At 44.5% G+C, this 288,358-nt stretch overlaps 3 protein-coding genes across 10 annotated transcripts; 1 reads left to right on the top strand and 2 right to left on the bottom strand.

Annotated features, from left to right (window-relative positions):
* Positions 1–1,328: 1,328 nt before the first annotated feature.
* On the bottom strand, positions 1,329–123,729 carry SLC1A2 (solute carrier family 1 member 2). 6 transcript variants are annotated; one of them, XM_084894459.1, is made up of 12 exons: positions 84,736–84,862; positions 69,975–70,073; positions 55,497–55,639; positions 53,501–53,653; positions 51,424–51,674; positions 47,737–47,905; positions 43,043–43,169; positions 35,223–35,456; positions 29,083–29,277; positions 25,310–25,444; positions 14,674–14,905; positions 1,329–10,479 (listed from the first exon to the last, which is right to left on the bottom strand). In XM_084894459.1, exons 3-12 carry the CDS (start codon positions 55,627–55,629, stop codon positions 10,408–10,410), a joined length of 1,701 nt encoding a protein of 566 aa, XP_084750585.1. In that variant the 5' UTR covers positions 55,630–55,639; positions 69,975–70,073; positions 84,736–84,862; the 3' UTR covers positions 1,329–10,407. The 6 variants fall into 6 exon arrangements, with proteins under 6 accessions (XP_084750585.1, XP_084750582.1, XP_084750581.1 ...); XM_084894456.1 differs by lacking the exons at positions 69,975–70,073; positions 84,736–84,862 and adding an exon at positions 123,201–123,729; XM_084894455.1 differs by lacking the exons at positions 69,975–70,073; positions 84,736–84,862 and adding an exon at positions 118,169–118,595.
* A 14,254-nt stretch (positions 123,730–137,983) lies between these two features.
* On the bottom strand, positions 137,984–271,577 carry PAMR1 (peptidase domain containing associated with muscle regeneration 1). 3 transcript variants are annotated; one of them, XM_084894437.1, is made up of 14 exons: positions 271,449–271,577; positions 218,936–219,090; positions 217,599–217,704; positions 214,453–214,575; positions 182,072–182,248; positions 179,622–179,750; positions 167,143–167,257; positions 165,773–165,990; positions 164,348–164,455; positions 147,894–148,106; positions 145,860–145,926; positions 142,234–142,466; positions 140,585–140,877; positions 137,984–139,274 (listed from the first exon to the last, which is right to left on the bottom strand). In XM_084894437.1, the coding sequence occupies exons 3-14, from the start codon at positions 217,627–217,629 to the stop codon at positions 138,738–138,740; spliced, it is 2,244 nt and encodes a 747-aa protein (XP_084750563.1). In that variant the 5' UTR covers positions 217,630–217,704; positions 218,936–219,090; positions 271,449–271,577; the 3' UTR covers positions 137,984–138,737. The 3 variants fall into 3 exon arrangements, with proteins under 3 accessions (XP_084750563.1, XP_084750565.1, XP_084750564.1); XM_084894439.1 differs by lacking the exon at positions 214,453–214,575; XM_084894438.1 differs by lacking the exons at positions 214,453–214,575; positions 217,599–217,704; positions 218,936–219,090; positions 271,449–271,577 and adding an exon at positions 199,003–199,392.
* On the top strand, positions 271,111–273,503 carry FJX1 (four-jointed box kinase 1). The gene has a single exon (XM_084894462.1). The coding sequence runs from the start codon at positions 271,255–271,257 to the stop codon at positions 272,521–272,523; it is 1,269 nt and encodes a 422-aa protein (XP_084750588.1). The 5' UTR covers positions 271,111–271,254; the 3' UTR covers positions 272,524–273,503.
* The last annotated feature ends 14,855 nt before the right edge of the window (positions 273,504–288,358 follow it).

Below are 288,358 nucleotides of genomic sequence, written 5' to 3'. Positions count from 1 at the left end.
CAGTTACACGCGTGTGCACCTACACAATTTAAAAAAAATATTGTATCTAATACCACATGTGTCAAAACAACCCTCGGTTATATACCCAGGAGACAGACACGAGAATGTTCAGAGCAGCACTGTTTGACATAGAAAAATAACTGGAAATGAGGCAAATGTCCTTTGGCAGGAAAATGACTAACCAAAGTGTGGCGTATTTACACACTCTGTTATACAGCAGTGAGAAACGAATCCATCACAGCCACTTGTCGAACATGATGAATTGAGAGAAATAATTATTTACTTCCTGGTAGTTTTTTTAAGTTCAGTTCATTCCTCCTCCCACCCAGGAAGTGAGGGGCCATATTTAATCCCCAGGTCTTTTTAAGCAAAGCTGAGCCACAGCATCAGGGAGGGGGCATATTTAATTCCCGTATCTTTTTAAAGAAAAGCTGAGCCACATGAGAGACACGTGTTCAATAGAAAAGAGACATGTTCAAAAAGACTCCATGTAGCATGATACTCTTTTTTATAAATTTCAAAAATGAGCAAAGCTTATTTAGGCATGTGAATGTGTGAGATAAAACTGTTGTTGTTGTGTTTTTTTAAAAAATATTTTGATTCTTTACAGAGAGGAAAGGAAAGAGATAGAGAGTTAAAAACATCAATGAGAGAGAAATATCAATCAGCTGCCTTCTGAATACCCCCTACTGGGGATGTGCCCGCTACCAAGGTACAAACCCTTGACCGGAATCAAACCTGGGACCTTTCAGTCTGCAGACTGATGCTCTATCCACTGAACCAAACCGGTTTCGGCAAAACTGTTGTTTTTTAAGGGAGGGGAATGATAAACACAAAACTCCTAGCTGCACTTTCCTCTGGGGAGTAAAGCAGATGAATGGGATAAAGGAGGTGCGAAAGGTCAAGGGAAACCATTGGTTATGCTCTCATTCTTGCCCTGGGTAATGGGTTTGTGTGCTTCCACTTCATCTGGTATTATAACTTAGACATATATATTTACGTATATCCTGTTGTATGTAGGAGATGTTAAAATAATAAGATTAAAAAATAATGCATATGGTCTGACTAGTTCTATATTGCTAAAATTTGAGGATCAACCAACCCATTCTGGCTGATCCACAGGGATCATTTTGATTAAATACCATATTTGTCCAACTCCCTAGTGTTAGATCATGTGACTTCAGTCTATATGTAGGCTTCCTAGAAAATATTCATGTGGACACTGCAGTCTTCAACCCTAAAATTTCTCCAAAAGGAACACCGGAGGCCCATACTAGGAAACCAACAGTAGTTTAATATGTGAATTGAAGGCAAGACAACAGTCAAGGGAAATTGAAATCCACATTTATTGATGAGAAATATATACACAAAAGTTAAAACACTTAGTGAAATCTTTAATTCACAGATTATTTCCAGTATACAAAGAATATCCAGTTATTTTACACATGAAATGTTACAGTAATCAGTTCACATTGTTAGAAAACTAAAGGTGAAAACAAAAGACCTCAACTACCCAAAATGTGCTTTGCCAAAAAGGCATCTCCTAGTACCATAGATAAGATACAACCCCAAAAATTAGTTGAAGTTTTTACCTTTTTTTCATTCATTAGTCTTTAAACACTATGTGCAATCGATACTCTATGCTACACGACTTTAGACTAATAATGGGGATTATGAATGTGAGGGAAACAATTACTCTTATCTTTCATTCTGGACACAAAAGAATCTTCAGAGAGAGGATCCTGCCCAAAAGCTAGCTTTCTTTCAATATGGTTTCTACCTTGAATTGGACAGGAGTTGTAGAAGCCACATTTCTAAGGGAAAATATGGCTATCTACCATCGATAGACCTTTCACTCCACTGAAAATTAATATGTTCTGTGTCCTCAGGGGATCTCTTAGGCTTCACTCCTCTTGTGGAAAGAGGGGAGCACTCAGTGTTCCTAACTTCATGTGGCCATTCTTCTCTGAACTCGCAGAGAAGAAAGGGCTCACAGGAACCAGAGACCCCGCGGCATTACATGGAGTGATAATTACACAGAATGCGTGTTTTAGGCAGCAAGTGTATCATTGCATTAGTTCATCTCATCTTCAATCACTCAAAACATGCACGCAGAGCCTATAGGTAGAGTTCGTACGCCCTTCACATATGTGGGATCTGTGCTTTATCCGTTGCCTTTCTGCAACTCCAAATCTGTACACTGCCCACCCCTGTGCTTCTAGTGGTCTTTCTATAGACGTTTACCGCCAGGACTGTGCTTCAGTGAGGTTTGGCTTGCATGGCAGTTGGTTAGTAAATATCTTTCCTGTGTCCAGACTCAAGACACCAAGGGAGACAAGGCTCTTCTGAGCCTTGAAGTCATGAGCATCATGATCAGCATGTGGCAATCAGAGAGGCAGGCCTTGACATAAGGACATGATGCTAACATGCACAGAAGCAGACTTGCTTGTCTCTCTGAGCCCAACCCACCAAGCAGAGGAGGGCTGCAGATCAATGTCCTCATTCTAAACCTAGCTAAGCATAGACAATCAGAAGTTCCACAGTTGCTTTCACCATGTATCAGACAGTGGCAGACGAACTTTCACTAAGAATCATGGCCCACATCTAATTGCATCTGAATTGCATATCGACAAAGATGCTGGATGCACACAAACTTTCAAACAGTCATCGGTACAAAGGATTCACAGGTAAGTTCTTCACAGATATACACCCCCAAATCACATTAAGGGAAAGGAGAAATCATTCACCACTAGCCATCTAAGAAGGAAAAGAAGAGTTTTCAAAACACCAATCAACAAGTCTACTACATTGAGTTGAACAGCCAAAATGAACATTTAAATTAACATCTACGCACCATCTCACTGAAATTACACATAGATACCTACATTATAGCTACACAAGTGCATAGGCACTGTTCTTCATGCGTGAACCAAGTGTTGCTGTGTACACACAAGAACTTCATGCTTTGACAGCTATCTGTACTTGAAAATCACAGGTACAATCGTTGCCAGTTGAGGGGAACTTCTAATCTGTTTGCTTAATGAAGAGCAAGTTCAAATATATCCCAATACACTTTCTATGTAACTGACTATCTCCAAAAACGTGGCAAAAATACTAGCCCAACAACCATATCAGAAAGTGTGTTTGACAGAAGGAAGATTCTCCTTGCCTTTGAAGTTGCTACTGATTTGCTTTTTTGGGGGAAATTCCATAGATGGTTAGTCACCTGAGGACAGAATCTATCTGGGCTGTTTCTAAAGAATTTCAGTGTAACTTTAAGCTCCCACTTACAACCCCAATATTGCTTCATTGTTTTCTCAAGTGATGTGCTCAATTCACATAACACTTTGACACTTATTACCAGTTTGCTTGGCAAGAATGAACTGCGACAAATTTGTCCTGATTTGCTTCCTCACACTAACCCTCAATCTCTGCTATGCAAATTTCCCCAAGCCAGTTTTTACACAAATTAGTAGGAAGGCATGGGAGATTCTGATATAGACATGATCCCGCTATGATCACCTTATTTTTCATCTTCTTGGAGAAAAGTACAATTAGAATGCTTAGCTGGCAAGACAAGGCCTGGTGTCAAAAATAAGAAACCAACACCATCCCTTGAGTTACGAAGACTAATTGTTAAGATGCAGAGCCTAACCAGCTAAGTTAGGATGTAAGGGATCGCTTGTTCTTTATGGTTCCTCTGTTCATTGCATCGCAAAGGACTGGGTCCTTACATTTTTAAAATGTGGCTGTATGCTCAGGAAATAACTGATAGCTCTGAATTGCTGTAGAAACTTCTTGTGCAATTGGTTATAATTGGTTATAATTCTACATATGTGGCTATATAGAAAATACCATAAGAAAATATCTTTCTGCAAAATTACAGATACTAAATAGAGGAATTCAATCCGCACTGAGTTCTGTATGATGTATGAAGAATAGATACAAACCTAGAACACTATTAAAGGCTAAATCAATATTAAACATATAGTATTCAGCACTATAAATACACGTTCTCCTGCTCTTTATAAATAATAGCAAAGAAGCCCGGGGATTTGTTTTTTTAAAAAAAAGAATGTAAGGTTGGGCTGGAGGAATCTGAGAGTGTGGGATGCAATACTGATCAGAGGGCAATCTGTTGGCCCTGGTAACATAGATTCTTCTCAGGAAGCCAAAATATATCTGCTGGCAGCAAGGTCGAATGAGATTCACAGTTTGCCAGCTCTCTCCTCAAGCTGTAGAAAACAAATAGAAAAACAACATACAAAAATCCTCACAAAAGTAGTTTGTTTTTTTTTAATATACAAATCTCTATAGTGACCAGATTATCTGGTCTGTGCTATGCAACATGGAGATATAATGCTGAGGTTCACCAGGGGAAGGAGAATGGGTGTGTGGAAGGATCTGGATGCTGAAGGGTGAGCTCCTGGCAAGGGATAGAATGCTCCCAGAGCACCAGGCAACCAGAGGGCCAGCTTTCTGATCATACATCTCAGGGAACTCCCTCCCCAGGGAGAAACCTAAGACTCGCTAGACCGCCTTCCTTGGCTAGTGTGAGCATTTCTCTCCTACCAAAGGCTATTTGAGGCGGGTTAAGTGGTTGCAATGAGAAGAAACGGAGCCCAGAAGGAGTGAGGCTCTGACTGCACATCCCGTCTCAATGGGGGATGATGACAAGGGCAGCAGTAGGCTATTATGTTCCAACACTCACCCAGGACCTGAGGTGTCCCCAGAGGCAGTGGGGACTTGTTGCTACTCATGCTCTGGGTCCAGTGCTGACTCTGCAAAGCAGTGGAGTCTGATCCAGCAGCAGGTTTTATTCTCAGCACAGAAGGGCCCCATATAACAATCAGAAGGACTTTTTAAAATATCTAAATGGATACTTGGTCTGGAGGTAGGAAGGTGGAGCAAGGCTGGACATAGTGGAAAAATGATAGGTCATTATTCAGAATATTATTTAGAAAGACTGAAATAAGAACGTGGGGCTTCTCTTACTTTTCCATAGATGCATATTTGGGTCAATTAAGAAATAGTCTTTCTTGCTGCTCTTGCATCAGGTCTTCTGCACTAAGAATTAAAAAGCAAACTCAATCCTTTTATTCCTGGTTTTACATCTGGTTTCCCCCAAATCTAAAGAGCGGAAGTCTGCTCTGGTGGTAAAGGTGCTCACAACACAATAAATACTAAACCCATTCCACGGTTAGCTAAAGTTTGGACAAAAAGCAAGGATGCAAGCAGTAGCCTATTGCAGCAGGAGCAAAAAGTGCAACAAGGCTGTTCAAAGGTCATGTCAGTATGCACCCTGTAGACAGACCAAGCTGTCTAGCAATCCCAGAAACTCCTCGGGCACTGAAGAGGGGTGATAGCCAGCACAACTCCATTCTTGTCGGACAGAGCTTCTCTGCCTGCGATGTGATGCAAACCAAGAGGAGAAATGGAAAATGAACTCCCTCAAATAGCCCTGTATCTCTGCAGAGAAAGGTCTTGCCCAGGCTCACCTTGCGTGGGTGTGCACGTCCGCCTACAGGAGGAGAGAGAAGGTGTTTACAGACAGAGGCTGTTATTGTGCAAGTCTTGCACCAAATTTCATAAGACTGTTCAGGTTGATTTGCCAAAGGCTCCTGCATGTGACTAGGACTGCCTGGAGAGAACTGTGCTTTGGGTGTTAGAAGTGGGTCCTGTTGCTACAGCAGGAATGATGCAAGAGCTTGAGTGAGGCTATAGACATGTCCGGTCCCCTCGTGGTGCCTCTGGCAGCATTTTCCCTGAGCTGAATCGCTACTTCGACTGGGACAGTGAGTGTAAGCAAAGAGCAGTTTTACAGAATTGTGTCTGTGTCTCAAAACACCACATGGTCGATTAACATGACCATCTTCCAAGCTTGTAATCACCAAATAAAGAGAGAGGCTTCCCCCAAAGGGGACGGGAATAATGCAAATTGATTAGTAATTATTGTGGGTCCCTCTGATTTAAAATATAAAGTCATATTTTACAGTAGGAAACTTCTTAGGAAAGAAACATTAGAGCAGAGATCATAATATCATGGATTCTTAAGGCTGAGAGGGGGTTTTAATAATTTAATCCAACCCCTTCTCTTTACATATGGGAAGGAATGAGGCTTGGGCATCAAGTGACTTGTGTAAGTTACACAGCTGACAACTGGCAGTGTAAGTCACATGTTTCCTCTACCCGACTGTGTAACTCCTCACCATCTCTGTTACTATCTGAATTAGCTGTGTTATGCTGTACAATCAGATACTATTCAATTAAGATTACATCATCTTATTCTAACGCCAACCCTTGGTTGTTTACAATTGTCCCTTATGCAGCAACAATGATAGGTGGAGAAAGGAGGAGAAAGAGTAAAGAATTGGTTTTCTTAGGGGGAAAATCATAAGCAGCTTTGAATTCTCTCCATTCAAGAACAGCCTGCCGATAATGTCACCTGCTGGGCTTGGCACTCAGTAGCCTTTCTTCTAGATTTTAGCCAGAAATTACCACAGACACAGAGACCACTAATCTCCTCTGACAACTAGAATTGCAAAACTCTCACTTCAGAATTACTTCAGGCTCTTAGCTTAAACGTAATCTTCCTAGGTCTTACTCTTCTTATTCAAGGAACAAGTTATTGCAATAACTGAATATTCCCATTTGGCCCTTTTTATTGGCTTGGAATGAGTTCAGTTGGAGAATAAGCAAAACAAAACCAGCAAAGCCGACAAGTGCATGGCCCCAAGAGTTTGAGAGCAGTGAAGTGGGAAGAGCTACTGCCTCCGCTGGGTGTAACTGCTGAGCACTTTTGCCATGGAACCAGGCAAGAGCTGCTGAGACTTGTCCAGCAAGAGTCTGAACTACAGGGAAGTCTCTCTGAGCATGTGCGTTCCTATTTGGGTTGACTGCTGCATTCATGGGAAAAGAAGCATTGACTCTGACAAAAGTGAAATATCGTACCATAACCTTTGCTGATGAGAACGTAAGGAAGTGTGACATTGCAAAAGCACGGCAGGGTTGGGTTTCCTTTTTGGGGACCCAGTAGATGAGTTACCCAACTCCGGAAGGGCTTCTTGACTTTCAACACACGTGAAAATGACATACTTCTCCATGCACAACTGGAAAGGACCTGACACCCTCTAATCACTCAGTGGTGCGGTTCCTGGCATTGTCTATCAGGACTCTATCTCCCCGAGAACTGAATTTCCCCTAAGCCTTTCTCAGCTTCCAGCCTAAACCCAGGAGCTGGGCATCTTGGCGTCCTTGCTTTAGGTTTTCATAAACAACAAGTCTAACGAGTAGTTGGAGAACAGAAGTACATATCTTTTAGGAGACATGGTGACTTCCCCAGGAAACGAAACTATAGGCTATGTTCCCACACCTAATAGCAAGTAGGGAATTGAATCTGATAGCTACCTTGTTCAGATATCCTCCCTGACGTCCTGTATTGAGGATCTGTGTGACCAAGGTGATTGCCCTAATGGTCTGATGCCCTTTGCATGGGATGCACAGCCTCAAAGACCTCAGGTAAAGCCTCACCTTGAGAGAGAAGCCATTTTTTCTCACTGATTGGATTGGATTGGATTCACAGAATTGTAAGTAGTTGATCTAATGATGATTCCCCTTGGGTCTGCCAATGGGCAAAAATGAGATAGGGAAGGATCAAAGTCTGCTCAGTTTTCTCCTGAAACAATTCTGATTCCTAAAAAGAGTGAATGAGTCTGTGACAAAAACAAAAAAATACAAAACAAACCTTATAGGATGTGGTGTATGCATCTGGCCTATCATATAAATATAACATTTATGCATCATCAAATATTAGTGGGTGATAAGCATTTATATCTGTGTTGGAGCTATTATATAAGTCTATGTATATCACTGGCAGATCATACATATCCTATTTAGAAAAGGTTGTTAGAGGTATATTCTGGATCTATTTGTTCTGTTTATGGCACATATACTGGGCAAGGAAAACCCTAATGGGCACAGTGTGAGAAGAATGAATGGGGCCTAAAAAAATCAAAGGACACAGTCATATGTCAGCTCTATCTACATCCTGGATTTATAGGCTTGTCTTGAATTTGAAAAAGTATTAATTTTTAATATAATTTGTTGAATCTAGATAAATATGATCCTACGTGTATTTTCATGGAACTATTCTATTGCATAGAGTCTCAAACCAGAAATACCTGCTTTGTTAAACTGTGCACTTATACATTTATGATCTCACTGGGTAACGAGGAAAACGCTGAAGACAAAGCAAACAGAGAACACATCTAGGCATCGCCTTGGGAAGATAATCCTGAGATTGCTCTATCCAGAAACATGTCAGCCAATACATGTGTGCTAAGCTGGCCTTAAGTAGCAAAACCGCAAGCTCCTAGGTGCCTTGCCCATATCCTTCTCCTCACCATAAGTCCCACTTATAGACAACCCTTATCAGTTTCACAGCTGCACCCAGGAACTGTCCCCCTGACCCACAGTGTCTGCTGTAAGGGATACATTTCCCACAGCTGCATTTCAGCACATCCTGGGCCACCCTGCTCACTGTCCACCTATTGAACCTGAAGACCAAGGCCATTCTTTAAAAGCAAAATCTGCTTAATACTGCGCAATAATGATCCTTATCCAAAAATAACTAGGGGCTAAGAGACAAAAATAATTGAAACCTCGGGTATTTTGGATGTTCCAAAGGTGTCTGATTTGGAAGAGAAAAGTCACAAGGACTAGGTAATAAAGGGGATGTGGTGTCCATAAGCATGCTCTCTTTAGAGAATTTAGACCCTATCACAATTCATCAACATCTCACCATCCATCTGCTGGCCTCAGAAGACCACCTGCCTCCCACATGTGAACCAAAGATCTACACACTCTTTCCAATGTGCTTTATTTCTCAGTGATTCATGTTCAAGTCCTCAGCAAACTCCCAAAGCCAGAAACTTTAGAAAAATACTGTGGGTTATTCACTAGGAAATGATAGTAGAGACACTGACAAATGTAACCTACATAATCATTCAGGATTTGTTGGGTGTCAACAACATGCAACGCACTGTGCTGCTTCTATTATATTATTCCCCAAAACTGCAATAGCCTTGAAAAGGTCCCACCTGTGTTGTTCCCATTTCATGGTTCAAGGCTGCCTTGACTTGGCCATAGGAATGGCACCTTTTAAGGACTTTGCACACATGTTGTTTCCTGTTCTTTTCGACAGAGAAAACCGGGGAGGAAGGTTGGCTTTGCTTCCAACGTGTCCTGTAATTGGATTTATGTGCTCTGATACAATACAACAAAAGCTTTCTACATATTAGATAAATGACAGTTTTTTGTTTTTATCAAGAGATAGTATTAAAAGAGGCACAGGCAACACAACTGTCTTCCATGTGTAAGAAGAACACAAAGGATTAGGCCTTCTGGTTTACTGAGAACATGACTGAAATAATTTAGAGATTTAAAAAATCTCTACCAAATACTTTTTGGTAGAAACCCAAAAGAGAATTTTATGGGTAAAACAAAGAAAGTGAAGCAGAGATCATATGATCTCACTTGATTTCATGCGGACAAGATGAATGCAAACCAAAGGCCAACAGATTTGAATATTTGAATCCGATTAACACGTATGTTGACTGTGCTCTCTTCCTTTTGTCAATATATACAGCAGTTCTATGCAAATTACACTCTAACCCATTTAATATTATCACATTTAGAGCAAATGATGCCACATACTCTGAGGGTTCAATAATGCATGTCCACAGACTAGGTGGGACAGAGCGGAGGCTCACAGGGCTCCACAACCAGCTGCCTTCCACAGATCCACTCCCACGGCCATGCTCTCTGAAACACTGAGCTAAAAGAGCAGACAGAAGACAAATGGTCACAGTTCCCTAAGACAAGTACTTGCTTTTATCAACACACAGGCAAACCCTGCAAGACACGAAAGGAGAATTACTTCTAGAGGCTCCTAACAGACTCTCTTGTGCATAACAAGGTGAAGCATGGAGAATACTTGGAGAAGCAACACACGGTGTGTCTGCTCGTTACCCCGAGTCCCTGGAGTGTACCACACAGCTCGAGTCTCGTCCCCTGGGAAAAGAGCATCCATGATCCTGCATCTTGAGAGAAAAGGGAAGCTGGCAAGGATGTGTCTTCAATTCAAATGGTTCCTCCAGCAGCATCCATTCCGACAGTAACACACGCGAGAACATTAGACGGTTACGAAGCATTATTTGGCAAAGACACAGCACCATGCCTATCACTGACTCACAACAGGTCCTCTAAGCCTTGGCTAAATAGATTAAGTAAACATAGAAATATAGGTGTTTTTTTTTTTTTCTTTTTTAAAGAAAGCTTGTTTATATCCTCTTTTACCATGAGATACACTGGGGAGTTTATTCAAGAATTTTGCTGAGAGTCACATCCTTATTTTTCACGTTTCCAAGGTTCTTCCTCAACACTGCCATCTGCTGACTTCCCGTTGGCTGCCAGAGTCACCTGAAAATAATCATCATCAACATGCAGCTTACAGGCCATGGACCAGAGAACCACCCCGTGGGTTACGTGGAGGAGCACCCAATCCGGCTTAGACCGCATGACTTGGATATCGGTTTTAAATAGTGTCCCTTACAACCAGATTCTGAGCTGGTCTTGAGTCTCAACACTAATTTGTGAACATTAAAAAATACTTATTTGCCTTGGGGGCACTGGATCTAGGGACTGGAGACACTAGGAGATTTGGGGGATCACTTCTACTATGCTTTTAGGGTTGTGGGGGTATCTAACTACTTATAGACCCATCATCCAGGAACGCAGTCCTTAAACCATAGTGCCCATGTGCTACTCCATACAACCACAGAGAAAAAAATCCAGAACTAGGCAGCTAGTACTACTCATGCATGTGAAAGGTTCAGTTGCAAGAAGGCCAGGTGAATTTGACACATGTCCAATTTTAACACCAGAAGGCACGATGGTCTGGACAGCGAATAAGCTATGCGAGCTTTAACAAATAAAAAATAAAAAGGGGGTATTAAATGAGCCTGAGGCCGTTTACTAATAAAATGCAATCAGCAGACTGTCTGTATTCTCTTCCCCTGGCTCTGAGCAAACTGAACCCTTCCACAGAAGGGGAGGTTTTCCCCTCCACGTCTACATTTTTCCTAGCTTACCTTCCATCTGTCTGTCCTCAAGGTCATGTGCAAACTTAAACCCACGACTGATATTCCACATAATGGAGAGACTGGATTTATGGAAGCATTAGAACATGGAGACATGACAAACGCAGCAATGTTTGAAAGAAATCTGACCATCCTCCCCGCGTGGAAGCGAAACGCATGCGTCATGGACACACACAGCATGCTGGGAACAGAAAACCCAGTGCCCCTCACCAACCAAGCGAGTGAAAATAAAAAGGAGTCATTCTTCCAGTCCCCATGAGGCCCCCACATGCAAGCAGCCACGACTGCCTCCCGTGCAGTTACTATGATTAAAATACAAAAGCTATTGCGTCACTTTCAAACTACTGCACAAGGCGAGTGTAAACAGAGACTAAGGTGACGTAACGATGCTTGATGTGGTTAAAGTTTGACCAGAGCTGCAGCAAAGTGGCTTCCCCTTCAGTGAACGGTCAGGAGAGACTGCAGGGAAGGAGCATGCTGTCTGCCTGGAGAAAGCTGCCCGTTCGCTCTGACCTTGGATGTGCCTATTTGGCTTTCAGTGAGGAACCAGATCCGTAGCTGAGCAAAACTCTCAATCACGGTGTGGTGCCTTTGGAAAACCAGACAGCACAATGGGGGTGGTCTGGGTGGGGGGAAGGTCCTGTTGTTGTTGTTGTTGTTTTGATGCTGGGGCCTGGGTTTGAAAAGTAGCTGGGAAAGCAGCTTTTTGGCCATTTCCCTGACTGGCTGGGTTAAAGCATTCTGCAACTCCACTCCCTCATCCATTGCACCCATTCAGCTCCAAACACCTGAGTAACAGGAAAGCAAACACAGGGAGGGAACTGCCAGTAAGCATTGACTTCTCCCATCTCAGTTTTTAAAAGAGTGAGACGTAGGATCGGCCAGAAGGAAATTCAAAGGCATGAATCAATGTGATTCAGAAATTCTGGGAAAGTGTGCTGATTCATCTCCATATCTCTGGCTGCCTCCCACATCAGTGTCAACTCAGTTAGTTGGTCTAGCGAGGAGAGTCAATTTGCCTCACCTAGCAACACCTGAGGACCAACTAACCTTCACTGAGCTGAACCCAATCTCATCACTAAAAAATCCAAACTGCCGAAATAGCCATTAAAGCAATATGGCCACTGTTTCCTTTCCATGACATGCTCAGGTTCACTACGTGACCATCTAAATCTGCCAAGATCCATTTGGATATTTATAACATCATTCGCAGGCCATACAAAATTATCAACTTAAAAATTAATCTGCTAGATTTTTTTTGTGGATGAACTGCTGCTCTTCCATACTGCTGGCAGTATTGGAATAAATGCTCATATATGATTTAAAAAAAATTATCCTGCTACATTTGGTCATTTAATTAACTCACCCCTAATGCCTTGGCAGTGACAAACCAAATGATTTCTCTGGCCTTGAACAGTCCACAGGCTGGACGTTTCCCACCCCTAATCTAAATGCTAATCCAACAACAAATTTGCAGGTGGTTGGCTGGGTTATGGAGACTGAGTCACTATCTCTATGGAATTGTCCAGCAAAAAAAAGTTTACCTGAATTAAAGTATAAGCCAAGATGCTAATATTCAACAAATATTTCTAGAGCGCCTACTGAAAGCGTGGCGCTGCTTTAGGTGCTAGGACACAGTACTGACAAATGGGGACACAGTTCCTCTCCTCATGGGCTTATGTCCGACTGACAGGGACAATTGACCTATATCTTCTTTTAGAACTTGAATTGTTTTGCTTAAAAAAAAATGAAGCAAAATTTTCCTGATGTACTTGATATTCTTTAAGGGAAAAAAATATATAGGAAGTCTGAAATCTAAGGATATCTCCATGCCTACATACCTTCTTCAATACATGTCCTATACAATATTGCTAAGCCTCTTATAATGCCCCAATAAAGGTCACAGCATAGATAGTTAACCACTAGGAGTCTTCTTATACATAATTGAAAATATCTGATTTCATTTTGTTCCATGCTACTATGTTTCCTTGTATGTAATTTGAGATCAAAACTTAGCCACCACTTCAAAATCGTACATTCATTTTCCTGTTCTCCCATGCCTAATTCAAGGCTTTGCAGATAATGGCCACTCGATAAACACTTGATGAATGTGATAAAAATATATATGGTCATAGGAATGAGATGAGGTTGCTCAACTAAACCTCACAAGGCACACAATAAATACTTATTGAATATAATGGAGCATAAAGTCATTCCTTGGGAATGCTGATCCTTGTTGATCCAAACCAACATTTTAATGGGAAATAATCCAGCACATTTATTTAGACGTATGAAATACTAATTTTTTTTAGGAAAATGGAGTATATTCTTTAGAATTACTAATTCTGAATTACTAATAATTTAAGTCATTTTCTCGGAGTCAATTAATTTATGCAATTGCCTCCTGGTGGGTGGGGTCCCTAATTTGTATCAGAACCCTGGTTCACCCACATATAGACCTGATATAGAAAGGAGGAGCAAAAGGCTATGGCTGGTCCATTAGACTTCTGGACCTATATTGCAGCCCAGTAGAGAGGGTTACTTCTGTGTCATCCTCAGTGGTCTGGCAGAAGCCATCATGTATACTTAGAATGATCCAAAAGTAACACATAAAGAAATCAACTATTAAATGAGATCTCACCAACAGGAATCAAAAAGGTATCAGAAATACTTGTCGGGTTCAAATTTTCCTTAAACCATTTTAGCAACCAAATCCCCAGAGTTGACTCTGCTCACCTGCCAGGGTTTCTCCAAGTTTGCTTCGCTCTGGTCATTGCCTTTGACAATGTCAAGTTAGTTACAATGAAGGCTAGAAAGAGCTTATCGAGCTTGAAGACTTAGTGCCCAACGGCTTAGGAGAGTCCAGAACATCCTTGCTTCAGGAAAGAGGGTGTTGCCAGGCAGTGTGTGAAATGTAGTGGTTTTTAGTAGACATCTATGGATGATCGTCCGGAAGGATAGTTATCCTTTACTTGAAAAATTCCCCATACTTGGAGCAAAGTGACTGCCAGGTCACAACTCAGATTCCCACCAAAATAATTAACCGAAAGCAGCTGCACAGTTATGTGGGCACGCTTTTGACCAATACATGATTCATAGCAGGGAGGAAAACTTGTGCTATATAAATACCCAAATGACTCTGGGTATTTCACTTGGTGCTTCACTTGAGGAATAGAAAAGTTGAAAGCCAGCAAAACCCCAGAGACCACAAATTCTTGGGCAAAATATTCAAGAAAAACAATCAAATTTGGTTGGGTGCGTGAATCAGAATGAGAGTTTGTACATCGTGTAGACGAGAGAAACAACTGATTGGCTCTTTCACTCTTAGACCTGTTGATTTCCAGCCATGTTAGACACAGAGTTAGATGATCTGGGACTCACAGAAGCTTGGGTTACATGATTCTTTAGAAAAATAAATGTGACAATAATACATGCAGGGCTTTGGTGTTCATTTTAAGAAATCAAGCATGCACTATCATATACAGGTCTCGATATCCATGAATGGGAAAGGTACCTTGCACTCATCTACTATGACAGAGTTGTGTGCGGCATAGACACATTGGTTAGAGTTGCTTTCCCTATGGTTCTTCATGTCGTCATAAATGGACTGAGTCTTGGTCATTTCAATGTCTTCATGCGCTCGGTGCTGGGAGTCAATGGTATCCAGCTCAGATTTGGAGAGGTGATAGACAATCCCAGCCCCGAAAGAGTCACCCACAACATTGACGGATGTTCTCATCCTGTCCCTGGAGACAAAGAACAGAAAAAGTTTAGCGAGGAAGAGTTGAGAGGTCAAGGTCTGGAACCAGAGACCTAGGGTTGAGTTCAGGCTTTACCTTTCCCTCTGCTTGGTCTCAAGCAAGTTGCTTAATCTGAATTTCCCTGTTTGTCAGGGAAGATAACAGTCATACTTCTCTCATAATATTGTGTGAAAATTAAATGAGAAAATGTACATAAAACATTTAGAAAATTGTCTGATGAAAGGTAAGACCCAATAAACAATAGCAAAGAAAAAGGAGGAGGAGGAAGAAAAGGAGGGAAGAATTAATTAGAGGGGGAAAAACGTGTCTAGATTTCAGAATTAGTTTCCAGGCTCCAGATACTTCTAGCTATATCCAGTCTTCTTTCTTTCTTTCTTTCTTTTCTTTTCTTTTTTTTTTTTTATCCTCACCCAAAGATATTTTCCCACTGATTTTTGAGAGAGTGGAAAAGAAAGGGAAAGACAGACAGAAACATCAATATGAGAGAAACACATCAATTGGTTGTCTCCTACATTAACCCGACCAGGGCCCAGGCTGGGGAGGAGCCTGCAACCAAGGTAAGTGTTCTTGACTGGAATCAAACCTGGGATTCTTTGGTCTGCAGGCTGACACTATCCACTGAACCAAACTGGCTAGGGCTACACCCAGTTTTCTTGATTTAAATTGTTCATAAAAGACTCCACTTCAAAGATTACTTCTACTTATTTTATTTATGAATTCTACAGAAAAGAATAACAACCCACGGATTTCAATAATAGAAAATTCATGTTTTTGAAAGGATTGAAACTAACACTGCCTTTCCCCTGCACCAAAGGGTAACACATATACACAGACACAACTGTTGGGCAAGAAACTCAGCCACGATTTTCTTCCTGACCAATATGTATAGTGATTATGCATCCTGGAAAAACCAAATTGCTTTGTCTTGTTCTCTTTATTAACCTAAAATAATTAAATCTTCCCAAGTGCCACTTGAACAAGAACCTGTTAAGAAAAAACCTTCCTCAAATCTTGTTTTTCAAGTTCTTATTTAAAAAAAAAAAAAAATAGGATGGTTGATAACTCTCTCTTTTAGAAGATCAGCAACCGGAAAACTAATTAAGTTCTTAAGAGTAAGCTGTGTTCTCTCATCCATAAGTTCAAATGTTGATGAGACACTCAAAATCCTATAGAGAAGAATGTTGGAAAACCACACACACACACACACACACACACACACACACACACACGGGAAAAGGAAGGAAGGAAGGAAGGAAAGAAGGAAGGAAGGAAGGAAGGAAGGAAGGAAGGAAGGAAGGAAGGAAGGAAGAAAGGAAAGAAGGAAGGAAGGAAAGAAGGAAGGAAGGAAGGAAGGAAGGAAGAAAGGAAGGATGATTTTCAGTAAAGATTGTGGTGAGACATCTTAGTCCAGGTCAGGGAAAAAGCTGGTATTTGAATCCACGTCAGAATCCCTCCAGATTCCATGCTTTTCCTTAACTACTATCATGTATTTTTTTCTTCCTCATATCCTTATATTGGGGCTTCTTATCAATCTCTACAAGTGCCTGATTTTGTGAATGACTCCATCTTTATTCATTTTCACGGGGAGATAGTAGCTGGGACAATGAGCTACAGAGAAGAGGAAAATAATACATGTGAAATCTAGGCGGTAAAAGTACTCAGGAGCATTCAGGATGGCTAATGAATGCAGTGAGAGGCAAAAAGTAAGAACTGACTAAATCATGTAAGGCTTTATCAGCCCAGTGTGGGAGTTATGACTTTATCCCAAGGATAATGAGAATCCATTGAAGAGAAAGATCACCCATGTTCTATTCTGAAGAATGGACTGATGAAGGACAAGAAAGAGCAAAGTCCACTTAATGAAGAGGTGGTGGAACTGAAAAAGATGACTCTGAAAGAGATTTAGGAGACAGAATTATAGGATTTGAGAATTTATTGGTTACAGAGAATAAAAAAGAGTCAAGGATTCCCTCAGGGTTCTAGTTTGGGCAGCCAGTGGACATTGCCACCATATTTATGGGTCATAACTGATTGGGATGGGAAAGATTCTGGTGTCATATTGAGTGTGAGGGCCTTGATGTCCCACAAATGGGTTGGAGTGTGGACTAAAGATCAAAAGGGACATGTGAGCTGCAAGTAGTAAATTAGAAGTCAACACCTAGGGCGGCCATGGGTGGATGCCAAGGGCATGTTAAGTTTAATCCTTGGAGAGACTGTAGAGTGAGAAGAGCAGACAACACTTAAGGAATGTGTGAAGGAACAAAAGTCAGCAAAGGTGAAAGGAAAGTAGAAGAGTTTGGGGGAAGCTTGTTTCAAAAATAAGAGTGTGATGGATAACTACTACCTAGAGCTCAGGTAACATAAGAAAAAGAAGTGTCTCTTGGTTGTAGCAATCCAGAGGTAAGTATTGACAGGTAAGGACACCTTTAATACAGAGGCAGATAGAGAAGTCAACTCCCCATAGGTGGTACATTGAACAAGAAGTGAGGAAGAGGAGACATTATAATCAACTTACTCAAGAAGATTAATGAGAAGGTGAAGAGAAGAAATGGTATATGGAGGGAAACAGAAGATAAAACAATTTTTGGTTTTGTCTTTGAGGCCACTAGGGGAATATCTGACCAACTCTGGGGAAGTCCACCTCTGGCCAAAAGCAGGATATGGGAGTTTATGGTTCACACCAGGAAAATTCCTCCACAGGCCAATACTTTCATTTTCTCTAGAAACCCACTCTGAGCATGTAGGAAACCCTGCTGACCTCAGGAGCTTTTAGGCTACTTGGTAAAGAGAATTTTAGAGCATTTGATGCTTTCCTTGGGTCTGGATGCTGTGTCAGGACTGCAAGAAGGAGGAGAGCAGAATGTTTTATTGGATTGGATTCATGACAGATGACAGCTTTTGGAGCCACCGGAACCAAAGCCAAGAGAGGGGCTTGAATAAGCTGCTTCATGCTGAGGCACTGGGTCTGGCTCCCTGGAAGAAAAGCCAAAGTGTCTGTCTCTCCTGTTTATTTCTTGATCTAAATCCTCTGGCAAGAAGACATGGAATTGTCTGAAAGTCCTGCTTCTCATAGGAGAACAGAGCCAGGGAAGCAAAGTCACCCAACATTTATCTGCTTCCTTCTATTGGGTTGAACCATATGAAATTGCATTTCTTTAAGTCCTATAATGTTTCATATGATTCAACTTAACATTCATACAAACAAGCCGTCGTGTCTGCCTCTCAGAAGGCAGGGTGCCCGGAGTGACAGAGGGGTCGCCTGAGGCCCCAAAGCTGAGAAGGCTGGCACAATTCTGGGAATCCAAGGGCTTAAGCCACTTGACTTTGGGAAGGGAAGGAGGGCCCACAGAATGGCTGGGTGTGAATTTGGATTCGAGCCTGGATTGCCATCCTGGTTCCAGCAGGGCAAGTTACTTAGCCTTTCCCGCTCAGCTTTGTCCTTTGAAAAACAGAGAAAGTAATACCCACCTCCAAGCACGTTGAGAAGAAAATAACTGCTGACATGTACTGACACTTGTCATCTGAGAGGCCCTCTGCCAAACTCTGCATCTAAAAGACCTGGCATGGTGCCTGACACGAACACAGTGCTCAACCCTGGCTGCTCATCATCATCATCATCACCATCATCATCATCATCACCATCATCATCATTATTATTCCAACTAATAAGGGGAGTATCCTCCACCAAGTCTTACACATTATATATATATTTATATATATATGTTTCATATGATTCAACTTAACATTATTTTATATATATATATGTTTGATTTTCTATAGAGAGGAAGGGAGAGGGATAGAGAGCTGGAAACATCGATGAGAGAGAAACATCTATCAGCCGCCTCCCGCACCCCCCCCCCCCCCCACACACACACACACACACACAGGGGATGTGCCTGAAACCAAGGTATATGCCTTTGACCGGAATCCAATCTGGGACCCTTCAGTCTGCAGGCTGATGCTCTATCCACTGAGCCAAACTGGTTTCAATTACATTTCTTTTTTTACACCTAGTACATCCTGTTGAGATTTTTTTTTACACCTATCCCCACTACTAAACTGTAAGTTCTTTGAGGGCTGGTACCATGTTTTATCTCTTTAAGACATGAGTAGGTTCAGGGAAGGAGAGCAGATTAAATCTAGAAAAATAACTGTTTGTTTGTTTGTTTGTTTAGTAAACATCAGTTAGATGTTTTGGTGGTGAAAAGTTAGGACTTTGGGAAAGATCTACAAAGAAGAGGGAGAGACAGAGAACCAAATGACCTCACCAATGAAAATGAGAGCATTGTCCTGAGAGCAGGGGAAAGATGTGGAGACAGAGGGCAAGGAGACCCAGCATGATGGGGAGAGATTGAGGCTGGGACTACACATGAGTAGGGAGAGATTCCCAGGGGAATATAGGGAGAGATTCCCAGGGGTGAAAAATGCTAAAGGATTTTCTTTTTCAAGAAAAGGGATGCCTAATATTAAACTTTTACTCTTTTTGTGCTACCTAAAATTATTAATAGTGATTACTTCAGAGAAACAAGGCTTCAGATTGTAGGGGTGGAAAAACGGTCCCTTCTTCCTTTCTAGGTTCTTCAGCTGGTCTAGTGATTAAATGAACATGAGACAGATGAACAGGAAGAAAACAAGTTTAATTTTGTTCATATGGGAGCCCCATAAAAATATGAGACTCCCAGCAGTCAAGCAAGGAGGCTCATATACCATCCTGAGCTAAGGGTAAGGGCTGACGCTGGAATTTCGAAGGGAAGGAAGAGGATTCACAGGAAGACGAGAAGAACAGATGTTTGGTAAACAGATGTTTGCCCTGCCACACAGATTAGTCTCTTCTATAAAAATGTCATCTCTGGTAAGAGCTCTCTTCCTGGTACAGGCCCCATTTCTAAATTCTTTTAGCAGTTCAGGGGGAGGTAAAAAGTTTCTCCTGAATCTATTGGGACTTGATTGCCTTCAACTAAAAATAATCTACATGCCAATTGGAACATTTTGGGATGGCCTGTTCTGCTCTCTTTTAGGTTCCGATTGTAGGCGAAGGAGATTTTTTTTTTTTTTCCTTTTTCATTTTATAACTCTTTGGAGATTTCCCCCTCCCCTTGGTTTTCCATGAGCATGTACTTCTCTGGTGAAACATTAAAGAATGATTTAGCTGTGCAGAACAATCACCCTACTACCCTGATCTGCAATTATACTGCATTGAATCAGGGACACTTTGTCAGTGGAGGGAAGGACTAAGTAGAAAAGGATCACATTCCATGCTGAGGTTGACACAGACTGGAGATGAGGTAAGATGTATGGGGGCGGGAAATGAGCAAAAGACTCCAGCCTAAATCCTTGGAATGTTCAGAGCTATGGTGAATGTAAAAATAGCTTTTTCCTTTCCACCAGACGTGTGTGTGTGTGTGTGTGTGTGTGTGTGTGTGTGTGTGTGTGAGAGAGAGAGAGAGAGAGAGAGAGAAAGAGAGAGAGAGAGAGAGAGAGAAAGAGAGATTGTGTGCATGTATCAGAATAAGAAATGAGAACCCAATTGGCAGGCCTGGAACCCTCAAAGAACAACAGCCTGATCATCTGAGTTTGAATTCCAGTTTAGTCATTTAATATCCACTAAACTGGGATAGGTTACTTCTCTCTGAGCCTCAGTTTCCTCACCTGTAAAATAGGCACAATAGTATTAGCTGCCTCAGAACTTGCTTCGACATATAAAGGAGTCCATATAAAGTGCTAAAGGAGCACTCACTAAAAATCGGCTCACTGTATCCTGCATCCTTCCCATCAGTTTTCATTGTATGAATGCATGAACTGTCAACTCTGTCAACTGGTGCTCAGAAAAGCATAGAGATTCTCAACTACCCACAGTAGAGAACTCCTGCTCCCCATCCCCTATCTCTAGACCATTGCTTCTGGAAGTGAGGTCCCTGGACAGTATCATTAGCATCATCTGGAAACTTGTTATCAATGTCTATTCTTTTTTTAAAAAAATATATATTTCTATTGATTTTTTACAGAGAGAAAGGTAGAGGGATAGAGAGTTAGAAACATCGATGAGAGAGAGACATCGATCAGCTGCCTCCTGCCTACTGGGGATGTGCCCGCAACCAAGGTACATGCCCTTGACTGGAATGGAACCTGGGACCTTTCAGTCTGCAGACCGACGCTCTATCCACTGAGCCAAATCAGTTTCGGCCAATGCCCATTCTTGGTCCCCACCCCTGACCTTCTGAATCTCCAGAAGATAATGGTGCATGCTCAAGTTTGGGAATCATTGTTCTATCTGTCGAGGGAGAGATGCTAACAGAGGAGCTTCACAGTATCCTCTGCAAGGTGGATGCCCTTTAAGGCCTTCCTTGTAAGTGCCATCTCAACTATATCTAAACTAGTAAAGATGTCCCAAGAAATGGCCTCACCAGCAGTCTCATGTGATAAATGGGCCATCAATCCACTCAGCTTCCACTTTACTTTGGCTTTTCTTTTCTCACCCGTGGCCAGACCCAGGTATGTATCACTTCTCCCTGGTACAGACTCCCAGTTTTCACTCCATCCTGTCTCCTCAGGGTGAGAGGGGTGTTAGCCAGGTCGCTGAAAAATATCTGCTAAGGATTCCCGACACAAAGAGCTTCCTGGACTCTGGGGAAGGTTCTAGTTTTACCAGCCCTGCCCATCCGGTGTTCCTAGGACTCAGGCATTTTTCGGGGCCCAGAATCTTGGTTTTCACCATGACATTTACAGAGCAACTAGCCTGCCTTTTGAAAAGCACCCAGGGCTTGGCGGACAGCAATGGGGTGGCTGGTCTCCAGCAATTGGCAAACAGTGTGGCACACTAAATGTCACTGCAGGCTTTGTTTGGTTTTAAATTGAAAAATGGCCGGAGTTATGAAAGCTTATAATTCTTGCCTAGAGGAACAAACATCCCACTCTACCCCGGAAATGAGCAGCCTCCCCCTGTCTCAACTCATCCCCCTTCGCCACTCACACACTAACGGGCACCCAACAGCCATGGAGCCCATGACTAAGAGCGTGTTTCCGGAACTTCTCTTGCTGCTGGCAAAGAAGGCAGCACCATTACTAATTCAAAGCAGGTCTGACCTACCTACGCACAGACCCCTATGCACATTTTCCCAGGATCCTCTACCCTTCCTTTTTGTTCTCTTCTTAAAAGGAACGTTCATGTGGGGTTTGTTTGTTTGTTTGTTTTTTGTTTTTGTTTTGTATACAAACATCCATCACCTGCAGAATCCTAGTCTGAGTCTTACAACCAGAAGGACACTCAAGGGCATAGAGTCTAGACTCTGCTTTTAAAGTGATAAGTTCTTGTTCCATATACACATGATGAGGTCCAGAGAGTAAGCAACCTGCCCAAAGAGAGTAAGTGTAGAGCTCAGACTCCGGGCACCTGCCTCTTTGTCTCTCTTCCCCTGATCACCAGAGAGCAGCCCCCAGAACTTGAGGACAGCTCTTCATTCGCTCGTTCCTTTCCAGCCCAGCCTGGGACCGAATTTGGTGTCAGCAATATAGTTAATCCCAATGTGTCATCGTTTCTGTTGTTGCTCAGCCAACTCCCTTCTGCTAGTGCATTTCAGTCCTGGAGGGCGGATGCCCCACTCTCTATGCAAGTGTGAACATGCGAGCACCTGTCCGGTGATCTGGGAGGAACCAGCCCTCCTTTTCCATTTGCTAGTATTTAGGTCAAAAGTAGGCATGGTCTTGGATGGTTCATGATCTGAGTCTTATCCAACAGGCTTGACTGCCAAGACCAGGCCCACAATGGCTGACCTCCTGGGACCAGAGGACTCGAATTCTAAAAGTGGCTGAGACTTTGGTTGTACCCCATTTGTCCCTACTTAGGCTTTTTGTTTTGTTTTGTTTGTTTTAATCCTGAGAGGAGGAAAAAAAACAGGTCAAACAAAAAGTCCTCTGGTTAGCATGTAGAACCAGCGGTGACCCTAATAGGTCTATCTTCTCCAATCTTTCCAATTCTGGACTTCTCCACCTCAGCTTCCCACTGTTAGACCCACTTAGTACTAAGTAGGGTGATGTGTGAGCTGAGGTGAAGGGCCCTGACCTGGCCAAACAAGCTTTCCTGTGCCCCAGGCAAGATTCTTGTGTACAAAGGGCTCTGATTGTTATGCAGCAATTTTGTGGTTGCATCTATTGAACTCCTACTGTGTCTGTCCCCAAACCATTGCCAATGTTGTTATTTTCCCTTTGTCTTCCTCTCCAATTCCTACCCCACTCCTTTGTCTCCTTCAATTCTATTCTCCCTCAGTCCTTCCAACCATACCCACCACCGAGCCTCAGCTGCCCAGGGCTGCTTTGACTGCAAATGTCATGAGAAAGTGGCTGTGACAGAACCAGAAGAATAACCAAGCTAGCATGAGGCCCCTCCTCTCACCACCACCACCACCACCTGAGAGAGATGGGCAGAGACAGATAAAAGTTCATTTCACACGCCCTTCACCTTCCCTCTAAAGGCATTTCCAGAGAATTTCTCTGCTGACAAAAGAATGAGTCAGGAAGATCTATAACTTTCCTTACAAATCTCCTGAGTAAAGGAGAATATGTCCAGGAAGCCACTTCTCATTTTAACCTAAACTTCAATGGCAGGCAAGTTTTATGGAGAGACCAGGCTGTCTTCTAGTTTTCCCCGATGTCTTTCAGCCATGTGTATGGTTCTCTCTTTAAAGTATAGCAGGGAGGAACTTATTTTAGCACTGGGGAAACTCAAGTCCATAAAATGTGGCTTCTGGCTCTTAAAATCAATGCCAGTCCATGTCAGAAGAACTGCCACTGGCATGTGGAGCAATTTTTAAAATGTGTTCTGTGGCTGTGGACCTCTGTGCCAGTCCTTGCCACTCCAACATTGAAGTCAATGGCACCAACCAGCCCGTCATTCAGCTCCAAGACTGGACAGGAGGCATTTGTGTACAGCCCACAGAACATCAAAACCCTAATGTACCCTTAGCAAGGATTGATTACAATCTCCTTATTGGGGACCACCTGGCTAGACTGGTCCACCTTTGTGAATGTGCAGGGCATGTCCTACACTAGGAAAATGTCCTTCACTGAGAAAGGTGCTGGACTATGTGTGCAGTCAAGTTGAAGCTTCTCTTCGTGACCTTTCAGGCTGTCCATCTTGCTTGACTTTTGACACTTCCTGCCTCAAACTTTGTGCTCCAATAATATTAAACTCATTGGTACCCACAATGCCTCAGTGACTTTGTATGGGCTGCCCTGGTTGGAATGTCCTGTTTCCCCTTCCATCTATGTATATCTGGGCAACTTCTACCTACCAGTTGTGATTCAGCTCAACTATCACCACCATTATAAACTTATGGTCATAATTATGAATGTGGTTGCCTCCAAAACCAAGCAGCTCTAGGGTCAAATCTCTGTTCATTTCTAAGTCACATTACCACCCTAAACCTCAGCTTCCTCATCTACAATCTGGGAGTAATACCACCAAACTTTCAGTTGTCAGAGGAAGATGTAAAGCACTCAGTGGAGTAGCTGGCACCTAGTGAGCACTCAAATTCAGTAGCCATGCTTCTTGTTTCCTGATTTCTCCACTCTGCCTTCCCATCCTAGATTGGGATGGCGCCTTTATCATTATCCTTTTAATCTACTCTATTGAAGAGTAATTTACATATAATTCATGTAAATTTTCAATGTATGGTTGGACAAATGTAGACATCTATATACACCTATGCAAAGGGAACACTCTGTTACTCTTAAAGATTTCCTTGAGCCGCTTCCCAGTTAATCCTCTAGCCCAGTGGTTGGCAAACTGCGGCTCGCAAGCCACATGTGGCTCTTTGGCCTTTTGAGTGTGGCTCTTCCACAAAATACCACAGCCTGGGCGAGTCTATTTTGAAGAAGTGGCATTAGAAGAAGTTTAAGTTTAAAAAATGTGGCTCTCAAAAGAAATTCCAATTGTTGTACTGTTGATATTTGGCTCTGTTGATTAATGAGTTTGCCAACCATTGCTCTAGTCCCTACCCCTGGGCTCAGGCAACCACTGATCTCTTTCTATTGCAAGGTATTATGCCTTTCATAGAGCGTCATCTAAATGAAGTCATACAGTGTATACTCTTTTGTGCTTCATTCACTCAACATAATGGGTTGAGATCCTCTGCGTGTCACAGTATTTGGTTCCTTATTGCTAAGTTTCTAACCTTGTATTATAATTTTTATCTGATTCCTCCACTAGACTGTGAGGCTCTCAAAGATTCTATTCCCCCACCCCCACCCCTTTGGTTCCCAAATCAGCACTCAGTAAATGTTAGAGGGAGTTGCAAAAAGGATCAGCTAAGCTCTTGGCTGCAACCTTGCATCTAGTTCACCCTTGGAGGCAGTATTCCCGTCCCCAGCAGAACCCCATGCGCAAACACTTACAGCAGCCAGTCCACAGCCACCAGCAGGCTGATGTCCTCCGTTGGCAGGCCCACGGCTGTCAGAATGAGGAGCATGGTGACCAACCCAGCACTGGGGATACTGGCTGCACCGACGCTTGCCAGTGTGGCCGTGAGGCTGTGAGGACAGAAAAGGTCAGGTCACAGGAAGAGAAAATGGCCTTGGCAAAATCTTCTCTGGCAGTTTTTAGCTTTCATGTTCCTAGCAATCATAAATTCCCTTTTCTTCCCAAGAAATAGAAAAATGTAGAGTTCCAAGACCCAGGAATTTGGGTCTATTTGGATTCTGCTTAACTGCAATGGAAACATATATATTCATGAATTGGAGCCTTATCCCCATCATGATATTCCAGTAGCCTAGTTGTCACAGGCTAAAATAAAATAAGTGTGGCTCTAAAATCAGGTAATGAAATATTAAAGAAGAAAAACAAGTCACTTTGATGCTCCCACAGGAACACACTGCATTCTGCTTACGCCTTTATGTCTGTTTGAGACTTCTGGACTACGTGGCAAGAATCTGAGAAGACCATTGCCAATGTTAACATGAGAACTCAGAATAGAAAATATCCAGATCCAGTGGACATCAGGGGAACAAATCAACAGATTCCAAATGACATTAAGCTTCAGATGCCTGGACAGTTCATCATGGACTGGAAAATCCATCAGACAGAGGATGCCAACAAATGATAATGAAATAACGGAAGGTTTTTTTTTTTTTTTTTTTTGCTTTCCAAGCAATGCCAAGGGCACACCCAGCACCATTTTGAAGTTATCTCTGGAAACAGGGTTCATCTAGGTTTCATGCTCCCTGTCGAAACACCAGGGGCCTCTGTGGTCCAGCAAAGGGCAGTGACTGTCTCCTCCTTTCTAGATGCTATTTATAAAAGCTGTCCTTTCTAAATGTAAGGATGCTTCTGAAAATACAGATTCCCTATTTGCTTTTGTGGGTGCTTGAAAGAAAAAGGTGCTGATTTCTTTGCAGTCATAAAATTCTAGAGTTTCTAGAGGGCCCGGCCAGGCTCCTAAACTGGGGTAACCAAGTCTAGACCATGAGTATAACCAAGCACAGAATCCTGGGGTCTTCCAGTTGGGAGGGACCGGAATTTATCTAATCTCACTATGAGGAAAGGAAAGCCCTGGGACATTTTGTGGTTAGCCTTATCTTTCCATATTGTCCTCCTTCCACACTTAGGTTTGTTACAGTTAAGACACCTTCCCTTGGAGGGATCTACAAGACTCATCTGTGCTCTTCCCTGCCCCACCAATATGGTCTTGGTGTCAGGGTTTAGAGAGCTCCACTTTCCCTGGATCCATCTGGGTCACAGGGAGTAGCAATGTGCAGTGGTCATCATTCAAGGTTCTGGAGTTGAACAACCTGGGTTCAAATCCCAGCTCTGCCATTTATTCACCACATGACTTTAGGCAACTTAAACTCTTTGTGTTTTGAATTCCTTATCTGTGAAAAGGAGATAATAATGGGGTCTCATGCATGGGGTCCTTAGGAGCTAATAAATAAAAAGCACTTAGAAGATACCATTGTAACCCACAATAACGGTCCAATATTATTCTAACTGAAAAATCTGCACAGGGTGAGGATGCTTTGTAATGAAAACTTCCCTTAAACTCCAAGAGCTGGAAGGTGGGAATTCTCAGCCACTTCTCTGACATGAATAAAGCACCAGGGAAGGGGAACTTCCCAAGTTCCAATGACCTTGGCCTCAGCCGTTTACTTTACAACCCCAGCTGCTTCTGTTATGAGTCACTCTTACACATGCCTTTGCACTATGGCCACATTGTCTAGTTACGGCTTGGTTGTGTGTGACAAATTCTACAAAGAGAATGCTTCCTGGAAGCTGGTCCCCCTCAGCTCCTCCACCCCAATCATGTCCTTATGGGCTGAGTGTCCATGCCATTCTAAGTCCTGCAGGAGCTCCCTGAGCAGTGATCTCCTCTCCATTCCTTCGTCCCTTTTCCTGTCCTTCCCCTCCCTGGCTCATGTGTCTAGGGCTAGTTCTTGGATGCTGTGCAAGGTACTGCACACACATTAGCAGAAACTCAAGATAGCTCTGCAATGTTCATATGGTAGTACTTGCTTTCCATGAGGAAATCATGGGTCAATGGGTAGAGAAATGTAGAATCCCACAGTTCAAACATGGTCTGTTGGGATTTGAACACTTGCCTGATTCCAATGCCATTCTGTTCCTGCTGTCCCTTGATTCCTCCCCACATTAAAAACTCTGAATTAATGAATCCCAACCACTTGGTCACTGGTCCATTCTCCCATCTCTATGATCTCTTTTAATGGTGTGAACTTGATGGGCAGTGTGGTTGTCTTTAAGGCCAAGAAACTCCAGGGCCAGAAATCTTTGCTTGGCTCACTAAAAGAAGGGGCTTCACTAAGGCACCCTTTTCATCTTTGAGTTTTAAAGCAAGGGAGCCTGGCAGTCTCACATGCAGTTAGGATATGATTTAAAATACCTGATAGATAATCTGATCTGATACTTCCCATGTCGCTGTCATATTTTTCTTTCATGTTCTGGGAGTATTATATTTCATGTAGTATCAATAACAGTAATAATTCCGGTAGCTAACATTTATTGACAGGTGACTATGTACAAGGCACAATGCTCTCAACACCCCTAGACTATGTGATGATTGTTCCAATTATACAGATGGGAAAACTGAGGCTCCTCTATAGTGCTGCTATAAACTGAGTCATATCTCCCCAAAATCCATTTGTTGAAGCCCCACTCTCCAATGTGATGGGCTTTGGGGGGTAATTAGGTCATGAGGGTGGAGCCCTCATGATGAAATTAGTGCCCTTATAAGAAGAAACTTATGAGGTCAGCTATTTCTGTCCATACACGAAGAACAGACCATGTGAGCAAAAACAGCGAGAAGAAGGTCATATGCAAGTCAGGAAGAGGGCATTCATCAAGAGCTGAATTTGCCAGCAACTTGATCTTGAACTTCCAGACACAAGAACTATGAGAAATAAATTCTATTGTTTAGCCATCTAGTCTATGGTATTTTATTCTAGCTGCCTGAGCTGACAGGGTGGTTGTGAGAATTGGATAAATTAAGATAGGCAAGTAGGTGTGATCTTTAAGTTTATGGAGAAGCCATGTGTTTTTAATGACCTCTTGAGAAAGTATTCCTTCTAAAAATTTTAAATGATACATATGGTAAAAATAGCTTTATTAAAAACAAAACTACTTGGTATTTATTTGTAATTAAATGTTTTATGTTGACTGAGGAATCTCTTCCTTGCAGTATTTCATCATTTCATCCATCACCACCTGGAATGCTGAAGGGAGCATGTTTTAATGAAAGACAAATTGGATCCAGAGTCAGATAGCGTTGGCCCCAGACACAGCCCTGCTAGCTTATTACTAATGACGTAGCCTTGGACAGATGTCCAAGCCCCTCAAAGCCTGCACTTCCTCATCTATTAAATGAGCATAGGGAATAACTGCCTTGCGACATCACAGGGCTGTTAAAATTCAAATAATATCAAGTTTTCAAAGCAATCTCATATGCCCAACACAAGCAGAAGGCATTGGTATGAGCCTGCTTCTCCCCTGCCACAATGTTTTCCCTCTGAGACAGCCAATCATTTCTCTCCTCTGTTATTTACTTCATTATTCTCCTGCCAGGAGAACTGAAATTCAAGTGGCCCCTATCAAACCAAGTTAGTGTGGGAGGGGACAAGGTAAGAAGGTTGTTTCAGGGCTTCACCCCATCCACCTCACTCACCTCACGGTCACAATCTGGCCTCCATCCAGGACAACACCATTCATCTGGGCAATAAAGATGGCAGCCACTGCTTCATACAGGGCTGTGCCGTCCATGTTAATGGTTGCTCCAACCGGGAGGACGAATCTGGTCACACGCTTATCAATCCCCAGGTTGTCTTCCAGGCAACGGAAGGTGACAGGCAAAGTTCCAGCACTGAGGGACAGAGAGAGAAGGAGGGGGAAAAGGAGGGAGAGGGAGAGGGAAGAGTTAGGTCCACTGTAGAGAAGCAGAACAAAGAAACTGGAATGCCACCACCACGTCTTTGTTCTTCTGTTTCAGTTGAGCAAAGTGACATGCAAAAAAGCAGTGTCTGGAGCCAAATTGAAAACAAGAAATTTTAAGGCTCAAATTCACTCTTATTAACATGCTAATAGGCAGCAAAATATTTTCATTGGTTCAGGTTTTTGAGATCTACTCAGAGCTGCAAGTTCTCTTTTTTCCTTTGGTCACTATTTCCATCTTGGAAGCCTACATTAATTGGAATGGATGGAGGAAAAATGGTCAGAAAAGAATCAGCTGTCAACTGTGAAATGGAATGAGGAATTATTGAATGACCCATAATTTCATGTTAGAGGCACTGATTCCAAGAAGATGACTATATGGGTTGCGTCCAGCCCCTGGGAACTGCCCTGAGCTGTGCCTGCTAATTTTGCAAAGGCTGGACAAACACATTCAGCACCATTCAGCCTGAACCCAGGCTCCTAACAACTCACAGGGGACCCTCACAGGCATTCCAACTCCCTGATAAATGGCCAACTCTACAGTCTCTGCAAAGACATAGGGCAGAAAAGCATGTACTTTGTAGCCCATCAAAGACCCACTATGGAGTGACTTCATTCCCACTCCTCCCACAAGTTATGGGATTTCATGACCACATGACCCAGCTCTAAGGTTAGAATGCCTGACAAGGTCATGCATCTTCTAAAACAAGAGACCTGTAGGATAAGGTTTACTGAAGGCCAGGACATTGTTTCCATGTGAGTAGAGGTGCCTGGGAGGGTAGGATGTCATGAAAAGCAATGCAGAATACTTCAAGGGCCACCAGAGTGCTTTGTGGTCTATTCTATCATGTGTGCTTTTTAAAATATGTTTTTATTGATTTCAGAGGAATGAAGAAGGGTAGAGAGATAGGAACATCAATGTTGAGAGAGAATCATTGATTGGCTGCCTCCTGCATGCCCCACACCCCTGGGCATGTTCCCCCTCAGGGAATTGAACTGTGACCTCATGGTCAGCCACTGAGCCATGTTGGCAGAGCCTATTCTTTTAATTTTTTTGGTGTTTTTTCTCTCCTGCATTTACATCCTTAGTCATGGTTCCTCCTTTTACTATTTAGAATTAGGGCTCCAGCCAAGCTGCACAGTTGCCTGCTGAAGTCTCAGTTTCTCAGAGAATGGAAGAGGACCATCACCTTCAGAGAACCTACCTGAAATGCAGGTTCCCGGGCCCGCTCCGAACCAAGGAAGTAGAAGCTGTAAAACTCAGGTCACCTAAACCTGCATCTTATCAAACCACTGACCCACAAGCTACCAACACCAACCTAGAGAAGCTTGAGTCATCTGACTGGAACATCCTTTGTGAGTTCAGGTTAGAAGTCTGTCTCGGGCCCCCTCCTTGGCTTAGGTAGGAAGAAGAAATAAACCCAGGGAGAGAAGTTGGGGTCTGGCTTCACTCACAGGTGGGGATGTCATGGAACCTGGTACTTGGCTTGCTGTCCCCACTGCTTTCATGAGAAGTTAGCGTCCCTTTCTCACCCGCACCTTCCCCCTCCACCCTTTCTGGGACCCCTTCGAAAGGTCGCCAGGACACCACGACTGGCCTGAAATTGCTGCCCAGTCATGGCTGGTGGCCAGGATGATCAATGGTGTGACTCTATGGACACTTTTAGGAGGACTGGAATATGTTGATTTGTATTATTTCATCCATGTTCCCACAATGGCATCCAAGGGGTCCTGACAAGGAAAATACTGACAAAGCATGAAGACATGCTCCCTTTCTATATGGGACAGGCTCTGTGCCTTAACAATCCATATATACCCAACCAAGTCAAACTGAGTCCTGAGCATTTTAACTCTTTCTGTCCTTCCACATCCAGACATTGTTTTTTGGGCTCTTATTTCAATGGCTGATGACAGTCTTCAACTGTTGCCAATAATAACTATCAGATACTTGAGAGTTTTCCCCCCAAGGTTAATTTTAACAGTGTGCACTGGAGTTGGAGGGAGGCAGAGAGGTGTGTCCCAGGCCATTCCCCCTCCGACCGCCTCCCTGACACCGGCCTCTGTGCTCATTGAGAAAAGCAGGTCAGCCCCTTCCACATCCCCATTCAGACCAAGGTCCCAGGGGCGGAAGGATATTTAGCTGGCTGTCCTGCTGCTTTGTATTTTCCCCTCTGGCCATGAAGGCAAAGAGGCTTCTTAGTAGGTGACTCCTGTCACGTTGACTTAAAAAGTTTTTTCTCAAAAAAAAAAAAAAAAAAAAAATTCCACATCCACATTTTAACTGAAGATTAAAACCATACTAGTTTCTTTTTCTTTTTTCAAATGAAATTCAGGGTAAGGAGGAGAAAAGGGTCACACATTTGTGTGGCTTTGGTCAAATAACCCAAGCATTTGTCTGATTTAAAGTCAAACACGCCTTTAAGATTGAGCTTGTCTTGTAAAGGTACTGGGTTAAATGTCTAGTCATTCAAAGAAAGAATAATTGTAATATTTTTGAAACAGTCTAAAGACAAAAACCACAAATGTATGGGAACAAAATATAAAGTAATGCTTTATAATCTTTTGTGGAGATGTTCCTAAGCAAAGCTGAAGTTCTAAATACTAAAGCAAAATACTGACCACTCAGACACATGAATTAAAAACTTCTGTAGGCAAAAAGTGTTGTAAAATTTAAAGATAAATGTAAAGTAGAGGGAGACCTCATTTGTCACAGGTTCATATTCTGACACACGAAGAGAGTTGAAAAACAAACAGGAAAGGATGAATACCCCAACAGGAAATTAAGATCACAAGCAATTCACAGAGTGTTGAGTGGAGGGCGGGATGGTCAATAAGAACACAGAAAGATGCTTCCTCTCACTTGTAATCAAAGAAATGCAAGCCCAATGAGATCACTTTTCACAATAAGACTGGAAATTACTGAGGTCACTGATACCCGCCGGTGCAGTTGAGGAGGTGGTGAAAGGCAATCCTCTCACACCCATGTAGCGGGACTTCAACCAACACACTTTCCTGACTAGCAATCTGGCAATATGTGTTAAGCCACCAACATGCTGATAATTGCACTCAGAAATCCCACTTCTAGAAATTTATCCTGAGAGGGTCCTCGGACAGCCTCGCGGAGATGTAGTTACAAGGATGCTTGTCACAGTCTAGCTTAAGGGACATGCTTCCAATGTACATCAAGGAGTGTGATGGGGGTGGTAGTGTGGTACATACAGAGTACTGTTGTGTAGGGTTTTTTTTTTACATACTGGAGAGATCTATATTATAGGGTAGGTGTAATTTTTATGATGTGTTGGCCAGTAAAAAATAGCAGACTACATATCTATGTATAGTAAGAACCAAAAAGCTATGTAACTAACTGCAAAGATTAACTAAAAGGTTACCTACCATCAATGATCACTAGTGGTGGGATCACTGGTGATTGTTAGATAGACGTGAGTGGAGCAAGGATGATGCTCCAGGGACAGAAACTCACCAGGGCAGAAAGCCCCAAATGCCTACGAAAAGGCAAAACTAGGAAAACAAGAACCTTGCCTCCAGAGTAACCTATGCTCCCTGAGTATATCACTGGTCAGGCGGTTTAGACCCCTTGACCTTTTCCTCCCTAAAGATAACATCTAGGCCTCAGTTGTATTTCAGCTCTAGGCCCAGAAAAGTAGCAAAACTAGACACTGTGGCTGCCTCAGGACCAGCTGCATTGACTTATGATCCCCTGCCCTGACACTGACCAACCAGTGGAGACCTGGACCCTAAAAGACCACAGCTGGAAAGCTGGTGAATCTTCTATTGAGACACTCCCCTGAGGCCTCCCCTAAGATTCCCACCTGCAAGAAAGAGATAAATATTCTCAGGACAAAGGACCCAGTTTGAGTTCTTCCTCCATGGAGCATGCCCATGCCATTCCCTCCTCTCTTCTCCTTTCCCCACAGGTATGTATCCCCTAACCTCTATGGGACTCCATAAGACTTGCAACCAGGAGAGCATTGGGCAGCGACAGCTTGTCCTGGGTTAACCCCATGAGCCTGTCTCCAAGGCCTCCTTTTCTCTGGCTTCTCAGGGAGCTAAAGCAGCCCAGCCCAGGCTCTGCTGTTACTTCTTCTATGCCCTTCCTTGTTTCACTATCCCAAGTATATTTTTGCTACAGTCATGACCCCAATGGCCTTTGGCTCAGTACTTTGTAGCCCTTCCCTTTGGAAAGCCTCATTCCTCTATCCCATTTTCCTTAAATAAATTTAATTTTTCTTTATTCACCATCTGAGATGGCTATTTAGACTGCCTGTGCACTACCACTTTAACCTTTCAGTGATATTCATTGTCTTCTTCAAAAATTTATTTATTGTCTAAACTTTTTACAAGAAGCACATACCATGCACATAACCAGAAAGCAAAAAAAAAAAAAAACAAAACACAAAACAAAACAAAAACAAAAACAAAAAACTCAACATAATTGTTTTTATGTTTGGAGGAGGAAAAAAAAGATTTACTTTTTCTCCAAAGAGAGAGGATCTTTATGGATAGAGATACATAGCCATAGGAAGTGTATAGGCTCCCAAAAAGAAAAAGAAAATTTTGAAATGTTTCCTTTCACCTTAGAAAATGATACAGAATCTAGAGTCCAGGATTGAGTAGATTTCAGATTTTCCTGAAACCCAACATTCTACCAGTCCTGAATTCTCATTGATTTGCAACATGGAAATACACTTTGGCTTCCAAGGCAGTCACCACAATGTGCCTGTTAGATCACTTAAGGAAAATCTGGCTGCCACCTCACTGGCAGCGTGAGGTCATGGGCTCTGCAACAAGGGCCTGCTGACGTGGCTGCAGAGATAATGCTGAGCCTCCCTGCCACCTGCTTCATGACCTTAGTCTTAACTTGTGACCCAAGGAAATATAAACAGTGACTGCAGACAGAAAGAATAAATCACCAGGCATGTCTTATGTATCTGTGCTTGTTTGTTTGTTTTGGTTAAATTCAGTCCAAGATAATATTTTTTTTTTTATTGTTTTCTCTGAGTATCTCTGGGTCCTCATTGGCTCCTGAGGTGGTTGAACTAGGTAGTGAAGGAGATTGTCAAGACAATGTCAAGCCTGATTTTCTCAAAATCAATTCAGCAGGAAGATCAAAGACTGGACTGATTTCTGGTTTGTTTGAAATCTCTCACCAGGCATACCATTTACCCTCTAAGAGCTCATTCTCCTATTTTTGAAAAAATTATTTCAATAATCTGTATTTTGTGATAGCATTTTTTTCCCAAATCACAGGTGGTTGAATTTCTTAAATAGAACAACACCCTGTTATACCCCTTGGAAGAACATTTAAAATAATTAAATGCTACATGTGGCGAGTTAGGCATTAAAGATTAACTTAGAGGCACAATGCATGAATTTGTGCATGGGTGGGGTCCCTCACCCTGGCCGGCGATTGGGGCCAATGGGAGCAGGCAAGCCAAGGGTAGGGGAGGGACCTTGAGAGGTTGGCTGTGGGAGCACACTGACCATCAGGGGGCAACTCCTGTATTGGGAATCTGCCTCCTGGTGGTCAGTGCATCATCATAGTGACCGGTCAACGGGTTGTAATGGTCACTTAGGCTTTTATACATATAGATAGCATGCATTCATCTGATAAATTTCATGTGAAGTCATGTTTCCTACACAGTTTGCCTAGAAGCAGAAATGTTGATCAGAAAGCTCAGAAGTTCCTCGTAAGAGTCCAGAATACAAAGTGTTTACCTTTTTCAAAAAATATCTTACTAAGAAGTGAAAAGTGTTCTCACTGAACTTTGTGTTGGGAAGGACTTTGAAAACGAGGAAGTGGCAAAGAGGGTAAAATAGTGAGCAGAGAGAAAGAAAGGTGATTTCTGGGTTCTCTACCTGGAAGCGGTGCCCAGGGCAGTGATCCAAGCTTGGAAAATGCCAGCAAAAAAGGTGAAAGGGTTTTTCCTGGTCACTAGAAAGTAAATCAAGGGGAGAAAGATGCCCCCATGGATGATAAGGCCCACAATCACCGTGACCATGTACATCCCCAGTTGCCGAGCAACCACTTCTAAGTCCTTGATGGCAATGATCTTCCCACAGATTAAGCAGGCAATACCCAGCGGGGAGTACCTGAAAAACAGAAAGGAAAATAAAACACTGATGAAATCATTATGGGATTCAGAACTTACATCTGGGCCTTCCTATGTTGCTGCACCCTGATGTCAACTTTGCATTTGGTCAGAGTTTTGCTGAAAAGGGGCCATGAAACTCAGTAGATACCACACGTTACTTCAGACTAACTGCAGCATCTAAAATCTGGCCCATGGATTTGGTGGCTCCTGCTGATAAGAAATCCAAAAGCAAGCATCGTTGCTCAGGCAATGTTTTAGGAATAGCGGAGACAAGCTTTACCATCACTTAGGGAAGCACCAATCTTAACATTGAGAGGCCACAGGTTACATCTTTGTGAGTCTTGTTTGACTTGTCTTTCCACAGCTCCTGCCTTGAAACTTGGGGACAAATTTTGAGTTTCTCAGAAAGTTCACTAGAGTACACAAACTTACAAATTATGAACTGGTATTTGTAAGTTTGCTTTGTTTTCACCTTGGAAGACAGGAAATCTATTTTAGAGGGAGAAAGAAAGGGTGGGTGGGGAGGGCACAGAATGAGAAAATCATCTGAGTCAAACAGTACCTTGAGAGAAATGTGGTTTACCATTTGTAAGTCTGAAAGTATTCCTTTCCATACTGACTCTTGCAATAACACTGGCTCTCTACCAGAGCCCTCCACACACATCACCTCATTTAACTCTTACCATAATCCTAAAATGTAGGTATCGTTATTTCTATTTGGCAAATGAGGAAATTGAGGCTGGGCAAAGTTAGATAACCAGCCCAAGACCATGAAAGTAGAAAGAGGAGAACAATCTCAAATCTGTAAACCTGCATGACTAGGGTTTTTTCCCCCCTTACCAGGCCAAACCACTTCCCTTTAATGAGCAACTGTAGCTCTTTGTAGATAAGCAGATGATACACTCTGTACCAATGTATCCCACATAAGCTCATTTTAACATCTTTATTGTAATTATTACTTCATAGAGCATTTGGGAGCAATTAATTGCTGTCCTCAATCTTCAGTAAGCTGATCATGTTCTCTCTCATTTCAAGTGTATTTGTCACATGTTTGGCGACATCTCATTTTTCTTGCCCAATTTGGGGCCGTTGGAGCTTGAACTTGCTCAGGCTGCAACACGGTCTGAGTGAAATGAAAATGTTTGTGGGAACGATGCAAACTTATTAAGAATTATGAGAGCAAGCCGTAACTGGTTTGGCTCAGTGGATAGAGTGTCGGCCTGCGGACTGAAAGGTCCCAGGTTCCATTCTGGTCAAGGGCATGTACCTTGCCTGCGGGCACATCCCCAGTGGGAGGTGTGCAGGAGGCAGCTGATTGATGTTTCTTTCTCATCTATGTTTCTAGCTCTCTCTCCCTTTCCCTTCCTCTCTGAAAAAAAAAAATCAATAAAATATATATATTTTAAATAATTATGAGAGCAAGTCTCTGAGGAAAATGAAATCCTGGGCTGGGCTCCCAACTGGAGTAAGGGAGAGAGCACCTATGCCAGATTTGGGAGGTTGGTGTGTATTTTTTGTTTTGTTTTTGTTTGTTTGTTTTTGTAACTGTGCCTGGAGCAAGCCCTTCCCAGGCTATAGGGAAGCTGTGAGGAGCAGAAGAGAGTCAGATACACAATCACATAAAACATGGAGCTCATCCAGCCACTTGCCAGCTGCATGACCTTGCTCAGTGACTTGTTCCCATTTTACAGATGTGCCAGACAAGGCTTAGAGAGACCCCTCCTACCTCCAGGGGTTGCTGAGAGGATTACATTGTGAATATGCACATGTAGGCGTTGTCAACCAGCTTCCTCCATCCCTGCCAGCACAGGAACCCTTATATGTTCTGTTTCCCTAAACACACCTGTGTCCTCTCCTCATCCATGCTTACTGAGTTAAGTCTGAGTTACTGGGGCTTTCTAAAACATCTCACATGCTACTGTCACCCAAGTGTGGATTTTTCTTTTTTGTTTGTTTGTTTTTTAATATATTTTTATTGATTTCGGAGAGGAAGGGAGAGGGAGAGACAAAAACATCCTTGATGAGAGAGAATCATTGATCGGTTGGCACCTGCAAGTCCTCCACTGGGGATTGAGCCCACAACCTGGGCATGTGCCCTTGATCGGAATCGAACCTGGGACCATTCAGTTCGCAGGCCAACGCTCTAGCCACTGAGCCAAACCCGCTAGTCAAGTGTGGATATTTTTATAAGCAAAATATTTTTTCAAGAGGAATCTTCTCCTGAAAGAGGCAAGTTGTAGCTGAATGAATTCGTTAGGACATTAGCATAGCAACTGCCCTCCTCCCAGAGGAGCTGCTGAAGATAACCGCACTTCTCCTTTCCCTGGGGTGGAGACTGGCCTTGTGTAGGGGCTGCTTCTGCAGGCATCAGGAGGTCATGTCTTTAAACCCTGGCTTTCCCTCCATTTTACATGCTGCTGCGGTGCCTGTGGTCATAACGGCTCACAGATCAGCGGGGTAATCTCAAGGGCCAGCTCCTTGTTCTCTGAGATTTTAAGTAACTGAGCAAAAGGAACCTTTGCATAAAGCCAGCAAGCATTTATCTTCATAAGCCAAGAGGTTAATTCTTTCCAGAGCACCCATCACCTTTTAAAGATGTCACACACACACACACACACACACACACACACACACACACACACACGCTGTTTAGGATGCCATCCAATTTTCCTTCTCTTTGGGGATAATTTGTAGACTGGAGAGAAAATGGTTTCAAGGCTCTTTTCCAAGCAAGACCAGCTACAGAGTTCCCTGGAGAAGACACCTGAACCAGCGCCAAATGGATTAGAGAGGTAACAGGTTGCCTGGAAGCACTCAGCTCTCTGGGAGAAACAGGAGTTCCCGCTATAAATGGGGTGTATTCAGAGGCCAGAAGGTAGGGTGTTAGGGGAAATAAATATGGCAAGCAGGGCTCTAGCTGACCCTATACCTTGAACTAGAATGAGCGTTAATTAGGGCAAGGAAAAAGTCTTTGTTTTATGACATATTTTAGGGCCATTACTTTCCTGCACCCGTTTTTAAAAACACATAGCTGAAGCCCCCACGCAGAAGCTGAAGCTTTTCAGTTCTTGGGTTTCCATGTTAATGGATTATCTCATTGAAAATGACCCGGCATGGAAAAGAAAGGGCACACTGGAAGCTTCTGAGCTGAAGCAAACAATCAAAGCCATAAACCAACGTGCACGAAGAAGCTGATGGCTCCAGTGAGTGTTCTGAAGCCAAATGATGCCCAGTAATTGTTGGACCAGTTTTTAAATGAGGAGGAAATGACTGCAGAGCTCACAGCCCTCAGATAGGTTGTTTCTTTAGCTCTGGGCACTGTTTTCAAAGTCAGCAATTCATCTAGGACTGGCCTGTCGAGTCTCTTCCTTACTGTTTCATCATCCATTCTTTCCTCTGTGCACTTTGTCCCTCAGTCCCTCCATCCTCAGGTTCCCACCAAGATGCCTTTCTTAGGGTCTGCTCTCTAGTCCACAAACACAAACTCATTCACAGCACTTCACATGCCTAGAGCTCAGTCTGTGCCTTCGTAGACACCTGCTTCAGAATCACCTGGTAACAATATGGCTTCCCCAAGGCCATCACATACCTAAGGAGTTAGAATTTCCCTGAGCTGGCCTTGGGACATTTACATTTTAAACAAGTTCCCAAGGTAATTCTGATGTGCTTGGAAACCAGTGTTTCCAGGAATAAAATCTGATCTGCAACTGAGGTAATGCAGATACTGCTTGGTTAGCCTTTGGAAACCATTTACTAAGCTTCAGTTTATTCAAGGCCTGTTTGGTCTAGCCCACTAAATTCACTCAGGACTTATGGGCACAGGACAGAAGGTAGGCAGGACACTTGGAGTGGAGGTAAGTGGAGTTAAAACTTTTGGAGTTTTGGTTTCAGTGAATAAAAAAAATGTCTCAGTCTTGCCATTAAGCCATTCTGATTCTGTCCCAGACATTTGCAACAGCTTGAAGTTGTTGCAAATTCCATCCAGCTTGAAGTCAGACAGAAGCTGAGTTAGGTACGACTTCCACAAAGCTCCTATCACAACCTCTGTGTTTAGTTTTCTCACCTGGAAAATGGGGCTAACTAAAGTACCTATTTTTCTTAGGTATTATTGTAAAAAGTAAATTAGTTAATGCATGTAAAGTACTTGGGATAGCAGTAAGACTAGTTCAGGAATTTGGTGAGTCTTAGTATGGTTTAGTAATGATTATAGCTCGGTCGGTGTGGCTCAGTGGTTGATTGTCGACATATGAACCAGGAGGTCACAGTTTGATTCACATGCCCGGGTAGTGGGCTAGATCCCCAGTTGGGGGTGTGCAGGAGGCAGTTGATCCATGATTCTGTCATCATGGATGTTTTAATTTCTCTCTTCCTTTCTGAAATAAATAAAAATATTAAAAAATAATGGTTATAATAATAATTGTTATTATTATCTTCTCAGTAATAAATAGGTGCAATGCAGTGATTGAAAGAGTAAAATTGCATATGGCAAGACTTTAATTACTCTAGCTATAATTTAATAATTATTAGAATAATAATACTGGGTAATCTCCTCAATGTTCAATTTGCTATTATTACTATTCTTACTAACACATTGCGAAGAATACACCAAGAACTCTATTTAAGCTTTGAGTGAGTCAGTTAAAGAGTGGTTGGCTCTTTTACCCAGAACCTTTTCACACTCTTTGTTATCAAATGCTGACAAGGCAGCTTAAGAATGAAAGAAATGTGCAGAATTGGCATCTCATATCTTGTAACACCCTCCTGACTGCCTAGATGAGATAACTAACAGCTGTCAGAAATCATCCTGTAGGTCTTATTCCTGACTCACAATTGCTCTACATCTCCTGGGATATGATGCTACATCTTTAGGAGTGCTGATTTCAGTGAATAGGAAACTTCTTGATGCACACCACCCTCTATATCTGGGGAAAAGAAAGGCTGCATTTTATCCCATGACTCATCTGATTTCCTAGAAGATTCCCTTTCTTTCAAGGGCTCAGTGGAAATGACGTTGGTACAGATGAAGGAAGGAGCTTTCATACAACACCCACATCATTGGCATCATAAGACAGAGATCTGAACTGCATTTTAAGGGCAAGGATGCTCATTCTGCCATAAGGTCTAGGAAACAAGAGTTCTATTCTGCTTGATATAACACCATTATTAAACTCCCTGTGAGCTCATAATAGATTGAAAAGACTTTAAAAAATTTTTTACAGCATCATATTGTGTGACTTTAAATCTTCACATGAAGGAAATATTCAGAAACCTAGTATTACCTGAAGAAGTGGCAGAATCAGTACAATAGACAACCACACAGTAAAACAATGATCTGAACAAGCCAGGTGTATTAAATGTGGTTCGTGAAATCACGAAGACCATCTTCATGATCTGAGACTCTGGGGTCTTCAGCTAGCCCACTCAGTTCTCAAGTTTTCCTAAGAACTTAGCACTACAGGCACATCAGTGTGTTCCATTTGGTGGAGATTAAAAAATCAAGAATAGATTTTTGCTTTTGCAAGGTGGGAGCAGGGACCAAAGAAAGAAGAAAGAAGGTAAAATTCCATGGAACACCACAGAGAAGGGGAAGAGGACCAGAGGGAGGTTGGGGGCGAAGGTGGGTAGGCCTGGGACATGAAGAGATGGGGAGTTCGTCACCCAGAATTCCCGTGGCCAATAGAACACAGATGTGGTTTGGTCTAATGTTTTGTTGTTTTGTTTTCTAGTCAGGCATACAGGACCATCATAAAAGTCTGAAACAAATGCATGTAAAAATCTGTCAGATACGGGACCACTAGAAGGTTCCAGCAACAGAAAATGGCACGGCTACCTTGGTGAAGGAGTGGACACTCATGATCTCCTGGCTACCCCAAGACTTCAGAACACAGACCACAAACACACATGAAATAAAGTGGAGACGTTATTGCTTAGATCAGTGGTAGGCAAACTGCGACTCAGGAACCACATGCAGCTCTTTGGCCCCTTACGTGTGGCTCTTCCACAAAATACCACAGCCTGGGTGAGTCTATTTTATTTTATTATTTTTTATTTTTATTTTTAAAATATATTTTATTGATTTTTTACAGAGAGGAAGAGAGAGGGATAGAGAGTTAGAAACATCAATGAGAGAGAATCATCGATCAGCTGCCTCTTGCAAACCCCTACTGGAGATGTGCCCGCAACCAAGGTACATGCCCTTGACCGGAATTGAACCTGGGATCTTTCAGTCCGAAAGCCGATGCTCTATCCACTGAGCCAAACCGTTTTCGGCAAGGGTGAGTCTATTTTAAAGAAGTGGCGTTAGAAGAAGTTTAAGTTTAAAAAATTTGGCTCTCAAAACAAATTTCAATCATTGTACTGTTGATATTTGGCTCTGTTGACTTATGAGTTTGCCAACCACTGGCTTAGATGATTCAAAGGAAAGCACCCCACCCACTTTCCCATCAAGGATTTTTATAGCAGTATGATGAATTCCAGTTCTCCCTAGCTATATAATTTTAGGCAAGTCCATTCACCCCAGTGAGCCTCAGTTTATTTTTCTGTAAAATGGGAATAATAACTCATCTTTGCAAGGTTGTTTGGATTACATTTGATAGGTACTAAGCACCTATCCTGGCTCTTGGATGATAAAAGAAAATCAATGAATGATAGCTTTTATTATTATCATCATCTTGATGTTAAAGAATCAAAATTTAGTGTGTTCAGGCCACAGTTTTCTCTTCTGTATAACTAGGTGGCCCGATTCCTAAGAGTACTTACAGTTCTAATATATCTTCTGTGATTTCACTTTTGCTTGCATGGTCTGAGAGCTACCTCTTTTTTCTTCTATTCGTATCATGAGTAACTAGGTCAAAGATGCACTGCTTTCAGACACCAGGATACTGGAGCAGTGGGTCATGCCAAATCCCTGGTATCTTGGGTTTATTTTAATTTCTGATACTGCTCAGCTTCAGTACTACTGATTGGTTTTTCCAGCTTATCTCTCTTTCTCTCTCTCTTGTATTTTCTTCTTCCAGGACAGGAATCAGCAAACTCTTTATGGAAAGGGCTAAATAGTAAATATTTCAGGTTTTGCAGGCTACACAGTGCTAGTCAGAGCTACTCAGCTCTGCCATTTAGCACAATAACAACCCTAGACAATATGCAAATAATCAGGGGTGGCTGTGTGGCCATAGAACCTTATTTATGGCACTGAATGTCAATTCATATAAAGTCTGTGCATTGTAGAATATTATTACTCTTGATTTCCCCTCTCCCCCAAGCAAAATAAATACACAAACCCCATTCTCAACTACCGTAGAAGGCCGTCCAAAACAAATGGCATATAAAATTTGGCCCATGGGCTAGTTTTTCCATCCCATTTTTTAGAAGAAACTAAAATAGATAGATAGATAGATAGATAGATAGATAGATAATTTTAAAAAAGATTTGCATCCCTTTCTCAAAATCCTTCCAAAGAGCTCTATGCTTGGTCCACACCCAACCCACTCTTTCCTGCAGGGAGGGCTCTCATATTTTCTGGGGACCCCAAGACCTCCCTCCCCTCCCCGACCACCACAATGAAGGAAGAACAAGCCCACTCACCACATGATCATGATCACTAACTTCATTACAATCTCATTCAAAATGCTGAAGAATTCCACCATCAGCTTGGCTTGCTCGCCCATCTTCCCCATGGCGATGCCGAAAGCAATGAAAAACCCTATCAGACCTGTGGAGGCAATCACATTGCACAGAAGGACACAACATTATAAAGTCTGTGTTTCCTCTTGCTTGTTCTTTACCATCCCCGATGTATGAGGCCACATGCTCATGCCTGCTACCCACCCTGTGGATGAGGCATGAAGAGACAAAAGCATTAGATGTCAGAAGCACTAGTCATACCTTCCCCCAATAATGATGGCTTTCCTCAACACTGTCCCTGAGCCAGTGTTAGCTCCTTAAAGAGAATGAATTCATTTTCATTCCAAATTAAAAAGTACTCTCTACTTCCTCAGTTATGGTGTAATGTGTAAGCAGATTTTATTCGTGCATAGATTAATGAAAACAAGGTTTGTTGGGACTTGGGGATCAGCAATGCAGACTTGGGAGCCAATCTGAGAATAACAGAGACCAATTAGCCAATAAAGCCTCTGCCAGGGTTATGTCTATATTGGTTTGGGGTTATCCCAAATTAATGCATGGCTGGTATGTTTCACTCTAGGAAACTCCTAAACATAACACTATTTTTCTACGGCTACTGTCTAACATAAGAAGGAAGAGGAATGTTGAGAAATCTAATGGAAAGCAAAGAGAAATCCAAAAACGGCTGGGAAACCCCAACTGACCTACTTTGCTGGGTTTAGTCTGTTAGTTATTAATTCATCCTAATTTTTTTCCATGGTCAAAATGATAAGAATGCTTTTAAAAATTGTATTTTTTTTTTTTCAGGATCTTAAAGACAGAATTTAGACTTTGTTACTTCCTAGCCCCTGAGCCCTTCTCCCTTCTCTTGCTATTTATCAGTTGGCTTACATCTAAGTCCAGCCCCACTTCAGCCTCCAGGGTCGATCTTAACACCCCCACCAGAGCATTTGAGAAGCTCCATCCCTGTCTCTTAATGTTAGCATCCAATTGCAGTAATGCCTTCACCAACTCCTACATTCAACCTTAGGTCTTATTTCTGTGTTTGTTATTCCCTGCACCTGAGTTTTCAGTGCTAGGAGCCCACACTATATTTTAGTTCCTTTAAGGCCTGGCTTTTCTCTCCTCACCACCGCCAGTCTGGCCTGGAGTCTCACTCCGATTGCACTGGGATGGGGTGCACTACATGGCCCATGAAAGTCCCCATGACTGCTTGGGACTGTCTGGATTTCTGATTGCCAATCACCATGTGCTCCCTCCCCCACTTCCTGGCCCAGTATTGCTCCTCATGGGGCTCCATTTCTGACAACTTGCAGGGACTATAAATCAATGTTGTTGTCTCAATGGCTACAGGATCTTACTGCCCATCTGCTTTCCCTCTCTGATCTCTCTTCCCTCTCCCTTCCCCCTCTTCCCCTCTCTCTTCCCCCTTTTCCCCACCCCTAACCTGTGCCAGTTTGGCAGGCCTAACTTCCAGTCCCTCCTTCTCATACCCAGTTTCCTATGGTGTCCAGTTCTATCAGGGAAATTGTAACATAATCTGATTCTTAGAGAGGAATTCTTTCTCTGAAACTCTGATTTCACCTTTTTCCTAGTCACCAAATCCACTTTCCATCCCACACCAAGCACATATCAAGCCAGATTACTCAGCTGCCCTTCACTGGACCCTCTCCGTCTTCAGCAAAAAGAATCCAGTACTTGCACTCGGGGTTGTTAATCCTCCACATTTGCTATTTCCCCTTTTCAGCTCTTGGCCAAGAAGATTGACAAGTGGCTGACAAGGGAGTTTGTTGGGCATGAAGGCAAAGGCTCAATGAGAATTAGATCCAGGAGAGAGTGGCCTAACTCAGCAGCAATGTATGAAATCAGATCCAGGCTATCCTCAAGCCCTTCCCTTGAGCCCTGGGAGAGGCGTATGCAGGGTGCATAGCGAGAAGTAATCTGAACATTCTGGCCGAGAGCAGCTAGTATTACTGGGTTAATCCCACTTGGAAAATTGAAGAGAAAATGAGCAGGTTCTCAAAATCCCAAAGAACTGGAATTAAAAAGTTACAGCGGAAACTGGCCGTATCCATGAGTATGAGAGAGAGAGGAGCCATCAATGGGCGGTGGCGTGGCAAGGAGCCTAAGGCACTGGATTAAAGGCGCATGCTCCCACAGGCAACGTAAACAGGTGGGATTAGCGTGCAGCCCAGAAGTGCTCTGGGGGTTTCTGGGAAAGAAATGAATCTTAAAAAAAAAAAAAAGTGTGAGGCCAGAGCCAGGGTTTTATCTTTATTAATTGCAATGCTTGATCCTTGGGACTTCCCTAAGCCAAAAACAAAACACACAGACATTCACTATCTCCGCCTTTGGAAAACCGTGGAAAGAACCGTTATTTCAGCCGTGATTTGTAAATGGGAAGTTTCTCAGCAGCCTATCGTCCCTTGCCTTTACAGAGCCTCAAAGTGCACTTGAAACCCCTGTCCAGCTCGCTATTTCCCTGTGGAAACACTGAGTCACTGCACTCACTGGCACGGGGGTGCTTCATTTGAACAAAGCCCTCTCAGACTCTGTCACTGGTATTGAGAGAGTAGTGAGTGGTGTTGAAACTCCCCAGTACAGTCAAAGGTTGCGAGACTCTGGAAACGACCTTGAAAGTCTTCTGAATGATTCACTCCAGAGCTCTGGAATTACTCATGGCTTCAACTTCCTCCGGCAAGACCAGGGAGCCATGTGGACCCCTGGGTTTGGGAAAGCCAGGGTAGTTGGGAAGGTCCTGAAACAGTCACATATATCTGGGCAGTGGGAGAGTGAGCTACTCAGGGGTGGATGCTGAGGAAGTTTGCAAACCCTCCTTCTCAGAGGACTCTTCCACTCTCTCCTTGCTCCTTCCTCCTTCATCTCACACTGATGTCAACAGTGTTTATTTATCTTCCGTTGCCTGGCAACCGAATCAGCTTATCACCACCCTCACTTCCACTTACTCAACACTTGCCCAACCTGCTTCCTGCGGGAGGGGGTGGGGTGGGGGGGAAAGAAAAGAAAAGAAAAAATCCCTACTGAAATTTTTGCTTTTCAGTAGCTGGACAACCCCACCTCTTCTCCCCCTACCTCTTCAGACCATTCTGGATAAATAGGAGAAATAGGAGTAGGATTATCAATTTTAAAATGAACAAACAGGATACCTAGTTAAAATTTGAATTTCAGATAAACAATAAATAAAAAAAAATTAATTGATTTTAGAGAGAGAGGAAGGGAGAGGGAGAGAGAAACACTGACCCACTCCCTCCTGCATGCCCCCTACTGGGGATTGAGCCAGCAACCTAGGCATGTGCCCTGACTGGGGATATACAATGACCTTCTGGTGCATAGGACAACATTCAACCAACTGAGCCACACTGGCCAAGGCAAAAATAAGTATACTTTATTTTAATATCAGTATGTCCCATGTAATATTTGGGCCATACACTAAAAAAATATTTGTTGTTTATTTGAAATTCACATTTAACTGGGCATTCTGTATTTTATCTGACAAGCCTACTAAAGAGACAAGGGCATTCAATCTAGATGGCCAAGTGGAAGGACCACTGAGCTCTCCCTAAACAACTCTCCCTCAAATCCTTAGAAGTCTTGCTTGCATGGATCAATATACTTCCTCCACCCAGATTCCTCGTATCCCCCCCTTTGTGGCCAATGTCCCTCTTTCTTGTCTTGGAGACACCATTCTAATAGCAGATGGGGATTAGGTAGGGAGTGGACCCCAGGGGAGTAAACTGAGCAAACTGGAGTCACTCACATTATGGGGAACTCTCTCCTCTGTGGAGAGTGTTTCCTTATTGAATTAGTTCCTCAGCTCACCTTTAATAATGACAGTGGCTCACATGCATGAAGCACATGGCATGCACAATTGTGTTCTACAGGCACAATTTCATTGAATCTTCATAATGATCTGCAAGGGCAATGCCATCCCATTCCCACTTTACCAATGAAGCTTGAGAAGTAAGGCAGCTGCCTATGGTCAGACAGCCCGGGAGTGGTCTGTAAGGGACCCAAACCCAGTCTATCCAACTACAGAGCCCAAGACCCGCTAGGATGGAATGCGAAGAAGGCTCCGGGCTAGGGGAAAGGGCTCATTTGAATTCCAGAAAGTTAAACAAGATAGACTCCTTGTGATAAACTTCTTTTGACACCAACACTTTATGTTCCTGATAGCGCTGCATTTGTTTATAGACTGTGAGAGCTGGAGTGGGCCATCCCCCATGCCTAGCACAGTACTGGTATGCAAGGGCAACTCAAACAAAAATGCTTAAGAAATGAAAGAACTGAATGTGTAACTGCATGAAATGGAGAGTCAGAGAAAGTTACTTGTTAATGCCATGCAAAGTCAGGGATCGTGTCCAATGCATGTTTATCCTGTCTCTTTCCCCATCCCTGACCTCTACTCCTCATGCCCCCTCCTGGTATTGCTGCTGCCATCTCCCTCTTCCTAATCCCTCTGCTATCAACCCCAGCGGTCCTCCAACTACTCTCCTGCTCCACCTAGCGGACAGCAGGGCCATTGGTTTCCTGAGGAGGGAGCGAGGGCTGCTGGGCTGCTGAGATGCAGGAGAGGCTGGCCATTGTCTCTGAGGCAGAGATGCCTTCCCCAGGGAGATGAACACCAGGGCACCTACCTAAGACATTCATGCCGTCCTTGAACTCCAGACCCTTCTTGATCACCATCTTCATCTCCTCCGGTGCCTCTGTCGCAGTCTCGGTCAGCAGGGAGACCACAGCGGTGGTGACATTGCTCTCTTCTTCTGACTCTGGTGCCTCCAGGACTTTCTTGGTCACTGTTTGAATCTGACGGAGTAAAAGAAAAGCACAGAAAGATGAGGTCTGCTCTAAAAGGTTACCAGAAGCCTGGCTGCTTACGAGTTTCAAAGTTCCCAGTTAGGTTAAAAACAATTAGGAAATGCCAAAACAAGGTTATGAAGATAAGGGAACATTTTATGTTTGTGCTTAACAGAGTGAGTTCTTTTTTTTTTTTTTTTTTTTTTTTTTTACACACATTTGGTGGGATACAACTGTCCTCATCACATGATAATTACAGGGCTTATTACACACATTGGTACCATACTACAGACAGAAAGCTTTAGTAATGGGACATGAGCTTCAAGTGTGTGTGTGTGTTGGGGGGTGGTGGTGGTGGTGGTGTCTGATTCTTTTAATCCAGTGATTGTAGCTCCATCCCTCAGCACAAGGTCAAATGTCCTGCATGGACATTCTTCATAACTCTGAGATCCCATTGGATGACCCTCCCAGCCCCTCATGATGGAACCTGGTTGAGAAGAGGAAGGCAGGGTCTTGAAGGGAGGTAGAGCAGCACCACGTGATCTGCCTGTTCCGCTCCTTCCTGTCTGGCTCCTGTGGGACAAAATCTGCACAGACCAAGTCGTGTGGGTCCGCCCAGGGCCAGGCTCTGCTGGGATCTCCATCTGGGTGCCAGATGTGCCAGCTGCCAGCAGCCACCGCAGCAGGGGTGCTGGCTTGTATTTCAGATCCAGATGAGAGGTGGGGAGACATCTGCTCCTTCTAGATAGTGATGCCAAGCCTTATTCGATGTCCCCAAGCATCTGTGCACAAATGGCCTCCCAAGAACCGCGCATGCTATTCCTCGATGTCTGTGGCAGCCGTCCTATTTTTAAAGGTGCCAGGCACCCTGGTGCAGAGTGCTGTGAAAACCCACATTTGAGCCCAGAGAAACACTACCGCCAGGAGCATTAAAATAGAACTCATGCAGGGGTCCTAGAATGTCAGCATCGGCACGTAGTAGGCAACAGATGGCTGAGCCCTGAATAGCTATGGAAAAGGAAGCATGGAGAACTCAAGTGACTTGTCCGACCTCATAGAGTTATTGGCAGAGCTGAAACTTGAACTCAGATGGCCTGACCACCACTGAGTTCTTTCCACCGCATGTGCTGCATGATAAACTCTATGGGCCCAACCCTGCTGCAGCTGGACCCAAGACTAGGCAATGCTTGTCTGAGAATTGATCTGAAATAGGAGAGAACAAAGCATGGGGTTCTCCGAGGCGTGGCAGGGTGCTCTCTGCTAGCCTGGCCGCATGCTCTTGCTCAGGGAGGGAGGAAGCCCAGACTGAGTGTGTGATGTGGGGAACAGGTAGGTGTAGGCCGCTGGGTCTGGGCAATGTTGGCATGAAGACAGAATTCAGGATTGCCCAGCTGGTGCGTCTCAGTGATTGAGCATCCACCTATGAACCAGAAGGTCATGCTTCGATTCCCAGTCAGGACACATGCCCAGGTTGTGGGCTTAATCTCCAGTAAGAGGTATGCAGGAGGCAGCTGATCAATGATTCTCTATCATGGATGTTTCTATCTTTCCCTCTCCCTTCCTCTCTGAAATCAATTTTTTTTTTTCAAGAGAGAACTCCATGAGCATCCATGACCAACAGAACCTTGCTCCCAGGAACAAAGGAGCCACAGGAGCCAACTGCAGACCTATCCTGAGATACTGAAGCTACAAGGCTTGACTTCAAAGCAAGTGACATCATCTTCTAAGCAGCTGGCTCAGGGGCCAGCACATTACACAGACAGAGTGCCAGTAAACACCCCTTCCTTAGCCTGTTTCCATCCGCTCCCCATCCGGCTTCCCCAGCCTGGTATGGCTCTTGTTAGTATAGCTCCTTGTTATAAGTGGCACCAAAGCGGCATTGGGAGGCGGAGGACATATCCCAACCCAGAGTAACTTAGGCTCCGCAGTGGTTGGAATTGCATTCTGGGGGCAGCTGGGAATACAGACTTTTCCTCTAAGTGACTGTTTGCTAAGGCCATTCTTCTGGGATCCCCTGGAAATGGCTGAAGGAAGCTTCTTGCTTCCAGTTGAGTTTCTACTGGAGCTGATGGAACTGAAGTGTATTCCAACCTGAGCTGGCCTTGGGGCCAGACAGCAGGCTGGTGAGTGGGCACCACGCAGCTATTTCAGCGGTCCCACTCAGCGGAATCATCTGTTTTTAAGAATCACAGTTTTAAAAATAGATGTGCCTATTGGCAGTTGGTAGAAGTATACATTGCTGGAAACTTTTGTAGGGCCATTTTGCAACGCCCAACAAATACAAAATATTGTAGAAAACTCTTTGGTAGGACATTTTTGCTTCTAGAAATTTACCCTTTAGAAATACTATGCAATCATGACAAAAGGAAGTAGGTGAGGGGGCAGGGGAAGAGAGAGAGAGGGAGATAGAGAATGCTAAAACACTTTTATTTTTTTTAAATAAACCTTTATTGTTCAGATTATTACAGATGTTTCTCTTTTGAGATGGGACAAAAATCTTACACCTATGGATGAGGAGAGTGGCGGGGGTAAGGGCATGGGGTGAGGGAGGGAACCGGGTGGAGGGGAGCTATGCAGGAACAAAGGAACATCTGTAATAATCTAAAACACTTTTAAATGAAAAAACAAAGTGCAACACAATATGTATAATGCAGTAGCACTTGGGTGGAATTAAATTTTAAACATTAGCCCTGGCCAGTGTAGCTCAATAACAGCATCAGCCTGAGAACTGAAGGGTCTTAGATTTGATTTCTGGTCAAGGGCATGTACCTGGATTGCATTCCCCTCCCCCTCCGGGGTGGGTGTGGGAGACAACGAATGTGTCTCTCTCACACAGATCTCTCTCTCTCTCTCTCTCTCTCTCTCTCTCCCCCTCTCCCTCCTTCTCACTCTCTCTAAAAATCAATGGAAAAATTTCATTGGTGAGAATTAATAAAAAACAATTATATATAGATGCATTCTACACATACTCACACAAACTCAACATGAGTAGCTCTAAGGAAGGGAAGTGAAAACTTGAACTTTTACTTTATATATATCTATACAATTTAAACTTTTTACAATTCTCATGTGTTACTTCCACGGTTTTAAAAATACCCCATTCCCAGGTTTTGATTTCGTCAAGCATATGCATTTTTAGACACACCACATGTGGGTTGGTTATACTGCCAATATCAAGTACCAGTGGGAACTCTAGAGGATTGTGGGCAAAGGTGATTAAAATGTGCCCTTGAATGATGCAGAGATGGAAATAAAAAAGAAAGAAAGGCAAAGCAAACAAACACACACACACACACACACACACACACACACAAAACAAAAGAAGTGGTATTATGAGGTAAAAAAAAAAAAATACACATGACTCCAACTCCCAAATCCTTCCCCAGTTCATCTCACACACCCCTAAAACAGAGATAATCAAATGCTAGGAAAATTGCTCTCCAGATTTGATTCATTAAAACAGATTCTGTTAGCACCGGTGTAACTGGGCTTGTGGAGAGGGAAGAACATCAGAATGTTGGCGTTACCTGTTGAAAACAGGCTTGGACAAGATTTTCCGGGAAGAGATTTCGAATGAGGTCCAGAAAGGCATCCAGGCTGGACACTTCGTCATTCTTCTTCCCAGGCCCCAGCTGCTTCTTAAGTTTGGGGTTCCCTGGGTGGATAGCCAAGACCAAGATGACGCCCAGGACCGCGGCGATGATGGTGGTGGACATGTAATACACCATGGCTCTCGTGCCCAGGCGCCCACTGGCTTTAGCATCCAGGCCTGACAACCCTGGATTGGAAAGAAATCGGAAGGATTAATTCCGTGATGTTTCTGAATACCTAGAACTTGGGGATGCAGAACCCATCTCTGCATACCTAGAACTTGGCTTACTATTATTCAAATGCATCCATGCTAAGTTAAACCTCTTTCTACTAGCTAGCTAGCTGGTCAACCCCACAGTTTGCAATTGTGTTTTGCAATTCTGTTTCTCATGTTTAACAGAACTGGGGAGAGCTAGAGACCTCTGGTCCAGAGTGTAAAAGCTGGTTGGTGACTACTTTTTATCCATCTGCAATGTTGAGTTCAAGTTGAATCAATTCAAGTTTTAATTCTAAGATGATGTCCTTCCCTCTGATTTGGTGTCAAAATATCCTTTCTTTTACGAAGGCATGGTGCTGGTGCATGCTAGTTTTTTACTTGCCTTCTTTGTTGTTGTTGCTTTTAATGTCCTTACGTGGGAAAATAAGAAACTGGTAGCCCTATGGTAAGCCTCAACATTTTTTTTACTTTGTTACTGGTCATTGAACTAGAGCCCGGAATACTGATGTAGCATAGCCCTTCTTCCAGTCTCGATCTTGTGTAGGGATTGAAGGTCACAGGCATGAGCCACCCCAAAAAGAGGGGTGCTTCATCTCTACTGGGGGTGGTTGAAGGAAATCCCAGCAAGTCACAAAAATTCCAGCCTTCATGGGTATTTTCCAGCTGTTTCTTTAGTTTGTCTACTTCTCAGTTTCAGTTCCTGCTTTTACGATGCAGGGAGAGTGCACCCATTTTTTGGCATGGGGAGGAAGTCATTGATGTTAACTTTTTTGGACTAAACTGACCCACATATGACCCACTTCTCCTTACAACCTACAGTCTCATTCTAGCTAATGGGAGCTAGGTTTCCTCTCCAGGTTGGCCAGTGTACAATCTGTTAAACAGGCATGCAGAATGTTTTGTCTGTTTCGGAAAGGGGCATTTAAGGTGAAAGAAAGCACGGCTTCACTCAATCTGGGCTGAATGAAATGATAAGATTTTTTGGAAACCGAATCCCAGCATTTCCAGTCACGGGGCTCACTGGTCGACCGGCTATGAGACTGTAGAACAGCCTGGCATAGCCTCAGAATATCTTGGAATATTACCAGAGCCCCACTTTCTTCACAAGATGGACAGTCCAGAGGGGCGAGTTTCTTAAGGTCACCCAACCTGTTGGCACCTAAATATAGACCAAAGCCCAGGGTCTCACCCTTCACTCAGCGCTTAGTCTCTAAACTATAACAATATATGTACTGTTCTAGTAATATCATTTGGTAAGAAGGAGAGTATCCATTTAAGTCCATGGAGAGAAAAAGATTCTTTCATATTTTCTTCTTCAGCCAAAACAAGTGACCATGAATATACTTAAGGGTAACTTTCTTCTAAAAAAGTATGACAGCTTTTATATCTAGTATTTCATTTATTTTAATATTTACTTCCTTCTATACACAGTTAAATAGTAAAGAAACGTTTCCTTTTCTATTTATTACCTTTATCAGTTTCTGAACAAACTATAATCTAGGAAATGAGAAAAGTATACATTAAAAATTGAAAGCACTACAGATACCATCATTTTTAACATAAGGCTGTTTTCTTTTTATCATTTGTTGCTGGACAGATGGATGGACTGACCAATAGAAGGCAAACTTATTTTAGGGTTGACTGTCCCCATTTTAGAGACAGGAAAACAAAGGCTCTAAAGTGGAATGACACAGATGATCACATTCATCCCTCCAACTAAACTGATATTCAATGGTCAATCCAAAAGCCAGTGCCAGAGTAGGACCCACGTAGCCAGGCATCAGAGAAGGACTTACCTGTGATTAAACTGGAGATGATGAGAGGGAGGATGAGCATTTTTAGCATCCTCATGAGTATATCCCCCGGGAAGGCTATTAGCATAACCACATCAGGATGGATTGGAGATGCCAGGCGGAGAAGCCCTCCACTTACTGCCCCCAGGATGACACCTATAAGGAAAGGGTGAAATCTGGATTATTATTGTTTTTTATTCTCATCAAATACATAGCTTTAAGAACTTATCTCAGTGACATTCCCCTTTCTCATACTTCTCTATTATCAGATGATGAATATTATGTAACAAAAATACCACTAGATAAGTGAAGCAGATGTTGATGAGTAAGAGAATATTTTGTATCTTCAGCTATTCTAAAAGGCAGCTCTGGGAGAATCAAGGAGAGCATTCTCAAGGCTTTATGGGAAATATGTCATGGCAACTTGACTCCAACATTTTTGAGGCCACCATCCACGTGTAGAGTCAGAGATTGTTAGTAGAAGCAATCCAAGTGCCAGACATTGCTTATCCTTTCAGCCCAGGCCTGGCCACATGGCATGGGTTGAATGTATTTCTTTCCTTTTTTAACTGAATACCTGGTAAAGGGAGCATTTGATTGACTAAGCTGATGTGAGTTTCCTTTTTTCTTCTAATTCTTTTAATTTCCAATAATTACCCCTTGATACTTTTGTCCTGGACTTCTATAGCCTCTTATATATACGTTCGACTTGCTGATCTTATGGGAGATCAAGGAGGGTCTCTAAAGAGGTGTCATTTGGTAGCAAACAATTGGGGCAGAGTTGCTGACAGGAGCCTTTCGCTTTGCATATTCAGGGATTCCACAAGAAGAACTTCAGATCTCTCCAGACAGGCGGCCAACATAAACAGTCCTTGTGCCAACCACCAGTCAGGTCATAGCACCACAGGCTGTGAGGAAGGAGGGAGGGAAGGAGGGAATGGGGGTTCCAGGCTCTTTGGGCAATTGTGTTAACCCCTGGCTTGCAAAGGGTGAGACATGGCCCCAAGCCTGATCTTTGCTTCTTCTCCAGGTGAAATCTGTACTTCTTCAAGCCCTATGATGAATGACTTGAGCTTTTGTGGAGGGTAATCCTTGGAAAACCCTACCAGGCCTGTGGTTTCTTTTTATGAAGTGAACTGAGCTATGGCATACTCCCACCCAAGATGACTGACTCAAAGCAGGAGCCATGGAATGAAGGGTGTGCGTCTGTGTGTGGAGGTGGAGAGGTGAGCTGTTCATGGCTTCTGTGTGCTGCCCAAGCAAGAGCTGAAGAACAAGGGAGGGGCTAGGAAAGGAAATGGTGTGGTTGTCATTACAAGGAACTGCAATTTACCATATTTTCAATAAACCCTGGTTGAAAACCTAAGGCCAAAATTATATTAACAGTCACACATTAAAAACAAAACAAAACAAAACAAAACAAAAATCAAAAAACAAAAAACTATGGCGTGGGTGAGGCCTGAAGCAGGGAAATAAGACTTTTGAGACAGACCAGGAGCAGATCAAGGCATCAGACAAGCCTCCCCGCTGCTGGCCTCAGTAGCTAATGTGCTGAATTAACGTAAGTCAATGAGATGTTTGGAGAAGGTTAGACTTTGGATGCCATTTTAGTGATTGTCTCTGTCTTGATGGGGGTATTTCTCTCCATGCAGTAACTGACCACCTGTGTTGGAATCCTCTCAAAGGTTTGTTATGATACAGAGTCTAGGGCTCACTCCAGGTGGCCCAAAGCAAAGTCTCCACAAGTAGGTGTCTCTGGGGACCTGTATGTCGTCACCCTCGGGGGCAGTGTCTGTGCATACCGAGACCTGAGGACCACTAGGCTCCCTAAGAGCAAACACATGGCTAGGGCAGGTGAGGGGGACGGTGACACCACTGAGGCCTGGGCAAAGGAGGCCTTCACAGAGCGCTTGGAGGGCTGACTGCAGGAACCAGCTTCCCCACGGAGCCAGGAGAGAGCCAGGCAAGAAGGGCTGGTGGGGAGGCGCCTGCCACCTACCAAACACCGTCAGAGTGAGCAGCAGGTTCTTCCCCAGCTTGCTGCACAGCCGCAGCCCCAGGTTCCGGTGCTTGGGTGGCTCCTCCGAGCTGAGGTGGCTCTGGGGCATCCGCACTTCGACCTGCTTGGGCATGTTGTTGGCACTACAATAGAAGGGAAGGCTGTGGTTAGGGACCGCTGGGCACCTCCCCTAATCCATCGGAGGGGCACAGCTAAGAGGAGGAGTAATGGCCTCCCCCAGGCACACCTGGGAATCTGGAAACATTGGCAAGAAAATAAAAACAAATGAAGCAGCTCCGGGTACCCTGAATTCCAGTTCACCCATAAGCAGGACACTAGGTCCCACCCAACAGCTACCTGCCAGGTGCTTTTGTCCCTATTATCTGGGATCATCACAGCAAAGAAAAGAAAGGCCAGAAATATATATATTATTCTGAGAGAGAGAGAGAGAGAGAGAGAGAGAGAGAGAGAGAGAGAGAGAGAGAGAGATAAAATATCGATGTGAGAGCATAACATCAATTGGCTACTTCCTGCATGCCCCCTACCAGGTATCAAGCCCATAACCCGGATATGTGCCCTGATGGGGAATCCAACCAGCAACCTTTGGGTGCCCGGTTCAATGCCCAACCAACTGAGCCACACCGGCCAGGACAAGATGGGGGTTTTCTAAGAACTGCCCACCCCATAACTCTCAGAGGCAAGTGTCCCTGCCCCATTTGACAGAAAGTCACTTGCCCAGGGTCACAGGCTAAAAGAAATGGAGATCAAACCCAGATATGTTCTTGGCACAAACACAGAAGTGAAAGCCAGGGTTAGAGACCGCTGGGCTGAAGGAAGGAGCTCTAAAACCTGAAGCTCTAAAGTTCATAGTGGCACAGCCTAAGTCTCACTAAATTAAAATGCCTCCAAGTTCAAGCCTTCCCTGTCCCGGACACAGAGAAGTCATATAGGATGGTAGTCCAAGTTTTATCTCTCTTTCAGAAAAGATGGATTATCCAGTGTTTTTTTTGTGTGTGTTTTTTTTGTTGTTTTTTTTTTTTTTTTTGTGTGTGTGTGTGTGTGTGTGTGTGTGTGTGTGTGTTTTAATCTTTAATCCTTTGTGGTTTTTCAAAGATCACTTGAATGACCAGGGCTCTGCTAAGCCGTCCAAGAGTCAATACAACTCAATGGCAAAGGCGTGTGGTCAGAAGAAGCATGTGACCACCTTCATCCCTGGATGCAGCCCAGCCCTTTTCCAGATAAACCCCAGTGAGCCAGGCTGTGCTGGAGTCTGCAAGGGAGCCCTTGCCAGGAGGATGCACTTACTGCCTCTTCTCCCAGCTTTGTCATTTCCCAGGCCAATAAGATTTAAGCTTGAGGAGTGACATACAGAGGTCAAATTTTGACTTTAACAACTTGGGACACTTTTGTTAGCTGCCATCTTGCAATCACCATCATTTCATAAAATAAAGGCTAGTCTTTAACACTTAGAAAGACAGGCTGACATCTGAATACATAACAGAGCCTTGTAAGAGGGGGTGCTAGCCTTACCCAGATAATTGCACCACAGACTGGAGAAAGCATCCTTCAGAACCAACACCCATCTGCAGACCAGTGGCTTGCAATCACTGGTTATAATGGAAAGAGCATGGGTTTTACCATCAGAGAACCTGGGTTTCAGACCCGGACTCCATTATCTGCTAGCTGTCCGGTGCATAGAAACAAGGGCTTGCTGCCAACCTTGTGGAAACAAACATGGTTGCATATGGCAAAGATCTGGCACATGACACAGATGACTATATTCTCCAGAGAATATGAAGAAGACACATAATACTACTGAAGTTCATGACAAAGGTGACATTTACCTCTGGGATCTACCCAGGTGCACCACCATTCCAACAAGACACCATGCTTAGCTTCTAGTCTGACTTAAGGCCAGGGACCCAAATACAACCGCATACTTACTTTTACATAACAGGATGCTTAATATATTTGCTAACAAAATGCTTTAAGATTTGGAATAAAGTTGCATGGTCTGGTAGCATACCCAGATGAAATGATTATTCAAAATATGAGTTTCTTACTGTTCCTCAATGCCCTCATTTTCTACTTATTTAGTCAGTTTTTGGGCAACCTCTGACTTTCTGACATATGTGTGTGCTAATGATCACTCAGACCATCTAAAGAAGAAAATAGGACACGACAGCTCACAGCAAGCATATGAGGTCCTTTCTGATCAGCGAGCAAAAATACCACTTCCTCTCAGCACCCAGGGAAACACAGAAAAGTTCTTGTTACAACACAGCAGGGGAAAATGATCAAAATGATTTTTTCAACATGGATAGACCAAATTTTTTATGTTTGCTTTGGGATCTTTTAATATATTTAAACATTTTTCCAGCCAGTAATCTGAAGCTCAAAACCAGAAAGCTGGCAACAGAGAATAGCTGTCATGTGTGTTCGGAAACGGTGACTGTGTTCCATTAGCCAGCCCTTGGCAAAACCCAGGGAGCCCCTCAAGGGTGTCATCCTGCCTTCAGCTTCCATGGAGTCCCTCCTGCCATTGAAGTTAGAGTCAGGTACACGGTTGGTACTAAAGTAAGACCAGCAAGATCCAATGATGGAATGAGAGTGCCAAGCATCAAAAAAGTCACGTCGAAGTAAAAACACACAAATGTTAGGGTAACGTACACACCCAACCCAGCAATGTGGCTGGATGCCTGTTGCACACAGTTCTTAGCTGCACACAACTGCTGCGTGTTTAATGGTGTGTTCCTTAGGCCATGACAAAATGTCCCCGAAGCCCTCAATCAAAACAGCCACATCAAAGTGGCAACGTCAAAATGCTATAAACCCACAAGTATTTATTGAGAGAGTTAAATAACTGCTCCAGGCCCATCGGAGTTCCTAACTTCTGCAAATAGAAATATAATTTTGAAAGTACATCAAGGCTCCAGCTTGCATCTGGGGACACAGGGGGCCCCCTGTGAACTCTTTGGAAAGGTTCAATACCAGTCTCACTGATCACTGCATCCCCAGAGGCCCTGTACTGGGGAAGATTATAAAATATAATGCCACATAACATTATATAACACAATATAGAGATGTATCTAAGCCTTATACATCAGAAGAACAGATAGTTTTTAAAATGAGATTGCACACACATGCAGAGCTACATGAGTACTGGTTACTGAATATGCATAGCAATAATGGCAACAAGAAGAATACCTGTATTTATTGCATACTCTGAACCAGACACTCTACTCGGTGATGGGTAAGGGGCTATCCTTGCTCTGAAGGAGCTCATAAGGAGAGACAGAAAGTGCATTGCACCTTACTGGTCTGCTTCACATATGGGTCACAATAAAGGTCTGTCCAGCATTGTGGGACCCCCTTTTCACGTCCTGTGTGGTTCAGAGTTCTGGTTCAGGGTTCAGGTTCTGGAGAAGGCCGCACACAAACGAAAGAGACTAGAAAAATATTAATTTGGGAAATGGCTGTCAGGCAGAAGCCCAACTCTAGCGGGAGGACTAAGCCTTTTTTCGCCTTGCCATCTCTTTTATTCAGGTTTGGGATACACCCATTGCCCCAAGGCAGGTAAATCCAGTAACAGGCAGATATCTTATCAGTAAGGATTTACATTATTATTTGGTGGGGAAGTTGCCTCAGTTACCATTGTCTTAATTAGATAGGGAGTGGTTGGCTCTGTCCTTTCAGAGCTTCAAGGTTGACCAGCTTTCCAAGTTCCTTGTCCATACCTTTCCAATTAGTGAGACAATGATCAGTTTCTGGCACACGATGCTATGGAAAATGGTTAGAACTGTAACTAACCTAGTGGTAGAGAAGAGGAAGAGTGTTCTAAGATGGTTTCCAGGAACAACTGATGCTGAGTTGAGTCTTAACGCATTGATTGGATTTAATGTCTACAACCTCCACCAATCTGTGAACTTTGGGAGGGAGGACTGTGATCTTTTAACACCTGGTACCAAGTGCTTGATAAATGTTTGCTCAAAGCAATTAAGACCTGGAAAGCAGATATGAAGGACACCTTGCTCTCCCTGGAGCGAGGCTCTCAGTGAGCCTCTTACCCTTCCTGCCTTTGTTCCACACATTTCCACTGGGCACTTATTACAGCCCTCAAGCTGTTCTAGGAGCCCAAGATATCACAAATCAACGAAACAGACAAAGCCCTTGTTCTCACGGTGTGTATGCTTTAGTAGAAGAACAAATACATGGATAAATGCATTTCAAGTGGAGACTGCTGGGAGGAGAGGACCTGTGGCAGGAAGGTGGAGGCTCCTGCATCCGGGGCCAAGGAAGGTATCAAGAATAAGGAGGCATCTGAACAGAAACCAGGAGCAAGTGAGGGGTCTCCTAGTTAACTGTGCAAGTGTCCAGAGCTTAGCAAATACATGGGATGCACACAGTTTGGAAATCTGTAGTATATTCAAACTAGAGCCCAAAGCTCCCACCAGATGTGACTCCTGGTGTCCATGTGCTGGTTTTGAGCACTGACTCAAATGAGTGACAAATTAGTCATGCCTGGCTCTATTACCACCATGAATATGATGGGCTTTCAACAATTCTCCCAGCTTCCAGAGGGAGAAAACCAGTTCCAGGGAGGGGAAAGCTAGACCTACAGGCGGGGATCTGAGGTCACAGTAGCCTGCAGTTTGCTTCCCTGGCGATGAGCAGAAAGGGCAGGAGCTGAACTGGGTAAGTCCACTGGGTAAACACAATAATTATTTCAAATGAGCACACTTACCCCTTATGAATACTCCTTCCTACCACCTGTGGCTGTGCAGACAGATCCCAACACTAAGCACCTGGAAAGCCCAGGGGTGGCTCCGTTAGACCAAATCCTCTAAGCCTGATGGGTTCCAATACCGGGGACCACCTCCGTTTCCATTTGTGTGTCCTCTGAATGGAAGATTTTGCAATGCAATTCCTTAGCAATGGGAGTTTTCTGTGAGCCGACACTGTCAGGTCTCTCGCCATTGCTCGGCAAAGTAAGACCATGTGACGAGCCAGTTGTCTGGATAATTAGAAACTTGAACAATGAGCCTGTAATTTTCTTCAGCCATAACGTCTCCATTAAAAGATTTAAACAGCTGTTAATTTTGCAGTGGCTGCCCTGTTGTTCTTTCTTATGCAAATCCACAGATCCTGCTTCAAGGACAAACTGAAAATATTTGTGTGTGTGTGTGTGTGTGTGTGTGACTCAAAAACAGGAACATATAATGGGGCTGGTGCTAAGTTTTAAACTATTCACAGAACCTGCTTTGTATTAGCATTTGACTTCCCAGGCTCTGCCAAGAGCCTCTAATAATAGGCTCATTAGATGTGGTGGCGGACTCAGATCTCCTGCCTGCACACAGCAGCATCCTCTTATCTGGCACCAGGTTCTTTTCTCCTCCTTCATGGTTCAGTGTGGTGCTAACAGAACATTTCCCAAGAAGCCTAAAAGCAACTGGTGTGTATTTTGCGTGAGGGATGTGAAGTCTGTGACAAGCATCGCCCATCGGCCCTCGGCTGCCCAAGTCCAAGAACCTGGGGAGGGAGCAGGGGACAGTGTCCAGAAATTGCCCTAGTGAGAATACTAGGTCAGACCCTTGAGAACAAAAAGGGGCTTTCCCCTAAAATACCTGGAGTGTTGGGAAAACAATGCTGGAAATACCAGTGGTGTCAGCTCTGAACACTGGACACCATGAAGTGGTGATTGCAGCTGTGACAGACCCACATCTGGGGTTTTCCAAGCTCCCTAGAGAATGCCAACCTTGCTGCAAAAAAGACTGGAGCTCCACAACAGCTGGGCATTTCCAAAGCCCTCCAGTCCCTCCACCCTTGCTGGGTCCTACAGGAACTGGCTGATGTCAAGGATGTTCACTGACTAAAAAAGTCATAATCTCTCTCTGACACAACTGTGCCTCATAGATCCTGAGAAGGAAACCTAAAGATTCACAACCTTCCAATCCACTTTAGTTCCTTCTTCTGTTCATTATTAGCCACTGTGTCCATTTCCTGATCACAAGAACATGTTCAGGAAAGGTCCTGCCAGTGAATTTGGGACTTCACAAATGATCCAACTTTTCTATAGCTTCTTCCTGAACGGTGGATGGTCCAGCTAAAGAGCATGGGTTCATAGTTGTCCCTAGTCATGATGGGATCAGAACTACGGTCAACATGACACTGAACGTCGAGGGGAGGATTCTAATTCTAGGGCTGCTGCTAACTAGTTGTGTAGGAAACAGCATGAGTATAAAATGGATTAAAGTGACTTGAGCACAGTCAACAGACAGAAGGGTAAGGGCTACGAAATGATGAAAACACACTCTTACTGTGAGAATATACCAATAAGGTCCAGGTATCAATTTTGGTTGATTTTTATTTTTTTTAGGTGCCAGCTTTTCATCTTTAAAGGAGAGGGTTGGATTAGAAATTTTTTAATGTTCTAAATTTCTGTGATTCTCTAATTCTCAGAGGGAAGAGGGTTACTAATAAGCTTCAGTTCCAGAGATAAAGCCTCCATTCTATTCTAGTATATCCAGGACTGAATAAGCTTAGAATTTACCATGAGACAAATCACTGCCTCAACCATAAGGTCACAGCCCAATTGCTGCATCATGAGCCCCCCAGCAAAAGGCAGACGGGTAACTTAGAGACAAGAGACAAACCAACAATAACAAACATTTCTTTGCCTTCACCTCCCCCTTTCCTATCTCTGCTACAAAAAGCATAATTTTCTAGCACTACTAAAGCTGAGTTAGGGGTCAAATTCAGTACACAATTCACACATAGGTATCTTTTTAATCTCCATCCATGTTTGATCAGTTATCAGTCTAGATTTCTAAGATGGGCAAGTCAATACCATGAGAATATAGTTGAACAGGTGAAATAGGACTGGGACCAGCTAAGTCACCACTAAGTCATCAAAAGGCCACCCATCTCATACATAGTCAACTCCTTAGTATTGGAGAGGCAGTACTCACAGAAACATCCCAGATGGAAACTTGAGGGAAAGAAATCTTTCCTCCATATCACTTTCCAGGTCACGGGACTCAAACTAATGAGATGAATGGCAAATACAGAGCCAGCTGGGGCCTTTGGGTGTCCTCACATATGGGGAAGGAGGAAGTGGTAGTAAAATTGTGAAGGGATCAATCACAATAGCATTCGTTTTGCCCAGGAACAGAAGTTAAAACACCAGCTCTGATTAGCAGTTTCCAGAAAAACAGTTTAGTGGAATACAATTACATAATTACATAGCCATTGGATCCTTGGTTAAAATCTCCATTTTCCAGCTGTGGCTGGGACAAGGCATTTATTTGCTCTCTTGAATAATAATACCCAACTCACTGGGTCATTATAGAGTTTATATAAGATCACACTTATGAAAGCGGGGACAGTGTTTAACATAACTGATACTCAATTTTAGTTTCCTTGTCTTAAATGACTAAAATAGTGCAAAACCACCTATAAGACCTTTAAGTTTATTCACAGTTGTGTTTTTAGTAGATCCCTTTGGCAACAAGTGATGCTTGTGCTTTTTACCAAAAGAAAGTACCAGATGGGCCCAAGTGGCTGAGGGCCTGGAAGTTCCCAGGGTTGAAAGCTTCCACACGGTGGAATGACAGGAGAAACTCTCAGGGGACATCAGGAGTGCAGCCTTAAGTGTGACACCTCCAGACTTTTGTGAAATCCTCCCCAGGGTAGAGACTTAAGCTGGCCTTGACCCAATGGGTTTGCCCATTTCCAGAAAGGAAAGGCTCACAACTAAAGCAGAAATAAGACACCAAGGCACAGCAAACCTCTAGGCCTGAGTGAAAGACTGGGGTGGGGCGTTTGGTCATCTCAAATGGGGGACCTCTTCTAAAAATAAAGATTACACCATGGCCAAGGCGCACACTGGCCAGCCCAGTCCCTGTAGGCATGTCGATTCTGAAGTAATTGCTACTCGCCTCTGGTTCATGGAACAATATGAACATGCACTTGAAAACTTCACATGTACTCACTGAAACATCCCAACAACCTGGGGGAGATTCACTGGCATGCACTCCGTTTGAGCCACAGAGAACATGGTCCCAGTTCCAGCGTGTCTTGAGGCAAACTGTCTCCTCCAGCCAAAATGTCCTCCCTACCTCCCCTCCAAGTTCTTAGTCTAACTTCTATTTCTTCTTCGAAACCCAATTCAAGTGCTTCTTCCTTTGAGAAGTCTTTGTTGACTCCCAAGTTCAATTTTTAGGTGCTCCTCCTGCAGCTTCCCTGTGCTTATCTGTGCTTACCTCTCTCAAGGTATTTCTACCTGGGCTGACCTCTTCCAAGGTATTAATTACAATTTCCTTTTTTTACCCCACTAGAATATAAGCTCTTTGAGGGCTAGATATTGATTTATTTGATTCTCTCCCCCACATCCAACATGGTTCCTTGCATATGGTAGGTGCTCAACTATTATATGTTGAATGAGTAAATTAATGAGTAGGCAAATTGATTTTAAAATATAGCTACAGGTTCTGTGTGACCCTGTTTTAGGGGGTAGTGTTCTGAAAGACTGGGAAATCTGAAAAGAAGCGAGAAATAACAAAAGCACAAACAACTGCATGAGAAAAAGTGAATGGGTGGCAGGAAGGTGCGGGTCAGCACCACACAGGACTGGTTGTTCCCTGCTGGTGGCTTTGATCCAGCTGCCTTGCCCATGGCTTGGTGGCCCCGGTGCTCATGGGATGATGCAGCCATGAACCAATCTGGGCTCAGCTAACGAGGCCTTCAGGGGAAACTGCTAAGGATACAGGAAAACAACCAATTGCTAAGGTCAACATCTGGACCGTCCAAAATATGGTCCTTCTACCAAAGAGCATGAGCACTCATGACAGTCATGTCCAAGACTGGATGGAATTCTGATTTTTAGGAGCTCTCTTGATTAACAGAGCTCTGGATTTGACCCTTGGGCCTAGGAGGTTCTTTCTCTGGCCCCTGAACCTTCCCAAAATGAGCCTTCCCAATCAGTCCCCCACACAGTGGTTGGGATGTGGACTAAGTGGCTTAATTGGCTGCAGTACCTTTAGGCACCAGCAGAAACCCAGGCAAGATGTACATAGCTGCTTGGCTCCTTTTAAGCTAGCAGTCCTTGTCTTATTTTACTTCACCATTGTATAGATGAAGGCTCTCCTTTTCCTAAATAACCCCCCCCCCCCCCCCAAAAAAAAAGAGCAAATATTTATTTGCCAGGCTATAAAGTAAGTATAGTATGGTTCAACAGAGTGAAACACGTTGTTAGTAAAGATGTCACATAATTTACAACTTTGAGCAAAGTTTCCCAGGGGACAAGTGTGAAAACATAAAAGCGAGTGACCTGGGATCTGGCCTTCTTTGACAGAAGGTAGAGGTGGTGCATGAGGAATAATGGCTAGCTGATGACAGAGGGTGGAGTAGGGTTTTCATTGTCTTCTCAACTCATCTCCTTATTATCAGTAACTCCAGGATTAGAACTCTCCAGAGTAATGACTCAGCATGTGCTAAATGCTGGGAGTGACCTCAGCCTCCCCCCTACTCCACTTTTTTAAAAATAAATCTACAGTGGGGGGCTGGCATGCAGATTTGGTAATTTGGACTCCAGCCTGTATGATCAGGCTGGATAGCAATTCCTTCCAGTATCTCTTAAGGAAGATATTTTATACAATGTGAGGCGTGATCATTAGTCATTTTACAGATGAAGAAATAAGATTAAGTCATTTGTCTATTGTCAAATAGCCAGGAAAGGGCAAAGATAAGAATCACACCATGGTCTGCCTCTATCAAAAGCCCAATTCTTTGTCACCACAATATGGCAGCTGAAGATCCTGGAATTTTAAGATGAGAATATATAATCCTTAGATGTTTCTTTAGTTAGGGCATCTTAGACCAACCTCAACCTCATAGCTCATAATTCGTCAGAAATACTTATAAAGCTAAGTTATGAAAAATTATATCCCCCCAGGATGTTGAGCATATAGGTGGCTTTAGGCCAAATTCTTTCCAACTTCAGCCATAGCAATAGGAAATGCAACATCAAGGGCAGCGGATGAAGTCACTGGGAACTAATTAGCTGAGGTCCCAGAGCTCCTATGGCCTGTATTCTCTCCTCGCCCTTGGATCTAGACAACCACATGTAAAAGAATGAAACTGGACCACTATCTTATATCAAACACAAAAAATTAACTCAAAATGTATTAAAGACTTGAGCAGTATTAAAGAACTGATATTAGAAAACTTCTAGGAGAAAACAGGTAGTATGTTCCTTGACAGGTGTTGGTAGTGATTTTTAAAAATCTGACACCAAAAGCAAAAGCAACAAATGCAAAATTAAAGCGAGACTAACTCAAACTAAAAAGCTTTTGCACAGCAATAAAACCATCAACAAAATGAAAAGGCAACTTACTGAATGAGAAAGCATTTGCAAATTATGTCTGATAAGGGGTTAATATAAAAAACACATAAGGAAATCAATAACAAGAAACAACAACAATCCAAATAAAAAACAAAACTATGAAGAGATATTTTTTTCCAAAAAAAACACACAATTATCCAACAGGTACATGAAAAGTTGCTCAACATTAGTAATCAGAAGGGAAAGGCAAATACAATAGAAACAAAATGATGTATTGCCTCCTATCTGTTAGAATGGCTATTATTAAAAAAAAGAAAAAAAGATAAGTAGCCTGGCTGGCATGGCTCAGTGGTTGAGCATCAACCTATGAACCAGGAGGTCAAGGTTTGATTGCTGGTCAGGGCACATGTCCAGGTTGTGGGCTGGAACCCCAATGTGGGGTGTGCAGGAGGCAAACCATCAATGATTTTCTCTCAGCATTGATATTTCTATCTCTCTCTCCTTCTCCCTTCCTCTCTGAAATCAATAAAAATATATTTTTTAAAAAGATAAGTGACAACAAGTGTGGTAAGGATGTAGAGGAAAGAGAACTCTCATGCACTGTTGGTGGGAGTATAAACTGTGCAGCCACTATTGAAAACAGTATGTGTTCCTCAAAAAATTAAAAATAGAACTACCATATGACCCAGCAATTTTACTTCTATGTATTTATCTAAAGAAAACAAATCCACTGACTTGACAAGATATATTCATCCTCACATTATAGCTAAGATATGGAAGCAACCTAAGCATCTACTGATGGATGAATAGACCAAGAAAATGTGAGAGAGTATTTTGTTAGACCCTTAAAATCATGTTTCCAGGCATGTCCTTGGTTTGGTTGAAATAAAATCTAATAGATGCTTATTAAATTTTCCATAGGTTTTGGTGTTCTAATATTGACAAACTCATGGATAAAAGAACACTCAAGAGCAATTAAAATTATTTTGTAATCAATTGACATGAAAATACAAATGATCAAAAGTTGTAGAGTGCAGCAAAATCAGTTTCTATAGGAAAATTAATAATATTAAAGGCATATGATTGAAAAAAAAATCTATAATCAATGACCTAAATCTCTCTAACTGATGGAATTAGAGAAAGAAAAGCAAATTAAACCCAAAGTAAACACATAATGAAAAAAATTAAATCATTTTTAAAATTAAGTTATAGAAAATCAATTGGAAACAAAAGAAAAACACACGTATGTGTGCACTTGTGCGTGCGCGCGCGCACACACACATACACAATATTATTCAGCCAGAACCAAAGAATGAAATCCTGCTATTTGCAAAAACATGGATGAACTTTGAGGGCATTATGCTAAGTGAAAAAGTGAAATCAGTCACATAGAGAACAAATACTGTATAATCTCACTTATAGGTGGAATCTAAAACAAATAAATAAAGAGAACAAAACAGGTTGATGGTTTCCAGCATAGGTGGAAGGTGGAGAATAGTTGAAATGGGTGAAGGGGGTAAAAAGGTACAAACTTCTAGTTATAAATAACATCATGTCTATAGTCAACAATACTGTATTGCATATTTGTAAGTTGCTAAGAGAGTGGATTTTAAAAAGTTCTCATCATAAAAAATATTTTTTATAACTATGTAATGTGATGGGTGTTAACTAGACTTATTGTGGTGATCATTTTGCAATGTGTACAAAGCACACGGTGGTCCAGAGACAGGTCTTTCCACTGGTTTACGTCTGTGCCAGGAATCTTACCAACACTAAATTGCCACACAACCCGGTTTGGATCCAAAGCTAAAAACTAAAAAAATCAATAATTTTTATGCTGTAATCTGAAATTAATATAATGTTATATGCCAATTATGCAGCATTTTTGTAAAACAAAACAAAACAAAAAAACCTACACTAACTTCTGCAGAGTTTCCCTTGTTGAGGGAGACAGGCATTCTTAATAAATGGTAAACATTTTTAAAAGATGGTTTCTTGGCATTCCCCACCAAATTCTCTTTGAAAGTTACAGGCTGGGTGTTGCTTAACTGTATACTATTGAATGGTTTCTTTTACCCATTAGACTTGGTTATCAATAACAGCACTGGGGGTACTACTTCCATTTAGAGAGCATAATAGCTCTGCAGTGACTTTCTCTGTTTGATCCTTAAAATAAGTCTATAAAGGGGAGTATTATTATCCCCATTTTATAGACAAGGAAACCTAAAGAACATGCCTAAAAATTACCCAGTAAACTAAGCCTACATCTATCCAACTTCAAAGCCCAAGTTTTAAGGATGACATCAAGTAACTGAGCAGCCAATTCAAATACTCCATCTTTGGTCTGCTCTTTCTAACCAACTAGAGCTTAGAGCAGGAGTCAGCAAATAAATCATGGCCCAGCAGATGGCCACAAAGCCTAAAATATTTACTATCTGACCCTATACAAAAAAAGTTTGCTGATGCTTGGCTTCGAGGAATGGTAAACCAAATCCCAAATGTTCCATTCTGTTTATGGAGTTCTTTGTAGTACTTGGGATCTAAGACTTGTTTTTGAGGCATTGAAATATTTTGTCATTGACCCTGAGTAATAAAATAAGTTGGAGGTGGGGGAATAATAAAAGCTAAAAAGATGTGGTTCTAAATATTTACTTCCTGGATCATTGCAGAGCTATTGGTTAACCAAAACTTAGGAGGGTTTTGCCAGCCATGAAGAACTTGGCCAATGGGGTGGACCCACTGAAAGAAGATCAAAGTGCCCACAGGCCTCTCTCTGTCCATGTGGATGGGGGACTTCAGGGGCATCCTCTCACCAGTTGGCAGCCAAACTGAAAACTAGCTGTTTAGAGGACTGCCAGCGTGCTGAGCCAATAGAAAGAGTGACAAAGAGGGCAGTAAATGAGGCAATGAGTAACTATTTGTTTTATTCATTGTTTTCAAACATAGAGAAAGGTGTTTGGTAATCTTCTTGTAAAACAGACATCTGAGTCATCTCAGAAGCAGGGCGTTCTCAAGTCATAAAGCACACGGTGGTCCAGAGTCAGGTCTTTCCCCTGGCTTACGTCTGTGCCAGGAATCTTACCAACACTGAATTGCCACACAACCCAGTTTGGATCCAAGACTAAAAACTAAAAAATCAACGATTCTTTATTGTCTGACTCCACGTATGTGCCAAAGATTGACCTGTAAAATGAGGCATTGGGCATTGGATACCTCCGTGGTTCTTTCCAGCTCTATGAGTGTGTAGAGTGGAAGCTCCTACTAAGAGTGTAGAAATAATCCTGGAATACATTGCTATGCCTCATGACTCATTATAGCTCCTTTTCCCAATTAGTGTTCTTATAATTATCATCAATGTTATCATTGTCATTATCCTTACTTACAGCATAAATAATAAATAGCCAGCATTTGTTGAGTGCTTTGAATGTACTGAATGTCATTTGTTGAGGTCACTGGAATATGTGTGAGAACATTCTATAATGGGGTGAGTAAACTATATCTAGCCCACTGCCTAATTTTACAAAGAAAGATTTATTAGAACACAACCAGGCCCATCATTTGTTTGCCTATTGTCTGTATTTGCCTTTGCATTACAAGAGAGAGCTGAGTGGTTGCTGACCCCTGCTGTGCACACCTGGTGCTCTTGCTTACCTAAAATCAACTTATTATTCTTTTGATTGTAGCCTCTTGTCTTTCCCCAGAGAACTTCTGACTCTGTGGTTTGGGTGGAGTTGACCCATTGCCTATTTCAGGCCCAGGGAATCAAGATCCTCACTACCATGGCCACAAATATTCAGGGGTGGGATTGGCCCTAAGAATTTTATGGGAAACAGTAGGAAGGAAAATCTTTTAGCTGAAGTTTCTGAGCTACTAAAATGCAAATCCAGAGATACCAAAAGCCAGCATGGAAATGACATGCCTATAGTTGAAGACAAAGAGGAATGGAGAAAGAATGAGGTCCGATCATAAGATTTATAGCTTTAACTCTGCCCGATGCTACCTCTAGACTCTTCAGCTAATACTCCAATACATTCTCTTGATAGCCTAAGTGAGATTAAGTTAGGTTTCTATCACCTGCAACAGAAACAAAGCAATCCTTTGAAATAGACATAGTTACTTTCCAAACTAAGACTTACCTGCCCGAAGTCACAGAGCTAGTGAGAGGCAGAGGCTAGGACCCAGTCTACATTGATCTCTACAGGGTGGAGGAACCAGTCTAGGGCTTTCCAGGAGATCTAGGACCAGGAACAGAACTCACAGTTGGTTTTCCTGTCTTAGAAGAGGGAACCTTCCAAACCACATCACTGTTCTCTAAAGGGTGTTTCTTTGGGGAATCATTCTGATTTCTACTTGTGACTATCCCACAACAAGGCCCAGTGGAGTACTGGCTTCTCATGTGGCAATTTGGAGGAAGTTCTAGAAAAAGTGATTCCATAGCCACTTTTCAGCACCTCCCCTCCCCCCATTCTTGCCATACTCAACTGGGAAAAGAATTTTCTGGGGTGAAAGCTAACTTCCCTCTATTGGAGCATCTAATTATCCAGCAATCAACATAGGTAAATAGGCTGTCTCCATGCAGGGAGCAGGGTTGTGGGCCAGCCCCTTCTGTAGAAAGAAGTAAATTAGGGTAGCCTTTGCTGAAACACAGATTCCATGAAATCTCACCTAGCTGGAACCATCCATCCTACCCGCATCTTCTTACATTCTGCTTTGAAGAGATGGAGATGCTCTAGGAGAAGGACGGGGCAGGATATGGAAACAGAGCTCTCTGGTGGTGTGCAGCTCAATGCCACCCTGTCACCAGCTGGAGGCCTCATTATAAAAGAGTTAAGATCTTGGGGGACATGCAAGGACCTCTGAGTTCTGGTGCCAACACACCAAACCAAGAGGAGGATATTAATTCAGGAATTTCTAACAATTTTCAACCACAAGAGTTAAGCATAAGTTGAAAAGAAAGGAAGGACAGATGGATAGATAAGTGGATAGATGAGTGAATGATTAGATAGATAGGTAGATAGATAGATAGATAAATAGATAGATAGATAATAGAGGTAGATAGATACATAGATAGGTACAGAAACTACATATTTACATTTGTATTTACAAACATTACAGATAATATTTCTGGAAGGTTCGCAGGACACGTTAATAGTGGTGGCCTCTAAGGAGAATGTGTCAATGGGCATCAGGTGAGACTCACTGGTCAGTACACTTCTTGGGCAGAGCTTAAATGTTTTGCCATGTGTTTATTACTATTTCAATCTAAGAACCAAAAATAAGAGGGAAGTATCAAAATACCTAATGACAAATCCCTCTTGGCTTCATCTCCTAATGACCAGAACCCCATTTCCTTGCACTTCCTGGTTAAGCTTTCCCCTCTGAGTCTCTGTTATAAAGGCCAGTGCAGAAGTTACCCTGACGTGAGCTCTAGCCATGTGTCATTTCAACTTGTGCCAGGTAAATAAGTTGCATGGCACCTGCTATTTGGGGGTTGGCCCTAGCTCAAAGGCAAAGGAGAGAGGTTGGCATGAGAGTCCAGCTCTGTCCTGCACCTGGCTGTGCCTAGGTGACCCGGAGGCTTTGTGACCCAAACTTTGGACTCTCATGCCAACCTCTCTCCTTTGCCTTTGAGCTAGGGCCAACCCTGGCTGGTCTCAGCCTGGTGCCCAATGGACTCGAAATCCTCAGGAAGATCTGAGCTTCCAATTGACTTTCAATGGTGAACAAAGTTAGCGATTTCAAGAGAATGGGATATGAGACAGAACTATCCAGCATGACTCCATGCCCCGTGCCCAAGTCCACGCCCCCCCCCTCACACACACACACACACACACACACACACACTCACACATGTTCTATGGGAAGAACATGGATGGCTCTGGTGTTATAGCCCAGTGCTACCACTCTGTTGTTCCATGATGCCCAACACCTCACTTTCATCCTGAAACCTCAGTTTCCTTTCCAAAAGGAAAGGGAAAAAGAACTCTAGAGAAGGTTATATGAATGCAATAATTTCTGCTAAGGAGTGCACCTGCCACATAACAGCTATACTGTCTCTTCTTTTTTTCCCTTCCCTTCGGCCACTTCAGAAACAAGGGAATGCTTTATGAAGAACTCAGTGACTGAAAGACAACATAAACCTCTGTCCACATGAACCTCCAGGCTTAGAAAACTCTGCAGACACTCCAGAGAGTGTCTGATCTCTGTACTCTTACGTAACAAGTTACATAAGGGCCATCTTATTCTCCCAACGTGCCCTCTCGGATTACCATTTGCAGGCTAAGGTCAAAGGAAATTATGTAAGCATAATCCCGGAAATCAGCACACGGAGCAGGGACCAGTTCAAGAAGCAAACCAGCAGCATGTACGTTAGTGTGAATCGCTCAGAGGCCAGTAACTGCTGCACATCATAAAACATAGATTCAGGACATTTGGTTGAGAATGGGGAGGAGATCAATATATTTTTTATATTGACCACCGGGCACCAAACAATCTGAATAGAGGCTGGGACAGCAGTAGACCCCAGTCTTAAAGGGCTACATGTTAACCTCTTAAATACTGCCTTCCAGGGAGGTGGGGCAAGGGCCAGAGGCTGGGGGTGGGGGGAGGGAGTAGCGAGAAATTGAGAGTTGGGGCAGGGGCACTTTATCAACAAGTATAAAAATATTTCAGTATTTTAACCACCAATGACTTATCAGCCCTGGACGAGAGACAGTTCTGAAATAGTCCTGTCAGTGAAAATGTTTGGAACCATATCAAAAAACCACCACCACATGAAGCATCATAAGCAACACACAAAAAGATTCTCAATCACCTGAGAAATCAGGTTTTTAAATTTGATTTTCCCCACCCTGTGTTTTTGTACATTTTTTTCTTTTTTCAGATTTTGACTTTGAAAACAATGCTGCATTCGTGTGTCATGCTGTATAATTAAATTTTATTTTGAGGAATGGTGACTCAGCTGTCTAAAGAATGGTATCTGGAAGAGATACTGGAAGAGAACAGTATCTATTTTTTTAGTGCAGGAAAATATGAACTTTCTACAAGAAAAAAACTAAGAAGCTGTTGTTTCTAGAGGGTGTTGTCAGGGAGGTCCTTTGCTCTGTGCACAGAATTTAGCTCTCCCAACACAGATATCGACAAAAGGTAACCTCTGTCTGAAGTGACGCTGATGTTCCTGCTCAGGAAACAAAGCTGATAACCTGCCCAGGAGACATCAGGGTTTGTTTCTCTCCAAGAGAGTTACCTCCTGGAAGAGTGTGGTACCTTTTATTCTCTCCTTTAAAATTAGGTGAAATGCAGAACCTCTTTTCCTAGTCTCAAATCTACTTCCCCTGGTGCACAGAGGCAGTGGGGACCCAGTCACACAGGAATCCATGCATCAGAGAACAGTAGCCCATGCGGGTCCCGGACACTGCGATTCAGTCCTGGGGCATCTTTCCCAGAACTAATAATAATTCCGGGTGCAAGTGGGACTTCGATCACGGCCCTTCTCTGACACATTGTGAACCTCATACAAGTCACAAATACCCACACTGGCACGTCTGTAATGTCAGCACACCATCTGCAAGTGAGAACAACCCAGTATCTGTGCACCAAAATAATAACAATTAATAATAATAACATCTGTAACATCTGTGCACCAGGATCTGAGTTCTCTATTTACACACACACACCAACCAATCTGATGTATTTGAAAGACTGATAAACTTAATGATATTCCAACATTGTGAAATTTCTTCTACTGCAGTGCCCAGTGATCATTTCAAATCAAACAAAACATCTTTGGGAACCAAAGTACATGCCTGAAAATTGGTTTCACTGAAAATTCAGACCTTTGTTTTCTGACATTAAAAAAAAATGTGTATATATATATATATATATATATATATATATATATATATATATTTACATCTGAGACACAAATATGATCAGAGTTATTAATTTGTTCTTTCACACATCCGTTCAGTTGACATTTACTGAGTATCTGCTCTGGGCTTGACACATGTGACAGATACAGCAGTGGACACAATAGAAGCTACAGGAGGGAGAAAATAAACAAATAATGTCATAGATTAGTAAGTACTATAAAAAATGATGAAGTGATGTAGTGGTGGTGGGATAAAGGGTATTATTTTATATAAGGCAGTCCAGAGGGTGGCATTTAATCAGTGACAAAGAAAGCAGGGGTGACCAGAAGGAGGGATCTTAGGGAAAAGTATGCTGACTGAGAATAGTAGGTGCAAAGGCCCTGGGGCAGAAGCAAGCTGGCGAATTCTAAGAACAGCAAGAAGGATCCCCTCACTATTTTGCCCACAGGCAAAGTTCTGTGAGTGCTTGTTTAGTGGGATTAAGGGGCTGTCCCTGAAAATGCACATACAGAAAAGTACAGCTTACAACAAGGCCTTTTGTCCCATGGGCCCTGGTTAAGAACCTCTGTTCTACTCCCGCCACTGAAGATTATAGCTTCACAGCAGCTACAAAAGATAGCGCCCTGGTTGCCATCCCTCATTGGGTGAGAGAGAAACAAGGAGACACATCCATGTGCAGGGCTGAATTTCCAAAAGAACAGGAGGCCTCGCCCTCAGTGTGGGGTTCTGGGAAATTAACCCGGGGCAGTGACCAGCACAACCAAGGGCCTGCTCTCTGCTCCCCCTCTCTACAGAGAAAAGCCTGTGGAGTCCTGAGCACCTGATCGGCCCAGATGCCAAGGCTGCTCTGAGTTGGGCAGGAGGCAGTCAGAGAAATGAAGCGCTCCATTACTCGAAGCAGCTCTGTTTCAGACAGAAAGCAAGTAACCAACGGATATTTTGGGTCCGTCTGTAAGTTAAGCTTTGCATTCCCCAAGAGCAAAAAAATAAAAAATAAATAAAAATTAATAACAGGAATTTAAAAAGCAATTAAGTAGGGCGAGTTGAGCAGCGTGCTGAATCCCAGCCACCCCCTCCAGGATGCTTCAGGGCGCCTCTTTTGCATTCCGGCTTCCCTCCGGCCCCACGGGACTCTCTGTGCTAAGACCATCACGCCCAATAATTCTTGCTAAATACCAGAGTTCCAATTACAGTTCCACCATAAAACACTTCATAAAACGTGTGGACTTTGCTCCTGCTTTTTGCAAATACAGCCCAGCCCTCCCTCTTGCCTCCCCTTGGCAGACACCCCAAGTTCCTACTCAGAGCCCTCACCGGAGCCCCAGGAAACACAGCCCTCTGCCTGCTACTGTACAGTCGATGATGGCATTTGCTGGGCAAAGGAACAGCTGGCTGATGTCACGCCTGGATCACAGTGGGAGGCTCGCTGGGTGCCAATCATGACACCATCCAGGAGGCTGGGGCCTCCAGGGACGCTCCTGGGACTGGGAGGGTCCAATGGAGACAGGCAGGGGGAGAGGTGTTGAAGCTTATCCCGCTCACCCCCACCAGGTGCATCAAGAAATGCATGCCCCGGGCCAAGGGCAGGGGCTGTCAGGGTCAAATATGACCCCCTTACCCTCCAGACTCTGTCTTTATCTCTTAAAAGAAAAACCACACAGTTTTATCAGATTATATAAATAACATGCACTTTGTTTACAGAAGATAAAGTGAATGCTATTTATGCACTTCGTGAAAATCAGAATAAATCCTATTGCTGGTGAAGTCTAAGTAACCGCCATTTTTTTTATTTTTTATTTTTTATTTTTTTTTTTTAGTGCTTTACATTCATTTAACTCATTTTCTCACAGAAGCCTCACAACTACCATATAAGGGTGGCATTAGTTTAAGACCACTCTACAGATGAGAAAACTGAGGCACAGAGAAATTAAATAACTTGCTCAGGTCTCATCGTTGTTAAGCAGAGGAGCTGAAATTCATATTCAGACCCCTATTCTTAATGCATTATAACTACGACTGCTTTCTGTTTGAGGCTCCCAGCTCCTGCAGCTCTGGGGTCTGGTGAAGGGACACCCACCCTAGTCTAGTCTGCACTGGACAGATGTGGCTGCTCTGTACACTGGCTCTTCTGAGACACCTCCCTCTATCTCTGTGGCCTTTGGATCACCTTAAAGACAAGCACAGATCCCAAGCTGATTTTCTCCCACTGGCAAAATACCGTCCACTAATAGATTCTGCCTGGAGCACGGTGCTGAGAAGGATTCTGGAGCTGAATCCAGGATCAAAGTTCTAGGATTGATCAGCCATCTCTGCCATGGACACAAAATGGTGTTGTGCCCTCATATGTTCCATCCTGCTTTCAGCAACTTGCATTTTCTTTAGTTCTTAGTTCCAGGCTCCTGCCTTTGCTTTACTTCCTAGTTCCGGGCTCACTTAGAGCAGAAACTATTGTGTTTAACTTTGAGTCAGCCCCCTGCAGGGCATACACTGGGGGAACAACTATCCCTGTGCTCAGTAAATGTTTGTGAAATGAATGATCACACTCCTTTGTTCTTAAGAAAATACAGACAGAAGCTTGGTGCAGTGAGCTTTGGAAACACAGAAGTGACAGAAGGGCCCTCTCTCTGAAGCCAGCCTCCCATTCTGTCCCTGCCTGGAGCCAAACTCCCGTGACAGGCCTAGGCCCCACTTGGGTGGAGGGTGGGACATTCCTGTTCAGGGAAGCACCCAGACTGTGGACAGCACCCAGCTTTTGCTACCGGAGGCGGTGTTGCTAACACAGTGAGTGGATTCCGGAATGGATGAGCAGAGCCTCTAGGAGCAGTCTGTGAGTCCAGACTAACAGAGAAGCATTCCTCAGGCATCTGCTTTGACAAAAGAGAGATACTCAATGTGAAAACAGGAGCAAGCCCGGCTTGGCTTCCCCTGTGGTTGGTGATAGAATTGTCTGCAACTGTGAACACTCATTTCGGAGGGCCTCCTCTCAAGCAGTTATTGATGAACAAACCCAGTATTCCTGTTGGCTGTCCCCCAACCCTCAGCAGGGTGCCTCATAGGTAGTGATTACTCAGGGAACAAGACAGAACTATTGCATTTAAAGAACTCCTCACTAGAAGGAGAGGAAGGCAAACAGGTGAGAAGTTATGGTCCAAGAGATAAATAACACTCTAGGAGGTGATAAGAGGAAGATAATGATTAATTGCCCAAGGAACCAGTGTAGACACATATCAGGGCTGCTGGAGTTATGAAGACAGAGATGGATGGAACAGCTTGAAACTGAGTCCCGAAGGAGAAGGACGCGTGCTGGGTTTGGAGACTGTGGGTAGACTTCCCACAGGGGGAGGGATGGGGAGAGGAGACATCAGGCAGAGGGAATGGAGAGCGAAAGCTCAGAGGCAGGATGGAAAGGCAAGGTCCAGAGACAGATGGAGCATCATGGGAGATGAATCTGGGAGCAAGAGTTGAAGCAGAGGCATGAAGCAGGGGTCACTGCAGGAACCCAAGCAGTGAAGTAAGAAGCTCGAGTTAAAGTGTGGACTATACAGTTGAAAAGAAAGATTAAACACCAACGCCACATTATGAGGGAGAGTCGGGAAGAATTTAACGATACTAAAAGAATCAAAGGCCTAAGGCCATCGGGAAGAAGAAATGAAAGAAAGTGATGGATCAAGGGGTAGTTTTCTCTGAGTCCTTTGATACATGGATTCTCTCTGTGGCCCACAGACCACCACCTCCTCCAGCAAAGGCCCAGGGCTTGGTAATCAACGACTCAGATGGTTCGTTCTGGTGAGACATGGTCTTCCATGTTTCACTGCCTTTTTCTCTGCCCTGTCCTCATTCCAGATTTTCAGGGCCCTTCTCTCCACCCTAGGAAAGTCTTGGGAAAATTCTGGTCTCTCCATATCAAAGACAAGTATCCAGTGCTAACTCCTCAGAGGCACCTGTGTTTTACAGACGCCTGGCCCAGGTGCTTGGATTTCCAATTGTTCGCCTATGACTTCCTACTTGCTGCGTGCCTGGGAGAGGGATAGAGAGGTCAACATGCAGTCCTTGGGCTCAGGGTGCTCACAATTTAGCAGTTGCAAAGGCCATTCTAGTCCATTTTATGCTTATTTTTTTTTCCAGGACAGGGCAGATGTCCTGTATTTGGGCTGGTTATGAAGATGGGTTCTAGAAGCAGAGACCTAGATACAACCATCTGCACCTCTTACCAGCTGAGAAACTTGGGATGAATTTCTTAATGCCTCTGAGCCTTGGTATTTTTTTATGAAATGAAAAGCCCAAGGGGCTCACCCATGCAAAGGGCTCAGAACAGCTCTGGGAACATGATAGATACTCAGTAGCTTTCTGCCAGGATGTGCTGCTAAATACTGGAGCCTCGCTACTGGTTTTCAGGAAATGTGGGCTGGCAATCAATGACATGAGGGTATCTTCTGGCCCCCAAAGGCTGAGTGAACCGATAACTTATGAACTCTTCTTATTCAAGTTCCTTATTACAGATCAAGAAACCAAAAAACTCTTCCCAATCCTGTTTTATCTTTTAGGATAGAAGACACTATCAACATGTACTTTGACATTGCCTTCGTCAGCCTGGTGCTGGCCACCTCACAGACTTTCTCTCTGCTGATCCCTATAAAAGCCTGAAAGGTACACATGTTTGCCCTAGATTAAAAGAGAAGGTAAAGAGAGACTGTGTTTGTGAAACTCACCCAAGGTCCTAGAGCTAAGAAGTTGCAGAACTGGGATTTAGACCCAGGTCTCGCTGACCCCTCATGCTGCTTTCTGGCTCCTGCCTTGAGCCAGACCTGAAGCCCAGGCGCCAGGGGTTCCTTCCACAAAAGTGCACTGAGATAAGATTTATCCCAGCTTCTCAATTCCAGGCCCTTGGCTGAAGCAATGAACTTTTTAATGATTCATTCCAAAACCCTTAGCTGCCCTATCAAGCTTGATGGGGAAGATGCCTGACCAAGGTTGGAGCATCTCTCTGGTCTGAACATAGACCTTGGGGTGAGAGACCTCCTACCGGGCCTGGGAGGCACTCTCAACTCAGAGCCTAGAAAAGGTCGATGGAAGGAATCCTAAGATTCCCTTCTTTGACCTCCTACACCTTGAGCCCATCATCTCTCTGGAAAAACATGCTAAGCCCACCAACATTTTTATTTCCATATAAAGATTGTCTTCAGAAAAGGAGACAGTTTTGTCATCTTCCTACCAGCACGGGCCCATGTTGCTATCTAATCCACTGCCTGTTAAATGATACGTAAGCTTTATTATTATTGGGGCCTTTTGCTCTACTGGCTCCTAGTGACTCCTTCCTACTCACTCCTGTTTCATTTATAAGCCAAAGCTCATTTGAAAGGATGTTAAATAAATAGAAAACATGACAGCTAGGTTTAATGCAACATTACTATGCATTGTATACTGAGGAAAACTTCAACAGAGGTCTTAGAATGGTGATGCAGGTCGTCATTATTAATATTCTTTAAAATCCTATAAGCTTATCAACACATTGAGAAAAATTTCACACCCAGAAGGGTCCCTAGAAACCCTTGGGTCTGGCCATTTTGCAGATAATGGGCCAAAGACACAGTCAGCTACCATATGACAGAGGTGTCCTACTGGGGACCCACTGGGACAAGAGACCCCTGGAATTAAAGAAAAAAGCTTGAGCCCGGGTGGTGTAGCTCAGTGGTTGAGCACTGGCCCACAAACTAGGAGATCATGGTTCAATTCCTAGTCAGGGCACATGCCCGGATTGCAAGTTCAGTCCCCAGTGTGGGGCATGCAGGAAGCAGCCAATCAACGATTCTTTCTCATCACTGATGTTTCTATCCTTCTCTCTCTGAAATAAATAGACATATTTTTAAAAAGAAAAGCTTGAAACCAAAGGCTCTTATTGGCCCACTTTTTCAGGGGTGTCTCTTCTGCCCTAGCATCATGGCTTTCAACCAGGCACAATTTTGTGACATCTTCAGCTATTTCTGGTTGTCACAGTCAGAGACTACTGGGATGCTACTCCTATATAGAGCCTGGGATGCTGTTCACACCTCCCACAGCAAGGAATTATCTGGCCCCAAATGCCAACAGTGACAAGATGAAGAAACCCTGCCCTCATAGAAGTCAGAGAAGGCAGAAAGACCCGGAATGAGCATGAACATTCCTCACACTTCCCACCCCTGACCAGAGCCCACTCCCCACTCTGCACAGCCAAGGTACTCGTCTAACCCCATGTGTACATGAAATATACCAGAAGACAGGCCCAGCCCCACCAGAAACATGCCACAGCTCTTACTCAAAATTCACTGAGTTGCCTCAATTCTAAGCTATACACTGTCCCCACATTTTTATATTTCTTAAAATGGAATGTGGCCTATAATTAGTTTTTCCGCCCCCCATAAAAGGCTGTTATGAAATCAGTGGAAATGTTTATGAATAATTACATAGTAGATCAGAGAAACATGGTAGTTTAAAACATAACGTTTAGACTGAAATAGACTCCAGTAGATGATAGTGCGTGATGTAAAATTTGCTTGAATTCCAAGAACAAGGTTTCCAAGCATTTCTCCCTGGGCAAGCTCCTGAGGCCAGTGTGAGTTCACACTCCTCCGCCTATTGGCAGAAAAGCTTCAAGCACAGACTTTTCTTCAGGATGAAAAAGGGTCAGTGGCCAGAGGGATGGTGGGTGAGAACAACCCTGTGGGCTCACTTTTACACTGTGCATCCCGGAAGCCCGCTCTCTGTCCTCCTGGCCCTCAGAGCCTGCTTCCCGCATCTCCACTCTTCTCTCCCATAACCAGCACTATTTCCAGTATTAGCACTTAGGGGCATAAGGAGGTTCACCAAGAGAGCCCCTGGGTCCTGCCTGCGGACCATCTTGGGTCACTGCAGGGATGCTGAAAATCAGCAGGGGTTGCTCCCCACACCAGCTTCGGAGTGAGGTCAGTCCCAGACCCAGACTCAGCACCCTCGCTGACTGTCTCCCTGGACAAGCTAGGTAACTCTGAGGGCCTCAGTTTTCTCATGTAGAGAATGGCAGGGGGCGAATAACAGTCCTGCCCATGACAGACTTGTTTTTCTCTTTAGATGGAAATAAAATAACTCACAGGGCACATGGCCAGCTGCCCACTACAGTTGGTGGGTCTTCCAAGCAGGCTGTAAGACACCCGGTGACAGTGATTCTGAAGACTCTTCAGCCTTGCTTTGGCCATACTTTGGGTTTCCCAAGTGGATGGAATGGCACCAAGTACACTGGAGTTAGGGGAGCCCCAGACTTTTGTTTTTTTCCAAAATTCATCCTCACAAACCTATAATCCACCCATATAAATCACAAGTTGATTTTGAACAGAGATATGGGCAAGTGTTTCTTTGTTCCATAAAATTTACAAGGATAAGACCGTAATATCCCTGTGGTGTCCCTGGATCATAGAAAGGCTCAACTGGAAACTTTTCACTCATGTTCATGTGCTTCTCTGGCCATGTGCTGTGGCCGTGCACGTGTGAAGGTTGCTAAGGCTTCAGGCAACCCCAGGGCTCACCTGGAGCTCTGGGCAGAATGCCCGTTGTTGGGACATGGGCAGAAAGAGAGATACTTTTGGTCAAGAACATATTGCAACTTTTCTCACTGGGGCAATGAAGTTCAAGGACCCTTCTCCATCATTTGAAAGAAAATTGGTTCTAAAGGTCTACAATATGACTTTGCTCTTGTCTAGGTTTGTCTGGAAACATAGACGGCAAGTAAGTGAGTGGCACTGAGAGATGTAAACTTTCTGACAATTTGGGGAGAGGATAAAAAAAAAAAAAGAGGGGGGGGGGGAGATGAAAATAGAAGGAATCCTTGTTCTTTCAGAACTTTTCCCAAACATGAAGTCACTATGGTAATTTTAATTTTCCAATAACACATTATATAGAAAGTATTTTCTATATAGGTAGTAATGAACTTGTTACCCATTTAACCTGCATATTTTTATTGTAAGCATTGTGTGTAACTCTTGCTATAAAAAGGTAAGAGTTTAAAAAGTAAATTCAAATGTATTGAACTTAGTTTCAGATCCCTATGAAAGCAGCAAATATGAATAACATGACTTTCACCAGACAGGATTTGGCTTTGTGCAAACAAGTTCATTTGGAAATCATGGGTGACAATATCAATTGGATGTAGTTTTTTCTGGAGATAGGTAAAAAGTATTATAAATCTGTTTATGCTCATGGACTTGGTAATCTCATTTTGGAAAGACGTGCATAAAACAAACTCCAAAAAGAAATAAATCCAATTCAAACAAAGATGATCATTTAGGGATCTAAAGCTAACTTAAATAGGTTTCCGTTTACATTTTAAACTCTTAACTTCATGTAGTAAGAGTTATATATAATGCTTACAATAAAAATGTCTAAAACAAGGAAATCAGAAATAACCCAGTTCAATCACTGCAAAAAGGTTAAGCAAATGATGCCACAGCAGCAGTGAAGTATAATAGAACCATGAAAAGATATAATTCCTTATCCATATTCCCATATGGCAACCTAGTGCAAGTTCACAAAGTAGGTCCTATATTGGTACATGGCCCACACAATAGGAGAAGGAACATAAGAAATGAATTTAGAATAAGAATTTATACTAAAATAGTTTAATTTCTTTTTCTTGAAATAAAGGCAGGGGTTGGCAATCTAAAAAGCAGATCTAAGCCTAAAGTTATGTACCATGATCTCAAATATGCACCATCATATATTTTGGCCAGAAGGAGATGCATTTTAAAAGTAATTATCTCTGGTTGAAGAAATTGCAGATGATTTTCCCCCCTTATTTATACCTTTAAATATCTTAACAGTTATCTCCAATGAGCATATAAAACTTTTATAATCACATTAATAGCTTTTAAAAAATAAAACTATAGACAAATAAACATTAAGGAAATAGTTTTAAACAGTGAAAATAGGCCAACATGCGAATAGAATAAGTCATGTACGTTATTGTTAAAAGGAAAATCATTAGGCTTTTCACAACTCTGTAACATCCACAGAGCCAGGCACGTACGAAAACCCTCACTCAAAATCCAATTTTTCCACAGTGCATGCTTTCTGATTTCTTAAATCATTGCTATCAGCAGTTTCTGCTTCATTTGGCTTATCTTTTTTCCTACCCTCTTTTTCAGCTTCTGAAAACAGAAATCAACATGTGAAAGGATGGAGAATTTGAATATTGTCCCAATTCTGATAAACCCCAAAACTATGCCCAAAACATAGTGAACACATAAAAGAAATGTACTGAAGGACTAAATGAACATCAGCCATTTTCTTGCCAATTCTGAAGGAAAAAAACGAAGCAAATTGAAGGGAATAAATAGCACGAGGAACTGATGATCATTGTAACACCCACACTCTGTGATGTAAGAGGAAAGAAAAATGCCTAACAGGGTCCCAGAGTAGAACATTGGAGAAAATCTATAATAACAAAAGCATAATATGCTAATTAGACCAGATGTCCTTCCATACATCCTTCTGCAAGAGCTTCTGGATGAAGCCGAGGCTGTGAGGGAAGCCCGGGTCCTGGGTGCCAGAGGGAACCGGTGCTGGCAGCCAGGGGAAGGAAGGCCTATTCTTGCATGAATTTTGTGCATTGGGCCTCCAGTAATTTATATATTTAGCAATGTCACAAAATACATCTCCACCATAAACCCACCGTACCACGCACAGATAGCAGTGCAATGTCACTTACACTTTGCCTCTGAATCTTTGCCCATGAGCCTCTACAGTGGGGTTAACTGGCTGACAGCACAATTTTTTTTTCCTTTTCATTTTAAAATATATTTTTATTGTTGATAGTATTATAGATCTCTCCTGTTTTCTTCTGCTTCACCCCCCCCCCCTCCCAGCCCCTACTCAACCCCCAAGGAAGTCTTCATCACCCTGTTGCCCATGTCCATGGGCTTCACATATCTATAATAATCTATAATAATAAGAGCAAATTATGCTAATTAGACCAGATGTCCTTCCTTTCAGACAAAGCCACAGCAGGCGGGGGCTGCAGCAGAGGCAGCAGATGCCCCCCAGCTGCAGCCGTGGGCGATGTCTGGGGCCAAGGTCTTTGCATAAATTTTATGCATTGGGCCTCTAGTAAGCATATGAGTTCTTTAGTTTATCTCTTCTTGTCCCCTAACCCCACACCAAGGTATGTCAGTCGGTTCCATGCCTTCCTGCCTTGGGTCTAATTTTTGTTGGTCAATTCATTTTGTTCAGTAGATTCCACAAATAAGTGAGATCATGTGAAGTCAATCACATCACCCTGCAAGCGAAAGTGGAAATACAATTACCACACAGCAGGTAAATGACAGAGCTGAGACTCATGGGTTTTTATCTGGATCAATTCCTTCAACAGGGGTTGCCAAAGACACTAACATTAGAACCATTAGAAAAAGACCTGGGTTGAATGCACAAGACGGATCATTAAGGTTGATATCTCATATTTTCTGGGTGCTTAAGTTCTTCAAGATGCAATCCCAGAGAGTGATTTTGGTAGAAGGTACAGCTTTTCTAATTTGTCTCTAAACATCTTACTCATGTGTTTTGTAAGCAATCACTGAGAAAAGGGAAATTCTATATGGAATTTTCTATAAATTCTATTTATCCATTCATTTATTCATTCAATACATATTCATTAAGGAGCATGCCATATGCCTGGTCTATTGTTAGGCACTGGGGTGTGGAGACCTACACATTTTCTCCATCATCCCGAGACATTTCAGAATCAACTTTATTTCTGATAAACCTGTCACACTTTCTCATTTTTACTCTTCTTCCCTTGAATCTTTACATTTTTAGAGAAGACCTGGTTCACAGGAGGAAGCTCACATTATTTCAACCCCTAGGAAAAGTGAGTGTTCCTCCCAAATACCAAAATCGGCTCCAATGATTGTTTTATAATAACCTACTATTCCACCTTGCCATTTCTCCTCTTTCTCCAGGAGTAGAAGCGATTCTGTCCTCCTCACTGGCCCTCGCAGCCCACAGCACCCCACCCTAGGTTCCTGACCTGACCATCCTCTCGCCTCCAGGAACGCACGGGCCACCACGGAGCACTGGAATGAGCCCTGTCTTCCATCAGGGTCCTCTTGCACCTGGGAGGAACATCTGTCAGGAGCTTTAACGTTTACCCAGCCAGCGTTTGGATGCCAAAGAGGTAACAAACTATTTATTGACTGTTGTCATTTGACTGGAGAGCTCAAGGCCAGCGAAGTGTAGTTTGAACGTTGGGAAATTATTAGAGTGAAAGACCTCATTGGGATCATCTCAGGCCTTGATGTCCCCTCCCTCTCCTTAAGCAAGAGCTGTTGCTATGTATACTTTCTGTTTTGTGAATTTCCACTGGGCTATCCCAGTAGCTCGCTGGAGTCCCTCCCAACCAGCCACTCTGTCACCAGAGGATCCTCCTTTGTCACTCAGCCCTCTATTACCATCCTTCCAGCCACCCGTGATCATAAATTAATTATTTTAATCCTGCCAGCCTGGCTCCCTAACATTTAAGCTGACTCATCAAGGTGCTTTGTCTTTAACATATGGTAATTCCCAATGCAAATGACAGGAGCCCTTTGATTTTAAGGTCCAGGAGTGACTCAGCCTTCCAATCAGTTCTCCATGCTTCGATTCTAAATATTCTATAGCTCAATTTATTCATGAATTCTGTGGAGGAACCTCTGTCTTGCTTTCTAATTAAGTGTATTTTTTATTTTTAATATATTTTATTGATATTTTTTTTTTTTTTTTTTTTTTTTTTTTACAGAGAGGAAGAGAGAGGGATAGAGAGTTAGAAACATTAATGAGAGAGAATCATCAATCAGCAGCCTCTTGCACACCCCCTACTGGGGATGTACCCGCAACCAAGGTACATGCCCTTGACCAGAATCGAAACTGGGACCTTCCAGTCTGCAGGCTGATGCTCTATCCACTGAGCCAAACCAGTTTTGGCTCTAATTAAATATAAAATGAAAGATCAACGTATTGTTCTGAAGTAGATTTGAACACCAGCCCCCACGTCACCTTTAACACCTTCCATAGATAACAGCACCGTTTCTAAGAGAGTGTCCCTTGGAACACTAATCCTCAAGTCTCGACCCACACCATATTCGTGGCTCCTTTACAAATTGTCTCTGGCCCTGCTGTGGGCCGTTTCTATCCCAATCTGACATTTCCACAAGAGCTATTGCATCTGGGCAAGGGTTGTATTTGAGTTAGTTCCTAATTGCAGCCATGGATCAGTGGGTAGCAGGCTGGGGATCTCTTTTGGAGCTTCCCCTGAGATTTCAATCCCACTTCCACCACACATGAGCTGTGTGATATTGGACTTCAAATCCCTCATTCATAAAGATGAATGAAAATTAGTAATAATAATATCTCATGGATTGCTGTGGAAATTAAATAGTCAATCTGTATGGAAATGCTTAGAACATAGAGAGCATGTAACACATGGCATCTACTATTATCACCATGACTTATTCATTCCATAAACACTTCTCAGGCAAAACAGCCATTGCCTCTAGGAGCCCTTATTGCTCTTAGAGCAATTGTGCTATTAAGAATTGCCATTAGAAGTCATGGCAAAACCAGTCAAACTGGATTTTCAGGTATTAGGATCTCCCTGGCAGCTTGACCCACATGTTCAGTTCTCCCAATTGCAGCATCTACATCCTCATTGGGTGACATTTATCACTGTAGCTGTGGATTCTAGCTGACCTTCACAGTAGACTTCCTCTGAAGCTTACACAGCAGCTCAATAGCAGAGCTGGGATCCAAACCCTCAAAGCTGGACTCCTGAATCCATATCCTTAACCATCACACTACCCTGCCTCTCCCTGGAGGGGCTCGCTGTCTCTAAAGAAGGGGCAGAGTGAGTTGTGAATATGCAAGAAGGGATGGAAAATGGAGGAGGCAGGGGTGGGCGGGCATGAGATGTCACACAGGGAAAACAACCAGCCAATCATTAGGCCCAGGCTGAGCGGCATTCATTCTGCCACAGCAAGGAAAGGGGCCAAACCTGGGCCTGGGACAGAACTAATAAGAGCAAAGCTGCTGTAGATGCCTCTTTGTCTGGGTTGCCAAAGGTTTGGTGTGGTTTTTTCAATTGATTTCAGAGAGGAAGGTAGAGGGAGAGAGATTGAAATATCAATGATGAGAAAGAATCATTGATTGGCTGCCTCCTGTACAGCCCTCACTGGGGATCAAGCCTTTAATCTGGGCTATGTGCCCCGACCAGGAACCGAATGGAATGGTGATCTCTGGTTCATAGGTCGACACCCAATCACTGAGCCATACCGTCACCAAAGGTTTTTGACATTTGTAAACTAGGGGCTCATCAGAGGGTTTCAAATATAATTTGGGGTACAGAACGGGGGGTGCCTTACCATCCCTCCAAGCTGTGGAAGTCTAGGATGCCAGTTCCCCCCAACATTGCCCACCCATCTGGCTGGATCCCCAAATGACAATAGAAGAATGAACATTCAGAGCATTTTCTGTAAGCCGGGTGCTGGAGGCTGAATTCTCCCAGCAGCTTCTGCACAGAATTACTTTCTCCACTTGCTGAGGAGGCATGGACAGAAAAAGCAACCTCCCCCAGGACAGGTGATCCTCAAAGATTGGAGCCAGGACTTCAGCCAAAGATGGAGCAACTCACATCCAGGTGTAGTCTCTGCACTGAGTAGGTGGTGTTGGGGAAAGGATTTTCCTTGGGGCCCCTAGGATGGGCCCAGGACACAGAGCTTCACACAGCAGACAAGGTGCCCGCACCTGACTGAGTTATACTGTCTGGTCCTGCAAGGAGAGCCACCCATGACAGCTTAGCAATGACAGGCAGGAGGGCATCCCCGGGCCCTGAGACCCTGCCACTCTGCATTCAGAGGCTGGATTGGAAACCAGTCCCTGGCACCGATTCTGCTCCCTCACACTGAGAACACCATATGTGTGCCCACACAGAGGGAAGGAAGACAGGCTCCCTGCTGTTCTGGAGGTGGTGGCCAGCAGACTGGCAAACAAGCTCCCAGCCTTTTCTCTCAATAGCCCGGGGGTGGGGCCGGGGTGGGGATGGGGGGCGGTGTAAGAAACTGCCAGTTTCCCTTTGTGTGCCTCTCACAGACATTTCTGGAAGGGGTCAGTTGTTTCGGGTGCTTCATCATCTGCCCAAGTTGCCTGGCACTGAGAAGCCAGCTCAGACACTGCGGTTAAAAATAAATCTCTGCTCACCCACCTTCTTGTTAATATTCTGTAAGTGTTCTAAGGCCCTTCCGCCAACAGTGAGAAAAGTTCATTTTAGCTAATCGTGGCTACACTGGCTCTGATAAGTTGGTAAAAGTAATCTATAACTAAGCCCCGAAGTTCATCTCAAAAGGCGATGGGTCCTTGGCCAGGTGGCTCAGTTGGTTACAGTGTTGTTCCATGCACCAAAATGTTTCTGGTTCACTTCCCAACCAGGGACACATACCTAGGTTTCGGTTTCGATCTGGTCGGGGACCTACAAGAGGCAACCAATTGATGTTGGTTTCTCTCCCTCTACCTCCCTCACCCCATTCCTCTCCCTCTAAAATCAATAAACATATCCTCCCTAAAAGAAAAAAAATATGATGGGGAAACACTAAATATTAAACCATCCAGGAAAAAAATTACTTGCTCAGACAGCCTGTTGGCATTTGAGTACCACTCACTTACCATACACATTGCTCTGTGAGTCAGTTTCTTCATAGGTGGGACAGAAATCGTTACATCACCATAGGTTAATACATGCAGACTCTCAGGATGGCGCCTGGAACATCACTGCACTCAGTACAAGGGAGCTATCATTAGGCAAACTCACCCCAATCATGGTATTGCCGGGAATGACTGACTGTCATTTATTCCTCTCTCCCCCGTGTGCCTGCACGGGGCTGAGAGCTCACCGGTGCGGTGAGTTCTTCCCAGCACAGACTTCATAGCCGGTCACATGCAGACTGGAGTCCTTCCTGCTCCAGCACTTCCCAACTTTGGCAAAGTCACTAGCCCTCTCTGAGCTTGTTTCTTCAGCTGCAAAATATATTTATAGTCCCTACCTCATAATGTGAAGACCTGTGCACCCCAAGACTCTTGGCCAACACAGTGTATGGAAACCATCTACATTGTTTTTGTAGTTTTTAAGACTAAAATTATCTAAAAATTTTAAAAATTTAAATATTGGGAGGGGGGAGAATAAAAAAATTTAAATGACAAAAGGATCAAAGCCACTGGCATTCTCAGTGTGTAAACTGATGTGTTTATCTTTGTACTTGTAATCAAATTATATTTTCTCCACTTCTCCATGTGAATAAGCACTCATCTTGATTTGACATTCCATCTGTTTTAAATTGGGAATAACAAAACAAGCTGGCAGGGCTTGGGTTGAGAAGCCTGGATCTGCTTCAGAAGAACAAATTATTTACATGTGCTTCATGACCCCATCCTCTTCCCCTGTGATGCACAGCCTCAGTGCTGCCGTTCAGCAAACCGAATCAGCCCCCACGTGTGGATGCTGCCCAGGAAAGGACTGGACCACGTGGAGGTCAAAGGACCACTTTGATGGCAGAGGTGACTTTCTAGAAAGGTAGCAGGTTTGGCCATTTGGAGAAATGGGCAGGTCAGGGAGACCCAAGTGCCCTCATGAGGGTCAGGATGGCTGGCAGCCAGAAAGGTAAAGGAGAAACTTAGGCATGGGTCCCCGCGCTGTGTGCAGGGTGCTGCAGTATACACGCTGCCTGACTTAGCTCCTTTAATCCTCACCATGCCTACAAGGAAGAAACCATCATTATCATTCCCATTTTACAGATTAGGAAATCGAAGATCAGAGAGGTTAAGCAACTTCCCAAGGTCACAAAGTAGTAACGTTGGGATATAGCAAGAAAACTGTATATCTTGAATGACTATAGGCATCTCTTCTTTGCTCACTTTTTTTTTTAAAAAAAATATATTTTATTGATTTTATTTATTTAATTTTTTTTTTTTAAAGAGTGGAAGAGAGAGAAATAGAGAGTTAGAAACATCAATGAGAGAGAATCATCAATCAGCTGCCTCTTGCACACCCCCCACTGGGGATGTGCCCGCAACCAAGGTACATGCCCTTGACTGGAATCAAACCTGGGACCTTTCAGTCCACAGGCTGATGCTCTATCCACTGAGCCAAACTGGTTTCAGCTCACTTTCTTAATTGAACCACTCCTGGACTGGCCATCTCTAACAACTCATCCTCTGGTTGGTCCTCAACTCAGAGAGTGGGATGTAGAGTGAACCAGATGAATGTCACATAACACACACTATGTACCAGATGTGTGCTCTACATCCATCAGTCCATTTGATCTTTACAAAAGGTAGTGGTTACCAACTCCATATACAGACGAGGTACCTGAGGCTCAGAAAGGTTAAATGACCAGGCAGCTAAGTGGCTGCACCAGAACTCAAGCCCAAGCTTCCCAAAGCCCATGCTCTTTCCATTCATCTTATTTCCAAGGAAGACTCACAAGGTGGAAAAAAAAAATCACCAAGCGAGTAAGAAGAAATTAACCCCTCTCAGCAACCCTGAAGAAGTAACCCTCCAAGACAGGCCTGCTCTTCATGAAGAATTCAGACCTTAAATAGCTGAAGTCAGTTTTGTTTGTGTCCCTTTTACTTTGTTTATTTGTTTTCTTTGTTTGGGGCCTAAATCACCTATTTTAGAGACCTATGTGATCTAAATTATCTAGAAAATAGCAACTACTCCTTTCCCTCATCCCAATGTAGGTTCTTCTTTAAGAAACACAGATTCATAATCCCTTTCACGAAACGAGCATTTCTACATGAAAACACTTGCACAGCAAATGGAACCAGCATTGCCCTTGGGTGTTCAGGCAGAAAAACAGAGCCACAGCGAACCAGACAAGCTCCCCCGAGTCCCAGCCCAGTCCGTAGGCTTCACGCTTAGAAACAGAATCAGCAATACCACTGCCTCCTACCCATAAAGCGCATCTGTGAGTTTGGGATTCCACATTCTGAAAGGAAGAGCAGTAAGCGGACTTAGGAAAGGACAGAGCCCCCAGACCCTCAAACACAGGCTTACCTGGTTTGTGATTCCTTTGCACAGCATTCCTTTAGGGACCGATTACTCTGAAATGTTGTTTGGGTGAGGATACACAAGACACTCGGGGGACCCTGCCTCCTGGGAAGATGGAAGTCTTCCAGCCACTCATGGCTGCGCATTACACATCTCTCACCGAAGGCAGAGAAAAAGCCAGAAAACAACCTCCATGCTGACTAATCTGAAGCATTTTAAACAGCCACCAAGCTGGACTGGTTTATTAAAATCCTTTGTCTCCCAAAGAGCTCGCCCTTCCCATTCCCATCAACAACTTGACTCTATAGCAACTCTATAAGCTTTTCCATGAAACTGGACTACTTAGCTTAAAATGAGAACCTTTGGAATATGTTGGAGGCACGAAGTGCAGAGGGAACAAAGTGGGCCTTGGTAACTGAACCTCTTACTTGGGATGATAAATGTTGTGCTCTAAACTCACTGCCACAAAACCAAAAAGGGTGTGAAAGACCACAGTGTGTCCAAACAAACACGCAACCCAGGGTCTCTTCAACTAAACTCCATTAAAAGTCTCATCTGTGTGATGTGGGTAAAAGTTGGCAATTCCCTGGCCATCTTGGTAAGAGTGCAGAGCCAATCTGGCTTATTTGAACTTCTGGAAGGAGGAGGAGGAAGAGAAGAAGAAGGAGGAAGGGGAAGAGGTGAAAGAGGAGGGGGAAGAGTGCGGGGGGAGAGGAAGAGGTAAAAGGGGAGAAGGGGGAGGAGATGGAGGGATGAATCTGAAACTTCAGGCTTTGGAATTAAAAGCATTAAAACCTGTGACCCATAGAACAGTGTCTGGCACATAGGAGATGCTACCGAAATGTTAGCTGTTGTTGCTGCTGCAATTACCATTACTAAGATAGTTGTGAGGCTTCCCAGACTCACAAAACTATTCACATCCTTCGCCTCATCTAGGCAATTCTATTTAAAAACAACAACACACACACTCACACACAAACATGGCAGATTTTTAAAAGAAGGTGGACCTGAAATCCCAGTTGAGCAAACTCCCACCCACAGAGAGCAAGGCGCCCCTGCCTCTGCCATGTTCCTGGGGAGAGACCACCTAGCAATCTGGGAGCTCCGGAGCTTGTACTTGAGGCTTGAGAAGATGCCAAGCACTTTCCAAGAGAACCAGTCTGCAGAGACATTTGATCGTATTTTCCAATGAGAAGCATGTGTCTGGGTCCACACGCATCCTCACTCACGTATGGATGGAAACAATGCTGAGTACATTCTGTCCCAAGAACTTACTCATGCTCCCTCTGCAAGGACCAACTTTTTCATTTAAATCCCAGAATCCTGCCAGAAAGCGGCCAACTGAAAGGTTGCTCTGAGAACATCTTCTGGGCAATCTATTAACCTCGTGGCTGTTCCCAACAGCTAAAGCAGACATTTCCTGTGGTCCAGGAAGCCAGAGAGTTGTTTAAAAGCTGTGGGGGGAGGGGGAGGTGTGTGGGGAGAGTTCCTGCTTTCCATGACCACCACCAGCAACATCTAATAAATTCCATTCAAACACCAACAGCAAAAGAATGTACTCACATGCTTGCACTGGGTTCATTATCTTGTTAACTCTTACAGGCAATCTATCAAAGGCCAGATCTGTAAGCACTCACATATTTCCATAATCCATCTGCTTTTATCATGTAATCTCTTGATGTGGTTTCAAAAACCCAAGTGCTCCCTGGTCTGATAAAACAACCAACACTGAGCAGGTTCCTAAACAGCAGACGCATGGCATGGGAAATGTTAGCTATTGTAGCCAATATCCTTAACTTCTCGGTTCCATAAAGGGGGACACCTTGAAGCAAGAGAATCTCCCCAGATGGATCACCTCCACTAAAGAATGCCTCTGAAGCCAAAACCAGTTTGGCTCAGTGGATAGAGCGTCAGCCTATGGACTGAAAGGTCCCAGTTGATTCCGGTCAAGGGCATGTACCTTGGTTGCAGGCACATCCCCAGTATGAAGTGTGCATGAGGCAGCTGATCGATGTATCTCTCTCATCAGTGTTTCTAACTCTCTACCCCTCTCTCTTCCTCTCTGTGAAAAATCAATAAAAAATAAAAAAATAAAAGAATGCCTCTGAAAGGGGGTTGTTTCGTGCTTTGCATTGGAAAAATAAGCCAGGTGGTGGCCCTGGTCATTTGTGAGCACTAACCTTCTCCGAATATGGTCCTCGGGCCTCTTCATGGACACATACGTGGGTTATTCTAGTTAAAGAGTTTTATTTTAAATCCCAGCTAATCTCTGCTTTTCCCTGGACTGGTCTGATCTCTTGACACTTCATAGTTCAGGTCTACAGTGAGCTGTAAAAAAGTGAACAAGTCCGGTTTGTTTCTCTCTTTCCCTTTCTTCCAGTCAGTTCTGTTCCATCAGTGACCCCTGTCTCCTCCCCTGCATAAACAGCGGTATAGGTGAGCCAGAACTAAAAATAAAAAAGTGAAGAAAAGAGCTCAGTGAGTCCATGGTGCTCTTGACAGCGACCGTGTTGAGACAAGTTTGAGCACTGGGATGTGTGGGCGCCTGCGCTCAGGAGCTTTTAGTTTGCTTTGAGTGCCTCTGGGTATTTTTAGAATCTGTAGGGAGAAGGTGAGTTGCACAGGGCGACTGCTATGCTACTAATGACACCCTGAGCTTAAAGAAGCAGGATTCACAGAATTGTTGAAGCTTCGGGTGATAGAAAGCAACACTTGACTTAAGAATCACACATGCATGAGGGTGGAAGGAAAAGGGAGAGGGAAGTCCTGGATAAACTAACCTGGAATTAAGTTTGCAGCCTTAGGTGAAAGTCACCTAATTATAAGACTTTTATGAGTTTGTAGTAGCCATACCTATTTCCCTTACTTTATTTCTCCCTTCCTTCCTTCACCATTCTTCATTATTCCTTCTTGCTCTTCTTTTCATCTTTCCAGGTTCTCCCTGGGGAACCCTGTGAGCCAGACCTAGCCAATCAGACAACCTTTCTACCATGGTCAGACCAAGAGTGAGTGTAATCAAAGTCTGGCTAATGAGACTGTTCATTTCCTGGGAATATCAGGAAAAAGGCACTTTTTATTGCTGGGATCATTCATTGTGAGGATGCTGTAAGCCTGTGCTGCCACAATCCACCATTATCTGAAAGGGACAGCTTAGGGAGGTCCAGCCAAGAGATGGGGAGGGAGACAAGATGTCCAGGATGGTGTCTGTGCCCTTGGTCCTGCTCTGTCTGCAGCCCTCTAAGTCTCCAGACACTCCAGTTACCTTAGCCAATAAAGTTCCCCCTTCTTTCCCTTTGAGCTGGGGCTTTACCAAGAGCACCCCAAAGTATCCTAGTTCAGAGCTTCTTTCAGAGCAAGTGAAAAGTAGAGGCAGCATTCCAAGTCAATTCCATGCACCTACGAAGCCTGTGTTCAACCACTCTGTGTTGTTCTCTTTCCACTGAATCACCTACTGCTTGATGGACTTGCCATTTATCTCACACTGTTTTCCCTCCTGGCCTTGTCAGCCTGTCTGCATTTTCACCACCACAGAGTTCCTGCCAAACCCGTTCTGTGTCTTCCTGACTCTCCTGTGTTTGACTCTCCACAATCCCATAGGCTGTTTCCTCTAAGTGGGAGAGAAGGGGCAACCAGGCCAGCTAACCCTCAGTGAGATCATGAATCCATTTCTCAGGAAGAAGAATCCTAAGAAAAAAAACAAAATCATCACTTTTAACATTTCTCCTAAGGTGAATCATTCAGATCAAGTTTTAGATACTGAAGGTATCGCTGTTTCAGTTCTCCAGGAGTGGGAGGAACTGAAAGGGGTCTTTTGAACCTGATTCTGAAATCTGATTCTGATTTCCCCACCCAAACACCACAAAGTTAAAAGCCTACAACCGCTTTAAAAACTATTAAATATATATGAAAAAATGTATATACAAAGACGTGTGGCTTATGACAGTGAAATGCTAAAACTGAGCTAAATGTCCAACAATAAGGGATTATTGAAGTCAATTGTATGGTATAGCAACGTTTTTAAAATATGCAAACCAATCGAGTCATTAAAGTTATGTCAGGGGAAAGTATATTAGGGGGAGAAGGGAACTAACATAATCCTAAATAAAAATGTCAGACTTTTAAAACACTACATAAACATGCAAATTTCAAGGACATAAAATTCTAACAGTAGTGGGATTATGGGTGATTTTTGCTTTCCCTGTGTCTTTTGGAGTTGAAAGGATTTTTGTTGCTTTTTTTTTTTCCTTTGAGCAACATGTTCTTTAGGTTGTTATGAAAGAAACATACCTTAAGCAAAAAGCTACAATGATTAGGGAAATGAGAGTGCTACTGAGATTATCAGAGAAAAGGAAAGTACAATCAGAATTTGTGTGGGTAGGTGCCCAGACTCTAGAGTCAACTCTCTGGATTCTAGTCCTTTTATTCATTAGCTAAGCCACTAAGCAAGTTACCCAACTTCTCTGCATCTCAGTCTACCATCTAGAAAGCATGGTTGTTAATAATACCTACCTCTTATGGCCAGAGGGATAGCAAGGTCACCAATAATAATTTGGAGGTTACCAAGGCCTTGTTTTAAAGTGTTTTCAGCCAAAACTGGTTTGACTCAGTGGTAGAGCATCAGTCTGTGGACTGAAAGGTACCAGGTTCGATTCCGGTCAAGGGCATGTACATTAGTTGCGGGCATATCCCAGGTCGGGGGAGTGCAAGAGGCAGCTGGTCGATGTTACTCTCTCATCGATGTTTCTAGCTCTCTATCTCTCTCCCTTCCTCTCTGTAAAAAATCAATAAAAATATATATATTTAAAATAAATAAATAAATAAATAAAGTGTTTTCAAGTCTGACTGAGAGCTCTGACATTTGGGGGGTGGAAATAATACCCACCTCACTGGGTTGTTCTGAAGGTCACATGAACTAACATATATAACGCATTTAAAACAATGCCTGGCATAGAGTATGTTCTATGTAAGTTGTTGTTATCATTATAGTATAAACCACTCCAGGGCAACCACTCATTCATCTCCACATTTCCAGCCCATATCACAGGGCCTGGCACACCTAGGCACTTATCAATGTCTGCTGAGTGGAGCCCAGGTGGATTCCAGAGGGCAGTGAGAATGTTTCAAGGAGTGGCCACCAGGATACCATCTCACTCATGTCATGAATTGCCCAATCCTTGGACATCTCCCTCCAGATCCTGTCCACAGGGCTCCTGGGTGCTGAAGGAACAGCATTTGTTCTAGGGGGGCTGCCAAGAGCACCAATGGTTAACAGGATAAAGGCGAGAGTGAGACACTATTGCCATCTCCCTTCTCTGTCCTAGTCAGAACTTCTTTGGTTGATTGAAAGAGAAACGCACTCCACACAAAAGAGGAGAGGATGATATTTCTAGGTATAGATATCTCATAGAGTCTAAGAACAAGAAACAAAATAATAATAGAAGCTTTCTTGTCAAATGCAATTCGGACCAGTGGTTGGATGACTACACAACAAAACTGGTTAGAGCTGGGAATGATCTTTTAAAATAATACCGTAATACTATAAACATTTTAACTGAAAATGTATCAAAACATTCGTTTGCCAAACTCTGGATGACCTCAGATCCCTCATGGAATATGGATGATGACTGTTCACATCCATGTAGCTTGTCTCAGTCCTGACCTCATCTTTAGAATCCCACGAGTCTTTGAAAAGTAATATACACATAAGTAAATATGACCCTCCTCCTCAAATAAGAAAGACCAACCCAGAGGCCATCTGCACAGCATATGCCCATCATTTAAAATGATATGTACATATTAGATCCGAGTATCCTAAATGAATCCCAGGCAGTTTCAGCTTTAGGCCCAGTGGATTACAGAATATCAATTCATCGTTGCAGCTAGTATACTCATTTGCTGATTTACCTACCCATCTGGCACTGTGGCATGTTCATCATATGCCCTGACCAGGAATCAAACCTGCCACCTTTTGGTGTACAGGAATAAGTTCCAACCAGCTGAGCCATACCAGCCAGAGATCTCTGAATTTATTCTCCTAATCACACCAAAATATTTGGTTCTATTATTGAACTATTTTACATATGTGGAAACTGAGGCTCTGAAAGATAAGTTAGCCACTCATGGCTAACATGCAGGGCTTCTTACTTTTACATAAAAACGAGGGCAGCCATTTATAGCTCAATGAGTTGCAAACATGCCCCCTCTGATTTTCTCATCTGGCCCCTCTCATCCTCTCATGGACTTGGTATATGAATTTATTCCTGGACAACCAACTGCTGGAGGTGGCTGTCTCGGTTTGTGGGAAGGCTATCTGAGCAGGAACGAGCCAAATCTTTCTGGAAATAAAAGAAAGTGCCACCGTTAGCACCCTGGTTCCGGTAAAGTGACTCAGAGAGAGGCCCAGCCTGAAATGCCAGGAAGATAGGGTCTTTGGCCGCTGAAGAGGATCCCATGCAAATGGCTGGCTCCTTCAGGTCTTCCCCAGGGATAGGATGAGCAGGCCAGCAGGCCCCCACCTTCTCGGCACTGGGACCGCTCTTGCCATTACTTTCTCCTGAGGACAATGGCTGTGTTTATTGACCATGGCCTGGACAGAGCTCAGGAATAATTCCCCTTTGGATAACTGTCAGGAGGGTGTTGGCTGCCATGGGAACAACTATAGAAGTCTTTATTTGTTGTTGTTTTTTGAAGTGTCCAAAAAATGTGGCTATTTTTTGCGTGATTGGAATTCCTGACAGAGATACGAATGGGTGGAGCAAAGAGACCTTTAGGATGCAGTCTGTAAGTCATTATACTTTTATCAGGACATGAAAAGAAGGGAAACAAAATGGGGTTCTTGGCTTCACACTGCACCCTTCTGGAAGGAGGAGGAAGTAAAAACAGACACCATTTCTGTAATCCATTCGCTATATTAGTATGAAAACTGATTCAAATAAAAATTCACCTATAAAAGCACTTTTCCAGGCTTATGCCTTTTTTTCCCCCTCTTCACATATTATTTCCCTAACTAATCTTTGCCACAAACTTATGAGGCTAAGGTTATTATCCCCATTTTACAGATGAGGAAGCTGAGTCTGAGAGATGATGGCTCGAGTCCCACAGCCTAGAAGTAGTGCAGATTTATGCCCAAGTCAGCCTGAATCTATTATTTCTGCTTCTCAATCCTGTGGGAAAGGAAGAAAACTAAATCCAATAAGGGGGAGGGGAAGAGGATACCCAGAACTAACTTCAGGAAATGGGCCTTTCCCTCTGCACTGTGAGCTGGTCGAGCCCAGAGCCTGAAAAAAAAAACACTTTTGTTTGGGGCGCTCAGAAAAATGGGTGGAAGAAAATCAAGAAGAGAAATGAAACAGTTTAAAACAGTAGCTCTCACTTTCACTTCATATATTCAAAAATTGCAAGCAACAAATGACTTGTGACATTGAATCATGGGGTGAATTGACCCGGGTTCCCTCTCAGGGGCACAGGTGGAGCCCCAGCATGTGGGCTCGCCGCCTTCCCCATTCTCACCCCCAAACCACTGCTGAGGTTGGGATCTTGGTTACGCATTTCCCCACACCGCCTCAGTGTGTTACCTGTGAAATGAGGTTTCTTTCAGATTAAGTAAGGAGAAAGTAAAGTTTAAGGTTGGAAATTTTGATGTGTGTAATTTTTAAATGGTCAGCATGACATTTAGTAACTGGTTTGGCTGGTTTCAGACATTCACTCCTTTGATCAGCAGAGGGCTTTGAGACAGCATGGTGCAGCCTAAGAAAAGAAGCTAACCACCTCAGTCAGCATGATTTAAAAAACAAAACGAAAAACTTGACTTCCATATGGAAATCAGTGAATTTCAAACATGTTTCACAACAATCCACAGGAAGAAATGACTTATGTTTCTCAGCGTGACCCAGCACATGCACAGGTATGCACACAAACACACGCATGTATGCATACACAACTGCAGAAACAACCAATATCCTTTGTGTGTGCAATGTATTCTGATGGTTTTTGTCCTCCTGTACCTCATTTTAAAAATTTGATTGTTTCTACTAAATAAAATTGTTTTTTTTAAATTTTTAAATATATATATTTTATTGATTTTTTCACAGAGAGGAAGAGAGAGGGATAGAGAGTTAGAAACCTCGATGAGAGAGAATCATCAATTAGGTGCCTTTTGCACACCCCCCACTGGGGATGTGCCCGCAACCAAGGTACATCCCCTCGACCGGAATCGAACCTGGGACCTTTCAGTCTGCAGGCTGATGCTCTATCCACTGAGCCAAACCGGTTTCGGCTCTAAATGGAATTCTTGACCCGCTGAATGCTTGTGGCCTGCAGTTTAAGAAGCACTGTCCGAAGCTGTGTCTCTCAATACTGTGACGGAGCGCTTGAGATGTGACTAGTATGAAATGAGCGGTGCCATAAGTTTAAAAGACATAGCTGATTTTTAAAAATAGCACCAAATATTAAAGTAAAATACCTCATTAATGATTTTTCATATTGATTACATGCTGAAGTGATAACGGTTTGTATAATTTGAAGTCAAAATAAAATCTATTATTAAAACTAATTTCACCTGTTTCTCTTATAAGCAAATTGAATATTACATACATGGCTCACATTGTATTTCTCGTGAACAGTACTGACCTAGAGCAGGGTCAGCAAGGTCAAACCCACCTTGGTATCTGTTCTTGTAACTAAACTCCTTTGGGGACACATCCCTCACTTACATATTGTTGAGTAGTTGCAACAGAGACTGTACGGCCTGCAAAGCCATTGCCTCTTTGCCGAGAAAGTTTGCTGATACCTAACAGTATTGGGTGTTGTTACCTGCCAGCCTGGTGCCAGGTGATATATATATCTTACTTGACTCAATACTGATGACCATCCTGCAAAAGGAGTTTTATTACTGAATTGATAAATGAGGCTCTGAGCGATTAAGTAATTGCCCCAAGGTTACCCAGCTGGGCAGCAAGTACCAGAGCTGGGATCTGAACCTGCGCCAGTCTGATGACAAAGCTATTTCTCCTTTATATGCTCCTGCCCCCAAACAACCCTTGCTACCTATAGAGCTAAGTCCCATCTTGTGGCTCAGAGAACCAGCCAGCCCATCTGGCTGCCAATCAGTCCATAGGAAATGGTATGAAAAGGAGGCCTATCCTCCAGGAATGTAAGGGTTGTAACTGCTCTTTTAATTTTAGGAAGAGCGACCTGCCTTCTACCCTCCAGAAAATTAAAACTGCTCAGCGGCTGCTCTCGGAGTGAGCAATCTGTGATAGTTCGAAGCCTCTCCTCACTTCAGTTAGGAATTTGCAATACGATGCCTTGTTTTTTCACTTTCAATCCCAATAACTTAGGGCTTCAAACCTCAGAGTTGATAGTCCCAGATATCCAAAGTCACTTTGGGGAAAAAATAAGTGGGGATATCTAAAAAAAAAAAAAAAAGTTTACTGGGCCTATTGTTAAGTGAACAAAGTGAATAAAATCATTTTCAGAGTAATGCTTTAACTTTGGCAAATAAATAAAAATCGCTTATAACTGTCCTATTGTGTGTGTGTGCACCTGTGTATGTTGAACACTACTCTCAAGGGGTATATAAAATTTGCTTTGCCTTTTATGTACTTTTAAATGCTTGCACAATAAGAAATGTAGTGGTGGCAAATGTTTTCTGCGTCCTGGTTGAAGGATCCATGCACATTTTGCTTTGTTTTCTAAGGGCACTGCCAACCTTCCACTGGTTTCCACAGTGGGAGGCACAGAGAATGTGAAACCAGGCAAGTACAAAGGAAGCCCAGGATCTTTCTGGCTCAGCGGGGAAGCCCAAGGGAGGCCTCCAGCCATCTTTGAGGAAAAGTAGAGCTGCAGTGCCCCCCAGCGTCCAGGGCGTTGGGCACAGGAAGCCTGCCTCTGGGGCTTTGGGGCAGGAATTCCCAGGGCCAAAGAGTGTGTATGCTTACTGAGTTTGTTATTTCTACTTCTTAGACTTGCCAGGCCAGACCCGAAGAGAAAGCTCACACTCCCAACCTTTTGGCTGCCAAATACAGGCTTGCAGGGTATCCGAACTTTTTCCAGTGGCAGCAGAGGGGGTCAGGGAAGGCACTAGAGGCTCTGAGTCCTGAACAGCAGCTGCCTTCCTCTCTGGTTCCACAGCGGCTAGGTGCATGTGGAAGGGGAGGATGCATATGTGTAGCAATAATATACTTTGAAAGTGTTTTACATCTTAAAGGCTCAGTTTTAGGCATTCCAGAAGGAATACAAACACAACGGGACTATGTTTTAAAACAGCCACCTGCTTCTGAGCATCTGTGTCCTCTCGCACTGGTCCAATGACAGGTGACCTTCCTAACTGCCCTGCAAAGCAGATGCTATTTTCTCTACTTCATATGAGAGACAGAGGAACCTGAAGCTCCCAAAACCCAAGTCACTCATCCGGAAAGCAGCTGGTCCTAGAGTTAAGCATCTTTAGCTCCTTGGTGCCAGCCATCCTATGCAAAGGTTTTGGCCAGGGCATAGGGACAGCGGGTTGCAGAAGACCAAGGTGCACTGTCTCCAGGCACTGGACTGCTGTGCTCCAGCAGATGCCTAGGTATGACTCTCAGAGGGCCCGTCACTCCACAGGTACCTATCAAACCAGTGAATGACACCACAGTTCCCTGCAGCTTCAGCTGGGGGTCATGTGATATTCCAGGAGGCCCTCTGGTTCCTCAAGCTGCCACGTTGAAGAGCCCAGCCCCTGATCTGGCCTCTGTCCCATCGCTAATACAAAAGTTCCTTCCCTGGCCCCTTGGAAGACACATGGCTGCAGGTGACCCACAGCCCATGTTTCTGCCCAAAGCCAATTCCAGCATGTTGTAATTGTAAGAGTTTCACCAAAAGATTGATGGAACTTAGGGACTCAACAAGGGCTGAGTCACACATGTTGTCATTTGTTGGAATGGCTAAAAGGGCATTTCCCCCAAAACTGAATAGGATGATTGTTTGCTGCGAGACAGCTCAGGGCATCTTAATCTACATGTTATTGCCTCCTACTGGCCAAACACCAGAACAGCCATAGGCTATTCCCCAATCTGACAATGCTTCTGTACCCTACCCTTTGAAGTGTAATATCTCCATCTTGCCTTTAGGAAAAACTGTGTTAATAAAAAGCAAGGGGTCCTGAAACAAGGAGAACATAGAACTTAGCTCCTTTAGCTAAAGCTCCTCTGACCCCCAATGCCTTTTAAAATTATCTTTCGTCTTTGGACTCTTACTTAATTTACACACAGCCTTCTCCAGATTGCTGAACCCTTCTGAATGCTGGAACAAGAACCCTGGCATGCTTCTATTTTTTTTGCTGCCTTATTGTCCTGAGCGGAGATGGCAAAAATAATTCCAAAACTGGTGCTCACTGCTAAGCCTTTCATCAGGATTAGAATTTGTTAACAAGAAAGAGGCAATCAGGCAAAATGCATGGGCATGTCACACATGTGAAAAAAGTCACCAACCCCTTTTCCTCTGAGCTTGTAGCATTCCCTTCCATGATTTGTGAGCAGCCCGGGACAAAAAAAAAAATAACCAAATAAAAATGATCATATGTATGAATAAAACATGCACCTTACAATGGTTTGGGGACATTATAAAAATTTGTTTGCCTAAAATGTTCCACTTTTAAAAGCTGGGAGAGAATAGAGACTCCCTTTTATTAGCGTGTGTTTCTTTCACACATTTCCTCTTCCTCCCCGTGGCTTTCTTCTCCTGGGAATGGCTAAAGAGGTCCCACGGCCCTTGAGACTCTTTTGTAACCATGACTGAGCATTCTCCAGTCCCTTGTCAAAAAAGAAGACTTCTTTGTTCAATGGAGCCCTTCCTCCCTCTACAATTTGCAAAGCTTACTTCCCCTCTATCACCAATTCCTGTCTCAGCCCCTGAATAAACCTGAACCTTCATCCCAGGGCCTAACTTGCTTCCGAAGGTAAAGCCTCTGTCTAATAGAAAGCCCCTGCATGGGATCCTGCATCTGACCCCCAGCTGCAGGCAGTGGTGGTGCCCTGATTTGTTCAGGACACCACAATGAAGACCTGAGATCCACTGCTGCCTCAGGACATGCCCTCAGCTAGGTGTGAGGGATCAGACACACATCAGCTGGGTTCCCACAGCTGCCACCGGAACAACAGCCGCTGCCTCGCTGCTCTCACCTCCATGGCAACCCTACCCTTGGGCGGTGCACATGCAGATGGGCAGCCTGTCCCTGCTGGAGTGAAAGGCCACTACCCAAATGTATGAAAGACCAACTCGTTAATATAACCCCCCTGATTAAAAAGAAAAATTCCCCTAATTTCAGTCAAAGGAGCATGACCTTTTTGGCCTGTGGAAAATGATTGAGCTACTCAGCAGGAAAATCCAGAGCGGGCCAGTGGGGCCATCCTTTCTCTTCCACACCATCTCACCCTGTTTCTTTTCATCTGCTGGAGAACCAAGATCCCAGCAGCCTCCAAAGGGAGGGAATTCGAGGAAGATTCACACACCTGTAGATTGTGATTTAGTCAGTGGGTGTGATTGATCAGGGGCAGGAGGCCTTGGGTTTAGAGGCACAATACTGGCCCCATGTCTGTCTCATCCTGAAGCCACTGGGTGAACTATAGCAGCAGGAAGAGACAATGCACACTAAAGCTAAAAGTGCTCTCTGTGGGGGTGGGGTGGAGGATACGGTTGCAGGGCGCATTACCTTGGAGGAAGACATTTCTCTCCTTGGTAGATAGGTAGGTATGGAGGGTGCACTGGCTCCAAGGACCACTGTTGATCTTGAGAGCTCATGAGTCCCCTGCCCCTCACCCCTTTGATAAGTGTGGGCTGTACCCTGTAGTGACTCAGAGGGTCCCAGAGGCCAGGAGGAGGGGACCTCTAACCGGGGCGAGAACATCCTCTCTGCCGATGCTCTGGCCACGCCATTTAGTGATGAACTCCCAACTTCCGGAACCCCCCATATTGAACAATTACAGGCTATCCCTGAGCAGGGAGGGCTGTGGGGATGCAAGAACAACACCCAGCTCCCTGTGGGTAGCAGTGGGGGGTTTCTGGATGGGAGTGGCGGTTTGCGGGAGCATCAGGAGTGAGTCACTCTCCTAGGAGACCTCCTGTCAAAAGCTGAAAAAATTTTAATCTCAGAAGCCCTGAGAATAGTGATTTTTATGCTAATTTCTTTTTTAAATCACTATTCCCTCTAGTTATTCCCATATCTTCCATTAAAAATGGGACATTCACAATTCCCTTGTGTGTAAGATGCCCTGGGAATTCTGGGACAGGGAAGCTAAGGGAAGTCTGAGTCAACCACTTCAGCCCTCCACTGAGCCCGCTGGAGGAAATGGCATCCTCCAAGGGACAGTCCCAGGGACCCCGGAGGAGCCAGCATCCAGGGAGGAGAGGGAAGAGCCCAGGTAAAGTAGGTGACATGTCCTCTAAAGCTCACAAGGAGAAGAAAAGCTCAGACTATGCCTGAGCCACAGTCTTTGACTTTAGATGGAAGAACCTCCTGGTCTCCTTTCTCCCAGCCTTTAGGACTCACAGAGCATTCTGTGAGAAATAGCGGGGAGCCTTCCAGTCCAGAAGCCCAGGGCAGGAGAACTACACCCTGGTCTCAACCTGCTCTGCCTGTGGGCCTCAGGATAATGAGGGGGCTGGGCTTGACGGCCTAGATCCGTGGTCGGCAAACTGCAACTTGTGAGCTACATGCGGCTCTTTGGCCCTTGAGTGTGGCTCTTCCACAAAATACCACGGCCTGGGCAAGTCTGTTTTGAAGAAGTGGCGTTAGAAGAAGTTTAAGTTTAAAAAATGTGGCTCTCAAAAGAAATTTCAATCGTTGTGCTGTTGATATTTGGCTCTGTTGACTAATGGGTTTGTCGACCACTGGCCTAGAACATCCTGAAGCCATGGTGACAACAAGCAGACACAGCTTATTATCCTTACCACGTCCCAGAAGCCTAGACCGGATTCATTTCCAACTTTCGTGTGCGCTGATGACTCTCACTTTTAAAGGGGACAGAGCAAAAACATGGTCTGAGTTTGGCCCAGGAAACGTAGCCCACACTTGAAGTGCTACCGATGGTGAGAGTCCGATGCCAAGGATCCTAAGCATAAACCACAGAGGACCAGGTAATAAAAGCAATGCCACTGCCTATCTGTCTCAGAGGGGTGATATGAGTTACTTAATCTTAAGAGAGCTAAATAAAGGCAGTCTTACCCTAAGCACAGAGGGCTTAGCTTTCTACTCAGCTCCGTGGGGCTGCGAAACAGGTGAGAGGAGCATGTCTTGCATGTAAGAGAGAGCCCATTCAGAGCCCCCTGGAGGGGAAGGTAGGGTACCACCCTAGCTCTGCAGACCCTGCCTGTGGCTGGGCCACGGTCACAGCCTGGTTCCAGGAGAGGCTTCATCTGGGAGGGTTGATTTGCATCAGCCTGACCGGTACTGTACTTACAAAACAAACATTTTCAACCAAAACCTGTTCTCAGCAGCCTGCAAAGAGCTACTCCATCCACGTGACCTTCAGCAAGTCCTTCATACTCCTCTCTGTTGCTCTTCCCTCTGCTTCTTGAATCGCTGTCTTCCCATGTGGTTCACCTTCATCCTAAAGGAGGTCAAGAGTTGACCTTCCGCCGAAACTGATTTGGCTTAGTGGATAGAGCGTCGGTCTGCGGATTGAAGGGTCCCAGGTTCAATTCTGGTCAAGGGCCTGTACATTGGTTGCGGACACATCCCCGGTGGGGGGTGTGCAGGAGGCAGCTGGTCGCTGTTTCTCTCTCATCATTGTTTCTAGTTCTCTATTCCTCTCCCTCCCTCTCTGTGAAAAATCAATAAAATATATTTTTAAAAATAGAAAAAGAGTTGACCTTCCACAGACACTTAGCCCCCGACAGACATCTCCTACAGCACCTGGGGAACTAAGTAAAGCAACCACCTTGAGCTTGGCCTACCCAGATAATGAAGCCGATCTGGATGATGGCTTCCAGAGCTTCTAGGTTGGTGAACATCTCAAGGGGTCAAGAATGCACCATGGCCCTTTCCCCGTACCTTGCCCTATTCATCTCTTCCATTTGGCTATTCTCGAGTTATATATTTTATAATAAACAGGAAAAACAATAGTAAAGTGTTTCTCTGACTTCTATGAATTGGTCTACTAAATTTTCACACCAGAGGAGGGAATTGTGGGAACCCGCTGGATTTATAGCCTGTCAATCAAGAGTACAACCTGGGCTTGTGACTGATATCTGAAATGGGGGCAGTCTCCTGGGATTGAGCCCTTAATTTATGAGATCTGGTGCTAACTATGTGTCAGAATTGAATTGAATTGTAGGACACCAGGGGTGTCAGAGAGTTGGAGACATAGTGCAAAAAACAAAACAAAACAAAATAACACAAAAAACAAAACAAAACAAAAAAACCCACCATTTCGAGTAAGACATGTAGTGAGTAAAACTAGTTCAGCACATAAGAGAAAAATTTTCTAACAAACCTTTGCTAGTGCAAATACACCACCCATAAGATCAAAGAAGTCCAGGACTTGCTTTCTAATCTTATCACCTGTGGCTCTATGAGAAATAGCAAACAGTACTTGTTCGTATGCAGTGAGTGTTAGCAACCTCATTTGCAAAGCCAGCAGACTGATGGATAACCCAGTCTAAGCTCAGCTGGCTGAAAGTAATACAGTCATGCTATTCCAAGAAGAAGAATGATAGTCTTCAGTACAGAGTGTCCTCCATATTCCAGCACTATGCTCAGTGATCACACAGTCCTGCCTTAATCCTTTCCAAAACCTATTCGGTGGGGCTATTGTCCCTTTTTAATAGACAAATATACTAAGTCTTAGAGACTAATTAGCTTCCTTGAAATTAGACTGCTAGTAAATGAAGGAACAGGACATTTTGTTTAGGTCTTTCTGAATATGAATACATTAGAGGCCCGATGCATGAAATTCGTGCAAGAGTAGACCCTCCTTCCCCCAGTTGCCAGCACCAGCTTTCCCCTGCACCAGGGACCTGGGCTGACTTTCCTCCAACTGCCCACAGGCACCTGGTACCTGGACTTCCCTCCAGCCCCAGCTTTGTCTGGAAGGACAACCGGAATGATATCCAGAAAGACTTACAGTCTAATTAGCATATGCCCCTCTTATTATTACAGATTCTTTTCACTGGCTTCCTGAAGCTGTCTTATGCAAAGTACTATATCTCATTATTGGAATATTCTAGTGCACTGCAAGAGATCAGATATCCTCAAGATTATCATCTTCATCCTGGTCACTATCATCATTAATAGTATTTCAGCCCTGCCAGTGTGGCTCAGTGGTTGAATGTTGACCCATGAACCCGGAAATCATGGTTCGATTCTTGGTCAGGGGCACATGCCTGGGTTTTGGGCTTGATCACCAGTAGGGTGTGTGTAGGAGGCAGCCGATCAATGATTCTCTCTCATCACTGATATTTCTATCCCTCTCTCACTCTCCCTTCCTCTCTCTTTGAAATCAATAAAAACATATTTTGAAAAAATAGTTATTTTATACAGGCTTGCAGAGGTGTGGCTTCCCTGAAGGACTAGCCACATAATTTGTGGGGCCCAGTGCGAAATAAGAACACAAGGTCCCTTTTGTTTAAGAATTTCAAGATGGCAACTGCGAAGCATTAAACCAAGGACAGGACCGGTCTGAGCCCAGGACCCTGAAGCCGACTATATTTCCCTGTTTTCCTCTATTTCTACTCAAATAATCTAAGATTCTCTTGAAGGAGGAATCAGAAATTCCTGTGCTAAATAATTCATCCAGTGAGCTTTTTGACTGCTTTCATGTATTTATTCAACAAATGCCTATGATTATAGGACATGTGAAACTCAAAGGTTAGACACAAATTATCCTTTCTGCTCCTTAAAAACACGGGACCAACTTCATCGCACTGGTTGGCCTCAGCAGGCAGCTTAAAGGAGAAGCGATAAAAGTCGTCTTTAGATAAACATATGGCCACATGGGCACGTCCCTGACTCCTCTCGGGCTGCCTTCTGAGGGAGTGAACCTATACAAAAATGCGGCATTTTTCACACCTGTTTTCATTGTGTCGCCTGCTTGCAATGGAGCAGAAACACAAGCTAGATTTCAGTTTTCATGCTTCCATTCTTGCATAACTTATTCTGGGGCCTTTCCAACCCTTTCAAAATGTACTTTTCAATCCCTCAAGTTCCTTTTCCTCCCACTTCAAAGGCCTCTCTTCTTCCCCACGGTTACCCCCTCACCTCCAAATGTCTGTCAATAACCCAGGCAAAACCAGGCTGGACATACCTGAGCTCAGGAACCAGCAAGTCTTGTTTGGACCCCTCTGATGACTCTCAAGGAGAAGCCAGGAGGAGGACGACAAGGAACCCAGACCACTATCAACTCCTCCACCACTGCCCAATTGTCCCGAATGCAATCTTGAGCTTTAGAGAGCTCTGCTGGTTGACTTACTCCAGGTCACTTGGAATGTAAATAATCGACGTGGTATGGCTTCCCTTCTTAAAGACCAATGCAACAGCTGCTGGTGACCTGGGAAAGAGGCAATTCTCCTTCTGGCTCTTTCTTCAGAACAGCAGGAAAATCACCATGGCCTGCAGCTGCTGCAGTGAGGCTCCACAGTGCCCCCTGCTGGACAAACTGGTCTTGTTGATGGCTGAAAAAAGATGTGTGGACTGCGAGTGGAGAATTGGTTTACTTTCCTGGGAGAGCCTTCCCCGGGAGAGAGAAAGCAAATAAAGTAAAACCACGATCTGTATATGCTTGGTTCTCCCAACTAACAATGGCTTCTATGTCAAATGAAACATGAAAACTCAGCATCTCTACTTGGATTCTATGTTCAACTAAAAACCAGCAGCAGTTTGCATGCCCTGCCTCTGAATGGAGGAGGATGGTGAGGGTGGTTTCTGCTGAAGACCTTCCTGTGAGGCTCAGGAAGGGGTTCCATAAACTGCCCCCTCATCCAATCACAGGGTTCTCACTTGGGTCAAGAAAGAAGGAGCTGGGCACAGTTTTTTTTTATTGTCTTGTCCCATCAGGACACAACAAATACCCTCTACTTGCCCCACTGCCAGAAAACTCCAGGAAAGAACTCCATGTCAGAAAGTATGGAAATTCCAAACATTTTCATTTAGGTTACCAGGAAGTACACATACCAGCTACAAGACATTCTTTCTAGACTCTTTTTTCTCTCCAATTGCAGTTGACATTCTGCAATATTATTTTCGTTTCAGGTGTACAGCATAGTGGTTAAACATTCACATAATTTATGAAGTGATTCCCCCATTAAGTGTTGCATCCACCTGGCACCATACATAGTTATTATATTATTAACTAATATTCCCTTCCCTGTACTTTACATCTTTGCAACTATTTTGTAACTCCCAATTTGTACTTCTTAATCACTGCACCTCTTTCACCCAGTCCGCTACCCCATGTCCCTCTGACAACCATCAACCTGTTCTCTGTATCTTTGAGCTTGTTTCTGCTTTGTTTGTTCATTTATTTTATTTTATTTTTTAGATCCCACAAATAAGTGAAATCGCATGGTATAGGTCTTTTCCTGTCTGACTTATTTCACTTAGCATAATACCCTCTAGGTCCATCCCCAAGCGGTAAGTAAGATTTCATTCTTTTTTAAAGAATGGCTCTTATTTTCTAACCACAATAGGAAGCCAGAGCAGAGAATGCTATTGGGGAATGGTTAAACATTCAGAATCTCTTCAAAGGTTAAAAAAGCATCCATTTAACAACATTGTTGTCAGCTTCTGGGCACTTTCTCTAAATTAATTTTTTAAGCAGTTGAACTGTTGAGCCTTGGCTTTTATTCACTGGTGAAATTTAAATATCATCTCTGACTTGAGAAATCCTGTGTGTCTGAATATCAAGTGCATGCTAGCTTCTCCTGGCTTTCTTTCATAAGCAAGAAAAAGGAATAGAAAGACATCATTCTGAGAGCAGGCAGGGAGTCCTGGGAAAGATGGGGCATGAAGACTGGGTTCCAAATCTCATCCTATTAACTTCCTTGCTTTGTAAAATGACAGCAGCTCTAGGAGTTTGTCATCTTTTCCAGACAGCAGCAAGGGAGCACGATTGACTATGACAAATACATTTTTGGCTTCACAAAATCAGTTGCTCTCCAAGTAATTATTCTTGTAACCTATCTGAATCCTATCAACCCTAAGCAGTCAAAGCCTGGTTACTGACCCCTGGGCCAAGAAGTTCATCTGACCAGAACCTTAAAAAGAGGATGTATCCCAACAAGCAAAAGGACATGAATTCTCAACCTTGGCCTTGTCGCCCCTTAAAACCATCCCCTTCTGCCCTCTGTGTCCTTGGCGTCTCTTTCCCAAGTTAGACAACTGAATTACTCTAACACACAATTATAACAATGATAATAAGTTGGGGCACCAAGGAATTAATGTGGTCCTGATCCTCAGAGAGATACCAGGATGTGAGCAGACAAGAAAACACTCGGCACTCGTTATAATGAAATGCTCTAACACAGGTCTGAACAAAGTGTAATGGGACAAGGTCCTTGGAAGAGGCCCAGCTCAAATGGCACCTCTTCTGAGCTCTTTCTCTATGTAACCCAGGCTGAGTACTCAATCAGGAAGCTTAGTGAGTGCTTGGTGTCAGTATCTATGGGGATGCAATGGTGAACCAGCCAGCCCTCAGAGTGCTTACCCGTATTTTCCAGCATATAAGACAACTTTTGAAACAAAAAAAAATCAACCGAAAATCAGGGGCAAAAGACCAAAATTGCACAAAAATGACCTACAGATCTTGAAGGCAAAGTAAGTCTTTTCTTTGAAGTGGGGGTTAGTCTTATACAACGAATATAGGCCTAAACCTATGTTTTAACTGTAAAATTAGGGGGTCGTCTTATAAGCCGGAAAATACGGTACGTTCCTGAGGTCAGTCGATACCAAGAAGATAAACAAAGAAAATATTTTAAAATTCTAACTGATGCCACGAAGGAAGCAAGCAGGAGAAATGAGATAGGACTAAGAAAGGCAGACCTATTTTTGGAGGAATGATGGAAGAAGAGCTCTCTGGGAAATGGCATTTAAGCTGAGAACTAACAGATACTCAAGGATGTCAGCCACCTAAAGAATGGCAGTAGGTGGTGGGAAAATGGGTCTTAAGGTGGGCAACACCATGGGGTATTTGAGGAACTGCCAGTTAGGAGACTGTGTGGCATCCAATAGGGCAATAGTAGTTGTCTGGGCTGATGCTATAGTCATGGCAATGGAGAGAAAAGGCCAGACTCAAGGGACATTTTTGAGATAGAACTGAGAAAGCTTGTAGGGTGGGGCTGGTGAAAGAGAAGCCACAGAGGTTTGAATATCTAGGTAGATGATAGTGCCATTTACTGATATGGAGAAAACTTGGGAGGTAGTAGGGATGCACCTGTGGAGGAAAAAGAAAATAGCAAGAGTTCCATTGTACCCATGGCAACTCTAGCTGTCGCTGATACATTGGACATAGAGATGGCAATTAGGTGGTAGGATGTATGAATCTGGAGCTTGGAGAAAAGTTCCGAGTAGAAATGTATCGCTGGGGCGTTATCAGTATACAAGTGCCATGTAAATGCCCAAGAAGTGATCCAAAGAGAATGCAGAGCTCAGAGAATGGGGATCAAGTCTGAGTTCAAGGAAGTTTCACAAGCTATGCAAGAGTGCAAACAAAAGATTAAGGGGGGAAATAGAATTCCAGCTAGGGGACTTAGAAAGGCTTGTGGAAGGTAGGTCCCCAAGCTCCTCCTCCCTGCCCCCCCCCCCCCCCCCAAAAATAGCAATGCCTACTAAAATCTACCCAGCTTTAGCTGGCTGACTAAGGAAGCTACAGAAATCAGGAGGAGCTGGTAGCCCCATCTGTCAACCTACAGACCACCCTGGACTGCACGGATCTAGGAGTCCAGACAGGTGACCTTTTCCTTCCTCACTGTTCTGAGTTGTCCTTCCCTAAGCTGTGGGATCAGGAAGACTGTAGGAAGCTCTGGTCAAGCACTCGCTTAGCCGCCTGCCTTGCCCTGCCCTACTCTGCAAGCATCTCTAAAGCAAGCCAGGGTCCTGATTCTTTCTTTCATGAGCTTCTTGCACAAAGGGTACTCAGGATCAATCATCACTTAGGACCAAAGGGTACTCAGGACCAAACCCTTCCCTTAGCATCTGGACATGCTTATAGCACAGCCACCCAAAAGCTAAGACAAAAAGGCCAGATGTACTAACAGTCCTGGTCTCCTCTGCATCTGTTTTCCTATGCTCATCCTCCCCTGGATGGACACTCTTGAAAAACAATTTATTATCATTTTCTCTCCACCCATTCTCAACCAACACCAGCATGGCAAAGTAGCCACCACTTTGCTCACCCATTTCTGGCACAAGCCAATGATGGCCTTGAAATTGATTAGCCCAATGACCACTTTTTAGTACTTACATTATTTAATTTGTCTACAGCTTGCGGCACTATCACCCACTCCAAGATACCCATTCTCCCTGACTCCCCTCCTTATCACTCAGCATCCTGTGCACCCCAAGTCACCTCTTTCTGCCCATCTATAGACCATAGAGTCCCCCCATTTTTTCCCCTCAGCCCATTTTTTCCCCTAGCTTCATGATCTGAGTGAGTTAATTTACTTCTATGATCAGAAATACTACTCCATAAAGGCCCCAGCCTCTTATGTATCCAATTGCTCGGTGAGCATCTCCACCCAAAAATTCGAAACCAGTATGCTGAACCAAATTCATTACCTTCTCTTTCAAATTTACCATCTCTCTCTTGAATTCCTTTTCTGCACTCTCCCCTACCACCCATTTGCTCAAGCCAGAAACCAAGAGATGGCTTTATGCCTTCCTCTTGCTCAACCACTACATGCATTTGGTCACTTAGTCCTTCTAAATGTCCTTGGAATCTGCTAATGCAAACATAGCCCTATGCCCTAAATTGGACTATTACCTCCCACCTGAATCATTGCTGTCACCCAAATCATAACTGGTCTCAGCGTCTCTGCCCCATTTACTCCTCCAATTAATATTCCACCCAATGGTGTCATAATAACAGAGATTGGAGATAACCTGTCTTCCAATCAGGGGCGGGTTAAATCAATTATTATATGACCATACAGTGGACTGTTATCAGATATATATAACACAGCAAATATACCCAGAAATATAAACCAAAAAGCAAGTTGTAGAATTGTCTGAATAGAATGGTACATATTAAGAATAAGATATTTACATGACACAGAAAAATGTCTCAAAGGATAAACGAGTCCTTCTAGAGAGCAGGATTGGGATGGGAGGCAGTTTTACTTCTTTATTTTTATGCCTTTCTGTAATATTTGAAGTTTGGTTTTTTTTGGTTTTAGTTTTTAATGATGTGATGTGTTTTGTTATGGGAAAAGAACTACTGATCCAAATCACAAAAAGTTTTAACTTAAAAGTAAGTTAAGTTTTAACTTAAAAGTTTTTCTTAAAAGTAATTTATTTGAAAGTAAACAGTGAATCCTTCACACTCCTTTATTTGGCTGGTAATGAAAGCCTAAGTTATGTGTAAAATACGTTTTCTCAATGAAGAGTGAATATAATCACTGTTGTCTGTACCCAAATACTGGAAACATGGACAATGTCTTATCCGCTGTAATAAATACCAGATTTGTAACTTACAAATAGGTAAGGAAAGGAAGCAAAGGCAAGTTTCGGTTTTGGGGGCTTTGCCTTCTATTACTTTCCAACGAGCCGCTTGAATTCAGCTGTTGTGCTAATAAAAACACAAACATGTTGACAATCAATGACCTTGTTTCAGAGAGCAGAGTCGACGACTCTGAGAAAATAAGAGGAAATATCCATAGGTATGACTTCCAAGGCCTCAGATTATGTACAAAAGCATTCTTTCATCTCTGCACATATCTCAATATTTACCGAGGGAATAGAGGAGAGAAATGTCAACATCCGAGCACCTTTGGCCGGAGGTTGACAGAATGCATGACTTTTTGAACCAACAGAACAATCAGTGGCTATTGCAGAAAGGGGTGATCCAGTTCATTGCCCACCTTTTCCCAAGGTAGGGACTCCATGGGAATTAACTCTGGTAGGAATACAGAAACAGCTGCTGTCAATACTGGGAAAAACACTCCTAGCTCTATTCTGCTTCCCAATATATCTGACTGTGATTCCTCGTGGCCCCTTCCATTAGTTTGAGCTGATTTCCCTTTCTAAGACAGCAATTTCCGACAACCATCCTCCCACTGGACCAAGCCTTTAGAAGGTCTGGAGTGAAGAAGAGGGCTTCTGACATCAGTCCTTTGGGGGCTGTGTGGGTCACAGCTAACACTGAGGAAGCTGGTGCCTGCCAATTCTCCCCATCCTTGCCCACCAGAATCCACCCCCCACCCGTTTCCCCCTACCACGCACTTCTTTTAAGGTATAGTATTTTGTTGCAGATGGTAGTTTTACGGAGGCATGTAAGCAACCATACCCATTATTTTATCATCTCTCCCACACTTGAATTTGGAGTCAATAATGGATACGGTGGCATGCTGCCCCGGCTCTCATCCCCCACCTTCAGGACTGAGGCATTCATTCCCCAGCTGCTGGGAGTCTTGATAAGTGAAAACATTAACCAACTCGATCACCCCGCAAAGCCTGGCCCTCTACTCACCCAGGGCCACCCCCACTGCCTGAGCTCAGCCTGGGTCCAGCGGCTGATTGATGCAGTGGAAGACAGGCCAGGCCTCTTGCTTCAATTCTGGACCATCACAAAGAATCATCCCTGTACCACAGCTTCCTGTAGCTATTTCAACGTCTCCCTATGCCTGCCCTGGCTCCTTCTCTCTTCCACAGGGATTTATGCCAGGAGTTCCCCTCAATAAACTTCATGCACCCAAGTTTCCACCTCAGAGTGTTTCCTAGGATCAGCCAGCAACACTGCCTCAAACCCAGATATCCACGCCCTGAAAAGAACCCAAATTTGAGTACTCTCAGACGAATAGATAAGCTCCATACAAATGATTAGCCCTTCACTGGAAATGATAGCAATTAATCACAATCGAAAAAAATCAATGATCCTATCAGCGTTTCTCTTCTGTGATGATTTTACTAACGTCTGCTGATGGATGACCTCGAATTCCAGAAAAAACACCAGGGGAATAGATTCAGGCTATAATTCTACTACTCTCTATGCTATTCTTGGAAATTAGTCTCATAGCTATTTCTGACACTTTTTCAAGACCATATGTTGCACCGAAATATAAAAAATAATAACTGAACCGATCCTCCGGGGAACTTCAGTGTGGGAGCTGAATGTTGTCAGCTGATAGCCATCCGTCTCACCCTTGGACACATTTATCTGCTTGTGCTTTGTTCATGTTGACTCCCACCCTCTCTCCTAACAAAGCTGGTTATCAGATCACAACTGCCCTTTTAAGTAGACTGAGATCAAGAATACAATTTGTCTACAGCACTTGCCCTTGCCCGATGCCTGATAGAGAAGAATGCTTTTTCTGTTTTATCTGTTTTCTTTGACCTTATCTCCCTTCATGCACTGGAACTGCTTCTATTTGAAATTCTCTGGTTTAATGTCTACAAGGTGCGGTCTGTCCATCCTTAGTGCCCCCCCCCCTTTTTTTTTTATTATAGTGGCATTTTCTTTTGAATGTTACATCTCCCACTTAACAAGTTGACTTCTTTCTGTGTTCATTGCTGCCCTTCTAGTGCCTTGCCTCTTATATTCTGTATTGTCTCATTTTTGCTATCTTGCTTCCTTGGATCAGAATGATTAGAGACACCCACTGGGGCAAAAACAAACAAAGGGGGAGCCTGTGAAATTTTAAGGAAATGTGAATTAATAGCAAAACATGGATAGTATGGAACACCGATGGCAAAAAAACAACAACAACAAAAAACCAAAAACCAAAAAACAAGGCACCCAATAACAGCATAAAATCAAAATTTCTCAAAGCTTCAGTTTCTGCATTTGTAAAATGACAATAATATTTCATAGGCGTTTTCTAAGGATTGGCTGAAATCATGTATGTACAGTCACACCGACTTGGAATAAGGAAAAATGAATGGTTCTAGTTACATTTGTATATGGTGATATCTCTGAAAACTGTTGGTACATGACAATCATCTTGGGACTTCCACATGATATATTCAGTGGGGTCACTTTTTTTAATCAAAAGAGAATGGAATACTGTGGGAATTGGGATTCCCTAAGGACCCAGGGTTTCCAAAGGGAGTCAAAGAGACTGTTGAGTCTGGACAAAGGGCTGGCATATACTGCCACCTATTGGGTGATCAGCAAACTGTGCCACTCTTAAAAATACATACCATATATAGCTCTAACTAGCTTGGCTCAGTGGATAGAGATTCAGCCTGCGGACTGAAAGGTCCCAGGTTTGATTCCGGTCAAGGCGATGTGCAGGAGGCAGCTGATCGATGTTTCTCTCTCATTGATGTTTCTAACTCTCTGTCCCTCTCCCTTCCTCTCTGTAAAAAAGCAATAAAATGTATTTTTAAAGAATACATACATGGAAATGCATCTGACAGATTTCTTCCTCACTTTAAAAAGCACCCCCAGCCACCACGGTTTGCATGTGTTGCCATAAACTCCCAACAACAACATCACCCCTGCTCCTAACCAGGCAAGGCTAGTAGCTGTTTTAGGAAAACGGGTAAGTCACAACCTTCAATAGCCATGCTTGAAAATCACATAAGAAAAGGATAAATTCCAGAGCCCCCTAAATGCTCAACTCCATTTGCCACTAAAAAGTGCATGCACAAGGCTCTATATTCCAAAGAACGGGACCCAATGCTGGGCTGCACTGCATCTGGGTAAGGCAATGCTATTGGCGTCCTGATAACCAATAATTACAAGAGAACTCTTCATGAAGGACAACCCAGAGCAAAGGCAAAGAAACAGCAAAAGGCAGTGATAGGGACTTAAGAAAACATAGGTGGAATTACCTTTCATGACATAGAAATGGGATGTTGAAGAATGTCTCCACTCACTCACGAGGCAGGGGCATTCCCTAGGACAGTGGTCAGCAAACTCATTAGTCAACAGAGTGGCAAACTGTGGCTCACGAGCCGCATGTGGCTCGAGAGCTGCAGTTTGCTGACCACTGCCCTAGGAGGATGGAGCCCAAGCTCTCAGTCTCCCCATGGCTGTGTTAGAAAAGTAAGGGGTCCAGCAGGTAACAGGAGTGAATGGTCTCAGAAAAGGCTGTTCCCATCCTAAAGGCACATGCCCTGTCTCAGCACAGCCGCTGCTCAGCCTCCGCCCTGCAGGCCTCAACAGTGTGGCCAAGTAACTAGGGGCCTAGAGCCGGGCAGCCTGGGTTTAAGGGCCGGCTTTGCTGTTTACTAGCTGTGAAATCTGTGCCTCAGTCTCTGTGCCTGTGAAAATGGAGATAATAATAGTCCCAGTGCTACTAGTATCATATTGTTGCAGGATTACATAAATTAATAGGTGTAATGTATTTAAAACAATGCTGGGCTGTAATTACCCAATACATAGTACCTAGACAAATGGGCAGGTCCTTTGTCATCAGCTCTGGCAATTTTTGACAGAAGCCAGAATCTGGATTTTTTTTTTTTCTTTAAAATTATAAGCAATTATAATTTTAATTAAAATGTAAACATTTTCAAAATCCGGTGGGATCCAAGAACTAGATGCCTGTGGGCCACCTGCCGTCCACAGGCATCCACTGCCTCATGTCCGGGGCTGTGGGAAGAGCAAAGCTGGGAGGCAGGCAAGCCTCAGACCCACCTCTAACTTTGCCACCAGCTCTGTGGTGCCGACAGCACAGGGGCTGGAAAGCCGGGATGGCAGGATGGCACGACCGAAAGTCCTGTGCCAGATCACAAACAGCGAGGGACAGATGGCCCTCCCGACCAAATGGAACAGAACCAAGTCCTCTCAGCCATGTACAATAGAAGTACCGCAGCCTCTGTACAGTGGGGTGTGGGGGTGAGGAGAAACCCTCCCTTCTAGTCCCAGGAACTCCACTCGAGGTCTCTAGTGCCCACCATCCTCTATCCGGGATTGACACAGGTCAAGTCCAGCCGCCAAACTGGAGTTCGTTCCCTTCACTCCACGTCTAAAGGACCGTCCTTGTTCAATGAGCCTATAGTCCAAAGCAGCTGCCACGATCGCCAGAAACACCAGACGGCCATCCTCTCTGCTTAAGTGAGACATTCGGTAAATATATGAATGAGAGATAAGTAAATAAATGTCAAGAACGTTGAAAAACAACCGTTAGAAAAACACAGTCCTAAGAAAATGAGGTCTCTCTCTCTCTCTCTCTCTCTCTCTCTCTCTCTCTCTCTATATATATATATATATATATATATATATATATATATATATATATATTTTAATATTTACGGACCTACCCTTTTCTTCCTTCTCTTTTAATGCAGCTGCCCCTTGTCTTCGCTGCCATTGTTTGAAGCCAAGCAGACAGATTTACAACAAGCTGCTAGCCCTTTCCTCTCCTACTGACAAACATGCGGCCCATCTGCCTCCAATCAATGAGGGAGCACGTGGAGATGGAGCCGTGAGATATTTTTAAACACTCCTTTAATTAATTCATTCCAAGGACTTGGCGCTTGGTATTGTGGTTGAGGGGTGAGGGGCCCGCAGAGGGAGGAGAGAGCAAGCGCGGGATCCTGGTAAATAAAGAGATTTGCCTTAATCTGGATTCTAAAACCCTTGCTTGGAAGCATCCTGCTTGCCCCCTACAAGCTGTTAAGGGCACACGGAACAGAAGACCTGCCAGCAAGGAGCAGCTAATGGCATTGGGCAGATTTTTTGCAGACTTCCAGGACGAGTTCTTAAAATGCAAACCAAACTAAAATGTTACCCCTAGAATGGCTCTTCTGCCGCCTATTGCTAGAAGATTTTAAATTACCCCTGTCTTATTTGATGAAAATATTATAGCAGGTGATTGAAATGAAGAGTAGAGTCGGCTCATTCCGAGAGGCAAGCCAGTCCCCATGGGATCAAAATCAGGATGGAAAACAATTTCATTTGCCTTTCACAGGGGGAAAATCAGACACTGGGTATGGTGTGATACAGCTATAGATGGGGAGTGGGGGATGGGAAGAGGGGAGATTTTCATTGAAATTAATCTGTGTTGTGTGTCAAACTGTGAGAAGGCTTTGCAATCCTGGATCTGCAGGATTTATGGCACAGTGACCCGAGAAATCTCACACTTTGCTTCCATATTGCTTGCTCCTGCGGCCGAAGCACCATCTCTTAAGGACTTTTCCTTGTCTGACAATTCCCTTCCATCTGACCAAAGAACAGCACCTCCTCGCAGGGCATAAAAGAGGATGAGAAGTGGTTATTGAGAGTGAGGAACAGACCTACTCTGTTGGTTTTTAACAACCCGGCTTTTCCACGTTACAAGCTTCATTTGGATGTGGAAATTATTTCTTGAGGATTATTTCTTTGAATGTCTCACCAGAGGCTGTGTTAGTCAACATGAAATGGCTTTCTCCTGGTTCCGCTAATAGCTCTTTTACCCAAGGAGGCTGGTTGTTATATCCTTGAAAATGAGAAAATGAGAAATGAAAGCTGGAGCCGAGCCTGAGGCATGCAATATGCAAACCCCCCGTGGGCCCCCAAACCCATGCCCTCCACCCGCTTTGCAATAAGTCTGCTCCCTGGGCTCTTCCTCCAGCTGACCTCGACCTCATTCCCAAGGGCATGAGGGAGGAGGCAGTCGTTCCGTTTTGCTTTTGTTTGCTTGAAATAATAAATCCAGAGGTCTCCCTTGCCAGGGATTTTCCCTTGTCAGCAGTTTTCTGTCTCATTTGCTTTCTAAGTCAGACTGCAACCCAAGCCCTCCTTGGCTTTCGCCCCGACCCCTTGCTTCTGGGAGCTGATCAGAAGACATATAGCCCAGGGGTCCCTGACAAACGCGGTGACTTAGTGTCTTCCACCCCAAGAACGTATTTCTGAAATGCCCCCCTCTCCAGCATCTGGGTGCTCCGCTATAACTCAGGCAATAATGGACATTAGCCTGTCTGCCACCAACTACTTATAATCTCTTTCCAATTTGGGTCAGGGACCTAAAACCATAATTCTTGCCATGTCAGAGGACATGGGCTTGGGGGAGAAGAGAAAAAAACAACCACAGTGCTCAACTGTCAAATTAGACTTTGCTTTGCAAGAAAATGCCTCTCAGGGCATGGGGACTACCTGAGTCCACTGCTGACTTTTACAGAAACCGGATGCTAGTCATCCCAATTCCAAATGAGAAATCTCAGGTAAGCAGATGGTGTTTGAGTGTGCTTTGTAAAGGCCAAGTACACAGGATGACATTAAGAATATTACAAAAGGCAGTTTGTGTATGCCAAAGGTTTGAGAGAAAGCTGGTGATCTTCTCCACTAGATATGCCTAGTACAGTGGTTGGCAAACTCATTAATCAATAGAGCCAAATATCAACAGTTCAACAATTAAAATTTCTTTGGAGAGCCAAATTTTTTAAACTTAAACTTCTTCTAACGCCAATTCTTCAAAATAGACTCGTCCAATCTATGGTATTTTGTGGAAGAGCCACACTTAAGGGGCCAAAGAGTCGCATGTGGCTCCAGAGCCGGTTTGCCGACCACGGGCCTAGTAGACTCTTCAGTGATAACTGACATTTCCAGGTGACACCCCACAGTTCTGCCAAGTCTTGGGATCTTCCTGGAAAGATGACATTATCGTCTATATCATTTATTCTTAAAGCCCATTTTCATTGGACCCCCTGCTTCACAGTTATTGAAAGAATCAAATGTGATACACGAATGAGCTTGGAACATGGAGTGCGAAACAAACATCAGACATCACTAATGCTTCTAATACTTTAAAAATTGGTAATCAACATGTTGTTGACTATAACGATATCACCAAATAATCAGTAACCACAAAGGTCAGTTTACCATACTATCCCATTCCCCAAACATGCTGGAGCAAACAGAGTTGAACTGAAAATATATACATTGAAAGCATCTATTGCAATTTTCCTTCCTTCTCGGTAATGTACACTTCTTTCCTTTCTTTCTTTCTTTCTTTCTTTCTTTCTTTCTTTCTTTCTTTCTTTCTTTTTTACTTTTAAATATATTTTTCTTAATTTCAGAGATGAATGGGGAGAGAGAGAGAGAGAGAGAGAGAGAGAGAGAGAGAGAGAGAGAGATCAATGATGAGAGAGAATCTTCGATTGGCTGCCTCCTGCATGCCCCACACTGGGATTAAGACCACAATCCAGCATGTGCCCTGGCTGGGAGTTAAACTGTGACCTCCTAGTTCATAGGTTAACCTCAAATTTTCTCACTGAGCCACACAGGCTGGGCAGCAATGCATGTTTCAAGAAAAACAGTTTCAACTTTGTAGAGCTCTAACAAAGGAGACCAGCCTGAGGATGCTTAATGCACTTCCCTTTAGGAGGCACTTTAGCCAAAGACATCAGAAGAGTCAAGGGAATCTCACCCAGCCCCATGAACAGTGTACTGATCCAAGTCCTCAATAGAAGCCAGCCGTGTAAAGGCCAGCTCCCAGACCCTTAGGGTCTTCCTACCTCCTCAGGGAGCCTGGTACCTGAGGTCTATCCAGTAAGAACTCAGTAAGTGCATCTGGAAGGAGATATGGGAGGAAGGAAAGACCAGGGCTTCTGACAATGTCATCTGCTCATCCACGACTGCTCTGAAATGAGAATGGGTTCTAGGTCTTTCTGTATTTGTTTCCAAGCTTTTCAAATGTTCTCATCTCTTCAATACAAGTTCCCCTGACCAATCTTTTCGTCATTATCCACAGTGCACAAATATAGCATTTTTTAAAAATACTGCAAATCACGTCTGCTCCATATGGAATACCAAATCATTCTGCAGCTCTCATTTAGGACAAAGGTGAGATACACACACTTAATTTGGAGATGTCTTAACCTCTCCCTTCTTTATCTGGCCATGAGATCAAGGAGTGGGTTGGATACGGGACTTGAAAGACTGCCATCATCCATCTCTTTCACAGATGTTTTCCAACCGGGCCTGTACCAGCAGGGGTAGATCCAGAAGAACCCGGAGGAAGCAAGAAATGCCTTCCTATTTTTTTCTTATATGAAAGGATTCCTTAATGAAACCAGGAAGGCACTGAGGTTGAGCCAGGTGGGCTCTTAATATTTAATTTCAGAGACAACCCACCACCCTTCTACAACACAGTGTCTTCCCGGAGCATCTTAATAATAATCAAAATGGTCCAACTGCTGAACAGTGAAGATGAAGAGAGAAGAAATCTCCTATTACCACACGATGCCAGCTTCAGAGGACAGAAAAGGGCTGCGTTCTAAACACAGACAGACAGACAGGCTTAGAAATAGTTTCCCTTTGTGGGAGATTGGAGTCTAGCGATGTGACTCGGGGACCACTTCTTCACTCCTCCTGAGAGACCCCGTCCCCCCGAACAAGCCTGCAGAGCTGGCAAAAATGTATTAAAGAGAAACTGTGGTAAGCGCCAGCATCATCCTTGATGCTGGACCACGGGTTGATATTTCTTTTCCACACAACCTGGATCTCCTGCAAGTGGCCGGTGCAATTTTGAGAATTAACCAAAGGACCAAATAGTCCTTTGATTCCTACTCAGGTTCCCTGGAGCTGGGAAAGTTTCCAGGGACGTCGTTCTGGATCCTTCCATTGAGATCTGACTATTGGGAGGGATCCTTTTGCCCCTTGCAGCCCCATCTCCCCCATCTCCCCTATGTCTCTCTCTGGGTAGACAGTTTTTTGTTTTTTTGTTTTTCTTCCTGGGAACAGTCTCCATCCAACTACAGTCTCAGAAGGCAGGAGAGGACTCCACAGCCCGAGGGCAGAAGGAAAGGGAAAAGCAGGCGCTAACCCAACCCGCTGATGTCTGGGGACTCCTGCCCCTGCCCCAAACCGCTTCTTTCCCCGCCTCTTCCCGGGAAGCACCCAAATCTCTTGCACTCTCCCTTGGAGCTGGCCAGGGAGATTCCATGCAGGGACGGGAGGCGGCTGTCCGCGCTGCACAGACTCCAGTTCAAGGCGCGCGCGCAGGGCCTCGCCCCGCCCCGCGGGTCCCGGTCATTCATCCGCGGGTCCTCACCTTCCAGCCGGCGCCGCGGCCGCCCCGCGGGGTCCGCCGCTCACGCCGTGCCCACTCTCCGATTGCTTTTAAATCCCCAAAGCCAACCTCATGAGAATCTTTCCCTCGCTTCTCATACCCGCAATGCCCCCTTGAAACGCATAAAACCTCCCATCTCGCGCATCCTAAGCAGGAGGCTTGGCGAGAGAACACCGGTCCCCACGCCACCATCCCACCCCCCACCATCCCCGGCCATCAACCCGGTGCGGACGCCTCTCGGTCCCCCTGCCGGACCGGGGGCCACCCCTTCGCACGGTGGATACAAAGAGAAGCCCCCTCACCCTTCTGTGGATGCCATGGTGCGGGGAACGCCCCCTCCTCTTCGGCACGATCCGGCGGCGGCGGCGGGCGAGGGAGCGGGCGGGCGGGCGCCGGGCTGAGCGCGAGGGGACGGCCGGGCGCGGTATTTAACGGGGAGCCTCTCCCCGCCTCCCGCCCGCCTCCCGGGTAAGCCCTTCCGCGCCCCGACGGGCTCGGGCGGCTCTGCGGGCGCTAATCCGCGCCTCGGCTCTCCTCCGCGCGTCCTGCTCCTCGGGGCGCTCGGCGGGGCGCGCGGGGGGCTCCGGAGGTGGCTCCGCGGACCGAGCGCCGCCCCGGGGACACCTGTGTGTGCAGCGGGGCTCGTGGGCGCAGCGAGTGGCGGAGGGTGGCGGCAGGGGAGGACGTGTGTGTGTGTGTGTGTGTGTGTGTGTGTGTGTGTGTGTGTGTGTGTGTGTGTGTCCGCCAGGGGAGGCGGAGGGGAGGCTGCTGCGCCCTGGCTCAGCGCCGGCCGGGGAGGGATTGCAAGGTTTAGCCCCGCCGGAGCTGGGGATTTGCAGGCGATCCCTCTCTATTTTCGTCCGGAGCTGACATCACGCGCGACGCAGCCTCTGGAGACTTCTTTCCCTGCCGCCCCCTCCCCTTCCCCCCCCCCCCCCAACTCTAGACGCGGCCCCTCCTCCGCGCTCCCTCCCCCGCCCCCCAGCCTCTCGCCATAAATTAGCCAAATAAGAAAAGGGACTTCGCCGGTCGCCACGGAAGGCCTGAGCAGCCCCGTGGCAGGAGCCCAGGAGCTAAGGAGTCGCTATTGTTCCCGGTCCAGTCCGCGTGGACCCGGGTCACCCCGCAGGGGCGGCGCAGGCTCCGGCGCTGGGACCTGGGTTGTTCCGCCCAGCCTCCCTTCCTGGCGGACCCCAAGCGCACCCGCACCGGCGGCACACCCACTGCACCCCCCCACGTCCCGGGTGCCGGGCCCCGTGGAATCCTAGCGACCTAAACACGAGGGCGGCGTGGCCAACATGAACCCAGCTGCGCGCCCTCCCTGCAGCTCGGATAATAAATCTCTGGCCTTCAATTATTCATTGAATGTAATATAAATGCAGTTCCCTGGGGGCGGCGGGCGGGATGCAGAGGCTGTGGTGTTTTTAAGCGGAGGGGGAGAGGGCTGGGGGCGCTGGCTGGGAAGGCACAGAAAGATGGTCCAGGTTACTGGCCTGGAACGAGTCTCCACCCACTGGGCTCCTCAGGCCCCAGGCTCCTGAGCCCCAGGGACAGCGCACAGAGACAGATGGGCTGGGGCTAGGGAGGGTCTGAGATCCCCTCCAGCTTTGCATAATAATGAAGAGATCCGTGCCAAATGTATTCTTTGCTATCCAGAGGACACCTCCAGTTATACCGCCTGCCGGCAGGGAGGAAAAGCCTCATTTTCCACGTCTGCAGAAGGGGATCAGAAATAACCCCCTTTGCAAGGCCCCTCTGGGGTGAGAACTGCACAGGCTCTCTTGAGAGAGAGATTTGCAGATTATAAACGCACCAGAGATGTAGGTGGAGCACGCCTGTGGCTTGGGACCTGACAGGCTCCTGCAGGCTGGGTCTCCGAACCAATGATGTCCATTAGATGCAGGTGGCCCTGGTCAGCTCTCCTGGGGGAGGCATTCTTCCTTCTTGGCTGCGCTGACCCTGGTAAGAAGAAGGAATCCGTCTAACTACGTGGACACTCCCAGAGCTCCACCCAAGCTCAGTGGTTAAAGGCCAAGCACTGGTACCTGTGAGCCTGAGTCAGTTCTTCATCAACTTCCAGTGCAGTTGATGGGCAAAGTCCTCAACTTCTCGGCATCCCACCTATGAAATGGGAGTCTCAGCCTCAACCTCACTGAGCCAAGAGCAGAGAACACAATGAAATGTAAAAGATAGGCCACACTGTGAAGCTAGAGTCTGGCACCCAATGACCCCTCAAAAAGATGTTCAGTTAAATGGAAGGATCCTTGGAAGATAGTTTCTTGAACACAATATCCAAGGACAAATAGGAAGTTGAGAGAAAGGACAAGAACAAGATAAAAGAGATAAATGGACTTGAAATTAAGAAAAAAAAAACTGAAAAAAAGAAAAGAAATGGAATTAAAAAAAAAAAAAATCTCTGCTCACCTCCTCCCTTCACCTCCCTTCCCAAAATCTGAGTTCAAACATCTTCTGCCATCCATGCCTTCCTTCATCTCTCCTTCCTTCTCCTCTCCCCTCGTGCCTTCTTTCCTGTCTGCCCCATTAGATTAACCAGGTCTGTATCTTATTCAACCTCGGATTTTCACAACTCCTCTAATTTTTTAGTTATTAAAGTAATGTATAAATCTGTATTAAATTTACGGTATGTACTCTGGTATATGGACTTAAAACTAATAATTTGTGGATGAAAAGCTACTGTCCTGCACGTTGGTGTTAGATTTGATACTGCCTTCTCCTTAGTCCTACCGAGGACTGTGACCTTGTAGCTGACGTTGTTTGGTACAAAACCTTTAAGTCCCCTTTTCTCTTTACAGTGAAGGATTTGACTTCCTGCTCTGCTGAGGTGGCAGCTGGAGAAAAAACCTTAGGGCTCTCTCTGATCCAGCAGCGCTACTGCAACCCCTTTAAGATGAGCATGAATGAACTTCCCATCACAATCCTTCCATATCCACATGCACACATGCCCAGTTGAGCAGCAACAACCAGTAGCACTCTCCGCAGAGAGCAAGGCACATGGTGGTACAGAAACAATGAAAGTAAAAGGAAAGAGAAAAGGGGTGGCATTGTTTTAAAACCATCCAGTTAAAAAAGACTCTTAGGGCATATGCTACGTGAGATGAGTCAGACAAGGTACGATATCATTTATATGTGGAATTTAAAACAACCGAACCTGTAAAAACAGAGTGGAATGGGGATTTCCAGGGACAGGAGTTTGGGGCAATTGGGAAGATGACATTTAAGGGTACAAATTTGCAACCAGAAGGTTAAGAAGTCCTGGTTGATGTATGTCCAGCCTACCTAGTGGTTATGGATAACAATGCTGTACTATAGACTTCAACGTTGCTAAGAGACTAGATGTTAATTGCTTCCACCACACACAACACACACACACACACACAAAATAAATGATAATTATGTGACATGATAAAGGGGTTAGCTAGAACTATAGTGATAATCATGCAATATATAAATATATTAAATCAACACCTTGCACATCTAAAACTTACATGATGTTGTATGTCAATAAAATTATATCTCAATAAAATTTAAAGCCACTCAGTTATGTTTTCAATGTTCAGGACCCGAATCAGGTAAAGCATCTCGCATGGCCAGATTAGATGGGAGTTTGTGATGTCACTTTGCCCCTTTCTCTATAAGGGACCATCTTTGGGAACTTTGGCATTCCACCCTACCTTTGAGAGGCATTTGCATTCAGTTGTGCTTAGAGAAGAGGCCAATTACATCACGTGGAATGTGCCACAGATAGTTCCGGGTAACATACGTCCGTTAGCTAGAAGGAACTGATTCTCTTTGCTCTCACCAGAGGGCCCCTGCCAACATTCCCACCGAGCCTTCATTTCCAGAGCAAACTGGAGCGGTTCTTTGCAATGCTGGCTGCTCATGAGAATGTACTGGGAGAGCTTTTCACAAAACAACAATGCTCAGAGCGCCTTCCATGGATTTTGGTTCCATCAGCTTGGGGTGTGTGACCCTGACCGGTATTTTTTAAAACTTCCCCAAGTGATTGATCCTACTGTGCAGCCAGTGTCAGGAGCCAGTGGACTAGAGATAGTTCATGATGAAGAGGGATCCAGAAACAGGGCCCCCAGAAGTAGCTGGAGAAAATATGTGTGTTTAGCTTTTGGAAAGAAAAAAAAAAAACTAAGACGGACATGCTACATAGCTGACCTTCCTCTTTCCAAATACAGGGAATTAACATTTTTGTCCAGGCAAATACTGGTGTGTTATTCTGCACAACGAATGTGGGAAGCTATAGAAACATAGGACTTTCTTCTTAGGTGGTACACATGTGGAACACGAGGCTAAGCCTCTGTAACTACATTACCCCACTTCAGTGCTGGGTCAGAATCTGCCTCCTGGGCAGGCACACCTGCATTAAATCCTGCCCATGTATGTTAGACTCTATGATACCTTAGGCTGGGCACTTTATTATATTTTAATTTTTTTCAATATATTTTTATTGATTTTTTACAGGGAGGAATGGAGAGGGATAGAGAGCTAGAAACATCGATGAGAGAGAAACATCAATCAGCCACCTCCTGCACACCCCTTACTGGGGATGCCCTCACAACTAAGGTACATGCCCTTGACTGGAATTGAACCTGGAACCCTTCAGTCCATAGGCCAACGCTCTATCTACTGAACCAAACCGGTTTCAGCCTTTATTATATTTTTAAAGTGAATGTTCATGCCACATGTAAATAATGACAGTTTTATTTCTTTTTTTTTAAAATATATTTTTATTGATTTCAGAAAGGAAGGGAGAGGAAGAGAGAGAGATAGAGACATCAATGATGAGAGAGAATCATGCATCAGCTGCCTCCTGCACACCCTACTGGGGATGAAGCCTACAACCTGGGCATGTGCCCTAACTGAGAATGCAATTGTGACCTCCTGATTCATAGGTGGATGCTCAACCACTGAGCCACACTAGGCAAGGCTGGGTACTTTAGGTTCTCAGCTTCCTACTCTAAAAACTGGAGAACATAGCAATGGCCACCTCAGGGCTGCCAGGAGATTCAATGGGACAATATGTAGGAAATGCTTAGCTCTGAGCCTGGCACATAATGAGCACTTTCTAAAGGGCCATCCTAGACATGTGGGAGCTGCCAGCATGTGCCCAATTGAATCTGTCACTGAGTTCACTTGAAAACCTAGCCTCCCCTAAAGCCATCTAAATTGTTACCCTATTAACCCCTTCTTATCCTCACAGGGCACAGAGTAAGTCTCCTAGCCAGCATTAAGGTGATGGAGCCTTGAGATGAGAACAGAACCAGATCAACCAGACCAGCTAGCAGGAACAATTTTGAACTGTCTGGCATCTCTCAGTCTCCCCCAGGAAGCCCATGGTATGGCAGAAGCAGGAAGGTGAGATGCTCTGACATTTGCATATAGGTTTACTTTTCTAAGTCTAGCTTATTCTCAAACAGTGTAAGAACCACTCTGCAGGGCTGAATATAAAAAAAGAAGGAAGAGGAAAGGGAGGAGGAAGAGGAGAAGGAAGGAAGGAAGGAAGGAAGGAAGGAAGGAAGGAAGGAAGGAAGGAAGAAAGAAAGAAAGAAAGGAGAGAGAGAAAGAGAGAGAGAAGAGAGAAGAGAGGAGAGAGAGAGAGAGAGAGAGAGAGAGAGAGAGAGAGAGAGAGAGAGAGAGAGAGAGGGGAAAATTGTACTATAACTCTGATAGGTAACTTAAGGAACTTTCAAAGTTAACTTTTACCATTAGAATTTCTTTTTATTTTTTCTGGTGATTTTTTGTTTGGTGAATTAAAAGCCTATCACATTATGAGAAATTAAGGTAAAGTACTATTTAGGCTGGGAGTTCATGGTAGTTGTAATATTACCCTAATATTTGCTGAGTCCTTATTGAGTGTTCAGATTATCTTAATACGTATAACCTCATTCCATTCATAGGTGGTCTTCTACAGGAAATATTATTAACCCCCATTTTACAAAGGAGAAACTGAGACCAAGAGAGGTTAAGGAACTGCCCAATGTTGCACAGATAACAAGTGGTGTATCAGTCAAGGTCCTCACTAGAAAAAGATGGCATATTCAAATTAAATAAATTATATAAGGTTTAATAAAGGGACTATTTAGGAGGGTATTGGAAGGGCGTAGGGAAACTCTAGGGTAGTGCAGACCATCCTGGGCTAGGAACAGGGGGGCAACCATTGCCCACTGTAAGCCTGAAGGGAAGTTACTGAAATCTAGAGGGGAGTGCTGTATGGAACAGAGACCTTTGTTGCCACAGCAACCTGCTAGAAGAGGGCCTGGGAATAAATAACTCAACCCTGCTTTCCTTCTGTTCTCTCCCTTCGAGGCTTCCCTATTGGCCAAAGCTGGAAGCTGGGAGTCCTTGCAGTTCAACCTCTCAGGGGAGCACAGCAGGACAGAGAGGTGAAGAAGGGATGACAGGGACCTATATAGATGAGCTGGAGGGAAGCCCGGGTTGGAATTCCGGGAGTCTTCCTGCAGAACCTTGCTTTTAACCTCTGCTCTGCAGCTTGTAGCATATAATGTCATCATTATTGGAACAGGTTGCTCCCAGACCTGCAGGACACTCTCCACCTGAGAGGATCTTCTAGTTGAAGAGCCAGCGCATATGTTAGAGATGAGGAGATGGCATATTTATACCCTCATCAGAGGGTCTCCAATGTTCCAGTCTGAAATTCTGTCATTCTCAATGTCCTTCTCCAATCATTGAAGGAGCTTTGTTGGACCAACGCAGCTCTTCTAAGCAAGAGCCGCTTCTCCCACTGTGCTCTTCTAAGAAATTCATCCCCTGTCTTGGTTCTCCTTCAATTGCTGCAGATTGGTTATTGCATCTCCATGTAAGGGGGGTGGGGGGGACTCCTAATATAGAAAAGGAAAAAAAAAAAGATTCTACACTGTTTTCCCATAAAAGGCTGTTCCATAAGCCCATTGCCCCTCATCATGACAACAGAGGAGAAATGTCCTAATGTTCAAAGTTTATCAGAAGAAAATGACCTAGAGAGAGAAATAGCAGTCAAGTGACCCTTGAAGGGACTGTCATTTAGTAAATGTCTGAGAAATAGGAATTTGACTCTTTCCCGCTGAATGCATTAACCATTTCATCTGCCTTGTTCTTAAAGATTAGTGATGCTGTCCAGAATTCAGAAATAAGAAAACCACCCAACATCAGCTCCCTAGGTGGGACATTCACGCTTGTGGTTCTTTGCAAAGTCAGAGTCACCCAGTGAACAAATGTATTCTCTCACTTTCCATGCAGCTGTTCTGGTAAAGCACATCTGGGCTCTGGAGTCGAACATTGGTCCTGTGTTCAAATCCCAGCTCCTCCGCACATAGCATCAAGTGGGCCACCCAATCCTTTTGAGTCTAAACTCTCTCACTTGTAATATGGAAGCCATGCTGGTAGTTGCAAATATCTATACTAATCTATACTAATAAAATGATTATATGCTAATTAGACCAGGTGACTGGACATCTTCTGAATGTCAGGCTTCCTTCCGGACAAAGCCACAGTGGTGGGGGCTGAGGCAGAGGTGGTTAGGGGTCATCAGGTCAGCAGAGGAGGGCAGTGGGGGCCATCATTCTGGCAGGGGAGGGAAGTTGGGGCCTAAACTAGCAGTTGGACATCCCCCAAGATGTTCCGGATTGGAGAGGGTGGAGGACCCTCCCCTCACTCCCACCCCTGTGCACAAATTTTGTGCACCAACCTCTAGTTATATCTATAAAGCAGATTTGACAGGGCCTGCCACATAGTGGAGACACATTCAATGTCTGTCCCACACCCTTCTAAAAAAAAACAAACAAGGAATCAGCAGCAGCATGTCTGCATCTGTCTCTTAAATTTTGGGCCCAATCATTACTAATAATATGACAAGACTAGACAACTAAAGGTGTTTTTTTTTTTTGTTTGTTTTTAAATAAATAGAAGGGATATTGGGGTCCTTTCATCCAATTAACATAAGTATGCTAATTTTAAAAAATGAGAGGTATTTTTAGGATGAATGAAAAAATGTGAATGAAAATTACTGTATAATGTTTCTATTATAAGAAGATACCATTCTCACCAGCATTGGCCCTAAAGACAAAAGCGTCTGAAAGAGAGAGAGACTGAAATGAAATTGAAAATGTAATGGCTTTAGAGAAGAAAGAAGGTTTATGGTGCTAACTGGTGGGAGAAGGATTTTCCCAGTAGAAGCCCCAGATCTTTGTAATGAAAACCCTAAAGTGGTCCCAATAGAAGTTACAACACTGGCTTTGGCATTAGACTGACCGGGACCATCCGTCTCAACCATGTGTGGAGCAGTGAGTTTCAAATTGAGTTCGTTATCCCCCCTGTCCATTTGGAATGACCTTGAGTAAGTCACTTAACCCTCTGGGTAACCATGGGGGAGAGTAATAGCCCCATTCACTGGGCTCAGATGAGAACTAAATGAGGCAATGTCACACACAGTGGTTCGGACACAGTTCCTGGCACAGAGTGACACCTATTTCATCTTTATTATGTCCACTGCCTGGCTGCTACTGCTGCTGTTGCTGCTCTCATCACTCAAAAATGATCACAGTGGTAATGCCTGGGACCCAACAACACAGTCCAGACCAGCCTTTGGCTCTGTTTGTTCCATTGTGGTCACCGAATAGAAAAAAGGGAGCCATCCATTCTCAGGTATTTGGAGCAGGAAGACACAAGTTGAGCTCATTCACTCTTTTCCTGTTAACACACGTCATCAAAAGAGAAGCAAGAGAGTCGCTATTTTTACCTCTCTCTCTCTACACTATGAGAAGAGAGATGTTACTTTGTCAAAAATCTCAATTCAGACTGAGAACTTGGTCTAAATATAACCCACACTTCAGGCAGAAACCATCCTATTAACTTGAAAACTCGGGGAAGACTAGAACATTTGTTAACTACACTCATCGCCTGATGAATTCTAATGGAACGAGTGTGAATTCGTTCCATTTATTTAGTGCGGATGAAAGAGAAAAGGACACAAAAAGATGAACTGTGAGTCCTAGGTGTATCATTCTTACATGTCAGCATCTTCTGCTATATGATGACTTGAGGCTAAATGTCAGGGTTGGCACAAATTCTTTATGCCCACCACAGAAACCATACAATTTTGAATTAAAGTGACTGTCGTGTTTTTTTTGTTTTTTGGTTTTTTTTAGCAGCTTGCTCCTGTATGAAGTGGAAATACTTTCTGAGAGTGATTGCTGGTATTTTAATCCCCAGTTTCTTCTAATCGTGGCAAAGAATTCCAGTTATGCGTCTTTCCCTTCCTTTTGTTCCACTGGGACATTGTTCAGTAGTAGCATCTTCATGATGGGCAAAAGGATGGAGAGAAAATATGTTCTATTTTCTGAGGGGATTTCTTTGCTTGACACTAGCTCACTGAGGTTAAGTGCTACATGATTTGGCTCTCGGGACCTCAGAGAAAACCCAGTGATGCTACTTGTTCTGTTTTCTCTATCCACTTCTTTATCAAATTACTTGGTAACTTTGAGAGAGGCTTTGTACCAAATCTCAAAATGTATTTTTCTTATATCATTATTTTCTTTTTTTAACATTGATTTCAGAGATGAAGGGAGAGGGAGAGATAGATAGAAACATCAAATATGAGAGAGAATCATTGATTGGCTGCCTACTGCATGTCCCTCACTGGAAATGGAGCCTGCAAACGGGGCATGTGGCCTGACCAAGAATGGAACCATGACCTTCTGAATCATAGGTCAAGACTCAATCACCGAGCCACGCCAGCCAGGCTAAAGTTATTTTCTTTATTAAGAGGAAGAGAGAGAAACCCACCAAGCAATTTTGCTCAGAACTGAAATTATAGATTCAGAGATTTTTCTTAATCAAAGGCTGACTTCTGCCTTGGCATATTGACAGTAACTTAGAAAGATCCCAATTCCCTGGGTGGTTTCACTTATCAGCACCTGAGAAAATACTGTTTTATTTGTAACACCTTGTTCAGTTTTCCGTGTAAGAATTAAAGTTCTTCCTTTCTCTTGTGTTTGGCATTACCTTTTTCTCAAAAAACCATAAGTTGGGGAACATAACACTCTTACTTTCCTCTGAGAATTTAATGTCTAATATCATTCTTCTCCTGAAAAAAGCTATTCCCTTTTTGTATCTGCTGACTTTTTCTCCCTGGTGTTGACAAAGCTCTCCATCAAACCGAGTCCACAAGCCACTCCGTGAATTGGAGTACAAACGTGAAGTGAGCCCTAACACACTCGGCCATTGAGGCGGTCTCCTTAAAATGCTGGGCCTCAGCGGCACATCCGGGCAGAGCCCTGCCAGGGAAAGCAGGTCCTGCTGCCAAGAAAAGCAAAGAGAGACCACAAATTGCTACCAAACCACTGCAAAATGTTCCCATCTCTCCAGCAGCTCTGAAAAGATAAAGGTCCCCAAGCCCTGGAGATCCAAAGTATTTTACTCAAAATGTTCACAGGATATGGAAGGAGAAAAAATAAGGTGGGAGTGAAGATGCATATGTCTCACTTCTTTGCGTCTCACACTGGCTGTCAGCTTTCCTCTTTTAATTCATCTTCACTTCTGATAATTCTCAGGTAGAGCTCCAGGCCCTGGTGTGAGGGCAATGAGGCCCAAGGACTTCATTCAGATTCAGGTTAGAAACAAAAAGGCCCAAAGTCATAGCCAAAGGCTGTACCTGATGTGTTGATGACCTCATGGATAATTCCTAGTGCAAATGTAGGAATTCATGGGCTTTGATATGTACAGTATGGTCCTGGCTGTGCCCTCTTGTTCTCCCAGCTTCTCAAGTCGCTATGCACTATGGGAGTCCATTTCCAGCCTCACATCACACCACTCTCCTCCTCACAGGTTCCCTCCTGGTTTCTCAAATCTGCCAGGAGCCCCCCATTCTTAATGTCTTGCACATAATCTTCTCTCTGTCTGAAATGACTACTCTCCTTCGAGTAGTCAATTCCTTCTTAACTTGGCCATCACTGCTCAGGGGTGCTAACCTTTTATCTCATCCCTTCCAGATTAAGTCCACTACCCATGTTGTACAGTCTCACAGCGTGCTATAATTTCCTTACCAGTGCTTAGCATGATTTCTAATTATGCACATATTTCGGAGATTATGAGACTAAGGACACCTTTAATCTTTCAGTCCTTGGCACACAGTAAGTACTCTATACATTTTTGCTGATGAATAAATGACAGACAAGTAGAAAATCAATAAAATGCAATTCTTGATTGAATTCACGACGGAATAGATTTTTTAAACTCATATTCTGATATAGAAGGTAAATATAGAATTCCCATTACATTTTGAGTAGATGGCACATTTGACAGTGTGAAAAAACATTTTTTTAGCCTTTAATTTTTTTTAAATGTGATTTTAAAAATTGATTTCAGAGAAGAAGGGAGAGGGAGAAAGATTAATGATGACAGGGAGTCATTGATTGGCTGCCTCCTGCATGCCCCCTACTGGGGATCAAGCCTGCAATGGGCATGTGCTGTGACCTCCTGGTTCATGAGTTGATGCTGAACCACTGAGCCAAACAGCCAGGTGACAACATGAAAATTCTTAAGAACTGTAAAGATTCATAGTCAAACCCCCATACCTACAACTCCAGAAAGAAGAGAAGGAAAGGGTAAGATGACTACAAATTTTGTACTTATTTGTATTATTTAGCTGAGCCTGGACCCTTTTAGTTAAGTCCAGCCAGTACACAACCCCCAACATACATGCTTGTGTGCGCGCGCACACAAACATACACACACACACAAACACACACACACACACACACACACACACACACACACGGGAAATGTAGAAAAAAAATCACCCTGGCTCTTTGTCTCAAAAATTTATTATGCTAACTCCCACTTACACAATCCATTTCTTCTTGCTCTCAGCCTTATTGGTTCTTCCATGGACCCATTTCTTTCTGCCCATATTATCAAACCCACTCCATAAAAATTCAAACTTATTTCTGCATGCCTGAAACTCAACTCAACAGAATTCTAAAACTTCTCTTCCTTTCTCTCCTCCCTACCCACTGTTAAGGTTTCACATCACTGGTTTCTCAATCTCCAATCCCCTTGTCCTGAAGAATAACAAACCACCACCATAATTGTGCTAATATTTATAGAGTGCAGTGGGTCAGACACTGTTCTACATACTTAACTCATGTACACATTAGCTTACTGAATCCTCAGATCATTTCACTCCTGTTTGCAGACTAGTACAGGAGAAAGATTGAATGTCATGCTCAAGGTCACAGCGTATAAGTGACAGAGCTAGGATTTGAGCTCAGGCTGGGTTTCCCAGCCACTGCCTCTGTCTAGCACTGCCAACCTAATGGGCTTTTCTAGAATTCCAATTCTATCCTTTCACTCTTCTGGAGACATCAAAATGAACTCGATATTTGCAGTAAGAGGCCAAATTATTAATCCTACCATTTGAGATCCACCACCAATTGACCACACCTTGACTGGCCTTGTCTTAATTGGCCAACTTCACCTGTCATTATAATAATGGCTTCATCTTGGGAAATAACTGGCCCTTCTCCAAGCCACCCCCCTCCAGGCTTAATCTTATGTACTTTCCAATGTCTTTCTGTACTTAACAATATCCTACTTCCTTCCCATCCACCATTCCAAAGACTCAACTGAATTTCTAACTACCCTGTGAATGACAAGCTAACGGAAAACGCTGGCCTACTTGGACTGTCCCTTCCTCTCAATTCCTGTTGGGAGTTTATGTAAGTGGATACAGGGTGAGTTGACTATTCAGTTATTCTTGAAAGTCTACTTAATGTGCAATTCTGGCCACTCTAAGGAAAGTAAGAGTGTGCCATGTAATAAACAATATTCATTTAAGTAAAATCTATGTGATTGAGGCAATACTTATACATACATACAAACACTTTTTTTTTCAATGTCTTCCAGCCAAAGACCACCAGATCCTGCTTTGGAGGGGATCATAGTCATTGATTTCTGAGATGACTTGAATGTGAACCAAATCTGAGCGGTGAGGCAAAGATGGAAGATGACACTAAATGGTAAAGAGGATGTCAAGAAAGTAGGGGACGTGTGATCCAGGGGAGGGGTCAGGACAGGGTTGGAGAACAGAGAGTACAAACTTGGTACCCATGTGAGATGTGCCCACAGATGCAGATGTGGTGGTGTGATGGCACTGTGCCCAGATGGACAGCCTTGTCCCTGCCAGGTAATCTAGGCACCAACTATATGCCATGTATTATATTCAGTGCTTTATACAATATCTCACTAAATCATGACAGCTACCACACAAGAGAGATCTTATGATGCCCATCTAACAGATGGTGAAACTGAGCTAGAAAGGTTAGCCGACTTGCCCAAGATCATTTAGAAAAGAAGCTGAAAGACAGGAATTTGAATTTAGATCTCTTTGATCAGACTTCCATTGCACCTCTCCAGATCCAAGCTTCCTAGGTTTAAAAAAAGCAAAACGAAAAAAAAAAAAAAATTGAGCAACCTGATAAAGTATTTGTAGAAGCTAATGCTCCAACCTCAGTTAAGGTCTAAGATGACCCTTAACTGAGGTTGGAGCATTAGCTTTTACAAATACTTCAGCTCCCCAATTCCTAATCCACTGAAATCGAGGAAGGGACTAAACATTTCTTGTTTTAGCTCACTAAGCATTGGATGTTGGCTACTCAGAAATTGATAATACACTTGTATTAGATTAAGCCATCGATTTTCAATTTGTATGCTGCAAGAATTTTTAAATCATGCAATATGTACCCGACTATTTAGTCAGGGGCACTGACCTCTTTCCTTTAGATTGTCACAAAAAAGAAAAGAAAAGAAAAGAAAAGAAACGAAAAGAAAAGAAAAGAAAAGAAAAGAAAAGAAAAAAGATAACAGCCAATACAATAGCCATGCAGTGTGAATGAATTAAAATTATACATATCTTTTGTCAGATCACCAAAAAGTATAATGTATTTTTAGCATGCCACAGAATTTTAGTAATTAGTTTATGTGTGCCATGAGATGGAAAAGGTTGAGAACTGGTGGGTTAAACCATAAGGATGTATGTGTATGTGTGTGTGTGGAGGGTGGGGGGTAGGGTTGAGTAAAAGGAGTAGAATGTGATGACTTGAATGTGAACCAAATAGAAAGCCTGACAAAAAGAGAAAGTACCAGAAATTCTCCTCTGGATCAGGGAATTACATGAAGACACAGACTTGGAGACAAATGTGTCCTGACCTCCAGTCTTGGGACTGAAGTTTTTGAGGTCACAGTTCTCTGATATGTTGAGGAAGAATCAAGCTCCTGTTTGGTCTATGGGAGGTGAATGTCTCCCCAGGCACCCTGTACTGACCCTGGGCTCTGAGCATTCAGGAGGTATAGAAAAACCCCCCGAGAAGTTCCCAGAGACTCCCGAGGGAGGAAGAAGAGGTCAAGGAGAGTCTGGCTGAATAGCTGCCAGAGAAGGTCATTACTGTGGCCATGAGGCTGAGTGACCAAACCAGGGTCAAAGAGATATCACTCCCACATGTCAGGAGAACCAGTGCCAGCCAGAGCTGAGGAAGAGCCAAGTCAGCAGGTTGGGTCTCAGGGAAGCAGAGAGAACATAGCACAGGTTATAGTGATTACAGACCCCCACACCCAATGTTAGTGTCAGCAACATGCCCAGGAATAGGGAAGAGTCATCACACAAACCCAGGAAACAGCAGGAACTCATCCCTGTTCACCCCAATGCTTAAGTCATGGAAGACCCCATGCACTGTCTTGGAGAGGAAGACATTGGTGAGGAGAGCAGGACAGAAAGAGAATGTTCCTGAAGAGATCATTCAGGGGTTGGATTGGGTTGAGTTCATTTGTTACCTCTACTCTCCAGTGGGAGCTGGGTGATGGTCTTGAAAGGAAAATCACAGAAATTATAGAAAACAACGAGGCCACAGTCTCTTGGCATCTAGTGAGTAAATAGGTGATTCCAGTTCAGATTCTATGAAACTCTGTCATAAATATTTATTGAGGTTCAAGGCAGGGTTCTGTCCTAGAGCTAGAACATGAGAACCAGAAAAAAACACTAGAAATGACCTAATTCCTGGTATTTTCCTCTGTGCTTTATTTGAGATACCCATGTCTCTCCTCCCCGAGCCCACAACCCAGCAAACTCCAACGACTGGAATTCAAAAGATGGCTTCAGCTGTGCCATATGCATTTTGGGGAATTATACCTTTAGGATCTATTTTAAAAGGCTCTCATCCCCACACATGCAGCTCGGAGTAGTAGCATGCAGAAATCAGCTGTAGCACACTTGTCCTGTAGATCAGAAGCCAATCCTTATTTTATTCAAATGTGTACAGGAGATGGGAAAGGAGCAGGACCACACAGTAGTGTGGCAGTGTGCACAAAAGCCAATGTCAACATCTCATCCAGGCTCCGCTGTCCCGGGCTGTCCCGAAGGCGGCTCCTTGAAACTTGGTCTGGATGGATGGAGCCTTGGAAGAGACCTCATGAAACTCAGGCCTCCCAGTCAAATCTTCCCCACCAGGGCTGACCATGACATTTGCACCATGAAAGGGCAGGTCATTTGAATGGGAGCATTTTCTTAGCTATTCACATAATCTTTTTTGAAGCAACCCAGTTCTTGCAAACAGGTATCTTCCAGATGGTCAGAGCAGCCAGGGAGGCAGGGGCCTACCACAAGTGAGCTCTCCTCGCCCTCCACAAGCTCTGTGCTTGAAATCAGAAGCCCTGGCTCAGCCAATTCAAGGGCAGAATCCCACCTCAGGTCCACCCTGACTTGTGCAACACACGCATGCATGCACGGAGGCACAGACACTCCCTCAGTGGGCCTGAGCTCACTTCATGTTTCTCTCGATCCAGTCCTTAAAAGGCAGCACCTTGGTGAAAGCTGTGTAGAGGCTGTGGCTGCACGTTTTGTCGTAGCTCCAGCTGACCAGCCCTACCAGATGCCAGCGTGGCTCAGGGGACGCCTGTCCCGGGAAGGACACAGCTGCGATGCCCCCCGTCTCTGCCGTGCAGATGTCGGAAGGGGCGGCAGGGTCCCGGCTGGCACAGAACATGTTGTCCGTGACGCTCACGGGGATGCCGTGCTCTTCATGTTGCTCCTCACACATCAGTGAGTCCACCACCCTGAATACCCCTGAGCGCAGCACATCGTTCTTGAAGCCGGGGCTCCTCACATCTGCCAGGACGTTCCAGCCGGCCACGGTGAGGTGGGCCTCCTGGAAGGCGGTGCTGAGGTCCCGGGTGGCCGCGAGGCAGATGGGCTGGACGCGGGTGCTGATGCGAGCCTTGTCCAGGAGCTTCAGGACAGCAATGTCAGAGTCCAGCAGGATGGGGTCGTAGTTGGGGTGCAGAATGATTGCAGAAATCTACATGTGCAAGGAACGGATAGCAATGGTGAGCCGCCCACTCCTCAGTGGACTAGAGCAGGAAAGTCTTGGGGCTGAATTATCGGGAATAAATGTCTAAGAGACAGCTGCAATTATTTGGAGATACTTTGCCTAAAGTATCATAGAAAGCGGCTGCTCTGTTTCCAGGGTTGCAAACTGAAATGCCTGCTGGGGCCTGGCAGGTATTTTAAATAAGTGGAGTGGAGAGGCGAGGCTGCAGAGAATGAGAGCACACACTCCATCTAGAGTGGGCAATTGCCACCTGGCTCTGGCTGACCACTGCCATGCAGTAATGGGACCAGCATTCTAACTTTGCCAGAGACTAGACTCCAGATCTTTACCTGAAACCTAATTTTTAAATGTTGGCGAACAACTGATTTAAAAATGATATGTTAGCACGATCGGAACACAAACTCCTACAGGCTACTAGTTGGCAATCCCTGGTCCACTGTAAACATTTTATTCATCTTCAACCCAACAAAATAAAATGTTCCACAGACTTTTCCACAAGTCTTCCCTGATTGCCCCAACCCTTGCCCCAACTCTTTGATGGGCGCCTCTAGGAGCTTACATCTGTGATAACTTGTACCATTTTATGTATGTTTCTATTATTCCATCTACATTTGGGTTCATTTCCTCAGGGATTCTCTTGAATTGAAATAATCATGATGTACTAATCTGTCTACCACTACTAGTCTGTGGACTCTTCAGGGCAAAAACCATGGATAGATAGATGAATAGATGGATAGATTAATAGTTGAACAGATCGATGGGTGGATGGATGGATGGATGGATGGATGAATGGATGGACAAATGAACAGATAGATAGCTGAACAGATGGATGGGTGGATGGATAGATGGATGGATGGATGGATGGACGGAAATGTGGGTAGATAGCTAGAAGAGATGGAGGGAAGGAGGCAGGCAGGGAAACAGATGAGATTATAAATTGATTTGGAATATCCTGGATAAAACCTCTCTATGTCCTCAAAACCTACCCAGTACAGTGGCCTAAACATAACAACAGGTGGTTAACTTTTGATGACCACAATGAGAGATAATTGTTACTATCTTATTTTTAAAACATTAAATGGAAAAAGGACTCTGTAATCTTTCTAGATGCTCCCTCTCTATAGTTGTCAATATGCAATACTGGGTACCTGCTACATGCCGGGCTCTCTGCTGGGTGTTAACGTGCTGAGATGAAGGACTGACACCTTCACTGTTCCCCTAAAGCTGGGAGTTTGCTGAGCCAGGGGTCCAGGGTCCATGTTGTAACCCTCTCTTACCCGCAAGCTCTGGATGGTCTTCTCATCTCGGTCGTCATCCCGGTAGAATTTCCCCAGCACAACTTTGAGGTCTGCTGTCTTGACCATGGTGACCTTCCCCAGGTCAGTTACGCAGTGGGCAGCCACCACCACAGTCCGCTCATTCACCAGGGCACCGCTGCAGACCAGGAACCACTTATCCTTGTGCAGGCTGCCCCCATGCACCCCGCTGACTCTTCGGTAGATGGCTGCTTGCCATGGCCAGCGCAGCCCCTGGGTCTTCGGAGCAGTGATATTCTCTGTTTTCCCACAAACTACAGAGAAAGCACGGGCTCAGTAAGATCAGCTCAGAAGAGAAATGTGTCACACAACCAAGAGAGCACAAATCCATCGGTGTCAGGACCACTAAGCATCTAACTTGTGAGGTCTTCCCGGCTTTATTAAATATTAATCAACCACCTTGCCATGGCTGGCTATAAAATATAGGGTAAAGATTGGAGACTTCCAATCCCAGGTACTTACTGGGCAAGTTGCCTAATCTCAAAAGCCCCAGTCTTTTGCTTTCAAAATGGATAGAGTAATAGCAATCACCTCACAGGGTGAGATGATGTATAAAACCAGTTAGACTTGAAATATTATGACTATCACTATAAAAGTGACCACCATGAACTAAGCCATATTGCTTTCCTTTGACAAAGAGGATGGGGAAGGTAGCTTAGAATATGTAAGACCCTATTCCAAACACTTCTACATATTATCTCAGAAAACATTATAACCTTATGAGTAATTAATACCTCGTTATCTATATATATAAAAGCCTAATGACTGAATTGTGGAACAACCAGAATGACCGGTAGACCAACTGCTATGATGTACACTGACCACCAGGGGGAAGATGCTCAGCTCAGGAGCTGCCCACTGGTGGTCAGTGTGCTCCCACAATGGTAGTGCCAGTTAGCTTACTGGATGAGTGGCTGCTCTGGCAGTGGGATGAGCAGCACTCCCACAGCAGTCAGATCCCTGCAAGCCACACCCCCATCAGTGCACAAATCTGTGCACCAGTCCTCTAGTCTAATTAATAGCAATAATCTAATTAAATACCATTAATTAATGAGGATAAAAACTGGTGCTTTGACAGAGTAACCAAGATGACATTACTAGAAACTATCTGACACCTTTAACCCTTTCTCCACTTGGTTTTTAATGACTGTTCTCTCCCTTTTCTCCAAGTAAATATAATAGAATTAGCCATAAGAAAGTATGCCCCATCCCCCCAAAATTATCTAAGATTTAATGAGTTAATTTCTTCTGGGTAATAACTTTTTAAAAAATATATATTTTATTGATTTTTTACAGAGAGGAAGGGAGAGAGAGATAGAAAGTTAGAAATGTGCCCTTGACTGGAATCAAACCTGGGACCTTTCAGTCCGCAGACCTACGCTCTACTGCTGAGCCAAAGCAGTTTCGGCCTGGGTAATAACTTTAAGCCACAGGAAGGAAACTCTGTGGAATTTCAGACACCACCTAGCTAGGGAACGTATTAGAGTACCATTCCTTTGGGCAAGTACCATTCCCCGCCAACCTCTGCCCAAAAAAAAGGGTTAATGACTTTTCATAGGCTGCCGTGTAGGATGTAAGCTGCCCAAGTCTAAGGATGAACCTTGACTCACTGGGGATGCAGGATGGGGCACGCCCACTCCACTTCCCAGTTCTCAGACAGGTCCTCCGGCTGCTGCCCAGGCGGCGGTAGAAAGGCGAGATGCACTCATACTGGAGCTGGGTGTGCAGATGTTGGTACCCAGTGGGCAGGTCTCCAAAGGGAAGGGCTGGCTTCTTGGTAGGGATGCCATGCAGTTTCTGCTTGCTGAAGGTGGATGAGTACAGCTGGTGTAATGGGGTCTGCCTGCATCGGGGCACATGGATCCAGATAGAGAGCAAAATGAGACGGTCATTGTGGCCTTTTTAGTCTCATGCCAATCCCCATGTAGATATTTGGCTACATTCAAAGAAAGCAATGGATTCTATCTCTCTCTCCTTTCTTTATCTCCCCTTTTCTTTCATTCTCTGTTTCTCTTTCTCCTTTCCTCTCCCTGCCTCCTCACTCCCCACTCCCCCACACACATGTACACACTTCCCTCCTACCACTGAGCAAATAATCTTGCACATTTCAACCTTCATTTTATTCTCCATTTCCATTTCTGGCATGTCTCCAGCTGTCTAGGATTTTAACCAAAGAAGATAGTATCTGACATAATTGCTGCTATCCAAAGGAACACTAACATGCACACACACAAAAAAATTAAATTAAACAGGAAAGGAAGTTAATTTGAATGGGGAAGATCCAGACGTATTTTTTCCCCTCTAACCGTTATCATAATGGAGCAATATCAGAAATTGGCTTGAACTAAACTGAATTGCTACAGTAGCTTGATTTAGCAATTAGCAGATGTAATTAGTACACCTCGGAGAATAAAGCTTTCTCTCAGGGCACATTGATTGGGAAAAATATCGAGTGTTGTGTGTAAATGTCAAAAAGGTTTTTTAAATGAGCCCCAAAGTTGGAGCCCCAGGAGACCACTTGGGGATTCTTGGGGGAGATGTAAGCACTTCGTACAGCTTGTGTTCGTTTTATATCAGTGCATAATGACTGCTAACTGGAAAGTGAGAATTCCTTTAGGAATCCATGAGCTCATCCCGCTTATTGAATGGAGGAAGGAAGCCCAGAAAGGTAAGTGGGAGTGCCTGAGGGCACACAGGAAGCTAAGCCGGTACCCAAGGCAACACTTATCGGTCATGATTCCCACCCTGCTGTCTCTACCGCACCGACTTCATAGCATCTAAAGCGATCTATTTCCTATGTCTCTACAGGGCTTTGCTCAGAGCAGATATTCAAGGCCCATGGATTTCATCAGAGAGACCCTCAGCTCATGTTCAGAACCAGGTCTGCAGCTCAGGGAGCTTCTGGACATGCAAACAAGCTCACCTCTTGGGTCTTCTGCTGAAGGTCTACACTGCCTTTGGGGGTTCCTGGGTAAGCCTGGCTGCTGGAGATTGGCATATCCCCGCCCTAGCCGCCTGTCTTCCAGAAAGATCCTTAAAACCAAATTTTAGGTTTGCTTTTTTATCTACATAGGACACCTGGCACCCGGGCACCTAACCTCCCATTACAAGTGCTTTTCAATTGCAAAGTTCGAGTTCTTTTTTTAACAGCTCAGGCCTCCTCTGTGAGATGTCTCCTTGGGAAGGAGAGGTGGGTCAGGCTTATCCCACTGGCTGAGGGTCCAGCCCAGGTGACTCACAAAGATCAGAAAAGGGGGTGGAATCTGGATTCCACTGTCACTGCTCCCACGGAAAGGCCCTGCCTGAAAAGGGAAAGACAGACATGGAATGAGATAGCCCCAGGAACAGGGAGTGACTGATGAATTTCTGCTGTCAAAACATTTCAGGTCACTTAGTTGGGGTTGGGGTCAATTCTAGTCACGTATTGATACTATTTCCAAAAAATATATTACTGACAGGTGTGCATAAAGCTAAGGTGTTTTGCTAGGGCTTTTACATAGACTTAGTTAAAGTTTCGTGTATAAGGGAGCAGACCCTGAAGGCTTCAGACCCTGAAAACACTGGATTTGCATCTTGGCTTTGCCATTTCTTCTACCAGTGTGACCTTGAGCAAGTTCCTTAATTTCTCTGAGCCTCAGTTTACCCATCTGTAATAAAAATGGTAATAAATGTATAATAAAATGCTAATAAGACCTACTTTGGAGATTGTAGTGAGGATTAAATGAGCTAAAAGATATAAAGCATTCGGAAGAGCAATGGGCACACTGCCAACACCCAATCAAAGTTAGTGTTGCATTTAATCCTTACAAGAGACTGATGTTATTATGATTACTCTTCTTTTTCAAAAGAGGAAATGAAAGGCTCAGCAAGTGAGGAACTTGCTAAGGATGCCCAGTTCTAAAGAGAGACAGACCAGGTCTTGGACCCTTGTCTGCCCATCCAATTCAGTCATTCAATAGATGTTTATCAGGGACTTCCTCTGTGGCAGGCACTATTCTAGATATTGGGACTTCAACATGAACAAACAGGTAATGTTCCTGCACATGTATGTAACTTTTACATATTTTGGCAGGGTGGTGGGGGGCACAGATGGAAATAGAACAAGTAAACAAAAAAAAAACTATATGGAAGACACCAAGCTGAGATGGTTACTAAGATGAAAAGTGAAGTATAGTAATCTGGCCGGCATGGCTCAGTGGTTGAGTGTTGACCTATGAACCAGGAGGTCACAGTTCAATTCCCAGTCATGTTACATGCCCAAGTTGTGGGCTCGATCCCCAGTGTGAGGCGTGCAGGAGGCAGTCGATCAATGATTCTCTCTCATCATTAATGTTTTTATCTCTCCCTCGCCATTCCTCTCTGAAATCAATTTAAAAATATATATATTTTTTAAAGAAATGAAGCATAGCAAAGGCCAGAGAGCACTAGGTAAAGAAGTCAGCTCAGGGTCAAGGTGGAGGTGTGGGGTTGCTAGTTTTTAAAGGACAGTCAGGGAAGGTCTCTTTGACCAGAGAACTGGAGGAAGCAAGACGTTAAGCCTCATTGAAATCCAGTGGAAGCAGGTTCCTGACAAATGCAAAAGCTCCGAAGCAGATCTGTGCTTGGAGGGCTATGGCAAAAGCAAAGCGGCTGTGTAGCTGGAGAGGAAAGAATGAGGAGAGGATGCTGGGAGATGAGATGAGAAGAGTATTTCCTACAAAGGAAAGGAGTAGAAATGGGTCTGTTCTCTCCATACTGGGTAGTCCTTCCAGGAGTAAGGCAGGGTGGGTGTACTAGAGGGCTCACAGCCCTCCTGGGGTTAAGCATCCATCTCTAGTTCCTGGGCTCCACCAGCCAGCCTCACCTGGTTGGTTACTACCAAGAACATCTTCCTGAGCCACAGCTGACTGCATTTGGCAGGAATGCCATTTCCCTAGGAGCTGCCATAATGAATACATAGACATTTCAGGAAGAGTAAGGTATTAAAATCCAGTTCATCAAAGATCATCTTCAAGTCTCGCTTCCCAGCAGCCATCTACTTTCCCACGATCCAGCGAAATCTGTTCATCTTCCAACAATTGCTACCTCTTGGCTAAAGGCAGCTGGCTAATAAGCCACCACCCGACCAGCCCTATTCTCTCATGCCAATCAGCACTGAATGTCCCTAAGAAACCAAGCTGCCTGGCCAAACACAAGTGATAAAAAGGGGCGGGGAGGGAACCTTCATTGGCCTTTACCTTCAGAGGAGAGAGCTCACCTGGACTGAACCTGCATTGGAAGCACTCTTCGTCTCACCAGGTCTGAGATCTTTGGTTCTCGGCAGGCTAGGGATAAAAGAGACAGCGCTGGGTATTCTTGTTCCATTTTAACTGCTCACAGCATTCAGTGCAGGCTCAGACCTGACCACCTTTTCTGGGCACCTCACATTCCCCGGGTTTTCCGAGGTGGGACATGTGCAAGCTTTGACAGCTTAGCAGAGACACCATTGACACCCCCTTTGAAGAGCCCAGGGGTAGACTTGGGAAGAGCTCTCCACCTGTGTGGTTTGGAACAATGGCGGCTAATGGACTAGGATTATCTGGACCCATAAATAGTGTTTATAAATTTGGTCAAAATGGCATAAAAGTCAAAACGAAGATTCTGAAATCTAAACCAACATAGGGAATGACAAGGTTCTCATGTAAAAGCAGACAGCAGTGTCAACCAGTAAGTCTTGGGTAACCGACTCCACCACGTCACTTCCCTGAAAAAAGGTTCCTAACAACCCTTTGAGGGCGAGTCAAAGCCCAGTTTAATTGTCAAGTCTTTTCTTCTTCACCGGTAAAAAGAAATCCTCCCCACGTCACTTTCTCCATCAAGCAGCCAATATTCATCTCATTAGCAACCCAGGGAACTTGGGTTTTATGAACTTGTAAGAGAAGAGTTGACAAAAATCTCCACGGGCATAGGGGACACCCTTTCCATGCTTAATGACAACAAGAATCGGGGAGTCTGTGCTGGTGGGGATGAAAGTCGCTCCTGGCTCGAGTCTAAAGGGATTCATTCCTTTCACAAACCATCCTCTTTCATTCCTTTTTCCCATGATGAGGGTTGTTGACAAATACCCAGAAGGGAAAGTGGAGGGTTGAGGCAATTATCTGGATAATCTAGGCCAAGGACATATCCCCATTGCCAAGGGGTAAGGGCCTCCCCCCCCCCCACAACCCCCCCTCCACCCCCCCCCACCCCCCCCCCCGCCTCAACCACCTTTTTTCATTCATCTCCCAGATTCTCAGATTGCCTCACTTTGGGTTGACATGATTCTTTCACCCCTGCCTATCCTCCTTTTCTCCTCCTTTCTTTTCCAACCATATTATCGTCCCAGCTCCTCTTCACCTCTACAAATTCTTCCCAGCCACCCAGACGGGCTCCAAGTCTCCTCACTGCATGCAACTGTCCCTGCTCTAGGCAATGGGGTCATTCCCGTCTCTACACGTGCACTGCACATCTATTCTTAGAATCCTGCCTTGGATGGTCAAGGGCTTTCTGCCTTTTAAAGATGTTTGTAAACATTTTAACATCTCAAACCTCCCTCCACCTAGGCGGGCAGAAATGGCTCTTCCATTTTGTTGTTTCATTTCCTGCAGGAACTTAATGTTACACAGAGAGGAGATAAATGTAGCTATAAAAATGCATATTGATTGCTTCAATCCAGTCCTTGGGTTTGCATATTGAAAGTCAGCCCTGTCATCTTTCCTAAACTGCTCTGATAACCACATACTGTTCTCCATCACATCAAGATGATGTGATTAGCCCTAACCGGTTTGGCTCAGTGGATAGAGTGTTGGCCTGTGGACTGAATGGTCCCAGGTTTGATTCCAGTCAAGGGCATGTACCTTGGTTGCGGGCACATCCCAGTAGGATGTGTGCAGGAGGCAGCTGATTGATGTTTCTTTCTCATTGATGTTTCTAACTCTCTATCTTTCTCCCTTCCTCTCTCTAAAAAAAAAATTCAATAAAATATATTTTTTAAATAAAGAAATTGTACTCAATAAGTATTTCTTATTAAAAACAAAAAGAAGTTGTGATTAGGGTGAGCATGTGTTAGTTATATCTTCACATTTTTGGTGGTCCAAAACAGAAGCAATTTTTTTAGGGATGGTTTCCAACCTAAGATTAATAAATATATGGTTCCAGTGAGAATGTAGGGAAAAAAGAATTTTCCCAGCAGCTCAAAAACATGTAGGGGAGCTACCAAAGTTTAGCAACTCCACCTCTATTTCTGTAGACTTCAGAAATACATGCAAGTTACCTTTTATGCAGATGGGCTGCTTTCCTGACCACTCTCCACTCTGCTGGCAAGTTCTGTTCTCATTGCCACTGAGGACATATGAGCTGTTACAGAAGAAGGAGAAGACAGTGCCAACTTTTGCATGGCGCCCATTGATGAGCCCAGGGCCACCCGTTATTTTCTTGTATCCATTGACTGGACCCCCAGGGTCTGAGCAGTTTTTTTCTTCAATGACTAAAGGGAAATAAAAGAAAAGGAGAGCTATTAAAAGTCTGAAGCATTCCATTTTAGGATTGCATCTTTTCATGCTTAACTGAATGGAAAAGACAGTGACATGGAGCCTGCTAACAATGGCACTCAATGGAATTACCAAGAGAAAATGCACAATGGAAAATGCATGTATTAGTCATATCTTCAGCTTTTTAAACAACTTATTTTTAAATAAAAAAGTATTGCAATCTCTATGTAAAGAAAGTTGACATCATGACGGGCTCTCAGATGATCATGTTCATTTCTTTCTCAAAATGTGGGAGCTGGGAAGACCTGGATAAAAGAACCATGTCACCTACCATAGATTTTATGATCTGTATGGAAAGGTTATTGTTTTTCAGTGTTGTTATATTATCTCCTTTGTTCCCTAAAGCTTGGGCGATTAAACTAGATTATTTCATATTTGTGTTGTACCCAGAAAGTAGAACCGATCAGAAACAAGAGTGCATATATAATAAAACACAGGAAAATAAAGACTGCATACATGAACTGAACTTAGATTTTAGATTTCATCTTCCCGAACATGAGTGGGTTGAACGTTACAGTTAAATGTACTAGATCACAATATAAATTCAGGGGTGCAACAAGTTTCCTTGATGTCCAAGTATAATTTTGCATCTAAACACTTACCAATATTCATTATGACAAAGGTATTTCTATTCTCTAATTTAGGAGTGTCGAACTCAATCAGAGAAGGGGCCAAAATCTAAAATCCAGCCTAAATCGCGGGCCAAATGGTTTACTGAACAGTCATAAACTGACAATGTCATAAACTGACAGCGGAGTGCAGTGATGACAGCGAGGTGCGGGCCACATTGCAAGGCCTGGCGGGCTGGATTTGGCCCGCGGGCCTTGTGTTTGACACATGTGCTCTAATTCAATTGGACAGCTAGTTAAAGTGGAAAAGGCATCACCAGCTATTCTGATCACTGAATAGGATATTAGATATATCCTGGAAATATTCTATCAGATAGATCACATATTCTTCTCAAGTGGATGTGACACAATAGTGAATAATACTTGCCTAATGACACAAATCATGTCCCACAAAGAATCCAGCCTTTAGTTACTGAGTTTCAGTACCAATTACTCTATTAGCCTCCCTAGTCTCTTTCTTTTTCCTTCTCTCTCTCTTCTTTTTAATTGTTGAAAGTATTACAGATGACCACCAATTTCACACAAACTCACTTAGCCCCATTCTCCTAAGTCCCTGGCCTACCGAGGCTTTCATCATACTATTGTCTGTGTTCACTGATCATGCCTACATGTATGTAAATTCTTTGGCTAACCTCTTTCCGTTGCCCCACCCCCTGAGATATGTCAGCCTGTTTCTTGCATCCATGCCTCTGGGCCTATTTTGTTGGTCAGTTTATCCTACTCTCTTTTTAATCCTTTCTTCTAAAACACAATGCATTGGACATTCTTTTCTTCCCATGATTGTCCCAATTACCTTTCAAGCAACTTGCCTCCAGGCAAGAAAAGAATCTCCATTCAGATAACACTTTAAAAATATTTGAGAACTAAAATTAATTATTTCCTAATTTCAATTTGGCAAGGTTGCTGATATTAGCTAAATTACAGGTTGTTTACGCTAAGATTGCTGACAGACCAAGCAGTGGCTGATCTCAGTGATGTTCTGCTTCTGGCTATATAATATGAGCAAATTTCCTGGTGGGTGAGTCCAAAGCCAATCTGACGTATTAAAAAAAAAAAAAAAAAAAAAAAAAAAGTCACTGAGTGAGCTGTAAAAAGTTCCAATAATGGTATAGGGAATGCAGTGTACTTTGTGAACTCAGAGAGTACCTGTGGCCCTGGCCAGTGTATATCAGTGGTTAGCATGTCGGCCTGTGCACCAGAGGGTGGTGGGTTTGATTCTGGTCAAGGGCATGTACCTGGGCTGCAGGTATGATCCCCTCCACCCCGATTCCCCCACATTGGGACGCATGTCGGAAGCAACCAATCAATGTGTCTCTCCCACACTGATGTTCTCTTCTCTCCTCTTCTCTTCCTCTCTTCTTTCTCCCTCTCCCCCTCTCTTCCACTCTCTCTCTAAAAATTCAATGGAAAAAATGTCCTCCCTCCTAGGGTGAAGATTTAGAAAGAAAAAAAGAAAGTACACATAGACTCAAAGTGCCAGTGCTTGTATTGCCAGGAATGAAATAACCCAGAGGAAGCATTCCACACTGTTTTCACGAAGGGGCCACCTTCTGATAGTACAGACTCATTCAATGCTCAACATGCAGCTCGGCAGCAACCAACAGGCGTCCACAGACTGCAATCATCTTATAAGCAAGGTATGTTATACCTGCCAGTTTTAGAAAATTGGATAGTTGCGAACATAAAAATCAAAAGAATTCTCATAAAATTCTGTATTAAATTCAGATCTAGAAACCCTGAGCCTGTATCCCCATATGGCCACAGCCCCTCTCAGTCCCCTGACCTCCACCCCACCCCAGCTGCCTGGTTCTGCAGGCAACTGAATCTGTGGACAGTTAGCATATCAAAGGGTGATGATTTGTGTAATTCAAGTGTAGTTCTTCATCTATTTTGAGCTTTGCTTGTTAGAACTTATGGCCAAGAAAGATTGGGTGATACTCAAGACCAGTCCTGAAATACTGAAAGAGTGAACTGTACTCAAGCCACATAAGTCTCAGCAGAAGATAAGAAATCCCTTCAATAGTGAGCTTGAGGGTAGGGATCTTCTCTCCTTGGATATAGGTGCTGCCATAATCCACCAGGCTCCCACCTATGATTTCTTCTGTGCAGAATTCTCATACATTTAATGTGTATGTAACTAGCAGGAACCTTGGAAAGTTCTCAAGCCTTTGGAGGTAAGAAAGCTTAGGACAATTCGGGTCCTTTGTTTCTCTCCCGATGGAGGCTTTACAAGAAGACTTAAAGAGAAACAGACTCAGGATGCACAATCAAGTCTGCCAAGGCTGAGGAATTCGGCCATATTTCTGTCATTCTTAGATGCATACATACTCTTTTACTATGTGATATGTCTGACCTCAGGTCACATGTATATTTTTCCTGTAATATTTCTTTATGCCAACCCCCAGGAAAGCTATCATTATATCAACAGTGGATATTAAACTTGATGAGATCCTAGAATGGAGTACTATTATTTGGTTTTAAGTTACTGTTCATGGAATCTCACCAGGACAGATAGGAGTAATGCTTCCGAGTTGGGAGTTCACTGGAAGGCAAGGCTCTATGGCTAAAATTCAAGAGACATATAGACAATAGAAAGAGGCTTACAAAGGATCTATATAGTGTAGTTGTTTGACATTGCTTAAAAACAATTATACTGAATATGTTCAGGGAACTAAAAGATAAAATTTCAGTAGAAAACAGAAAATCTTGAAAAATAACCAATGGACAAATCTAGAACTGAAAAGTTACAACAACAGAAATTAAAAACTCAATGAAACAGTTTAATAGAAAATCAGATACAGCTTAAGAGTAAGAATAAACTAAAAGATAACTTTAAAAAAATCAGAATGAAGCCCAAAGCAAAAAAAGGTGAAATATGTACAGAAAAAGTAAGGGACACAGGGCACACATTGAGAAGGTTAATCAATACATGTTATTGGCATACCAGAAGGAGAAGGGAGAGAGAAAGAAGCAAAAACAATATGTAAAGAGAGAATATCTGAAAAAAATCTAAAACAGATGAAAGACATCAACCTACAGATTTACAAAGCCCAAGGCCAGATAAACATGAAGAACGACATACACAGACATAATACATAAAACTGTTGAAAACTAAAACCAAGAGGAAAAAAATTTTAAACAGCCAAAAGTAGAAAAGGAGGCTGGAAAAACATACTTGAATATAATTATTCTCATTATCCCTAGCTTATAACTTTAAAAATGAATTTTGCTTCTTTAGACTTTTCCCCAAGTTTTATAATCGCAAAATGTAACCCTAAACATTTATTATCCGTTTTTTTGTCTTTTCTTTTCTTTTTTTCTTTTCTTTTCTTTTCTTTTCTTTTCTTTTCTTTTCTTTTCTTTTCTTTTCTTTTCTTTTCTTTTCTTTTCTAAGTATCAGGCAAAATGGTTTGGATCTAAACCTTTCTTTTGTTTTCATACTCTCTCCACCCCATATAAATCTCTTATTCTAGAGTAATCCAAATTTGCATTTTCTCAAATTTGGAAGAGTTTTGTTTCCAGATGCTGGTGAAAAAAGAATGGCCTCCAGGATCAGCTAAATACAGGTTCAAATAATCATTTGGTTCCCCAATGTCCAGAACAAGCTCAATAAGTGCTCAATAAATATTTGTTGATGGATGGAATGGATAAAGTAACATTTATTCATTTTCCCACTTAATGCACAGGGGTGTGGGAAAATAACCTAATATTTCCAAGCCCTGTTTTTCTCATCTGTAAAAGAGGATAATACCATTTATCTGTCTGGGCTGGTTTAAGGAGTAATTGAAATAGCACACAGTCTCTTTTTCCCTTGTTTGCCTTTATTTACAAAGCTTCCAACTGCTTTACAAACCAATTCCCAAATTCATACACATTAAAGAACAATCCACAAAGAAATCTAAAACCCATGGTTGGCCCTATTTGAGTAACGGGCAGTATTCCACTCTATTATCTGGCCTCTTGGTAATGGCTACCCATGATGGGCTTCCAGACCTGGGTCCAGTGAGTTGACGAGGGCTTCTGGGTACCAACCATGGTCTCTGTACAGTCATCTCTTTTAATCTTGCACAACAAAGCTTTAAACTTGGATTCCTATATCAAACGTCCAGGGGACATAATTCTCTTCCCTCTCACTTGTTTTCAAAGCTGTACATTCTCCTAGGATGCTTTGAAGAGAATTCTAAGCCTTCTTCCATCCATTCTCTTCTCTCCTGTTGGGTTCATAGACCATCAGTATCTCATCAGAGCATCTCCCCAGGGTTAGATTTCAAAATCAAACTCTACTGCCAACCCCTGCCATCCCTACAGGTTCTCTTTTTAGAAACCTTTGTATCTCCCCATTAAATAGACTCATGGTTCTTTTCCATTTGACTTTCCAAGGCTTTGTGCTTCATTTCTCCTCAGAGGGATGGGTGTTTCTAGACCAAGTCAAATGAGAATTTAAAACATCTGCATCCCTGGTCTGAAGGAGCATCAAGCTCCTGCTTTGCTAAGTAAAAATAGTCCGTGATTAATAATAAATAACCCGCTGCCCCATTACTTTTGTGACTCACTCCAGGGATACAGACACATTAAGTTTAGTGAGCCCTTGCAGACTTGGGAGTCTATTTTTCTGGGATATTATTTCATATAAACATTTGAGGAAAGACCTTCTCCACCTTTGTCTTCAATTTTTCTCAGGACAACAGTAAGCAGTGGTTTGCGGTGGTACCTCTTTATGGCCATGCAATGGCTTTGTGATTATTTTCATAGTGAACATTATGGGTCCTCCACCCAGGTCCCTGTGCATCATTTTTGCAAGCTCAACTTCTACATGTGAATTTATTGCTGAGAGCTGGCACCTGCCACCTTCAGAGGCCTGCCCTCAGGCATGGGCACCATCTTGCTCACATGAAGAACTGAAACATGCCTCCATTTATATTCCCCCCATGCACACCTCAGGATGCCTGTAGCCAATGACTGATAGACATGAATTCAAAAGCCCAACTCCTGATCCTCCAGGTGTCCTTTAACTCCCCAGCACCCCATGGATGGAGCTGAGGCTGGGACTTGAGCCCTTCATGCCTTTCAGCACTCTGGGAGATCTCGGGGAGGCTGATTGGCAGGGCAACTAGAGAGGCTGGATCTCATCAGAGGGCCCCACCTCCACAGATACTCTCGGGCTCCAGGCCAGGCCCACACCAGCAGAGCTGTTTTACCTGAAGGGATCAGGTGCTCTGAAACAATGGGCTTCCTCAAGCTCCACGGTGTGGTTCTAAAATCCACCATCGGAGGACTCTCCCTACTGATTTGGTCCGTCTGAGCAAAGCCAGGGACCTCTGTACAACCCTGGGACACAGAGGAGGCCCCAACAATGATTGAGTCTGAAGTTCTTGTGATGCTGATTGATGGGCCGTAGGAATGGGTTTAAGTTGATTTAAGGCAAGTAAGGCTGTATCTTTCCCCCTCCTATCTGACTGGAGATGGCCATAAAGTGGTACCACAGCCAACTGCCACTTAGTGTTGTTCTGAGAAAAACTGAAGACAAAGATGGAGAAGCTCTTTCTTTAAATGTTTACATGAAATAATATCTCGATACTCAAGTAGGTAGCAGAGATGATCAGGTTTAGAACATCTAGAAAAAATGGCCATGATGATGGTGACATGAGGGAGTGTGTCAGAAAAATGTGGAGACATTTTAGGAAAAGTGGCCCGTCAGGGCACATGGATATCACTTTTTCTGTGCTCTCCAATTGGTTAATTATATTGAATGTGGCAAAAGGAAGTCCACACTCTTCATCCCTAACCTAGGGATGGCCTCACCTCCCTATCACCCTAATGACCACCAAACTCAGGGGTCAGACAAGAAAACAGGCCTCTTCCTCCATTTCATCACTGTCCACCCACATACTCTTCTTCACAAAATATCCATTTCTGAATGAATCTCGAGTGTTAGTTAACATTATACAACAGACGCCCATGTATATTTCTCTTTTCCTTTTGCTTCAGTTTCAAAGCTGTAAGTTTGACTTTGGAAACAAGATCAATAAACATTCCTTAGGAACCAAAGAATCCAGTCACTGCTCTGCCTTTTGGAAGTCCACAATGTGATTCTTTCAATAGAGAAAGACTCTGAAGCGTGTGACCTATTGATTTCACTGCATTCCTTGCACCATATATTTAATGAGTGCCCAGCAGGATAAGGCATGGACAGATGTTTTTCTGTAACTTTAACACAGAAATTTTTAGTTTAAGTCCAGAAATAGAAATGATGTCAGTTAAGGCCTGAGACACCTCAAGCTTCTCCCCAGCTTCACTTAAGCACTTCTAAGAATATGGTTTGGGGCCTTCTTTCCAATTATGTATTCCCCAGGTGTTCAGGAGAGTAGCTATCTACACTAATACAAGAGAAATATGCAAATTGACCGTCACTTTGCAATGTGCATCAGCCAGTCAGGGGCAAGTATGCAACTTAAACTGACAAAGATGGTGGTGGCCCAGACCCCCCAGCCGCTCCGGGCCTCTGTGCAGCATGCATGCAGGCATGGAGCAGCCAGGCTGCGGGGATGCCTGCTATGACAGGGAGGGCAGGGAAGGGGGGGGTGGGGGTGGGGGGGGTGCGGCCGAGAGGAAGCTACTGGAGCAGCACTCCAGATGGAGTGAAGACTAAAGGCTTCAGCCAGAGCAAAGACTGAAGGCAACAGCCAGAGTGAAGGCCTGGGTCTAGGGTGCTGGAGGAAAACGAGTGCCGGCAGCCAGGGGAAGCAAGGCTTACTGCACAAAGCGTCATGCAATAGGCTTATAGTATGAGCACGCGCGCGCGCGCGTGTGTGTGTGTGTGTGTGTGTGTGTGTGTGCGTGTGTAGAGAGAGAGAGAGAATATATATATATATATATATATATATATATATATATATATATATTCATTAACACCAATTTATCCTATGAGATTAGTGCCTTCCTTAAATGTGCTTCTAAAATTATACCATAACAAAGGACCCTAACCGAGGAATAAAGTAAAGGTAATCATGGGGCCCTAAATGAATTTGAATGGGGAGTGCAGGAGTCTCAGGAAAGATTAGCCAACCCCAGCAGTTAACCTGAGTTACAACAAAGATTTCATCAGGTATAATCGATAGAACTGAGTTGATACCACTTAGCCTGCTGTGTTTTCTGAAAGAAAATATCTTAATCTGCAGGCAGGAGCCTTGGGTGAAATGAAATGTTCCTGCTTGGGGGGGTGGAGGGTGGGTAGGTGTGGAGAAAAGAAAAGAAATCATGGTACTATTATGTTTTGTTTTGTTTTTAAATGTTTGTCAATCCTCACCTGAGGATATTTTCCTTTTAATTTTTAGAGACAGTGAAAGGGAAGAAGAGATAGAGAGAGAAACAAGGATGTGAGAAAGACACATTGATTGGTTGCCTCCTTTTTGTGCCCCAACCAGGGCCTGGGATGGAGCCTGCAACCAAGGTATGTCCCCTTGACTGGAACCAAAGCCAGGAGGACACTTCAGTCCATGGGCTGATGCTCTATCCACTGAGCCAAACCAGCTAGAGCTATTATACCTCTTTAATAGGTGCTGCATTAAAGCTCTAAGTGTATCTAAGCATTTCAGCAAAGACAACAGATCCAAAGCCAACAAAATTCATTACCCCGTGACCTAGCTGGGAGCCTGGGGCTTGTGAGTCTCAATTCTTAGCTGCCCTTAGTATCCACCCACTCTCACTTGTCACCCAAAATCAAGGAAACAATTTGTGACAGAATTTTGGTCCTGTTTGGAAAAGGCATTAACTCTCTCCCCGGGGCTTTGATTCCTGCTGGAAACATGATTTTTCACAAGACCGACACCCAGAGACAACCCGCCGGGCTCCCTCGTCCTCATTGTTTTCCTGTTCAGCTTACATCGGAGTTTGGTGCCTCTGGACCAGATCCAGTTCTCTTTTTACTCCCATGAGGGTCTTCCCCAACCAGGAATAACAACACCAACTGGTGATGTAATCCCCACTGAGAATCCTTTTTATCAATTTCCAGCCGATGGTATCTGCCCCCTGCTGCTGTCCAGCCCTCCGCGGGTGTGAGAGAGACAGTATCCGTGTGAAATTATGCTTGGATTTGCACACACTGCCATTTATTCAGCCGGCAGCAATTTGTAGGCTGAGGCTCACAATTAGCTATTTGATCTTCCTCAGTGTTGTCCGTAGCCCCTGGTACACTGTGTCTTTCGGATACCACTTTTCCGGTGTTTGGATGGCCTAGTTCTGTGGTCGGCAAACTGCGGCTCGTGAGCCACATGCGGCTCTTGGGCCCCTTTGAGTTTTTAGCAAAGGCCAGCTTAGGAGGACCCTAATTAAGTTAATAACAATGTACCTACCTATATAATTTAAGTTTAAAAAAATGTGGCTCTCAAAAGAAATTTCAATCGTTGTACTGTTGTTATTTGGTTCTATTGACGAATGAGTTTGCCGACCACTGGCCTAGTTAATTAAACAGCTGAAAGGGCCTACGCCTAAGAGACAAGTCAACATTGAATAATCTTGACATTTTTCATCTTATTTTGGTTCAAAATCATTCAGACGCATCCTTGCTTGGTAGAGATATTAACCTTTGTGAGTGGTAAGCACTCCCCTGTCCTCTAACTAATGGATCTGCTTGGTTAGAGTCTTCTTGGGGCACCCCCACACCTCAGAAGGTTTCTGAGTCAGCTCTGTGGGTGTCATGGGGGTGGGCAATAACACTGAACTACTGGGGGGAATGTCCCCCGCGGGTGTTCCTAGTCAACCTTCAAAATAGAAGAGATGCTCACAATGACAATGGCCCAAACTGAGCAATTCTGCTGCTACCCTTGGGGATAAAGAGAATGGCCCTGCTGAAACCGGTTTGGCTCAGTGGATAGGGCGTTGGCCTGCGGACCAAAAGGTCCCAGGTTCAATTCCGGTCAAGGGCATGTACCGTGGTTGCGGGCACATCCCCAGTAGGGGGTGTGCAAGAGGCAGCTGGTCGATGATTCTCTCTCATCAATGTTTCTAACTCTCTATCCCTCTCTCTTCCTCTCTGTTAAAAAATCAATAAAATATATTAAAAAAAAAAAAAAAGAGAGAGAATGGCCTTGTCAAGGAGCCCGGGGCTGCTGAGCACATCTGAGTCCTACGAGATGACGGATTCTCACCACCCTCTTAGCAGATCTCATCGCCACCATCACTGAAGGGAAGGCCTTCCTACAGGAAGCTGATGTTGGGAACCAGATGGCACGTGACATGCTCCTCTTCACGTGAGAAAGGCTAAGATTGGAATTGTTCTGTAGTTCTGCCAAATAGGAGGAAAAAAATCTACGCTGCACAGCCCTGCCTTACTTCCTGTGGTAGCTAACAGACGCTCAGAGGCTTAGGCTGGATGCAGGTGTAAAGTGGGGAGGATAGCAGCTCCTAACCCACGAGGATGTGGTGACAGTTAATCAGGACGATGCTGCATAAGGCACAGAGCCTGCCGCTGAGTATAGAGAAGAATAACTACAGTTGTTTTTAATGCTTGGATACAACAGGGAAGCCTTGTGTTTTACAAAGAGGAAGCTTTCCTCTTCTGAATCAGAGTGAGGGGCGGGGAGGGAGCACATGCCCCCACAAGGCAGGGGATTTTAAGGAAAAGTGGGGGGCTCTCCAGCCTTTGTCAAGGGGCTGGAGTCAGTCTTGGAAAGTCTGCCTCCTGCACTAAGCCCTGCCTCAGTGGGCTCAACTGCCAAAGCAAAGGCCGCCGAGAAGGCCTTGGGAAGACTCCTGCTCTTTTTCTGCCCTGTCTATCTCTCTAATAAAAGAGTTAAGTGATGCTCTGGAGTTCAGGTCTCCTCCATGACCACCAGGGGGCCGACATATGCCCACCACATGTTACATGAGTGAAAAATCAAACGAGGAAAAAGGGAGACCGAGCAGATAACATGATGCTTGGGCAACACGCTCTCCCCATTACACCCCATTTCCAGTTCTTCCCAACACGATTCCACCGATCATTTCCAAGTGCCCCCTTGCTGGGCTGTCCTGTCTGCGAAGGCTCCCCGCCCATCATCCCAGCGTGGGTGTCCTCTCCTGGGACTCAGGATTCCTTTCTGACAATGGCATTGGTTGTGTCTACCTGCCCTTTTCAAACCAGACTTTCTCGTCTGCACGCAGGTATGGCGGTGGCAATGAATTGGTGTCTGGCAATGATGTGGGAAGGGCGGTTCACAGAGGAACCGTAGGGAGTTGTGGAAGAATTTCCTTAAGGAAGCCCGAGGAAAGTCTGCCATCATCATCTAGTTTGTGGAAACCAGTGCTGGGCCCTACCCCTTTCCCTGGAGGATCCCCTGCTCTCTGCCAATGGCCATAATAGGGGACCGGAGTAGTAAGAACAATACTGGCTCCTCTTTTATCAGCTCAGGGTCTTATGTCATCTCATCCCCAACACCATTCTGAGAAGTACTTGGCATTATTTCTCTGAAAATTATAAACCAAGGCTCTTGTGAGTTCCATGACTTGTTCATGGTCACCTGACTGACAAACTGGAGGCTCAGAGCCACGCCGAGGTCCCTCTGTCCTCTGGTCCAAGCTCGTCCCCTGAGTGCTCCATGTCACGATGGGCAAAGGTGCTCCCGTGTTCCAGGTATTGAGGATAAGACAGGGCTCTGGCCCAAAAAGCCAGGAAGCTGATTTTATGACCTCTCCGCGGAGTGGTCCTATAGCCTCTCACTTCTCTGTGATGGGAGAGGGGATGGCGACTCACTGGGGGCCAGCGTTCACGTTTCCATGAAAACCACAGCTCTCCGGACCGCTTCTTCTGATGAGAAGCACAGGCCGGCCGCCCCTTTGAAGCTGAAGCAGCCAGTGTGCTCTCCTCCTGGGCGCTTTTCTCCCAGCCCTGGGGACAGGCTAGTGGGAAACCTCCTGGTGCTCCAAAGCCCCAAAACATCCAGATGCCCGTCTTCCTCTAATTGGTGGAGGCCATTGTGCTGTGTTCCAAGGCGCAGCGGAGCCCGCAGGGCGAGCTTTGTGCCCGGGAGTCAGCCGGGTCCAGCGCGCCTCATTGGGATGCAGGGGGGACACCCTGCCTCCTCAACTGGGCCAGGGGAACAAAGGCGACATGGAAACTGGAGCAGGCCATGAATCCGCCGCTCTCCACTTTCTCAAAACAGGATTCCGACCCTTCACTGAAGAACTTATTTTGTCCTTGTGCTCCACACAAAGAGACAGGAAACTTCAGAGGAAAAAAGGGGCCTCGGTTTCTTACATGGTGGCCCAAGGAGGTTGGGGTCGCGGAGGGTGCTGGCAGGAGGCTGGCTTGGCCCCAGGGCTGAAGGGGAAGCCACTCGTCCCTTTTGATTGCTCTCAGAGGAGGTCACCTGGGAGCAGGGGGAAGCTGTTCTTCCTTGGGAACTAATTAACGGGAAGTCTGAACATAGACGCACTTCAATATTGTATTTGTGGCTCTCACACCCTCTTGCCAACTCAACACGATTGTTTCTTATTCTCTTCTTATAAAATTATGTTTTTATTGATTAGAGAGAGAGAGGAAGGGAGAGGGATAGAAAAGAAGGAAACTCCGATGAGAGAGATACATTGATCAGCTGCCTCCTGCATGCTCCTTACTGGGGATGGAGTCGGCAACCCGGCCATATGCACTGCCTGGGAATCAAACCATGACCTCTTGGTTCATGGGTCTACGCTCAACCACTGAGCGACTATTTCTTATTCTTTATCTACTGCTCCAGGAAGGCCCAGGGAAAAACTCCTTTCAGACCCATGGAATTCCTTTGAAAATCAATCCATTTCCAGCTTGACCCCAGTATCTGAAATGCAACTGCTAATTCTTATTTCAGGACTGCTGTTTATAACGGCGCATTTTGAAAATCGGTAAAACCCTTCAGTGATCGCTTTGGGGACACTTCTCAAAAGTGTGACTCTCCACACCCTTGGAACAAACAGCTCAACAGCTACAAATTGATCTTACAAAAATACCTCCACAAGAAAGATCGGTGAGGGCAGTCATTGCTGCTCTTTTCACAATAGTAAAAAAACAAACACAGTAACAGGTGCATCTTAAGGAACTGGATGAATAGATGACTGTGTCTACATCCACACACTGGAATGCACAACTATTATTGTCAAATGAGTGAAAAAAATGGTTAAGGCTTTTTTTGAAATTACAAGGTAAAGTGCCACAGATAATTTTAATGTTTTCCTTATTGACTTAGCTGGAGCTTGTGCTGAATTTCCCAGGGGGAAAACCAAACCCCTAAACCGTATAGAAAATAGTTAGACATTTGGACCAACATGGACTGACCTTGAAAACATATCCAAGAGGCAGGCACTGAAAACAAGTTGAAAATTGTATGTGTGCTTTCATGCACTTTTGTTTAAAACAGGGGTTCTCAATCTTGGCACAACTGACATATGGGCAAGATAACTCTGGTGGGGGCGGGGTGGGGGAGAGAAGGGAGTTGCCCTCTGCATTGTGGGATGTTTTACAGCACCCCTGATCTCAACTTATAAGATGCCAGTAGCACCTCACCCCGGCAATGATGACAAACCAACAATGTTTCTGAACATCACTGAAGGTCCCCTGGGTTGGGATTGGGGAGCAAAATCCCCCCCCTCACCCCCTCCCGGAGTTGAGAACCAAAGGTTTAAAATGGTGACATATAGACAACTTCCGCTTGCACACCCTAGAAGAAAGTCTGGAAGGATACTCGTGTTGTTAACTGCTGGGAGCCAGGCTTGGACAGGAAAAGCAATGTTCTCTTTCTATTTTCCACATCTCTCTACTGTGCGATTGTTGTCACAAGTATATACGTCTTCTGCAATGAACTAGACTGCTATTCCATTCCCACTCATAGGCACGCACATACATCAGGATTCTCTTTGGAAAAGAGCGTTAGGTGGGCCTCGCCTGGGAAGCCAGGTCCTTTGATAGGACTCAATGATGAGACATGATAACCACCGGCATCAATGGTTGCATAAAGTCTCACCAAACCCCGTGGTGAGACGGTGTCTGAGAGCTTGCAAGCGATGTGGGGAGTGTGAGATCCTCGCCCCCACTTCTGAATTGGATAGGCCAGCATCCTTGCACCCTCTGTGCCAGCCCCTCTCCTGCTCCAAGGAGCATCTAACACTTCCCTGGAACTTCAGGAGGACAGAGCACTGAGGCAGCAGCGTTGCAGGGTTGGTACTCCGTAAATACAAGATGGATGTCTCACTAACATTTGCTTCAATTTTTTAAAAGCTATTTAAAAAAAAATACATTTCTGGAATCCCAGAATGTTTGGGTTTCTTGTTAATCTTCAAAGCACTTCCTCCAGGGAGATAGTTTTAGTTCATTGATATACTTATGAGAAAAGCAATAAAGATTCCCTCCCCACCTTTTTTTTTTTAGATGATAGACTGCTGTGGAAAAAAATGGTTAAGGTTTGCCAAAACCATTTTGGCTCAGTGGATAGAGCATCGGCTTGCAGACTGGAGGGTCCGGAGTTTGATTCCGGTCAAGGGCATGTACAGCTGCCTCTTGCACACCCCCAGTGGAGGGTGTGCAAGAGGCAGCTGATCAATGATTCTCTCTCATTGATGTTTCTAACTCTCTATTCTTCTATCTTCCTCTCTGTAAAAATTAAATAGAATATATATTTTTAAAAACGGTTAAGGTTTGTTCTGAAATGACGAGGTTAAAGTGCCAACAATTTTCATGATGTTTCCTTAGTTGAGTTAGTTGGAACTCATACTGAATTTTCCAGAAGGGAAACAAAATGCTGAAGCCTTACAGAAAATAATCAGATATGTGGTCCCCACGTTGATGCCAGCAAATGACATATCAGCTATCCACCATGGATACCTTCACCCAGTTACAACTCCTGGGGGCCACGGAAATCATGGGTTGAGAAGAATATTTTGAAGAGTGGCCAGGAAGCACTCTCTTGTCCATCGATGCTGGTGTTTTGAGTTGAGACAGTTTGTGAATCAGTTATGAATCAGTTCATAATGACACATTTTATATTCTTTTCATTATGTTTGTTTTGATTTTTTCCCCCAAAGAATAACAATGCTGGGAAGTCCATTTCTGGCTCATAAACTGAGCATGAATATTTTACTCACAACCTTAGGACCAATGTTTTTTTCCCCTCCCTAATAAGAGACCTGGCTCTTAAAGACATTTGGGCACATTTAGTGTACTTTACTTTTCTTTATCCAATCTTACCTTTTGTTTATCCATAATGTGCAGTTATTTTATCAAGAAATTGAGCCTTCTCTTTTTTTTTTTGTTCCCTGTCCTGACTCTCAGAATTTGCCATTGCCAAGATTCCAGAATCACTAGATACAGTAAGTCTTGAAGCAAAGAGAAAGCAATATTTCTCTTCTCTGCCTTGCCCACAGCACAGCAGGCTGAAATGAGGCAGGAACCACGAAGGGGAATGCCATTTGTTAAGCATCTGGCATAGCCACCCTCGGCTCCGCTAGGCCAAGCCAAAGCAAGGGCTGTTCTTCTCGGAACACAATGGCACACTCAAGGACACACTACTGAAACCACCGTCTGCATGGTTTGCAAGGAAAATTCGTGAACTCAATTAAAAAAATGTATGAACTTTATAGAAAATGTTACCCTTTGTGACAGTATGGGTAGACCTGGAGAACATGATGCTAAATGAAATAAGCCAGTCAGAGAAAGACAAGCACCATATGATTTCATTCATATGCAAAACCTAATGAACAAACTGAACCAATGAGCAAAACAGAGACAGACTTATAGATAGAGAGCAGGCTGATGGTGCTGGTGTGTGTGTGTGTGTGTGTGTGTGTGTGTGAGAGAGAGAGAGAGAGAGAGAGAGAGAGAGAGAGAGAGAGAAGGGGGTGGGCAGGGGATAGGGAGGGATTGAGCAACAAAGGGAGAAAGAAAAAGAACTCCTACATATTAAGGACAGTGGGGTGATTGGGGAGGGGAAGAGGGGGAGGAAGAGGGAGGAGGGAGAAGGGAGAGAGTATGGGGGGGATAAATGTGATAGAGAAAAAGTATGAACTTTATAGGATGCAATCAGAACAGGATGTCCTTTTGTAGGATGTCCCAAAATACCTGTGCATGCCAGTGAGGAGGGACTGATGCAGACACTGTGGTTGCTCTGCCCTCAGAGGCCTTCTCACTCTCTCTGTGGGCCCCTTCCAACCCACCCCACCCCCAAGCTATCTTGTTTCTCCTCCGTGGCCTGCACCTGCTATCTCTTTGATGCTCAGAGGCGAGTGGGACCACCTGGCCTGCATGCATAGGAAGCGAGTTATGTTCTCCTGCCTGCCCAGGCCAGCCCTTAGCCAATCCCTGATTGCAGTGGGGATGGGCAGGCATGGCTCCCTTGCTTGAAAGCCAGGACTCACTCTGAGATGTGACTTACATCCATTTCTCACGGCCCGTGAACACTGGGGCTGGGGTTCTGTCCACATTGTGTGCCACCTCGGACAGACCATCCCAGACGCCAAGAAACAGCGTATGCGGCAAACTCCCCAGGCCCTCTCCACGTCAGCCACCCCCCGGGACACGTCAGCTCCCACTCCCGAGGCACACTCACGGTTTTCACAGTGCCGCCCAGTGTAGCCTGCCAGGCAGGCACACCTGTAAGATCCCGTTTGGTCAACGAGGCACGTGCTGTCATGGAAACAAGGCGACGATGAACACGCTGCAAGAGAAAAGGCAGTTTCAGTGCCACTGCGTGGGGTGTCCATTCCTTCAAGCCTGGGGTCCTGCAAACAGCACACCCATGACGAAAGCAGAAGTGCCTTTCACCTCTGCAGAGGGACTCCAGGGGCAGAGCACCTTGGGTAGCTTTATTTTTTAATATATATATATATTTCAGAGAGGAAGGGAGAGGGAGAGAGAGATGGAAACATCAATGGTGAGAGAGAGTCATTGATCAGCTGCCTCCTGCATTCCCCCTATTGGGGATCTAGCCTGCAACCTAGGCATGTGCCCTTGACCGGGCATCAAACCATGACTCCCTGGTTCATAGGTCACAGCTTAACCATGGAGCCACGCTAGCCGGGCATCCTTGGGTAGCTTTAGATCATCTTTTTCAAGGAATTCCAGCATCCTGGGTTCTGGGGGAAAGGAGGTAGAAGGTGATCTTCACGACACTGTTGAACATGTACTCAAGAACTCCCAAAGACACATTCTTCGAACAGTAGTCCCTTGAGATGGTGAGAGTTCTGGGCTCACATATGGTGGGGAAACAGGACTAGTATTAAAGGACATTAACTGGACTTTCCTTCTGCAGAACTTCTCGGAATGCAATCCAACCCCAGACGATGAGAGCTGGGCTGATCCCTTAAGATGGAGCACTTTGTTCCCTTTTGTTAAATCTGTCTTCCTAACCCGGACAAGGCAGCACCAGGCAAAGTCAGGCTTAAAGTTAGTTACGCATAAAGCAAGTGGCATTTACCTACTTTACGGAGGGCAAAGCGGGGCTCAGAGCACGCCTGGTGTAGGGCAGCTGTGGCGTGCTTCCTATGGACCAGACTCCCTGCTCGGCCTTCCATCTTTCTGTCTCCCAGAGCCTCCTTAACGGAGCAGGATCTACCATTATTAACCTAGTCACTGCTTGGGAAACTGTAGCCCCAGAAGTAAAAGAACTTGCCCAAGATCACCTGGCTTCACCTGCCAGAGATCCAAAGCTAATGTTCGTAACCACGGCAGGCCCCCCAGTGGGAGCTCCAGAGCCAAACCGCTTGGGTATAAATCTCCGGTTCCACCCCCATAGCTGTGTGACCTTGGACAAATCACCCTGCCTCTCTGTGCTCCAGGAGGTAACAATCCCTAGTTCTGGTTCCCGTGAACATTTCTGAAACATACCTCACCATTCCTCTCCTCCTGCTCAATGCTGGGGCTCTTCTGAGACCCCAGCATGCCAGGTTGGAATAAGGCTGAGCAGGGAGGGGAGCAGTACATAGAAAGCAGGTGTCTGTGTGCAAAGCGCTGCATATGTCTCTGTGGCCCTTACCTGTGATCTCTTCAAAAATGGCATGGAAGCCATCGAAATTCTTGGAGCCATCTGAGTGGAAGAGGATGTGAAGCGAGGAGCCCATGCTCCTGATGGGAGCTGGCCGCTCGTTGCCACAGAGACGCTTGATGATCTGGCCATCGCTGTTGTCCCCGTCACGGACCTCCACATAGTCGTACTGGCACATGTAGTCAAACTCCAGGCTCAGCATGACAAACCTGTGGGCGGAGAAGGTAGGCCTGAGACCCCTGGGCGATTGGAGGCCAAAGGATGCACAGACCTATGGAAATTGGGTGCCACTGGCCTGGTCAGATAGCAAACTGGTCCTGGAGGGCTTGAGCCAGATGAACATTTGTAATGGACAGGTGTGTGTACATACACAGTGCGCATGTGTGTGCACACACAGAGCGTGCCCAGGTGAAGGGGTGCCGTATGCTATTCAGGGAACCTCCCTGATGACTCTTTCCAAAGGAGACCCCTTATTTTCCTTATGATGTATATAGAAATTTTCCCTTCTCATTTTTATCTCCTTGGTATGTGTGTGCGCACGCATGCCTGACTCCTCCACTGGACTGCAAACTCCTTGAGAGCAGAGTGGGGCATCTGTCTTATTCCAGTACCTAGAGAGGAGTAGGAGAGGTGACACAGGAGGCAGAGAACAGTTCTTTCAACAGTTCTTTCAACAGCCCCTGAGGTGTACCACGTTCAGTTCCAGCACTAAGACCTGTTCCAGGCAGCCGTGAACATTCTCACCATCAGGACTCTCCTGTGCTACTTCCCCACAGTTACAATAAAACCAGGTCTCTACTGTGGACTAGGGTACAAATTAAACATTTGCATGGACCTCAAAGCCCATTAGAGAAACAACTTATCTTCCACACAAGTGAGAGAACTGGTTCATTTGTTGCAGGGGGTGGGGCGTGGTGGCTGTTTTCCGAGAACATCAGTGAAAGGATTTGTGTCAAGTGTGAGCTCCGATCTTGAGTCTAAATCCCCTGAATGTTAGACCTGCGTCCTTTAGTTCTTCACTTCCCTCCCATGGAACCCAGCCCGGCACTCTGAGAACAGGAAGACTTGGTTACGATCTGGGCATGAGTAGATGGCTCTCAGGATCTTGCTTTGTTGTGTTGTCTTTGGGTAAAAATCAACGGAGCCCCACTGTTGTAAGGCAGTGAATGCCAGCATTTAATTGGCTATAGTGTTGACCAGGCCTTATCCCACTAAATCAATGAGAGGTTAAAGAAAAAGGCTCCAATATACATTTTCTGCCTTTGAGGATAACATGCTGATGCTTAGTTAGCCCCCTGGGTCACTAGGATCCAGCGCCCTCAGTCCCATTACTGTGTTTCCTCATTAGCCCAGCCCCTTACCTTAGCTGGATGTTAAACCCAGGTTTGGCATGAATGGTCCATTCGCAGTGAGCATTTAGCGGGTAGCTCTCCAGAAAAATCTGACCCTTCGATGCTCGCAGAACCTGGCCACATCCTGGGGAGAGAAGATTGGGCATGGGCATTGGAGTCAATAGGAAAGAGATGCTCATCCCACACCCTGAGGATGAAATGGAGAAGGGAAGAACTATTTCTGAAGCACCTAGCGATGCTTAGGTTTCAATCCACCCAGCAGCTTGAGAAGGGAAGGGACATCGTTCCAGTGTCCCAGCTGGGAAAATGGATACCCAGAGGAATAACTGGCCTAGCTATTGAATGACAGAGGGGAGATTCAATCCTAACTATGTCTGACTATCCACAAGCCACGCTGTCACCCCCCTTCGCTGAGATGGCCAAAGGCCAGCCTGCGGTCTCCACCTCCATGAGCTCTGGAAGCTGACCTTCCCTACACCTCTCTGTAGGACATGGTGGTTTTTGTCCCAACTCTCCACCTACACATGACCCTTTGGTCTGTGCTCCCTGCACCTTTTCCACCACACAAATAGAGCCCCAAAGCTACTCTTTGCTAATTTTTTAGTTAGAAAATTAATTTGTTCTATAATATAACCAATTATGTAGTCAATACCTCACTAATGCGTGATACTGGAGGGTGGACGCAGTCTCTAACCAGTTGGACTGGATTAATGGTTTGTTTGTTTTTTTTCTAGTTTCCAATCCCCTTTTCTCAAACAAACTCTTATGAAGACTGTCAATCAAACCATGGGCCCAAGAGGGGTTCTGGGTTAAAGCAGAAGCAGAGACCCAAAGACCTCTGCCCTCGTCATCACCCTTGTCCCCTGAGTTGCCTACAAGGGAGCCCTAATATTTGAAAACCACTGGAAAAGCACAGATATGTAAGAAGCACCTAGTTTAAGGGTGTCGAACTCAATCAGAGAAGGGGCCAAAATCTAAAATCCAGCCTAAATCGCGGGCCGAATGGTTTACTGAACAGTCATAAACTGACAATGTCATAAACTGACAGTGGAGAGTGCAGTGATGACAGCGCGGTGCAGGCCACATTGCAAGGCCTGGCGGGCTGGATTTGGCCCGCGGGCCGTGTGTTTGACACATGTGACCTAGTTGTTTTTTGTTTGTTTGTTTGCTTGTTTTTATTGATTTTTCACAGACAGGAAGGGAGAGGGATAGATAGCTAGAAACATCGATGAGAAAGAATCATTGACCAGCTGCCTCTTGCACACCCCCCACCGGAGATGTGCCCACAACCAATGTACATGCCCTTGACCGGAATTGAACCTGGGACCCTTCAGTCCGCAGACCGACGCTCTATCCACTGAGCCAAACCGGTTTCGGCAGAAGCACCTAGTTTTATGAAAGAGTTTTGGGAAAATGTTTTGAATTGGTTTTATAGAAAAAATCTACCTAAGTCATGTAAATAAATATTTTCTACAAGAGTTGGCCATCTATGATGGTGGGCCAAAACCAGTGCCTGTTCTTGTAAATAAAGTTTTATTGGAACAGAGCCATGCTTGTTCTTTTATGCAGTGTCTATGGTCACTCTCAAGCTCATAACATCAGAGTTGAGTAGTTGCAACAAGAGACAAAAAGATGAAAATATTTACTATCTGTTCCTTTACAGAAAAAAGTTTATCTATCCCTGGTCAATTAGAAATCCAGATCTATAATCCTTTTGCTAGAGCTGGGATCTTTTCTAGCCTGTACACATAGAACGGTACCTGGCATATAACAGGTGCTCCATAGATAGGTGTTGAATGACTAAATGATGATAGGCCAGGCACTAGCCAAAAGATTCATAAACACTCTCTCCTTTAATCCCCATGAGAAACTAAGGAGAGCAACATTCACCTCCCCATTTCCCAGATGTGAACACTAAGGATGGGACTTCCCCAAGGCCAGATGGCCAGGAAGTCCGAAGACTGTCAATCACTGTTCCAACAGGAAAGCCTTGGTGAATCTGGAGACCTCAGCATCCTCCTACCCTTGGCTTGAAACTCAGCATTACCTTCTCTGACTCTGTGGCCTTGAGCAAGCTACTCCATCTCTCAGAACCTCAGCAAACGGGAATAAAACTGGTACCTTCATCATAATGATTGTGAGTCTTGAATCAAGTTACACACAGAAAGCCCTCAGCAGAAAAATCAGTAAACGCTAGCGGGCCAAGAAGCAGGGCCTTGAACTTGAGTCTGTCAAGGACCAATGCTGGATCTTGACTGGTAACTTAAACCGCCTTCGGGGCTTCCTGACCCAGCGCCCTCCCACCTCCCACTCCATTTGGAGGAGCAGAATCTTTCTTCCCTATCCTCCCACCCCCACCCCCCCAAAAAGGATACGCTGGCTCGTCACCACTCCCCCTGCTGTTCTAGAGTGCACGTTCCTCCTTCCTGCACACCTCACGCTCCTACTCGCCCACACCCATCTGCTGCCCGGCTACGGAAATGATGTGCTGGGTGTGAAGGCCAGAAAAAGAAACCTTCGTGCACAGCCTCCAGCCCTGGGACTGGAAGCTGCTCAGCCGCCAGGCGTGAAATCTCAGCTCCCACAGCAAACCTCCTGCAGGGAACCACGCCAGAACCAGCAGCAGCATTTGCCCACGTGCAGAAGCTGGAACCAGACAGCAGCATCCTACACTCCCCCCATGTCCAGGGGGAGCCGCTGCCCAGCCCTGGTCAGGTCTCCTGGGCAAGAACACTCAGGCATGGGCACGTCCCAGGATCTCACACAGCCTGTGGAGGGCTCTAGCCTCAGCCCCACCCACACGCCGGCCCCCGACTGGCCATGTGAGCTGCTAGACCACTTGCTCTTGCAGGCCCAGGGCTGTTCCCTCAGGAGCCAACATCCCAAACCATAGGGGCCATCTTGGTTATGCTTCATGATGTTTCCTTCTCACTCCAGAGGGGAGGGCAGAGTGGACACCAAGATGGGGGACAGGTTCCAAGAGGCCACTTCTCAGCAATGTGCCTGGGGGATGGGGTATCGGGTCCAGGGGAGAGGAGGAAAGAACCCCCCTCCCACCCCACACAGGGGCTGCTCCAGCTCCCCTTTGCACTCTGTCCCTACCAGGGGAGGTGGCGGGCTGCGTGCAGGGTACGAGCTGCACCTCTGTCTCGGCAGAACAGTAAGCCCAGCTGAGTGTCCCGCCAAGGAAGTGCTGCTGGCCAACCTAGCAGGTGGTCCTGTGTCTGAAAGACCGGGCGGGCAATGGGCCCGGGATCCGTGCTCAGACTCCCTGAGGATGTCTTGCTGCAGAGGAGGAAAGGGCTGTGTGTGTGTGTGTGTGTGTGTGTGTGTGTGCAGGGGAATTTGCCAGAGAAGTCAGACTGTCCACTGGGCTCTCAAATCTTGGACTCATCTTCAACCCACCCACCCACCTAACCACCTACTACCCTTCCCGGTTGCTACAAGCCAAACAAACAGGAGAGAGCCGGAGAGGCCCTGCTTCTGCAGAGCTGAAAGAACTCTAAATGAGGAAGGGAGCTGGAGGGCTCCCAAAGACACGGACACCCGCAGCGTTCAGACAGAAGTCTTGTTGTCTCCAGCACAGAGGGGGTCGGGGGCCGGAGAGAGACACAACATCCTTCTGAGAAACGGCTGAGTTTCTTTTTCCCCCCTGCTGTAATCTTTCCTCTGGAGGAAAAGAAAGCACTGAGGAAAACGCTCAGATTCAGAAAGGGAATTGCACTTTCTTCCCTCCTTCAGAGACGGCTCGGGAGACAGGACTCGGTGGTGGAGTAGCAGCCTGGGGAGCTGCCTGGGTCTGACTCTCGGGTAAGCCTCTGACCAGCTGTGTGAGCCCAGGCAAGCTCTCCAGATTTTCCCAGCCGAGGGGCTTCCTCATTTGGAAATAAGAATAATAGCAGCACCGACTGCCATGTTGTTATTTTTCTATTGGTTTGTTCTGAGGGTCAAATGAGATAGCTATTGTATCTACAGCACTCAGCATGGCGCCAGGTCCATAGAAATGCTCAATAAATGGGAAGCAATGCTGTTTTTCTTGAGTCTTGTCTAGATCTGAGACACTATTTTGGTACAAAGAAGACAGGGACAGCCCAGGTTCTGGCCACTGCCTCAGGGATCTTAAGAGCCTCGTTACATCATTGGCTGGAGCCCTAAACCTATTAGGCCCAGGATCCCAGGCAGTGATGGCAGAACCAACGCCTGGATGATGACATGGGAATGGCCCATGCACCCGGCCAGGAGTTGGAAGAAAGCTCACACTTTCCACGTGATTTGGTTCATCATACCACGACCTGCAGGCCCCCGGACAGGCCCTCGGATGAGGAGTGTCAGTGCCTCTCACCTCCAGAAGGGATTTGGTAGAGAGGGGGAGAGTTTGGGCTCTAAAGTAGCATCTTGGCACTGCCATTTCCAAGCTGCGTACAGACAGCAGGAATATCATTTAACCCCTCTTTGACTCAGTGTCCTCCCCCGTAAAATGGCTGTGCTGAGGATTCATGAGTTAGGGCATGAAGGTACAGAGAAGATGCCCGGTTCACAGTCAGTGCTACGTGGTGGCTTTTATGGAGGGAAGGGGGCCCTCAGGTCTTCTTCAGGAACAACAAGACATCCAGGAGTGACTCCACAGCTAACTCCATCATGTGGCTGATAATCCCAATCAAGTTGATACTTTATACAGATTATTTTATATAACTGGTTGCCTCCCCCATGACACAGTGCTGAGAGACCAGGGACTTTGCCTGTCATGTTCCCGCCTATATATGCATTGAGTAGGTGCTCAATTAATTAACTGAATGGATGGCTGTGCAAGATAGAACCAAACATCTGCCCAGTCAGACCATTTTTAAAGCCCCTCCCCCCTGTACCAAATGGTCTGTCCATTTAGTTGAAACTGTGGTCCAGCAAGAATAGCATCAGTCACTTTGTTGCAGAAGGTCTTTTCCTCTTTGGGTATTTGCAAATACACACACTGAGAAAACCCTGCCAATCCAATTCAAAAGACAGGATCTGGACTAGGGTAGCACAAAGGACATCGAACGCTAAACATTTTCAGTCTTTTTTTCCTTTGTGCTTCAGCTTGGTTTATTTCTATTAAACCTGTACTTAAGTTCCCTGCTCCTTTCTGCTGTTGTGACCAACTGGCTGTTAATCACCTCTGATCATTTAAAAAAAATTTTAAATAGTATAGCTCTCAGTTGTGGAATTTCCGTTTGGTTCCTTTTAACACTTTTCAAATCAATTTTGAAATTTCTTTTCTTCAATTGTATTAACATTTTACTGTAAACCCTTTAATATATTTATTTTTAAATCATTTAAAAATCCTTGTCTGAAAAATCCAGTATTTTCTCATGTGTGGTCTGTTTCTTTGGACTGATTTTTCTTGCCGGGAACCAGGAACAGGGAACTAAAACCTAGCATTGTCACTGGAGATAAAATGTAAAAAGAGCTAGCAGAGCCATTAACTCATTGTCTAGTTGAGATAGTGGTGCCTGAGGCAACTTTAATTTGTTAATCATATGTAAATGTAAGTTGATTTTCTGCTGTTGGAACTTCCTCCTTAAGAGATGTCTTTGTCTCAGAATCTCAATAAAAGGAATGGTAAAAGGCCAGAGAGGGGTTAGTCTTCCCACTAGAGGTAGACTTCCCGCCTGGCCCCCATTTTCCCAAATTAACTCTTTTCCAGTCTCTCTTCATTTTAGTGTGCGGCCTTCTCCAGAAACCGGACCCTGAGTGGGCCCTGAACCACGGGGGTCATGTTAAGGGATCCCACATTTTCTCTTGACTATAGGTCCCATTCTCTTGCTTCTTCACAACAGGAAATATATAGATTTTTTTGGATTGTTAATGTCCTTTCTTCTATTAGGCAAGTGGGCTGAGGGACTAATTAGGTCGACCCAATCAGAAAGTAAGCTAGTTTGAAGCAGGCCCAAGGCTCTAATCCTTCTGGAAGGGTCTTGAAATTCAAGCACCAGGAACCTAACAACTGCCTTTGATTTTCAACACCCCCACTGCCCAACCTCCTGCAACTACATAGCTGCAAGAATGGAAAAATGGAGCCTAGGAAATGGTATCACTTTGAAATGTCAAGTGTTTGAAGCTGTAAAACTACACTTTCCCAAGATCTCCAGCTTTCCATGTCTTGCCCCAGCCTCTGCTTGCTCAGCCAAATTTCATTTAAGGGAAATATCTGGTGGAGACGATGGCCTTTGCTTTGCGGTCTCCTTCAGATTTCAATCCATTTGGCCAACACATAGGTTCCTCACAAGTGTGGCAGGCTCCTCCTCTGCCTCCAGCAGGTCCACCCTCTCACCTGCCTTGCCCCCAGCCAACCTCTATAGCTGACTCACTTAAGGTACAAAGCATCCTGGATCCCTTGCTCACCCAGAAAGAACTCATTCCTCTGGAGTTCAGACTCTTACAGAGTATGTATTCACAGATACTCAAAGGTTTTAAAGAATATTCTGAATTTTCTTTGATTTATCAAGTGATTTCTTGCTCTCTGAGCAGAAAGGAAGTCTTTTTCATGTCCTATGCCCTAACCAGAAGCTGAGCAATGATGGATGAGCTCTTTGACAACATGAAATCTTCTGCAAACTTCTCACCTGAATTCCCTAGAGCCAAAGAGCTACAGGACATGAAATATAAAATGCAATTTACCACACAATACTCGTCCTAGGGAGACTACCTCCTTGTGTCCAGCATATATTTTCTTGTCACTTTGGGGAATTCTGCTTTATTATGTTTCCTCTCTGTCCTTACATTGATTTCCTTCTCAAAAAAAAGAAAGAAAGAAAAAGAAGAGCTTATTTTATGGCTCTGGTTTAAAAATAAAAATAAGAATAGCCCTGACCAGTGTGGTTCAGTTGGTTGAGTGTCATCCCATACACCAAAGGGTCACTGGTTCAATTCCTGGTCAGGGCACATGCCCAAGTTGTGGGTTCAGTCCCAGGCCAGAGTGTGCATGGGAGGCAACCTATCAATTCTCTCTCATATCAATCTTTCTCTTTCTCTCTCCCTACTTCCCCTCTCCCTCCTTTCCGCTCCCTCTAAAATGAATAAAAACATATATTTTTAAAAAGAATAGCAGCCACCATTTATTGAGTACTTACTATGTACCAGATTCCATTTTAAGGGGTTTATAGATGGTACTTAATTTAACCCACAAAAATCCTCTAAGGGGCCACTATTATCCCCATTCGGTAAATAAGGAAGCTGAGGTTTACAAAGATTGAGTAACTTTGGCAAAGTCATAGGAATAGAGACTCAAACCCACTGGTTCCAAGTCCCATTGTTAACCACTGCACAATACCATCCCCAATTTGGACCCAATTGGGCATCGTTCCTTTCATGGAAGTGCCAGGACACCAAAGACTAGAGCCAGATGAGCCAGTTTTCAGTGACTCCACCCAGGTGATTCTCTGGTCCCCCAGGAGGACAGCTCCACTAATCAGCAATACAGCCCAGCCAGTGTAGCTCAGTGATTGAGCATTGACCCATGCACCAGGAGGTTGTTGGTTCGATTCCCGGTCAGGGCACATGTCCAGATTGCAAGCTCGGTCCCCTGTAATGGACATGAAGGAGGCAGCCGATCAATGGTTCTCTCTCGTCAATGTTGCTATCTGTCTCTCCCTCTCTCTTCATTTCTCTGAAATCAATAAAAACATATTTTTAAAAAAGCTTTGTGAAAGTGTGCTCTCTCTCTCTCTCATACACACAGACACACACACACACACACACACACACACACACACACAAATTTGCTCTTGACCACTGTCTGTTATGGCTCAAGGACCAGCCTCACAAATCATCCTCCTCTCTCCTATTCTAGCCCACACACAGTGTGGGGCATGGCTTATGGCCAGTTCCTTGGCTCCTCTACCACTATGCAAATTATGACTAAGAAGATAAATGTATTAATAATCTCTCTCTATAAATCCTCTCTTCTCTGGGTTGACTTCCTAACCTTCTCATATCCCTTGGATCCTTCAGTGCCTAAAAGGTTCATATCACTGTCATGCTACATGGAAGTGTGGCATATGGAGTGGCTCTTGGTCCCGCTCCACGTAAAAGACTACCTCCCGGTTTAAGAAGTGTTGAGAGGAAGGCTTCCTTTTGACTCTAGCTCTCAGCCCCTCTTGGAGCCAGCACACAGACTGCAGTTCCTAAAGGCCTTTCCCATAGGAGGAACCAGGATTCGTGGAGAAATGGCTGGTTGCAGACCAGGGAGTGAGGCATTGCTTACCGAATGATGCAGTGGAGCCAGCTTTCAGGGGCTGTGCTGGCCAATTCCAGGACAATTTTAGCACAGAAAAGAAAAATGGTGATAACATGGAACATGGAGAATATTAAATTCACGTGTCTGTATGCAGTAAAAGTAAGTCAGATGCGGGGAAATGTTAATAGGTGAATCCAGGTGAAAGGTATAGGAATGTACTGTTCTTCAACTCTCTGTAGATTTGAAACTTTTCAAAATAAAAGGTTGGGGAAAGAAAACAAGAATTGGCTCTTGTCCCTAGCCAGGATTTTCTGAGCTCACGAAATCATTCTTTCCTAGGCAGGGAGATGTGAGTAAAGTCTTCCCTTAGGTTCAGTGACTTCAGGCCATTCTCCTGTTATCTTGTTTAATACCATCTGCCAATGGTTATGAATGACTTGATCACATAATGGATTTTAAGACTGTGGTAAGTTAGGTTAACACTAATTAACATAAACATTGTCAAGGACGTGATCAAATAAAGGTGCTGTAACATGCTCAGTGCTTTATATGAAAGCTCTATAACTCAAATATAGAATCATCTTTCTGGAATTTGCCGGTCACTTCTCCTCCCTAAGGTTCTATAGGGTCCTGGGGGATTGGGGGTGCGTGGGGAATGCCTGGGCAGTTCAACAGGAAGCCCTCCTTCCTTTGGAATGAAACTGCCTGAAAGGATCACTTGAGCGCCATCTACTGGGTAAATGCTTGCACTGCCATGGGTGTCCAGCAAGATGCCCTAGCCATAAACAGCCACTCCAGTGTGGCTTCCCCTTAACAGAGGCAGGCAGCACCCAGTGCCCAGCAAGAAGTCCACAAACAGTGAAATGAGTTACTTCCTCATTTGAATTCCATTCACATTCATTTAATGCCAATATGAGGCTCATGTGGTAAGAACTAATAACATCATCATATCACACAGATGTCTTCTTATGGTCAAACGCTGTTTCCATGGATGGTTTGTAAACTCACTGAGGGCTCGTTGTTTTCCCTGGTGTCTAACCCAGGGCCCCAAAAGAAATGCTCTATGAAGGCTAAGACTGTGGCCAGATAGCACACTGTGTGGGATGAGGCTTTCAAAGCAAACATCATGGAACTAAACAAGCACAACTGAACTAACACAGAATGAGATAGGAATCGGACCGTTATTCTGTTTGTTTCATAGCACTGACAACCGCACTCCAAATTTTTTTTACTTTTTGGGTTGTTTTTTTTCTTCTTCTCTCTCTCTTCTCTAAATTGCAAGCTCCAAGCATCCACTCAAGAAATACTTTTTGAATGGCTGGGTAGACTGATGAATGAGGGCCTGGCTCTGTGTTCTGCCAGTAGCAATGGCCTATTGTAGCAATAAGCTGTCCTTGAGGAAGCCTTGATCCGATACCTGGATACCATCAGTGGCCCTACCACTTGGGATGGAGAATACTTCCCTAGTTGACTGATTTGGGGCTTAGCCACGTGACCTCTTTTGAAATGTGAGTGAATGTGATATGAGCAGAGGCCTTAAATGTGCCTGTGTGTATGGCTTGGCCTCTTGTGCTTCTGCAACTCCCCCAAGGACAGCACATCCCTAGTAGCTGCTGCCCCTTTGGCCTGGACCCTGAGGCATGGAGTTCAACCCAGATCAGCTCAGCTGAAGTCAGTTGAACCCCAGCCCACCCACAGACCCATAATAAAAAAATGTATATTTCCTTTTGAGATTTGTTACACAGCAAAAACTGACTATTATATATGAACATATTATCACCACCACCCCTGAAAGCTTCAACATAGATATTCTACTCTCTGCCTACAATACCCCTTCTATCTACGTGTTCCACTGCTTTATTACCACTAAGCTTACTTTTCCACCACATTGAGACAGCCATCCCTATTCTCTCTCTGCCAGGCTCTTTCTGATTTCATGTCCTACCCAACCTGGATGACCTGTCTTAGTCAAGTCTCAGATCAAGCAAATGCCTGTTTCAGTTCATCGCGGCTACCATGCTACTGGAGACCTTTGCCCACTGGCCTGGCTGCATCGCCTACATAACAGCTCCAGCTTGAACAGGCTCCTCAGTCTTGCTGAGACTTGCCTTTCCTTATTCCTTGCGTGGCTGTCTCAAACCTTTGCTGCTCTCAAGCCCCGGTCTCACTTCCACTCTGCCCTCAGCAGAAATCCCACTTCCCACTTTTCAGAGAAAACAGAGCTTTTGAAGTGGAGGTTGGATGGCACTGTGGTTAAGAACCAGGAGACTAGAATTGCACCCACATAGGTATCCTCCTGGTCTGCCCACACCTGAGCAAAGCATAACTCAAGCATCAACTCCTACCTAACAGCTCCCCTACCCGTGACTCCTTTTTACCTGGTTCTGCCAATGCCATATCCTAGTCCAATGGTTGGCAAACTGTGGCTCAAGAGCCACATGTGGCTCTTTGGCCCCTTGAGTGTAGCTCTTCCACAAAATACCACGGCCTGGGCAAGTCTATTTTGAAGAAATGGCATTAGAAAAAGTTTAAGTTTAAAAATTTTTGGCTCTCAAAAGAAATTTCAATCATTTTACTGTTGATATTTGGTTCTGTTGACTAATGAGTTTACTGACCACTGTCCTAGTCCCCAACTCTTTATTGGCTTCTCACTGCACTCAGAATAACATCTTGACCCAGTTCACCTACCTACAAGGCCATGCACAATCTGACTCCTGCCTATGGCCCCGTCACATCACATGGCCCTTCTCCACTCACACAGAGAAGGAGCAACTTTCCATTTCCAAACAGAAGAAAATCCTAAAGTGATCTAATATACTGTAGGGGGTCAATGCGAAATCGAAGTTTTGCTGGACAGCTCTGATTGTCTGTCTTAAGCACTTTTATTTCTGGATCACTACTAGCTTGGCCATACAGGAGCATATAAAAGAATAATGATATGTTTACTGTATTCATTTTTGCTATATTCCAGGCAAAGCATTAGGCATTTCACACATACACACATCTCCTTTAATTCTAGAAACAGCCCAATGGCGTAGAGCTCATTCTTCCCATTTTAAAGAAAAGGAGACTGCGATTAGCAAAGTTAGATGGCTTAGCCATGGTCACAGTGCAAAGCCATTGGTTAGTCCAGGCCTGTGTCATTCCAGAGCCTGTGTTCTTGATCATATCAGAATGTCTTCAGAGAACAGCTGTCAGAGGAAGACCAAGGTGAAATCCTGCAGCGAATCTCCCTAGAAAATAATCCCCCAAAGTCTAAAATTTAAGTTCCCGGAAACCATCTAAAATGACATCAACGTTTTAAATCTACACCTCAGACCAGCACTGTAAAATCATCTGCATTCAGGATAATTGAGCTCCCAGGATTCCAGTGAAGCACCAACACGTCCCTTCTCCTCCAGGGGTAATTGGCTTTTTCGGCCACACACCACAGACCTCACCCTTTTCCCTTGAAATTCGTGGCATTTTGCTAAGGTTTGATCAGGCAAAAAATACCAATAGCTCTCCAGTCTCCATCTCTGTGGCCTGAGAATATCATTATAAGAGGCAAATTGCTCAGCCTGCAAGTCCACCCAGAATGCTTCTGACTCAAGGAGGGAACTTGTAGAACAGGCTAAACACAACACTAACAGGACATCTGCTGCCCCAGGTCCAGCGTCTCAGAGGAACAGCCACCATCAGGGCACTGCAGAGGGGACTCTCCAGCTGAGGGGAGGTAACAGTCCACTCCATTTTCAAAGGCTTGTGGAAACCCACAGGGAACTCTCATAAAGACTAAATAATTCTTGGAGTTCAAGTAGAACCCAGAAAAAAATCTCTTTCCTGGGACAAGGGGCATGCTGACAATTTGACATGGGCCTCAGGAATTGAACGCAGGCTTCAAAAAATGTGCCAATAGAAATTCATATTTAAAACACATTACAGACAGAGCATTCCGGTGCTGTAGTCCCTGTTATCTGACAGATGCTAATGTGGAGCCGCTTCAGGAATGGCCAGGAGGCCATGCAGAACGCCTTGGCTTTGTTCAACAGAAAGGGGAAGATTTAAGAGCAGATAGGAACCTCCTGTGTCCAATTCTAAACAGATGTCCACAGTCCACAACCAGCAGATGGAAATGCGCGTGTTTGTTTTTTTTTATAACCTTATCTAGAAAGCTTTTTGGCCACAAGCTTGCCAGAACTCAGATTCCAGCAAGAGAAACCGTAGTCCGCAGCCAGCGGAGACATTAAACCAGCAGGCCCTAGAGATGGAGCTGCCTCGGGGGTCTACTCACGCATGCAGTCTCCTCCGTACCAGCCCGCCCGGCATTCTGCACAGTAGAATCCCTTCACGTAGAAGTCGTCCAGTGTGCCCCCCCATGAGCCGTTTCGGCACGTCTTGCAGTTTTCAAAGATGGTGCAACCTGAAAATTTTGCAAAAAGCGGGTGTTAGAGTCAGCAACTCCTGCATGACCGGCTGCATAGGAGAAGCCAAGGGTCCCGGATTGGAGAGGGTGCAGGCTGGGCTGAGGTATCACCCTCGTGCACGAATTTGGTGCGCCAGATCTCTAGTATTGGGATAATGCTCTATCCAATTGAGCTACCCGGCCAGGGCTAGGATCATTTTTAAAACATGGAGGGTGATGAGGGAAGGTAGAGTTTGTTCAGTCTCACTCAGGGCAGACAGCTAAGTTCTAGCTCAGCTACATTCTATCCTTAGAGAATGTACTCCAGTATCTGCCACATAAGGAATATTCAATAAATATTATTACACTGAATGGATGGATGGATGGCTGAACTGCCAATGCAGGCTTCTCAGTTATTTGAGATAACCAGTGTCTCCTTGAGCTGACAGCATACTTGTTTGTTTTTGGCTGAAATCCGGTTTTGTTGGGTTATGGTATATATATTTGCAGTATGTATATGCTGGTTTCTGTAGGAGAGAGACTAATAACCCTCTCTTTGCATACCAGCTTGATTCTACTTCCCTCTCCCGGTCCCTTCTCTCAACAGAGAAGAGTTGCTTAGATGTTGCCTCAAATTCATGTAGCCCATAACTGGGTCCCAGTGGGGTCACTGTGCCTCCTAAAGGTCATCTTCACCTATGTGCCACTTCCCCTCGTTGCTTCCCTTACCTGTGTGCCACTGAGGAGGCCAATGGACTCAGAGTATGACCTCAACGATCCTGCCAACTCTTTCTTGGCACAGTAACACCCAGACCATTGTGTGCAAGCCACAAAAACCAGCCTGGGGATGACAAAGAATGAGGCTCTACTAAAAAAGACACTAAGGCACTCACAGAATGGCCAGAAGGGCCAGAGGACCGAGTGCAGAGCTACACAGCCTAGAACTGCAATCTTGGTCGGGTGAGGGCCCTGGTGCTGCTGGACATTCTGGAAGTCACGGTTCACATCCTGCCACCGTGCCCCTGGATCTTGACCCTCCTACCACCCCTGCCACCAGCACAGAGAAGATTGTTGTCACCCATGAGAGAACTTTCTAAAACCACCTTGAGATCTCATTTCTCGTGCACGAAACTGGCAACAATCCCAATGACATGCTCTGTTGCAAGGCTTTGGGAAAACAGTGCCCTCATACACAACCACTGTGAGTGCCAAAGGCACGGAGGGAAATTTGGCAAAAGCTGGCAAAATGACCCATGCACCTCTCTTTGACCCGGCAACCGCTCTCCTAGGAATGCACCCCAAAGATACACCGCATAAATACTACATGATGTATGCCTTGGGCTATTCACTATAGCATTATTTATAGTAGCAAAAAGCTGGAAGCAACCCAAATACTCATGAATTATGGCAATCACACAATACAGTTACAAGTAACTGCAAGAAGAAATGAAGATGGCGGCTTCATACTGTCAGTGAGTGATCTCCAGCATGCATTATTAAGAGCAAAAAGCAAGGGTAAATAAAGTATGCTATCTTTCATGCAAGAAAGGAAAAGAAGTATACGTGTGTGTATATATTTGCTTGTATTGTAAAATATGGAAAGTGGATGGAAATAAAAAGCCTAGATCACATAGGTGGCATATGTTACAGAGAAAAGAAGTACAGGCACACCTTGGAGATACTGCAGGTGTGATTCCAGACCACCGCCATCAAGTGAGTCATAAGCTTTTGCTGGTGGGAAGTTTGCCTTCAATTTGTAAAACATACGCAACATTTATGAGGTGCAATAAAGCAAAATTCAATAAAACAACGTATGCCTGTACGTCGATTGGTTTTAAAACACAGTGCTTTGACTGTATACACTTAGTGGGATATAGTCTAAGGTCAATAATAACCACAAAGAAATCATAACTTCAATCAGTGGTCTTATTGTTAGTGCTAATAGTATTATTGTTATTTTATGCAATTCTATTATGTTCTAACATAAGATAAAGAATATAAGTAATTAGGTTAGTATTATTTGAAAATAGGATGTTCACCATGGGACAAAGATATACAAATGTAAAATCAAAGAAGGTAAGTAAACCTTATTACATTGGAACTTGAATATCAACATAAATTCATTTAAAAATAATATATACTCCCTAGCTCTGTTCACTAAAAAGGAGACAAAACAAAGGAATCTGGAACAATGACAGTCCAATAGCAAGGAACACATCCTTAATAAGCATGGCCTCACAGCCTCCTGAGGGCTGCCTGTCAGGACAAGTGTTCAGCCTATTCCCATTCATGACCTCAGAAAATGCAAGGCAACCTGAGGTCTCCCATTCCACACTCACCTGGGTGAATCAGGCAGGAGTCACACTCATTGTCCTCATTCCTGCAGCAAGGGATGGTATACCCCACAACTTCCTTCTTTCCAGGGCAGACGCACTCAATCTGGTCATATTCGCAGCACTCGCGACACATGATATTCCACTCAGCTCCAGGGCAGGCTTCATTAATGACTGTGTACTCTGCAATAGAAACCAGCAGGTAAGGACAAAGGTCCTGGCAGGAAGGGGTAAGACCCATAAGTACCTTACTGCTAAAAAGCAACCCTACCCTACAAATGTACTACCCTGCCTGAATGACAGAGAGGACACTATGCATTCTTCCAGGCCAACATCTCCCAAGTGGGGTGGCTGACATCAGAGGGTGTTCAAAACCATCATTGTGCACAGATGAATTTGTTAGAACTGCTATTCATTTTCATTTTCTAATAAAGTAATCATGTTTTATCCATATGAAATCTAAGTGGATGGAACATACACATACATAATTTATAAGCAAATATACACCTCTTGAGTGCCTACGCTCATTTCTATTATTGCTGGGGGTGCATCAGGCCACAGCTTGCAGTGACACAGGTTGTGCAGTTCACAACTCTAAGAACGTTCAATGACACAGCTGCCCTGCACAGCCCAGGCATTCAGGCCATCAAAGAAGTCTGGAGACCGGTCTCCAGATTGGGTCATTCAAGTGCAAGGCTGATGGCCAAGTAGAGACCATGCCCTTCATTTCCTCCAAACTTGGCTCCTCCCTCTCGCAGCATGCAACTTTTATGGAATCTTCATAGTGAAAACCAACAGAGAAGACAACAGGCACCTTCATTAGTATGTTTGGGAGAATTTCAATGTTTTCCAAGGGTGAACTCATTGGCAGAACTTTATTCAATCCCTCAATTCAACTGAGCCTTCTTTCCCTTGAGAAAAAAATAAAGATATTCCTTTCTGTGTAGGATTTATGTATTTCTTTCTTTTTTTTTTTTAATATATATTTTATTGATTTTTTTACAGACAGGAAGGGAGAGAGATAGAGAGCCAGAAACGTCGATGAGAGAGAATCATCGACCAGCTGCCTCCTGCACACTCCCTACCGGGGATGTGCCCGCAACCAACGTACATGCCCCTGACCAGAATCGAACCTGGGACCCTTCAGTCCACAGACCGACGCTCTACCACTGAGCCAAACCAGTTTCTGCTATGTATTTCTTTCTTAAAATACACACACACACACACACACACACACACACACACACACACACACACACAAACACACACACCTTAAGGAAATGAAAAAGAAAGACCATCTGGCAAAATCTATAAGAGGAATCAGGAGGAGGCTGCCCAAAGGAACCCAGGCTAAGAAACAGACTTTGCTTTGGTGCTTCTTTCTCCCACTCTCCATTTCTAAAAATGTTGCACAAAAATGACGAGTGAAGCAGAAATAGGTCAGATATTTGAGGAAGACAGTGAGTCTGGCTTCCCTTTGAAGCTGTTTCTGAAACCCTCTGGCAGGAATCCCCAACATGCTTTGTAGACCTACTTAAACCCACCTTAGCGTCTGTGGTGGCGTCTAACCTCTGGAATTTCACAGTTCAGTTTTCTATTTTCCACCGCTGAACTTGGAAGTCTGACACAGAGTTGGTCATTCTTAATTTGTCAACGAGGGCCATTTAAAGAAAGTATCACCACCTAGGCATAGCCTCGTAAGAACATTCTAGCATCATAGAAAGGAACCATTTGCATAAAAGGTTATTACCTTTTTTTATCCACAAACATTGGTGGATGAGCCAAGATCCTCACACTGGCATTTGGGAATGAATGACATCAACCACTGTGATTTTGTCACTACTGGAGGCAATGGTTTTAATGGCTCTTTCTGGCCTGGTAAATCCACCCCTCTCGTCCTCCCCATACTATGAGTAAGAAATAAACACATAAGTGGGATATTCTATAAGAAATATTTATTGCTGACCAGCTGAAGAGACTTAAAAACACAATAAGCAGATAAGAGGCATTTACTGGATTTTTTTCTCCACTTATTACAACATTTGCAGAAAAGGCTCACTGGCCATTTGGCGTTAGCTGTACAAATCTCACGAATTTCAATACGGTGCTAAAGGCCAGGCACAGAACAAGGATTTAGAGAAAAACACCAATAGCGCTAAAAGTTACTGAAGGTTTTCGTATATGTATGCTAAAGCACTTTAGCACTTATTTAGCTGAGGTGCTTTTTATATTATTTATACAATTTAATCTTCAAAATGACTTGGTGAATTAGGTTTTTCCTCTTAAAAACATCTAATCCAACCCACCCAGTTGTGGTTCAGCAGTTGAGCATCAGGAGGTCAGGGTTTGATTCCTGGTCAGGGCAGATGCCCAGGTTGTGGGCTCAATCCCCAGTGGGGAGCATGAAGAGGCAGCTGATCAATGATTCTCTCTCATTATTGATGTTTCTGTATCTCTCTCCTTCTCCCTTCTTCTCTGAAATCAATAAAAATATATTTGAAAAAAAACAGACAAACAAACATCTAGCCCACATCTTTGCTGTACCAATGAGGAAAAGCACTATGTAAGGAAGAAGCAAAAATAAATGCCAAAGGAGTTATTTTAGAGAATGAATTCTAGGGGGAAGGCAGGCCTGCAGAATCCCAGGTCTACGGAGGATGGGACTGCTTAGGGTAGAAAGGTCAGGACAACCTCTAGCTTCACCCTAGTGGACTGAGCAAACTTAATTTGTCTTCCACAGTTAACAACAAATTCTTATAAAAGCTGCAAATAAATTTTATCCTGTCATTGCTCCCCAGGAAATAGAGTAATCCTTCCTTGTCCACCTGAGGCCCCCAGTAGATAGCTGGACCCACATACAGTACAAAACCCTGGGTATACTATGCCTTTTCCTACGCAGACAAACCTGTTCACTTACAGGAAGCACTTCCTGGCATCTCTGTAGCATATCTGAATTGCCAGCATCACTACTCTTGCAATTTTGTGCCATTATTAAGTAAAATAAAGGTTTCGTGAACAGAAGTGCAGTGACAGCAAGTCAATCTGATAACCAAGAGGGCTGCGAAGTAAAGGTGACTAACGGGGGGTGTGTGTATATAGTGTGGAGACCCTAGACAAAGAGATGATTCATATCAGGAGTGGGGCACGGTTGGACGGCATAAGATTTCATCACACTGTTCAGAATGGTGCACAACTTAAACCTTATAAAATTGTTTATTTCTGGAATTTCCCATATAATATCTTTGAAGCACAGTTGACCTGGTAATTAGAACTGCAGAATGTGTAACCACAGATAAGGGGGTGCTACTGTAAGCAACTAAAGCCAAAATAACTCATGGAACACTGCCCTGGGACAGACCAAGGCAGGGAAAGGTCAAGCACATGCCCATGATCACATAGCAAAATCCAGCTTACAGAGTTTCGGGCCCCAGACACAGGGGGTCACCCTTAATTCTTCCATCGGATAAATTATTTTTTTCTTTAGAAAACTTAACATGTTTCAATATAAAAGATCCCTTGTGAAAGCTTCAAAAAAATAAAATCATAAGAAATAAAAAGTCTTCAGAAGTATCCTTAATATTTTGTTGTCTATCCTTCAAATTGTCTTCTTCCAATAAGCACATATATTGTATATTCACAGGTAGATACTGACAAAATGTATACACATTGTCTTCTCCCCTCTCAGAACTGGGGACAGTATTTTTATTTAAAAATTGATTTTTCAGCAAAGTTCAACCTTCTTTATCTCATGACACACACAAACTATTAAAATTCTGCAGCACAACACAAAAAATATTATATTTTTGCCGATCTGACAAAAAGTAGGTATAATTTTAATTCATACCAAATGGCTATTGTTGTGTTGGCTGATGTCATATTTTAAAAGTTTGATAATCTAAGGGGAAAGAGGTCAGTGCTGCTCACTAAATGACAGGCATTGCATATTTTAAAAATTATCGCAGCACAGTGGTTGATTTTAAATTACTGCATCATTATCCTATGTGTGCAAGGGCTCCACTCCCTCCTTTTTAAAATCAGGGTGAACAAATATCAAGAAAGTTGCCAAGTACTTGGACATCCTAAGCTTTGCTCAAGCTCTTCTTCCAACAGCCACTCTCGGGACAGCCATCTGCTCATCTCCTATCCATGATGGTCCAGCTCTGGATATTCCAGCATTCACTTTGGAGAATGCAAGATCCTTAATCTCTCAGTCCTGTTTTAGGAATTGGGGATGCCAAGGCAATGACAACAATCTGAACTTCCTAACTGATGTCTAACCAGTGCACATTTCTGACCAGCTGGCCCCAGTTCAACAAATGAATGAATGAACAAGTCAGCTGTCATCACCATCAACCTTACCTAGCACAGCCCCTCGTCTGCCTGATGGTTTGCTGTAAAGCTATCCAATGCTCACCCATTTCCATTGCTGACAACATGGGGAACACTTAATCCCCCAAACAGCAGGGGCTTATTGCCACAGAATGGCAGGGGGAGCAACAGTGTCCCCTTAGCTCAGTCACCGAGAGCCATGTTTTCAACATTAGATTTTCAGGCAATATGCTAACAGGATGATGCTACGGCTGATCAGAAAAACTCCGGATTCTTTATGCAAACAAAGGTCAGCCTGTTCCACACATGACTGAAACATCAGTCGTCTGATTAAAGGCCCAGGCGAGACCACCCAAAGAAAAGTACTTTTGTCGTGTGTCCGCTCATGCTGGATGTTAGAATCTGCCTTTGCATCCACCAAAAACCTCATAGCATCCCATCTAACCACACTTAGTTAAAATCTCTACTGAGCTGTTTATTGACCTGCAATTTTATAAATGAGACTAGTGTGAGAAATAAAAATGATGTTATGAATAAGAGAGATAGGCACCCAGGCCCTCACTCATCCCCACTCAGTCCTCACCTGCCCTGAGCAATCTGAACTTCCCAACTGATCTCCAACCAGCACACATTCCTGACTACCAGCCCGCTCCATGGGGCCAATGACAGACAGGCAAATCCTGAGCAGGAATAACGGGCAGACAGGGGCAACAAAACATTACTGGGGCTATTGGTGATTCCCTATTTCCTCCTGAGCCTTTGAGAACCATGCCAACACCAGTGACCCTCCGTTACAGCCTGGCTTGATTCCCAGTCTCAGTGACCTCCATCTTCCCCTTTCAAAGCTTCTCTTGCTAACGAGATAATGATAGCTGCAGAGGCAATGCCTTTATCACCCTCCTTTGGGAATCAGGAGTGAGAAAACGTCCAACGAATCCCCTGGAAATCTGGTTTGTAGGCTCTTGTACGTTGGGGAGGGGAGGGGCAAAAATCAGTTTGGCACTTCCTTTCTCTCCTCATCCTTTACTAAGCACACTGCCCTACACTGTGGCTCTTCATTCATCCTCCTCTACTCCCTTGGTCTCAGCACCCACAGGAAATTAATCTGAGCCCCTGGTGAGCATATACCAGCTCACAGAATCCTCATCGTTACCCTTCAAAGTGTTACTTTTTTTCATTGAAAAGACAAAGAAACTGAGGAACAGAGAGGGGTAAATAAATTGCCCCAGGAGCACAGCTTTCAGTTGAAAGAAGAAAGATCAGAATCCAGGTCTTTCTGGGACCAAAGTCTTATTCCTTCCAACACTCTACCTGGGTTCTACAGAGTTCACCCCGCTAACTATGCAGATTAAGAATGCAATACTGGCGAAGTGGACACACTCAGGGATCAAACCACCCAACTTTTAATCCTGAATCTGTCCCTCGCTTATGCTGTTGGACAATCATGGACAAGACACCTTGGTGCAGCATTTTCTCCACATCTCAGGAGGATGGACACAGATTGATGGAGTTGTTGATGTTCCTGTAGTTGAAGAAGACAATGACCATAAAGGGCTTTGGAAGGAAAACTGCATATCTGTCAAGGCATTGCCACTATTCTCTACAGCAGTGTTTCCCAAAGTGTGGTACGCGTACCCCCAAGGGTATGGGAAGAGTTTGGTGGGGGTACATGTTGCACCGGAGTTTGGTGGGGATATGCACTGCACCGTGCTGAGCTGCGCCTAATTCTACGTTCTCATGAGTATGAGAGGTACTCAGCGTTACGAAAATTATAGAAGGGGTACACATATGTCAAAAGTTTGGGAAACACTGCTCTTCAGAATAAAACACCATCACATGTTTGGCGAAGACACCTTTGGCGAAGGGAGAGAAGAGGGTGAGTAATGCTGTCTTCTCTGGAGGCACACACACACGTGGCATTTTCTAGCAGTCTGCACACGCTATGTTCTGGTCATGGCTTTCTGGGTTTCTCCTCCTTGCTTCCAGATTTCCTAGTCTCGTGTTTCCACTACTCTCTTTTAAAATACCTATTTATGTAGGGCATACCTCACCCCTACTGCTTCTCTGTTAGAAATAGAAATTTCACATCCATAGCCAAAGGGGGCAAAACCCAAACTCTAGTGTCTTAGAAGAGTTCCCATTTGCCATTTTTTTCAACAACTGTGTTAATCCTTGAAGGACAGCTGCTTCTGGGTTATTTCAAAGGTTGTAATATGAGCTCAGTAGATTTTATGTTTTTTATTAGCATTGGCTACTAAAAAGAGACTTTCATATTACATTGAAAAGTACTTGGCAACACAACTCAGCAAATATTATATCAACCAAAGCATTAGAATAGCTAAGTTAGAAACAATAAAATTTAAAGCTATACACTCCAAATGTAATCTGGATTTCCCCCAATCCAAGAACTTTACACACAATCATGCCTGCTTCCCAATCTTCCACAATTTTAACACCTTCTTTCTGAGTCAGCGTGTCAGGGCTACTTGGGGGTCTTGGTCAACCACATTGACCTCTTTGCCAAGAGCTTCCAGACTAAGTGTCATTGTCTTCACATCTGGGTTCACTGGTGCCAGGCAGGAGCCAGATTCTCTTTCTACCAGAGTCAGCTGGCCAACAGCAGATGTAAAGTGTGGAAAGATGCTGAGCGAGGGTGATGCATCTATAATGGTATGTTCGATGGCTCGCTAAGCCCTGAGCTGGCAGCGACTTCACACAGGCTAGCCCTCATTATAGTTACCTCCTCCAGCTCTGCACGCTAGGACAAGTAGAAGGGGGACTTCTTGCCTGAGGATTCCTGGCTGGCTTCCCCCTTGAATCACAACAGGTGGTCATGAGCAACATCTCATGTTTGGGAGAAAACATCATTGACCCAGAATCACCTACTCTTCGAGACTCTAGGCCCTCAGCCCCTACCAGTGGCCTTATCTCAAACACAGGGAACTAAGGCACAGCACGATAAAACCAAGGGGACAAAACAAGGCTCAAAGAGATAAATGTTTGGTGAATCACTAGGGACTATTTTTTTTTCTGACAGAGTCACAGATGAATGGAATAGGACTATAGATGAAGCTGAAGTGGGCCTTGAGAGGCCCATGTAACTTCCATTTTACAATCTATAGAACACCCAGTGTTTTCCCTTTTCAAGTCTTTATGAAACTTGTACTAGTGGAAAAAATAGTGGAAAGGAGAGTAGATGACTTTAATTTCCTGAGAATTCCCTTTAAATAGACGATTTCATTTAACACCTGCAATCAACCTGTATTAAAGACACTGTTATCCTCAGTCTACAGGGTGGAAGGTGGTAAGATCACATTAAAGAGGTCTAGCAACTTGCCCAAGAAAATCAGCCAAATGGTGGAGCCAGGATTCAAACTCTGGCCCATATTTTAAAACATATTACTCTATATCACATGTACATACATACTCATGCATACACACCTAAATGTATACATACCCACATCTACACTTTTGTTTTTTTGTGTACATGTGTATTTGAACTTGAATGGATGTGTTCAAGTTCAAATGCATGTGTACACAAACCCTAACCCTAACCCTAACCCTAGCCCTAACTCTAACCAAGACATCTGTGTCGAAGATGAATTCCATAAATATGGCAAGTGAGGGCTGAATCTCAGGGGTTACCCAAGTCTACTGAGGCAGAATAACCTTTAAAGAAACAGCCAGTTTTATTCCTTACTCATTGCCACTGTAGCCACCTAATCTGAAACAAGTCTGGGCAGAGGAAGGAGGCAAGCAATGCTGGGGCCAAGGAGAAGCCCTGTTGCATGACAACAAGAGCAATATTTAACAAATGCAGGAACAAAGTAGTCCTCAGAAACAGCAAGCAAGGGGTTGATGAGCAGTTCAAACTCACATGTTTTCGCCATGGGATACAGCCCCAGGGTAAACAGCCCAGACCACTGCTGGGTGGTGCAAATCAAGGTCATGGTGACTGGGCTACCCAGAACTGGCAAGATGGGGGTTAATAACAAGGGATTAGAGACAAGCGACACGTGTGTGTGTGTGTGTGTGTGTGTGTGTGTGTGTGTTTTAGAGAGGGAGGGGGAGGAGAGAGAGTAACTAGTGATGAATTAGACCTTGAATTGTGTCCACAGGGATTAAAAGAATGCTCAAATAGTCTAATTTTTTAAAGAGGAGACAGTATGGCTGTCACCAAAGATACAATCTAGTCAGGAAGTCCAGTCACAGTTCTTATCATTCCCAGGACATCCAATGATACGAGAACATCCACATCACTTTAAGCAATCAGTTTCCTCTGTGAAACACACAGGCCAATGCTGGCGAGGACTTTTCTCACTGAAACATGGAGTGGATCATCTCCCTGGTTCTTTTAACATCTCCACAAGGGTTAAACGTCAAGGGCAGCAGATTGCCTGCCCATCCCTCAGCAGAAGTCTGAAGAGAAGCCCATATTTTGCAGATTTTCAAATTCTCTTCTTACCCTGTCCTCTGTAGTAATGAGATATTCTTCAATGTTTTATTCATTATGGGCAAGATACCAGAGTTTTCCAAACTAGAATCCATGGAGCACCAATTCCCCTGGTTGGTGTAATGCAGCAATTTTCAACCTTTTTCATCTCATGGCACACACAAAATAATTACTAAAATTCGGCGGCACACCAAAACATATATATTGCATTGTTTGCTGATCTGACAAAAATAGGTATAATTTTGATTTATTCATACCAGATGGCTTTGTTGTGTTGGCTGTTGTCTTTTTTTTAAATTTTTATTTGATAATCCAGGGGAAAAGAGGTCAGTGCCCCTGACTAAATTGTCAAATATTGCATGTTTTTAAAATTCTTGAGGCACACTGGTTGAAAATCACTGTATAAGGTATTATGTGAAAAACTAGAGGCCCAATGCATGAAGATTCATGCAAGAATGGGCCTTCCTTTCCCTGACTGCCAGCACCACCTTTGTTCCAGCCAGAGCTGCCTTTCTACCTTCCCATGCTGTCCAGAGGCCTGCCCAGGCTGCTGGGCACCTGCATATTCAAATTAACCCACCATCTTTGTTGGGTTACTTTGCATACTCATTCCTGATTGACTGGTGGGCATTGAAAAGGTATGGTCAATTTGCATCTTACTCTTTTATTAGTGTAGATGGTTCTGTGGCTAAAGAACTTTATAAAAGGCTAATAACTGCTTTCTTTATTGCAGGGCTTTGTGGGGGTCTGTAATATACTTTGTATATAATCCCCCAGACTAGTTACACCATAAAACCCTGGGTTTGTTTGCTTATCTTCACGGAGTATCTCCCAAGACTGTAGGTTTCAACGCCAGGCTGGACCATAAGCTCTCTCAACAGGCTGCAAGTGCCTTAAGGAAAGGGACTTTGTCTTACTCATCATGGCATCTCCAGCCCCTCAGGCCATGCCATGAGGTGCCTGATAATGTTTGCTAAATAAACACATGAATGTGGACTGGTAAGCTGTGCATGATTACCAGTGAAGGTTATCTGTGAGAAAGACCGATGGTAAAAATATGTCTCTTGCTATGACCTTTTGGTGTCTCTATTTTGTAGTACAGCTAGTCCATTGAGTTTATTACTGCTGATTTTTTCTATTTATTGCAGTCAGTCTCTCATTTCCATAAAGGCTTGGGATGCTCACTTGTTCTGTCTACCAGCGAGTGGGCCAGAGGAGCCAGCCTTGCACAGAAGGGAAGCCGAACACCATTTAGAAGCAGGCAGTCAACGACCCCCTGGGAGACAGAAAGCCAGACCACAGAGGCCTGCAGCAGTGATTCTTCACACCAGCCAAGCCCTTCCCTCTGCTTGCATCCAGGTGACCCCAGGGTATGTTGGAAAATAGGGGAGTAGATGTTACCAGCTAGAAGCTAAGCTCAGGCAACTTGTCCTAGACTGTTAACTCCTGAGGTGGGATCCCATGACATGGGGCATTAATTGATCATCTCCAAAGGAATCCTATGAAATAAATGGACATGGAGCTGGGTTTGAAAAACATGGGTATCTTAATTCCCTGGAGTCTTCAAGCAATTCATTTGATTTGAAGTGAATTGGGCCCACATCCCCCCTGTATCCAGTAGTTTTCCATGAAACGGGCTGGAAATCTTTCAACAGGTCATGAATTCAGCTTATGAGGACATATGCTGCATCTCCCCATAAACTGAAATTGCCTGAATGTGGTCCTCACTCTGTTCTGGCGGCAACAACCCTGGTTTTCCAAAGACCAAACCAACTGACCAGACTTCTGCTTGCACAGACACTTGCTGCCAAACCACTAACTCTGAGACAGCCAGGACCTCCGAGAGGGCAGTGGTGAAGATGCCCACACTGCAGGAGTAAAGGCTTTGCCATGTCCAGGGGCAGAGGGAGACAGAAATAGTGTCTTCATTCATTGCTCAGCCAAGGGGGTGGGGGTGAGGGGCTTCTCTTAACCACGTGACATTATACCCCAGACATCAGTGTCTAATAGAAGTTGAAATGAACTGGTTAAAACCCATCTTAGTATTAATGGAAAGAGATCACATCTCCACCCCCTGTAATATCCATCAACTGTGTTATGTGAAAAAAGAAAAAAAAGAAAAAATTCTCCCTTTTACTGACGCCAGGCCTGCTCCTCCCTTTCCATAGCCTAAGTGTTTGCACATTGATGGCCTTGACAGAACAAATCCATCAAGGAGCTGGGCTACAGAATGTCAGGGCCAGACTGGAAATGTGCCTCACCCTGAATTCTGACCCTCAGCAAAGAGACACATGATTTTTATTTTAAAACTTGACCATGGGACAAAGAAATTCTCATCTCCCATATCTAATCAGAGAATGATGCATGATCCTGTGGACAGCTATCCCAGAAACTGGCTGGATTTTTTTTTTTTATCTGTTTATGACCCCTGTTTCCTTTAGGGAATGGCTCCTCTTGGGTTCTATGAGTAGATACTTCCTCTGTGATCCTGGGGGGTTGATGTCTCTCTCTCTTTTCTCCCACATCCACTCTGCCTCTGGTGAGCCCATGACCTTGCTTGGGCCATTTTGAGCACTTGGACTGTCCGAGAGATAAATGGATTTCTTCACTAACATCATGATCTCTTATGATTTGGGTAAAATACTCTAGTTGGACCTACTGCTTACTGTGGTAGTGTTGTGTAGTGTTTCAGGGCATAAACTATGAAGTCAGACTGTCTGGGATCAAGACATGACCTTTAGCTATGTGACCTGGGCAAGTACTGAACCCCTCTTTGCTTAAGCTCTTCATGTGTGAACTGGGGATCATAACACTACTACCCAGGTTTGTTGAGAGGATTAAGTAAATACATATAAAGCATAGAGAAGAAGGCCTGGTTTTTACCACAAGCTCAATACATTCTTTCAGATTGGGTCCCTCAGGTAAGATAGGATGGGAGCATCCTCCAAAGAGAATTCCATCATTGATGTTTCCACCATCTAGGGTGAAGAATTTGATGTGCAACCCCAACCTATTTCACTCTCAACCTACTACCTACCCCTACCTACTTCACTCTCAACCTACTACCTCTCCCTTCTTACTCTGCTCTCAACCCACATAGGCTCTGCACCTGTCTTGCTGATAACTATGACGAGGGTTGAGTGGGGAGCAGTAGTAAGTCCCGTAGGTTAAGAGAGTGAAACATCTCCAGCCAACACTCTGCCTTCCTTGAGTGGTTTTGTTTACAGGTATGATGCTTGGCTTTCCCTCCACTTTTACTTCTTCCTCTCCATTAGAAACCTAATGCCTTGGCCTAGGACATGTGATGACTGACAAACAGAATTCCTTAAACATAAACCAGGCTTGGAATCTGATAGACTTTCTGCCACTGCTCTGGTAGCTTGCAAAGCTCTGGCTAACCTCTGGGTTCTCTGCCCTGGAAATCAGGAACTAGAAACTGTAAACATTGCATTTCCCTCCCCCTTAACATAAAGTAAGAGGAGGGAGATCTGGGCTCTTGTGACTTTCAAATATCTACCTAGTGAAGGTGACAGGTCCTCCCCCATGTGGGGGGGAACGAGCACAAATGTCCCTCATTTATCACCAAAATGGAACTTTTCCCGATTTGCACACCCCCCCTCCCCAAATCAAATGCAGTTTCAAGAACTGGTCTCAGGGGAGCCAGGTAGACAAGTTTTCTCTTGCGTCAGGATTGGCCGCCCCCAGTGGGGCAGATGGAAATAATTTTCAGACTTAAGGCCAGTCTTTCGGTCCCCCAGACGTCATCATCTCAGCCATTTCTGTCTAGCCAGATGCAAGCAAATTGCAGTCAAACGCGAAGCCCATGCCAGTGGCATTCCAATGCCCTCCTGAAATTTCTAGATATTTCCAAAGGACTTACATGCTCCGGGTCACCTCTGCTTCTAGGCAACTATGTCCATGCTTTGTCTGTCGCTTATAGACCCAGACATAAAACCCAGCCCTGGTCTCGGTTTCCACCAAAAGCTCACTCCCAAGGGTATTCGTGAGAGTAAAACATTTTACCAAAGAGTTGGAGCTCGTAGAGAGAAGTGAGATCATGTCCCATAACACATACTAGCGCGTGTAAAATATATACACGTTCCTATTTTTAAAAGACCAGTCAGCTACTCAATCCTTAAGAGCTTTGACACACTTGCGTTTCTCCTCATTCAGCACCTGGCTTTCCACCTCCTCCCGCCCCCTTCACTCTTCCTTTCTGCCCTGTACCTCTCAGGAATGGAGGTCAAAACCTCAAGTGTCAGTAGGGACACATAGGTGGGTTGAGAAGCTTGGGTGTCAAGCCATAGATTGGACCCAGCCTGCCTCAAAGCATTCAGGTTCAAAACATTTGTTAACACTGTGTCCTACTCAATGTTTCTTTAGACTGCTTAGCTTGAAAGCTGCCCATGACCAGACATTCAGCTCTACAGCATCTCTTTGCCACACAGCCAGCCAAGACGGAGCAACAGTGGGACCAAAACTGGAGCACCCCAGGACTCTCCCCACCCACCCCCATGTGTGTCCTGAAGCCTTGCTAAGGTTAGGTGAGTGTCAGCATTATTAACTGATCCTTTAGATGAGTGAGCTAAAGTCAGCCAGGTACCAGGTGAGCTGGAGCTCCGGACAGCCGGGGATCACTGCAGGATCCACTCATCTGCTGTGTGTTCTTTTGATATTATTTTTGTGGGAAGATATAAATAACACAACACTTGCCATTCTAATCATTCTTAAGTGTGCAGTTCAGTGGCTTGCACAACCATCACTACTAGCCATTTAACTTCTTTTATGATCCCATGTAGAAACTATATGCCCATTTAAACAGTAAGTCCTCATTCCCTCCTCTCCTAGCCCTTGGCAACCACTGTTTACTCTCAATGAATCTGGCCATGCGAAGAGCCTTATATAAGTGGCATCATACAGTTTTTGTCCCTTCATGTCTGGCTTATTTCACTTAGCATAATATCTTTAAGGTTCATCCATGTCATAGCATGTGTCAGAATTTCATCGGTTTGGGGGACTGTACAATATTCCATTGCATGTATATGCCATTTTTTGTTTGCCTGTGGATGGACATTTTGGATTGTCACCTTTTAAGCTATTAGTAATAATACTGCTGTGGACACTGATTGTAAAACATCAGTTTAAGTCCCTGCTTCTGCTTCTTTTGTGTATATACCCAGAGGTGAAGTTGCTGGATCAAATGTGTAACTTCTTTAGGAACCGTGCCTATGTACCCTTGAGTAGGTCATGAAACCTCTCTGAATCGCATTTGTGAGACAGGGAGAATCAAAGCACTACCTCAGTGGGGTGGACTGGAAATAACAAAGATGGGGCACATCATCAACCCTTATAGGTGCTTAATCTCATTGTCCTCTGAGTCTGAAAATAAACTCATAAAAATTCTCTAAGAAAAAAAAAACAAACCAAAGGCCCAGCTGGCATAGCCCAGTAGTTTGAACATCGACCTATGAACCAGGAGGCCACGGTTCAATTCCCGGTCAGGACACATGCCTGGGTTGTGGGCTCGATCCCCAGTGTGGGGCATGCAGGAGGCAGCCAATCAATGATTCTCTCTCATCACTGATATTTCTATCTCTCTCTCGTACTCTCCCTTCCTCTCTGAAATCAAATTAAAAAAACATTTTTTTAAATAAAAAAAACAAAGCACTCAAATGAAATGATCTCTAAAGTCACTCCCAACTCCCAAACTCCATGACCCCACCATTCAATTATTTGCCTGCTGGAGAAGCCAGAAGTTTTCAGAGTATATCTCAGGGAAACTCCCTCCGCATGGTCCCCACAGAAAGCCACCCCTGCCAAGAAGGCCCAATTTTCATAGCTCTCTCCTTGGAATTTGCTAACACATCCCGTTAGAAACCAACATCTAATTTTTCTTGCCACTCCTTCCCCTGATTTCTTTCCACATCCCCTCTGTCGGCTCCTTCTCCTGCCCGCTGAATAGCTGGGCTTCAAATCATCCTCCCCCGTTGCCTTCATGCTTCATCCCCTCCACAAGCTAATGCCTGTTGGAAGCAAGGCTCGTGGAGTTATCCATATTAAGGTTTCGTTCCCAAGAGTCACATATTTTTAAATGAGTTTTTCCTCTTGGGCAGAATCCTGCTGGCAGAGCGGCTGCTATTTGGTGAAGTCAGCGGAGTTGGGTTTCTCCCTCACATGCTATTTATGTTGGGTTATCGCTTGGCCTGATGTTTGGCTTCTCGTCCTCCGACATGTGTCCCATGCCGATGAGCAACCACATCCCCTGAGCCATCCAGCGGAGGCTTGCGTTTCATCAAGCGCTCATTTTTAGAAAAGCAATTAGAGGAGCTGGGCTTCCAGGCTTCTGCCGGGGCCAGATTTAGATTCCAGCAGGGAGGGGACTCATTCACTACTTAAAGAAATATTTTCCTTCTCCTCGCCCGGCTGTCCCTCCGCCTGCCCTCTCAATGTGAACGCTCACCAGCTGAGCTATCCTCGCTAGACACGGAGAAGCTGCCCCGTGGTTCAGCCCGCAGCCCGGCTGCCAGGAATCCACGCACACTCCCCGAAGGGTTTCCACAGCAGAAAGTAAAGGAGATTCTCGGGTAGGGAACAAATGGGTTTTTCAGATCCTGGGCAAGAAAAAAAAGGTAGCTGAGCTTTCTTTTTTTTTCTTTTAAGTTTTATGGGTTTGAGATATCTTATCTGCCACATTATCGAGAGAGAGAGAGAGAGAGAGAGAGAGAGAGAGAGAGAGAGAGAGAGGGAGAGGAGAAAAGCAGGGGGAGAGCTGATCGGAGCCCTGGTGCTCCCAGTAGGAACCAGACTCCTCTGGAGCGGGCCTGGGGCCACCAAGCCTAGAGGTTAGGCTCCCAAAGGCAGAGGTGGGGCAGGGAGCAGTCTGCATGCAAAGCCGTCACCCTTCTGTGTGGCCAGGGTCTGGGTTATTGACCCCTTATGGGCCCCTTCTTTCTTCACTATGGTCTTCACTCCAGATGAGACAAGATTCAAATGAAACCCTCTGTCCAGCTTGAGAGGAAATCACCAACATATCACCTGCAGCTGGCAGTCTATGGGGAGGTGGACAGCATTGACCCAAGTGGGGCTTTTGTCGTGAATCCTGACTTTTTGTTCACTCTCGGGAGACCTGCCAGCTAATTGCAGCAATGGAGCACCCAACTCATGGGTAGAGCCCAGGTGACAGGTAACCAGCACAGGTGACAACTAACCAGCACAGAAGGTGACAGCTAACCAGCACAGGTGACAGCTAACCAGCACAGAAGGTGACAGGTAACCAGCACAGAAGGGAAGCAGCAAAGCTCACAGACTCCCTGCTCCCGTGCAAGCTGCCCTGTTTTGTCACATCTGTGCATTTCCACCTGCCTCACCGCAAGAGGCATCATCTTACTTCCTGACTCCCGCCTCCCACCCCCAGCCATGGTAAGAACAGATGCTCCTGAGAAGCCCCCTTTCCCTGCCTGCCAGCGAGCAGTCACAAAACAAGCCTGCCAGCCCCTCGCTTCAGCTCCAGCTTCAGAGGCTCCCAGAAGCTCTGGGTCTGGTTTCAGCCGCACTTGCCCGGGAGCCCATTGGACGTGGGTTTGTGGCTCCGAAAATGACACATGAAAAAACAAAACAGAGAAGCCAAAGCTCTTTCTAAACAAACACTGCGCGTCCCCAGAAACTACGTGCACTTTTAACCTCAGCCTTTTCCTCGTCCTTCTCACTCTTATCAGGAAGGAAATACAGATGCCAAGCGAGGAAAGCTGGCCGGTTCACTTCTCTCCTTCCCACTCCCCTCCCAGGGGCTCTTTCTAGGAGAAACTTGACTTTTGCCAGTCAGAGTGGGTAACTCATTCTGGACAGACTCCTGGAGGTAAGTTTATGCTATAAAACAAACAAACAAACAAACAAAAAAAAAACAAAAAAAACACCTAAGACAAAATAAAACAAATGGATAAAACTGGAGCTGGTACCCCTTTGGGAGGCAGTTTCAGTCTCACAAGTTGGGATGACAAAACCAAGTCACATTCTCGGGAAGGAGGCAGGCGCACCAGCCCAGATCCCACAGCCCACCCGCAGCACCAGCTATGGGGGCTCCCCAGGCCCACGCCCCACCAGACCCCAGAAGGGAGATGCCTCCCAACTGGGGCGTCCTGCCGGCTACTCACGGTACCTCTTGGCAAGGACGAGATGAGCAGAAGCTGCAGGAAAGGGAGCCCCAACTGCATCCACCAGCCCAGCTCCATCGTTCCTGTGGCCAGTGCCCCGAGTGACTGCTGGGGAGGGACCGAGGGGGCCCGGCGGCAGCGGTTCTTACAGGGACCTCCCCAAGCCCCAGCGGAGCAGGAGCTCGGGTTTCAGCTCGCCAGGCTCTCCCATCCTCATCGGAGGGAACCACTTTCAGCGAGCGCGCTCAACGTCAGCCCCAAACCTCTCCTCTCTGCTGCCTTAACCCTTGCGGGGCCTGGGGAGGTGTGGCCACGGGGCTGGGAAACTCAGGCTGGGCTGAAAGGGACTGATGCAGGGAAGCAGGGGTGGGTGGGGGTAGGGAGGGGTGGGGAGAGGAAGACCAGCCCAGGTGCCACGAGGCTCTCTGGCCAGGTTGAGGGAGGGGGACAGCTGGCAGGTCTGGGTGGCTGGATGGGGCAAAGGTAGGCGGGGCTATGGGGCAGCTAAGGTGAGTCAGGAAGCCTCACAAACATGTGTGCCCCTACCCACTCCCTCCTCCCCGCCCCCATCCCCACCCCCACAGTAGGCTGGGAAAGGAGGCTCCCCTGCCTGCCATGTGAGTGTCCTTTCGGGAGGAGGCACGGGTGATGAAAGGAGAAAGGGGACCACCCACACACACATCCTCTCCACCGCTATTCCTTCTGTCATTCAGGCCCAGGGCAGTGGGGAGGTTTCCCTGAGCTGGGGGAGCTTGACCTGGGGACTGGGAGTAGAGTCTCAATCCATGGAGGGGGATAGGGAGAACTTTCTAGAAGAAAAGACTAAAGTTGGGCACTAGGAAATAATGATTGTTTACAAGCTTATATTACAATTTATATTTATTCTTTTCCCAAAAGAATCCATAGCAACATATATCATGGTGTGACTCAGTGGTTGAACATCAACCCATGAAACCAAGAGGTCACCAGTTTGATTTCCAGTCAGGGCACATGCCCAGGTTTCAAGCTCGATCCCCAGTCAGGGATGTGCAGGAGGCAGCCAGTGGATGTTTCTCTCTCACATCAAAGTTTCTAACTCTCTATTTCTCTCCCTTTCTCTCTTTCTAAAAATAAAAACATTTAATTGTTTTTTTAAAAATGTGAGTTAAAGATTTATACATGTACTAGAGGCCCAGTGAACAAAATTTGTGCATGGGTAGGGTCCCTAGCCCTGGCTAGAAATCAGGGCCCATCTGTGGACCAACCAGGGGGGTAATAGGGGGCTCCTACTGGCACTCGCTTTGGCTGGCCTGGCACTGCCTGCTTGCCGGCTCCAGCCCTGCAGATGCCACCAGTTGGCTCCCTTTGTGGGGCAACCATGGGGCTATCGCAACCCCCTTCCACCTCCCCCCGCCCTATGTCCCCCCCCCCCCACACACACACACACACCTGCCATGGCTGGCCTGGGGCCTGTGGGTTGGGGGGAAATTCCTGCATTGAGCGTCTGCCCTCTGGTGGTCAGTGCACGTCATAGCGACTGGTCATTCCACAGTCAATTTGCATATTAGGCTTTTATTATATAGGTTATAAACAAAAGCCAACTTGAAAGAATAGACAATATGTCTAGTTTGGATGTGGCAGAGAGCAGGAAAGAGGAAGAGTGTGGCCCAGAATTGGATTTTATTCTTTAGTTAATGGGGGATTGGCAGTGTAGAAGTGGGTATTGGGCCCGACCTCCTTGAGTTGCTATCCAGCAACCTCATCCCTTCAGCAATGATTATACCCCATCAGGGTGGGGCCCAGGTGATGAACCTGACTGGCTGCTCCCTGAGGAAGTCCCCGGTGCCAAGTGTTTGCCTCCTCAGGCTTATGAGTACCCAGGCCCTCACTTCTCTTCCTGGACTGTCCTACCCACAGGAGTCATTGGTCCCTATTAGTTAGTTGCACTCCTTTGGGTTTGCAAATTTTTTTGGGCTCTGGAACCTAGAAGGGAATTTTCCAAAAGGAATGAGACACTTTTCCCTGGGGACTTCAAGACATCATCTTGTTGAACTTGACAATAAAATGGGGCTGCTAGAGGATGAGGGAAGCCACTGGACTTCAGAAAAGGGCACAGTCTGCCAGAGGCTCTGCAGCACTGCACCAATTTAGCTTCTTCTCCTCCCATCATGGTCAACTCAACTTGTCATACCAATAGACTTCAGTATTGCTCTAAATCAGGTGTTCTTAACTTGGGCATCATGAAGTCTATTGGGAGGGAGTTTTTAGAGGGCATCTGAACCTTTGGAAATTATAAGTAAATATTTTGCATGCTTTTTTTTTTTTTTTTTTGACTTAGCCTTCTTCAAGGGGACCAGCAACTCCCAACTTTTTAATGACTGATCTTCATAAATTGATACTGCAAATTTGACCAAATATTTGTTGAATTTGGATAAAATCACTTGTAATTATTGACTCTAGGCTATAAACTAAACAATGGATATTTGGAGTATCACACACACACACACACACACACACACACACACACATTTTGATATTTCTACCTTAAGAGCACTTGCTCTGAACCACATTGCATAGTGTTGAATCTAGCTGGACCACTTACTACCTGTGCAACCTGGGCAGTTATTTCTCTTATGATGGCCTTAGTTTTTTCATCTGTTAAGTGGGAAGGATAATGGTACCTGCCCAAATAGGAATAAAGAGCTCCAATAGTGCCTACACATGCAGTAAACATTAGCTATTTTTATTATGACTATCTCTCCCTCCTGCCATTATCTTCTCCACCCACTTCTGGGAGAAATAAGTCACTAGAGAGGCTGTGGCTATAAAAAGCAAAGTGTCATACGGGTGTAGGGAATGATACCTGGAAATAAGAATTATTTACTTAAAATCAATACTGAGAAAGCCACAGTTGGCAGTAATAGATGAAGTCAGGTCACTCATTTAATTACAAGTCACACTACCCACTAATTTTTTCATGAAAGGAAGAGGCTCTTAACAACACCTGTACCTTTTTCAGTGCCACCAGGAAGGCTGGTTGTATGTGAACACACAGAGAAGGCTGTCCTGTAAACACTAACAGCTCCCCATTCTTTAAGTTATAACTTGGGCAGATCAGCCACTGAGCAGCTACCATACAGCGAGTGGGAGAGCCAGAGGAAAGAGCTGGGTGAAGCCAGTCTGCAAACCTGAGAGGCATCCCAGACTGCTGGCAATTAAGCTTGGTTTCCATCAATCAGCGACACAAAACACAAAGTTCAAGTCAACCAAGGCCAGAGATGGAGAAGGGTCGGTCTGTGGAAAGACAAAGGGCCCTTCCACCAGAGCCTGCTGTAACCGGCCCTACCAGGGAAGTCTCCAGCTCTAATAAATACCGGCTGTTCACCTACACAACAAGCAATAATGTTCTGCCTCCAGGTCTGGCTCAGCTCCACTCTCTTTCCACTGGGGGCCAGGCAAAGGGGTATGTGTGTCTGTGGTTCTTTCTCTGGCTACATTTTTCTGGCTCTAGGTCATCCTTCATGCAAATTGCTGAAAGCCAGTGAGCCTTCCTCTTTCATAGTCCATGTGCTCCTGAATCACTCGGGGAAACCTGCTCTTGACTTCCCTATGTATATTTATAAACTTCAATGTAATACAAGATGTTGTCAGTTCTGCAACTGAACTGCAAAGCATTTCAAAGAACACTGGCAAAAAAAAAAAAAAAATATGACCAGAATCCAAGTGTCTAGCGTAAGAGTTATAAGCAGTTGAGCCATTTTGTGTGATGATGGAAACAAAAAGTAGAGTAACTCCATGAGAAGCTATCAGGGTACCATAGCCCAAAGACACTGTAGTCAACAGACTCTGGTATGGATCAAAGCTCTACTACCCACCAGCTGTGTGAACTTGGGCATATTCATTGGCCTCTCGGAGCCTCAGTTTCCTCAACTGTAAAAATGAGGTAAGGACTACCTTTTAATTTTGGTAAAAAGATTAAAATGCGGCTAGCATATATATGGCAGCTCAATCAATGTTGACTATTATTATAACTATCAATAAATATATAATCTTAGAATTTTTCAAAAATCCTCCTTTCAGATATTTAACTGAAATAAAACTTAATAGGTATGATTTTCCTTAGGTCTGGTGATATAAGTTTGGTTAGGTTCCTATAGTGAAACAGATGCACCTCTGAAAAATATATTTCCTTGTATATTTATGTTTCCAGTTGGAGGTCTAGGTAGAGTGTGCATTTGTTTGAAGACAAATTGAGAGGACCCTGCCCAGATATTAAAATATGTATTCTGACACTAGTTAAAGACAGTAAGGAAGACTTTAGTCAAGGAACCACTGCAATGGGATGCTATGATAGGGAAATGATGTTGGGCCTAATTCTGAAGTCAATCAGGAAAAGTGGGAATTTATATCCAAGGAGTAGGATGGGATCAGTGGGTGGGAAATTACTAAGAGGAAACATTAAGGGTAAGGGGGCATTCTGGCTGTACTGATTTGATAAGATTCTTGATGAAGGCAGGCCAGGGTGATCAGGTATCAACAAGGAGATGTGCGGTGTCAGGAATTTGATCAGATATCAAGGGTAATCAGACATCAATAATTGGGAACTTTCACTAAGCTGATTTAGCAAGACTTTTATTCTTGAGGACAAAGCCTACTTGAATAAAGGCTCAGAGAATCTTGACTAAAATTAGGTTAAGAAGATGGTGTTTGTCACAGGGCCCAGAAAATCCCCTGCACTGCACTGACTGTTTCAAACCTGCCACCTGTTCCCTGGGATAAATAAGATCCTATATAATGAAAGCATGATATGCAAATCGATTGAATGGCAGAAAGAGCAGTCGCTATGATATGCACTGACCACTAGGGGCAGGCACTCAATGCAGGAGCTGCCCCAGCCCATAGGCCCCAAGCCAGCTAAGGCGGTGCCAGCAGGCCCCCCTCTCATCACCCCACCAGTCACCCCACAGATCAACCCTAATCGTTGGCCAGGCCTAGGGACCCTACCCATGCACAAATTTTTGTGCACCAGGCCTCTAGTTTGTATATAAAGTAACTGGTCTCCTTCTATGCAACCTCCTTCCATGTCCTAAAGGAGAAAGTAAAAGACTTACCAAGTAAAAACCATTCGTTAGTTTATTAAGCACAATTTCCTGCATATCTACTATGTGCCAGGCACCTTTCAGACCCTGAGAGTGTAGCTGTGAACAATACCTATGTGTCCCAGACTCAGCTTGTGGATTTGCAGACAAGACAGCACTGAGACACGGAGGAGGAAGTGTGATGAGCAACACAAGTGAGAACAGAATGTTCCAGGAGCATGGAATGGGAGGAAGGGAGCAATCTTGTCTGAGCAGCAGAAAAGCTTCCCTGAGGAAGTGGCATTGAACTTTAGAACCAAAGCAAAACAGGGAAGGGAGAGTAGAGGACAGTGATGAGGAGGGCCATGTAATACGGTGGCTGGAGATGCAGGCAAGTCTTGAAGACCATGAACTTTATTTTGTGGGACATGGGAAACAACTGGAGGGCCAGCTTCAGAATCCGATTTGTCCTCAGACTCAGCTCTCTCTGCACCCTGCTTCCAATAGAATGGAGAGAAGTGGCGTGATGTGAGAGGCGCTGAGGAGGTAAAAAATGGGGGTCAGTGGTTATGGTGTCCATGGGACACAGCAATGAGGGAGCAATCAGATATGACTCCCAGTTGATGACCAGGTGGATATTGGGGAGTGCGTGGTGGCATCTCCTCTCTCTCTCTCTCTCTCTCTCTCTCTCTCTCTCTCTCTCTCTCTCTCTCATCCCCCACTCTGGGAGCAGCCAGCTGCCATGCTGCATGAACAGCCCCAGGGAGAGTCTCACGTGGAAAGGAACTGAGGCTCCTGATGACAATCCTAAGGATGAGCGTGGGAGCACATTCCTCTGCCCTTCCAATGGCTATGGCCCCAGCCTGCAACTTGACTACAGCGTCATGTGAGTGGCCCAGCCAGAGCCACCAGCCCAGCTGCGCCCAGGTTCCTGGCCCACAGGAAATGGGTGAGATGATCAACTGTGTTGTTTTAAGCTGTTACATTTGTTACACAGAAATAAATTACTAATACAAAAAATTTCTGAATTGGGCAATCTGAGTTAGAGGAGGCAATAAAACTGTCTGTACCTTGGTAAACAGGCAGCCAGATGAAAACTGCTAGTTGGCCACAGTTTAAAATTCAACGCAGTGAGAAATGTGGCTAACACAGAGAGAAGGCTTTCAGCTGTACGTAACAACAAACCCAATTCCTGGGGCTGGAACAATAAGGAATTTTATTATCATATAGAGCAACAAGTCCATAGGTAGGGTGCCTCTAGAATCCCTGGCTCAACAGTAGTGTTAAATACCCAGATCCAAAATATGGGATAAGAAATTTTAGCTAAAATATAAAATAAGCAAAGGAGAAATTGAAGCAAAATGTTAGCATCTATTTACCTTTGAGGCAAGTGTATTCATATCTTTTCTCTGGAATTTTTTATATGTTTGGATTGCTTATAATTATATCTATATTTTATGGTGCTATAAAGAAGTAGCTACAAGGAGATGTAAGAGGGGAGCATTTAGAAAAATATCTTTCAATAGAGAAGACAAGCATTTATTCTTTAACATGAGAAAATATTGTATTTCTCATGTGCCACTCACATTGTTGGCAATAAGGGGCCATAATGAACAAGACAATGATTCCTGTTTGCATGGAGCATATGTACTTCTGGGCAAAGATCTGTAATAAACAAATCAAGAAGGAAGGACCAGGTGGTGAGAGTGCTAGGCTAGCAGTGAAACAGAAGTCTGCTAGAGAGTGGCTGAGGGAGGTACTTCAGTTTATGGAATCAGGGCAGACCTCTCTAGGAAGGTAACATCTACACTGAGACCTGAAGTAAAGTTCCATGGGAGCCTCTGAGGGAAGGGTATTCCAGGCAGAGAGAACAGCTAATGCAAAGGCTGTGAGCTGCAAATGAGCTGAGTGCATGTAAGGAACACAAAGAGGCCAATATAGCTGCCACGCAAGTATATAAACAACTTCTTAAACATGGGGCACATGAAAGGGCCAGGAGAAAATGGGTTGATCAAGTGAGTTCATTTCAATGCCACAGGACTTTGGGGCATCGGGAAATCCTTTTAGAGTCTAGTCAAAAGCTATGGGCATACATAAATAAACACATCCTGATTTTTGTTTGCAATTTGAGGATATGTGTGGACCCTCTGAGCCGACCCAGAAATAATTCCAGCACGTGAGCTAAAGGCATGTTACTCCCAGTCAGAGAGGGGGCATCAAGGAGACTAGTCATTTCTACCAAGTGCAGGACTGCTCTATAGGTAATATTTGTATTAGAGTTCCTCCTGTTCCAATCCTCCAATCATGTCTGACATCTCCAATCTAATCCTGCTTTGTGACCCTCTGCTTCTCACAGTGTCAGGCCTGCATGGTAGCAGTCTGAAGGCCCTAGCCGCCTACTCTTGCTCTCTCTTCCGTTCATCTTTCACAGACTTTACCACCAATAATTAGGTCTTGCACTTCTAACTCTGCTTGGTGGAACCAACCAACACAACTGGTACCAGGAATGATCAAAAAGAAGCGGTGATAAGTAGGGGTTTGGGTTTGGGATCACCAACACAAAGCTGGCAAGGGACACACCTTCACAAATGGTATTTGGAGTACAGATAATTCCTGTCACAAGGTGGCAACCCAATGGATAAAAACTTCACAGATGGCTACTTAAAAGAATAGCCTGGTGGAGGAAAATGCCTTTGAACATTATGGAGAAAGAACACATATAAGGACAATGAAATAGCTGGGTACTAAGTTGGATTGCTGCCCTACAGAGGCATAATAAGAAACTAAGGACAATAAAACCAAGTGTGAAAGCCAGGGGATCTCTTTGGTCACTCCTGCAGAAGTAGTGTGGACACAGTGGAGGAGCAAACTCAAATTCTGATATTTATAGTCACAGGCTTCAATGAGTGTTGAATACCTACTATGCTAAAACCAGTGCCTTGGCTAGAAAAACTTAAACTCCTGAACATGAGACTAAGTCATCTGGATGAATTCTCCCAAACCTTGTGGTTCCATTGACTTTCCTGAATCTTCCCTACTGAGAGGGCTCACCTGTCTCTATTAAGAACTATAACTGGTTTCCATGGGGAGATACAGCACAGATCTCTCCACTTAAAGAGAGCAAGTGTCCTCCTCAAGACTTCCTCCCAAATTTGTCCTGCCTGCCAGGCCAGTAATGAGAGTTAAGTCCCAGTCTAATCTCAGTTTAGGAAGTTCTGGGTCTGATCAGGAAAGAAAGAAACAATCCCCAATGAAGCTGCAAGAACACATTAGCATGTTCCAGCAGGAGGAATTGGATTTTGAGTGTGCTTGATCAAGGAGTACAGAAGTAAGAATGGTTCAGCAAGAGTTCATTTACTTGGGAGTATTCTTTAGAGACATGAGCTATACACCCTAGCAAGAAATCTAGGGTATGTGCAAGTTTGCTGCTAGGTAACTCTTAGAAACCTGGAGAAAGCAATAGCCCATGCTGATCCAAGTGGAAATGCCCAAGATGGCACAGAGATGGTGGGATTAAATGGTGCAGGGAAGTAGGCACACTGGATTGGATGGCTATATTATGTAAGATCCATCAGAGATTGTGTTTCATGGAAGGACACAGAGAGCACACTGTTCATCAAGGCCATCAGGAATATGCTGATCGCTAAGCCATTCAGTGGTGGCTTTCCTACAGGCTAGGGTTGACTGTAGGAGATATATCACAGGACTTGGCCTACTAATAGCCCAGGGAATGATGAAGACTTGAAGAAACAGAGTCCAGGAGATGGTATTTAACTACCATAAAAGGTGGGCCCTATAATTACTCTCACAATCAGATGACTTGAAGGGACATTCCAGAGGGTTTACATACCCTAAGGAGTAGTCAAGTGGTTAGTAGAACACATTCTCCCTAGGAAGAAAACAGATAGGCAGACAAGCAGGGTGCTACTTAATATAATCAATCAAAAAGAGCAAGAATGGATGAGCAGGAGGCTGAGGGTGGTAATCCCAACAATATCATGAACCTTGCTCAATTCCAAGATCTGAGCCAGTTTTCATACCAAGAATTTGTTGGCTACGGAGACAAATGGGTCCCCAAAAGGAAGAATAGCAACATCATGGCAAGTATATCCTATATAATAAAGAGGTAATATGCAAATTGACCCTCACAAAGATGGTCACCCCCTGTCATCACAAGATGGGTGCCCCCATGTTGTCACAAGATGGCCGGTAAGGAGGGTAGTTAGGGGGACCAGGCCTGCAGGGGAGGGCAGTTGAGGGTGATCAGGCTGGTAGGGGAAGGCAGTTGGGGGTGATTGGGCTGGCAGGGAAGCAGTTAGGTGTCAATAAGGCTGGCAGGGGAAAAGTTAAGGGGTGATCAGGCTGGCAGGCAGAAGCAGGTTAGGGGCAATCAGGCAGGCAGGCAGGCAGGCAGGTGAATGGTTAAGAGCCAGCAGTCTTGAATTGTGAGTCGGACATCCCCTGAGCGGTCCCAGATTGGAGAGGGTGCATGCTGGGCTGAGGGACCCCCCCTCAAGTTCACGAATTTCTGCACTGGGCCTCTAGTATTATAATGATTCCTTTGACATTTCCCTAAAAAGACATACAAAGACATGCATCTTTCATCACTACCTCTAAGAATGAAATATGATGTCTGTCAGGCCTCCCTGGGTTGGATTGGGTTCTGGAGACATACCTTAACCAGATGACTGTGGACTAAGGAAAGAGAAACACCCATACATCCTGAGGATTACTGGACACAAATGACATCGATACCTAGAGACCTGAAATGGCATCATGCCCACCTGTTAGAGGCATATGAGAGCAAGTTAATAAATTGAGTCCTGGCCAAATGCCAAGTTACAATGGATCCAGTGAGGCCATGGACCCACCCAGTGATTGCTTTTCTGGGCTCCAAATAAATAATTGGGATTAACATACATGAGCTCCTACATGAGCTCCTTGCTCATCATAATAGAAAAGATGAATAAAACCTCTGAAACTGTCTTTCCCTTCCCAAGGTAGTGAATCAAAAACCATATCACATTCCTGGGGAATGGTGGAGATTAATGCCACCCTTAAGAATCTTTATGATGCAGTGGTGATGGCTTTTTTCTTATCTCCATATTCTAATTTAATTCACCAGTCAGGTCCCTTCAGAAACCAGATGACTACTGGTAAAATGGCAGAAGACAATCACATGCTCAACTAAGAAGTAGTTCCAATATGGCTGTCATGTCATTCATGGTATCTTTGCTAGAGCAGATTAACATCCCAATCAGAGAGGAGACTCAGAAACAATTCACATTCATGTGGAATGAACAATAATTTATAGTACTGTCCTAGGTCTCTGTTAATTTTCCTGCCATCACAGTGTAACCAGAAGAAATCTGGACAATCTGGACATCCTGCAGAATATCACATTGAGTCATTACATCAGTGACAGAACAGGGACAGTAAGAGCTAGCTAGCACACTGGAGGTGTTGGGAAAGTATCTCACTTCAGATGGTGGGAGATAAACCCAACGAAGAGCACATTGATAAAGTTTTCAGGGGTCTAGAGATCAGAGGCATGCTGAGAAATACTGCCCAAAATGAAAGACATATTGCTGCATTTTTCATCGCTACCACCAAGAATGAAATATGATGTCTGTCAGGCCTCCCTGGGTTGGGTTCTGGAGACAGCACAGTCAACACCTAGCAATACTATTCCAGCCCATATGCCAGGAAATCTGAAAGGTAGCCGGCTTTGTATGGGGCCTGGAACAAGAAAGGGATCTGCAGTCAGTCCAGGCAATGGTACAAATAGCTCTGCCGTAGATGTAAGGGCGATCTGGCTGTGACATCTGTCACCCCATTGATCACCAGGGTTGAATTAGGCTGATCTGGCTGGCTAAGTGAGTGTTCCCCTCCTTCCTCACTGATCCATGTGCATTCTCCCAAATCTGTATGGTGGGTCAAAGAGGACACCCTTCCCCCAAGAGGAGAGTATTGGTCTTCAAAGGGTAGCTGTGCTCTCATGCTACAATAGAACCTCCAAATGTGCTCTCAAATAGCTCTGCCACTTGAAGCATATGACCCACCAGGCCATCTGGTGTTGGAGATGTCACTGGTGGGAAAGGATGCAGTAGGGATCTTATATCAAGCTCCAATGGGAGAATCACAACATAGACCTCTGGGTTTCTAGACCAAGGCCATGTTATCTATAGCATTTGCTTTTGAGGAACATACCCTAGAGTATTATTGGGCCCTCATGGACATGGGATATTTGATTCTGTGGTATCAAATGACTATCTTATATAATAAAAGCCTAATATGCAAATTGTCCCCTGACCAAGAATTCAACTGGGAGTTCAATTGCTTGCTATTATGTGCACTGACCACCAGGGGGCAGCACGGAACATAGCAGGTGTTGGCAACACAGCTCTGGCAGTGGGTGGGCCCCAATGGACCACAGCGGGATGGTGGAGTAGGTGAGCAGGCAGTGCCAGGCCAATTCAGGTGTGAGTAGGGCCTGATCACCCCACCAATCACCCCGCAGATAGCAATCAGGGGTGGGGGGTGGGGGCGGGGCCGCCACTAGGCTCCAGGCCTTGAGGGAGCTGGACGGGGCCCAATGAATCAGGCAAAGGGGTTGCATGGGAGCCCAGGGGCCCAGGGCATAGAGGTCAGCTGGGACCTGCCTTTCCACATCAGATTACTCATGCTTTGATCACCGATTAGGCCTAGGGAATGCACCCATGCACGAATTTCATGCAACAGGCCTCTACTTAATATAAAATTGCCCACCATAAGCTTAGTTCTATCAGACCCTGCAAGTTAAAAAGTTACACAGGACCATAGCAGGCCATCCTAAGGTAACACTGTATATCCAGAATGGATCCCAAGCAGAATCAGAGGGCACGATCAGGCTTCATGAGTAGGAACCCCAGACTCTCATGCCATACTCCATGGCTGTCCAGTTCCCCTCTCTCCACTTGCACCTACAGCCATTGTGAGGGGCGTTTACCAATACAACAAGCTGAAGGAGAAGTATCCCACATGGAACATCTCGGAGTGTGAGCTCAGCTGGAAGTGGATGGTGGGTGCATCAGGGAGCGGACTTGAATGACGGAGCTATGGAAAGTCTTTCCAATGGGTAGAGCTCTGAGTGATGCACCAAGTCATCTGCTTTGTGTGGAAGGAAAAGTGGCCTGAAGTGAGAACATATGTAACTCGTGGGCAGTGGTGATTGGCCTCACCAGCTGGTCAGGAGTCTGAAATGAAAAGGACTAAATGAGGAGAGACAAGGCGGCCTAAAGTATAGGCATGTGGCTTGGCATATGGCAGTGAGCACTACATATGACCAAAAAACGTGATCATGGTAGACAAGAAAGCATCTACCAAGAAAAAGTCACTTAAGTAGACAAAAATGACTCAGCTGGGTGACATTAGCCAGTATTTGCAATCAGCTACCCAAACCTGACATGAGGGTCACATGAACAGAATGGCAATGTTAGCAGAAATAGAAGTCACATAACACAACAGCCCAGACTGCTGCTTACTGAGCCAATCAACCACCACCACCTCCAAATAACCTGCAGGCAACAAGGCCCAACCCAGAGCCCCTGATATGGCTCTATTCTGATCTAATAGGACTGGGCCAGGGACCTGAGATTTTATATTTCTAACAAGAGCCCAAATAATGCGAATGATGCCAATGACACTATGTATTATAATTTGAGGAGTAAGAACTTAAAGGAACAGACATTACCTCCTTTAAGGTCATAGGCTAGACTATGGGTAGAGGGGAGCGTTCTTTTAATAGACTCACAAGGAGAGTCAAGAAAGTTTTTAGCAAGGACCACTTTTCCTCTTAAGCAACAGCAGCAGAGAAGTGCTGGCCCCTAAGAGCTGGCACCACAGATTAGGCTGACTTGATCCCTGGGAACGCTCCTTGGGAATGAAGGGGTTACTCTTTACTAAGCAACTTGAGGTAAGCAGCGTGGACTGTGCTGCATCTTGAGGGATTAAGGTCTTATAACAAAGTCTTCTCTTTCCTCTGCACTGCTGGCTTGACCAGGGGCCTCAAACTTTCCATCTTGAGTTTCTATGAGCTGCAACAGAATCGTAACCAGGAGAAGTGTGCTACTCTCCAAAGGAGTTAGAGAGGTTGGGAGGGATCTGGCAGGCACCCCCCACCTCCCCATAAATCCAAGCCTATGCAACACTATTCCCGCTTCCCTTGGGCTCTGTAAACCTGTGTTAGTCCTTCTCCTTCACAGTGGGCCTCCCAGGGCCTCTGGACAACCATAAGTCAGGCTGGACCAGGGCCACAATCTCACCGGGCTGCTCATGAATGTCCCTCTGGTGGACTGGGCAAATTTACCTGTGATTTGGCATTGGACCCCTTTTTTCTTATCATATTTCATTGGAAAAATCTGATCTCATTTAAGGTTTGTGTTTCTAGGCAGGTGACCAGTGGAATGCAGGCAGGGAAATGTAAACAGTTAATGAAATCTAACAGGGTCCACGCTGATATTCCATGCCTCCAACAAGCCTGTCTCTCATATTTCCTCCGCGGCGCTCTTCCTCCTGGGTATGGCCCGAGTCTGTTCTCCATCACCATGGTGAGCGCCTCAGGGAAACACAGGTGTCTGAGTCATTAGAAATTCAAATCCACCTGCTGCACCACGTGCGAGAAGAAGGGCAACTGGGGGTCAGCTGGGATGTGATGCGTGAGGGGTGGCTGCCTGGCCATGAGCCCAGAGGGATTCATAAATCATGCCGGTTTCCAGAGGCAAGGAGCTCTAATGGGAGTCAGGTGAGAGGCCCACCTGCAGCCAGGAGGCTGGATGCTATTACACAGTGGCCCCAGGAGGTCTGGAAGGTGGGCGTCTGTGGTTCCTTACACCCTGGAAGCAATTTATGGCTCACGCCTGCTCTTTCTCTCTGCTTGTCCCCCTCCTCTGCGCTGACCCTCTCTCCACTCCCATTTTCTCTTCTTATTTCTTTTTCCTTCCTTTCCTCTCCTCTTTCCCGCTGTGTATGTGTAGTGAAGTAAGGCTTAAGACCCTAAGCATGAGGTCAGATGGGCACATCGGCTGTCCTGGGAAAGGGGAATTTTGAGCACATGGCAGAGGTACATCAGGCCATTTGAAACCCAGAAATCCTGCCTGGAGGGGGCAAATGGGCCAGGAGCCTCCAGTTTAAATATGAAGTGATCCCATTTTGTCACTGTCCTCTGCTTCCACCCCTTCACCACTTCAGCATCTGCTCACCTTTCTTGTTGTCACTACGGACTTTCCCTTCCCAGTGAGGAAACATTTTGGGCATGCTGGCCATTTTTCTGTCCCTCCAGTCACAGGATATGTGGCAACCTACCCAACCTGTAGGCTTCTTGCCTCTTAGTGGTCTTCAGGAAATATCAGATACATGTAAGTTCCCCAAACTCCCTAGGCACCAAAGACAGCGAGGCTAGAACTCAGTTCTACGTCTTAGCTCTCTGCCCTGGAAAACTTGCCTTTCTCCCTGCGTTCCGCTTCCTTTCAGCAGAGTGAAGGGTTGGACTCTGACCTCTAAGGTTTCTCTCACCTCTGACTTCAGTGGTTTGTTCTATATGGATCTGAATTTCTCAGGTCTCCCTAGTCTATGGCCCAAAACAGGTCACCGATTACAGCCATGCTCACCCATCACTGGCTTTTGTCCATAGGATCTTGGAGGACCTGGGTGTCCCATGAGATCTCAGCCTCTGGTGTCCCTAGTGTCCCCTGGAGGTGTCTCCTAGCTGCTCACAAACCAGTCAGTTACCAGAGACGCAATGCATCCCGTTGCAGCTGCTGGGTTTCTGCCTTCTCCCACCCACTCACCCGCGGTTCCAGCAGATAAAGCCCCTGAGAACACAATGTGGCCGTGAGCTGCTGCTGATACTAAGTCACCGGCAATGTCCATGCTAGGGTGCTACCTGCCTCTCCTACAGCTCCTGGGCCTCCAAGTGCCAGCAGGTCCTGGTTCACCTGAAGTGAGGTGATGGTCCGCTCCCACACTCACAGTCATACCAGGTCCCTCGGACCTCCAAAAGGACCTGCTTCTGCCCCTAAGGGTCAGAGTCCATGGTACAAGTAGGTCCTCATTCTTTCCCACAGAGGCAATCTGAGTCTGACTTCATGGGGTTCTCTCCCCCCTTTTCCTCTCAGAGGGTGGGAGGGCCTCCCACAAATCACTTCCTGGTGGTCCCCCCACCTTTTTTAGAGACATGTTTGAATTCAATTTTCGGCTGAGACATGCCTCCTGCTCCCCAACATACACACATACACGTTCATATATATGCGCCTGTAATTTCCATCAGCCTAGCAAATAGGATAAATCAAAGGAATGCATGAGTGTGTGTGTGTGAGAGAGAGAGTGTGTGTCTCCTGAGAGAAAGGGCAGAGAACTAACCGCTGTGCTCCAAGTGGCTTATCCGGGACGAGAAACCACAATCCTGGGTAAAAACGGAGAATGATCTTCCCCAACTCTTCCCCCAACGCATTCTAGAAGCAGGACTTGATCTCCAATGAAAACCTGTGACAGAAAGAGTAACTGGTGACTTCTCAAACTCGGAACTTGATGACAAATAAGAGCCAAAGTGACAAGGGAATAAAATAGCATAATGTAAAGAAAATAGTTTCTTGTGGTTAATGGGGGGGGGGGCCTGGAAGCAAAAATACAGGCCAGATGCTCAGACTGGAAAATCAGCATAGTCCTATTTTAAGAACTAATGAAAAGAGCCTTGTAAAAGGACAAGGTAGAATAACAGCTATTTTCCTCCCCCTGGGAATGGGAATTAAAAAGTGGTTACAAAGAGTGGAGATTCAGGATTTCGAGTAAAGAAGCCTGGAATCTAGGCCTGACTTTTTCATCTCTGCTCCCTCTTGACAACCCGGAGAGCACAGGTCAGACCATATGTTCCTGTGTATACATATTAATAATTAATTAATTAATTAATTGACGACTAAATTATTTTCAACACAGACTTAGTTTAGAGAATCAAGAGAACAATCAGAGTTGAGCATTAAAGGATGAAGAGAATGAGACATTGGAGTGTTATATTAGTGTTCTAGATGATGTGACATGAGTACTATATCGGTGTTTTAGGTGATGAGACATTAGAATGTTACATTAGTGTTCTAGGTGATGAGACACTGGAGTGTGACATTAGTGTTCTAGGTGATGAGACAGTGGAGTGTGACATTAGTGTTCCAGGTGATGAGACACTGGAGTGTGACATTAGTGTTCCAGGTGATAAGACAATGGAGTGTGACATTAGTGTTCCAGGTGATGAGACAGTGGAGTGTGACATTAGTGTTCCAGGTGATGAGACAGTGGAGTGTGACACTAATGTTCTAGGTGATGAGACAGTGGAGTGTGACATTAGTGTTCCAGGTGATAAGACAATGGAGTGTGACATTAGTGTTCCAGGTGATGAGACAGTGGAGTGTGACATTAATGTTCTAGGTGATGAGACAGTGGAGTGTGACATTAGTGTTCCAAGTGATGAGACAGTGAAGTGTGATATTAGTGTTCCAGGTGATGAGACACTGGAGTGTGACATTAGTGTTCCAGGTGGTGAGACACTGGAGTGTGACATTAGTGTTCCAAGTAACGAGACTGTGGAGTGTGACATTAGTGTTCAGGTGATGAGACAGTGGAGTGTGACATTAGTGTTCCAGGTGATGAGACACTGGAGTGTGACATTAGTGTTCCAGGTGAAGAGACATGAGTGTTGTAGGTGGAGGGAGAAGCACTTGCCAAGTGCTGACATAGGGTAAGTAGCCAATAAATGGTAGGCTCTTCTTACATTATCCCCCTGCCATCTGCTACCAACCTGTGTAATTGAGTGTTCTTATCTATGGCCACTGGTCTTTTTTCAGTTCCTCATACAGACCATGTTTCTTTTCCCACCTATAAAATGGGGGGAATGGACATGGATAATAGAAGGTTAACACAGGAAGGGATTTAGATATAATCTAAATAGGACATGAACCCCTGAAGGCAGACCAGTGGCCATAGATGAGAACACTGAATGACATAGGTTGGTAGCAGAAGGGAGGGGGTAATGTAAGAAGAGCCTACCATTTATTGGCTACTTACCCTATGCCAGGCACTGTCAATGCATTATTATCTCATGTACTCCTTCCATCTAGCCTGAGTTAGGCACTAGGTTAAACCCATTTTACAGAAGACAAAATGAAACATAGAGATATTAAGCTAACAGTAATCCTATCTTTCCATGTTTCAGAAAGCTGTGAAAAATTGGGGTCTAGAAATAATGGCTTAAAAAGGCAAAGCATAAATTACCTGTTCTTCTGCTCTCACCATGAATACTCTCTACTTCACCCCCATCAGCATTCTCTAGAAAATTATCCCAGCCAGAAAATCCTCTCAAAATGGTCCTAGCTACTATTTTGGGCACAAATTTGAAATTTGGGCACAAATTGCAAAATTTCAACTCCACTTTACTTAGGAGTCTGGGGGTAGGAGCCATAAATGCTGGTGGGATTTGGTGTCCATGGTGTAGATCAAACAGCAGCCACACAAGTGTCTTCCACATCATTCATTTCAAGACACAGCCCTAAAAATACAGCCACAGGGAGTTTCCCCAGACTCAGTGGAATTTGGGGGTCTCTATTCCCGCTTCTGGAAACACATCAATCTGCCAATTCTGGTGAAGGGGTCTACGACAATGCTCTTGGCTTTAACCATTGTTTTGACACAAGCACTAATATTAGTAACTCTTTCTTAGTTTTTCAATCTCATTCTTCAGAGAAGATAAATTAACTATATAAGTATGTCATGAAAACCGACTTGGCAAGCAAGGTCTGCTGGAGAGGAGCAGGGGTTGCTTTATTTTCCATGATCTCAGTGTAAAATAAATAGATTTATCTTAGATGTTCATGTAAGGTCATCGGGAGCACAGTGATTGAAACCGTGGCCCTTGGCTGACGTGAATCCAGAGCATGATCTAATCAGGCCTGGAATTCTCCAAGAAAAAAAAAAAAAGAAGGGAAAAAACAGCTGGCCTAAAAATGTGGTTCAAAGTTATCTCAGCACAAGGAAGTTTTCCCTTTCTGCTCAAGCCTCCTGGGAACTCTCCAAAACCAGCCTGATTTGCAGCGTTTTTTAAAGTTTCTTTGTTCTGTTAACAGTGAGTGAGGTTAAGTCTGAGCAGACCTGGCCTTCTCCCTCATCCTTCTCCCGACAGGCACAGACCTTCCTCGGTGTGATGGCCTTGCTCCAGAATGTTGGTAGCTAAGCAACCTTGCACAAAGCATTTAACCCCACTGGGCCCCTGTTTCCTCATCTCAGTGGCTGCGATCACAGTTCTGATTGGCCATCCCATGTAACCTATCATTCTGTCAACTCTCTCAGCTTCTGGGGGATAATATTGCTTTTGTGAAAATGAAATGAGATGACTGATGTAAAGTGATCAGCACGTTGCCAGGCACATCTGGTCCCAGCCATTTGATAGAGAAACAGTGTAGTGATCCAGGGTGTGAGTGCCAGAGTTGAAGATGCTGCATCTGAGACTTGGCTCCATCATTTACCAGCTCTGGGCAGGTTACTTGGCCTCTCCATGCCACAGTTTTCTCATCTGCATAGTGGACTAATAAGGATGTGGATCCACTGCCTCACAGGGTTGTCATGAGGATGCTGCAATGAGATAACACTTAGTGTCCAGGACATAACAAATAGTAAGTAAATGTTAGTTATGACTACAATGACTTGGAAGTAATGAAAATCACAATCACAGCTATGATTACTAATATTATCTCCCAGGAGTATTTGGGGTTCTTTAATTATTAAGCAAACAAATCACCTCTGGTTAACTTGTAAAGAAATTTTTAAAAATGTATTGGGTGGCTCTAAGAGAGTTGACAGAATCAAAGTTACATGGAATGGCCAAGCATTGGAAGAAACCAGGAAACAGAAGTCAGGAGCAGCTCCAGGTAAGTGACAGGAATTAAGGATAGAACCTTTGAGGGGTTGCACTGAGAAGGGATTAGCTCCACAGCCTTTGAGTCACCCTCCAAAGAAGGGTGTGCACTTGGACATCCCAACCAAGACCAAATCCAATAGGCGTAGTAATTACCCAAAGGCGAACCTAGATATCACCAAGAGCAGGGGTTTGGGATATGGGGTGAGCGAAACTACTGATGCCAGCTACAATTATGACCGCATTACTACCAATATCAATATTTATAATATTAACTAGTAGCCCTGCACACAAATCCATGCACTAGATCACTGCCATCCTCCTGTAGTTCTCTGTCTGCTGACCCACCCTCCTGTAACTCACCCTTCTCCTTCCCCTCCCCCATCATAGCTTGCTGCCCTGCCCCCTTCCTATAGCTCTTCACTGCCTTTTTGTAGTTCTTTGCCCCACCCTCCTATAGATCCATGATCCAGTCGTTACACAGTCAGTCATTAAACCTCAAGGCTAACAGATAATTAGCATATTCCTCTCTTATTATAAAGGATAATTACAGTGGTTGCTGCTAATATTATTAGTCATTCGGGAAAGGGCAAAACCAATCAAAATGACAGTCCGAGAATATCTAGACCTGAACTTCACAAACACTGCGATTCCTAGCTAATCAGAGTAGCCACTGGACCAGAACCATTTTCATTCCCCTTTGAAAAACAAATTAAGTTTTTCCCAAAATACTTTTACCTTTTGGAAAAATTATAACTTTCCCATGATAAAAGAAAGACTATCATTTCTTACCTGCTTTTTAAATGTATTACACTGGGCATATTTTATCTCACTAACTGTGTTGCCAGGTTAACCATCATTTATTTAACCACCGTTAAATAAAGTTTATTGGAAACAATAAGGATAAATGTTGAAGTCATCATTTTTATAACTGTTCATAATGAATACCTTTAAATAGTGCATTAGTCTTTCAGTTCTCCAGGACACACCACGAAAGCCACACAGCTACTCGCCCTGGAGAATGCTACCTGGAGTTGCCGGAGTGAGAAGCAGTTCAATCACCAATCGATGCCTGCAGTTCATAAGTTCTGCCCGTCATGTATCTGTGGTAAAACAGGAAAAACAGATGCTCACGGGGACAACTCCTGTTTGTTGAATTATGAAGTGATTCAATGCTTAGGACATTCAGGTGCTATGACAGCACTTAAACATGCTTGGGGATAATGCACTACTTCTTAAAACAGCCTAACTTCCAGAAGCGGCATTGCTGTTGGACTCTTTAGCTGAATCCACTGAGGGCTCAGCTTGGAAAGCAGAGTTTGTGCTCTGTCTTAATGGAGAGCCCATGGCTATGGAAAGGCAACACAATCTCCTTTGGGTTAGAAATCTCCGGGCACTGCTGGGAAGACATGGGCTTCTCCTATCAGCTGTCCCGTGTTCTCTGAGCCTCTCTCAGCAACTGAGTTTCGGCAGTCCTGGAGCCTACCTCTTTTAGTCTCTCTACTCTTTGGAGAGAGCGACTCATTATGAAGAGTGTATTGCAAGCTATTCTCCTTGGGGGTTGATGTGTTTGCACTGACCTTTATCTCCTCTGTTGACATTTCTGTTGTGCCCAGCAAACATAGCTGCATACCAGGAGTAAGCGGACTGAGTTCTTTACTGAACTAAGTATGCCCGGAAGGACTGACACCGCCCCCCCCCCCCCTTCATCCCCCATTTCCTTGGCCTCCTTAATCACGTCCAAAGGAAGACAGAGAGGGAGACACTGAGAATCTACCCATCAGAACAGACCACACAGGCCACGGGGAGGAATGCAGTCATCAGTCATTGAGAGACCAATGGAACGTGCTTTGGCAGGAGAGCTATGGAAAGTCTTATTTTATAATGGCATTGAAACCATGTATTAAAGAATTATCCAGAAGAATTCTCTCTCCATCCTCCCTAAGGATGCATGCTTGGTACTAAAGGACTTGCCCGGGCTCCAAATCCTGTGTAAAATACCCCAAGGGCACAGAGAGAGGAAAGGGGTGAGGCCGTGCACACAAACTTACTCAAGTTAATCATTGTGTGAGAATTTTAACACTGTACCTTTCTCCCTCATGTAGAACATCTTTCATCAAGGAATGTTGGAAACCTGATCATCTAGCTCACACTAAGGTAGCTGAGCATGAAAAAAAAAACCGAGGGGGCGGGCACTGCCTAACTTGAAAGTATAATATTGATAGTAAGAAAACTCCTGGGTGGGCCTTAACTCTGTGAAAATGCTTGATTTGATTCAGAACCATCTTAAGAGGCAGATGCTATTAATTTCCTCATACAGAGGAGCAAATGGATGAGGCTCAGAGAGGCAACGATTTGTCCGAGGGAAGCCCAGCAAAGGATAAATAAAAATGGCCAAAGCTGGCATTGCACCTTGATTCAGCTTATCTCTGAAATGTGACGCCCAGAGAGCTGTGCTCCTGCACCCGACATGCACCTCAGCTTTTACAACTACAGATGCCTGGATTCTTCCCGTGACAGATAACGCAGTCTCTCGGAGGTGGGAACCAGGTGGGGTATTGACTTTTTTTTAAAGGCCCGTAAGGTAACTCTACTGGCAGCTGGGTTGAGAACCACTGAGACAAGGCACCATGCTACCACTGGAAGAGACAGAATCCATGTCTCTTTTCTTATTTGAGTCTAAGCAAGACCTTTCAGCAACCAGAACTCCCTCAATGCCCCTCTGCCTTCTGAGTGAGGGGAAGTGCCAGGCCAGAAACCAGACCAGGCTCCCTGGCCAGGAAGCCAACAGATACACCTCTGTATCTGCCCCAGGGAGGTAAAGAGAAGATCGGAGGAGAGTCAGAAGGGAAAGTGAAGAGCATAGAAAGAATATGTGTGATTGGTTGGGAGGCCCATGGGATGTTGGAAGGAAAGAGTAGCTGCAAGATGGGGAAGCGGGGAGGACTGGTTCTTGGAAGGGAGAGCATTGGTGGGGGAGCCAGGAAACCTGGGCTCTCACTACCTCGGGGGCCTCAGAGGTCCCAGGTATTCCAGGTAGCTTCACTGGGAGTGGAAGGAGAAGGGCTTTCCTCTAACAAGAAAGGTTAGACTTGGGTTTTGTTTTCCTTAAATAGCCCCACCTCTAGACAGCCTTCTAATGGAACTCCCTGCAAGAAACTCTGCCCCACCCCTCATTCCCTTCTTCAATGGGCCAAAGCGACCCTTCTCAACTTCAAAATAGGTTAATCCTTGGTCAGATCTCTTCCAGGCCTCCTAATGCCCCCAGAATAAAAGCCAAAGCATGAATATAGCTTTAAATTTTTTTAAATCCCTATAGGGTCTTTTGTTTACTACCCTTTCTGTTTTTCATACAAGTTGGCTTTGACTTGCTCTGAGCCTTTGCACAGACTGTGCCTTCAGCCCAAAACTCTCTTCCCATTCCACTATTTGCTCACCCTTCAGCGTTCGGGTTAGATACCGTTTGCAAGCATGTCAAACTCATGGCCGGCAGAAGTGTCTGCACTGAAGCCTACAGCCTATTCCAGGAGCTTATAATAGTCTTCAAGCAGCCTCATTCCACAGTCCAAGCTCACTGGTGACTCCTGACCAGAGGGTGTCAGCCTGCCTGGAACCTTGTCTCTTCTGGACTTCCAACGGGGACCATATCCATCACTCACCTGAGGGGCAACTGATGGATGCTCTCTCCACTCTATGTTTCTTCTCTCTCCCTTCCTCTCACGCTAAAAAATAATCAATAAACATATCCTCAGGTGAGGATTTTTAAAAAGCCCACTGAACATTGGATTTGCACCTTGAGGCCAGGTGGCCTTGGAAATATCACAACTCTGAACTCCCGTGTCTTCATCTGTCAGGTGGACCAGTATCTGGCCCCCAGGACTGTGGTGATGAGGAAGAGTCAACAGACTGGCACTGAGGAAACACACAGCAAGTTCCTAGTGACTCAGAATGCACATGGGCAGTGTGTGTAGTGCGCACAGGTGCCCAGGTTAGCGGACAGGCAGAGCCCAGAATACAGCCTGGCTTCCGTGGCCAAGCCATGTGTCCACAGCTGTAGTCACCCAAAGGGAGCATCTTTCTGTAATGCATACAAATGCACCCTAAAAACTGTCCTGGCACAAGGTCTCAGTGAACATTAATCGGGTCTTCAATTCTCTGTTATCCACACACAGAGAAACAAAGACTGTGGTTGCTGAGATCATCCGAATACACTTCCCCAGAGAAGAGGGGGTGGCAATATAACATGGTACTAAAAATAACAGCTTCGGAGTTAGGGTTGAAGCCCCAGTTCTGCCACTAACTACGCTGAATGGTCATAAGCAAGATGCATAACCTCTCTGAGTTTGTTTTATCACCTGTAAAAGGGGAATAATTTGAGAGGATTACCGCTGAGGAGCATAATTACTATCTCCTGAATACCTCATGATTCAAGTGCTCTGGGACCCAGTTTTATGGGGAAGGAGGCCGCAGATCACCAGAGGTACTTAAACATTCATTATTGTAATTGGTATTTATTAAAATCCTAATGTCTTTTAGGCTCTGGAGCGCTTACACTATCTACAGAGAATGTCCTGTTTGCCAGACAATGTGCTAAGCACTGCACACAACCACCCTAAGAGGGAGACACTATGATTATCTGCCTGAAAGGAAGTGGCAAAGTAGTTAAGAGAGCAATGAATCCATGCTTGCAATCATTAAACACTAAACAAACAGAGACTGAAAACAAGTATAAGGATATACTTTGAGTGAGGTGGTGGCTAGGAATTGGAGTGGGTTGTTGTAGGCAACCTAGATACCCATATCCAGATAGTTCAATACAGCGGTCGCCAACCTTTCAAACCTCACAGACCAGCTGGGGTCCGCAGACCACTGGTTGGGGACCACTGGTTTAGTATAAATACATAAGGAAACATTACACAGCGGTCAAAAATCATCATTTACATCTAGGAATAGGGATAGATCTCAAAAACCACGTGAAAGTGGCAAAAAAAAAAAAAGGTAAGAAACAGGCTGAGATTTAGAACATGAAAGTATGTGCCAAGTTATGGGGCAATCGCTGTGGGACTTCACTCATCAGAGAGGGCACCTCAGCCCTGCGAGCATCCGTCACAGATGTCGAGGGCCAGGGAAACCCCTGGGTTCACCTGTTCATTCCAGGATTGCCACTGACACGTACTGGGAACAATAGTGACTGAAACATGCACCCTGACCTCGAGGAGCCCATGGCCCAGATACTTTTAGTAGGAGCATAAATGGCTACAATTTTTGAAGGGTAATTAGGTCCACCTATTAAAACACAAAATGTGGCCGAGACCGGTTTGGCTCAATGGATAGAGCGTCGGCTTGGGGACTGAAGGGTCCCAGGTTCGATTCCGGTCAGGGGCATGTACCTTGGTTACGGGCATGTCCCCAGTAGGGGATGTGCAAGAGGCAGCTGATGGATGACTCTCTCTCATCGATGTTTCTAACTCTCTATCTCTCTCCCTTCCTATCTGTACAAAATCAATAAAATATATTTTAAAAACAAAACAAAAAAAAACAAAAAAAAACCAAAAACACAAAATGTGTTTCCTGATCAAAATGCATGGACCCTTTGGTCAGCCATCACACTTCTAGTAATATTTACATAAAGGCACAGAGTATTTATTAAAGGATTCTTCATTGCAGCACTGTAATATCAGAAACCCACATAAACAACTGTCGTATGAGAAGGGTTAAATAAACTGTGTTACAGCCGCATGAACCATAAAAAATGTTATGTAGCTATTGAAGAAATGTATAAACTATCATTCAAACGCAAAAGCCAAGTTTAGGACTATCGTGAGTGGATAATGTATGTGTAACCGAGCACTAGGAGGGACGTTTTCTATTGCCTTTGAAGTCTGCTTAAGCCCAAAGTTGAAAACTAGGTGGCGGGTATCACACATTCTAAATCAGAGTTCCAGACACACCCACACAGGTCTTACTATGTGGTACCCAAAGAGGCCCTTCACTGCCACTCCCCCTTGCCCACCTCCAGGTCATGGAAGAAAAGGTGGCGAGCCATTAGATCTTTGGAATGGGACTCAGTCATGTTTCTCCTCCCCTCCCCTTCAAATGGAGAGAGGTGCTCCGCAAGAGGAGCCCTCACGGAATCTGGATTTATCTGCCAGGAGAAGCAGTCACATGTGTCTGCTTTAATGTAATGTGTCCTGGGAACAAGTCCCAAGCCCACCGCCAGGTGTTGCTAGCTGAGTACAGCAGAGAGTGTTCTGGGATCATCTACAAGGTAGCCCTCCAAGTATGAGAAGTCTAGATAGAAACCCCACCTCTAGCCTAGAAAGAGTAAGAGCCAGTAGGCTGCCTGAAGCTAACTGTGTTACAGCAGCAGAACCTACTGGCACTTGTAGGTGGGTTGGACATGTCACGGAGTTTTCCTATGGGCTAGGTCATGGCCACCTTAATATTCCAGGGTTCAGACCAAGAGTACAAATGGAGGCCCACATACCCTATGTCTAAATATTTTAAAGTATAAATCAAGCCAAATAAAAGATGTTTTTCCATCATGACCTGAGAATCTGGATGATCCTTGCATTCACTCCTAAATACAAAGTATAGTGAGAGCTGGCCCTGCCAAGCCTCCCTTCATTTCCCACTTCTGGGTTTCACCTCCAACACACACACATACACACACACACACACACACACACACACACACACACACACGAGTTCCATCCACATTCCCGGCAAGCAGCACCCCTTGGCTACTCCTTGGGCCTCATGAACCTGGAAAAGAAGGTCCTATAAAGACCATTCGGGCAAGGAATTCTGGGATCCCATTGCCCATAATGAGGTCTAGAATTGCTGATTGCTGCATGAGCTCCAGGCGGGAACATCCTCCTGGATCTGGTGATTTCTCCCCCAGTGAAGAACTTTAGATCTAAAAGGTGAGCATGGGGTCCTCTGAAGGGTGAGGTTCAGGGCTGACACCCTTCTTGCCAAATCTGAGGAAAGTGCTGGGCCAAACAAATGATGAATGGGCTGGGTGGCTCGGGGAAGGGCCCAGGTTTGGGAGCAATCGAGACTAGTTGCTTGTGGAAGGAGGATCATGAGGTCTGTGAAGAGCCAAGATTTGGAGAACTGCCATGGTTACAATAGTGGCAGGCAAATACGACTGTCTTTTTCTTCTAACTCCCACATCCCCACAGTGAAGGGGCCAAAAGCCACAAAGGGCATGAGGTGCAAGAAGTTTGAAAGAGTAGATCCTATCACCACCACCACCTTTCCTTCCCGACAGGTCAGCATTGAGCTGGGTCAGGGGTAGTGGCAAAAGAAACTTTGAATTAGATGAAAGACTCAAGTTTTCATTTATATTGGACTGGATTTTTTAATATCTGCCAGTGATCAAAAAGCAATGAGGTCATCAGAGATGCCTTCAAGGGATTGAAAGGAGTATCAATAGAGGACATCTGAAATAAGCAATTAGGGAAAATTGAACCAATTCTCACCTGCTCAATAATTAACCCAAAGCCTAAATCAATTAGCAATGCTTTTGTATGTATGTATATAGGAATTTTATGACTTCATACAGTACTTGTTACTCCAGATGATAACTAGATACGTTTTTAAAGTTTTCAAATCATATATCTGAGTTACTTTGATTTAACATTTTTTCTTGAAAGGCGTATGAGGTTTTGAAAGACGTATAATTGCCTCTATTTGCCCAACGAGGCACTTAGCAAATCTCTTAAACCCAGGAGAAAAAAATCAAGCCTAACACGAGATCTAACTTGGGCAACAATTATTTCCCTTCTTAAAGTGGCCGCAAGGCCAAACTCTATGATTTTCCTAGGGGGAGAGGTTGTTTATTATTTCAACTGTTGCCATAGCAGTCAGTGTTTCCATGTTATCGCCCTTTTCTCCTCAGACATGACTCCACTAATACATGTTCCAGACCTGCAATCCCAGGCATTTCAGACAGAAGAAAACGTACTTGAGCGGCTGAAAAAAAATCAACGGGGAAGGCCAGTCCTGCCTTGCAGGCTGAGTCTTCGTATTTTCAACCACTGCACGCAGAGGTAGAGGGAAGTGGAGCCGATCTCGGTACCAGCAGGACAAGACCCTGAAGAATTTTAACCAGCCCCACAGTCTCCCTTGTCCTCCACCCACATATTTGGCCACAGAACTGAGATCCTCTAATAAAAGCAAATTTAAAAAAAGGGAAAATAGAAACTAAAGACCTTATTTGAGAGCTTGCCCTTGGTTATGTTTACATCAACCTAATGGCATGAGGAATGAGGGCAATTCTTCAATTCTCATCAAGACATCTGCTATCTAGTTATCACCAAATCTTCCAACCTTAGGGGATGTGGCTCTTTCATTTATCATTTAAATTGAACAGTAAGTGCACAGACAGCCAGGATATATGCTATTACACAAATGATGCCAAGGATTCTTTGGGACTGTATGTTTCTTCTGGTTACCTCTTACCCTGATTTTGTTTTTCTATTGAATTGTTTTTCTCTATTCCATGACTCACCTCCTTTAATTCCTGTCACCCTTCTGTCCCACTTGTCACACTCTGAGCACTACCTTACTTCTATCTTCCCAAGTACCACCAACGTTGTGTGAAGTTTGTAAGCAACAGAACTATAGCATAGCAGGATATAAGAACTGGCTTAAATTTTCTTTTTGTAAAATTAAATTTATGGGGGTGACATTGATTAATAAGATTATATAATTTTAATCTCATATTTGTATTTGACTGGAACATCCTTGGAATCATAAACTACACAGAAGGACCTGGAGTTAGAGGTGATAGGGAGACCCTCACTCATTCAGCAACTTCTGCTTAAGCCCCCAATGTGTCTAGCATTGTTCTAGATACTTGGGATACAACAGTGAACTAAACAGACAGAAACCACACTCCTCATGTATCTATTTTGCCAAATGGAGACAAAATAAATACAGCCCTGGGATCTTCCAACATTCAGAGGAAGGCAAAAAGAGAGAAACCAACAAGGACCTAAGAAGGAGCAACCAGTGAGTGGGAGAAAAACCAAGAGAATGGGGTGTGCCACAAGCCAACTGAAGAAACTACCAAGGAGGAGGGAGTGATCGGCTGTGGCCAATGCTGGTGAGAGGTCCAGTAAGATGGGAACTGAGCACAGAGTTAGCAACATGGAGGTCAGTGACCTGACCTTGAACTCAAGCATTATTTTGTAGTGAAGGCCAAAAGAAGGGTTGACATAGATGTAAGAGATGCATTCTCAGTGGGGGTAATAATACTCTCAAGGGAGGGGGGAAAATATATTCATGGGGAATTTAAAAATCTTGCTCTTTTAGTGATTAAAGCATAAATATGTAGTACATAAACAACTATATAATACATCTGTGGTATTAAAATGTCGTGGGTAAGTGGTGGCCATTTAAAAAAAGGCCAGCCCAGCCGATGTGGCTCAGTGGTTGAGCATCAACCTATGAACCAGAATGTCATGGTTTGATTCCCAGTGAGGGCACATGCCCAGGTGGTGGGCTCAATTCCCAGTAGAGGGTTTGCAAGAGGCAGCCAATCAATGATTCTCTCTTTCATCATTGATGTTTCGCTCTCTTTCTCTCCTCCCTTCCTCTCTGAAATCAATAAAAATATATATTTTTAAAAATAAAAATAAAAAGAGGCCAAAAAAGATTCCTCAGTGGGACAATAACAAAAAAGGAAAGCTTGGAAATCACTGATTTGAAAGTCAATGTGAGGAAATGAATTAGAGATAGTGCTGTTGTGTTTTGCTGCAAAAAGGAACAAAGAAGCGAACCAGCAGGTGGTGAACAAAATGGGGTTAAGAGAAGCATCTCTGAAATATTTATTTATATATATATATATATATATATATATATATATATATATATATATATATATATAAAAGCCTAAGCAATCAAATGACCAAACAACCTGTCAACCGGTGCTATGACGTGCACTGACCACCAGGGGGCAGACACTCAACACAGGAGCTGTCCCTCTGGTGGTCAGTGTGCTTCCACAGCCAACCTCCCGGGGTCCCTCCCTCCTCCTTTCCCCCACCTTCCCTCCTCCCCGCCGGCCAACCTCCTGTAGCCCTCCCCCAGGGATGCCCCCAACTCCCACCCCCAATCGGCCCTGACTACCAGCCAAGGGACTCAACTGCGCATGAATTCATGCACCAGGCCTCTAGTTTATTAATAATAATATAAATATGATGCTTAAATAGTGCTTACTAGGGGCTAAATTCTGCCTCCTATCCTTTTCAGATGTTAACTCAATTGAGCTTTCCTCAACAGCTCTACGAGGCAGGAACATCACTGTTCTGCTTCTGTAGCTGGGAACACAGAGGACAGAGAGGTTAAAGAACTCTCCTGCCCAAGATCATGCAGCCAGGAAGTGCTGGGCCTGAAGTTTAAATAAACAAAGGCAGCTTGGCTTCCAAATCAACATTTCAGATTTATCCTAGATCCTTTATATTGTTGGGCTTTGTTCTCTGTATTTCCTACAGAACAGCATATACAATCATACATTGTCAAAAATTACTGTGTTACTTCTCCCCTAAAATCTGCCAGTCACCCTCTGCCTAGGGGGGTGCCTCTAGAGCTGTGGTCGGCAAACTGTGGCTCTCAAGCCACATGCGGCTCTTTGGCCCCTTGAGTGTGGCTCTTCCACAAAATACCACGGCCTGGCCGAGTCTATTTTGAAGAAGTGGTGTTAGAAGAAGTTTAAGTTCAAAAAATTTGGCTCTCAGAAAAGAAATTTCAATCGTTGTACTGTTGATATTTGGCTCTGTTGACTAATGAGTTTGCTGACCACTGACCTAGGGGGATTCCTCTAGTGGAATTCCCATTTCCTTCATCTGTGGGCCCTTCTCCCTAAGGAGATCCTCAAACCCTTTCTTATTATTGTAATTCTAGAGCAATTTACTTAGCCTCACCCATCCAAATTCTAAGTTCAGTGTGGGGAGTGGGTGTCACACCTTTCTTAATCCAAAGGCCCATCAAAGCTAATCAGGATGATTTCCTGTGAAAGAGCTCCTCCCCTGGGATGCAGAAATGCAACCAAAAAATTCTATTTGTTATCATTTTCTCAATACACAAGAGTGTAGACCACCCCTCCCCTCCCAAGAGAATTTCCTTCCACTGAATAGCTTTATGAACACAACCCAAGAGCAGTTTTGGAGAAAAGTCAAATAAACAAGTAATCCTTTGCCTTAATTAGATGAATCTTTCAGGGAAAACTATATTCAAAGACTAAATTATTTGTATAATTGTCTTAATTCTTCACTTAATTAAACAGGTTTATATTAGGTCAGAATGGTTTATTTAATTCTGGGAGATGAGCCCTAACCAGCAGTTATGAGTATCTGTCCATGACAAATTATTTTAATTAAGGCTCAATTTGGGAGCCAGAAGATTTTTTGTTTTTTCTAATGTACAAGGGCCAAATGATTTCATGAAAAAAACAAATGCCTTTCTGGAGTGGCCTGTCTCTAAGCCCTTTAGGGAGTGTGCTATGAATGAGCACACTGCCATCCCCAGTCTTGCTTTCTGGTCTTCTGGTCCATGAAAGCACTGTAAGGTTTCAGGAGTGAGAAAAGAGTTGGAGACCACCAAGACATATTAAAGGAAGGTTTATTCCCCAGTAACGAGCTGGGACTCGTTACGGAGGTAAAGAAATCAGAATTAAAGGAGGGGGGGAGAGAGAAAGGATCCAACTGGGTTGACTCCATAGATGGAAATGGAGAGCAGCAACATATGGAGGGGTGGGGAGCCTTTTGAGGGGAAGAACAGAAAAGGGTTGGACACAGGGCAGAACAGGAAGGGGTGAGCCCCAGGGTACTTCGGCACACGATGATTGGTGGTTCAATGTCTTGGGGATGTCTCGGTGGCAGATGCCAGTAATGACATAACTCTGCCCACCAGTTGGAGGGAGGGAGGATCTCACAAGAACCTTCTATTAGTCTTTCCCATAAACTTCTGCAACAACCTTTGGCAAAAACCTACCCTTGTCCAAGAGAATTCCAGCAAAATTCAACCCTGTGTTTAGGCACCCCAAGACCCACAAAATATTGTGGTTAATACTTTGCAAATGTGTCTACGAATGTAAGTTAGAGATGTTGGTGGCAATAATGGCACAAGAATGTTGACAGCAATTGGATCTCAGTTCAGCAACCTCAGTACTTGAGTTCTGGACAAGAAAGAATTCAGAGGCAAGACTCAAATGCAAGCAAAAGTTTATTTAGAAAGTCACAAAGGTAGAAGAAGTAAGCAATAGAAAAAATGGATTCAGGACACAGGTTACAGAAGGGCACTTAGGGCTTAGGAAAAAAGAGAGAAAGCTAAAGGTAATGCACCTTGGGGGAAGAAAATGGGGAAGGGAAAGGCATATGGGGGCGGGGAGAAGATGGATAGATGATAGATAGATGGATAGATGATAGATAGATGGATAGATAGATAGATAGATAGATAGATGATAGACAGATAAACACTGGGTCCACCAACCTAAGGCCTTTTAAGGGTTGGGATTTTAGGTCCCAGGGGAAGATCTCAACAAAATATTCATCAGCTTTTCAGGGTGGTGGTCTCCACTGATTGGTCAACACCATGGTAGGGGGTCATTAGTTGACACAGCTAGTCCTGATGTCAGCCATGGCATTGCTTATTTAGTTTTGCTGTTTTGGCCTAGAACTGAAACATAAATGAGCTCTAGATGTTATCCGTAGGGGTTAATCCTAAGGGCCCATATAAGAGTCTCATGTTCCTTCTCCAAGGGGATCTACCAGTGACATGCCAGGGGAGGAAAGGTCAGGGGAGGGTCTGAACCCAGTGGTATGAAAGGTCAGAGGCTTAAACCGCATGATCAGAGACATGCGAGGGGAGGAAGATTACCCTCAGGGTGAGGTCCTTATTTTCCTAGTTTGCCTATTGCTAGGAACCTGGGGCTTTCCACCTTGGTAATCTTCCATACCTGGCCCATCGTCCTTGCTCTGCTCATGTCTGTCTAACTGCCTACTATAGACATACCTCATAATTTTTTATTGTCCAGCTCTTAACTGTTGAAATCAAGCACACCCACTCAAAGATAAACATCAATTTCAGAATCAGTATAGTCATCCCATATGAAGAAGAAATATTTAATTTTTCCCTGAAATTCTCTATTTATGAGACTATCTCTCACACATAGAAGAAATAGTCCTTTCTGTTACTATGCAGAAGTGGCACCTCCTTTCCCTACTCTAACATGGCAACATAAATCATTATGAGCTCATATCAGCAATTATTTTTTAAAAATATATTTTATTGATTTTTTACAGAAAGGAAGGGAGAGGGAGAGGGAGTTAGAAACATTGATGAGAGAGAAACATCAGTCAGGTGCCTCCTGCACACCCCTTGCTGGGGATGTGCCTACAACCAAGGTACATGCCCTTGGACCGGAATCAAACCTGGGACCCTTGAGTCCATAGACCAATGCTCTTCAACTGAGTCAAAGAGCCAAACCAGTTAGGCGATTAATGACTAGAGGCCCAGTGCATAAAATCTGTGCACTTGACAGGGGGTGAGGGGAGTTCCCTCAGTCTGGCCTGCACCCTCTTGCAGTCTGAGAGCTGTCAGATGTCTGACTGACACTGCCACTGCACTCACAAGCCATTAGCCCAGCTCAGAGCTTCTAGCTGAGCAACATTCCCCCTGTGGAAGTGCACTGATCATCAGGGGGCAGCTCCTGCATTGAGCATATGTCCCCTAGTGGTCACTACACATCATAGGGACTCGTCAATTTACATATTAGCCTTTTATTACATAGGATGGTGAATTACTTGTAATGTATCTCAGTGTTTCCCAACCTTCTCTCATGATGAGAATCACCTGGTGGAGTTGTTAAAACACAGATTCCTGAATCCCAACTAAGAAGTGCTAAACTAGAATTTTTGAGAACATATAGGTAAAATTGCATACCTAACTTAGTGCTCTGTATATAAAATCTGTCTTAGAGCACTAGTTAAGTATACAATTTTACCTATATGTTCCCAAAAATTCTAGTTTAGCACTTCTTAGAAAAAATTGCATACCTAACTTAGTGCTCTGTATATAAAATCTGTCTTAGAGCACTAGTTAAGTATACAATTTTACCTATATGTTCCCAAAAATTCTAGTTTAGCACTTCTTAGTTGGGATTCAGGAATCTGTGTTTTAACAACTCCACCAGGTGATTCTCATCATGAGAGAAGGTTGGGAAACACTGATCTATCTGGCAACTGATTGCAGGTACATGGCAATTTTTGAGATCTAGAAAAAGGTAAATGTAGACATGATAGAGTGGTTCAGGAAGTTCATATTATGAATATTGAGTATGAGGCAGAACTACCATGATTAATAGCTTGAGATTTGGAGCCAAAGAGAAGGGGCCTAAAACTTGTTGTGCCCTCTAGTTAAACTTTAAGACAGTAGGCAAGGCACTTAAAACCTTTTTTCTTTTTTCTTTTTTTTGACCCAGGTGTAATTTATTAAGGGGATAATAACAGCGTTGTTGTGAAAGTAACAAGCAATCTGAGTAAAAGAATAAACACAGGGCAATCCACAAAGCGCTGGTTCTATCCAGTAATGTACATCCCACAGGTCATAATCCAATCAGAGGGAAGGAGAAGGCTGGATTGCAAGTTTTGCAAAAATAGTTTCCATATTATTGATAAAGAAAACATTTCCATCCATTTGTAGATTGCACAGATGTTTTAATTAAAAAAAATATGTAGCTGAATTTGCAATAATGTGAAGTTATTGCTTAGGCTCATACTAATATGAGGGGAAACCAATGTTTTGAGACAATAAAATGGTCCATATATCACTGCATGTTATCTAGATGAGCCATTTTGAAAGTATCCAGCTTTGAAATCTGTCTCGGATCCAAGCTATTTCGACTAAATGTTTTGAAGTTCAATAGCGTGACACTAATCCAGAAATCTCAGTACTCAGATAAATTGGTTCCTAAAGAGTTTTTAAACTGTTTGGATTAAAAATTCTTTAATTTTTAAAATAGTATAAAAACATTACAAAAATATTTGGCCGAAGTGGTCTGTTTTTAAAAAAAACACCCAACAGTTTGAAACCAAACAGGCTCGCACTGCCTTAAAAAACCACTTATATGTTATGAAAACCACATAAAATAGGTCCCAAATCAAATAATTTAAAGGAAATCATTCCAAAACCAGTATTTTGAAAAACTTTGTAAAACTTTCCAAACTTAACCGTTGATGGCAATGACTTTCAACATTCCAAAGAAACCAGATGTAAGTTTCATGTTTTCAAACTTTACAATCTATCTTACTCTTTTCCTCTCCTAGTTTATTTTAGCTGTTGGCCTAGAGAACTCAAACAGCGAATGCATGTATAGCGGGGCAACTAAAAGCATACAGAGAAGCCAGATTCCACAGCAGGAGAAAGAAAGGTCTTGTTTTTTTAATTCTTTAGCTTTGAATTCCTTTTCTCCCTTACATTATCCCTGGCATCTTGGCACTATCACATCTGTTTTTGAACTGCCACTTCTGTCTTGGACTGGGTTCCCACAGAAAGCAGAGCCTGGCCAAAGGCTCTTATGCAGGTATTTTGGGAAATGACCTAGGAAAAGGATTAGGGATTAAAAGAAGTAAAAGAGGAAAAGCTATTACAAGGGCTAACTAGAGTTAGCCGCCACTGTGGACAGCTGGGCACCATAGTAGAGGGACCTTCTGGGGGCTCTGTGAAATGCCCAAGGGACTAAAGCGGGGGCAGTCTGAGACGGGTTCCATTGTTCACTTCCACATCTTGCATGCATGCATGAGTGTCCAGTGGCTTCCTGCAGAGGGCCCATGCAGCTGTGTTAGAGAAGTCCTGAGGCAGTGAAGGGGATCTGAACATGCCACCTTGAAACAGGCCACTTTGGCATAAGGATCATTTTGACCTGAAAGCAACTGAGAATCAGCAGCTGCAGAGAGAAACCTTCTCAGAGTTTCCCCTATCTAATTAAAAAACAGCAACTTCTGGGAAATGAGGCTATCAATCCCCTCTCTGGGGCAGTTTTGTGGCCAAAAGGAAGACAGAAAGACCATGCATCCCTGCCTAAACAAACATTATCACAAAAACTCTGATTTCCCATCTGTTCTCCTAAAAACCCACTAGTCTTTCCTTAAGAAATCTGTTTATTCTTCCCATAGAACCTTTTTTCCTCCTTCCCTTTTCCCTACTAAGTTACGTATATCATCTACTTACTTCCTTTGTTAACTTCCATATGCAAATAAACTTTTTTCTCCTGTCCATCTGTCATTGTCAGTTTAATTCGCAGGTCCCCAGAACGGAACCTAAGAGGGCAGAGAAAAAATGTTTCCTCTGCAACAGTGGAAAGTGAGGGAAATGAAGAGCGGCCTAGACAAGCTGTGCTCAGATAGGCTACACCGATCCCAACCTGGTTGCGGCAGCAATGGCTGGAATAAATGGTGGGTCCAAGAGGACATGAATACAAGAGATGGCCAGTACCTTTTGCTCATCTGTATAATGGGGGTAAAAGTGCCAACATTACAGGGGCTTTGTGTGCGGAGCCTATGCTTCAGCAGCATACGTATTCCTTGAACTGAAACCCCCTCTTCTCTTATCTGTCGGGTGAACAAGTCCCCATCATCAAATTCCTTATCCCTTCACTTTTTCCAGATCTAAATAGGAGACTTGCTTTCCTCCAGGCCCCTAAAGCAGGAACTTCTGTCATTCTCGCCATCGCATTTCCCATCACCATCACCACCACTACCTCCAATTCCTACACTCTCTCCTAGTGTAAAGGAGTCCCTTTGAATGTCAAGATTAGGAAAAGTTCTTTCTTTCCGGCTAAGCTAACCCTCCCTCTACCCCTCCCTCCTTCCCTGCATTAAGTGTGTCAGGGTCAGGGCCCAGGGAGTCCCGCCTTAAGGTTGGTCCTTGGGCTGCGCAAGATGAGATGGGTTTCATCTCTCCTGAAGATGGGGATAGGGAAAGAGGAGTATCTGACTCCAGCCACAAGCCCAAACCAGGGTCTCTCACACCATCTTACCAGCTAACCAATCGGATATGCTGGTCCTGATCTGATGCCTCCATCAATAGTGTCTCCTTGTTATACTATAAGGTATAATATATGAGAGCAGGAATCTTCTTTGTGTGTTTTTTTCACTGAGGTATCTCAAATGCCTGGGTCACAGCTGAACACATAGGAGTGGCTCCATATTTATTTGTTTCATGAATTTATTGTTTCATGAAAACCCTCCATCATCCCCTCCAGTCAGAAATGGGTTCCCCTTTGGGTTCCCTCAGTCCTTCCAGCATAGCACTTAAGGCATAACGACAGGCATCTGACTCTCCGGTTTGAGTTGGAGCTTCCCAAGAGCCGAGACTTTCTTTTTTACTTAGTCTTGTCTCTCAAATGCCCAGCAGCATGGGGACTGACTCCTAGCAGGTGCTCACAAATAATAACTGAATAAATGACAAAGACAAGGCATGCAATAATGTTACATTTTAATTGTCTCCTTTTCTTTCCAATGCCAGAGATTCTTTTTGTTTTAATGCTGAACACATGACTAATGAATCAATCCCAAGCTTGTTCCAGGACTCTGAAGACAAGAAATGGAAAACACTGGGTAAGCCAAAAGGAAAAGCCCAATGGGCAAACATAGACAGTGAGTCTTGGCTCTTCTGCATCTGTTTTCTGAAACCCAAGAAGCATGAGTGAGTCAGGAGAAGGCAGTAAAGTCCTTTGAGGATTTGCTTGAATTGTTATGAAAACTATGGTGCCAGGAAGGAAACAAAGAGAACTCAAGGAAATAAGAACAGAAGCTGCTGGAACTTTAAAGAATGACAGGGATGACAAATACATGGGACACACTTTCCCCTAGCTCCCTTACCCCACACCTTCAGCCAGTCATTCTTGGCAAACATCACTGATCAATTAGATAGTGTACCTGGTCCCTCGGGGACTCCAAGTCCTTCCCAAACAGCATGGCAGAACTCTATGGGTGATTCCTGGTCTAGATCAAGAGTGTTCAGACCTGGAAGGACTTCAGACTTCCCTGGTGTCTTCACTCCCCTCAGGCTGCCAAATACCATATATAGGGGCTTACACAACAGGCATTTATTTTCTCACCAGCCTGGGAAGTCCAAGATCAAGGTGCTAGTAAGGTAGGTTTCATTTTCAGGCCTCTCTTCTTAGATCATAGGTAGCAACTATCTCATAAGCTCTCTGGTGTCCCTTCTTATAAGGGCACTAATCCCATCATGAGGGCCTCACCCTCATGCCCTCATCTAAACCTAATTATCACCCAAACGCCCATTCTCCAACTACCAACACATTGGGGGTTGAGCTTCAACATATGAATTGGGGGGGGGGGGTCAAGGATGGGAAAATAATTTAGTCCACAGCATCTGAGTAGCTCCTTGAACATTTAAAGGCCTGAGCAACCCCCTGAAGATCTCAACTTAATGGGCTAGAGGAAGGCACAGGAATCTGAGGGCTTCAAAGTCCTCCTATGAGGAATATTTTATCACTGACATGGTTCAGAATTGCAGGCACATGGTGATAATAAAAAGCAGACCCACTTTTCATCAACTTTATTATTATTTTTAAATTCTCAACACAGTCCCTCATTGCCTGCACCTACCCCACCCAGTACTGCAGAGCACTCACTTTTGTCAATAACTTTCCAGTTGTGCAAACTGGAAACTCTATGAAGTCAGAGGACTCATCTGTTTTTCACTCTCACCATGGTAACCTCAGCACCCAGCAGAACTTGGCACAAGGTAGGCCCTCAATGATGCCTATTTAATGAGGGAAGAAAGAAATCAACTCAGGTGTGGGGTTGGCTGTCCCAGACCCCACTGTGCAATTCCACTTACTCCACTGTGTCTAATTGAGAAACCTGTCTGTGAGCTGGCAAGGCCCTCCAAGACATAATAACGAAGAGAAAAAACAATAAGGACCAGGTAATTGCTTTATTCAGCTAAATGTATTCATTAAAAATTTCAGAGTTCATGATTTTGTGTGTGTGTGTGTGTGTGTGTGTGTGTGTGTGTGATAGTCCTCTTTTACTAAGTGATGGCACAGAACTATATCTGTGGCTTCTGAGCACTTGAAATATGGCTGGTGCAAATTGAAATATACTCTAAGTGCAAAATATACACTGGAGTTCAAAGACAGTCTGCCTAAGGAATGTAAAAGACTGCATTAACATTTTTCTATTAACTAAATGTTAAAATTATGTTTTGGAATCCTATATAATAAAAGGCTAATATGCAAATCAACCAAACAGCAGAATGACACTCAATGTAGGAGCTGTCTTCTGACTGTACCACTCAGTCAGAAGCCGGGCTTACAGCTGGCAAGCACAGCAGCGGTGGCAGGAACCTCTCCCACCTCCACAGCAGTTCTAAGGATGTCCGACTGCTGGCCACTCCCCACACCCAGTCAGACATCCCCCGAGGGCTCCTGGACTTTGAGAGAGGGTGCAGGCTGGGCTGAGGGAACCCCCTTGGTGCACGATTGTCATGCACCAGGCCTCTAGTGTTATAATATTTTGCAATATGTAATATTTTGGATGATGAAACATTTTTAATTCTTAAAAGTTATTACATAGTGAAGAAAAATTCATTTAAAAAATACAAATAACCACTAAGAAGATAATAGAACCATCCTCTGACACTGTTAACTTTTGACTATATATTATTCTAGATTTCTGAAAAAAATGTCTTTTTAAAATGTTTGTGTTCTTGTGAAGCTAATGATCAGCTAAGTCTGGCTATAACTGGCATTGACTATCATAGATAGGGATTAAATTCAGGCATGAGTGTATGGCACTATCTGCTGAATAGAGAACCCTGAGTTGCCAAAAACCCTTTTAGAAGCACTATCAACCTCAGCAGTTAAAACTCAGCTTTCTCGACACACAGGTTTGTTGCCAGTGCTTTGTTACTAAAAATAATTAAAATTAAGCTTGAATGCACGTAGTAAGTTAACTCAAAATGGTTCAAAGTCCTAAATAGAAGACCAAAAAGTCTAAAACTCTTAGAAGAAAACAGAGCAAAAGCTTCAAAACATTGGGTTTGGCAATGCTTTCTTGGCTATACCACCAAAGCCACAAAACGAAAATAGACAAATTGGACTTTATGGAAAATTTAGAACTTTTGTGCATCAAAGGCACTAATAACTGAGTAAAAAGGCAACTCATAGTAAAGGAGAAAATATACCTGATAAGGGATTAATATCCAGAATATATAAAGAATTCTTTTTTTTTTTAAATATATTTCTTTATTGACTTCAGAGAGGAAGGGAGAGGGAGAGAGAGATAGAAACATTAATGATGAGAGAGAATAATTGAATTGGCTGCCTCCTGCACGCCCCCTACTGGGGATTGAGCCCACAACCCGGGCATGTGCCCTTGGCTGGATTCGAACCAGGGATTCTCCAGTCCACAGGCCTACACTCTATCCATTGAGCCAAACCAGCTAGGGCTATATAAAGAATTCTTAAAACTGGACAACAACAAAGAAAACACAACCTAATTCAAAAATGGGTAAAATATGTGAGCAATCTCTCCAAAGAAGATGTGAAAGTAGCCACAAAGTGCAGGAAAAGATGTTCAACATCACTAGTCATTAGGGAAAAGAAAATCACAATGAGATACCACCTCATACCAATTAGGTTTGCTACTATTAAAAACAAACAAGAAAATAACACTCGGCAACGAGTGGAGCGACTGGGATTGTTAGTGGGAATGCAAAGTGGTATAGCCACGTTGGAAAACAATATGGCAGTTCCTCAAAATTATAAAAGTAGGAATGCTATCTGATCCAACAATTCTACATCTAGATAAATACCCCAAAGAACTGAAAAGTGGGTCTCAGAGACTGTTCTGTACATCCATATTTATAGCAGTATTTTTAAAAATATATTTTTATTGATTTCAGAGAACAAGGGAAAAGGACAGAGAGATAGAAACATCAATGATGAGAATCATTGGTGGGCTGCCTCCTGCACGCTCCACACTGGAGATGAAGCCTGCAATCTGGGTATGTGTCCTGATAGGAAATCGAACTGTGACCTCTTGGTTCATAGGTCTATGCTCAACCACTGAACCACACCAGCTGGGCCATAGCACTGTTACTCATTAAAGCTAATATGTGGAAGCAACCCTAAATGCCCACCAATGGATGGGTGAATGGGTAAACAAAATGTGGTCTATACATACAATGTGATATTATTCAGTCTTAAAAAGGAAGGGAATCCTGGCATATGCTATAAGATAAGTGAACTTGGAGGACACTATACTTAGTGAAAAAGGACAGACATAAAAGGACAATTACTGCATGCCTTCACTTACATGAGGTATTTAGAGAGGTCAAAATCATAGACACAGAGAGTGGGCCACTGATTGCCAGGGGCAGGCGAGGAGGGAATGGGGATTTACTGTTTAATGGATATAGTTTCAGTTTTACAAGACAAACGTGTTCTAGAGATAATGGTGTTAGCTGCACACCATTATAAAATGTATTTTATACCACTAAACGGACCACTTAAAAATGGTTATGACCAATTTTATGTGTATCGTACCGCAATAAAAAACTGTTTGAGAATTCATTGCCTTTCAATGAAATAAAGCATATTTCAAGGATACCTTCTTGTTACCTCCAATGTTATTTTATCACTTACATACCAATATCCCCTCTTTTCTCTCTCTTTTTTTTTTACATGCATTTTTTAAATGTTAGGATAGTTTTAAATTTATAGAGAATTGCAAAGCTGATTTAGAGAATTCCCACATCCAGTTTTCCATTATTAACATGTTACATTAGTATGGTACCTTTGTTACGGTTAGTGACCAAACACTGTTACATTTTTATTAACTGAAGTCCATACTCGCTCAGATCACCTTAGTTTTTCCCTAATGCTATTTTTCTCATCATAGAATCCCATCCAGGATGCCATAGTCCTCATGTCTCCTTAGGCTCCTCTTGGCTGTGACAGTTCCCCAGACATTTTTTTTGCTTTGGGGGACCTTGATAGTTTTGAAGAAAACTGCTCAGGAATTTTGTCCATCAAAATTGAGATTTTGCTGGTGCTTTTTTCATGATTAGACTGGGGTTATAAGTTTGGGGGTGCAAGACCACAGAAGTCAAAGGCTATGTTCAGCACAACCTAGCAGGAGTTCCTTTATCAAATCAACTTCTCTTTGACAATATTGACCAGGATCACCTGGCTGAAGTAATGGTTGTCAGGCTTCTCCACTGTGCAACTCTTCTTTTCCTCCTTTTCCATATTGTAGTCTTTGGAAGGAAGTCACTATGCATAGCACACACTTGAGCAGTGGGCAGACAAATATTATGAGCTCCATTTTATAGGAAAAAAGGTATGTGGAAGGTTAAGTATCTTTTCCTAGGTGTGAAAGTTAGTCATTTGCTAAGCCAGGATTAAAAAAAAAAAAATCCAGGTTTGATCAATAGGCCTTTCCCATGGTCTTTGGGGAAGGCAATAGAAATACTATATAATAAAAGCCTAATATGTTAAGTGTCCAGTCGACCAGTTCGCCATTCAACCAATCAAAGCATAATATGTTAATGGTATGCTAAGGATGCTCAACCGCTTGCTATGATGTGCACTGACCACCAAGGGACAGACAGCTGACCAATCACTATGACATGGACTGATCACCAGCAGGCAGATGCTCTGACTGGTGTTGGGGTCTGGCCAATTAGGACTAAATAAGGCAGGCCAGACATGCCCTGGAGCCCTCCCATGGTCCTCCCCAGCTGGCCACCCTCCCACTTCTCTCCACCACCCCAATCATGCATCAGTGGGGTCCCTTGGCCTGGCCTCAATCTGGGACCCCTCGGGGGATGTTAGAGAGCCAGTTTAGGCTCAATCCTGCAGGCCAGGGCTGGCCAAGGGACCCCACTAGTGCACCAGGTCTCTAGTTTACATATAACAGAATTCACGATAGGAATGTACCACATTCCTTCAAAATACAGAATCCCATTGTCATAGAAAGAGCACAGGCTGAGAAAGTCAAGAGATATTGTTGCATCTCTAAGTTTACCCCAAAGGGTCACGTGGCCTTGGATACCGAATAGACCTCCAGCCTTTAGAGTACTCCTCTGGGGGACAAAATTGCAGAACTTAGGAACCAGGCTCTGGTGTGTCAACCCCAGCCAAGCCATTCAGCTATCTCGAAGGTTCGGTTTGCTCATCTGTAAAACTGCTATAGCAAGGAAAATGTCAGTCCAAAATTCCTGTAAGGGAGAAATATAATCTTACTTTCAAGAGCTCAGCTTAATTTCTATCTTGAGCACCATCTGTCTCCCAGTGGCAGATATTCTGTATCCATTGCTATGAGCTTGAGAGTTATCCAGTGCATAAGAACTTTCCTGATGAGACAGTGGTGATTTTGACAAATGTGATTTTTAAAATATTATATAATGAAATGTGTAAATATTTGGAAGGTATGCACAACCTCGGTGAAGCAATCTTTTCCATGATGTTACAAAATCATGCATGGGTTAAAGATCCACTCAAATTTAAAAAAATGCCAATGGAATTTAGAGCAACAGGGTATGAAAAGTTAATTGATATGGGTTTGAGATTCCATGCTGCAAATAATCTTTACAAAATTAAAACCAGCAAAGTTTGGTATAGTACCAAAGAAGAATATCCACAATTATCTAAGAAAGCTATTAAAGTATTCTTGCCTTTTGCAGCTACAGAGCTGTGCAAGGCCAGACTTCCTGTACTTCAACCAAAACAACACTTCACAACAGACTAAACACAGAAGCAGACTTCTATTAAGGGAGACATTAAAGAGATTTGCAAAAAAATGCAAAGCAATACCACTCTTCTGACTAAACTGGTCCTTTGTTTTAGAAATGTTTGTTTTTATTGTTGTCAGTATTACTGATGCCCCCATTTCCCCCGATTTCACTCCAGATATTATTTTAGTTAACACATAATAGGTTTGCCGTTATTCTTAAATGAGTTAATAAAGATTTTGATAGGTATTTTTTTCGGTTTTAATTTCTAGTATAATATATATCAGAGCTATAAAGCACACAAGCAAAAGCTCTTCGGAGTTCTCAATAAATTTTAAGAGTATAAAGAGGTTCTAAGACTGCTTAGTCCACAGTCATTTTTTTAAAATATATATATTTTTATTTTTTTTACAGAGAGGAAGGGAGAAGGATAGAGGGAGCTAGAAACATCGATGAGAGAGAAACATGAACCAGCCGCCTCCTGCACACCTCCTACTGGGGATGTGCCGACAACCAATGAACACACCCTTGACCGGAATCGAATGCGGGACCTTTCAGTCCACAGACCGATGCTTTATCCACTTAGCCATACCGGTTTCTGCTCCACAGTCATTTTTTGAACACCTACTACACACCCAAGAGTGGGGACTTGATGCCCAGGGCTGGGGTATAAGGAAGAAAAGTCAGCGCTTGTCCATAAGCTCACATAGAGAGGAGGAAATGTTGAATATCAGAGGGTCACTGTAGTTTTATTTGTCTGAACACTCAAATGAGGGTACTCAAGGATGGCCGAGGGAACGTAGAGCCATACAGCCCTTAACTCAGTGAAGTGTCACTGTTTCTCTAAGATCACCCAACTCCCAAAGGGGAACAGGAAAGAGTATGAGGAATCACAGAGGGAAACTGGGCAGGAAAAGACAGCCCACGCTGAGAGAGCTACACATTCACGTGACCTGAGCAAGAAGGAGCTAAAGGAAGAGCAAGGGCGTGTTTGACACGGCTGATGTGGGGCCACATGAGGATGAGTGAACAAGGCAGCTGGGTGCCTAAAGAACAGAAAACAAATAGATGTTGCGAAACCTCTCATTTTTTCCCTATTAGAAGATGACAGTAGTCAACTTCTCCATGTCACAGAAGAAGTGGGCACCAATGACTCAGCAGAGATGACCCATGGGAAGGGAATTGCTGGTGCTAAAATCTTAGCCTCTTCAAACTAAATCCACATGCTGCCTTGATGTGGAAATCAATTTTGCTCCATGATAAGTAGTTTGTCTACTTTTATATTCAAACAAACCAGTGGTCGGCAAACTCATTAGTCAACAGAGCCAAATATCAACAGTACAATGATTGAAATTTCTTTTGAGAGCAAGTTTTTTAAGCTTAAACTTCTTCTAACGCCACTTCTTCAACATAGACTCAGCCAGGCCGTGGTACTTTGTGGAAGAGCCACACTTAAGAGGCCAAAGAGCTGCCTGTGGCTCTCGAGCCACAGTTTGTCGACCACGGAAACAAACACATAGACGATGGCCTAGATTAGAATATAAAATTCATGAGAACTTCCTTGAAAAGCGTAAAACTCAAGGAAATTTTCTCTTTGCCACCGAGGGCTCTGAGACTCATTTCTATATTTATAAGTTTCCGTTGTTATTAGTAGTTCCGTGGAGAAGATTTCCTGGTACTATTTGAATGCTAATCAATCATTCCTCCCCAGCAAAAGCCAGCAAAGCCCAGTAAAAGTTCATGCCCTGGGAAGTGTCCTTTCATGTTGGTCCTTCCATGCTATTCTTCTAGAGTGCCAGCAAGTCAAGTGTATTTTAATGTAGGCTTTTGTGTGGCAGACAGCTTCTGAAATGGCTCCCAAATGGCCCTTCCTCTTGGTCTGCACACCCTTCTAATCCCACCTAGCAACTGGCTTCTAACAAATACAATATGGCAAACGGGGATGGTGGTATCCTTTCCAAGATGAGGTTACAAAAGACTCTGACTCCTATCTTACATGCATCCTCTCTCTGGCCTTCTCACTTGCTCACTCTGATGAACTCTAATGTCACCTACTGTGAGCTTCCCTGTGGAGAGACTCACTCAACTGGCCAGGTGAGAACTGCCTCCTGCAACAACAGCCATTGAGAAACAGAGACCCTCAGTGCAGCGGCTCACCGTGAACTGGATCTGGCCAATGACCACATGGAAGTGGATATTTCCCGTGGAGTTTCGAAATGGCAGCAGCCCAGATGACACCTTGGTTACACAGTCCATGACAGATCCTGAGCCAGGGGACCAGCTAAGTTGCGCCAGAATCCTGCCCCACAGAAACTGAGAGATCCAACATGTTGTCATTATTTAAGTCTCTACATTTGGGGGTCATTTACTAGGCAGCAATAGATGACAAATGCATTTTCTTTTGTCAAAGGTAAAATTGTCTTCAACTTTTTAAAATATATATATATATTTAATATTAATTTTGGTACAGAGAGAAAAGGAGAGGGATATAGAGTTAGAAACATCGATTCAGCTGCCTTCTGCACACCCCCCACCGAGGATGTATCTGCAATCAAGGTACATGCCCTTGACAGGAACCGAACCCAGGACCTTTGAGTCCGTAGGCTGATACTCTATCTTAGGGGTGTCGAACTCAATCAGAGAAGGGGCCAAAATCTAAAATCCAGCCTAAATCGCGGGCCGAATGGTTTACTGAACAGTCATAAACTGACAATGTCATAAACTGACAGCGGAGTGCAGTGATGACAGCGCGGTGCGGGCCACATTGCAAGGCCTGGCGGGCTGGATTTGGCCCGCGGGCCTTGTGTTTGACATATGTGCTCTATCCACTGAGCCAAACCAGTCAGGGTAATTTTCACCTTTAATGAAAGAGGAATGAAATCTGTATCTTGCCAATGCTCCAGGGAATGCAGCAAATCCTCAGGAACTAACATTCACATCCATTGTGTTTCTCAGAAGCGTGTTGTGAAATTTAGCTTTTGACATGCTCTGTCCAATTACCTCCCACTTCTGTACTTACATGAAGCCAACAAAGCTGGATGTTTAAATGCCTTCATCCCAAGAGCTGCTACTATCCACTTGAATTCTCTAATCTTTCTACTTTGCCTTTAAAAAAATCAATGAGCATGAGACTGCTTGTCAAACCTGACATCCTGCCCCATGGTGAGGAAGGTTCTGAACTCAATAAAAGATTTTTATGCCTGTCTTTTTCCTATTCGACTTTCTATCCTTCTTCTGATATTTACACTTCCTGTCCATGCCTGTATCTAGAGCAAACATGTAAAACTCAAAGGCTAACACAGGCCAAATAAACAAGATTTAAGTTTATGTGGGTTGCAAAAAACCAAAAGCTTCAATTTTCAATGTATAACTTCGTTACACTAATAGCATTATTACATATGAAGCAAATTATTTTATTTTTTTACTTCATAGCAAAAATACTCCAATTCTCACTTTTCTTGGAAATTTCAATGTTTGTCAGCAATTTTTTAATTTTACTACTACTTGATTTTGATAGAGACATGCTGAATACAAAGGGCTGAAATAAATGAGTAATCATTAACATAAAATAATAGAACATTTTAATGAAAATTAATTTTTTTTTCTTGAACATGAACTTAACAGACACGGACTAACTGCACAAATTAATAAGCGTAATGCAAAAAAAACCACTATTTTTCTTGTTCTACGAAAGCAAATTATTTCCTGTTGTGCACACCAAACAAGACAGTCCAAGGCTAATGATGTGGCAATTGGCTGCTAAAATATTTGCTGCTGGTATTAGTGGAGAGGAATGGTGCACCTCTACGTAAGGTGTATAAGGGAAATGAATACAACACGATTATAGTAATCAGTCATTAGTGAACGCTGTAGTTTGTTATTAACAATTATGTATAACAGGACAATGTAAAAATTAAGTTTTTACATTTTTTTAGGAGAGATCTACAAGGAGCATTCTCCTGGTCACCACAAAGGCATATGACAGTGAAAATTATGGGAGAGGTGGAGCATGGGTGTGATTTTGGAATGATAGTACCTCTCTAAGAGGTAAGTCATAGTTTTTCTTTGTCTTTATTGAAAACATGGTTTTTATACTGTCACCAAAGAAGCAGAATTGTGACATGTTTCATGATTTATGTAGCTCATTTTCTGTATTGTCATATTTCCTCTTCATTCATTCATTTCCCCTATTGTTCACTCAGCATTACTATTGAGAGCCTAACTGTTCTGGTCATTAGAGAATCACTGGTAAACAAGTCACCCATGGAAATATCTTGTTTTAGGGAAGATGGAACAACAGAAGTGTGAACAAAAAATGAAGATGGACATTTCTGATCATGACATTAACTAAAAGAAAATAAAACAGGATGCTGCAATAAAGAATGACTTTTGGGGGAGGGGAAAGAGAACCTACTATGTTCAGTCATGTTTCTGCTACTTTCTTTTCCTGTCTGTCAGACACTGTTCTAGAACACTGGGGTGGGGCATCTAATTCAACTCCAGTTTGTTTTCTTCCCCAGCGTAAACACTGACTCAGTCTATTCACTCCAACTTCTGCCTCCCCCCAACAATGTTATTGCTGGCAAATCATATCCCTGAGATACTGTGAGCATCTGTGTACATCACTCTATACACAGGGGACAGGGCTGGTCCTACAGTGGTGAGTTCGCATTTCTCCTACATTACTAACTCCCTTCATTTGTTTTGAGCTATCTTTATTTTTCCCTTTAAAAAATAAAACCACAAACAAACAAGGTTCAAACAAGCCATGTAAGAGTAAAGCCTACCAGGCCACACTCAGTTCTGGGAGCACCAAGCCTTCCACTTAGTCAGTAGCAATGGTTGGAGTGTTAGTCAACAGCTAGATGAGGAGAAGGCATGAAGTGGCAAGATTACTGGGCTGGACGTCAGAAGACAAGTGTTGTGCCCCAGCTCTGCCATGAACTAAATGTACAATCTCAAATAAATCCCATCCTCTCAGGTTCCTGGCACAAAATAAGTACATAATGTAGAGTGTTGAATGAATGGAACATAAACTTAAGCTATCACTTTCAGTATCAGCTGGATTATAAATTAAGGGGCTATAGCATAAAGACCCCAACATACAAGGGCTTAAAAAACACAGAAGTAAAATTCTAATACAACAGAATAATGGTAAGCAGAGGCTTGGCTCAGTGTTTGAGCATCAACCTATGAAGCAGGAGGTCGTGACTCGATTCCCAATCAGGGCACATGCCCGTGTTGTGGGCTCAATCTCTAGTAGGGGGCGTAAATGAGGCAGCCGATCAATGATTCTCTTTCATCATTGATGTTTGTATCTCTAGCCCCCTCTCACTTCCTCTCTGAAACCAATAAAAATATGTATTTTTATAAAGGCTATCCTGGACCCAGCTTGCTTTTACTTTCTTCCTCTAGATCCTTTTAGAGTGATGCTTCATGGTTGGTGCTGGTCCATCAATATCATATCCAAGCACCAGCTCAAGGAAAGAGGGCAGGGAGAGTAGAAAGCAAGCGATTTCCTTTTAGGGGAGTGATGTGGAATTTGCACACTTCTTCTCCCATTCCATTAGCAAGAGTCTGATCACTTGGCCTCTGAGCTTCAAGGGGGGCTGGGAAACGTGGCCTCTAGCTGAGTAACTGAGTTCCCTGAGGAAACACACGGAGGGGAATCTCTTACTAAAATAGAAAAGGAGAGGCCAGCCATTTAACAGTCTCCTCCATACCTATGGCAAGATCCCATACTTGAGTCCATGATTCTAATAAGGAATGAATTTTATTGTCATGCTGTCTTCTCATGCTATTTTGTTTTGTTTTCCTCAGAATTTTTCATGGATTCCAGCTTTAAACCTATAATTGGCCTCAACCTAATGGCTGCATTTTACATGCATATATACATGCATTTTAATATGGGGTCTATGGCTCCCATGGACCCTCAAGAGAGTCTTAAAATTTTTAATGAGGATTTTTTTAATTGGGGGCTTTGCCTTTGATCATAGTTTTACAATTGAATTTTACCATCCTCTGCATCTTTCTAATGACGCCACATGATCAAACCATGCCATGGGATCCTAGTGGCCTTGTGTGTTCCTGTGGCGCAGATGTACACTTGGCACAGGAATGTTCGGTTTACCCCAAATGAAGGCCAAATAAATTCCCAGGGTGCTGCACAAAGGAGGTCTCTGTGGCAGTTCAAACAGCGAGGAATGGTGAAAACCTGAGTCAGCACATGGCACCCAGTTAGCCAGAGAGCCAAACATTGAAAGAACTAATGAGGCAGCAGTCAATATGCTCTCGTTTGAAAGGTAATTTGGTTTCAGCCACACGACATCATCTTTCCCCCTGAATTCATGTTGTTAAAATGAATCACGCTGGCATTGTAGTTCCATTTGTATGTAACTTCTATGAGACAAAATGGGATTGTAGTGAGCTGAATTGAACTTGCTTGAGTTTAACTTGGCGTTGGTTTCATACCTATATCAGAGCTATAAGGAAATTTCACTGGTCCAGGGATGAAAGTGGCATTGTAATCAAATAATTGTAGTAAACACTGGGAGGAAAGTAGAGATCATGTTTTTGTTTTGTTTTTTCTTTCAAAGGGGCCCCTGAAGTTTAACGATCAGAGGTACCATGAATAGCCCTAAAAGCTTGTAAGTGATCCTTCCTTAGAATGATCCTCTCCTAGACTGTGATTCTAGCAGATCCTAAAACATCTCTGCACAGGCAACCCCTACCAGTACTTCCGATATTGTCCTAGCTCATCAACCAACCACGATGTCTGCTCTTTTGTTGCCAACTTTAGAAGAATTAACGTGGAAGTCCCTAATCCTGGCAGCATTTCAGGAACCCAAGTAATTTTTCCCAAGAGGTCCCTAGGTGACTCTCTGACTGCTGCTGAGGTCCTGCTGGGTAGCTAATTTCTGTTGCCTCCAAGGACAAGGAAGTGAAAAGTCCTTCTTTACCTCCCCATCTGATGCTTGACTACAGTTTCGAGGGCAACTAGATGACTAGGCAATAAACATTCCACACACTCACCCCCTGAGGCAGTGGAGTCCATGAAAATGACATATCGGGGCTGGGTAGCGGGGCGTCCATCAGTCTATCTGGCGCTTGGAGATCCTCTGGGATGAGGGGTGCAATAGAGCTGTAAGTTATGGAGGCGCTTAATCAACTATTCTCCCACCAACTGGTGTTCTGTCCGTGATTTACTGGCACCTCTGTTTACCTACAGGATAATGGCCCTGGTGGACGGGAGTGTGAGGAAATAAATGACTGGGTGGGTGATTAATTGTCCTGGCGCAGCACCGGGTCCGGCACCAAGATCATTATTCCTATTGTATGACAAGAAAGAAAGAAGGAACGGTGGGGAGGCGGGCATAAATTATGGGAGCTGCTCTGGAACCTCCTGCCGTCCCATTCTTTTCAGCTACCCTAGTCTGAATCCAGGTCTCTTTCCTGAGCCCTCAGAACTCATCTTGGCTAAGCCATTTGGGAAGGAACTAGTAAAGCGTTGGGGGATGCCTCCCGTGCCATTCACTGCCAAGTACGACGGGCACAGCACACGTGCCATCCCTGAGTAAGCAGCTCTGGGCACTGAAGATAAGAGGCAGCAGGGAAGAATACCAATTTTGATTGAAAGAAAAGTAGGAGAGAGGTCAATGCAATGTGGAGAAAAGCTCAGGGCACATCAGAGCATCCGCTTCAATGAAGAAAATGAGCATTTAGCCCTAACCAGCTTGGCTCAGTGGATAGAGCATCGGCCTGTGGACTGAGGGGTCCCAGGTTCGATTCCGATCAAGGGCATGTACCCTGGTTGCGGGCACATCCCCAGTGTGGGGTGTGCAGGAGGCAGCTGATGGATGTTTCTCTCTCATCCATGTTTCTGACTCTCTATTTCTCTCCCTTCCTCTCTCTGAAAATTCAATAAGATATATATATTAAAAAAAAAAAAGGAAAGAAAATGAGCATTTAACCATTTAACCTGGGCATTGTTCTAAATCCTTCTAGAAACTCTTCAGTTGGGGGACCTTTAAAAAATACTGGAGCCCAGGTCTCACACTTAGAGCCATTGGATTGGCAGCTCTGGGAGAGGTGTGGGCAGCCTACCCCTTGTAAACCACTGGTCCAATGGAAGCAGAGTTCCTGGGCCTTGGAGGTAAGTCTGTGGGAGCCTTGGGGCATTGGTCTCATGAGTAAGTCCCTCATCAGCCTAAAGAGGACATCAGGGAAGAGAAAAACACAAGCTGCTAGAGCTGCTAGAGGACCGGTCCAGCTCCAACATCACCTCACCGCTTCCAACAGGGGGAATAAATCACTGAAGCAGCCGCTGCCTCGTTTTCACTTGTCTGGGTTTTAATAGCCCATCAGCTCTGGTTTAAATGCCTTTTGATAGCATTGAGCACCTGACCTTAAGCAAAGCACTTGGATTCAACCTTGACATTTACTATAATTAAACAAAGAGGAGTTTGCTCATTCAATATTATTTTTGTTTCTTGGGCCATGACCTGAATGGTGAATGAGATTCCATTTCAGGCCAAGCAATGGCATGACCCTCCGCCGTCCCTGGGAGCTGTTGGCAGGGACAAGCCCCAGTGTGCCCTCAACTCAAGGCAGGAGGGAGGCTGGCATTTCCCATGGGCTCTCTTGGGTACTGTCAGCTACTGAGAAATGTCACAGAGGCCAGCATCCTCCAAAGGGGGGATGGGTAGAGTGCCAGGGAGAGGTAGGCAGCCCCATCCCCCTTCTCATGGATAGGAGCTTTAACTCCCTGGAATCTTCACCCACCGAGATGGAAGAGTAGATAATTTCTGACAATATCTGCCAAGTTTATGTTGAAACCTCAGCTCCCTCCTCATCCACAGCAGCGGACCTCTGGCAGCCACTGTACTAAAGCATAACCTCAGTCCTCTGCCGAGATTGCCTGGACCTGAGGTGGTCAACTCACCCAAATCGAGTTCATCCAAGATCCCCCTGGAACTAAAATGAAACCAAGGAAAAGGGAGTACCACTTCACCAAGACACTGGGCCTGTACAGTGGATGTGTTCCAGTCCCCACGCAAATGAAGAAGCAGAGGAAGGAGTCTCTGCGAATCAGAAGAATGGAACAGAGGAGATGGGAAGCAAGAGACCCAGAATGAGTCTGGCTTGTGGTCTGGTCCTTGATCCTAGACCTGTGCACGGCCCCATTTTGTCCTTGTCATTTGACTGGACAAGATGCTTCCGGGCCTTTATCATAAACTCCCCCTTTAGGCAAAGGGAGCTTGACCTGGCTTTGGCTACTTATAAACATGGCCTAAGCAAGGCAGGTACGGAAGCATCTCTTTCCTATTCCCTTTGTTAAGATTATTTACCTGCCCTCCTTTCTTAATGCCTTGTCACTGGGCCAACCCAGCCATTTAAAACAGAATCCAGTCGCAACATGGCTGGGCCACAGTGTCCAGATATTTGATCAAACATTTTGGATGTTTCTATTAAGTTTTTTTTTTATGCAATTAATATTTAAGTGAGTGGACTTTGAATAGAACAGATAGCCCTCATCCAATCAGCTGAAGGCCCGAATAGAACAAAGACTGATATCCCCTAAAAAAGAAGGCATTCTGCCAGCAGACTGCCTTTGGACTTGAACTGCAATACAAGTCTCCAGCCTGCAGGCACACCTCATCAGATTGTGCACTTGCCAACCCTCCACATACACATGAGCTAATTCCTAAAATATTCCTTTTTTGCTCTCTCTCTCTCTCTCTCTCTCTCTCTCTCTCTCTCTCTCTATATATATATATATATATATATATATATATATATATATATATATGCCTAAGTGGCCTTTATGACCAAATGATCAGAACGACCAAAACAACCGGTTGCTATGACCCGCACTGACCACCAAGGGACAGATGTTCAAAGCAGACCTTGTGGTCAGTGCGCTCCTACAGCAGGAGCACTGCTCAGCTGACCGACCCATCCAGGCGGCCCACCAGCCTGGTGGCAGCCACTCACTCCCTCAGTAGTCCTGCCGATCTAATCTCCAGAGAGTGGGCCAGGTAACAACATACCGGTGCCGCCAGCATAATCCTGACATCGCCACTGGCCTCCTAGAAGTCAGCCTCAGGCACTGCAGCCACTTCTCCTTAGACACTGTACAAGGAATAAAGACTAAAAGCAGCTGCCAGATGGTTCTTGACCACCGGCAGGAACGTCAGCAGGACGGATCCGGATCCCAAGCCAGCAAGGGCATGCCACCGCCCACAGGGCCTCTAGTGTGTGTGTGTGTGTGTGTGTGTGTGTGTGTGTGTGTGTGTGTGTGTGTTGTGTGTGTGCGTCCAGCACACATCCTGGTCCTATCGGTTCTGTTTCTCTGAGAACCCTAATACATTCCTCCTCACCCAAAGAAGTGAATCTCTGGCTACTATTATTATTACTTCCTTCCTGTATTTATTTTCAATGTTTTAACATTGATATCAACTGGTGACAGGGAGGCTATGTGGCAAAACAGAATAAACACTGGACCCAATTCCACTAACTAGTGGTGTAATCTTGGGCAAATCACATACTTCTCTAATTTACTGGAGAAGATTTCTGAGGGTCCTTCTAGTTTCATAATCCACAAAGGTGCCTGAACATGTCAGCAAAGGGAGAGTGATACCCCATTCCACTGGCCACACACCACTCCCTTCTCTTCATTCTGCTGCAGCGGCAGCTGAGAGCTTGTATATGACTCTGACTTGTCACTGTCCCTTTTGTGGAAAGAGGATGATTCCTGAATTCAGTACTAACTCAAAAAGTCTCGCCCACCCCGAGAAACCCTTTATTTCGGTGCCCCGTTATCAACTGCACCAATGATAGTGAAAATGTGTCTGTGTCTGCCTGAGCAATACATACTCCTTCGGGTTGTCTAGGAAAATAGATGAACTGGAGGGAATGGAAATGTTTAAATCCCAGTTTACATTATGCTCCACTGCTGTCTCAGGAGACCTGTCCCTATATCAATCCTCGGGCAAAAATGACTTAACCAGAATGTAAATGCAAAACGAGCCAGTGCTTTCCAGAATGCTGTCAGCATTTGTGGTTTTGGTTTTTTTGTGTGTTTTTTTTTCAACATCCTAATTGCTGGGCATTTTACAGCTAGTCCACAAGGATGGTGCAAGCCTTTTCCACTGTGCACCTACCATTTATATTAATAGAGTTTGTACCTTCTCCTTTAAGAACATGCCCAGCTTTTGTCCCTACTGTACGTTCCCCTGCTTGTCACTAGTTCTTTCTCTATCTCCTTCAGGTAGGTATTGCTAAGTTTTTGAGGTCCTAATCAATCATGCCTTTCTTCCCCCTCACGTTTTAAAGCAACTGAGTAACATGGAAAGGAGTCAGACAGAGGTCCTAGGAATAGTTATACTGCTGGCTCCCTGGGTTGGTGCATGGGGTCTATGGAGCCCTCTCTGAATTGCTCTGAGCCACCATCCCAGTGGCTGGACAAATGCAAGTTTCTCTCCTCAAGGGCAGGGCTTGCCCTGCTGGGCTCACCGAGTGGAAAAGGCAGGAGCTCCAGGCTGTCCAGCCCAAGAAAAGGAGCCACAGAGAGCATAGAAGGTTGAAAAATACATCTATAGGCCGAAACCAGTTTGGCTCAGTGGGAAGAGCATCGGCCTGCAGACTGAAAAGTCCTAGGTTCCATTCCGGTTAAGAGCATGTAACTTGGTTGCGGGCACATCCCCAGTAGGAGGTGTGCAGGAGGTGGCTGATCGATGTTTCTAACTCTCTATCCCTCTCTCTTCCTCTCAGTAAAAACTCAATAAAATATATTTTTAAAAGTAAAAAAAGAAAAATACATCCCTTCCATCCCTGCACAAATGCCTCTTGGCCCTTGCTCCCATCAAGATGTGCAGTCTCGTTCTCTCTACTTTCTATTAAATCTGGACCACCCCCTGTGACTTGCTCTGGCCAACTGAACATAGCAGAATGACATTATGCAATCTCTGAGCCAAGACCTCCAGAGACTTCTGCATTCTCCCTCTTGGAACCCAGCCGCCAAGGGAGGAACCCAGGGGAGCTATGCCAGTTAAAAGGCCTTGGAGATGAAGACCAAAGTGCCCCGACTGAAACCCCAGCCAACTGCTGGACCTGGGAAAGATATCATCCAGCATCAGCCAACACCCAGTCAACATCTTTCCATCCACCACAAACACATGAGGGATCCCAACTAACACACAGTCCAGGGATGAACAATCTGAACTGAGTCCTGCCCAGATTGCCAGCTCACAAAGTCTTCAGCAAAAAAAATAAATAAAAATAAAAATAATAAAAATAAATAATAATAATAATAATAATAATAACAACAAAGAAGATTCTACATGAGCAGAGAATGTTCAGTCATTGCTATTCAGCCTCACCATGAAATAAGTCTCTGGTATAAGGGCAATGTGACTCTAAGGCTGTTGCTGTGAAAACTCGAGAGTAATATCCCTACCAAGAGTTGTAAATTCTGTTCCTATGATACATGCCAAACTCCTCCATAAATACAAGGGTAGTTTTTAAATATTGACCATTTTTCAAGGAGCTCGTGAAAAGTAGTGTATTTGTTTTCTACTTCTGCTGTAGCAAATGAATAAAAACTTGGTGCCTTAATCTGACACAACTTGATTATGTCTCACTTCTAGAAGTCAGAAGTGCAAGAAGGGTCTCAATGGGCTAAAATCGAGGTGTTGGCAGGTCTGCGTTTTTTTCTGGATGCTCAAGGGAAGAAATTTTTTCCTTGTGTTTTTCCAGCTTTTAGAGGCTTCCCACAATCTTTGGCTTCTGGCCCCTTCCATCTGCAAGGCCAGAAATGGCCAATTGAACCTTTCCCAGTGACTGACCTCCATCTTCTACATTTAATGACCCTTTAGATGACAATGAACTCATTTGGATAACCCAGGATATTCTTGTGATTTTAAAACCATCTGGCCAGCAACCTCAGTTCCACCTGCAATTTTAATTTCCATTTGCCATATTTCATAACATGTTCACAGGTTCCAGGTATTAGGACATGGACATCTTTCATCCACCACAAATGATGATTTCAGAAAGAGCAGGATTAACACCAAGTTCTCTGCTTGCACCTCTCCTAGCAGGTTTAAAGTTCCCCAGAAGTGGGGATAATAAGAAGCAATATTTTTATGACATGTTTTGAAATTGATCATATATGACAGAAATGAAACCTTATTGAAAACAAAACACATTTTAGCTCTTGCTTCAATCTGATAGTCCTGTGAAGGCCAAGTTGACAAACAACCCAGCTTCCCTCTCAATCATGTTGCCTAGAACAACATTGAAGCCTTCAGGCAGGACCCTGTCAACAAGACAGGCCTCGCTGAGTAAAAAGCAATATGTCTCGGTCTGTCAGATGCTACACAATTTCTGATGGCGATGACCGTGAGAGCACTCAACATCCCCTGTTTCCATCAGTCTGTGGAGTGGAGGGAGAGAAGTAACACAGAAGACTCCCTTGCCAGAAGCCAGAGAAGGAGATGAATGGATTAAATAATGTTGAACTTGGTTGCCTGTTTAGCCATTTTATTCTTGTAACTGAATGCTAAAAAGAGGACACTTTGTACCAGGTAGGTGCATGGATTCATCTGTTGAATGAAATAAGAGACAAAGGTGATGGGCATTCATTCACTCCAGGCCCTATAGGTTAAGGAAGTGAGAGTAAGAAGAACCATGTAGTAACTTTAGGAGATATGTACAAAGGAAAAACATGGGTCAATCATGCTAACATTGCACTTGTGTGTGTGTGCGCATGTGCACTCTTGTGTGTTTGGACAGGAAGTTGAGGACAGACCCATAGTGACCAGCAGCAGACCTGAGAATAGCTTAGGACCGTGGTCGGAAAACTGTGGCTGTCGAACTACATGAGGCTCTTTGGTCCCTTGAAAGTGGCTCTTCCACAAAATATCACAGCCTGGGTGAGTCTATTTTGAAGATGTGGCATTAGAAGAAGTTTAAGTCTAAAAAATTTGGCTCTCAAAAGAAATTTCAGTCGTTGTACTGTTGATATTTGGCTCTGTTGAATCATGAGTTTGCCAACCACTGGGTTAGGATAATTTGACAATGCACTATGCAAAAGAAGTTAATACCAAGGCAGAATATCAAAGATATTACACCAGTTAAGGTGTGGGCTTTAGAGACAGAGAAGAGAGTGTGAGACCCAGCTATACCCCACCCTTGCCAAACATGAGTGAGACCTTGGGCAAGATATTTTATTTGGTTTCCTCATCTATAAAATGAGGATAAAAATAAACACTTGCTTCAAAGCACCCTGTAATAGATTGTTACATTGCATGCCGCCAATTATCCCCCAGAATCCATGTCCTTGCATATCCTCCTGCCCCATTGATGTCAGACTTCACCATGTAATTTTCTTTGACTGATAGGACATCATCAAATGGGACGCTAACAGAAGTGTTTGCATGGTGGGGTTTGCCCTCTTAGAGTACTGTCGCCACCATCTAAGAAACCTAAGTTATCTTGCTGGGAAAGCCTCTTGGAGAAGGTACTCCAGCTCATCACCAGATATGTTGTGACCACCATCTTGGACCTTTCTACCCTTGTTGAGCCACATGGACAGATGACTGCTGTCTACATGAGTGACCCCAAGCAAAACCAAGGAATAACGCTGTCCAGCCCAAATTGCAGAATGCTCATCATATTTGTAGAGGTAATCCTTCATGTTTTGTGAGATGAGTCCATGCACCTATCTGGTACAAACTGCCAAATTTTAATCATCCCTTTCTGCCTGCTCAGATACACTGGAAATGGTTTTCCTCCTTGGGAATATTTTTCCTTCTCATTCGAGTTGAGTGACAAACCCATCAGTCCTGTACATAGGAATGGAAAAGGGAGGTCAGGATGGGCTTCAAGAGAAGGAGAAGGCAAGTGTGCATGCCTGTGCAAAGGAGGGACTCCATTAGGGGGTGGGAGGGTGGGAGGTAAAACAGACTGTTCTGGTAACCAGGTTCTGAGCCAAGAGCCAAGGCACAGAACCCTCCTGTGTGGGACACAACAATACAGGTTCCAGGCCTCAGCGTCTCTGCAGCAAGAGAGAATGGGCATTCAAAACCAAACAGCCGAATTTGAATTCCAGCTCTGCCAATTAACACATTATGTGTGACCCTGGACAGATTGCTTAACCCCTCTAGGCCTTCGTTTCCTCATCTGTAAATTGGAGATGCTGGACCTGAAGCACTTGGCACATAATAGGCACTGGTAAATGGTGGCTCCCGTTACGATCATTACATTACAGTTTACATCCAAGGGAAAACTGCTTGAGCTAAGGATGGAGGGAGCTTTTCTCCCTAGATAACAATGATTAATCCAGCCACACTTCACTAGCTGCCATGGGCACCCGCCCAGCAAGATGGGAGTAATGGAGCCGGTAGTTTGGGATTTTCTCAACACAGGCTTGACTAAACCCTCTCCCCCCAACCCCCACCCTCCAGGACAAATTCCTGACTTTCATTTAGATTTAACAGACCTGGATTTAACAAGATAGCTATTATACCTGAAATAAATACCGACTGGCCAGAAACGCAATGTTTATTGCGAATCGGGAACCAGAGAGGCCACCTCAGTGAAATCTCTGGTCTATATCAAGCACAGCTTTGAATAATTAATTTGCTATTTCGATAATACACAATGACTGGCCTATTAAGCCAAGAATCCTGCATTTGTAAAACACGAGCTTAGTGGCAAGCAAACAAAACCTGAGTCAATAGTTGCCTCGCCAGTTATTAAAAGCTCCTCTCCCCGAGGATTGTGTGGGCGGCTGACCACAAGGTGGGGCAGGGCCCTGAGGAGGAGCGGGCAGCATGGAAGCAGAAGAAATATACAGGAGGCTATTGAGAGTCAACCCCTGCTCAGGTGGAAGGGGAGGAGAGGGGAATCACTAAACAGTTTGAGGTTGGTGCCAAAGAAACCACTTGGGTCCCCCCCCCCCCCCCCCCCGCCCACCCCCAATGCTCTACTGCCCCAATGCAGCTAGCCAAACATCTACCTTTCCTTTGTGCTTTCTGGAAATTTTTTTTTATTGCTCAAAGGTGGGGCTTCGAGGCAGGAAAGGTTTGTAGAACGTGGTCTATAGAACATTAGGACCTCCCCCAACAAGAATAATGAAGAACTGAAGAATACAGCCCTAGGTTGGAGTTGACTACCCAGGACAGATGTTCACAGTATGGGTTCTGAAGAGGAAACGATTAGGATGCGATTGATTGCACATAAAATCAACCCCAACTCTAAACAGTTTACACATTAAGGAAGTTAATTCTCACCCAACTGGAAATTCTGAAATATATAGGTTTCTCAGTTGGGGTTATACTTAGCTGCATATAAGAGAAAACACAAATAACGATGGCCTACATGAGATAGAGGTTTATACTGCTCTTACAGAAAAGCCCAGAATAAAGAGTCTAAGCTGGTATGGCAACTCCGCCATCAGCAGCAGCCTTCAGCCCAGTCAAGGTGACACATAAAATTAACTATTACACATAAAATTAACTACCCACACTTTCTGCACTGCCATCTGTTAGCTTCCTGGTGAAGTAATGGCTCCCACAGCTCTTGCCATCATGTCTACATTCCAGGAAGTAGGAAGGTAAAGAGGGACAGGGCGAAGGGCCACTTAATATTTCATCAGCTACTTGCATTGACCAAGGAGTCTGGAAAATGTGGTTTTCTCTCTGTGGACATAGCTACATCCATCAGTATATATTTCCTGCTACTAAGGAAGAAGAGAATGGGCATTGGGAAGGCAACCAGCAGTTATTTAGGGACTCACCCCACCACCAAGAACCCAGATTCTCTCTAGCTTGGCCCTGCCATCTTGGCCTGGTCCTCAGATTGGCAGCAAATGGCTATGCAGCAGTTTTAAATGTCACACCCAGAGGGGATGATGTCTGGAGGAAGAAGAGGGAAATACTCCCGTAGCTCTCCCTGGGAAGTGGTCAAATTTCCCCCAAAATCCCATCAGCAGACTTCCAATGGTAAGAACTAGGTCCAGGGGAACAAAGGTCTCCCCCTTGCAGGTGAAGGTGAGGTCAAATTCCTGAAGCACTGGCTTTGTGGGGGAGGGTGGATGAGTTGGCCAAATTTAGGCTCTATTAGGAAGGCAGAAGGGTGAGGGTGGGTTCAAAGACCAGCTCCACCATATTCCAGTTCTACCCCTTTGGCCATAGACTAACTCCTCCAAGATGGGCTTTCTTCCTCTGCCAAACAGTAAGAACAATGAGTACTTTGTAAGGTGTTGTGAGGCTCAAATCAGATCAGGTATGTGAAGTACAGGTGCATGTAATTTTACAGCTATGTACATATGAACTACTCCATGCTCCTAGGGTACAAGTAAAGCCATGGGTGTTTATTTGTCAAATACGTTGGTCTACATAAATCAACTCATTCAATGCCGCGGGAGCTGTTCTGGATCCACGGCCCTCCACCTACTGCCTGGTGACACTGTTCCATGCTTCCGTGGGGTGTCACTCACCAGCTCCCTGCTCATGTCAAATAGCCTTTGAAAGAGGCTGTTTCCTTGGTTGACTCACTCCCTCAAAACCAAGCAAAGCCATGGAGGCCCTTTGTCTGGAACCCCAGGACCTCAGTTCTTCTTACTCTGTTCTCTCAGACAGTTTCATAATCATTCTCCTCCACAGAGACCCCCAGCCTGAGAGGTGCTGCTCTAGAGTAGACCCAAGCTGAAGAACTAGGAAAGCCAGTGGTGTAACTGAGTCAGAATCCAAAGGCCCAAGAATCCACAAGGCCAATGGTGTAAGCCCAAGTTTAAAACCCAATGATCAAGACTGATGATGTAAGTCCATGTCTAAGTCCATGGCCCAAGAACCAGGAACACCAATGTCCAAAGGCAGGAGAAGATGGGTGTCCAAGCATAAGCAAAAAGAGCAAATTCACCCTTCTTCCACCGTTTTGTTCTACTCATGCCTTTAATAGATTGCAGGATGCCCACCCACATTGGGGAAGATCATCTTCTGAATCAGTCTATCAATTCAAATGAAATCCCATCACAGACACATCCAGTATTTTACCAGCTAACTGGGCAGCTTTCAGCCCAGTCAAGGTGACACATAAAATTAACTATTACAGCCTGGCTCTTGGCATTTAATGTCACTCAAGTTCCTGTCCTTTCCTTCCCATATCCACTGCTACCATCCAAGCTCAGACCCTTCCTACCTTAATTTCTGGCCCTTTGGGGCTGCTTATTAATGGTCACTTAACTAAACTGCCTTTTGATAACCTGGTGCCATGAATCATGAATCATTCACTTTAAAGTATTTCCTTGATCGTTCCAGCCTGCTCAAACATACGTGCTAAGTATAAAAAGCCTTTTCTCTTCAAATTTACTTTCTCCAATGTCATCACTATTAACAGTATCCTCCTGGACTCTTCCATTGTTTTTGTTTGTTTGTTTGTTTGTTTGTTTGTTTGTTTTCAACAAAGCACAGTTTAGCTTTATCAAAATTACTACATTACAAGAGGATATGGTTCCTTAGGGCCATTTTCACTCAAAATAACAGAAATTTAAATTCAACTGCCCTGCTGGGGAAGTGTTCTGAAGCCTACAACTTGGTATTTTATTTCCATTGTTTCATTCTCCACTGGTTTAATTAGTGCACAATATTGTCTGAAGTAATGTCGTTTTATTCCAGTTTTGGCCAGAGGAGCACAAAACTCAGAATATTTTTAATCCCAATAAAAACGATTCAGTCTAATGGGCCTGGTTCCAGCAACTTTCGAGGTTAGAACACTCGCATCTGAAGCTGCAGAGGAATAAAGCTTTCCCTGGGTGTCTTAGAAAAAGTACTCCTCCATGGCTCTCACAGCTGGGTATAAACTCCTGGTGGTAGTTCATGGTGTTGTGGTCTCCCAACCCTACCCAAAAGAGCAGACTCCAAGACGTGGCTTCAAATTATGTTATTACAGTGCTGGCTTTGGGAGCAAAAAATGCTGTTATAATTCCCAACTTGTTGTAGTTAAGGCCGAGACTGCTCTCCAATCTATGACTGGTCCCAGAGCAGCCAGGGACTGGTGGCAGAGCTGCTGGGTCTTGGGTTCCTTCTAAACCAGCTTTCCAACATAGAGAAGACATTAGGATCAGGTGACCAGAGACACACTGGCCTAGGATTGAATTTGGCTCTACCACGTAAAAGCTGTGCCAACAACTTGAGCAATATACTCCTCAACCCTGGTCTCCTACTTTGTTAAGGAGAGTTATAAAAGCCACCTGAAAGGGTTTGTGAGGGTAGGTGAGCTGCCTGGCACTAGCAAGTCTTGGGAAATGGTATCAGTTCTATCCCTGGTTGTTCGAGATGAGGCTCCTACCTTACATAAGTAGTTTCTGATAATCTCTCGCAGCAACATTCACCCCCAGAGGGAAAAAAAAAATCACAAGGAAGGGGTGGGTGCCTGAGGAGAGGATGTGTTGGGAAGGATGCTTATGGTTGACAGGAGCAGGAGCAGCCTCTGTGGTGTCCATGTTGCCAGGACACATGACTAGGACACAACTCCTCTCTGACTGGCTCTGCTCCCTGCTTCTCACTCTTCCTCAGTCTCTCAGGCCCTGGCTGGGCTTCTCTTCCCTGGGAAACACAGATGGTCAGCATAGAAAATGCAGTCTGGCTTTTACCTTTTCTCATAATGGAGTGGACTGGCTAAATCATTCTGCCCCGGGGCAATGAAATGTTCTCTCTCTCTCTCTCTCTCTCTCTCTCTCTCTCTCTCTCTCTCTCTCTTTCTCTCCCTTCCCCCCTCCCTCACACATGTACACACACACACACACACACACACACACACACACACACACACATACTTTCTGTGTGCCTCACATTCCCTGCCTCCCAATAACCATAAAATAACAGCTACTAATGGAAAAACCAGAGATGCCCCATTACTTTTCTTTACCCTAATAAAGGTCTCAAACTCCCTTCCTAATCTGAGAGGCAGCACTAAACAAATTTATGGAGATTTTAGATCTGCTAACTGTTGGAGCCAAAAAGACAAGTATTGTTATTGCTGTGTGGGTGTGTTTGTCATCATAATCAACATTTATTCAGACCCAAGGCAGATGTGTCATTGTGATGTATCACTAGGCCTGGGAATGATGAATCATGCTGCTTGGTTTTGATTTTTACTGATTACTTCACAAAGATGCACAAAATACATTCTGTTGAGATCTTACAGCATAGCGCTACTTATTTTATTGGTTGTTAGAGTTTTCTCATTATTATGTAAAAGCAATGCATGATGATAATGTTTCAAAAGTCCCTGCGGAAGTGTTGGGGCAGATGCATACAGAACGAGGCTTCAGCACAGAACTGCTTTCTTATGTACTTCCTGTCCAGCCTGTGGCAAAAAGCTCAATGAGCCAAAGGTGGAAATGTCTGTCCCAAGATGGACCAATCAGATGCCCTCTCCATGGAATGTAAGAGCTTGAATGGAAGGTGACTGAAGCTGAACACCTTGTACCTGCATCTTTCAGTGAAGGTTTGAACCTCCCTGGGATTGCAGAGTTCTGGTGTTTCCCAATGCCCAGTTTTCAGTTCTTCCATTGATGTTGAGGACTACTCCAGTATCCTATAGTTCATTAATTTGGGGGCTTGGTCACATCACTTTTGCTTCTTGACTTAGCCAGTCAGGTTCTGTTGCTTGCCACCAAAGGATCTCAACTAATTCAAGTATAGTGAGTACAAATTTTACAATCACACAAAAGACAGGGTTACTAAAATTTCATAGTCTTTATTATTCTACTTCTGATCTTATTTTAACTTGAGCCTCTACACACACAACCATTAATGCTTACACAGCATCTTTTCCCAAAATGCTATATGATATCTAAAGTAAAAAATGTATATGGTCAAAAGTGCCTCCCACACATAGACACCTGCTTGAGGAGTAGTGCTATTGACAGCTCAGTACCTGTCCTCCCAGATATGCTTCCATACAGCTGGGTATGTGGTTATAAATATTGAGTTCCTACGATAAGCCAGAACCTGTATTGGAACTCTGCCTACTCTAGTTTATCTAAACTCCTGTATCATTTAATTCTCACAATACTCCTCTGTGAGGCAAGAATAATATCCCATTTTCCAAATGAGAAAAGCAAGGCTGGAGGACTCCCATCGAGTCCAGCTACCCTCCCTGATCCTAACCAGCCATACAGATCTGTCATCATCCCTACCTGGATGACCAGCCTCTTCTGGTCCAACAACGATGACTTTTCCCAGGTCTGTGAGACTCCCAGTCTCCCACTTAGCCCGCTCACTAGTCTGATGACACTTGTCTGCACAGCAGGGAGCCCCCCCCCCCCCCAGTTATAAATGACTTACCTGCTGGCCATCATTTTAATGTAAATGGATTTTAAAAAGCAGCAAAGGGATATATTTTCATTTGGAGTTAAGGCATCCATTTTTTATTTGAGTTTGAGTCTGTTGTAGAAGAGACGGCAGAAAAAAAATGGCTTCGAGGTTAATATAGCTAATGATTATGATGGAGGTCCCAGGAGCAGCCGATATTTCACTTGCAGCCACTTCTATCCTGGCTTCACTGCCTGCAGTACTTTTTTTTCCCCCCACAGCCACCTCCATTAACACCCACCGCTTATGATGGAACCATTATGATAATATCTCTGCTGTCAGAAGCTGCAATTGGTCTTGACACATTTTCACCCTAAGAGTTCAGCCACCTCACACCAAGTCCTATTTATAATAACCCTTGGCAGGAGCCACCAAAATAAAACCTGGGATGTACTCACGGGCCACCTTTCATTGGAAGAAATCAGAAAGCTTTACACGCTTAATTAAGCGTCAGCATCTATCTGACGGATGAGCTGTGTGGGGCCTCCAGAAGCTGAGGAAGAGCAGCATTGCTAATTGCACGCTGGGAGGATGAACAAAGAAATCAACAGAGCCAGCGCGAGGCACCTCCTTTAGTGCGCAAGGCTTGCCAGTGAATTTTTTCAGGGTGGGCTGAGAGAGCCCTAAGAAAGCGATGAAGGGGCCATGGAGAGTCTCTGATCAGGCGCTTAATCTAGGCAGGGGACCCAAGATGTGTTTCTTTTATGAACAGAGATTAAGCTAATCCAACACATCCAAACATTTTTATTTATTTATTTATTTATTTATTTATTTATTTATTTATAGGAAAAGGAAATTGAGCTCCTGAAAGATCTGGTGCACAGTTCCCACTGCTCAACCTGAATGTCCTTCTCCCCGAGTCCATGACCTGCAAACCCCATTTGCACTTCAAGACTCAACATCTGTCCCCTTGGTGAAGCTTTCCTGGATTTCCTTAGAATGTACTGCTCCCTCCTCTGTGCCCCCGTCTGGTTTATATTCCTAATTGATAATATTTATTGAGCGCTTACTATGTGATTAATGTACATTTCATCCACACAGTAATGTGATGGAGCAGGTACACTTATCATCTTCATTTTTCAGCTCAGTTAATGGGGCCAGAGAGGTTCAGGGACTTTTGCAGAATAGCCCAGTGAGTGGTAGTCTCCACCTGGCTACAGACTCGCCACGCTGCCTCCCCAGCAACACCTTTGTGATGGGAGAGGTCTGGTTGTGCTTGTGTCTCTCTATGGTTGGTGAGCTCCGATGTGAGAGGTATATCATTTAGGAATCCGATGGCTGCAAACAAAAGACACCCCAATACAGAGTGAGTTAAACCACAGCGGGAGTCCAGAGGAAAGGCAGCTCTGGAGTTCATTAATTGAGGGGCTTGGTCACATCACAGGGACCCAGGCTCCTTCCATCTTTCTGCTCTGCCACCCTCAGTGTGTGCACAGAGCTCCCCTTGCACGCATGCAATAACTGCCCGAGTTCCATCTTTACCTGTGACTTTTGGTCACAGCACAGACATCTTCTCCCAGAAACCTCACTGTGGACTTTCCTTCGGGACTCACTGGCCAGAAAGGCACCACATGCCTATGGTTTGGCCTAAATCAAACACTGGCGAGGGAACTGAAAGCACCATGACTGGTTTAGCCCACTGGTCGGCAAACTCATTTGTCAACAGAGCCAAATATCAACAGTACAATGATTGAAATTTCTTTTGAGAGCCAAAATTTTTTAAACTTAAACTTCTTCTAATGCCACTTCTTCAAAACAGACTTGCCCAGGCCATGGTATTTTGTAGAAGAGCCACACTTAAGGGGCCAAAGAGCCGCATATGGCTCTCAAGCCGCAATTTGCCAACCATGGGTTTAGCCCAATCAGGATTCAGCCTCCCCTGCAGCACCAGGCACCAGGGAGAGGTGTGGACACCTGCCAAGGAGAAGGGAAGGTGAGGAGACAGCTGACACTCACTGATGCTGGCTTAGGACAAGAGCAAATCTGATGCCCTGCTACGTATTGCCCAGTTCTTTGGCCTTTAGCAATAAAGGGCAGATGCACTAAATCATAGTACAGAAAGGAACTCATGTCCCCAAACGCCCAGTCCAGAATTCTTACCATCATCCCCTATAACACATGTGATGACATGTGACTCAGATATGTGTCCGTGACTGCTCTAAAATTTACTAAATTAATTCACCAGTGCTCTAACCTTTAGATTCTGGTCTCCAACATATTCTAATCTCCAGGCTGCAGGAGCCTTTTTCAAAAGCAGGTCAAAAGGAGAGCGACGTGGAATAAAGAGAAGCATAAAAATGTTAGTCACGTCATAAATAAAGGGTCCGTGTCAACCTTGACATTCTTTCCAGGACACAGTGTTTAAAGTGGGACTTACTCAGGCAGACAGGTTAACTGCAAAGACTATTACACCTCCTGACCTCCTTCCATGTAGCCAGCAGGATTTACCTGGAACCAGGTGTGCCCACACCAGCCTCGGATAGCCAGGTATGGGAGGATAAGATCATTTAAGCAATTCCTAGGAGACCCAGATCTATCTCGTCCTCAATAGAGAAATACCAAGGAAAATGAAAATTATCTCCAACCAGAAAAATAATGTGCCCTAACAAGGAGGAAGAATGAAGAGGGAGATACAAATAATGAAATGGATTTAGAGAGGTTAGGAAGCTACCCAAGGTCACACAGCTAGGGATGGCTGAAGCAGGAATCGTACCCAGTTTCAAGGAATACTGTAGTCCTCTCTTTGACATGGTCTTTCTCTCTCTTCCTTCTTGTAGAAGCATCTAGAAGGGTATGTTCAGAAGCCCCTATCTTTGGGAGATCCTATAACTCAGAAGACCCGGAAAAGGCTGGGATTGCAGGAGGCAGAGTAGTGAGAGGAAGCCAGCACCTCGAGGCTGGTTGGGAGGCTCTCTAGGCTTCAAGAAGAGATACATAGGGTCCCGCTGGCCCCGCTCCCTGGGGAAGGAAAACAGTAAACTTTTCAGGGGAGATGCCCATTTGGGTCATGAAGAGGGTGCACTGGGCAGGAACACCGCTTGATTAGATCCCTCAAGACCCCAGTGATGCTTGCTGGAGGACGGCAACAGGAAAAGGAAGAGGCCCCCATCTGGACAATGAAACAGGGACACGGGAAGAAAAGGGAGTAACAAAATGATAATAGTAAACTCTTAGTCTTTTAAGCACTTGATAGGGTCTAATTTAATCATGACAATAAGCTATAGGGTCTTTATTATTAATCACTATGAATGATCAGATGTTATAGAACTGTTATAATTACTACTTGTAATACCAATAATATTATTATCACTCCACATTACAGAGGAGTACACTGAGGCTCAGAGAGGGCAAGTAACTCACTCACTCAAAGTCACACAACTGGTTAGTTTTAAGCCCAATCTGACTTTAGAGTTCATGCTCTTAGCCATGTCACTTAGTACTAAGCAAACCCCAGAGAACATTTCAAAGCAAAATTTAGTCTGAGTTGAGTCCACCTTGATTGAATGCAATAATTTTCACCTTTGACATTTTCCTTTCCGTTCACAATTTGCAGCACGTTTTGCCTCCATCCTTCTAAATCTCAGCCCTGCCATGCACTTGGCTTCGGGTCCATTACTAGCTAAGCCTCAGTTTTTCCACCTGTAAAGTGGGGACAATGGTACCTGTGAGGAGGAGGGCTGAAGCCCTAGGCCAAGCCCATCCTAAGCACTCAATACAGTGTTTGCAGCTAATGTTGTGGTGATGATCGATACCTCACTAGAACTCCATAACAACAGCATGAGGTAAGGAAGCTTTTCTATCCTCATTTCTCAGACACGGAAACTAGCACTCACAGAAGGGAAATAACTAGCCAGAGAGTGGAAACACCAGTCTCGGAAAATGTTCCAACTCCAAGCTGCTGCCCTGCTCCCAACCCTCCACTCCACCTACTCTCTCTTCCCCAGGAGGCACTGTTATAGGAAGCAGGTCATTCTTCAAACAGGACTGTGGGATTTTGAGACCACTGGAAGCAGAGGCTCAAAGAGAAACTCGGAGGAATTATATTAAGAAAGTTTACAAGGTGGATATGGGTACCGATGTCATGACAGATGAGCAGCATGCCCCAGCAACTGCCGAGGGGGAGACGGGACCAAGGTCACACACTGTGATGAGCTGTGCTGTCCCCAGGAGCCACAGCGGCTTGGCCATGGGTATGTGGTGGGGTGTCCCCAGGCTGGGAAGTGAAGGAAAACAAAAGTGTTTTCCTCCATCTCTGTCTAAAGCAGTGGTTTTCAATCTTTTTCATCTCAGGGCACACATAAACTAATTACTAAAATTCTGCAGCACACCACAAAATATATTGTATGTTTTGCCAATCTGACAGAAATATAGGTATAATTTTGATTCATTCACAAAGGACAGCTATTGTTGTGTTGGCTGAGGACAATCTAATGAAAAAGAGGTCAGTGCCCCTGGTATTGCATGGTTGTTTTTGTGTTTGTTTGTTTTTTACTCCAGATCAATGCTTTTGTTTAGTGCAGGATTTATCAGAGCCTTTATTATAAAAACTAGGGGTCCCATGCATGAAAATTCATGCACTGGAGGGGGGCATCCCTCAGCCTGGCCTGCCCCTCTCACAGTCCAGGAGCCCTCAGGGGCAGGAGGCAACCTGGTGATCAGGGAAATGCAACGCTCCCATCACACCTCTGCTGCTGCCACTGCCTGCAGCACAAGCCACAGTTGGCCCTGGTTACCTGAGCCTCAGGCGGCCCTGGGTGGCTGGGCAGCTGCTACCCGAGGCTTGCCTGCACCTTGGGCCAACCCTGGGCAGCTGGGGCTAAGGGGCTTGAGGGACTCAGGAGGTAGGTGGGCCTGGCCTTGCTGTGCACCTGCCACCCTGGCAGGTCTCAGGGGTTTGGGTGCCACCATCTTGTGGCTATGGGCACCACCATCTATGAGAGCATGGCAGTCAATTAGCATATTCCCTCCTTATTGGCTGTGGGAGCCATCTTTGAGAATAAGGCAGTCAATTAGCATATTCCCTTAGTATTCGCTGTAGGTGCTGCCATCTTTTGTGAGTGTGAGGGCCAATTAGCATATTCCATCTTTATTAGATAGGATGTACACTCTGAATTTTCATTGGAGCAGGATTACACATGAGCATTAAAAAATTTTTTTAATTTTTGAGATGCTGAGAATCACTGATCTAAAATAATCAAATGCCACCTTAAAACTACATTTCTCATTGGGTTTGTTTTTGATTTTGACTTGTTACTCTGTTTTTCTGTAATTCTGCATGTTAACAAACTTGACCAAGTTCCTATTAGGGTATCCTGTGTATTCAGGCCTGGCAAAGGTTCTCTGATTGTCAACCTGTCATTTGAGCTGTGAGATCTTAGCTGACTTCTTTAAGACTCAGTTTCATCAGCACCAATCATATGATTAGAAGATTCTGGTAGATGGGATATCCAGGTTTGAGACCAGTCTTCTCAGACTGAAAAACATATACTTCCTCCTACATTAAGGGGAGTCTTTATTGATATGTTTTTTTCCTCTTAGAATAAATGGAAGTTATTTTGTATCCTTTTGTAGTAAGATTTTTTAAAAAAGATTTAATGAATACCACACTTGCAGAGCTTCATCTCATTAACATTCCAATTCCTTATTTAGCAAATTGTTAATGAATCCCACTAAGAGCCAGGCATTGTGTCAGGAAGCCATAAAACAACAGAAAAGACAGACTCCTCATGGGGTTTACAGGGAACTATCCCTTCTGTTATGTACAGCTTTTGTTAACAGCTAAAAAAAAACAGAGACACCAACTACTGTGAAGTCCCCCACAGAACCTAGCACCTGCTGTGAGCCATAGTAGCCACACAATAGTCTCAGAATTTAACTTAAACAATAAAATATGTTCCTTTAAAATGTGTGCGCTTTTTTCTAATTAGATGATATTCTACTTCTGCCCACAAGGTGGAGATCTTGCTTACAGTTTACCCAAGCTGAAAGCAAAGAATTCAAAAAAAAAAAAAAAAAAAAAAAAAAAAGGAAAAAAAGGAAAAAAGCAAGCAAGCAAGCAAGAAAAAAATTCTCAGCGGAAGCTAATCAAAAAGTCAAAAAATTAAAATTGAACGTATTGAGCCTCTCTCCGGTGTAATATATCATGTTAGGTGTTGAGAAAAATAGAAAGTTGATAAGACATAGTCCCTGCCCTCTAGGGAAAGTTAGGGGTAAGAGCTGCACAGAGCAGGAAGACAGGACCCATACGGGAGCAGCAGCAATCTCATCATCATCAGATAAGATCTATGAAAAGGCAATGATATAGCCACAATGTGGTGCAGAACAGATGCAGCAAAGATCAATATGGAAACACCTGGGAGTCCAGCGAGTCACTGCTGGAAGGCCCTGCGTGTGGTCGGATGCCTCTGCTCAGCCACAAAATGAGGGTGTGTTCCCAGAGCATTATTCATTCTTTGGTGAATAAAGTACACGCAGTGTCCGCTGATGACCCGCGTGTGCAGTTGGTGGGGATAAAAAAGAGAGAAAAGAAATACAGGTAAAGAAACAAATTTAAAACTGCTTTCAGGAGGTGGGTTCCATCCCCATCAGGAAGCAGGAGCCTTACCTGGGAATTGGGGTTTGGATCTGGGACACACGCTGGCACAGAGAGGGAAGGAATGACCCCCATTCTTACTTAAGACTTTCTGGTGGATTGAGTTCAAAGGTGTCCGGAAGACAATGTGATCTGTTGTCTCCTTATTTGTTTTCTTAGTCTTTGCACCTCCATTCCCTCCTCCAACCCACCCCCCCCCCTTAAACCGTTATATCATTAAGTAAAATGCAATATGGGGATTTTCTTTGTTGAACTGAAAAATCACATTTTGGGAATAAAGTGACTGGCTAAATGAAAGAGAGAGAGAGAGAGAGAGAGAGAGAGAGAGAGAGAGAGAGAGAGAACAACTTGATACAAATATGGAACTTGTTTGGAGGGAAAATCAAGCTCGTGCTGCCAGGAGACCCGAGCTAGAATTTCAGTTTCTCCACTTGCTAACTGTGAGATCTTGAGCGAACGCCATCTCTGCTTTGTGCCTATTTTCTCACAGAATAGTATCATTTCCTTAGAGAAATCGTCCTGGACACACACACTCCCACCTCCCGCCCTAGGTCTAATCCTGGGCCATCATGCTCTCATAGCAACTTGAACGCCCCCACCTAGAATGTGATATAAGCTCCATTAGCCCAGGGATCCCGATCTGTGGATTTCACGGAGACCAGAACCCAGGGCAGACCCTGTGGCATGGATGGGGGAATGACCTAAATGCTCTATGGGCACACACACACAAAAAAAGGCAGAGCGACCCACCTCACAGCACAGTGGCCGGTGGAGGTGAGCGCGCTCGGGGAGAGTGGCTGTGGGTCCGAAGCTGTTGGCTATAAATAGTTCTCCCACCCTCTGGAGTCACATCCTCCCAGGCTCGGAGAAATTCCCAGAGGTTTACATAAGGCTGAGTGAATCACACCCTCTGTAATGGAGAAGGCAAGGGGACCCGCCCTGATCCTAGTTCGAAGTCTGGAGGAGGACAGGCCCTGCCAGAGCCAGGACACCCCGCGACCACTCCAACGCCCCCCCGCAAGGGCCGGGGCGCGTCCCTCCCACCCGGCCGGACTCCAGCTCAGAGCCGCCCCCTCCTCTGCCCCCGCCCCCGTGCGGGCCCCGGCGGCCGGGCTTCCTCCCCGCCCCTCGGTCCCCAACCCAGTGCGGGGCTGCCTCTCGGCAGAAGCCATCGCCGCTTTAAGGGGAGCGGAGGGGAAGGGGGCGGGGGAGTGGGGGGCGGGAGCGGCGGCGGCGGAGGGGGAGGGGGATCCCCCGCGCCCACGTGGTCCGGACGCCTGTGAATCGCGCCCGCCGGAGGGTCTCACAGCGAAATACAAAAGCAGCTGGGAAGCGGCGGCGCGGCCAGTTCCCAGCGCCGGGGAGGCTCCGCTCCGCTCCGCACCGCCCCGCGGCCGCGATGGGGCTGCAGCGCCCGCAGCCCGGGAGCCGAGCCGCCGCCGGGCCCGCCTCGCCCTCGCCGCCGGGACCCGGGCGCCCGGGCTGGTCGTCCTGAAGCGGCGGCGGGAAGCAGCATGGGCAGGAGGATGCGGGGCGCCGCCGCCTCCGCGGGGCTCTGGCTGCTGGCGCTGGGCTCGCTGCTGGCGCTGTGGGGCCGGCTCCTGGCGCCGCCCGAAGACCGGACCCCGCGGCGCCCGGAGTCCGCGCCCGGCTCCCCGCAGCGGGACCCCCGGGGCGCCTCCCTGAAAACTTTCCGGACGCTGCTCACCTTGGCGGCCGGCGCGGACGGTCCCGCTGCCCGGCGGCGGCCCCCGGGGGCGGAGCGCAGGCGGCGGGTGCCCGACGGGGTGCCCGGGCCGGAGGGGGAGCAGCTCGCCGCGGTGCACGGGGGCGTCTTCTGGAGCCGCGGCCTGGAGGAGCAGGTGCCCCGCGGCTTCTCGGAGGCGCAGGCGGCGGCGTGGCTGCAGGCGGCGCGGGGCGCCCGGGTGGTGGCCCTGGAGCGCGGCGGGTGCGGGCGCAGCTCCAACCGCCTGGCGCGCTTCGCCGACGGCACCCGCGCCTGCGTGCGCTACGGCATCAACCCCGAGCAGATCCAGGGCGAGGCCCTGTCCTACTACCTGGCGTGCCTGCTGGGCCTCCGGCGCCACGTGCCGCCGCTGGCACTGGCCCGGGTGGAGGCCCGGGGCGCGCAGTGGGCGCGGGTGCAGGAGGAGCTCCGGGCGGCTCACTGGGCGGAGGGCAGCGTGGTGAGCCTGACGCGCTGGCTGCCCAACCTCACGGACGTGGTGGTGCCCGCGCCCTGGCGCTCCGAGGACGGCCAGCTGCGGCCCCTGCGCGCCGCCGGGGGCGAGCTGGCCAACCGCAGCCGGGAGGAGCTGGTGGACCTGGTGCAGTGGACCGACCTGATCCTCTTTGACTACCTGACGGCCAACTTCGACCGGCTGGTCAGCAACCTCTTCAGCCTGCAGTGGGACCCGCGCGTCATGCAGCGCGCCACCAGCAACCTGCACCGCGGCCCCGGCGGGGCGCTGGTCTTCCTGGACAACGAGGCGGGCCTGGTGCACGGCTACCGGGTGGCGGGCATGTGGGACAAGTACAACGAGCCGCTGCTGCAGTCGGTGTGCGTGTTCCGGGAGCGGACAGCCAGGCGCGTCCTGGAGCTGCACCGGGGCCGGGACGCGGCCGCCCGGCTGCTGCGCCTCTACCGGCACCACGAGCCTCGCTTCCCGGAGCTGGCGGAGCTCGCCCAGCCCCACGCTCAGCTGCTACAGCGCCGCCTGGACTTCCTTGCCAAGCACATTTTGCACTGTAAGGCCAAGTACGGCCGCAGATCTGGGACTTAGCATCAATCACCCCGAGGAAGAGAGAGAGGAGAGAGAAACCCTCTGGCCGGGGGAATGGATGCTGGGGGAAGGGCTTGTCGCCTCTGCCACCGCCTGGGACCCGTCAGCCAACGCCCTGCCAGTGGCTGGAGCAAGAAGGCTGCTAAAAAACTTCATTTTCACCCACCTGCCCCTTTCTCTCAGTTTCAAGCTGTTTCCTTGCAAAGTTCTGGGAGAGCTCGCCCAGGTGAGACCTGTGACAGCCCCTCCACCCAGCCTGTGAACGAATGCTCCCCTGGGGGCAGCGGGGAGTTGGGATCGGAAGAAGCTGGCTGCTGAGTTTGGCCCTCCAGTGGCTGTCTCTGTGGGAGATGCATCCTCTTCCTCGACCTCCTCCTCCTCCCTTTTTCCCAAAAAGGGAAACTTCTGTTTGAGCCTTGGAGCTCATTCTTTCTGCAGTTTCCTACCAAACACAGCGCGCCGGCGGCCAGAGGCGGCTGTGACATTGGCTGGTGGAGCCCCCTCCCTGTGTTCTCCCTTTGTTCCAGCTGGTGATGGTGAGATCACTGTTAAGAGCTGGGGAACGGATCCGGATAAGACAAAGAGATCAGGACCTCCACCCAGGACCTGGGGAGTCCTGCAGACTCTGTGCATCTGACTTGTTCTTGACCGCTTTTCGTTTTTTGGCCGGAAGGCTGCAGATGTGGGACTGGCTGTCTGTGTGCACTGAGTCACAGAATGCATTTCGCCCCCTTCCTCCCCGCGCCCCCCCCCCCCACCATCGACCAAAATTTTGACAATGATGATGTTCACCAGAAGAAGAAGAAAAAGAAATCAGTTTCTTGCACTTTACTTTGTTTTTATTTTAATTTTGTATTGAGGGGTAAAAAAAACCTTTTTTATTTGACAAGATTTGCCTACTATGTATATAGGTGATAAAGTGTGGTGTACATATACTAAACAAACTTATATTTCAATAAAAGGGAGTTTAAAATTTAGAATGGAATTCCTGATGGTTTTAACGGTTGGAGGTAGCTGATGCCCTGTCTGGTTTTAGAATGAGTTTTAGGGTTTCTCCTTTAAGGAAGTGCTTTTAAAACCCCAGTTGTGACTATGACACTTATAGAATTGAACAAAGACAAGAACAGATTCCCTGTTCTCACTCAGATGAACCCTAGAGCTGGAAATTTCAGGTTTCAGCAGAGCCTGTGGGGGAAGATGGAGAGAGAGAGGAAAAGTATTCTATTTCCTGGCAAATAAAACTTTGATATAAAGGGATTTCACTGTAATATATTCCTATATTAATCATGTGGCAACTATGATAGAACCAGATGTGCATGCTACAATATGACAAATCCCCCCTTTATAAACTTAACTACAGGGGTCACGTGTTGCACATTGTTTTCAGCGTCATAATTACCATGTATCCCAACGTGTACCCATAATAAGCTGAACACATTGCGAACAGGTAGAGAAAGTCATAAATTAATTCTCCTCTTTAATCTCCTGGCATAAATTCCACTGCGTCCAGATCATAATCTCCAACATCTGGACTCCGCATCCAGCTCTGTGAAGAGAGTGGGCTGTTTATTTTTCTAGGTAGTAATAGCACGGTCCCCTCGGAGCAGCTATGGTGAGACCGTGAAAAAAAGGGTGCAGTGCCTTGTGTTTGACATTTGGGTTGGCTTCTTGGGGACTTGAAATTTAGAAAATCATTTTTGGATTGGCTTAAACTTCTTTTGACCCCTGGAGGAGGGGAAAGATGGCTCTTTGTGTTACAGCCCATTGGTGGTTTATCTTGGCATTTTATTGGATATCTGGGTCCATGCGATCTTGCCTCTGATCTCCTTTTTTTATGTAAAGACCTTTAACTCAAAAGTAAACCTTTGTTTACTTTGAAATGTTTTCTTTGACTAGTATTTATAAACCTGGAGTTTTATAGACTCCTGAAGATATTAAATCTCTGTGGGTTCCCTCCTCACTCTGCGTGGCAACACAGCATGTAACTTAACCACAATTTAATGCCACCTTATGTTTCAGTGCCTTATGCTAAGCCAAATCTTATCTCAACCGGAAAAAAAAAAATAGAATCCATAAACTTTGTAGTGATAGCCAATTTTTTTTCACCATATAGCCACCATGTACTGGTAATGACAAATATATCTTTTTTCAATACAACGTTAGAGAGAGACCTTTGATAATTACCTTTCAAAAAGAAACATTTTCCATTTCTGATAACCAATGAATAACTCCATGAGATTTGCTGCCTGAATCCACGGATGCTGCTCCAAGGAAGGGTAACTATTGAGCAACCTGCATTTTTACCCGGCATGGTCATCGAGGGAAACAGTGACCAGAGATAAGTCCGAAGTTTCACCGATTGTGCAGGAAATACACCCTGACTCCCCATCTCATTTCTGCGCTGGTGAGTTCTGGGCCAACAGCATTCTCCACATTCCTTCTCAGCTTCAGCTCCAAGCCCAGACTTGACCGTGGGTGACCCAGAACAAGAAACTGAGCATAATTGAAATGACTTCTTAGATTCTGCAGTGAACCGTATTTGCCTGTTGGAAAGTAAGTTTAATTACAAGGTGAGGTTGTTAAGGGAACCAAGACTTAATTACAGAGAACAGGTTTTAACTTGCTTGTTCTTCGTGGAGAATCGGCAAGCTGTGGGACAGAAAGATCAATTAGAGTTTTGCCATGGTCAGTGGATGCTGCTAGGGCCAAATCATTTTGCAGGTGAAGGGGGAAAAAAAAGCTTCCAGACTGCAGCGTGATGTGGAAATAGTAATGGGTTCTGCAGAGACTATATTCTGAATTCTGCCCCTCACCTATTTACTTTCAGCAAAGTCATTTAACCTAGTTTCCTCGTCTACGAAATGGAGATTCGATCAGAGTAGGGTGGGATTTAAATGCTAACATATAAAACATAAGGGCATCTCATAAGTATTTAAAAAAAAAAAAAAACCTCACTTCTTATTTCTCTTTAACAAAACGCTTGCCCTTCTTACACTTCAGTACACTTTGACGAATAATTCTCATCATCAAAACCAAATCTAGCAGTTTTTAAAGTCAGGTTCGGTTTTTGAAGTGTGACAATAAATTAATTCAACACATTGAGGCCCCCGCCCCAGTCTAGCACTATGGAAAGCCCTGGATCACAAGGCCAAAGGCACGGGTTTGGCCTCGACATGGGCTTGGGTGGGTCTGTTTCAGGATCTAAAGCAGACTCTGCACCAGGGAGTTAGACGACAAATATATGCGGCGGTTTTATTAAAAGTAGATAACTCCTTGCAAATTCATCACCACTTCTGGAAAGCATCAAAAGGTGATGAATCTTTGCAAGAAGAACAATCCTCCCAATTCCTTCTGCCAAGAGAAAGTAGGCAGTTGACCTTTTCTCCGTGGATTTGACTGTTGATTAATTCACATTGTCAGTGACATAGCTCTAAACTCTATTAAGATACTTGCCCTCCTGAATCAGGAAGCAAAACAAATTATTCTAGCACATCTCAACACTTTTCAACCTTCTGCCCGCAACGGCGGCTAGCAGAGCTCTGAGGCCGAGAGGTTGATTATATGGATTAAACGAGTAAATATTTGTGATATCTTCAGAACAGGGCCTGGCACATAGTATATGCAATGGATGTGCTTGTTTATTTTATTTTAAAATATATATATTTTATTGATTTTTTTTTTCAGAGAGAAAGGGAGAGGGATAGAGAGCTAGAAACATCGATCAGTTGCCTCTTACACACCCCCGGATGCCCACAACCAATGTACATGCCCTTGACCGGAATCAAACCTGGGACCCTTCAGCCCACAGACCAACGCTCTATCCCCTGAGCAAAACCGGTTTCAACGTAAGTGCTTTTTTATTGGCGGGGCAGATACTTTCCTCCTCTAAATCAAAACCAGAGACACTTATGAAGGATCCTCTTTCATAATCCTGCCATATCTCTGCAGTCACAGAAGACTCTACCTGCTTCGATTTTGGCCCAGGAAGACACATTCCTGAGTCTGGCAGGAATTACCTAAAGCCCAACTATCAGCTGGTTGCCTCCTTCCTGAGAATGCCCTCAATATGCGTCATCACATGCACCCCCTCTTTTTCACAGGGAGGCTGTGATTCTATTCTGTATCTCACCAGCTTCTCACGAATCTCATCAGTGGTGGAATTTGCATTTTCTGAGCTACCCAATAGTCCAGGAAGATCCAAACCTGGGCACTCATTACTTGTCTCTCCACACATCTGTCCCATGCCACAGAACCTCTATCCCATGTGGTATAAGGTCTGAAAAGGCAGTAGAGGAGGGAAGGGAGTCCACTTGGATTGCTCCAGAAGGGAATAGAAAGCTGCCAAGGTGTTCTGGAAACCACAAGGCACAGTTGACACCCAACTGCAAGCGTACGCTGATCATTAGAGGATATTGGGAGTCAAGAGACCCGGGCCACGCCTGACTCATGTGTGACTTGGCAAAGTCATTTCCCCTCTCTGGCTCCCAGTGTCTTACCTGGAACGGGAGGTGTTTGATTTGACTAGTAACTTTCCAGTTTCTTGTTTGGTTGTTGGTTTTTCTACCAGAACTCACAATAAGTCAAAGACTTTACATTGTGACCCAGCACAGACAGACACAAACACACACACACACACACACACACACACACACACACACACACACTCATATGGCTGACATCAAAGTTTCCCAAGGCAGTATATGCAACACACTTTCAATATTTGATTCCATTTTTTATTCTCTTCCTTCTCTTCCTCTACTTCCCATTGGCAGGTATGACCCTCGGAACTGATCTCAATTCATCAATGCAGCTCAGTCTACACTGCACAAAACACGAGCCATCGCTTTCTGTCTGACCTGACCACGTGTGAGCAAGTAGTGCTGTTGTGGGCCTTGGGAGGGGAAACCATTCTTTGAATCTCTGCCTCAAGGTGGCCCAAGGACAACTCAAGAGGACAGTTCCTTTTCTGTGCACTCATAAAGATCAGAGGTAACAATCATAATTTTTTATGTGATTGTTTTACCAATTTCTCTGTGTCCCGCTGTGGGAGAAACTACATTAATAAACTATGTCTCAATAATGCCTCTCCGGAATTTTTTTCTCTGCAGGACTCCGCCAAATATAGTTAAAGGAATGCTCATTGTATTTATCTTTTCAACTTTCTTTCCATTTTGGATATGTCTTCTTGACACTTTTGAGATTTTTCTATTAAATGGTACCTTTATTTTTTTTTTAAGGAGAATAGAGAAATAACTATTCATCAAGTAACAACACCGGAAAAAAAAAAATTCCCCCCATTCCTTTGGCACCATATGGTATCTTTTATAGCTTTAACAGTTATTTTACACCATATCCAGAAAAATTAAATAGCTTGTGTATAGAACTGGCGTTTTCCCAGGATCAGCTCACAGGTTTTACTTTGCTGAGAAATTGCCGGTTAATAATAGAGAGGTGTCACTTTAAATTTGATGGTCATGCTGAAACCGGTTTGGCTCAGTGGATAGAGCATCGGTCTGCGGACTGAAAGGTCCCGGGTTCGATTCCAGTCAAGGGAATGTACCTTGGTTGCGGGCACATCCCCAGTGGGGTTGTGCAGGAGGCAGCTGGTCGATGTTTCTCTCCCATCGATGTTTCTAAATCTTTATCCCTCTCCCTTCTTCTCTATGAAAAATCAATAAAATAACAATATATTTTAAAAAAATAAAAAATAAATTTGATGGTCCTGCATCATGCATTTGTTTCTGCTATTTATACCTTCCCCTCAAAGTATATATATATTTTTAATGCTCTTTAAAGTCTTTGTTCCCACCTGGCTGGTGTTGCTCAGTGGTTGAGCATTGTCCTATAAACCAGGAGGTCAGGGTTCAATTCCCGGTAAGGGCACATGCCCGGGTTGTGGGCTCAATTCCTCATGTGGAGCATGCAGGAAGCAGTTGATCATTGATTCTCTCTCATCATTGATGTTTCTATCTCTCTCTCCCTCTCCCTTCCTCTCTGAAGTCAATATATATATATATATATATATATATATATATATATATATATATATTTTAAAAAGTCTTTGTCCTCATCCTACAATTGGCTTGGAGAAGCAAGGTGAGTGGGAATGATCACATACATGATCTTTTTCTCTCTCTTTTTTAAATTATGATAAAAAACACATAATAAAATTTGGAATTTTAATCATTTTTAAGTGTACAATTCAGTGATATTGTACTATGAACATTGTGCAGCCATGCCACTATTTCTAAAACATTTTCATTACCCCAAACAAAAATCGTCAGCGTTAAGCAATAACTTCCCATTCCTCCCTTCCTCCAGCCTCTGGTAACTTCTCATCTACTTTCTGTCTGTATTAATTTGCCTATTGTACATACCGTATTTTCCGGCGTATAAGACGACCACTGTGTTCTAGTAAAAAGCCTGCTTAGATTGGCCAGAGTCAGAGACTCGGTCTATTAAAAAAAGAACTGGTGTTGCCTCGGAAGTGGGGGGTAGTCTTATACAGCGAATATAGGCCTAAACCTATGTTTTAACTGTAAAATTAGGGGGTCGTCATATATGCCAGAAAATACAGTACTTCATATAACTGGAACCATGCAATATTTGTCCTTTTGTGCCTGGATTTTTTTCAGTTACCTAGCCATGACCTTGGTCTTGAAGGCAACATGGCAGAACGTGACCAGTATCATTTGGGAACTGGCAGAAATGGATTTGAGCCTGACATCCACCATTTAATAGCCATGGGTTTTCAGACCAATTGATGAATGCATAAAACAAGTTATATGCGTCCTAACTAGTTTGGCTCAGTGGATAGAGCGTCAGTCATACAGGATAGTTTCCCTGTCCTGAAACCTCTCTGTATGCCACCTATTCATCCCTCCCTCACCCTTATCCCTGGCAACCACTGAACATTTACTATCTCCAAAGTTTTGCCTTTCCTAGAATGTTATATAGTTGAAATCACATAATATGTAGCCTTTAAGAATGGCTTCTTTCACTTAGCAATGTGCCTTTAAGGTTCTTCCATGTTTTTTTCATGGCTTGACAGCTCATTTCTTTTTACTGCTGAATTATATTTCATTGTCGGAGTGTACTACAGCTTATTCATTCAGACCAAATGATTTCCCTCATCTGGAAAAGCTAGATGGGAAGACTAGATGGTCTCTAGAATCCCTTTCAATTCTAGGAAAAGGCCATGGTTTTATGTATAGCAATCCTGAAAATGAATCTCAGCCCTAACTTCCAGTTTCTTTTCTCTACCTGAAGCTTTGATACTCTTTAGATTCTTTCCTCTAAAGTCCCAGGAGCCATGAGCTAGGCTCTGTGGATTCAGTGATGAGCAGATATGTAAGGTGCCTGCCTTCATGAAGCTTAGAGTCTAATAAGAAGATGGAACTTTTTAGGTTTGTAGCAAAATAGAGCAGAAGGTACAGAAGTGTCCCATATTCTCCCTGTTCCAACACATGCATAGTATCCCCATTACCAACATTCTCACAAGAGTGGTTCCTTTCTTACAATCTAGTAACCAACATACTAGAAATCATTGTTACCCAAAGTCCACATTGACATTAAGATTCATTCTTGGTATTGTACATTCTGTGGAAAAATGTATTAGCAAAATACATTATAGTGTCATACAGGATAGTTTCCCTGTCCTGAAACCTCTCTGTATGCCACCTATTCATCCCTCCCTCACCCTTATCCCTGGCAACCACTGCACATTTACTATCTCCATAGTTTTGCCTTTCCTTGAATGTTATATAGTTGAAATCACATAATATGAAGCCTTTAAGAATGGCTTCTTTCACTTAGCAATGTGCCTTTAAGGTTCTTCCATGTTTTTTCATGGCTTGACAGCTCATTTCTTTTTACTGCTGAATTATATTTCATTGTCAGAGTGTACTACAGCTTATTCATTCACCTACTGAAGAACAGCTCGGTGGCTTCCAAGTTTGGGCAATTATAAATAAAGCTGCTGTAAACATTTGTGTGCAGGTTTTTGTGTGGACGTTAAGTTTTCATCTCCCTTGGATAAGTACCAACGAGTGCAATTACTGGGTTGTATAAGACAAGGATGCTTAATTTTGCAAGTAAATGCCAAACTGTCTTGCAAAGTCATATTTGGTTCTTCTTCAAACTTCCCAGGCATTTTAAAATATGTTCTTATTTTCTTATGTTTTTAAGATCTATTCAATTATTTTAATGTGTACATCTGCTTACTTTAGTATCAGAAGTCCTGGGTAGTCTAATCCTGCTGGTGGGTGTTTTCTGACTTTTACACATATGGGGTTGTTCAGTAAAACACAGGATACCCACTGAACTTTAAATTTTAGATAAATAATGCATAGTTTTAAAAAAATAAGTTATATGTGCCCTAACTGGTTTGGCTCAGTGGACAGAGTGTCAGCCTGCAGACTGAAAGGTCCCAGGTTCAATTCCGGTCAAGGGCATGTACCTTTGTTGCAGGCACATGCCCAGTAAGGAATGTGTAGGAGGTAGCTTATCAATGTTCCTCTGTTATCGATGTTTCTAACTCTCAATCTCTCTCTCTCTCTTCCTCTCTATAAAAAAAAAATCAATAAAATAAACTTAAAAAATAAGTTATATGCAATATTTGGGATATGCTTATATTGCAAATTATTTGTTGCTTATCTGAAATTCAGAGTCATCTTAGTGTCTTATTTTGTTGTTTTTTCCCCCCCTAATTCTTGTAACCTGAATATAGGAGTTTTGTATTTTCTAATTTTGGATTACAAACTCATTTATCCAAGTATCTGTGGGGTTTCTGTTTTGTTTGGGTTGAAGATTTATCCTTCCTAAGATTTTTAATTTCCTTGTGTCAAGCCCCCCAGGTTCAAAACTGGTTCACTTTTTAAAAATATATATTTTTATTGATTTCAGAGAGGAAGGAAAAAGGAGAGAGATTCATCCATGATGAGAGAGAATCATTGACCAACTGCCTCCTGCAAGTCCCCCACTGGGCATTGAGCCCACAACCCAGGCATATGCCCTTGACTGGAATTGAACCTGGGACCTTTCAGTTCGCAGGACAACACTCTATCCACTGAGCAAACCGGCTAGGGCAAAACTGGTTCACTTTTATATTAATTATTTTCCCAGGATGTTGAAGTCCTAGCAGTAGTATCAATTTAAATGCTAACCACATATGACAATAGGATTCTTCCCAGAGGCTTTCTTTTTCCCCAACCAGAGTTCAGGCTAAGACAAGCAATCTCCTCTCACTTCTCCCTTTGCTGGAAAGATGGAGGTTTCCTTTGAAGGTCCTACTTTTATTTCCAGGGGCAGCACTTTGGCTTGAAAAGGTCTAACTTTCCTCCCAAATCATCTGAATACAAAGATCTCTCCCTCTCTCTCTCTCTCTCTCTCTCTCTCTCTCTCTCTCTCTCTCTCTCTCTTTCTCTCTCTCTCTCTCTCTCTCTCTCTCTCTCTCTCTCTCTCTCTCTCTCACACACACACACACACACACACACACACACACACGTACACACTCAGGGCAGCCCTAGTTCCAGTTCACACCTATCACTCTGATTTGGATTCTCTTTTTGCTTTGGACCCATGGGGATGTCCCTTGCATTTTTCTGAGCTCAGCTCTGCATTTAAAAAGATGTTTGGTATGTTGTATAAAACATTCAGAGGTGTTTTATAGAGGGAAGGCTTTTTAGGTCGTTTGCCTTACTGCTAGAAGCCAAGTCCACCTGAGCTCTTTCTACACCTGCTACGGAATCCTGCTTGCAGTGAGTCGGCCCTTACCTGAGGGATAGAAGCCCTATTCAGAGAGATTTCCATACAGTGGAGACATTTACTTTAATAGGGTTTTACCTGAAATAATTCATGAAACAAGTGAGCCAGGAGTCAAGAACGAATTCTGTTCTGTTTGCCACTAGCAAGTTGGAGATACAAACCAGGAAAATAATGAAAAGGAAAGAAGAAAATATTGGAAAATAGAGAAAAGGGGAACAGGAGTGATTGTTCAAAAGAATCCCAGGTGGTAGAGCGGCTGAGGGGCAGCCTTTGCCTCTGGAACATGAAGCGCTCAGAGCTCAGACTGACCTTCAATCATCATCAGAGCCAGCAAGAGTGATGCCACATGGCAGGCAAAAGAGCTGGTGATTCTGCGGGTCACATTTAGGGTTAAAGAAAGGCCAAGTCAATTCAGGGAAAATTACTTTCCATCCCCAGTCAGCTTCTTGCCTCCACAGCAGCTTCCAAATATACTACGTTCAGCCAGCACCCCTTGACACGGATGACCAGACCCCGTCAACTTCGTGAAGAAAACAAAGCCTTTGCCATCACAAGTGAATCTCAGCCTTGCCTTCTCAGGGCCAGCTCATTTGGCTCCATCGTTTAGTGAATCCCTCTCTAGTGACCTATTAGCAACATCAAAAATGCTAATGAAGGAAGAGGTTCAGCATCTTTGACTTCTCAAGACATCCAGCTAATAAAAGATGTCCCAAACATTGCTAATAAAAGATATACTGCCATAACTGGTTTGGCCCAGTGGATAGAGCTTCAACTTGCGGACTGAAAGGTTCCAGGTTCGATTCCAGTTAAGGGCATGTACCTTAGTTGGGGACACATTGCTAGTGGGAGACGTGCAGGAGGCGGCTGATCGATGTTTCTCTCTCATCAATGTTTCTGACTCTATCTCTCTCCTTTCCTCTCTGTAAAGAAAAAAACCAATAAAATATATTTAAACACACACAAACATACACACACACAAAACACGTTGCTGCGTGACTCCCTTCTTCTCCATCTGCATATAGTTGAGACCTATCCAAAGTCTCCCTATAATATAGCATTTCTGACCCAGTGCCACACAAAGTATGTGTCTTGGAGGTTATGATCCTCGGTGCATGACTCATATCACACAGATTATTGTAATACTTCTACATTTAGTAACTCAGATGTTGGTGCTCCGTGTGAAGTCCCTGTTGGGTTATTTTCAAGCGATTACTCATGGCCTAGGTTATGTGCAGTCTCTGTCAGTACAGTTATATTGGCTTTTAGACTATTTGGAATACTTCCAGCTGGCTTGATAAATGCCTAATGCCCTGCGTCCTCATGGGGCCTCTGCAGTTTTCCCAAAGACCCCAGCCCTGCTCCTGATCAACTCCCCTGCTCCCTAAGAAGACAGGATGGCACAGTGGTAAAAGCCTGGATTCTATCCTAGAGTGGGATTCTCTGGGTTCCAACCTTGGCTCCTCCATTTTTGGGGGATTTTTTTTGGCTCTGTGACCCAGGGCAGCACTTAAGCTCTGACCTCCAGTTTTCTCATTAGAAAATAGGGATAAGAATAAGACCTACCTTTTATGAGTTAACATGCAAAGCACTTAGGAAAAAATGCCCACCACATATTAAGGAAACAGGAAATATTAGCACAAAATAAAGATGTGAAGTCACAGACAGAGAAGCAGCTTCTTTCCTCCCCCTTTCCACCCAAAGCAAAGGCAGCTGTTACATAAAATGTGCTGAATTTAATAATCCCACTTGAAGACATCCCATGTAGTCTGTGTTATTGTCACAAAATAAAACAGTTCACGAGAAGCTTCCTTGTTGACGCCCTTCCCGTGACCCATTCTATCAAAAGCAGGCTCCCTGTGTCTTCGGCGGTTCATTATTGATCTTTCCTGAACCCATCTCTTAGCATATTTCTCAAAAGCAAAGCCACAGTGGCCTGCTGATAAAGGGAGATCATGCAGACAGCGTCAAAGAAACGAGGCCATCATCCCCAGAGCCGTTTTAAAAAACAAGCTACAGAAGATAAAGCCACCTTTCTAAATCGATCACAATGAGGAATAGAAGGGAAAAGAAATTCCCACCAGAAAAGGCACACCAAGGCCCCGCAGTGCTTTGGACCAGGTTTACAAAAGACTTTCCCAAAAGGCTTAGTTGTCTCCCGTAGAAATGTACGGAGGCCTGAGAGGAAACAAATTGACCTGGAATGCCCTGCCAGGATGACAGACACCTGGGGATTCTGTGAAGCTGTCATCAAAGCCATCATCGCTTGAACCACCCTGGGCAGCAACAGGAGAAATTGGAGGTGAAGAGGGCGGATGAAGTTCTTAAGACTTTCCCCGGAGGATGCCACGCGGAGATCACTGTGAAGTGCACTCTCATGAACTCCATCAACTTTGGGACTATTCGGGCTAAAGGCAAAGGCTCCCTTCCTTTGAAGGTATTCTTTTCTGCAGTCTGGTGGGCCTTGGTTTTTTTCCCCACTGATCTGTGCTGCCTCCACATGCTGTGAAAGCCCATGCGTGTGAAGTTCAGTTGGCATTGCCACCCCCTTTGCAGAAAGGGCACACATAGTATTTCCCACCCGGAGGACTGAGAAGGTAGAGGGAACATTTATCATGGTGGTTCCATTTTCTCAAGAACACGTGGCTCACTGTGGGAATTTACGCAATAATTTTGTTGGGTCCTAAATCTAAGCGCCCCCATACCGCCAAAAAGTGGACATGTGGTCTATCCTTGGTCAATTGATGTCTCCCTCCTAAGACTTCGCATCTTAAGCAAGAAATAAAATTTTAAAAATGGAAGCTGATTTGTTCCAGCTGGTGAGACAGTCTAGTGGTCCCTGCTACCAGAACTTTCTGCAGCTGCCTGGGACCTGTCTGTTCCAAACCATCAACTTCAAACTTCCTGTCAAGTGAGTGTACCAATTTTTGGCATTAACTTCCACTTTTACTTTGTTTGCCAGTTTGTTTCTGTTACTTACAATTACATATTTCTGACTAAAGAAAATATTCAAAAAGTAGGAGTGATAGAAATGATGTCTGGAAAGATTGTCTCTGACAACAGGTATTTCACCTAATGCTTTACTGCAGGGGTAGATGGGGTGAAGACTATGGAGTCAGGGGAGGAAGGCTGTCTGCCTCCTCCCATCAACTTGATTGGATAGTGGCCTTCGACCTGGTTGGCACCACTGTTTTCACCTGGCCCTTGGACTGTGAAAAGGCAGGCCTAGTGGCACTGTGGGTTTCCTTGTACCCAGCAGTGTGTTGGTAAATGTTTGTTAATTGATTTGGGGTAGAAAAGGGGGAGAAGAGATTATTTGTAATGCTTGCCAATTTCCATGGTGTAAATACTCCCAATTTCAATACTCCCAATGTGTGGTCACTGAATACAGAGGTCTGGAAGAGCTATGCACCCTCAGCTATCCTAAGCCAGTGTGAGCCAGCTCCACTTCTACCCTTCTAACTATAGCAACTACCCAGGAGAGCTTCTGGTTTATAATAATGGCTAATATTATGAAACACTTTACCTTTGGGGAGGGAGGGCACCATTTTAGGGTCTTCTCATGTATCTTCTTATTTAATCATGATGTCTGAGGCAAATACAGTTCTTATCCCTATTTTACAGATCAGGAAACTCAGATGCAAAGAGAATAAAACACTGTTCAAAACCATAAGGCTTGGAAGTTGAGGTGCCATGATTTCATCCCTGATCATTGACTGCAGAGGCGGCTTACTGTGCTGACAGAGAGAATCAGGTCATAGAAGACTTCTTCTGCCCCCTGGAGTGTGGGAGGTGGCATCAGACTCCAGCAGCCCAGCAGAAATGGCAGTGATAGCTCCCACAGATAAATTCAACACGGATTGTTAAGTTTCCGAGTCCAAATTTCATTTTTTGTATATACACTATGATGATTTATGCCCCATCTTCCATCAAAAGGATGAAAGGTAGCCTGAACTAATAAATCTAACAATTATTGAGCATCTACTTCAAACCAGTTACTTGACCTACATTTTATCTCATATCCACAATCCTTTAGAGATAAGAGTTATTCTCCCCTTTTTGCAAATAAGGAAACTAAGGCTTATCAAAAGTTGATCCATGGAAGCCCATATAGTTAATAAGTTGCCAAAGCAAGGTAGATTTTTTTTTTTTAATTATCTTCATTTTATTGCTATAGTAACAGGCACATAGAGGTTAAGTACTGGCTCAGGTGACATAATTAGTTCCTGATGCACACAAAGCCCAGTCATTTGCTGCCAAGGCCCACCACGTCTCGCTAAGCAGACTCCCTGATAATGCAGCCAGAAGTGATTTTCCTAGAAAACCCTAGCTGGATGACTTAGGAAGGAGACTCTGCCAAGTGCCCATTGAAGGAACAAGTGTAATTCCACTGCTCAGAGGGCTCCCTCCTGACCATTGACTCATGATCCCCTAACCTCTCTCTTTTAAAAAATATTTTATTCATTTTTTTATAGAAAGGACAGGAGAGGGATAGTCAGAAATATTGACCAGGTGCCTCCTGCACACCTCCTACTGGGATTGAACCTGGAGTGCTCTTGACCGGAATTGAACCTGGGACTCTTCAGTCTGCAGGCCGATGCTCTATCCACTGAGCCAAGCTGCTTAGGGCTCCCCTAACCTCTTGCCATTTGCTCATGACCCACCAAGTCAATACTCTTCTCTCTGAAAAGCTCACCTGTCTTGCTAAAATCAGCAACAGGTTAAAATGAACATACAAAGGAGGGGTTTGGTTTCTGCATGGTGGTGATTTCTGATCTTCTGCAACTCTCCCATGGGAACTGGGCTGGATGGTGAGTGAGGTGCATCACCAGAGAGCAGGAATCTCCTCGTGTGAGATGCTGGCTGGAGTTGGCTTTTTTTTTTCCCGCTATGACACAGCCCAATCTGACCGATGTGACTAGTGTGATATGGATGAGGTGCTCCCTTGATTGGTGATAATGAGACTTTTCAGCGTCTGTCAGTTAACGGAACAATTTGAAGTCATCAACCCACTTGACAGCTTCGTCTTTAATTCACTGCTCAGAGGCAGGCCTGCTGAGATATCAAATGCCTAGAGAAAGTCACTGATGCTGGTTCAGGAAGGGTTAACACGCCCCAAAGTGCCTGCCTTCACTCTTCCAGCAGAGAGAGGAGGAGGCAGGGTGGGGGTGGGATATGTGTCACAGTCAGATACATACCCATAGCCGAGTAGTGGAGAAAGAGTGCTAAACCGTAGTGTTCCCTGCTCTGGTCTGCATACTAATATCTTTGAGATTACTTTCCCCTGCTCTGGCAATCTGTCACCTGTAGCTGGGAAGGAGGGGGAGGCAACGGAGAGCCTAAATAACGGAGTAGCATGCTTTTGATTTTACCAAGCAGCCTTGTGGGTCCTTGAAGTAATTTGGGGACTGATGGTAGTCCTCTACCACCTGAGAATCTCACAGGGTACTTCTCAACACCTCTTTCATCCCTCTCTCTCCCCTCCCTCCCTTCCACTCTCTCTAAATACCAGTGGGAGCTCTAGCCGCTTTGGCTCAGTGGATAGAGTGTCAGCCTGTGGACTGAGGAGTCCTAGGTTTGATTCTGGTCAAGAGCACACGTTGGGTTGCTGGCTTGGTCCCGGGTGGGGGTCGTGCAGGAGGCAGCCAATCAATGGTTCTCTCTCATCATTGATGTTTCTGTCTCTCTCCTCCTCTCCCTTCCTCTCTGAAATAAAAAAGTATATATATATATATATAATATATATATATAATATTTTATTAATATATATATATATATATATATATATATATATATATATATTTTTTTTTTTTTTTTTTTTTTTTTACAGAGAGGAAGAAGGACAGAGTCAGAAACACCGAAGAGAGAGAATCATCAATCGGCTGCTTCTTGCACACCCCCTACTGGGGATGTGCCCACAACTAAGGTATATGCCCTTGACTGGAATTGAACTCAGGACCCTTCAAGTCCGCAGACTGATGCTCTATCCACTGAGCCAAACCGGTTTCGGCTAAAAGTATATTTTTAAAAAATTAATGGGAAAAATATCCTTGGGTAGGAATTAACAACAACA

This window comes from Pipistrellus hanaki (genome assembly GCF_964339955.1).
Source record: "Pipistrellus hanaki genome assembly, chromosome: 9".
Classification (NCBI taxonomy): domain Eukaryota; kingdom Metazoa; phylum Chordata; class Mammalia; order Chiroptera; family Vespertilionidae; genus Pipistrellus; species Pipistrellus hanaki.
Note: the sequence above shows the minus strand (reverse complement) of the source record. Positions and strands in the feature narration are given on the sequence as shown.

Excerpts from the sequence above, each read along its gene's own strand:
- SLC1A2 (XM_084894455.1), bottom strand. The coding sequence starts at position 118,218 with ATGGCAGCGAAGACAAGGGGCAGCTGCATTAAAAGAGAAGGAAGAAAA. Across the intron at positions 55,640-118,168 it reads AAAAGAGAAGGAAGAAAAGG|TGCCAACAACATGCCCAAGC; the intron begins GTAGGTCCGTAA and ends CTTCTATTGTAG. Across the intron at positions 51,675-53,500 it reads CATCTCCAGTTTAATCACAG|GGTTGTCAGGCCTGGATGCT; the intron begins GTAAGTCCTTCT and ends TTTCCAATCCAG.
- PAMR1 (XM_084894437.1), bottom strand. The coding sequence starts at position 217,629 with ATGGAGAGGCCAAGTAACCTGCCCAGAGCTG. Across the intron at positions 214,576-217,598 it reads AAGTAACCTGCCCAGAGCTG|GTTTTCATTGGAGATCAAGT; the intron begins GTAAATGATGGA and ends TTTCTGTCACAG. Across the intron at positions 142,467-145,859 it reads CCAATGCAGGTTCAGTCCAG|GCAGACCCCATTACACCAGC; the intron begins GTGAGCTCTCTC and ends GCCCCGATGCAG.
- FJX1 (XM_084894462.1), top strand. The coding sequence starts at position 271,255 with ATGGGCAGGAGGATGCGGGGCGCCGCCGCCTCCGCGGGGCTCTGGCTG.